This window comes from Centropristis striata, chromosome 3, assembly GCF_030273125.1.
Source record: "Centropristis striata isolate RG_2023a ecotype Rhode Island chromosome 3, C.striata_1.0, whole genome shotgun sequence".
In the NCBI taxonomy this organism is placed as follows: domain Eukaryota; kingdom Metazoa; phylum Chordata; class Actinopteri; order Perciformes; family Serranidae; genus Centropristis; species Centropristis striata.
The window spans coordinates 13,443,663-13,671,459 of NC_081519.1; the positions used below are offsets into that span (position 1 = coordinate 13,443,663).

Below are 227,797 nucleotides of genomic sequence, written 5' to 3' on the forward strand. Positions count from 1 at the left end.
AACAGAAGACGCAAAAGTGGCGTCGCGTCTTCACTTTTTATTTACTCGTTTAGACGAGCATTTTCGGGAGGAAATCTGCTGCATACGGTGACGCAAAAGTGTGTGAAATTGGATTGTATGCAGCCAGGCGGCATCACTTAAAGCCATAAGAGCATCTTTGGGCATGCAGAAGTTTTCACGCCACACATTTTCATCAGCTACTCCTTCCACAAAGTTCTCCACCATCACTAGATCTCCCAGGTCTCGTTCACAGCCGTCTGGCTCGCCTCCGACGAATTGCTGCATCCAAAATGTGATGGAGGTAATTCCAGATCCTTCTCTGTTCACTAATACTATCTGTACATATCCTGTACATTTGGTGGAAAGACTCCTGTAAGTTTATTAGAGCTGCCAGAGCAGCTTGAAGGTCCGACGCATGGAAATAATCCCACGTTTGTTTATTTTCCTGTACTGGAGCATGTATGTGACGTAAACACATACGTGACGTGAGCAGATCAGATCAGAGTTTTGCGTCTTGTCAGTGTAGACGACACGCTACGGAGGAGCGTATTTAACTTTTCCACTTTGGAAGGTGGTTTCAGAAAATATTTTGTTGTTTTTACCCGCGAGCGTCCTCGTGTAAACGGGGCCTCAGACAGGTTTCCTGAACATGACCGTGACTTCGCTGTACTCAGATGGCCTCCACAGTCCCAGGGTCACCGGTAGAACACCTTTGAGATTAGTATCATGGATCTGCAGCCACCAAATGTGCAGCAACTGCGTGATGCTTTCATCTCAATGTGGACCAAAATCTCAGGAATGTTTCCACCACCTTGTTGGATCTAAGCTGGTAGCAGCAAGGTGCTATGGCTTGTTATTCTTTGTTATCTACCAGCATATTCAACAACTAAAAATATCTGGGTTAAGCTAAAAAACCAGCCAGTATTATTATGTATATATCGTCTGGGCTCTACCTGTGAATGATTTATGACAAACTGGGGAAATCTTTTTTTTTTTTTTTTCGGTCACAGTCAAGGTCCAGACCAGTCTAGGCTGTCTTCACAGCAGAAACGTGATGTTGAAGCTGAGGGCGGTGAGGATGAAAGCGGGTCACAGCGGGCTGATCCCTCCTTCATGAAAACCAGATGGGCTGTCCATCTAAGCCAAGAGAGAGACGGTGGAGGGGGGCCACTCTGTGCTCCGTGAGTCAGTAAACGGGGAGATATGATAGGGCGCTCTCAAAAACGCAGACATAAACACACATAGGTACTCACACAGAGAACCAGACGGAGAAATGTACACAGAGATAGAGAGCGAGAGTTCCGGAGTTACAGCTACAGCCAGGAAGTTTGGACTACACACCCAAACGGGTTCATTAAGCAACCGTATAAACATGCACATGTACTGCAATTTCTTAAGTACAGACATAAACACATGCATTCACACACACTTGCACGCAAACACAGCAGGATGAGACCCTGAACGCCAGTTTTCCCTTCCTCCCCCCGTTTCTAATTCCTTTTTAGTGAGTGGGAGACCCCTAAGGCGAGTGAGCGGGACCCCCTTCAGTGATTTACTTCAAACCAGCACTTGCCCACATAACCTCCCATGCACACTTAGACACAGCAGCCCACCGACCTGAGGGTTTATAAAGCATGACTCACAGTGAGTGTACTCACTAATATCGCCATTAGACAATGGGAAAATACAAACTCTCCTCTTGGCAGTCTACCTCCTGCATCACTTCTTGGATCAATTACCTTACTCCATTTGCTCTCCAAGTTCATTAACTTCATGTGTCACGGGTTGTTTTGATTTAACACAAGGGGAGAAGAGCAATCTCAGCATTGATAATTCATACACTGCTGTTGGATCAGACCCAAACACTTTGAGCATGTCTCAGTGATATTATTATGAAGTGCACTGTCTCAGTGACGAATGTCTGAATAGCTTTTGGCTGTAATCACTCCTGCCTTGATGGGACAAGATGAAAAGAAGAAAGGGAAGACAAAGGGGTTATCTGTCTCCCTCTTGTTTCACGTTCCCAGGGAGAGCGACCTTATCAGCGTCTGGAGATCTGCTGCTGTGACGGTGACATCATTTCCTGCCCGACCCCGGCCTGTCAAGATTAGGGGCCCAGAATTGTAAATATAGACATGTTGGTTGTTTTTTCAACAAAACAGAAGGAATAAAAGTCCCGTCTTCTTTCCTCGTCAGTATCTGTCTACACCACAGATGTGTTTTTGTGTGAGGTATTTCTGTGTTTTTAAGAGAGGATTTAGGGCATGCTTTGAGTGGCGTGTCACTTCTGTGTGGTGCTAAAGAGAAAATAATGGAGTCTTGTGGAGAAAAGATATGCATTCAAGGACATTCCAGCAGGGTCAGCGGGGCTCTGTGCATGTGCGTGCGTGTGTTTGCACTCATCTTTCATTGTTCATTCAGGTACCGACGAGTGATGCGTCGTGACATTAAATGTTCCCAAATGTTCTCTTCCCCTGTAATTGTAAATCCATCGAGTTCTACATATCACGCTCCATTTTTAGGGCTAATAAAAGACAGGACAGAGCAGCCTGCAACACTTTAAATTGCTTTCCATCTGTCCCACTTTAACAGCTTTGTTCCCGCTGAGATTTTATAATGAGACATCAAATTCTAGCACAACGAGAAGGTCTCACCGGGATACAAACACATCTTTTTGTCATTGTAGTTAGTCTCATTTTTCAAAGATATCTTGCTCCTGAACAAAGAAAAGAAAAAGGCAAAAACTCTTACAAAAGACTTAAATGATCATAATTAACTTAGAATACAGTAATGACTCGTATATATTTTTAAAAATATTGCAAAAAACACAGAGATGGACAAACATGCAGAAGATCCTACCATTTTAGCATTGTTTTCTGTCTCTTTATAGTCACTTTGAGTCTTTTTGTAGTTGCTTTGTCTCTCTCTGTTTTTACCCCTTTTCATAGACATTGTGAGTTTCTGTATCTGTCTCTTTGCAGCTGTTTTGCATCTCTTTATAGTCTGTTTGTGTCTATTTGTAGTCATTTAATCTTTCTTTTTGCAGTCACTTTGAGCCTCAACCTGGTTGGACTTATCTCTTTACTTTTTGTAGCTGTAGGCCAGGCCGCCCCCCTGATATTTTGGAGCAAACTGTCCTCCTAACAGTCTTTAATATATATAATCAGTACTGTGAAATTCATTACAATCATATGTTGATGCCCCTAGTGCAAATATCCACATCCCAGATGACAATGTCCTCATGTTATTATATCAGAAAATCCTGTTTATAGCAAATCCACAATGCGAACCCCCTTTTAGAAAACAATGAATCCAACTCAGCTGCAATCTAGGATATAGCCTGAATCTATCTGTGTGTGAGCTTAGTCCATGAAATGCCGGGAATAATGGACCAGGCATGCTCTGCAGGAGAGGAATGATGCATTAAAGACTTCCCAAACTGGAAACATCTTTGCCATAGCTGGAGAGAACAAAGCATACTTGTTCCATATTCTCTCTGTAGGCTTTGAGGGGACACTCAAGAGGGTAATTGTATGTGAAGCGTTTGTGGTTTAATGATATCACGTCAATTTACAGTAAAGTAATTGAGGACTGGACAATGAATTTTTATAGAGTAAAATTGTCTCTGGAGAAACAGTTTTGTAAAATAAAATCAAAGACGTTTCTATCTCTGTGGAGTATGTGCAAGCTTTTGCTTAACTGAATAAACAAGAGGATTGAGACTGTATTGATTATTTTCATATGTGAAACTCTCATGGTAGACCCACTGAGCAGTTCCACATGTTTTTGTTGGTCCCTCTCTGTCCTGATGAGTTTTTCTGAGAGCCACAGCGTTCACAGGCTTTAACCTCAGCTGGCCACTGCTGGGTGCTGGTCCAGTGTAGGAAGCAGGTGTTAAATTCACAACAGCAGACAAGTTGGGGAAAAAAAGCAAAAATAAGCTGAGGCAAAGGAATGTGGGAAGCCTGAGACTTTGGCTCCAAAAGTTTGTTTCCCTCTCTAACAAGTTACTCTGAATAAAACAAGACCGACAGTCTGCTAGCTGTGCTAGCAGCTTCATGAGGATGTGATTTTCATTACAACACAAAAAAGCAAAAGTGCGCCAGTCGATGGATGAAAAATATGCTCAACTATTGTTTACATAGGAAGAAACTGTCAACTTCTTAGATAGGCAGACTGTGTCAATTTTACCTGAGGGTAATACCAGAGGTAAAGCCATGAAATGCCATTTGGGGACATCTCAAGCTCATCTTGTCATGCCCAGCTGTTCATTGTCATACCTTATTCATCAGTCTAGCTGCATTCACACCATGTCGCAGAATGAAAAGAACAGATAATCCTCCTTTTATTGTGAATGTTCACAAGATGGTCATACCCACTGCTAGCTTCACTGTCATACCATTTAAATTGTCTCAAATTGCCACACAAGCTGTGTTATGTATTTTGGGTGGTTTGTTAGTGAAACCAGATTTTTAAAGAATTCTGCAACCACAACAACCAGGAGGCTGAGGTCACAAAAACAGGACATGGAAACAGTATAATCTGTAGCCTACTTTGTTAACAGCAGCTGTATTAAGCTATTGTTTGACATAGAGGCTCAAATATGAAGCTATTTGCATGTTTACAACAGTACAATGCAGTTAGCATTAGCAATGCAGCTTCAGGCTACAGTGTAACTAAAGACTAAATATGCAACTATCCATCTAAACTGACAAAATACAAATAACCCAACGGACATAATCTTCTTTACAATGTTGATAGAGCCATTATTAGCATAGTGCTGTAAATACAAAGAAATAACACTGGTAAAGCATGGTAATAGGCTAACTGTCAGCATCACTTGTTGGCATGGTAACACGTTACAAGAGTTTCTTTGTTCCCCAGTTCAATATTTAACCTCCATTTGTGTTCAGGTAAATTCTGACGCATTTTGGATTAAAATATTTCATAAATATACACCAGCTAACCCTAACCCCTTACCCTAAACTATGTCGCATTAAGCAAAAACATCTTTTTCAGGTTTCCTGTTATGTGCTACAGAGACCTGGAATATTGGACCCTGAGAACATAGAACTTGGGCAACCATGTAGAACAACCTAGAACACAGGACCCTTTGTCATGTTTACATTATGCACTATAGAAATCCAGGGAATGAACATAGGACCCTTAAAACAGAGGAATGGCTTGCATGTAACTGTTTACATAGCATGCTATAATGCTAACATGCTAATTATGTTTGTGGAAGATGCTAAAGTTTGATGCTAACACATGTTAGCATGCTATGTTAGCATTAATCTAAATCTATAAGTGAGGCTGGGGTATTTTTTACAGATATTCTCATGTATTCATACAATAGATGAAGGGAAACATATTGGTGGTGCTAGATAAAGTCATTGAGATTTGTGTTTGATAAAATCAACAAAAACAGACTGACCAAGCTTGTTATTTTACAACTGTGGCTGCTGCAGCTGTTAATAATTAAAATATGTGCCGGTTTTTCTCACTGATACAAAGTAGAGCTTTTTAGGGAATTCACAGGATTGAAGTAGTCATTAGGACACCTGTGAAGCCGACACCAAGACAGTATTTAACGGTTAACTCTCAACTCTACTCGCTTGTGTAAGCAAAGCTGTCGACACAATGGTGTTTTGGGAGAGTGGTATATAAAAACAAGACCTGCTGCCGGGCCATGGGAAACTCGGAGACCCAAACACGCCGCTGAGTCAGAGATAGACACACAGGCAGTGTTGTTTCAGGTGAGACGGAGGACAACAGGTGTGTGTGTGTGTGTGTGTGTGTGTGTGTGTGTGTGTGAGAAAAGAGCAGCTTGGAGGAGATATCTTCATGCTTCTCCTCTCCTCTTCATGCTTCTCCTCTCCTCTTAACACATGACGAAGAGCGAACATATTGTACTGAGACTTTAATTTTTGTTTCTCGCTGGATTCACTAATAAACAAAGGAGTAGGAGACAGCCAAAAGCTTTATTTGAAAGGCCTCTTGAAGTGATGAAGTGGAATGCTTCAGGCTCAATATCAGCCACAGATTTATGGTGTGATTCACAGAGCTTGACATGCGAGTAAACAGGAGTGTTAATTTTGTTGGGAAAGCCTGAGACAATAAGACAGTAATATGTGAGCTTTATTAAAATACCACTGACTCACCACAAGTCTGTGTAAATCTGATCTGTCCACCATCCCCACCCCTCTTTTCTCCCCTTCTCTTTCCCAGTATCTGTCTCATCTTCTGTCTCCTCAGTGTCTCCTGGGATCATTTCTCTGTGACCGCCTCTAACTGCTTTACCTTCCCTGACACGGATCTCTCAGCACTCTTCTGTGTCAGCTACTTCCTTTTCTTCTCCATTTTCACCTTAACAAGGCTTTGCTCTTTTGCATTAATTCCTCCTTCCCCCTGTTTAACTCTTATCCCAGCTGAACTCACAGTTTTTAGCTCCGTTGTCTCCGCTCTTCCCCTCCCTATTGCTTTTTTTTTTTTTTTTTTTTACAGTAAGCAGTCCAGAAACAGCTGTTGGGAGGTGGCTGCCTCTGAGTGGAGCTAGTGTGTCTGATTTATCACTTGGTAACTGCAACTTGAACTGGACAAAGTTTATGATCCTCAACTGAGAAACTGAGCGTGAAAACTCTTATTTGTGCATAATTTCTTTAACGCTTCCCCCATTTTTTCAGTCTCTTCGTCATTCCTGCCCTCTTTGTACTCCAAATCCACCCCAAATTAATTATTTCCTTCGGTGAGACAATCACATTCTTTCCGTTTTTCCCTCCTGTTGTCTTCTTTCATGCTATTCCTATTTTGCTGAGGCGTGTCTGCTTACGTAAAACTTTGTTTACAGTAGTTTGGTTTAAGTCCCAGCTGTGCCTGCTTGCCTCGCTTTCTTTGGGTTGTGGTTGTGGGAGCAGCAGATGTTTTGGCTAACCATAAAGACAAGCCACACAGCGGTGGGTTGAGAGTCTACAGACCAACACTGTGCACAACAGGAGCAAGATTTACTGGTCCTCTGATAGAGATCCGGGAATGAAAGCCAATGTTAAGGGGCTGTACAGAAATTAGGCGGTCAGGAAAGTTACTAAGTTACATAGTTTCCATATATATATTTTCCTATAAGCCTTTATTGCAGTTTATCATATTGTGACATAAATAGTGACATTACCCAAAAAACAGCCATTTAAGCTACATTTATGTTTGTAGTAACACAATGACCTCTAGTGGTCATAATAATTAAATTGTGTAGAAAATGGGGAATTAAGTGACGGAGTAAAACAACTGTGAAGGTTTTCTTTGAGCAGGCAGTAGTGGTGTTGGTTGGGTCAAACATCACAGGACTTTGACCCCAGAGACTGGCATTCCTGTCCCCTTCATGTTTGAAACAAAACAGTCAAAGTTGTTCTAACTTAACCGTTGGTTTTGTTACGCAATTAAGTGTTTTAATTAAGTTTAACGTTATGTGACTTGGCACAGCATAATGATGTCACAGCTTGTTTTCCTGAATGTAACCAAGAAGTTCAGTTTAAAATGACCCTGTGACCGTGAAGGTCATGTGTTTAAAACTGTAAATAGTATAGTCATATATAATGTTTTAAGTGACAAACCTTCCTTGTGCATGCAGAAGTTGGTGCACTTTTGCATAAGCAGAGAACAACACTCTTTATAGTAAATAGTTTAATATATGGAATTGAGCCATATTATGATTAAAGAACTATCCAATAAATATGATTTTGACACATTTTGGGTAACATGTTGCTGTTTTTTAAGAGAATGCTTCAAAGACAACATCAATAACCTTTGGGATCCTTCATTTTTTATAAAGTGAAACTTAATGTTCAGCCCTCCTTATCATTTTTGTACAATCCCTAAAGTTAGACTGAGAAACAATATCAATAATTCCACCGATCAACATTAAAACTAGAATATGGTGAAATCATACACTTATATTGTAAACTCCAGCATATCCACTCACACTAAACCCAATGCATCCCCTTGTATGGGCTTCCTTCCCTGAACTTGCAGTGTAAATGCATGACCACCAGGTGTCATGTTTCATCAACTGTCACATTTGTGTTGTGGCTGTAATTTGAGAAGTCTCTGCCTCGACAAGGCCACAGAGAGGGAGAAGGCTGTGTGCTCTCAACGCTCTGTTTAGCATCTACATATCATCTCTTGACTTCAAAGCGTCTGAGATGAGAAAGACTTGAGCATATAGTTCAAGCGCAGAAGCTTTTCCTAAAAAGGACACAAGGACCCACTGAAACGTGCCTGGACCAAACAAGGACTAATGATAATGATGGCCTTAAGGCCAGGTGAAGGCAGTCATTTCCACTGGCAGGATAAATTGATCCAGATGGCATGTGGACTTACGAGCATTATGACCCCCTTCTCACCTGCCTCCTTGTAGGGTGTTATTACCCCAAGACCAGAAAACATCTGGCTGGCAGAGCTGTGTGATGCAGGGTTCACACACACATGCAAGCATACTTCAAGGTTTTCACATCTGTCGTTAACGGAAGATTCTGTTTGATAAGCTGGTGTTTGGCTTAAAATCTGGATTTGTTCCAACTTCTCTGGTGGCGGAGGACAAAAGTAGAACTCACTGTCTCATAATTTAATTGTCTCAGTGTAGACACAGCTGCTTTGTTGTGATATACTCAAGTAGCATAGGGTGTGTCTGAAGTATTGTGTGTAAAAAGCAACTCAAAAAAGCTCAGAGTCACTCAACAAAAAGCAATACTCAAGTGTGCAGCTGTTTAAGCAACCGACCTGACAAGGACATTAGTAGCAAAGAGCCTTGTTTAAACACATGTTTACCTAAATGCACTCACTCACACACACACACACACACACACACGCACGCACACACACACACACCACAGAAGATGCATGCTAGGATCTAACCTTCAAATACAATGACTGGAAGACTCAAAATGTCACTCAAATGTCATCAAGAACATGAAGGCATATATAAAAAGAAGAAAACAGGAAAAAAAATGCATGAATGCACTGAATTCTTTTATCACTTAATTTATCCAAGTGTTTTACTGGTCCTCACACAGTGATAATGGGTTTCGGAACGGGGCTGCAAGACTCAGGCCCAGGGGTCCAAAGTGTCAGGGGCCCCGCTAACATTTACATTCACTCGAAAAAGACAAATGCCAAACAACAAGAGATGCAAAATGACCACAAAGAAACTTAAATCTATAATAATTAGACAAAAAAGGCTACAAAGAGATGAACACAATGATTTAAAAAAAGATGCAAAATGCTGCAAAGAGAACACAAAAGACTAATGACTAATAAAAGGGCAAAACAACCACAAAGAGACACAAAACAGCTATAAAGAGACTCTAAACGACCACTATGAAACATTAAACAACCACAAACAGATGCAAAACAGCTACAAAGAGACACAGAACTACTAAAAGGCATTGAACAACCACGGACAAAAATAACTTCAAAATGATGCAAAGTGACTACAAAGAGACCCGAAACAGCACAGAGATGTGTATGCACTAGGAAGAGTCACACAACAATAACAAAAAGAGGCTAAACAAGTATGTATGTCTTGTTCCTATGTAGGAGAGGTGCTGGGGCTTTTTGCATGTCTGTCACACACACACACACACAAGCAGTTACAAACGTCTTTGTGTGTGTGTGTGTGTGTGTGTGTGTGTGTGTGTGTGTGTGTGTTCTCATTTCTGATGGGTTTACTGACACACCTGTCTGTCTGTGTCTGTGTTTGCCCAGGATTGTAAGGCTTTCCGTTCTAGGAAACATTCAAACCTTTTATGTTGGAAATGTGACGTTGCATCAGCTGGAAAGGAGAAAGAAAAAACTAATAATAGAAAAGCCAAGATTAATATAGACACTGTATCAAAAATAAGACAAAGTACACACTGCAGAGGGTTATATTCATCCAAGGGAAAGAAAGGGTCTGGATTTTATATTGCAAGGTTTGTTTTGCATTTGAATATAATTTTCTGCTCCATTAAAAACTTTGTATTATTTTGTTCAGTTCAGTTTCAAAACGGTAGCCAAACATTTCACTTTTGTGCACAGACTTAAAAATGACACTATGTGTCTCGCTTTAAGTTTAAAAATAAAGATAATTTAGGGGCATAATGGAGTGAAAGCTTATTTACAGAAGAATAATTTATAGTTTATAAGTATTAAATATGTGGGTTGTGTTGCTGAATATGTGAAAGCCAAATGACAGCTCAGCTCATTACAAAAGCACTAAAATAAAGACCCAGGCATCTCAGTGCATGACTGAGGCAGCTGAACCCGGAAAAGGCCGCAGGACATGAGGTCATGACCTTTAGTCTCCAGGACTCAACATACCCACGAGTCTATAAAGAAACAACAGAAACACACACTCACACACATCTCCGTCTGTGGCCAACAGGTGGGATTCCTGATGGAAGACAGACTCCTGGAAAGTCAGGAAAGTCAGGAAAGTCAGTGAAACTGCCGTCTTTGTGTCGTCTGACAGGCCTACAGGTAGGAAATGTGACCTCCTGGATCATATGAATGGCTTTTTCCACCTTGGAAAATACGTTGACCTACTTTGCCTTTTGTCTGCATCCAGCAGGAACAGCTCTGTGTCATATCTTACTGCTACACCTCTAAAATAATAGCTTGTATCACCTTTCTACCCCTTTATTTTTTTATATTTTTAAGCTTTAAATAACCTATTCACGTTTCTGTGAAAGAGGATGCGGAATTTGTTCTTGACTTTCAAACATCTGGACACACAAAATTGAAAAGAAAGTAAAAAGAGAAACCTGCTGGCTGTGATTTCTCCACGGGATACTGAGAAGATCTGAAACCTGCATACAGACAACTGAGCAGAAACAAGCTTCAAAGTAAAGCCTTGGAAAAAGCCTCTCTCTCTCTCTCTCAGAACACGCATTAACTGGAGCCAGAAATATTGCTGTAATTGGCCTCCCCACTGGAAAAAGATGCTGCATTGTTTTAGTGGCAATTTGGTAACAGCTTTTCAATTAGAAGCTGTGTCCCAATTAGTTTCACCAGCCAAACCTCACTGCCACCAGAAACTAATTAAAACTCCATAATAAAAAAAATAAAATCCATTAAGACAAGATTACCAAATCATGATAATATTTCATTTTCAGACCCATTGGGAAACTTTAGTTCCACATCAGGAAAACGGCAGCAACAAAATCATAATCATGCTAACTTTAGCCGAATTCACTAAAGATGTCACAGACATTCATTGGCACTAGGAGATACTGTTTACATAATCCTTAAAAAAGCAAAGGATCATGTTCAGTTTTTTCAAAGGAGCAGTTCTAATACCATAGTGTGAAAATGCTCCATTACAAGTAAACAGCATTCAAAACCTTTCCCAAGTAAATATATGTAAGTATTGTCAGCACAACAGTTGTCAATATGCAGTAATGTTGCATTTTACTGCAGTAGATGTCTACTTTTAACTTCTTTATATATTGTTTGGTAGTTTAAAATGCATCATATTCTTTGAGATCATCATATATTTGTAGCATTGTTGTCCTATGAGTACACGTATGTCTTAAAAGCCAACTTTTCATGGTGTCAGAAAAATAGCCCTGTTTTCAGCCCTGCATGTTCCCGCTCAAAAAGTTTATCTAGTTTAAGAAGAATTTTTAATGATTTAATGTGACTCTAACAACACTTCACCACTGAGATGCATATTAAATATTAACACTCCCCTCTAAACAAAAAGCACAGAAAAGTGAGCGTCATCTGCACAGACAAGCCCGGAGGCAGAGTTTCATAATCTCTGTTACACACCTGGAGGGCAAGTACTTCCCCCAGCTGATCTCAACTACTGAGGAAACCCAAATTAACACAAAATTACCAAAGTTCTCACTAATTTCAGCACTGCAACATCATAAAAGCTTAATTTGAATATATGAGCCACACAAGTTTAAAAGGCAAAGAGTAAAAAAAAAAAAAGGATAAACATACCTTGTTGTGATACAGTTATCCAACTTAATGTCCAACTACTGAAAGAGAAACATCCTCATGCTGTGTGACATTAGCTCATCTTCAGGGCCAAACATTGTAAGAGCAAGCTGTGACAACATGCCATACCCCATGCAACAGGTGTAGCCTTGGAGGAAGGGTGGAGGAAAAGAAAGGAGGAGGGCTGGAGTTTATTTGGGGCGGAGGCTGCACATGGGCCCGTTGTGGCGAGAATCTGTGGTCATGCTCCAACAAGTTCCAAGATCCATTTATTCATAGGCTTTTATTCTGTGTGTCTCCTTTTTAAAATGAGAGCTTAAAGTCTGTGCTCCCAAAACTAGTTTCATTCCCCAATTCAGAACATTACACACCCTATAAAAAACTCCCCTTGAATGAAAAAATACAGACAAATATTAACACTTTGTACAACACTTGAAAACAAAGTAACTGTGGCCTTGTTGAAAACTCCCCAGAGACCACATTGGCCTTCATAGCAGATCATCTGGTGATAGAGGTTGCTGGAGCTAACCTCTTTTGAATAAATATAGCTGTGTACTGTCTCATGCACAGCCCGACCCTGTTCTCGCTGCGCCCACTGTGCCTGCCTTCCACCCGTCACACAAAATGGAGCTCTGAATTTGGGTCAAGCAGCCCCATGAGCTTTCAGTCTGCAGCATCATTGCATGGATTATAGTATGTGTTCTGTAACATTTATCATAAGCACAGGCTTCCTCTTTACCCCTATACGCTCACGTGCAATAATAACCACATTACCAAAACGTCACAGTGGAGTGGTGGGTTAGTACAGCTGAGGAAGAAGACACAAACACCTGATGTCAAATCAGATATCCAAACAAAGACAACAGCTGCCTCCAAACACATTGTTAGTCCCTTTTTTTGTCCTCAAGCCCTTCACAAGGTTTAGGTTTTTATTCGTATTTTGTTTTCCTGAAGACTCAGGAAGAATTGGTTTAACCAAAAAAATCACTTTTTGCCAGTGGCGGAGTCATGCTGTCTTAGGTGCAGGGGAATAGAGACAGAGTGTATTTAAACTCCGCACTCACCGGAGGGGAAAACAAGCCACCTCTCTCCATTAACTTTGTATTGAATAAAGGAGCCTCCTTGTCAATTCTGTCAGAAAACGACAGAAAAATATCTAAAAGCTGCTGTGTGGTGAAATGCACTACCAACAGGGTAAAGAACCCGTAACAATTTTTTAAAAATCTGATGAATTGAAAAACTGAACTTTAAAGAGTGCGGATACAGACGTATACAGACATTCTGAAATTCAGTATATTTAACGTTAACTTACATATGCAGTGGATTTTGTTAGCCTTTCAGACGGTGGTTGTGTATTGTATTGTTGTAACAGTAGATATGGTGAGTGATTTGTTCATTTTCACGCAGTTCGTTCGTCATATGGCTGCTGCATCAGCTCAGTCAGGAATGAAACAGAAATGATTAGTTCCGGTTCAGCTATGCATCCTCAAGTTTGAGTCTCTCTTCATTTGTCATGTGACAGGCGGCCCACCCACAGGGTTGTGGGCTGAGCAGCAGAAAGGAGTCAACTCGTTGGCATCTCATAGTAGATCGTTGGGTTTGTGTCTTTTGTTCATTTGTCACGTGACGGCCAGCTGAACAAAATTACTTTAAAAAAGATTCCTTAAATTTGCAGTCAGTGATCTGAGTCAGTAAAGAGACTTGAACACTACATAGTAAGATGTGTGGTGCTGTCTCTGTGTAAATAAAAGTGATTTTCTAGCATGTAGGGCAGCTTTTATGACATGTTTTTTTTATGTTTTCTCCATTTGAGGGCACCCTAGGGGAATATTAACATGTTTTATCTACCACAGGGCCATCAAAGAGGGTACTTTTACTGTGTGTGTTTCCCACAAACTTAACCCCCCACCCCCAACGCAACAAATATTTATATTATTTCTCATAATTTTATTCAGAATTCTGCCATAGTAAGAGAATGTTTATTTTCATGATTTATGATGGAAATGAGCTTTTTTAAATGGGCATTCAGTGTGTAATCTTCATCCAGTGAAAACGCCGTTGTTTCAGAGACAGCTGGCTTGTTTTTAGAGAATGACAAATGTAGATTCGCTGCTGCTTCATGTGCTCTACCACACAGACAACTGCATACACTATGCCATCTGCAGTTCACATCATACAGTATACTGCATGCAGTGCCGTCAGACAGTCTCAGCATGATTACGCCTACTCCTATAGAGAAGATGTTATCACCAGCTCCCTGCTGTGTTGTTCTGGCAGAGATGTAAGTCTGAACTAATCCTTCACTCTTTAAGTCTTTAATTATTGACAGTGGTTCAGAGACATGCCACAGACCTGATGTGCTTTTTGTTGGATTAGTACAGAAACACAGCTGCCACGTTGAGAAAAGAAAATGTAATACTGTAAAAGGACATTTTCTAGTTATCAGAATGAGAGCTTGCTGATTTTTTTAAAGTGAGGAATTCTGGTAACAAAATGCTATAATTGTGAAACTCTGGAAACTGGGATTCAGAAGTGGCTTAAAAGCAGACAAAACATGAAAAAATGAATTTACATTACATTACATTACATTACATGTCATTTGAATGGCATCTTGTATCAGCTGTATGTGTCATGGTACGGCACAACTCTATTCAACTTGACTTTTTCTTGTTGGGTTTTCCATAAGCAAAAATTATGAATACTACCTGGTACTTGGCACTGGTACTGGTTCTACACTGGTCAAGGTTCCAAGTGACTGAGCCGAGGCTAACCCTTTATCAGGCAAAGAACCATATTCAGTAACTTCAGCGGATGTCCAAAATGGGGTCCCCCCACTCTCCGTGTGGTCGTAGAACTCCCAGCTAATCAGCGAAGATCAAGCTACGTCACAGATAGTAGTGACACCATGGCATCTGACCAATCAGTATATAATTATAGTAATGGTAATATTAATATAATAATAATAATTATAACTAAATTGAACTTGATTTGCAACATAAAAATGAAACATATTGAAAAAAGACTTAATTTAATTAGTCGAAAGGGCTACAACACTGCAGACCACTTATTTGTCAGAGAGAATCATGATTTGCTTGATATTGCATACATAGCCGAGCTACTGTCAAAAGCAACTAGAACTTTTTAAATTTCCTTTACCCAGATTTTTCAAAAAATGGCAGCACAAAAACTATGGCATACACTACACTGTACAACTGACTAAGTGCAGCCTTCCTCTGTTCGGTTGCTGGTGATGGATGAAGCGAGTGTCAAGATGATGTCAAAGCAGTTTCATGCAGCTGAGGATCCCATCTACTCTGAGAGGGTACTACCTGAAACCAACAATGAGTTGTCAATTTCAGTTGAGTGTGAACCATCCAGTTGAAATGAGTGCTTCAGTGTAAAAGAATACCATGAAGTGTCCAGATATAGATTAAAATGCCATACAAATATTTTTTCTTATATTTAGTTCAAGTTTGATATAGTCCCTAACATTTGGGTGACCTCATACAGAAAACAACAGTGGAGGAATTCTCTTTCAGCCTGCAGTGGTAGTTTAACAAAGAACTTTTCACAATACCAAGATATTTTTATGACATTTGGCATTGTTTCTCACAACAAGATATTTTTCAGCAGTGGCAGCTCCCCATACACATGCACAATGATAGTTTAATGAAGCTGGCTTCATAGTGTAAAATGTAGTGGCAAGCAGCTGGTTGTTTTCACAGTTAATCTGACAATTCTGTGTTCACAGCTAAATCTCCTCTTGTTACCTTTTGCTCTCAGATATGGAGGAGACTTGCTCCAGGCATTCAGATATTTCCGGCAAAACTACTAATGAAAGCACTTGATATGCAGCGCTGAAAGTAAGCATGCTGATTTCAAAAGTGCATGTAACACAAACAGAAAGCCTAATGAGTTGGGTTTTGATCTGCCGTAGGAGCTGCAGGTCTGAGACCAAAGGAAAATTTTAGGAATTCAGCATTTGTTTGTGCTGCCTTTCAGATCTTATTGATGAGATATGCGGTGTACGCTTCCCCACACATGACTGCACTCCTTCGCAGGAATACTACTCGTCCTTAGGCTAACTCTGACTTCAAAAATGTGTATTTTTGGCAAGTATGACTCATTTCCTGCTGTCAACATGGGGGCATACATCTGAACAGGCATGTTGTTTGAGGCAGAAATACTTTTATGTGCTGTATGAATGAAAAATCAATCCTGGGCCTACCTCACAGAGGAAAACCAATTAATAGGTATAGCTCTGTGCCATACAAACATACCAATTATATAATAAATCTTTACATTACACTTTACAGGATTAAAGCAAAATATGTTAGGTAAGAGTTTTCAAAAACAGCCTCATGATCGTTGAATCTTAACCTTTAAACAGAGTCTCATGAGGGATAATTGTGTTTGTGTGGAGTTCAACTTCATCTTCGTCTTAGATGTTATTAAAAGCGCTGCCACAGGCCCAATCAATGCAGACAGGCCTGCTGTGCATTGTGCCACTGTTGAGGGTAATATCTGGAGAGCTAGGTAATCAATCAGTCTGATCTCCTGATGCGAAACACGTACAAAGTTGTTGATGAAAACAAGCTTGATACTGTCTATAATTTACCCGTAATTAATTTAGCAGTGGAAAAGCCCACAAATACAACAGCTCAAATCAGAATTTGATTTATTTGTGTTATTAAAGAGAACATTAAATCAAAGACTAATATAGTGAAGCACTTCCCCAAACAATTTACATTTAAGCATTCATCTTACCTCTCAGTTTTAGTTCAATCAGGAGAGACTTAATTTTTGATTGAAAGAATATTTTATTGATTTGTTAATGAGACATGTGAATAGTATCTGGTTATTAGACTCCATTGTGGCATCGTATTTTTTAAAGAGGGCGATAAAGTAGCATGGAAATCCCCATATTGAGCTGAGACACTGGTGGTGGTTATGAGATGAAGAGAATGCTTCAGATGTGATGATGAGTGGACTTCTGATTACTTTAACATGGACACTGAATGATGAGGAGCGACCTCATCATTGGCACTGACATGAGGTGAATGGGGTGGAGGAGGGCAGCAACAATTTTGCCGAAAATGAAAGCAGATAGTAGCAGAGACTTTGACTGTAGGAACATGACTGGCTAATGGAGATCGTTGTAAAATCTGATTGGTTTAGCTACAAGAGTGAACACCCATAATCAGCTGATAGCAGAGACAGAATAGTGAAGGTCATCCTGGTTGAATTTGAGATTCATTTAGATGATCCTAAATCACAAATCAGATTTATAGTCTGTACAACATACGACACTCTATCCTTGGAATTTCAATTTGGAAAAGGAAAAACTGTACTGAAAAAGTGCAACAGGAACAAAAGGTGACTGAAGTTGAAACATATTTTCACTCCAACCTCGGCAAATATCAATAGGCACAAGGTCCCCTTTAACAGTTTTTGAAGTGTCACGAACAGAGCATTAGTTTCCGCTCTTCACACTTAAACTTCCATCATCACTGGAAATGTACAGTACCTGGTTAAGTTTGGGAAAGAAGAACAGGGTAAGGGTTGAAATAACTGTTTTCTAACTTCTGTAGTTGACGTAGAATGTGAAATATATGGAAGTTTATCTACAGGACTTTTGGTTTCACACAGGACACAATAACTGGACTACATGTCTATCTATCATGACAAAAAAAATGCTCACCCTCTTAAAAATGAGATATAGTAAGATATCCTTCATTCAATCATTCATTATCTTTAACTGCTTATTTGAACTCAAGCAGCGGATGACTGGAGCCGATCCCAGCTGACACTGGGCAAGGGACAGGGCTATTACTGCTACTACCAACACTATTGCAGGGCTGACCCATAAAGGCAGACAACCATTCACGCTCTCATTCACTCCTACTGGCAATTTAGAGTCACCAATTAAACCTAAGCTGCATGTTTTTGGACATTTGGAGGAAACCAGAGGACCCAAGCAAACTCCACACGGAGGAGCTGGATTCAAACCTGCGACCCTCTTGCTGTGAGGCGACAGTGCTAATACGGTGAGATATGGTAAGCAATTAATTATTTCTCATTCTCCAAGTTATAGTTAAGAGATAGTTTTACGATGAAATCATTAAATATCTAAACTTCCAAATGAGCTATTTTATATTCCATAAACACTTCATTATTGGTAATGTTACGTCAGTTGGGTAAGATATGCAAATTAAAAAGCTGAAATGCCTTCTGCTTAATGATTTGAGCAAACTTCAATACTCAGTTGCACATAAGCACTCTCACTGCAAATTGAAACAGTTGATCCTCAGCTTCTAAAATGCAAATAAATACAAACACACTTATTCACACTCTTACACAACATGCATACTCTGTCTTCCCACACACGCTCTGATGCAACCCTGGGTGACCCAGCCTGTCTGTATTTGTATCACTTCACAACCATTAGCAAAAAACAACAACAGGAAGTTTTAAATGGAGGCCTGATTTTATTTCCAGGCACTGTGGTGCTGCCTGGCTGTCAGTTAATGTGTGCCCCTGTTCTGTGAGAGCACTTTTTAGTGGAATATCAAACTAAATGAGGGGGGCGGGCCATTAGAACTGCACAGGCTAAAAGAAAAAAGCAGGTGCTGAGTAAATGATAGAGCTGCATGCAAGTGGAATGTAGGACACTGCGAAGGAGTGTAATACATGAGCAACAGCAACCTCTAGTGGATCACAAGGTCTGGGTGGGTGGGCGGCCGCCTGGTGGAAACACCTGTGATGGGGAGATTGTGGAAGACTGTGTGCGAGAGAGAGAGAGAGAGAGAGAGAGAGAGAGAGGAGGATGGAGTATGGGGGTGTACAGACATCAATTTTATTGTGAAGTCTGCAGATACTGTAAAAGTGTAGGTGTGTGCCTGCAGAGCTCAGAAAGTTGTTCAAATGTGGCTGCAAGCAAAATGTGTGTGTGTGTGTGTGTGTGTGTGTGTGTGACAGAGAGAGAGAGAGAGAGAGAGAGAGAGAGAGAGAGAGTGTGTGTGTGTGTGTGTGTGTGAGAGAGAGAGAGAGATAGAGAGAGAGAGCGAAAGAGAAAGAGAGAGAGAGAGAGAGAGAGAGAGAGAGAGTGTGTGTGTGTGTGTGTGAGAGAGAGAGAGAGACAGAGAGAGAGAGAGCGAAAGAGAGAGAGAGAGAGAGAGAGAGAGAGAGAGTGTGTGTGTGTGTGTGTGTGCTTAAGGTGGGGGTATCAGCTCTTCTTACTGTGTGTCTGAATAAAATTTGAATGCATTTGATTCCCATTTGCACTCATCAAACAGAGGATGTAGTTGCATTATGGCAGCAAAGTTCTGTTTCACAGCAGTTCTGTCGACGCCCACCAAACATCAGAACATAGCTGCCAACTTTCATACATGGGAGCTGGGACCGAACTTTTTACAAAGCTTTCTCAGCAGATACAGTGTTAACTGCTGTCCATGTCATTTATACACGTGCACGTGTCAGAAGTTTTACGAGGAAACTTCCCATATGCTAATACCCTCCGATGTGTGAATGTGCGAACATACAGTATGTCACATGTGTATTTGATCATTATTCCTCTGCAGCAGAGACGGCGGAGCGGTGAATGATCTCATCTACAAAGACTGCCAGCTGCAAGGCTCTGTGGAGGGATGAATGATGCCCTGAGATTTTTACTTCTATCACATGTCTTCTCCCTTTTTCATCTTTTATTTAATCTTTCTCCAGACAGGTGGAAGTTAGAGGGGACAAAAAGAAAGGGTGGGTGTAAAGCAAGGCAAGGAAATATGGCCCACTTTACTTTACATTGGGTACATTACAATTCATTCAGCAACAACATGCACAGAAGTCAATTAACAAAAAAAGAAAATGCAACAAAAAAAGAAACTGTATGAAATGGAACAGAGCCTACCCCACATCTACACCACAGAGATACACACACATGCAGTAGCTATTGTGCATATGAGGAACAGAAACATTTTAATTAAAAAGAAATAAAGAGAGTTAGCTAGTTTTTTTTTACATATAATTATGTTGTTGTTTTTCGCCTTTTATTATTATTTTTCGTTCATTATTTTTTATTTTTATTTTGGGAAAATAGTGTCTATGTTTATCTGAATGAGCCTGTGAAATCCCTTAAATAAAAATAATGTGAGATGTAAAAATCCCTCTTTGATTGCTCACAACTTATGTCCACACTAATACCATAAACTGTGATGGGGTCAGACAGACGCATTGCTTTATTTCAAGGGGTCAAAAGCCAAAAAGATTGTTTGAGTTACCACTTCTACATCCAGAATATGCTGAGAAAAAGTCAGAAAAAGCAAAAAAACAATAAAACTTATCTATTTGAGGGGATACACAAATCTAAAAGTCTTCGTACACATGCCTGGTTTAAACATGCATGTGTACGAAGACTTTTAGATTTGTGAACATTTTATGTGTTACATTTGTGAGCAGGGTTCAAGTAGCTTTGGATACATAATCACAACATATCATTTAAATATGAAGAACTGAGGATGGCCAAATGACAAGAAAAAACAGATAGAATGACATGAATAATTGAGATAGCAGGGGGCTAAATGCAGACACGAAGTCATCAATATCTGAGCCTCTTAATCAGACACTACCAGAGATGATTACAATCTAATTATGTGAAATGATCTGCAGTGACACCCGCCCACCTGCGTCTGAAGAAGAAGAAGAAAGTTATTTTTTCCTGCCTCCCAAATAGATTTGTCACATCACCTTTTATTATTGTGACACACTGGTCACGCACACATACACACAAATAACAATTGATGAAACACAGATTAGTGTTCCAAGACACTGTTGGGTGCAAGAAAATATCCTGTCCTCTTGGAGCTGATAGGTGACAGAGAAAAACCCTGATTATACGCAGGTAGAGTCGTGAGTTATCACTTTGTACTGAGCAGAGAGTGCATGAATTTTACTGAGGTTAACATGACAGTGACAGGACATAGAGTAGGTGGCTGTGTTAATGTCTGAGATTGGACCTGTGTGTGTTTATCAAAGGTCAGGTAAAAACTAGAAAAGACACATGCAAAGTCTCTTCTAAATTATGTAAAAAGGACAGTTTTTATAGCAGTTAAAGGACACAACTAGCGTATTAGTGTGGAACACTGAATTAATTAAAATAAAGAAATGACGTTTATTCAGCCTCACAAAGAACTTTTAAAACAGATTTTAAAATGGGGATCAGAAACAGTTGTTGACAGTTAAACATAGAGTGTGAGCTAGTGTGAAGGAAATTTGGTGTTTCCTGTCATGGTGGAGCTGAAGTAGGCGGCAACCTACTTGATATGCAAGACGCAAGGCCATGTGGGAACTCAAACTGTGAACTTAACTCTGATAAAACCATGTGAGAGGTGAATGTGTAAATACGTAAGTCAGATCTGTCCTGATGTGATGTATAGGGGGGAAGAGTTAGGGCCACATTGCCTCTTGCTTAAGAGCCAATGCTGGAAAGTGCAACAACCACAAGTCAAGTGGTGTATGGGACTTTGTTGCTTTGTTAAATAGCCAATCGGGACTGAGTGGTGTATTGGAGTACAGATGTGTTAATGAAACCTGGAGAACTGAGTATTGTGTGGTTCTTGTTTGGCCAGCTCACCCATTAACTTAGCGCAGTTGTCAAAACTGCCACGACACTAGCTATTAGCTAACAATGCTAATGACAGTTTTTTTGTCAGTTAATGATTGACACACCAGAGCAAATGAGACAACTGGGATTCAAACTGAAAACTGAATTTAAGAAATTAACATTACCAACACTAATAGGAGCATTTAACATGGTTAGTCATTATGCAGTAAAATGTGTGTATATTGCCTGAATCTAGGGCGAGGGACAATATTTCTGGGTTCTATTGTAGCCAGAAGATATCCAGGTCACAGATATCAGGACGTTTGACGGTCATTGTTTACAGTCAACTCCATTGATAGTTTGAAGGATTTTTAGGTCCAGACTAGCCTGGCTAACACCAGACTAATCACAAATGAGATTAGTCTGGAAACCAGCCGTTCATTTCTCCGTAGAGGAGGCGTGGTTTACGATCCTCCGGAGCCGTTTATTGGGCCCTTAGAATGTCTATCAAAAGCGCCTGTAGGTAGCTCTTAGCCAATCGTATCAGTTATACCAGATGACGTAGTAGAGCGACAGAAATTGATGTTTGTTGTGTGTGTGTCTGTGAGAGAGTGTTGCTTGCTGCTTTGCTTCTCCAGTTCTCGAAGATTATTTATTTTCACACTTTATTCCCCCTCATGTCATTCAGCCACACACATCCACTGATTTTATGGGCAATAAACAAGCTGCTGTGGGTCTCTCGGCGGCGCCGCTGTCCCCCGGCTCGTAGCGAGATCACCGGCATTACGGTAGTGGGGCAAATAGCTAATAGCCCCACTACCATAACGCCGTAACGGTAGCATAGCACTACCGCTATTAGCCCAGCTACCGTAACGCCGGTGATCCTTCTACGAGCCGGGGGACAGCGGATCCGCCGAGAGACCTTTCGCCTTTCAACTTTCACTCTAAACTATTTAAAACACCATCTACAGCTAAAGAGAGTTTCGCGTCTGCTGCAGCCATGTTGGATCCGTAAGAAAACTACAAGCTTCCGTCCCCCGTTCTGTGATTGGATCCCTAAAACAGGGCTAAGAAACCTCCCTGGTTGCCAGACTGCCTGGAGGTTTGAAATGAAATTCGAGCGCGTAAGGCAGTATGGGTTTACCCAGGCTAGGTCCAGACCACATTTCTGCTGGTCTCTGTAAACAGATATCTGCACATGAATGCAGATTAGTTGTAGGCCTAACAGCTAATAAAAAGCTAAATGGCTGTTAGGGGATTGCTGATGGGTTCTGAGATCGCATCTCGACCACCTCATTTGCTCTCCACATGGACTGTTTGGTAAAGCTTGCTCAAATATGATTGGTCAGTACTACAAACAAACTACAAAAAGGAAAACAGAACACCAAAATCTTGTCCCGTCACCTACAGTTTCTGCATTCATATACAGATATCTGTTTATACAAATAATCATATTTAGAAATAATATAACATATTTCAGTATATCCTATCAGTAAAATGTGCATTGTTTTCAAGGTGCGGCACAAAAGCACAATCCACAGCAGAAAACTGATAACACTGCAAGGCAGTATGCAGATTTCAGCACGACAGAAGTTTTGGACTATAAATGTAACAGCTGTTAGAGCATAAAGCAGCAGAAGTGATTTTGTGTTTAGAGTTTTGATTTTTACTGTTAATGCTGTTATCTCACTTTAACTGGATTTGGCTCATTTGCATTAGATGCACAGTTGGGAATCCCTTAGGGAAAAAACAGTTTTCAACATCTTGTAAAAACAGACGAAAGGATGCCTGAGGAGCAACAGAGAGATAAAGACAGGAAGCATGCATACACACACACACATGCAGAATATACACACGGATACTTATCACAGTCTCTCAGATTCTGCTTACCACTAACATTAAAGGACATCAAATTGGCACAAACATTAAAAGCACAAATCTCTGAAGCAAATCCAACATGTTTTATAAGCAGTATGTTTAAGACAGTCACACAATATCACTAATAACTGCCATCACATTGACTGCAGTAATTATATTAATAACATGATGGTTCTGAATTCTATATTATTTTATTTGGTATTTTCCCTTTTCCTGTTGAGTCACAAGCATATCGCAGGAACTATTTATGCAAGTTCACAGTTTTCCCATATGGTACAGTAAACTTGTGATTTTTCTCCACAAAAACAACCTTACGTAAAAGCAGCTAGTCCCATCTCTGCTAGAGCCAAATGTTTTCTAACAAGCTTTAGAGTGCTATATGACAGAGTCCAATTCCGTAAAGGTTATAAATACACTTAGGTTAAATCTTAAGGATGTACCAGTTTAGGTGAAGATAATAATTGCATTATATTGGCAGTATTTGGCTGATGCTGATGTCCAATGTAACTTGGCTTTTTTTTTTTTAACTTTTACACAGCTTTGGGACTCAGTGTTTCGCTCAAGGCTACTTCAACATGTGGACAGGAGGAGATGGAGATTGAGCCACTGAGTCTGTGATTAATGGCCACCTGAGCTCCAGCCTTCAGGGATTGACTGTAAGTCATCATAATGACCTTGGAAGTGTAGTGCAAGATTGTGTGTGTGGGTGATTAAGCATAGCTGAACATGGCATATGTCCAAGCTTATTAACACATAGACAAGGTCATGCGTGATGTCAGTGATGTGATAACCAACATGTCATGTCATACTTTAACACTGGTAAAGATTAGCGCATGCACCTCTATTATTTATGCCATTTTACAATACCAGTAAGAATGTTGACATCATTTAACATAAAGGCCATGTACAATACAGCTGTTTCAATGGGGGTGGTTCAGAGATTAATTGTAGATATGTAAGAGACGCACACAAGCTTTAACAATACATACAAAGAGAAAAAATAGATAATTCATGTCATCTTCACCTACACGTTCTTTAGCTTTCCTTTAATTTTTAACAGTGTTGCTGCTTCACTCGTGTTAAATGTAATATTTCCACAAAGGCATAGAAACACTTTGCATGAATGCACCAAGTGTTTCCAAGGCCTTGTAGGCCTGAATAATGAATTAATGCACTAGTGCAGAAGAGATGTATAGTATGTATTTATAACACATAACAGGCCGTTCAGAGAATAAACTGGCAGCTGGTGCTGGTTTTCCCTGCAGAATCAAAACTGGCAATCCAACATTCATGCGGATTTTCTCTACTTTGAACCCAGAGAGAGTCGTATTGTGAATTCTGTGTTATCTTGTGAATCCCAAATGAGGCATGAGGCCTTCTTAGTGGTTTTGTTTTGTGGCAGTTTAATAGCTTTTAAAAAAATGTGGTTGGAGGCTGCTACTGACTGAAGAATTTCCAGTGTTTTTATCAGATCTTCAGGAAAAGGTCAGTGACGGTTTGACCAGAATATGTATCACAGAAAACAGACACATCACTACAAAGTCCCACTTTGACACTTCACATATGATCTTTAGTTTGACATTTGCTAGTGCCACAATTAGTTAATGGCTGCCATGCTACATAGGATTGTCCTCAACTGGTCAAAGATCCTATTAGTAATCTTCTCTTTAGTCATACCATGTTAAACAAGGGAAATTTCTTGTATAAAAACAAAAAAAAAACATCCTGCATCCTGTGTGTTATCTTTGCACTTTAACAGTCTATGCTAATCCCACGGTCTCTACCTTCGTCGAAAAGCAGCTTCTGCTCCCATTTGGCTGATTTCATTCTTTTCCCCCCATCTCTAAATGTCCACGCTAGCATTAAGGAACCATCTGTGGCTGTGTTTCATTGGTTGCTGGCTCAAGGCTCTGGTTTTTAAATAGAAGTAATGGAAGGGTTAGCCCCAAATGGAGCATGATCAGGCTTTGGAAATGTTTGTGCGTGTGTTTAAAGCATGAATATTGTGTATTAGAGGATAAATATTTATTTAATGGATACACACTAAAAACAGGAAACAGTGGAGTGGATATTCCTTCAAGAGGATGTGAGGCAAAGTGAGAAAGCAAGGTTTCACTCTGGGCTCAAATCCTGACTTGCTACATCTCTGTCTCCTACACATACTAGCCTTGAATACATATTTCTGCACAGATTTTGTTTACTGCAATAGGTCAGGGGAAAAAAGCCCCGTCTATTTCATGCTTTATACTGCAGGGTACAGTATTTACAGTGTTTACAGTTACTTTGTGATATAGAGGGACAGTATATGAACATTCTTACAGATCTGGAGTTACGTTCAGATAACTTCACCTTGACCAAGTTTTTTCTCATCTTGTCGCATTACTGAATAGGAGGCTACTAGTAAACAGTCTTTCAATCACTGTGATAGAGTGGTAATCATGGCAAGCATGAGTTATGCTGTGGATATGGCTTAGTATCCTTAAATGTGTGCTCCTGAAAAGGAGAAATAACTTAGTTTTTCTTCTTTGACGTTCATGAAACTCCACAGCATTAAAAACATGGCTTGAAAACAAGGCTATCCTTGGTCTAGAGGATCTGCTTCGTTTAAAAAAAGTATGGGAGGTTACTGTCTTTGCTCCCGGGACTTATTCCTACTATCTGTCTCTAAAGCCACTGAGCCAGGACTGAATTGGAAAAAAGGGCTTAAAGTATGCTGCTCCTACCTCTGCTTGGAACCAGTTGGTAAAATTACCTGAGTCCTCGAGATCTGGTTGCTCTGGCTGCTTTTAAAGGGATCTTAAATAAGAGGCAGGCATTTGAAATAGTTATGCATTTTATTTTTCCTTCTGTAAAACTGTCTGTCTTAGTCAGGACACTCTTGAAAAAAGAGATTTTTAATCTAAATTAAGCTCTGTCCTGATTAAATTAAGATTAAATAAAAAAATGTGGGAGACAAAGCAAGAAGCCCATGCTGGCCAATTACACTTGTGGAGAGTTGTTTGTTATCCATGCCCACAACATACAGTAGCAACAAGGCTTCATTCATTTTAATGTTACTCCGGCAGCACATTGGGGGCACCAACATATGGGACTCAGGCAAGGAAAATCCAGGGTCATTCAGCAAAATTGGCTACAGCAAATGTTGAACCAGGTTCAGTGCTACTGGATCTGACAGGGTGCTGCATTGCCCAAAGTGTACATTCCTGGTATATTACTTATCATAAACTGAACATGGTATTTCTACAGCTTATCCTATGATTAATGCAAAGTAAGATACAATTGTTGACTATAGCCCCTTTCATAGTGCAGTCCAGCTATATTGCCCGAAAGATCTGTGCCGGCTTTTCGCTTTAGGGCGTTCACAGTGATCTTGCAAAGGCGCGATATTCGTGCCCTTTTATAGTGAAGTCTGGCGTCGCTGAACAAGCTGGGAGGAGACCAAAGTGACGTGTGAGAGAGCAGCAGCAGTGCTGCGCAGTAGCACAGTGCTAATAGGCTACACAGTTCAGCACAGCTCTGTAGCAGTACAGTATGTATGTGTTCAGTTACCTCCATTTGTTTACAACAAGCACCGGACACTCTGTGTACAGTTAGCATACCGGTTTGTTTACAATAAGTGGCGGACACTGTGCACAGTTAGCGACGGCGGCCGCAGTTGTTGTTGTGCAGCTGCTGAACATGATTCGATGACTGTCGGACCAAGTGGGAGGTGTGTGATAGAGTAGGGTTGCCAACTCCCTGAAAAATAAATAAGGGACACCTCATTGGCAGGGCTAGCCGACCTGATTGTCTTCACCTATCCTGGTGTGGTGACATTTTTTAGCCCCTTTTTTGTGAGTGAAATGATTTTTTAACAATTTGACCCAAACCTGAATTGAATTAGATGCATATTTTTGTGTGACATGAATACATGGAAAACAAATTATTATCCAGCAATTCACTTCAATACAAAATAACAATTAGGCTCTGTTCTTCAAAGATGTAGTGGAGTTTGCTGATAACAATTTGGTTTACTCCTTTTGTTGGCTTTGTTGGCAATGTAATTGCGCACTAAAATTTAAAGTGCAGATGGTGTGACCGCAGTACTGGAAGCATGTTGTTTCAGATCAGTCAGTCCACCATAGGCTGCGGAAAAAGAGCGCCGGCACACCGTGCAGTGCGCTTTATTGCGCACTTTTCCACCCAGGTGTTTTCTTTTTCCCATTCCTCAGTATTTTGCATCCTTTTCTGTTTTTTTCTAGTACTAGTGGCATTGCTGCTCGAAGGTGTATCGCCCCGTAAAGCAATGTCAGCGTCTGTGTCAGTTGTAACCTATGCATGCTGCTTTGTTGTCTTCTGTTATCTTCTCCTCGACCAATGGGATGAGCGTATTCTGTATCGTCATACTCGTGTGTGAATATGCTGTCAGCTCATTGGTCACAGAGCAGGACGGGACAAGTTTACCGTAAGTTTACATACAAAGCGCCCTGTTATTCATTTTTCATTGGAATTTACTCTCACAATAATACGGGACAAAGTGCGTCCCTTTTCACCTCAATACGGAACGGGTGCTTTTGTTTCTAAATACGGGACAATTCCGTTTTTTAAAAGGACGGTTGGCAACCCTAGTTAGACGTCACACGCGACATCAAATATCCCGATTTGCCCCGATGGCCCGTTCATAGTGGTCCCACTTCCAACAGTTCCACCAATTTTCCACCTTTGTGACTACCCCTGGAGGTGGAAAATTGGTGGGATCACTTGATCCCAGCATCTCGCTACGGACACGTTCATAGTGGAGGTGAGACGTTACAGAGCCGTAAATGTCACAGCATGAAACGGCACTATGAAAGGGACTTATGATAGCTTTACAATGTTGTAAACACATGTGTCCAAGTGTTTAAATCCTTTAAAAAAGTATTTTTGCATCTGATAAGCTTTTCAACACATCTGGTAGTGCAACTGGATCTTCTGAGTTGTATTACAGTAGTCGTGTTTCCATCCATTCATTTCTCTGCGCATTTTGAATATTCACAACTTTTTTTTTTGATGAAAACACCAAAATTCAATATAACTTTCGTAATTGTGCATAAAAGTTTTAATGCTCGCTTGAGGTGGTTTTTGTCTTTTTTGAAAAATAATTAATGCACTTTTATACGAATAAGTTCTGACCTAGCAAACATTTGACACATTCCTGATTTGATTTATGTCTCTACATTTTCTCTTGTGGGTGGCCAAAGTTGTCTGGTTGGAGACCTGTTTTTTGTTGTTGTGTTTTCTCTCGCTAGCAATCTCTGCTTCTTCAACTGTTTACTGAAGATTAGCCTACAGCCACACATTACACTGTGATCTTCTGATGAAAGTAGGTTTATGCAACTTTATTTATTTATTAAACCAGTTGATGGAAAAATCCCTTATTTCACGATTTTGTTTTGAAATTCCTTTTGACTTTAATGAAAACACAGCTACTGTCTAGCTGATAACTGAAACAACACTTCCCCTGTTGTTGTTTCTTGAGGACAAAGGGATGTCCTTACTGATGCTTATAACCACAAATGTAAAAGCTTTTATGAACTCAGAACTGAGGTAAGTGTGTGTGTGTGTGTGTGTGTGTGTGTGTGTGTGTGTGTGTGTGTGTGTGTGTGTGTATGTGTGTGAAGGAGATGAAGATGTTCGGATGAGGGATGATGTGGAGGAGGAAGAAGTCAAGGACAGAGTGGAGAAGAAAAGAAAGTCTAAACTCGATAACGACATGAAATAACATAACTCATTACTACATGACATGCCCTTCACATCACTCATCTGTTTTGCTTCATCTAAATATGAGCTTTACAAGTGCTGGTTGACCTCTAAACTAGCCCTTTCTCTCTCACACTGTGAGTGTGTGCTTACATGTGGCTCTGTGAGTTTCTGAACCTTTGTCCTCCTATACAGTGAATGTGTGTGTGGACTATACATTTGTGCCAGTGCATGTGTTTGTGTGTCAGTGTCTGTCTGAGCCTGAGTCACAGATCACGTGACCGGGCAGATGTTGACGTGGTTAGTCTGCTGATGAGAATAGAAAGAGAGACACAAGCTTGAGAAGCGTAAAGAGAAATAAAGCGGTTTGGTTTGGGCTGAGTGAGAGGCGGCACATTTTTCTGACATTTCTTTTGGTGACATTTCCAGTCTGAATGAGGGAATACAGGGAGAAAAGAAAAGTAAAAACAAAACAATGCAGCAGTTTTGCTTCTTGTTTCATGATGGAGTTGGGTAGTTTGGTCTGACTTTGCTCTTCTTTCACAGAGGAAATAATTGGTGTGACCTCTGGGAGTCTAACGTGGATCAATTATGGGGTTTTTGAGTCTGAGCCGTCTTGTTACAGTCCGACTGAAGCAAAGGTCAGAGAGGCAGCAGATGGAGCCCACTTCATGCTTGCATGGGCTGGGTGGTATGTCTGAGTAAAAAGGGTTGACAACATGTGCTCTCACTTGGATTATAACATGGTGTTTGTAATACCTGTACCACGTGTTCCATTTCTAAAAGAAGAGGAAATTTGCTGATTGTGGTGGTGTGGAAAGTAATTTACAGATAGAGGTACAAATACTGCTGCAAGATACGTAAATTGTGCAATATGTTACTGCAAAAAAAGAAAAATAGAAGTGAGGGAGTTAGAAGTGACATCACAGCACGAGCAGAACGTGATACATTAAAGATGGTGTGGAATTTTCATTAATATTTTGGCTGAAATGAAATTGCTTCAGTGTGCGGTGTAATAAGAAAACATTTATCAACACACTGTTTGTTTCCATTTGTCTTGATCCAAAAAGGAAATGTAGTTGCTCTATAGAGGCAGAGAGATTAATGCATTTAATTCTTAATCTGTATGGGATAAAGAATATAAATTACAATTCATTATGATGATATTCTGTATCATCACCATTATATTTAGAGCAAATCCTACAGATTCTTTTTAAGAGGGTAATATAAGGATTCCCAGAGCACTTTAACCTGATTGCAAAGAGATAAAATTCCTGTACTATAATACAGTTCTGATTGCTCAAAGCTGAGGCGGGCTTTTGTCCGAGCACTAACCTCCACTGGGCATCATCAGCCAACGGCTTCTCCCACTGGCCCAGAAACTGCCCTGTGTTCCTGTCACTGGCTTCAAGTCTCATTTGTCGGCATTCACCCCAGGGACCAGGGTCATGGAAGGAAGCCTGGCTAAGACTGGAATCAAGGTCTGCACAGTCCCGCTGTGACCTCCTGTTAAATCCGGAGCTCTGAAAAGCTCAGACATTGTTTCAACTGTGGGCTTCAAAATCCACAAGCCCACAGTATAATCATTTGTATAGTTAATGTTAAATGTATTATTGTAATTCATGTGCTTACTGTTGAATTTGCCCTACATGGGACTGGCAGGATTTGAACATTAGAGGTAAAGACCGTTGGTGCAGAAGGTTAAATAGCTACAAAGGCACAGCACTCATCACCTGAAGGATCGCAAAGAGATTTCCATTGAATGCTCACCCCGCTGGTTTCACTTGTCCTTGTTTTGTCATTACACTGACACACTGTCACACACACACTGTTTGTTTCGTTGCAGAAAATTGCAAGCAGTAATCTGGTTTTTAGGATGCCAAGAGCAGACTTGTGCTGATTAGAAGGATGTTTTTTAGGGTGAAAATAGACTGAAATATCTGAACAAGTATGCAGTGGATTGCCGTGAAATTTGGGACTGACATTCATGTTCTATTCAGGAAGAACTGTCATCACTTTGGCTTTCATCAGGACGATTTTCATTTCCGCTATAATTTGATTTATGACCAAATGGTGTTAGCATGCTGACTTTTAACAACATAAGACTGTATATAACATGGATATAGTCACTGTCATGTCAAACATAGGTTTCTGAAAGCTCAGTGTGGTGGCTCCGGCTGGCACCTTCTTGCCGTGCCTGACCGGCTAATCCGAAAATGAGCAGAGAGGTGGAGTGTGGGTGTAGCTGAGGTGAGCCAAATACAGCGCCATGCCACCTGTGATGGCACCCGCCTGTCACTCAAATCAGCAATGCTCTCAAGTCCAGTCATCTCAAGACTTAGAATAATTTACAGGTGAGGTATATAAAAAAAATCAGCCCTTGTACAGTTGTCATGAATGAGAAAATTAGCTATTGAGACCAAAACCATTTTAATTGTTTTTATTAGGCTGTAAACATGTTAATTTCTGCTATAAGGTTGGGCATACTGACATGGAGGTCTATGGGGATTAACCACAGACTGTATATGAATAATGGACGTAGTCACCTGTCACCTGTTGGATTGTGGACTGCCCGCCATCTTTGCTATTTAGATGAACACAGTGCCAAGCACACGCATTGTTTTGCTTCACTTCTCTCCTTGCCATGTTAGCAACTTGTCAATCACAAGGTAGCCCCAAATCATACCCTGCGTTATCATCTATTTATTTCTAAATGGGACCATTTTTTAAACATTTAACATCATATTGTCATGAAGAAGTTTTGAAACTTTACTACTCAGACCGGGAGGTTGCCGCCTGGGATTAACTTAATTTTGAAACCAGCTTCCAGTGGCCATTGGAGGAACTACATATTTGGTACTTTCACGTTCATTTCACAATAACACAAATAACAATAACACAATCAATTAGGAAGGTTTACAAGGTAAACATTACCTGCTAAACATCAGCATGTTAGCATTTAGCTCAAAGCACTTTGCAGTCTAACTGAACTGCTAGCATGGTTGGTCATAGATAAATTATGTAGACCTTGGGGGAAAAGGAAACAAGATATATACATAAATAAACTCTAATACTAACTGTTGATTTATTTGCAATAAGCTGCATTATGTAACTGTTAGTATTCATTGTGATAAAAGCCTTTCATTTTGTTTCATGGCCACACATGCTCTTCATCAGGATTTTTAAAAAGTGTGGAAAATAAATGAATAACTAAAAACAGACTGTAGTGGTTACAGCTATTTTCATTTTATTTCCAAAAGCTTTAAGTCTAAAAATCCTTTATGTGGAAGTTAGTATTTACTCAGGCTAGGTTATGTGAGGTGACTTACTTTTCTTTTTGGAATATTATAAGTTAGCACAAGACACAAAATACACACTCAAATTACACTTTTGAGACGACATTTGCAAGCCTCTTTTTCAGAAATATTGGCAAAGATTATTTTATTCTTAATCAAGTCATAGTACACACACACATATACACACAGAAGGAGTACATGCACAATCCTGGGTATTTTCTGCTTCCCAGTATCATCTCTGAAAAGTGCAGCACTTAAGGTGATAATAATTTAATTAATTTTTAGAACTCGTTTGTATCACATTCGAGAGGTGTCGACAGGGTACTATATTGCTCCGAAATCCCACTTGGCGGAAATCTCACGTACTCCATATAGTGTGATTTGTACCTTACACATTCTGTGAAATTGTATAATGTGCTCATTACAGACACTGAGTGCTTATTATATGCATTGAGAAAAACTCTACCATGATTATTTTTCTGAAACAATATTTAGTTGGAGTTCAGCAGGTGTGCTTTGTGTTGTACAGGCTGTGGAGTGAGGAGTCCTTGTGGATCAAAGATGATGCAAATTAACTGGTTGTTTCACAGATCAACAAGCTGAACCACAATGTAGCAGTGCAACACATACACTCTGCAAAGAGTGGAGATGATATTGTACTTTATTTTGTGTTGTTGTTCTTTTCCTTGTGTTGTTGTTTCTTTTCCTTGTGTTGTGTTCTTTTCCTTGTGTTGTTGTTCTTTTCCTTGTGTTGTTGTTCTTTTCCTTGTGTTGTTGTTTCTTTTCTTTGTGTTGTTGTTTCTTTTCCTTGTGTTGTGTTATTTTCCTTGTGTTGTTGTTTCTTTTCCTTGTGTTGTTGTTTCTTTTCCTTGTGTTGTGTTCTTTTCCTTGTGTTGTTGTTTCTTTTCTTTGTGTTGTTGTTTCTTTTCCTTGTGTTGTGTTATTTTCCTTGTGTTGTTGTTTCTTTTCCTTGTGTTGTGTTATTGTCCTTGTGTTGTTGTTTCTTTTCCTTGTGTTGTGTTATTTTCCTTGTGTTGTTGTTTCTTTTCCTTGTGTTGTTGTTTCTTTTCCTTGTGTTGTTGTTTCTTTTCCTTGTGTTGTGTTATTTTCCTTGTGTTGTTGTTTCTTTTCCTTGTGTTGTTGTTTCTTTTCCTTGTGTTGTTGTTTCTTTTCCTTGTGTTGTGTTATTTTCCTTGTGTTGTTGTTTTTTTCCTTGTGTTGTTGTTTCTTTTCCTTGTGTTGTTGTTTCTTCTCCTTTCATATGTATGTGTGCGTGTGTTTGGGTATGTATCCAAATGTGGGCGCGTGTATGTATGTATGTATGTATAATTTCGCTGTATAGGTAAATTATATTTATGTTTATGTAATACAAGACATGTTTAGACAAGGATGTTAACTTGTCATATTTAAGGAGAGGGGGTGGGAGTTTATAAGTTTTACTTCTTCTCACTCCTTTTCAAATATGTATTCTGTCATGTTAAATGTTTTGTCTGACTCTTTTTTTATTTTATTATTATTATTTGTTTTCATATTCGAAATAAACTTAAATCAAATCAAATCCAAAAAAAAATCATCTAAAATAAAAAAATGTTGCATTTCATATCTTCTATTATCTTATCATATCTTGTTACCTCTGTAACAAAAACAAATCAAAGGTGGTTTCATTCCCACCAGCTTAGTTGAGTGTGTTGATTACTTGACCATGTCCTCTCCACATTGCAGGAAGCTCTAAATTTGAAATCCAATTATCCACTGAGCAAAAAAAAAGCTTTGCAACCGACACCAGCTGATCGGTCGGCCGGTCTATTCAGATGGTAACATTTAGCAGAGGCGGACAGGGGCATCAGTGTGTGTTGTGTGTATGTGTGTGTGTGTGTGTGTGTGTGTTTGACTTATAAATTGGCAGCGCTCTCTTTCTGTTGACTTTTATTAAGCATTCAGCGGTGTCTGCATTAAAATGAGCGATCTGACAGGAGGACAGGTGCTTGGCAGGGATAGATGCTGGAAACCAGTTGGTCATAACATTATCAGAGTGGAGGCGGGTAGGGAAAATTTAGAAATAGAGGCATGTACCGTTGTTTATATTCTCAGCATTCCTATTGAGAGCTGCTCAATGTGCAAGCTTTTGTTTAATCAAAGTGATTGTATTCCAGAGAAAACAATGTATTATTAAATGGATGCAGTACTGAATTTAAATCAGGTGTAGCTGAAAGGTTTAATGGTTTGTGGAATGCTTTCATGTTTGTCTACAGCAGAAACTCAAACAGACAAATCTGATTAAAATGCTTCAGCATGAGTTGTGTCAGGCTGTTCTCATCCACTGTTTGTACGTATACCTGCGTAGAAAGTAATACACTTAACATACAATAAAAAAACAAGAGATGCAGCTTATTTTGACACATTCAATTCAATTCAATTCAACTTTATTTATAGAGCGCATTTCATGCACAAGGCAGACTCAATGTGCTTCACAATGTATACACATAATTACAATTAAAAAACAACAACAACAACAACAACAACAATAACAAAAAACACAGAAAAAACAAACAAAAATCGATTACAAATTAATTGAAGAGTGCAGGTAGACAAGCTATTCCATATTCACCACATATACACTTACTTACTCACACATGTGCACCCACTCCCACAACCACACATGCACACAATTCAACCAAATGCTGTAGAGAAAAGATAGGTTTTTAATCCGTGTTTATAAATGGCTACTGATGTGGCATGTTTAACTGTGTCAGGCAGGGTGTTCCACTTTCTTGGGGCATAAACACTAAAAGCTGCTTCTCCTTCTTTGGATCTGGTGTGAGGGATGAGTAAGTTGCCACTGCCTGTTGACCGAAGTGTTCTTGCTGGGGTGTAGGTGATGAGCATATCTGTGATGTACTGAGGTGCAAGGCCGTGTAGTGCTTTATAAACCAGGAGCAGTATTTTGAGCAGCACATATACTGTTTGTTGTTAGGTGGTGACCTCCAATAAGTGTGACAGGAGCAAAGAAAAAAGGTGAGGAAACATAGTATAAAGACAGATAAAGTCCATGTGTAGGGTGTGTGGGAGGGCTGAATGACGATTCAAACAAACACAGAACTTGGTCCAGGCCCCCTGTTAAACCCTAAAGTCCTCATTGTTATTTTAAATTAATCTGTAAATTAATTTCCACACTTAAATACGTCACAAAACACGTTGAACATCACCTATGTAACCATGTCCAGTAGTTACATATAGAAAGTGTTACTTTAACCAAAACCATAAACGCTCATGTCTTGAAAGCAGCTAATGCATTACCATTTCCCAATGTTAAATAGAAGGATCATATTTCATAAGATATCACACAAACCATTCATGAAAATATGTTGGTTATATGGAAGTTTTTTATTGATATGTGTTTTTTTGTAAGAATAATATTCAAGAGCTATTTTGAATAACGTATAGTAGCTAATGGCCGTGTTTGGTCTATTCATGTGAAGACAATTATTTTTTTAACACAACACACTCTGGTGATTCCCCAAACAGAATTAGTCAGTACTAAAAAGAAAATGAGTTTATAGCTGACATGCTTACAGAAGTTGATCATTGGTTAGTAGTTAGTTTGACACATAATTAATCCAGAACTATTTTGATAACAAAATTGTTGGAGTAATAGTCAAAGAAGAAATGGATGAAATTTCCTCACGTTTGAATATTTTCTGATGTGTGGTGGTATTCTGAATATGCTTGGGGGGATTCAAGATGTCACCTTGAAACTGTGATGGACAATTTTTTCCATATACTGGCATTTTATAGATGAAACAATTTATCAAATAAACAATAAAAATTAGCAGAAGGTTCATCAATAATGCAAATGAAAGTTAAGAAGAGGGTCTTTGTGCAGATGTCAGATGGTGAAGTTGAGCACTGCCATGTAAACCACCATTATTCTAGGGATATATTTTTGGAGTCCTTTTTGTTTTTCTTCAGGAGCCAAAGCTCAGGATCCAGTGACAAAAAGCTCTGAACTATAACATGTTTCTAACGACTGCCCTTCAACTTTTGTTCCTTTGGTTAATGAGCTGCCAAGCCTTCTCTTACACAGCATGCAGTTAATCAATGTTGTCAGGGTTGTTGATGAGCAGGTGCAGACATTGCGCATAAACAGGACTATTTCCTTAATTAGTTCAGACCTCAATCGTACCAGTGTTCATGGAACAGAGTGAAAGGTCCCTTCCTTTCTGTGAAATGCCACTACTAATTCTGACATGCAGCTTTAACTGGCAATATCCTGCTTTTTTATTTCCTGATTGTGTGAAACTTTATCTTCTTCTTTGAAGAGGAGGCAAGGGCATTAATCGGCTTCGATTATTAGCGCGTGTGCGCGTGTGTGTGTGTGTGTGTGGCAGAAAGAGAGAGAGAGACCATCTGTTTATCAGCTGGACCCTCACATGACTTACTGCTCTGCCACAGTCTTTCTCTGTCCTTCATTTCAATTCATTAATGAATTATTGCAAACAAATGCATATTTACTTTTCGAGCACTGCTGTGGAATATAAATGTATCCTATGCCGCTGTAGCAATTAAGCTAAATGAGCAGAAATGTAAATGAATGTTTCCTAATATATGCAGTTATGTGGTGTAATAGACGCCACTATCTTGTAAAGCAAATGCTCTGGGAAAGTTCAAATAGATGCCTATTAAGGTGTTTGATTACTTGTGATTACACTGTCTCTCTCGTGTGTACTGTGCACATAACATAACTCACAAATACACACACACACCACACACACACACACACACACACTTACCTCCCCTTCTAATTAAGCAGGTAATCCTCCCCTCATATTCCCTTCTCACACAGCACAGATGCTGCTGAAAGACATGCTTAGAGAGGGTGAGAGCGGCAGAGAGGTGCTTTGATTCAAATGCACATGAGCTGGGCTTATCTTCAGGGTTCGTGTTGCAGCAGACTTGATCAGAATACACGCCGAGGTGACCACTATGCATTGTGGCTTCAAGTATCTTGGAGGCTTTGACCATGACACTGTCTCCTTTAGTGCCATTCCACTATTCAATTCAATTCAATTGGCTTTATTGGCATGACGCAACAATGTATATATTGCCAAAGCAAGCATCAGAAAAAAAGATAACAAGAAAAGGAAAGCAATATTTACAATAAATTATTATAATTCTGTTATTCATTTTAAAAGAAAAGAAAAACTAATAACAATAAAAGAAAGCAATATTTACAATCATTGAATTACAATCAACATATAATTTATACAATCTAACTGTCCCAGCAAAAAAAGAAGAAAAAATAAAATAAAAACTAAAAACAAAACAACCAACAGATGTGTGTCACTCGCTGTCTCTCAGTGTGTGACAGGCAGAAACATAGACTGCTGCTAATCTAGAGCTCTCTCCACTAACTCTCTACGTTGTATGAGACAGCTTGGATGCCAGAAAAATGAATGTGAAAGTCACAATGCTGGTCAACCGTGTGGATCCTGAAAAGTGAAGTGAAAGGGAACAGTAGCTGAGGAGTCACTTCATTACCAGTTCAATTTAAAAATTTTGCCTCAAACTACTTGTAGGGGGGTCTGATGGAAGAGTGATCAATGAGCAAACGCTTGCACTGCTTCGGAGAAAAGTGGTTACTGTAGTCTGCAGGAATTGATTGATTGAGAGAGTGAGCAGAGAGAGAGCCGAGATTTAGAATAGATCCACTTTGCACTACTGCACTATACAGCCTTCTTATACATGAATGATTATTTTCCTGCAGAGGTAAGTTTGGGTTATCACAGTTAAAACTGTTCCCAAGAAATTTCAAAGCACTGTACTTGCTTCACAATTAATTAAAATATGAACATTATTGCAATATGGACTTGTCTAGTCAAATCACAGAAGATGCAATATTTGCAAATGTTGTGTCAAAATACCACTCTGAATTAAGTATCGTGGTGCTGCAGAGATGCCACAGCTTACCTTATTGAACACCATGACCATTAAAATATATTTTTTAAATGAAAATGAGATTGATCATGCAAAAATGTTTATTTTCTCCAGAATCATATCACAAAACAGAACATCAGTCCAAATAATCCTAATTACATATTTCTTCCAAATCATGCAGTCCCAATTCAAAGCAACTGTCAAATCACTCATTTTGGCCAAAAGATACAAAACCAGTCACAGAAAGCATTTTGCACTCCCAGTGCTTATAAGACTCATGAATGGGGTTTTCTCACTTTCAGTGTGTGTGAAAGAAATAGCTCCTGTGTGTGTGCTCGGCTTTGTTGTTGTTCATGAACGTAAATGTCGACCTTTTAAGAAATACTTGTATTTTCTCCCTGGCCTTCACCTCCCAGGGATGAGAGCGATCAAATGTGACAGGTGGAAGCAGGCCTATAATAAAGCAATAAACCTGTGGTCCTCCTGCTGCATTAGCTTCACTAAACCTGGTTTGATGTCTCACCACACTTCATATGCCTTCCTGTCTTTCTCAGTTCATAAACAATGCTGCATGTCTGTTCCGTCTCAGTACTTTGTGGAGGTAATAGATTTGATTTAGCACACTAACACTAATTTCTGCATATCTTTAGTCTGAAGCTGAATTTAGATTGACATGATAAAAGAGGTGACAGCAGGAACAAGAGCAGAGTGTTTGGCCTAGTTAGGATACTCAGTGAGCTGTCCATGGTGCTGAATCCATTTCATATATCTCCGTCTTTTCCTCTCTTTCAGTTCACCTTGGTCTGTGCTTTATTGGCATCACATGCAGCTTCATACAGTGTTAAAGCAGAGGGTGACAAAACGAATTACATTCCCTGCACAGAAAGATCAGTCTGATAAGAACAGATTAGGCAGATCTACAGTGCTGTTTTGTATTCAGTATGGTTGCCCGATTCCTTAATGTGACAACAATCAACACAGCTTGCAGAAAAAACTGAACTGAATACATATGTTTTTATCCCTCCCTCAGTTCACTCCACTCCAAATAAACTTAATAAGCTTAAGGCTACCAAAGCAATGCACCCATGATGTTGAAAATGAGGTAAAATGTAGTACTTGCTGCTGTTGTCTAATCCATTGCAGTGAAGTTCAAGGCTGGATTAATTTATTGTCACAACCACATTATCATTTCTGTATGCAGTAATACATTATATGAGCAGATTCTTAATGATGTTGTGACTTGGACCAAAATTAAAGGGGCTCCACTGATTTTATGGTTATAAGGTATACTACTGCAGCTTGTGGGAAAAGCTGTAAAATGTATTTTTGTGGTTCCAGAGGAGCGTAAATAACTCATGTCACCTGGGTCATCATGGCTTGAGATTGGAAGAAAAGTATTTCAGCCAGTCTTTGATACAAATTATAGAGTTTGTGTGTGTGGAGTCTGCCCTGAGCATTGAACCTGGCAGGGAGGCTCTAACAAGATGCTATTAAATTGCATTATGGGAAAAGTAGGATTAAGTGTTTTGGAGCTTGACTTATACTGGGACCATAAATCAGTCACTTCATTCATTTTTGATGAATCTTTAAAAAGGAATTATAATTAGAGTAGAGCTGGGCAATGTGGGTAAAATCTACTATCCTGATATAGGTGATTTCATATCGCAATTACAATAAATACCACGATTTAGCATATTTTCTGTCTGTATGAAATAACCACATCGGCTAATATTGTGTACTCAATACTCCATGTTTGCAAAACAGCACCTCGATGATTCGCTCATTTGTTCCCATGTGCGACAATGTAAAGCATTGTTCAAATGATGAGCATAGTATTGCCTTAACACAGTTCTGCTGCTAGTTTTTCATCAAGACAGAAATGATGCAGAAAAATATATGTGATAGACATCTGAATACCATTTTGACGATATATGTCAAATATCAAATACCAAACCAAAATACCAAACTGGAGTAAAAATTTCAATGCAGACTTCCTGTCATGGAATAAACAACTCAAGCAAGTGTGTCAATTGTTTTTTGTACCAAATGGGAATGAATGGACGCCGATGGCTGCCTGGATTGATTGACAAAGAACATGGTCTTCAAAATGGGGATGTGAAGTAGAAATAAGAGCATGAAAATAACATTGGTGGTGGATACAAATGACTACAAGTGAATGATTGGTAGCCTAAATGCATTGAAGGCATCTCTCTCTCTCTCTCTCTCTCTCTCTCTCTCTCTCTCTCTCTCTCTCTCTCTCTCTCTCTGGAGTTTGTCGGTTGGTTGCAGCAGTATCTCAGTATCTCTCCCGGCTCTCCTGACAGACGGAGGCAGTCCTCCTCTCTATCTGTTTGCCTCTCCGTCTGTCTGTCGTCTCTAAACGCTGAGGTGAATATAAAGCCGGGTAATGGAGACCTCTGTGGACCGGGGTTCTTGCTTTTCTCCCCGCTGGAAGCACACAAACTCACCGGACAAATAAGGCGTCAAAGGACTCACACCGGGTTTGAAAGGAAAACGCCGCCGCCGCTCCTGCTGCTGCTGCTGCTGCTGTTTGTCACAGTGACGCTTGCTAGAGTTTTCTTCTTTTTCTTTTTCTGTCAACGCGTCTTCACAAACAGATGCTCTGCTCGGGAAGTTACGGACAAAACACGGATAAATCCGACAAGTCGTCTTCTCCCGTTTCCAAGAGGCGCTCTCACACGAAGGTAAAACGGCTCCACGGAGACCAAAAACTGTTGAATTGCTGGTTAATGTTTGCGTCTAGCAGCCTACGTGTCGCCCACTGAATGTATGTGTGTTTTACATATTAAGTCAAATATGTTTCACAGGAGTGAACATTTTATCTAAAGTGGGTGGGAAGGTGACTCATACTGATTTCAGACGCTGTTTTGGACTCTGTTTACACTGCGGCTTTAAAAGACGTGCGGGCTATATAGGCTATTTCTTGAACATTTCACAGGCACTCTCACAGGACGTCGTGTTGGCCGGTGTGTATGTGGTTAAACAAAAACAACAGTGGGCGATCTGTCTGTGTGATGTGTGACTGAAATGATGCAGCTCCTCCTCCACGGTTTTCTCTGCAACATTATTATTTTTGACAGGTAAAGAAATGCCCAATGGAGGCCTGGAGACTTGGGTGGTATTGGTCAGTTGGCAATGGGACTCAGATTGAGTTAAAAGGATGTTTATCCCAGGACATTTAGGGAAAGAAACTAAGTGTGGATCAGTTGACAATAACATCAGAGGTGATATGGGGTCTTGAGTTCACCATATATAGTTTATTTTTGCTCCTATGGCCTCACTACACATATAAGGCTCTCTATAAGTGTATTTCCTGTCTTTCAAGATGTGAAAAATCAGAGCTTCCTCTCCACCACAATGTCAGGAGGAAACTCAAGACTTGTTCTGTCTTCTCTGCCCACTGTTGAACATCAAGAGGTACCATTTTATTGGTCAAAAACACTTGAGAGAGGAAGGAATCAAGCAGTCTTTTACTCTTCTTGCTGCACTGAGAATTGTGAAAGACCTTCTGAGTTGCCGTGTTAAAAGTATTTAGTGGAAGATTGGTTTTCTGCGAAATAATGATAAATTTGGGTGTCTTTCAAGGGACACAAAAAATGAGAAATGGCTGCCATGTGGCCACTGGAGCATCCTAACATTTAGCCCTCCTCCCAGAGACGATGATTTAGCTCAGACTCCCAATGAGTCCCACATTTACAAGGTCAGTAAATCCACAAACTCAAATGAATCACCCATCCAGCTCCGTCCACTCAGCAGTCACTCACTTTACCACAACGTGGATGAGCAGGGGCCAGCTCAGAAATATTGAGGATAGAGAAGATGTTACAAAAACAAGAAGAGATATTGACAGTAAACTGTGATAAACTGACTAGTATGAATAAGAAGAAGCATCTGGTTTGGCACTTTAAATGACACAACACCACTGACTGGTCCAGATCCAGCTGTGCTCAGCCAGGGATATGAATCAAGATAAATCAATAGTATTTTTTCCCAACCGTTTAATCAAATTAACTCCAGTGTGGCTCCACTGTATGGATGACATGAGACAAGTTATAATCATTTGATGTACTACAACATGCGTGGATCCTTTAGTAGGTTGCAGTGTCTTTCATTCCATCAAATTAACAATGGATTTAGGTCTAGCTACCCTTTTAGCACAGCTTTCTGAGTGACCTGAAAAGCAGCCTAACTGCTGCGTTAGTGGCCTCAATTTGCTTCAGCTGTAAAAAGAAAAAAAAAAAAAAAAAGACAGAAAAAAACTAGCAGGCCATGCTAACTCATAGCCATTTGTGTCCATCTTCCCTCTCTTGCTCTCTCATCCACTTTCACACACTCTACCTCTCTCTCCCTCCTGCTAGTATGCACTCACTCAAACTGTGTCTCATCGCATCTCATCACTCTCAGCGGCACTCTGCCCTCTCTGCTTGTCTCTGTCACACATGCACACACGCACATGTCCACACAAAAAGAAAGCACATCAGTCCACAGCTACATTGGATATTATTTGATACAATTTTTTATCTTTGCACTTCACTGTCACATCCATCATCTCGTGTCCCATTTTAACAGTTTGTGTTCATTTTTATGATTAATTTGCTGACATTCCTGCACTTCCTCTTGATTTGCTCTTGTGTGCTGTACACAGTGACCTCTTCGACCTTAGAACAAGGTTATCTGTTTGTTTAAAGATCCCCTTTACTCAGAAACAAGTTCTTCTTATGTATATGTCCCCTTAAACATCTCACTTTGACTGTAGTGACTCGTATCTGACCGAAGTTTGCTCACATTCCTCTATTGAAGCGAGAGATGACCGTGCACTAAAATATGAAACGTACGGGCAAGCTAGATTAGGTACGTCACAACTTAAAAAGCCAAGCAAAAACCGTAAAAAAAACCCCTGAAACACAGCACATAGCTGACCTTTTAGTGGTGACAGCAAAAAGTAGATTGTATTGTCTGTTCTACAACCACTAACGCTGTGTCGGCCACTTCCAGTTACAAGCTAACAAACAACATAAACAAATAAAAGATGCTAACAGCACTTACCTTTCTGAAACATCTGCTAGTCCATCTGAATTGCTCCAATCTTTTATCTTCTAGAGAAAATAGACCAGACGCCAAAACCATCTACAGATCGCACGCAGCCTGCCATTTTGATGGGCACTGCTCTTTTACTGGTCAACCTAAAGCAGGCAGCACGGCTGGGCAGGGTCGAGGCCAGAGCCAGAATTTCCCAATGAGGGAGAAACAGTAGATGCGCTCTTTTACTTTTCATGTAGGAAATCTATGTTAAACAAAGTATTAATCAATATTTTTTACAAACTTTAAAACAACTGGAGGTGGACTTTAAGTGTATTAAGACTGCCTGTGTTTCATATGACATATTTTATGGACAGAAAGAAAAAGCACCAGAACAGAAATATACCCGGCGGTATTGCAAGGACAGGTCATTTCTATTTTCTCTATTTGCGCAGTGACTTCATTTTAGAAGGACGGTATATTGCAGAGGGCCATTTATAATGTATAGAGCAGTCCTGTATTAAATATCTGCAGAGTTGGAGGTGTGTATTCCACTGCTCAGTCAGGGAGGAGGCTAGATTACACCATATTGCATCAATAGAGGGATGAAGGCAATATGGGGAAACGGGTGGGAAAAAAACATCTTTCCCCTCTTGTGTTTCTGCAGAGTGTACCATGGAGTTTCTGGAGTGTATGGGCTCAGTCATAATTAATATTTAAGTGGATGCTTTAATGTGACTGCAGTAAATATGAGTTATAACGTTGGTGTCTTATAGAAGAAGAAAAAAGTTGATGTCACTGGTGCTGAAGTTCAAGGATGAAAACATAAAAAGAATTCTATGATCATGTATCAGCATACTGTGGAGCTGCAGAAACAGATAAAGTAGCAGAAGTCTATATTTAAACGGCCTCACTAGAGAGATAAGATGTCGTCATTCCCCACAGTTGGAATCCGTGTCTGCAGAAGAAATCAAATCTTTCATATCTCGGTGTCCTTTTTCTACTTGTTCTTTAGAAAGCTTTAAGGAATAGATCACAGCTTCACATCTATTTACATTATTGTCACAGGTTGTTCTGGATGAAGAATCTGTGCCTGCTTTGATAAAGTGTTTATTTACCTTTCATAGCAGTCGGCAAGTATAACCAGCAATGTCAAAACTGAATAATTCACAGTGAAAATACCAGACAACCCCATTTTTTTTCTTTGTTTGCCAAGAATTTGACAAAAAGCTGTAATTTCCTTTTATTATAAGCTGGTTGAGATGCAAGAAAATCAACCGGGATATTATGAGTAAACTGAATTATACCGAGCAATTCAGTAATTTGATCAGGAAGCTGCAGTGATTGTCATGAAGGCCAGTCAAACTGAATGAAAGGCTTGTTTGTCATTCAAATGAAGTCGTGGCACAATTCACACCCATCTGCTGATTACTCAATGTAACGCTATCAGTCACTAAACAGAATGTCATTTTGGAAAACGATTAAGTCACTGTCACTGCTGCAGTTCTTTCTCCTTGCTTTCTTACCTGTCAGAAATCCACATTTTAGCACAAACTTGCTGATTCAATCTTAAAAAAAAAAAAAGACTTCAACTCCAACCCCAAGCCTCCCACTTTCACAGCTTGAAATCAAAGCAGTGTAGTGTGGGTAAAGCTGACATGCAAGTAAGACACTTTTGACATCAATTAAAGCCTCCTCCACGAGTCCAAAACCCAAGACCATCCACTCTAATTAAACCTTACGTCTCACTTCCCCGGAGGTGGCAGGCTTAGGAATGGGTGCCAAACCCTTTTTTCACCTGCCTCGCAGCTAATAGCCATGCTATCTGTGCTGCGCTTGGATACTAGGGTTGGCAGAGGTTCAGGCTGGCAAGGGGGAGCTTTACCACAGAGGCTGTTGTAATTCTGCACACAACATGACGTGCTACTATGGTTGCCGTGACGCTCGTTAACTTTGCAAAAAGAATCTGTTTCGTGCACCTTCAAGTTAAGGACTTATGCAGGGGATTACAACCCACTTGTCAAACAGAAGGGTTGTGCAAAATTTGTGCGTTGATTTTGATATTTTTGGACATTCACTGGCAGTTTTTTTTTTTTTAATTAAGTACTCCTGTGGTGTTTGTGCAAAGTAAATATGGTCGAGTTTTGGCAAGCAAATCGCTTACAGTTAGGGGAAGATATTTATTTTTAGAAAAGCGCATTAATGCTAATCAGTACATGAAAATCAGATGATGCAATACCAAATGAGGATCTTGGTCAGACGTGGTAGAAGATATACAAATTGTGCAAACTTATTTGTCAATGTTTTTTTGCTGCCTGTTTGAAATGCATGCTATGCATTCAAATAAGCATCCACTGAGGAGATTCTCCACACTGCGGCTCGCCACATTTTATATCTGCAGTGCTTAAACTCTGCGGAACCCCAAGGATAATTATGCACTTTTCCAAAGATCTGCTAATGACCATAATAAAGTTATGCACAACACCCACCTACGGCCAACAAATGTATACCAGGGAGACATTAAAACGATTCTCATATTTCCATGTCAATGCCAGCTACGGAACAAAGCTTGTTGTGTGTGTTGATTGATGTGTTTGTTGGACCAGTGGTCAAACATATGCTAACGTCCCTCTTCCCACTCTAAGGACTCGATGTAAGCATACATCCAGACTCAGCAAATGGAAAGGGGATTTAGATGTGTGTGTCAGGTGGTTATTTTATTTGCGTAAACAAGCAGCATCCATCAGATAGCTTAAAGCGATCAACAGACTGAATACCCAGAAGACTGTCACATTTTTTAGTTACCTCGATTAAATTCCCACGTGCAACAGCAATTACTTTGTCGTGATCGTCAGGAGATTTTTACTTTTTCAGCTGTTTTGGCTGAGAGAAGATCTGTTTCTTTCCTTTCTAATCTACCAGAGTGTGAGCGCAAACAGCCATGACTGAAGGAGGCCAACTGAGTGTGAAATGCTGTTACGATAGATCCATGTAAGGTTTATGTTTGTGCGTCCTCATGTTTATTTGTATGTGTGTGTCTGTATGAGTGCTGGATTGTGTCTGATTGTAATGCAGAAGCCCTTTGAAGTGTCTGAAATGTTTTTCTCTGTCTGACTGAAATGATTTCTTGGTCCCAACATTCAAATGTTGATAAGAGACTTTTTTTTTTCCCCGAAGTCAAATTCATCTATTCAGGCATTTGATGTCACTTTTTACTTTGTACTGCCTGAGGTTTCATCGGCTGGGAGATTGGAGAAATTCTACGTTTACAACTTTATGTTGTTTAAACTTAGTGTGACACATTTTCATTTTTTCATAACAGACACCCACAAAAAACCAACGACAGAAAACAAATTCTCTTGTTAAATGAAACATACTGACTGATTCATTTTAGATAGCAGATTTTTTTTTTCTAGAGTAAACAAATAAATGATTTAAATTTGTCAGAAAAGGCTTTTAAACTTATTTTGGCTGGAAAAAAAAAAACGGGATAAGAAAATGAACACTTGATCACGCAGATCACATGAATTCTCCATGATGTCACAACATGAAATCAAATAGTTTTTAGTATAATTAGGATGAAAATATACATCCTCATTTGACCTCGTATATGTTATATTAACAACCTGTGTTCACATTTGCAAAACTTAGCATGATTGTGTTTTTGAAAGTATAAAAACATTTTTTATCCAATTTTCTGGGTTTTTTTTGTTGATCCGGTAAGTCAATATGAAAAAAATAATTATCGAGGTGAAGTTGTGCTGATACCAATATGGTATAATAAACATTTCTTAAAGTGGTGTATACAGGAAGAATGAGAAGTATTGAAAAATGGACAAAATGGCCCAAGACTCAGTTGGGTTAAATGGCACCAGTGGTAGCAAAACAAAATATTTTTCCCTGATGCCAAAGTCTGCTCCATATGGCAATGCTTGAATTAACATTACATGTACAATAGTAACACGTGCAGTCTTTTTTTACACCGTACAGCATGTTCTTTGTGTATAATGTGCATGCATTCCTTGGTCCTTTAGTCTTCTCCTCATTTTTTCCTGCATTTGATTTTTCCTCACCCTAATCCTGGCCCCCCCACCTTCCAACGCACCCAGCCGCTGCATCTTCCTCCCTCTCCACAGAGCCATCTCATAACAAGGCTGTTCCACACTCAGACCTGCATTAAGATGCAGACCCCTCTCTCTCCTGCTCTTTCTCAGTGGCCTTAATCCTTTCCTCCTCCTCTGCTATGAATGATAGCCTCAGCAACCAGCCCCCCGTCTCTGGCAGGCACAGGCCCACCGCTAAATGTAATGGTGAGAAAATGGCCGCAGTCAAAGGATGTGTCTCGGTGAGCGGGGGTCAAGCTCTCAGCTGCTTCAACATAACGGTGGGAGCACAGACCTGGGAACCTGGAAGAGTGAAAGGATGTCTGTCAGGCCACAGTTTTAGGTTTACCTTCAGAATTTGATTGAAATTTGTGAGGTCAGAATTTCTTGATGACCGTTGGAATGAATCCAGATCTGTTTTTGGTTTCAAATCAGATTTGGGATGACCTCAGCTGCCAGACGCCCTGTACACGTGTTTCTCTTTATGTTCTACTGGCATCTAATACTAATCAGACCTCTTCCTGACAGCATAAGTAACAAGATATCAACAGAATCCTCGGCCAAGAATCAGTCCAGCACATAACCCTTTGCAGTGAGTGATTTGTTCTTTTTAACAGGGGGTACGGGACCAGTTCCTTCCTGATGAACTGCCCCATGAACAACTCTTTTGCCTCTGAATATTCAGATGAAACTGACAGAAGGGTGGGACTTAGAGAAAAAGTCGCAATAACAAATCCTGCTGCTACTTAAGCACCATGGACAGCACCATGGATTTATCAATATGCAGCACAGTGAGGCTACTGCCATTCAGAGCCGTGGTCGGGGTTATAGATTCTCACATACACAACCCGTCAGATAGAGGATCAAGAGTCAGGCAGACTAGACTAACAGACACAGACTGACTTCCTCTGTTAGAATGGAGAGGAGGAATGCCAAGTGAACAAGATATTATTATTATTATTATTATTGTTATTAATAATAATAATAATAATATTGATAACAAGAGCTATTCATATAGTCATTTTGCTAACGGATCATGGTATTTTCCCTCCAATCAGTTGCCGACCATCTAAAGTTTCAACTTCCAGTTCTTTCAGTTGTTATGCTAAGCTAGGCTAAGCTAACCATCTTCTGCCTGTAGCTTCAGTTACTTATGTACTGTACTAAAATGCAATTTTGAGGTACTTGTACTTTACTTTATACCCATACTTCACTACGTTTCAAGCATAGACTGTGTAAATAAATATTGTATTTTTCACTCCTACATTTTGCTGACAGCTTTAGTTACTTTACAGCTCGAAATGTAACATTAAAAAACATCATACATTCAAAGTGATTATACATTTTGTTTTAATTAAACCTCATAACAGAATATTAAGTAGTTGAGATAAGCCCCATCTTTGGCAAATTAAAAGGCTGCTTATGGAAATGCATTAAAAATATTAATCTAATAATATATTTAGAATATGTATTTAAAACAATCTGAGTGAGACCATTTTGCATAATAACTACTTTTACTTTTGATACTTTAAGTACATTTTGATGCTGATACATTTGTAAGTTGTGAATGCAGGACTTTTACCTGTAGTGGAGTAATTTCAGTGTGGTATTAGTACTTTTACTGAAGGGATCTGAATATTTTTTTCCCACCATGGTTATCAATCTCTGCATCTTACTTTTGACAAGAAACGAATGAATGTATTTTCCAAAATGTCAAATATTGGAGAGTTTTGCTTGAGTTAGAATGTAGGTCGTTATTCTGATTCACTATAAATTCTATAAGAACTCACTTCACCTGAAAATATTTCCCTCTGCCCCCCCTCCTCTCCTTCCACGTCTCTAACAGCGTGATAGAATTGCTCTTTATTAGCAGTGAGACCACTTCCCAGCTGGACAGAGCTCATTAAGATGCACGGCCCCCCACCAGAGAACCGAGTGGAAAAATGAAATTAAAGGACACAAGAACAAGCCGAGCGGAGGCCCACCTCTGTGTTCAATGTCGTTGTTAAATCTACTCACAATGCCTCGGTAATCATCTCTCCCTCTCTATTTCACCCGCACACACACACACACACACACATACGCAGTACACACACACATTGTGTTGAGATGAATAGATTCACTTTGATACTGTCTGTGAATGCTGCATAATAATGCCATCTGTGTTGCCTGTGCAATGCAGGTGGAGAACTTGTCTGACTGATAAATTACACATTGTCAGCCTCTGACATTTACTTTCACTTTTTCACAGTTTATTACAATACTTAGCTCAAAAATATAAATGTAGACAGTTTCATATTACTCAGATATTATATAGATCTGAGTCAACATAAACTGGATCTTTCCTCTGAATTAGAAAAGTGGACAGAGTTAATTTTTATGACATTTTGTGGCAAACTTTTTATTCTCCTTACTTACAGTAACCCATTAGTAGTCTGCTGATTTTCTTTTTTCGGTTTTTCCCAGTTTAGTGTTGTCTGTATCTTTAGAGAATCCCTCAGTAGAATTGGTATACATGTCTCCTCGGGGTGCAAATGGCAGGAAATTAACCAACGATTTCTGCTGAGTTTAAAGAGATGAGATGTAATGGCAGGGTGTAATAGAATGAGATACAAAAATGCATAGAATATTTTTTTACTTTTGCTGTGATTCTGACAGCATAATTTTGATCTGTGCTGTTAATCCAATTAGTAAAATCCATCATAGTGAGTAGTGAATAAAAGTATCATTCACTCATGTTCTTTCCCAAACACAGTTCCATAATCCCATGTTTTACATTCTGATAATGTGTCTGTCACACACACACACACACACACACACACACACAGCACCCGGCCTTCCCCATAAACTCAGAAAAAATTCTGTGCTGTGCTCAAATTAATCGGGGCTCGACCTCAACACCCCCCAGTGATCAGTAAAATGCTTTTAAACACTTTCATGGCTCTCTCACTGCTCTCCATTACCTCCAGAAATAACCACTCTTCCTCACTTCATCTCTCTCTGTCACTCTGTGAATGTGTGTGTGTGTGTGTGTGTGTGTGTGTGTGTGTGTGTGTGTGTGTGTGTGTGTGTGTGTGTGGGGCTATGTTGCCAGAAACAATGAAACTGTGTACACCATTTGAAAAAGAAAGAAAGGGTCGACTGGTTCACAAAATTCACAGTTCAGTTCATAACACAGATTAAGGTTTATTTTGTTCCATTTTTGTCTTCGCTCACTTTGGTTCTCATGTATCTTCACGTTGTCAAAGACACACCGATGTGATGTCTTCATAAATGCGCCATCATATTGGAAGTGTTGAACAGTGCTTTCACACAGTCATCGTTATACCACCACTTTTTTTCCTGTCATTGTCAGAAGTAACACTAAATTTGAAGACTGACTGACAGCTGCATTCAGCACCTCATCTGTGCTGACTGGGAAGTATCACTGGGGTTATTGGCATGAGACATTTCCTCAGCCCCGATAACTTTATTTAAAGTTATTTTTCAACTTTTTTGTTCAACTCTTTTATATTGAAATTTGTGAGACTTCAAATGAACCATACTTGCCTTGAACTGTAACTAGCAAACATAACAGAATTTTCCGCCTCCAGAGGTAGTCACAGAGGCGGAAATTGGGGGGACTGCTGGAAGCGGGACCACTATGAACGGGACATCCCGGCAAGCCGGGACATTTGATGTGACGTGTGACGTCTAATACACATCTCCCACTTGGTCCGACAGTCATCCAATCACTGTTCACTGCGGCCGCCGTCGCTAACTTGGCACAGCTCCTGGCGGTTATTGTAAACAAAGCTGCATGCTAACTGTACATGTGGTGTCTGCTGCTGATTTAGACAAACTGGAATCGCTAATTGTGCACAGAGTGTCCGGTGCTTGTTGTAAACAAACGGAGGTTGCTAACTGAACACATACTGCTGCAGCACATACACACTGTACTGCTACAGAGCTAACTATGTAGCCTATTAGCACTGTGCTACTGTGCAGCCCTGCTGCTGCTCTGTCGCATGTCACTTTGAACACCCTAAGGCGAAAAGCCGGCACAGATCTTTCCGGCAATATATTCAATTCAATTCAATTCAACTTTATTTATAGAGCGCATTTCATGCACAAGGCAGACTCAATGTGCTTCACAATACACATAATTACAGTTTAAAACAACAACAACAACAAAAAACACAGAAAAATCAAACAAATCGATTACAAATTAATTGAAGAGTGCAGGTAGACAAGCCATGCCATATTCACCACATATACACTTACTTACTCACACATGTGCACCCACTCCCACAACCACACATGCACACAATTCAACCAAATGCTGTAGAGAAAAGATAGGTTTTTAATCTGTTTTTAAAAATGGCTACTGATGTGGCAAGTTTAACTGTGTCAGGCAGGGTGTTCCACTTTCTTGGGGCATAAACACTAAAAGCTGCTTCTCCTTCTTTGGATCTGGTGTGAGGGATGAGTAAGTTGCCACTGCCTGTTGACCGAAGTGTTCTTGCTGGGGTGTAGGTGATGAGCATATCTGTGATGTACTGAGGTGCAAGGCCGTGTTGTGCTTTATAAACCAGGAGCAGTATTTTGAAATCAATTCTTGTTCTAACGGGTAACCAATGCAAGGACTTAAGAACGGGTGTAATGTGTTGATATTTCTTGGTGCCAGTGAGAATACGTGCAGCTGCATTTTGAATTAGTTGTAACCTTTGAATGCTTGATTTGGAGATTCCAGTGAATAAACCATTACAGTAATCTAGTCTACTTGTTATAAATGCGTGGATTAATTTTTCTGAGTCAGATTTTGACAGAAAGCCTCTCAATTTAGAGATATTTTTGAGATGGTAGAAAGATGATCTGGTGATGTGGTTGATATGACTTCTGAAATTTAAATTGCTGTCGATAATTACACCCAGATTTCTTGCTTCAGTTTTGCTGTCAAGGGAGAGAGAGTTGAGGTGTGCTGCAATTTTCAGTCTATGAGCCTGTGCACCAAAGATGAGTATTTCTGTTTTGTCTTTGTTTAGTTGTAAAAAATTGTGTGACATCCATTGATTAATGTCTTTGATACACTGAGTGAGGGATGTTATGGGTGATAGGTCATCGGGGTGTAGTGAAATGTAAAGTTGTGAATCATCTGCATAATTATGATAACTTATTTTATGTTTGCGTATGACATGTGAGAGTGGAAGCATGTAAAGATTAAACAGTAGTGGTCCTAGAATTGACCCTTGTGGTACCCCGCATGTAATGTTCATTTTGTTTGAATGAAATTCACCGATGGAAACGTAAAACTGTCTGTCCTGAAGGTAGGTTCTGAACCAGTTTAGAACTGGGCCTGATAAACCAACCCACCTTTCAAGTCTTTCCAGTAAGATATTGTGGTCAATGGTGTCGAATGCAGAGCTAAGGTCAAGTAGAACAAGAATGGAAATTTTTTTGGAGTCTGTGTTTATATGTAGATCATTTAGGATTTTAATAAGTGCTGTTTCTGTGCTATGGTGGGGACGGAATCCAGACTGATACGTATCTAAGAGGCTATTTGATGCTAGATAATTCTTGAGCTGAATGTAAACTGTTTTTTCAAGTATTTTACTGAGGAATGGTAGGTTGGAGATGGGCCTGTAATTTGCAATGACACTTTGATCCAGATTGTTTTTCTTCAGAAGTGGTTTGATGACAGCTGTTTTTAGTGATGTGGGAAATATACCTGACTGAAGAGACGTGTTAATGATATGTAAAACCTCTGGTGCTAAGCAGTTAAAAACATTTTTGAAAAATGCAGTTGGGAGGGGATCCAGGCAGCAGGTGGAGGACCTGAGCTGACCAACAATATCACCAAGTTCTTTCAGATTTAAACAGTTAAAATGAGGCATGACACAGGTGGAGTTTCTGGAGAAAGGGAGGGCAAGTTCAGTTGTAGGTTTTAGGGCAGTAATGTTTTGTCTAATAGTAATGATTTTGTTATTAAAGAAAAAAGCAAATTGATCACATTTTACTGAGGACAATATTTCTGAAGGAATGATGGAAGGTGGGTTAACAAGTCTGTCAACAGTGGAGAAAAGCACTTTACTATTATTAATATTTTCATTGATGATTTTAGAAAAGAATGATTGTCTGGCTTGTTTAATTGCTTTGTTGTATTCTCCAGGGAGCTTTTTGTTTTTTTACATATTTAGATTTAAGCGGTGCAATTTTGTTGAATACATTCTGTATTTTTGAGTTGAAGTTGTCCACAAGATCCCCAGTTGAAGATGTCATGGACAACGACAACTCATTTATAGTTTTGTGAAAGCTTTCAATTGTATTGTCATTAATTATGCGTCTTTTGAGTAATTGAGAATTTTGACGTTGTACAGGGCAAGCAGAAACATCAAAGTAAATGCAACAGTGATCGGAAAAAGCTATATCTACAACAAGAGGTGTTGTAATGTTGAGTCCTTTTGAGATGACAAGATCCAGAGTATGTCCTTTATTGTGGGTAGGTCCACGGACATGTTGGGAGAGGTCGAATGCCTCCAGCAGACTAACAAAGTTTATGGCATCTGGGTCAGTTTCATTGTCAATGTGAATATTAAAGTCACCAGTTATAATAAGACAGTCATAATCAATTGAAACCTTAGATAATAGCTGGGAGAATTCTTCCAGAAATCCACATTTGGATTTTGGTGGACGGTAAACAGTTATTATTAAGATTGTAGTTTTGCAATGCACTGACAAGGCAAGGTATTCAAATGATATGTAATCACCAAGGTGGACTTCCTTACAGACATAAATGTCTGAGAAGACGGCAGCAATTCCACCACCTCTCCTATCAGTTCTAGTGGTATGGAGGAAATTGAAGTTCGGAGGTGCAGTCTCAATGAGTGTAGTGGCTCCGTTTTTATCCAACCAGGTTTCAGTTAGTAGAGTGAAATCTAGACTGTGGGTACTAATGAGTTCATTTATTAAAAATGATTTATTTGTAAGTGACCTGACATTTAAAAGAGCCATTTTTATTATTTGAGGTGCGTTGCTGTGTGAGGGGCTGACAACTGGAGGGATATGGATTAGATTACTGTGATTCGCTGAGCTGGTGAGATCAGAAGTGCATTTCTTAGGCCTAAGGTTTATAATAACAGGGATAGATGAGACTGTCACTGGACCGCTATAGTGGTTTGAGTGTGGAATCACTGACCGTCAACCAGAGTAAGCCATGCAGGAGTGCAGGGTGAGATCAATGTTCAAGGATAGGAGGCGAGATCCGATGAGATTTGGGTGCAGACGGTCATTTTTGAAGAGGTCAGTTCTGTTGAGAAAGGAGGTGAAGTTGTCCACATATGGGATGTCTCGGCTGCGACAGTATCCTTTAAGCCAGATATGGAGTTGTCTGAGTCGGCTAAATTTTACATCACCAAAACAGGGGGGAGCAAAGGGGCCAGAAACTACACACTGTTTGTTGGAGTCTAGGATGGTGCTTATGAGGGAGATGTAGTCGTCCTTAAGCTTCTCTGATTGCTGTATTTTGAGGTCGCACGTACCAACGTGAGCAACCACAGTGGAGAATGACGGACGTTGAGAGAGTAGCTGCGGGATGACGTCATTGATGTCCTGGACGAGCGCACCTGGGTGGCAGGAAGTGCTGCATCTGCTAATCTCCACATGTCGGACCATGGAAGTTCCAACAACAAGAACAGAGGAGCGGTCGTCGGGAATATCCTCAGCAGCCTGTTGCTTCCCAGACCCACGGGAAAAAAGAAGCGGCGGTCTGGAGTGGCGCGCACACGCTGACTGAGGCCCCCTCTCGGAGCGGGAGCCGAGCGATTTCCTCAAGCTGGAGCGGGCGTTTGTGGAAGTGGAGGCGCTGTGTTCCACGGGGTGCCGAGCTACCCGCGCCGGACCAGAGAGGGACGAGCCCAGACGTCGCGTGGCAGAGGGCTGCTGAAACTCCACCTGGGACACGGGTCTCGTTGCCTCAGGTTTTCGAGACATACGCTGCGGCGCGGGTGTAAACACCGGCATGGAGCTGCGTAACAGGTGTGGAGCCGGAGGAGAGAGTCGGGGCTCCTCTGCAGGGGGAGTAGAGTCATCTTGAAGAGGGGAAAATCTGTTTTCCAAGTGGATGTAATGTTTATGTGCGGGAGAGGAGCGGCGCCCTCGCCTGTGATGACTGGTGATAAGCGACCAGGATTCAGGTGCAGATGGGGTGGAGAAGCTCTGAGCTTTGGGCTTGGCACCTTGGCACATCCAGCGATCGTGGAGGTTGATGCCCGGAGGAGAAGTGGCAGCTGCAGGGGCAGTGGCTTCAGGTCCCGGTGGATCGAAGGTGACCGTGTCCATTAACAGCTCAGCCTCGCGGATCTGATACAGGTTGGAAATGCGTCCTTCAAGCTCGGTGACTTTCTCGGCGAGGTGGGTGCAGCTGTCACAGGATGGTGAGGTGAGTGGAGCCATGATAGCACCCTGTTTGTACCCAGCTTGTCCCAGAGAGCTTGTTTCGGAGGGAGCGCTCCGGTTTTTGGAGGGAAGCGCTCCGGTTTTGGAGGGAAGCGCTCCGGTTTTGGAGGGAAGCGCTCCGGTTTTGGAGGAAAACTACTCCTGCTTCCTCTTTAGGTGTAAATAGTGTTGTGTTGAGTAAAGTTGAGTAAAGAGTCAGCAAATTGTAGATTAAACTGTTGGCTGTTCGGGATTCGATCGTTCAGCGGCTGCTGCTCTCTGTGCGGCTGCTGCTCTCTGTCTGCGGCTGCTGCTCTCTGTCTGCGGCTGCTGCTCTCTGTCACTGCTGCTCTCTCGTTCACTGACTTATTCCCAGCCATTTGTTTTCTGGGTAGCTAGAAGATGTGGGATGCGCGGGTACGGCGTCCCCTGTGGTGGAGCGAGTGATCCATCGAGCATAAATCAAGCATCAGAAGCTGCAACTTATATAGCGGGACATTTGCGGGACGGCACTATGAAATGGGCTATGGTCATCTGCAGTTAAGTTTAGGTCGGCCTCTCTGTGTTTGCAAAAGGATGACAGCCAACTGAGCTCCGTCACAATAGAAAGGACATTTTTCTCCCTGTGTGGCTCCCCATTCCTCCTATTCACTGACTTATTCCCAGCCATTTGTTTTCTGGGTAGCTAGAAGATGTGGGATGCGCGGGTACGGCGTCCCCTGTGGTGGAGCGAGTGATCCATCGAGCATAAATCAAGCATCAGAAGCTGCAACTTAATTAAGCAATGTACAACTACAATCTTTAGCAAAAGCATAACCACCCAGTGATTTTTATCATGTCTGAGTGCTTTGATTGTTCAGGGAAGTGGATCAGTCTTTTTCTCTTCAGTTTATTTTCCTCTTGGCACATCTATTTCTGTTTCCTTGCATTTTGTGTTGGTGAAGTTTGAGTTTCAGCAGTTTCTGTCTTTCACTGCTAAACATAAAACTTCCTGTTCAGTAGTGCAACTAAATACACATTGTGTATAACTTTCAGTATTAACAAAACATGAGTATATTTACATAAAAATGTGATAGATTATTATTTTACAGGCAGATACAGTGCATGCCGGGGTAAACCGTGATGCATAATTGCATTGTTACACTGGGCTGATTTCCATTCACCACAGGAGAAATAACACAGCGTGGCACAAATTAATGACACTGGAAAGAGTGAAGGAGCCAAATAGCAACAGAATACACAGAGTTTACTTTCCCGCACTAATTGCCTGACACGATGTTGAGTCTGATTGCACTCTGCTGTTTGCTGTTACACCACATGACGGCGTTAGTTTGGTTTCGGACCTGAGTCTTCATTTGGATTTTGATTAGTTTGTTCAGCTCTTAAAATTGATTTATTGTCTCCTCTGTGATTGAAGCTAAATTGCATGTGGAGATGGTCAGTATAATAATGATTTAAGTGTTTGTTTATGTGTGTGAAAGACTCATGCACAGTATTCACAGTGTATGTGCTGGTATGGTGTGATTTGCATGATTGTTACATATAATTTGAGCAATACGTTTGGAGCAAAAGGATGACTTCCCCAGTCTGTAAAGCTTTTGTGTTGCTTTTCCCTATGCTTTTATCCTTTATTTACGCTTTTATGCTAATTTGTCCATCGGTGTTCTTTTAGTCTATTTTGATTTTTTGAATTCTTCTTTGCATTTGTGAAGCACTTTGATATGCCCTGTGTTTGAAATATAAATAAACCTGCCATGGCTTTGGATATGAGTTGTTTGGGAGTAATTACTGCAGTGCTCGGCAGCACAGACCTGTAGGTGACTCATAAAGGATATCACAGAGTGAGCCGAAAAACAGGAAAGGAGGAAAGTGAGGATCGTGGAGATAAATAGACAGACAGAGAATCTGCCAGGTTCAGATGCCACCCCCAGAAAAACAAATGAGCAATGATGAGTGCGAAAGCTCAGGAGACACAAACGTATATCTAATGTAGTTTATTCATGAATCTATATATCATGACTTTAAATCTATAACTACAAAGAGAGCTTGTTTCCCTTCACAACTGATGTCAAGTTCCCATCCTCTTATGTATTGTTCTGTCATTGTCAATCAAGGCTTTGTTGGCTTTTCCTCCCTGTTACAGTGACTTTTTTGTGCTCACCCATCAAAGTACCATTTCTTGTGACTAAAAGCTGATGCCCTTTTGAATTTGTGTCAAAGTAAAACAAGCTTCAACTGTGTGGCAGTGTTTATGTACTGTATACAAAATTATGAAAACAAATGCATACAATGACAAAGATTTCACTTCTTTTGGTAGTCAGTATGTTGTGTTGAACATTTTTTGCATTGACATAGGACACAATTATTTTAATGATAATGTCTGCTAAACTAGTAAATTGATTTACAGATACACTTTGGTCTAAACAAAAATATCTCAACAACTATTTGATTGATAATATCCTTGGTGCCCTGTAGAAGAATACTATTGTGATCCCCAGACTTCTCATCCAGACACTCCAGTAGATCGAGACTGGTCTTCCATCAAAAACGGCGCTATAAATAATTTGTAAAGGCAGCAAAATAACCCATATTTACATTTTAGACTGTCCTCCATAGCTCTCTAGTGGTTGTAGTAATTGTGAATGACGTTGATGCTGACTATAAATGACGGAAGTTGCACTTGGGGCGGGTGGATGGGTTGAACAGACATCGGACTCTCGTGGGGCGGCTGTGGCTCAGTTGGTAGAACGGCCGTCAACCGATCGGTTCAATCTCATTTGATCTCATTTGACAAATGCACATATATTTGACCTATTGTGTCGTTTAGGATGGAGATCTTGTTTTCACTTATCCTGTGAAATGTCTATCCATCATCTCAATAGACAACATTTTGTAAATTTTAATGCCGATCATCTGTAGCGCAACAACATTAATTCACAAATGTGCTAAAGCATTGTGAGCATGCATGTCAGCAGCCTCACAGAGCTGCTGGTGTGTCTGTTTACTTTTATATCTTTTTTATTTTTTATTTTTATCCCACGATTTTGTAACCCATTTTATTTATCACCCAGTTTTTCCTATCGGATCCTGGGAGCTACCTCGTCCCTGTCGGTCTGGGTAGAGCCCTGAACTGGTCACATGCTTCCTCCGATACATGTGGAGTTAGCAGACCGCTTCTTGTCACCTGACGGGGAGATTCCCCGGTGGGACGTAGCGCGTGGGAGGATCACGTTATTCCCACCGGTTCCTCTCCCCCCTATAGCGATATGCACTCCGCTCTATCTAACCTCCTACAAACCATTCATTACATTTTTTAAAGGATACAATATGGCTTTAATATTCAGCTTTCTGATGCGGCCTTGAAGTGTCTTCACACATAAAGTTATTTTATAGGGAAATACTGTCACCTATATTTCTCGGGATGACACCAGCCATATCTTCATCATCCAAAAAAAGATCAGTGTGAACCGAAACTGAACAATTTTTTTTTTTCCTCTTGGTCTGGACCAAATGAACTAAACTCCAGGTGTGAAAGCATCCTCTGTAACCCTAACAGCCATCCCACCATCCATTAAAAGCTCAACTCTTAGTTTGTAACCTTAGCTTCGCATCACTCAGTGTTTATCCAGTCACAGAAGATTAACAAGGTTATCTATGCCAGTCAAATCATAAGCTGGTCTTGATTGAATGGCCTGAGGTGACCTTGGCTTATCTAAGGAGAGGACGGCTAATTATATCATCCTTTTTTTTTTCTTTTTTTTTTTTTCTGCAGCGTCACAGTGGCTTACCAGTGGAGAGCTAATTCATGCTAACCTTCCCCGCTCACTCTCGCCAGGCTGAGTCACTGACGACTTGTCAGTGCATTTGAGAAGTTGTGAAGGGAGGAATAAACCCTCTTGGCACTAGAGCACTTATCATATTACACCAGCTTTTTACAGCACCACTGACAGATGTTAGCAATAAGGATAATATCTCTATACAATATTTTCAGATTTCTGTCTAGAAGCAACCATTTATTTGATGGGAACCATCTTCGTCCTGATAAATTACTTATGCCTCTTTTAGCCATTTTTTTGTGTGCTAATATATAGACTGTTTATTCTATATTGGACAAATTAAACAGCTGAAATGTAATTTGCTGTGTTGGGGCTGTACAAGTTCAGGGTGCACGCTATAATTGATGTTTTATGCGACCTATTCATGAATGGGTCGCATAAAACACCAATTCCAGATTACTGATGTTAATGAATGATGCTATTTATGTAGCCTGTCAGTGGAAGTAGTAGGCAGACCATGATCAGTGTTGGGTTAAGGCTCACAACAGTGACAGTGTAAGAGGCCAGATATATAACTGGAGGATAAATGTTGTCACAGAGACCAGCCAAAGCTCACAGTGAATTCTAAAAATTGGATAACTAGTGAGCTGATGCCAGAGTTCGAGCGATGTGCCGGTTAAAATCCAGCCCGCTGCATTCTGCGCTGAGGCAGGAGAGGAAATGAGTCATATAATAGCATTCTTCACAGTAATGAGCACTTGACCTTAACTCTTACAAGTCAAACTGACAAAGATTTAAAAAGTCATGACCTTTACCTGGTAGTTTCTTCTCCTTTTCTCTGTGGCATTTCAAAAACTAACACCCTTCTGTCCGTTTGGTTTAGGGACAACTTTGTTAGAGTTTTTATCGACAGTTGAAGCTGCCGTACTAAAAGGTGTTGTAGAAAGTGAAACACAACATAAAAACATTAATTTCAGCAAGTGTTGCAATAGAAACAAGCTAACCCTGTACTGCAGCTGTACATGAGCTCTGTGACTCCATATAAAGATGTATCGGTTGAACCAGAAGATCTTGGATTTACATGTTACATGTTAAGTTACTTAACGAGGAAAAAGCTTCCACAGTACTCTGAAATAAAAACGAGAAACATAAAATCCCAGTTCTGTTCATACAAGAGTGTTCAATGTTGATTTCTAATAATCAATAACTATAACTGGGTGGTTGACGTGAAAAGTGAAAAACAGAATAATTCAAAAAATATATGTCAAATGACATATAATTATATTCCCTTATATGTGAATAATTCAAAACTGAATGTGTCCATTTCTAATTCTTCATATATTTAGCATATTATTAACTTTTTGGTGTGGTAGTCCTAAAATGTGTCCACCGGTGCAACAAAATAAAGAATGTCAGTATTTAATTCAGAGAATGTTGGACAGATAAGATAGATAAGCCCAAGGCATATTAGTCATGAATATTTTTTATCAATTTACATTATTTTCAATGATCAATCAATGTACAATGATAAAAATATTCAGATCAAAACTTAAACTGCGTTGTACCAAAGGACAACCTTAAGACGACCAGTTCCAACACTGCACGGAAATAGTAATATTATGAAAATATTTGAGACAGAACTGATCTTGTGTGCAGTCCACCTGCTCCAGAGATGTCTTCTGTCCTTCCTGATTCTGGAAGGACCCCTCTCAGTAATGGGGTGGTCACATTAATGCCTGTTTTATATCTACAGTACATAATGGCGTTGCTCCAGGAGGACACCAGTTTTGTGGACAAAATGTAATGTGTCATAATAACTCTACATAGGGACCTTAACACTTATATCCTCTAGATTCATTAAGTAAACATTCGTATGACATGCATTCAAGTATTTTAATGTATTTAGATACATTTTTCATTAAATTACAGTTGTTTTAAGATAAGTAATGCTACCTAGGACAGTTGCACCGGTGGACAAATGTCATGTTCAAAACAGAATATTTGCATAGTTGAAGAACGATACTCATTGTTTGCAGATGGATTAGATGTAGAAGAATGAACTGCATATTAAAACATTAATTTTAATGAAATATTATCAAATTTTAGTAATATTTGTCACTGGGAACACAAAAATTGAGCGTCACGTCAACCACCCAACTGCAGTAAGGAAACCTGGTCCTTCAGTAAGCCTCAACTAATGGAACTTAATTCAAAGCTTTAACAATTATTCTTACATGAACATGGATTATATCTAATTATGTTCATCTGACTTTAAAAAACATTTTCAATCAACTTTTAGTGCAGTGGTGTTCTTTACCTCTCACTGATCATGGTTCTATGAGAATAATTCACTCGTTTTTCATTTTAAAAAATGCATGTTAAAACTTTTTTATGTACATTGGAAATACCTACATATAAAACACAATGGTTTACATGACATGTATTTTTTTAAATGTATCTTACATTTTACATTTTAATTAATTTATGAAAAAATAGTTTTAAATAATTTTGGGGTGATTTTTAAACTTTGATATGGGTCAATTTCACCCACAACATAACAGGAGGATTAACTTAACATAAAAACACACTGAAATCCAAAAATAAAAATAAAATCTTATTTATTAACTTGTACTTCTATAAATATAACTTGGTTCCCACAAAAGAGGTATAATATAAGTGGATATCGTCACATGAATGCAGAATCTGTAGGAAAAAATGACCAGATTTTGTTGTCGGAAATATTCTGTTTTTTATTTGGAGTGATTTGTGGAGTATTATTGCCCAATCACATTTGAGAGGCAGTAAACAGTACATGTGGAGGGCGAAAGCAGCAGAATGCATTGGCTGAAATGCAGTCTTGGAACCAGTCAGCTATCATCTGATGATTTAAGGTTTTTATTCATTATTATATAATTATTTTTTTAATTATCTGTATTCATATGCAGAGAAACAATGTGCTTGTCCATATCCATTCTTGCTTCTCAAGTTGCTGATCAGACCGTATGCAATAACTGGCACACAGAACAGGAAGTCTTGGATATCCACCTGAACTACATACTAAATATTGAATATTAACCCTTAACCCCAGAGGTTAAATCATCGTCAGACCAATGAGTTCCAATAGTGGTCAAACTGTACCACAACACACATGTCCTCTTTCTTTGAATACATACATGTACACACAGTGCGAGAATCACATTCTTGTTTTCTGAATAATTCACCTCACAGTATGGGTAAAATATATTCTACTTCCCACACTGTTCAGAATGCATTACCTGCTGAACAGAACAGAGTAATAGATTCACAGAACATCCCAATTACTGAGCAGATGATGGGACCAGGTGTCACCGCCTGTAGTATCACTACATATGTTTTATGCCACTTCTCTTCATGTTGACCTACTTCTCCTACTTTTTTTTTTTTATCATTTATTCATGAACACTCATAAGGTACCTGCACATGGATGAGGGCAGCTATGTCACTTCTAGGTTTAACAAGACAATAGATCATTTTGATGATTGCCATTTGTGAACTTCTGATTTACACTTTCAGATACACTTGACATTCAAGACACATGCTTAGCATAAAAAGTCAAATCCAAGTGTTTTACACTCGATGCAATTATCAATAGGTTTTTATGAGGCACTGAAACACTGTCAAATCACACAGTTAAGCACAAAACACTATAAACACCGTCTTCTGTCTGTTAGAAGGAATACAAAGCATAAACGGCAATCTCTTTCTCAAAATGTGTAGTTTAAGTTTTAATATGATACGCTTAAGGCAAAGCTTGCCATACCACAGAGTCCAAATACGATCTTGTAGTTTTAAGTATCAAGAATGGAACAAACAGCAGAAAAAAACTTACCTTGAATGAGATTTATGTGAGACAAGCACTTGTTTGTATGTGTGTTTGAGCAGAACAGATTGATGACCCCCCCCCCCCACACACACACACACACACACAAACACACACTCACACCCCCCCCCCCCCCCCCCCCATATACAAATGATGAGAATATACTGTACTGTATATACCCAGTTGATGTTTATTAGCAAGAGCTAATGCAGTAATTCAACAGTCCTGCAATAAATGCTACCTTCTAAAATACAAATAATTCTGAATAATTTAGCCACTACTTGAAGGTGTAAATGGGGTTGACTAATTAATAGAAATACCAAGCTGTGAATAATGCTATCCTATCCATCAGCAAACTATAGCCTTCAAAATGGTCATACAGCTAAATTAAGGTTTAACAGGAATTAAACGTAACCTTCACGAAGGCAGGATTTATTCCAGGTCTGCTGTATTAAACTGCATAAATTTTAGACAGGTGTACCAAATGAATTAGCAACTGGGTGCCCCTGCATGTCTATATTTGCCTTTGCTTTTGAGAAAAACATGCCAATAAATGTGCTGTTGTGAAATCCACTGAACAATAAATTGCAGATTGTATGTGCAGGGGAAGTGAATAGCACTACTGAGAATATCATAAACCTTTTAAGTGCAGCATGATCCCTGCTTTATGTTCTGTGACAATAACAATTCACCCCAGTCACTGATCATTGTGATACAGAGGCCCATTTAATGAACCATTATGATAAAAACGTATTCAGTTCTTCTGCATATGACTGCAAGACTTTTATTAATGTCATGTCAGTATATTCTTTGCAGCTATCTCATATGAACTATGTATCCTCCATATTAAGTGCCCATGACCTGATTTTTTCCTCTGCTCATTGTATGTGTGGGCTTTGCAGACATACCAGCTGCATACAGTCAGCTTGAATCTGGCCCGTGTAAGTTAATGCCATTACAGGGGAGATTATAATAAAATCATGAACATGAGCATTTGTTTATACAGTGAAATAAATACAGACAAATGTTCAGTACAAATGGATTGTAATCTTTATAAATGCCTGCATGCTTACGCTGAATCATTCTGCATGTCGGCCATCATTGCTGCCACCGTGCTGAATACATGGGAACACATTTAAAATGGGACAGGAATAATGCAGTGTAAGATGTAAGCACTTGCTGCATGACTGGTGGTCTCTTTCAGTGCAGCCAGCAGTCATGCCCCGTGTTCCATCAATGGCGCCTAACATTGTTTGCTGACTGTGACAGGCCAACAAAGAAAGAGGGAGAGATTGGTTGGGGGAATGATGCTAAATCACAAGTGTGGTGAATCAATTGACTTCAGAAGGGGAGCAACACTGAATCCACTACAGCACTTAATGTGAAAAACAGCTTTGAATTTCCAGAGCTCCCTGCCTTGGTGGTCCTGTGTGCATGTGTCTTGTGTGCGTATACAATGATTTGTGTTTTTAAGTCAATTTTGTGTTTCATTGGTGTGTGTTTTGTGTCTCTTCCCTCTTAACCAGGCGATGAATCAACAGCCATGCTAGCAGCTCTTTGAGGCTGTGTTTAGACAAAGGGGAGCTTTGAGCTAAATGCTAAGCCTGCATGCTAACATGCTGACGTTGACAATAATAGCATGCTGCTGTTTAGCATGCATAATGTTAACCATGTTCGCCAATTTAGTATAAAGTTACAGAGCAGAATATGGCCACATGCTCGAAAAAATAGACTACATAATTTACTATTTGCAGCAATGAAACGGTTAAAGATTGTGTTCTAAGGAAATGTATAATGAACTTTCCAAACTATAATTAAGACCTACACCCTAACTGAGATTCTGTGTTCAAGAGACTTTTGCAATGCATCCTGATGGAGACTCACTCAGCCAACAGCCCAGCAGGGAGGAAGCATATGTGGGGGTCTGCATGGTAGCAGATGCAGCCTGCTAGCTCCACAGCTAAACTGAGTCGTGTTTTCTTGCAGCCTGGTCTCCTTTATCACCATTATAATGTGGCTATCCATTTGAAGGTTGGCATGCACATAATTTGGGTGTAGGTCTTAAGTTTTGTAACTTTTAGGTGTAAAGCTAATAACTTTTATACAGCTAAAGGTCTAGTTGTGTCCACTTCTTCGTCCTCTTTGAGGGCAGACTGGACGCTACAGTGACTCAATGTCACTGCTCAAGGCACACATGGTATTATAAGACAGGACGGGCTGGGGCTAGCTCGTTACCATACTCACTTCAGAACATATCTCTGCAACAAGGATATTTTTAAACTAAAATTCTGTCCATTTGCATATTCACACTAACACAATGCACAGCTGATGGGAATGTCCTTGGTTTTATACACGGTCGCCCATAAAGTTGGAATTAAAATATTTTTTTTTACCTCTTTCCATGAAATGATTGTGACAATGTGATTTATTCTTGACAGATAACTTGTATATCTTAAACGTATTAATTAATCTCTTCCAAACACATTATAATAAAACACAGTTAACAGAGAATTGTGTCTGAAAACAAAATGATTCCAGTTCATGGGCAAATGTGTATATATCAGGGCTTAAACCAAAGTATTAAATTAAATAAGACTAAGATCTGATATATATTATAACTGAATGTGAAAAAAACAAAAAAAATATGTTGAATATTGGCAGATAAGAATACTGGCAGATGAAGTAGCAAAGAGAAGGGCTGTTTTTCCTATGATAACACTTGATGCTATGCTTGTGCAGTGGATTACTGTTGTAAGACAGTACTGCCTGTAACAGGATGGTCACTGTTGCCCTAAGGCTGTTCTATACTGACAGACATGTGTCTCCCTCTTCCTGTGGTGACAAGCACTTATCCTGAAGTAAAGCCTTGCACTGAGTCTCATGTAATCTTGACCGGCAGTCTGTGGCTACAGGAGCCGCACTGTCTCAATTTATTGGATGCAGTGTAAAAGGTAAATAATTGTCATATACTACAGAAATAGAATATCATTTTGTGGCCTGACAAGTGGAGCATTATTGTGAGTGCCCAACAGCAGTGTAATGACCAAAAAGTTCATCACATCCAATTCGTAAAGTGAGCAGTTTCAATTAACTGAGCCAAGCGCTGACAATGTGATGCCGAGCAATTTTAAGCTAATTTTAATGATATCATTAGCCTGATGGATGGCCAATATGACAACTTAATAAAGTATACTGGAAGTTGTTTTTAATTAGTAACTCTACAAAGACTGTTGGAGTTTGTGAAGACGATGTTAAGAATGCATCCTCATGCAGAAGCTGTTTGTGGATGTACACTGAGTCTCGCAGAGCTTGAGGCGGTAATGTTTTGGACAGCCTTGAAACATTAGGTCACTCCACTGTTTGGAGATCAATGACCTGAGCGGTTATCAGCTCTCTCAGATCGCCATGGCTTAGTGCTTTAGTCAATCCACTGACTTATTTTACATCTCACAAGTCATGTCACCAAGGTCATAAGAAGAATTCACACCTCTTGACATTGCAAGTAAATAAATGCAACTTAGTCTGCTGAGCCATCTGGACACCCACTGTGTGTGTCAAAGATGCTGTAAGAGATGGTTGACCTTCACAACGGCAGTACACTCTGCACTTGTCCGGTGCTGTTAGCCGGTCACATGAGCCCATGCATATTTGATGCAAAAACCTCACTCGACCTCTTCGAACAGAAAGTACGTTCTCCGACACACCTCCTCAAATTCGGCATATTTTGACGATGTGGTGTCTAAAACATTTCGCACATGTCTCCCTTGTACCATTTATTGCCATTTCTGATGTTCTTAAGTGACAGAGCAAATCTAGGCCTTGAGTTCCTCATGCTTTAAATAGGCCAACTGCTGACCTAATTGCTAGCACTGCTGTCAGTGGAAATGGGACTGGTGCTCTGATGAGGAGAGGAGGGGGACGGAGGAAATATAAATGATGCTTAAAGATGAAGAAGACAAGTAAATGGATGAAGAGAGGTAATGAAGTCCACAGAAGAAATGGGGGAATAGAGAGAAAGGTGTGGCATGCCGTCTCGCTTATTTCGACTGTGAAAATTGCCACACATGGTCACTGCGTTCACACATGCGGATGTGCGCACACGTAGACTCAGAGGCCAAAAATAGCCAGGCTGTTTCGACGCTACATCGGTACAATTGACTTGAGGAGGAAAATGTTCTCCAGTTAATCTGCAGCCCTGTCAGAACGACAGGTTTTGTTAGGCAGAGAAAATAGAAAGAGATGTGAGAGCACGATGTTGAACTGGTACCCTCCTGGTGATGGACAGGCAGAGTCGAGTGCGTGCGTGTTTGTGAGTGAGAGGAAGAGGATGGAGGGAGAGATGTGCGCCTGCATGTTTACATCGTCCTTGCCATGATGCATGTGCATATATGTGTGACTGCTGAGCTTTTGACCTGTCTGTCCCTATTTGTCTGAGAGGAAGCTATCAAATGTGGATTATTTTGAAGTGGAAAGCTTTGATTTGCTCAAATCCATGCTGTGTTCTGAGCAAGCTAATGCCAGGGTGCTCCGAGGTCAGCTACTGTCTTTTTTTTTTAATGCTATTGCTTCATCCCTCTTTTGTTCTCCCTGCACTCTCGCTGCTCTTCTCCCTCTCCTCTCCCTTTCTCTGCCCCCTCACCCCTCTTTTCTCCCTCCCCTCCTGCAGCTGCCACTGTCCTTGTTTTTGACCTACATAATGACCTGGACCATGTCCTGACAACACAAGGAACCATCAGATTTTCGTTCCTACGCTAGCTCCACTCCGCCGACGGCAATGAGTAGAACATGTGGGAGTTGTATGGTTTAACAAGACCGGATTTCGTCATTGTTGACTCATTGCAAAACCAAAACATTGATGTGCTTTATGAATAAACTGCTGATTCTTACATGGGCTTGATTTGTGTCAGTTCTGCTTCCAAAAATGTCCCCAAAATGATAGTTTGAAAATGATTCACCTGTCAGCTTCGCGTTACTTCGGCTCTGCTGCTCTAGCATTTGAAAACGGCAATAGGAGGATTATCATGACAGTTGCTTAAGAGAATATATAAACTGTTAACACTAATGTGATTCTTGTTTGCATGAACAATCTCAACTGGCATACACTGCCATACCTGAGGACATTTATGTTAAATATGACAAAGATAAAAACAAAAGGAAGAGCATTGCAAGATTCTTCACCTAGTCTCACCACTTGTTAGTCCCTTTTTTGTCTTGCTTAGTTGATCTATTACAGCGGATCAGTTTGGCCTCATTTCAAAATGATTAAAAGCCAGCAAAAAAATCTTCAGGAGAAAAGTAACACACTCAAAGCAAACTCCACACAACAGCAGAGGAGGAAGCACTCAACTTCTCAGCGTGACATCTGCAACAGGATTAGCAAATTGCTGTGACAGTCTGACATTTGAACCCTAGGGTAGAGCTAGCTGGGGAAGTTAGGCCGCTGATAGTTAGTAGTGATGGGGTCCTGACAGTGCCTGTTGGTATTATTATAAATGTTTGTGCTGCACCAACAGTATCCCTGCAAGAGCTTGTGTCACAGTTTTTTTTTCCGATGAGGGCAGATTTAAGAAGGATTGGCGGGTAATCCTTCAGGGGTTGCCCATGCTAGGAGATAATAGCTCACTTCAGTTGCAGCACTGACACTACAGACTTGAGGTAAAAATCCTGACTGAAGATGTGTGGCAGAAGCTTTTTCAGATCAGGTAGTGATGCTGTGTAGCAGATTAATGGCTCATTTGAATTAGCATGCACAGACACAATGTAGTTTGGCGCGCATAGTGTTTTTTCACATTTTGTTCTGATTCCTCCACTAGCTGTTTTTTGTTTTGTTTTTGTCATATTTCAGTAGATAGATTCTGGTTTAATCCAAACCATGTGCAGCAATCCCAGATCCCATATTAGATCTTTTCATCTCTTGACCTTTCAGAAATGCCTGTGAGACTTGAGTGTTGACTGTTTGTCATCTCAGCAGCAGCAACCACGAATGTGCAAAGTGCTTTGCTGCAGGTCTGAGTATGGCAGATAAAAGTGTGTGATTGTTATTGTATTCTGATGGGGCTCTATCCTTTGCTGGATAAATATCAGACTATTGTGTAGCTGTTTCTATGATCTCTTGCACTGGAACATTTGAAATGTCAAACGCATCAAATTTTTTTGAAGCTGCTAAAAATAGCAAAGGTAGTTTTTATTCGAAGGCTTTTAGCATACTCCACATATTCCAGAAATCCATTTGTCTGATAAGCCTGACCTCATTCACTCTCCTTTGTCTACTCATAAGTGTGCTAATGCAGCATACCAGCTGTAGCTCTCGCTGGCCAAAACGCTTTTCAGGCTGACCAGAAACATATCTGAGCAATGAGGTCAGGGAGACGTCACAATGACGGCACATGCAGCTCATTAGAATACGCTGTTACTACTGCAGCAGGGCCTGTGGTTCATTTAGTGCATTAAGTATTGACCAAAGACTGCATGAAATATGGACACAGTCTCTGTGATGTCACCCACTCAAATTGAGTGGGTGTCTCTGCCTCAGGCCATATTTGCAGTAACTCCTTCTAACTGTTAAATATTAAAAGGTCACTAGTTTAATGATAAACATCAGTCAAATTGTTGGTACCTCTGTGTTTTTCACCCCAAAGGTTGCTGTTTAGTACTGACTAAAGTTGTTGCTGTGCCACCTAGTCTTCCTGGATAATTTTTTATCATATTCATACAGTAAACAACATCACATTTGTGTCTAATTCATCACATAAAGGCCTCTAATTGGGTTACATTAAGAAAGTGGCCATTCAAATTTTCTTAAACATTCATTCCAATGTACACTCGCCAACCACTTCATTGTGTACACCTGTTCAATTGCTAATTAACACACATATCTAATCAGCCAATCAGATGGCAGCACCTCAATGCATTTAGGCATGTAGACATGTGCTGTGTTCCAATCCCCATACTTCCATGAGTACACTTAAACACAGTACACTATCCGCACTCACTAAGTACACAGATTTCAGCAGGTGAGTGTTGTTCCAAATCTAGTACTCTGTGGTGCACTTACCGGAAATGACGCTGCCGCGGCTCGTCACCCGCGAAAAACTTCCGGTTTTAAACGGCGAAAAAATTGTCCTTTGTGTTGTTTAATCTTTACTTCTACAATCCGACAATATGGCTCCATTAACGCAGCAAATGTGGAAAATGCGACGGCGTCGTCGGCCGAAAGGCAACAGTAACTCAAATAACCACTTGTTACAACCAAGGTGTCCAACATTGAAGCAGATAGGCTACAGCAGCAGAAGACCAGACCACCACTTTATTTGGTACACCTTGCTAGCTAATAAAGTGGCTGGTTAGTGTGCATTCAAATACAACCTCGATTCCAAAACAATTTCAATTTTGTCTGAAAAGTAAGTAAATCTGAATTAGATGTATTCAGTTTAATTTATGTTTTGGACAGCGTCCAAACTTTTTTTTGAAGTGGGGATGCAGTGCTAACTCCTGCTCCCCAAAAAGCTTAAATTTTTGCATTTATTTTCATGCCTGTACTGATAACACTGTGATTAGTGGTTTATGGGTTGCTTTTTACATGTCCCAGCTTTTATGGACTTGGAGTTGTACATCACTTTTAGCTAATTCTTGTCAGAATTAATGTATGAATTAGACTCAAGGGCCATTGACAGAGAACAAGAACAAGACATTATACATGACTAACACTGGAACATTGATCAGCTGCTAAAGTAATGCATTCTTATTCGGTATTGAAGGGGGACTTGCTGTAGATTTGATGCATGTAAAAGGGGGCAGCTGCTCCAATGATTGATTTATAAATGACTAAATGTGTTTTTTAAGGCATTAGATTTTGGGCAGGGTAACATGATTTTGCCAGATGTGCATGTGTGGCAAAGTGTTGAGGCTGAGAAACGAATGTTAAAGAATAATGTAATGTCTGAATAATGAAGATGTGAGATAATGGCCACGTGCCGGACAAACACCATGTAGTATTTGAAGATGAACTATTTTTTTGCTATTACACAGTCAATATATATTTATTTTTAATGTAGTATAGATTTACATAATGCTTCGAGCTGTTTGTGTTTTGTTTCTACAGCAACTCTGAGGCATAATGAAGTATTATTTTCTTGTCAGCTGTAATCACGCCACAGGACTTTACAAAGCAGAAACATGAAGTGACAGGAGGCTGAGGTGGATTGCTGAGAAGGGACTTTGCATGCTGTAGCGTTCGCAGGTACACACAGAGTTGTGAGTATCCCGAGGTTAACTTTTTCTAACAGTAACAGTCTGTGGAGCTAATTCCATGTAATTATGATTTTGTGCGCCCCGGGGCCAGTTTTGTGCTTCTCATGCTAATTTAGTTTGCTCTGTGTTTGCATAGTTTACACCTCCACTACAAACCTAGCAAAATATTCATGTGCCTGAAGTCAAAACAAGTCAAAATGATGTTTTGTGTGTGTGCAAGAATGTGGGAGTACAACACAAATGTATGTTTTTTGTTAGTTTTCACATTATCATTATTTCTATTGTGAACAGTCTGTGTTATGTATGTCTTATAATACAATGTCTTACACGCAGTAATAGGCTGTGAATTTACAGTATGCTTGAGTTGTGCATAAAAAATGACCAGTTTGTGGGTCATATTTTTTGAGGGGGTATGGGTCCTTGCCCCCGTAAACTTTACCTTTTCAATTAAAATAAATGCAATGGACCATTATTATTGCTGTAGATGTGTCCAAAAGCTTGGAAAAGCCAGATCAGATAATAAACAAATAACACCCAAAAAGCATAAAGACAAAATTTGCTGAAGTCCAATGGGGTCCAACCATAAACATGATCTGGGTAAAATCATTAGGTTAGTTTTTATGCTGTCCAAATTGATTTAACATTTATTTAGGTCAGGCGCGGATCAAAACAGTTTGGGTGCTGCTCCTAAGCCATATAACGCTCAGGACAGCCCTGCATTTTAAACACAGTAGTTTTCTAGATATATTATGCAAATGTCTGCATTTATATGCCTTTTATTATGTCTGGAATTAAAATTGTTGAATGACGCTTCCTTATCTCGACTGGTGATTCATTCCTAATTAGAGGTATTTGTTTTTCGCCTTATTTGTGCCATTCAAACCAACATTCATGGTAAACAAATCCTTACAGCACACACAGAGTTCAGGATTCAACAACAAAGCTCAATAATCACTCTTTGCTGTTCTGAATTTTAATTAGGCTCATTAGTAATTGAATTGCAACTTGTAAGGATTTTACTCTATTAACTGGATTATGAGGAAATGTTATTGCTTTTAATGGCCTCAGGGGCTTAATAATGTATGTGCTAGTGTGAATGCAGCTGTATATATTGATTATCTGTGCTACATTGTTAGCATACTGAGCTTACCCTTCTGGTACTGTGATTGCCCGCTGCGACTTAAATGAAAAGGACACTTCTTGTGGCAAAGAGGAAACAACTGCGACAAACTGCAACGTCCTTGTGTCCAAACTTTAGTACTCTCTCTACTCTCAAACTATCTCCAATTATATTGCTCCGTGTCTTTTCTTCCCTCTTCTTTACTGACTCTCTTCTCTCTGTGTAACTCTCTGTGACTCCCCCTCTGTCAAGTGCCCTCTAATGCTCTTTATCAATGATGGGGCAGAGATACAGAGTCACTCCAGCTCGTCCTCCACAGTAAGCAGCTAGAAAACACTATTTGTTTCTGCCACACGGCTGTCATTCAGCACTGGCACGGGTCAGACATCTTTGAGAACATACATGTGCTCACACAGACTTAAGTAAGCCCTCATACACTTTCCCTGGGCGCATAAACTTATGCAGTAAGTTGTTCTTTGCATACAAAGCCACCCGCTGTCTACCAAGCTGCTTAAGATTAGATGACAATTTTTATTTTGCACTGAACAATAAAGCCAGTAATCAACTATGCAGCTATGACAGCGATATACTCACACTTTTATGATTTAAAGCTGCAATAATCAATATTTTCATATTGACTTTGGATCACTTTACTGTGTGTGTGAAAGGGGTCACTTGTAGTGACAAACCCACAGAGAATCATCATTCAGCTGTTCATCTCCCTTCAGCATTTTTGGAGCGATTGGAGCTATTTTTGGTTGTACAGGCCTTAACTTTTGGTTCAGTCTCACTGCTCTTATCAGCGTTGTCTCCTGTCACAGCAGGTGGCTGTTTTCAGTAGGAAACCTGTTAAACCCACAATACTTCACCTTCCCAAGTAGTGGACATAGCCCCCAGGTCTAAAAACGTGATGCCAATGTTGAAGTGCTTTAAACCTGCATTCTTTCTAATGACCAGCAGGGGGCTACTCCACTGATTGGTCTATGAGAAAAGGAGCTTACTTCTCGCATGCAGTACAGGAGTTTATGGTCTCAGGCCCCGTTCACACGAGGACGCTCGCGAGTGAAAACGCCAAAATATTTTATCGGAAGTGCCTTTCGTTTAGACGGTGGCGGCGTTTTGGGGGCTTAAAGACGCAAAAATCTGAAACCACCTTCCAAAGTGGAAAAGTTAAATACGCTCCGCCGTAGCGTGTCCGTCTACACTGACAAGACACAAAACTCTGATCTGATCTGCTCACGTCACGTATGTGTTTACGTCACATACATGCTCCAGTACAGGAAAATAAACAAATGTGGGATTATTTCCATGCGTGGGACCTTCAAGCTGCTCTGGCAGCTCTAATAAACTTACAGGAGTCTTTCCACCAAATGTATAGGATATGTACAGATAGTATTAGTGAACAGAGAAGGATCTGGAATTACCTCCATCACATTTTGGATGCAGCAATTTGTCGGAGGCGAGCCAGACGGCTGTGAACGAGACCTGGGAGATCTAGTGATGGTGGAGAACTTTGTGGAAGGAGTAGCTGATGAAAATGTGTGGCGTGAAAACTTCTGCATGCCCAAAGATGCTCTTATCGCTTTAAGTGATGCCGTCTGGCTGCATACAATCGAATTTCACACACTTTTGCGTCACCGTATGCAGCAGATTTCCTCACGAAAATGCTCGTCTAAACGAGGAATAAAAAGTGAAGACGCAACGCCACTTTTGCGTCTTCTGTTCAGACCGTCCTCGTGTGAACGGGGCCTCAATCTCTTGTTTTGAGTCTTTTTCAATACAGCAGGATGTTAGTTTTGTAAACTGTGGTCACACTTGGAGTAACATAGATGATATGCTTAATATGCTATAGGGCGTGGCTACCTTGTGATTGACAGGTCGCTTAAATGGTGAGCTGTCACAGAATAGACATGTAGAGATGCATATCCATTGCGCTGTGTACATTTAAATAGCTTTGAAATTGTTTTTACTTTACTTTGAATGAGGAAAGCTATTTTTGTTTGCAGCAACTTTGCATAGTGCAGTCTGCAACCAGGTACAGTAAGGTTAACTGGTAGAGGTGGGCGTGCGTAGTTTCTTGGGGTTCTCAGATTCTCCCTCTTGTCCAAATATGTCGACTTCTGGCTCTAAATAAACAGCCAAAAAATGTCTTGACTCTTCAAAGTCGTGGTCCACAGACAATTGGGTTGTCCCCCTCCAGTGGCTGAATACATCAAAGATGTACATAGAACAATACTAATAATTAATACTGTAGTTCACTTATTTCTATCAGCCAGCTGGTTCAGTAGAAGGGGAAAAACTTTGTGGGGTGGGTTTGTTTAAGAATCTATTAAACTGATCCACTATTAATCTAAAGCAAACTCTCTTTTCCCTGCCGCAAATTCTGTCCTGAAACGCAGCAGCTTGCATTCACATTTTTCTGTACCTGAGGGAATCCATTAAAGTGGCAGCCACATGAGGTATTTAATAGTTTATTTAAATTAATTTATAATGTTTTTTTTTTTCTCTTTTGCATCTGATCTTAGTCAGTTTTTTTCTTCATGTATTTTTTACTACTACCAGCGTGTATGCTTTGACTTGATGTGTGCAGTTTCGTGTTACCGCAGAGAGTTAAAGCTGTTTTTGCTTCCCAACCACCTCTATGAATAAAACACAAAACATTGATGCTTTGGTTTCACATCCAATCTGGTGTTGGACAGTTACTGTTGTCCATGGTAAATTATACACTGCAGTGGTTTCACACAAGATCCAGATGTATGCACTTCAACAAAAACTCTAAACTCATTTCACAGAGAGCCGCGGCGCAGATCGAACTGCCCTCTAGAATTCAGTATAAAAATGTTTCAAATAACAACTGAAGTTTTTATGCTGAAACGTCACACATCTACACTTACATTTGGAGTCAATGCCCTAATTTTGACAGGCAGCTGTGAATGTCTCTGCCTACGGCTGTGTGAGTGACGCATTGCAGGCCTGATTGCATCTCCTCTACACAACAACTGAGAGGCTAGTGAAGAAACCGTGTTTTCTTTTTCTGCTGGCTTCCTGTTACTGACTGTTTGAACCCTGTTTATCTCCTGACTTCCAGTTACTCGGAAGCACAAGACAATATTGTCACATTGGGAATGTAACACAACAACAGCCATGTATGTTTCCTTCCTTCCTTTTTCACACAGCTGAATGATGAACCCATAATATCCAGTGCCTGATCAAAATTGTTTGACATGTTTTGTTTAAGATTGATGCCGATAAAGACAATAATGTAATGAATCACCAGCCCAGTGTCCTGCAGGACTAATGCCAATATGACATCCAGTGCCAATGCAGGAAGTTAGATAATATTCATGTAGAAACGCCAACAAATGGGTGTTTAAGTTCTTAGTCTGGAGGAATGATTATGCGTCCTGTTTCATATCAATGGTTCCCATTGGATTTTTAAAAATGTTATACCATGATGAAGCGCTCTCTCTATCTTTTATCAAGGTTTGCTTAAATGGAACCATGATTTCACCAGGTGTATGCCACACAGTATATGTGGATTTTGTAGGATTTCACACAGAAAAAAGGTCAAAGATCAACTGAGTCCAATTACTTCCACCAAGGAGGTCTCTTTTCATTACAGTTTGTCTGTCTGTCTCTTTGTCAGCAGGATTACAGAAAAACTACTGCCCCAAATTTAATGAAACTTGGTGAAAGGGTCTAACATGGACAGAGGAAGAACCCACCGTTTGTGCTGCATTCATGTGGTGTTCAAATAACAGAGAAATGAGTTTCCTGGAGAGCATTTCATGGCTAACTTGATTCTGACTGGATTCACAATGCATCTTCTTTGCAGCATCTGTGTTGTTTCCCCATTACGACTTAAAGTCGATGAAAACACCGAAGTCAGAAGAACAACTTCCCATCTCTGGAAATGGGAACACCTGAGGAGCATGTAAATGCACCATTGCCTTGGTGAAGGTTTTTCAAGTAGATTATGTTCTTCCTCATATGGAAAAACCAATAACTACTGCAAACTACTGGCACCTTTAATCAAAAGAATATTCAACTAATACCTAGATGTGTGAGCAGCCAAAGTTATCTCTCCAAAAAGCACATATGTAAGCTGCAGCTGGATCTGCACTTTTAGCTTTTCTCAGTTCATAAATTTTTGATCAAGTGTCTTCAACAGCATCTCCCTTTGCTTAAGGAAATTGAAATCCTAACTATAAACCAAAGCTTAAAAGGGAAATCTGGCTGTGTTTACCACATTAAGATAAAAGAGGATTTACTAACTTGTTGCCAGTTTTATCTTGATAAAGATGCACATGGAGAATTGACATATTTTACCCTGTGACTGTGTTTTTAGCCCATTCAGCTAAACTGACTACTGGATGCACTTTACAGCTCTGCTGAATTGTTTTGACATTATTTATATGCTGCCAGTGTTCAAGAAAGCTTAACATCACATTGTAGGGAGAACAGATTTCTACTTTGACCAAGTAAGCACTCTCCATAGATTAAGAGGAGGCGTATTTCACTGTGTAAATTAGACTCACAGATCCTCTGAAACAAAAAAGGGGTTTTAGAAAAATAAAGGGTTGATACGTTGCACACACACACACACACACACACACACACACACACACACACACATCTGATTTAATTTATTTTTTAACAGAGCAGCCTTTTATGTTTGCCCTAGGTTCAAGGAAGAATCAGACAAAGAGAGAGAACTATAGAGAAGTAATATTATAGTAATCTAAACCCGAGTGATGGGACCATGAATCAGGAGCCACAGAAAATAAGCTCTGTTTTCACTTTCCTGCTCTCTTTCTTTGCACCCCTCCTCCACCCTTTCCCCATCTCTCCACATAGGCATCACCTAGCTGGATGCTGTCTCCATGGCGATTCTTATAGGTCTGTTTGGCAAGGTCACCTTCACCAGATACAGAAAGTCACCCAGAGAAGAATGAGAAAGGAAAATAGGGAAGGGAACAGAATGTAAAATTGTTAAGGGGAAAGACATGGAGCGTGGATGAAGAGCAGAAAATAAGAGGGGAAGTAAATGAAGGGTTTGGTTGTGGGGGGAGATGGATGTCAAGAGAGGTGGCAGGGGATGGTGAGAAACAACAGAAAAGAAGAGCAGGAAAGGGGGGAGGGGTGCATAAACAAACAGCTCCGAGCAAGCCTCCTGCTCATTTTGAGGCTAATCTTTGAGGAACGTGTTTAGTGAACACTGTGTGGAAAAAGTCCAACTCACTCCACCCATATAGAGGGTGCGTTCCATGTCCCTTAATTTTCACCTCCTCTATCCTCGCTTGAACCGGAAATTCTTTAGCGGGCGGGAGGATAGAGGATAGAGGAGGAGGCACAAGCGAGGATACATGAGAGCATCCTATGCGGAAGTATTTTAGCAGTGTCCCCGCCCCCTGACTGACATTGGTTATTGATTAGACGCTGCTGCTGATCAGACTGATCTTATACATCGCAACATCACTGTAGTTTCAAACCGGGGTGAAGACAGATCACAGATTAAACTAAAGTGTGTCACCACAAGTTTTATATTTTATTTATTTGATTCATGATTGTGAGTCTGTCTGTCAGGAAGAAACACTTTTACATCGTTTGTCATTTTCATCAGTCCCACGTGAGGCTGATCATTGCTGAGTGTAGGTTTAATCTGAGTGACATTTACATTTTACCTTTATCATCTAACCTAATAAAACATTTGCCGGTGTTCAGCGGACACAATCATGTTCTGGGATATCAAATAATTCATTTATCACCAGGATCGTCGACTACGATGTCGTATTAGGGCCATGTATGAAAAAATAAATAAATAGGGACCCAGGGGAGAGGGGCCCATGGCACGCGTAAAAACACATAACATGAGGTGATGGTACTACATCACCACATTTCATTTGTTTCTACCCATGGGATGTCTCCCGCTTCTCCATGACTCACTCTCTTTTGGTGTATTATCAGAGTGATTGTTTATGAGTGATCAGACTGACGCTCCCCTTCAGCCAGTCGGCACACGGAGCGCTCTCTTTCAGACCTTCGCTTCTCCATGTTGACAGTTACAGTGTGTAAGGTTACGCCAGGATTCCACTGGATGCGTAATGACTCCGAAAGGGGTCCGTCCGCAAACACCCACCGGATCCGTCTGTGTCGGAGCTGTTGCGGACAGCGTAGTCCCGAGGACGCACGAGATCTCGCGAATTCACGCCTAATCAATTGATATAACTGGAAGATAATCAACATCTCCTCGTTAATGACTGGAGACAAATCCAGCGACTCCGTCTTAACGAGCGCTAACGAGGTCGGCCGGCTTGTTAAGAAGAGCCTCTTGTTGACAAGCCTTAGTGATCTCTGTTTGTTTACAACAAGCACCGGAGTGAGCGGTGTCAGTGGGGTGAAAAGACGAGTGAAAACCTCTAACCTGTTGATTTCAGGTCTTCAAGTTATGAAATACGATCCGCCGTGAACCCGAGGTACTTTATTTTGAAAATATACCGGATGTTTTATTTTGTGTCTGTGCACGACTTCCTGTCCCGAACGATCTGTTCTGTGCTGAATTTATGCGCCGTGCTCTGTAAATAGAAGCTCTGTGCAAGTGTTGCGAGGGCTGTCGGATGGCCATGCGTCGTAGGACTCATTACGCAGCAGATCTGCAGTCGGTGGAATCTCACACATTGATTATAATGGGTGCATAACGGGTCCGACGACGGATCTGCAGCCGTTACGCATCCAGTGGAATCCAGGAGTCAGTCTAAGCTTTTTTCACAGCAGCAGGTTTATTTTTCCCTGCCGTCTTTACGCGTGCCATGGTGGCTGGTTTAGGGAATTTATTCATCTCTGAAGTGTGTGTGTGCTTGCATTTGTGGTACCGGACAGATTTTTTTTTTTCATACTTGGCCCTAATACGCTGTCCTAATATATACAGAAGCAAATAATAATAAATACATAATATTAAGGCATTCCTGTGGCCCTGAGCTGGACACAGTTCACAGTATAAATACACAATGCAGGTTGTTATTCATGTGCAGGTGTTTATTAAACAAAGAAAACACGTATTATTATTATTATTATTATTATTAGTGTAATGTCTACAGCTGTTAAAGCGACTGACAGCTGATCCAGCTGTGATCGCTGCCGCCGTCATTAGAAACGGACGTCGCTTCACATGACGCTTCGAAGGGAAGGACGTCTCATGTCTCTTAAATCATTTCCTCTCTCCTCGCTTCGTTTCCTTGCGTCTCTCCATGCATCCCCGATGGGCGGGACTAAGATGCAAGGAAACGATGCAAGTGAGGGAAGCAGGGATGCGAAATAAGGAACATGGGATGTACCCACAGACTTCCTTGGATGAAGATCCAGATCACCTGGAAGCCAATCACCAGATACATGTGAAGAAGCCAGCTGGCAGCTGGGCTAACATGGTTTGCACACACATACTCCATCTTTACTGCTAATTTCCTTACTGCATCTCGCCCCCATCTGCCGGAACATGCTCGTATCCTTACTAAATTTCACCCACTCTACCTGACTGACTGGTCCTGGCCCGTAACCCCCCTGCAGAGTGTGCTGGAGGTGGCCTTCGCCTGGGGTCATCAATATTTCAGTCTCTCTCATCGCTCTCGTTCATGGGGGTACACGGGCCGTTCAGAGCCCAGGGGGAGGTGTTGATGGAGAGACAGAACAGGAGGGAGAAGGTTAGAGATGGAGGCTGATAGGTGAGGCAGAGTGTGTATGATATGGGAGAGTAAATGATAATGTGAAGGATGGAGAGGTAGAAACATTGAGAGAGGTTAATGGATATGAGGAGAAAATGATAGTGTGCATTGTAAAAGAATGAATAGAGGAAAGAAAGGTGGAGAATGGAAGGTGCACCGGTATGGGGTGAGTGAAAGATGGGTTGTTAGAAGGTGGGAGCTGGTGGAAACATATTTGTTCTGCTTTGTTTTTGGATGGATGGCTGCTGGATTTGTCAGGATTGTTAATGTAGCCATATCAGTGTTGCATGATGAACTGGAGAGTAAATCTTGGAACAGACGGAGCAAAAGAAAGAGGGAAATAATTGTCATGATGGTAACGATCTGTGCATTTATGACTCTCAAATCCATTTGCTTGAGGAGAACATTAAGCAGTTAATTATCTATTGAGAACGAGGCAATAACATACAGGGACAGATGAGAATACAGACGGGAAAGTGGGCAACAGGCAGATGGACTGACGAATGGGCAAAAAAAAATGGATGGGTAAATTCATGGAGGGATTGAGAGGAGGTTCACCAGACATGTCCTGTCTGACTGCTGATGACAGAGAGGCTCTTGCCCTCTTTTCTCCCTCAGCCTCTCGTCCTTTTGTCTCAGTGTGGAAGAGCTGCACTAGCCAACTGTTGCTACGACTACAGCTGTTGTCACAATGGTGGTCATTAGGGGTCGTTACCATAGCAAGGAGGTTCCCGGGGGCAATCAAAGGGAAGACGCAGTACCCACAGTGATGGTCGATACGTTGAGGTTGTTTATGGGCCCAATGGTAAAGCACTCATTGTAGTGAGTAATAGTTCACTAGCTAATAAGATGATTACATTGATTAGAAATGAAATCTTTTACAAGCTAATGAGCCAATAAAACATGAGGCCATAACAACAAATAATGTAATTTCATAAAGGTTTGCACATAAATCCCGGATTCCGGCCCCAGTGTAATGGAGTGCATCAGAGGCGGTTGACTCTGAGCTCAACTCTGCAGCTCATGTGCAAATGTAACTATTATTCAACTGCATGAGTATAGTAGGTCAAAATGTATGATGCCATGGCAGTGTAAGAGTCTACAACAAAGTCAAAGTCAAATTTATTTATATAGCACATTTACAGATGGCTGAGCCACACCAAAGTGCTTCACATAAAAATGCAAAAAGTGCAATAAAATACAGAATTGACAAGGGTAAAAAAGAAACAAACAAAACAAAATTTAATTTAAAATAAATTATAAGGTGGGGTAATTTTAAAAGCACTGTGGGATTACTAGGGGACACTATTCCCTAGCATTTGCCGGAGGAAAAAGAACAAACTTTAATTGAAGGCAAGAGGAAAGAGGTGGGTTTTTAAGTGAGATTTAAAAACATTTAGGGATTGCGCTGCACGGATGTGGAGGGGGAGGCAGTTCCAGAGTCTGGGGGCTGCTACTGAGAAGGCCCTGTCAGAGACATCACTTATTCATTCATGAATTTGTCGATAACCATTTTGAAGCCTGCAAAAGAAGGCTCACTCTGTGAGCAAGGTGCATATGTGGTTCAAGCTAACTGTGATGTTTGATTATTACTGTGATGCTAATTTTGGTTGGCAAAAATCAGGCTTAAAACAAAATATACTCACCAGAAAAAAAAAACAGCTGAGAGTGTCTTTTAGTACTGTATGCACCCTGTATAAACGTCTAAATTCTGTGACAAAAAAGCAGACAACACCAACAAAACTAAACAGTTCATGACCTTTATCAATGTACACAGTGTGATGGATTCACAAAGAGATGGAGAAAGGAAAACAACTAATCACTCTCCATTCACTTTGTATTGATTGAATGAAAGCAAAGCAAAGCTAAGCTTGGATGACCAAAATGTTGTTACTTTTCCCTATATTTGGGCTTAAACCAAATTATTGGAGAAATTAATGATTGCAACTCATCTTGATAGGGACATGAGTTGAGATATTACGTTCAAAATGAGAAATGTGATCCTTATATTGGCCCTAGCAGAAAGTTATGGGCCACCAAAGTTATAAGGAACCATTAATGTTTGCACCAAATGTCATCAAGTAGTTGTGATATTTCAGTCAATACCAAAGCCGACCAGCTAACACATTGACAATGCTATCACTGGCGGTACCCTGCTAGCGTGGCTGAAGATACAAATACAAGGTATGATGTTCTATCCTCTACCATATCCATATTTATATATCTAATGGCTTAATTATTTCCTTCTGTTATTAGTAGCACATGAAATCTGCTTGACCATTTTTTAAGATGACTCTAGTTAACTTTTAGTATATTACTCTGGTTGCAGCATAAACATTTGTCTGTAATGATGGACTAGTTAAAGAAGTTAAGTATGCCAGAGATAACTTATAGGGGACAAGAAGTGGAGCATGAAGTAGAGCAAGAAAGTAGCACTCACAGAGCCAAGCTAAACTAAAGTGAGTCTCTTGCAGTATTCCCCCTGGAGTCAGCTTCAGTTACACTGTAACAATGACCAGTGAGATATCTGAGCACAATCAGGATGACTGCGGGCTCCTAGAATAAAGAGAATGAGGAAACACTGAGTGACCTCTGACCTGTAGTTCATGTCCCAAAATGAGTTTTGCTAATGTGTCATTATAAGGTAGTTAATCAGTGGGAGTGCAGAGGATCCTGTATTACTGTGTGTGTGTGTGTGTGTGTGTGTGTGTGTGTGCGTGTGCGTGCGTGCGTGCGTGCGTGATGATTTTGAAGCTGCAGAGTAACTGTCACTTCTTCTGTAAATAGAGAAGCTGATAAAATATCCAAGGGGCGATATGAAATATCGACCAAGTCCTTGGCACTGCCCTCTCAACCATCCTCTAATTTAATCACACTCTGACACAAAGAGTTCACCTCCGAGCTTCCGCCACAGTGCTTTCCAAAACACTTTGGAAGGTGACTGTCCTCATGTATCACATCTGATGCCTGCGCGATTTTATCGGCGGCTTCACCTAGCCATGACCCACCATCCTGGCTCTCGGCAGTGGGTTACCTTTGAGCACCCCTGCTGAGGCGGTACTGACAGAGGAGGAGAGGGACAGTGGGTAAATCCTCTGAGTCCAAAGTGGATTATGGGGGCGCTACTCCCTTGATGCACTGCCTGAGTCTGACTAAGTGTCCTGCGGGGAAATCGAAAAGGATGACAACATGTGGATATTTGATACACATTGGTGCACATTTGTGTAAGCGGGTAGAAGAGAGGCAGGAATATGATGTCATGTTTGCTTATCTGAAAATAGACTTCTTCTCATCGATCTCTCAGTGGAGTAGTCACAGTTTGCTTTTGTAATACGAGTGCGAAAATATCAGGATTAAAGAGGAGAGGCTGTATTTGTTGATTTACAAAGCGGCTTGGTCAGTTGGATCAAAGTGGGATTGCGGGTGATCAAGTGTGAGTGTAGCGAAAAGATAGAAGGAGAAAGAAAATCAGACAGATAAAAAGCAATGGGTGCACAGGGTTTATGAGAAAGCAATTAGACAGAGTGGCAAAACAAAGACGTCGGCGGGTTAACAGAAAGAGAAAGGAGAGATGAATGCGAGATTACAGCGACGAGCGGCTGATGAGCAGTAGTGAGGCTGTGGGGCCTGTAGTGAAACGGTTGGATCTGGCTCAGAGTGGCTGCCTCACACAGCAGAAAGTGTGTCACAGGAGAGCTAGGCTAATGCACCAGGCTAATGTTGCCTCAGTGAACCCCCTGCTGCATTCAGGCCTCCCGGTTAGCACTTACTGTTACTGTTTACGCAAAGTTATGCCCTGAGAAACCGTAACAGCGTGAGCCACAATGAAAGGTTTAGCTTGTGCATGGGCAAAACTGGCTCGCGGTCAGACTCTGCTGTGAGGATCTAAGCTAGTCACTAATTGCTGCTCAGTCAGTAGGAATGTTTTTTTCTCCTCAGATGACCCTAAAAACACTATAAGCGGATGGCAAGAAACCAAATTTCAGAAAATAAATACCAAGGCTATGTGCACTTTAAAGGATCGATGCAGTATTGGCAGAGTTATGCAGTGGTTCTTTTAAAGAATTAAAGTGGAACATAAAGCTGAGAAGTAAAATCTGCCATGAGGAGTAAACTGACTGAGTTTTGTTTAAATTCAGTATTACATGTAAACATACTGTACATCATCAAGACCCTAAAAAACATGATGAATGCTTGTCCTACCTTTTAAAAATTGATTTGTGCATCACTAAATTAATAGTAGGGGCGTCTTGTTTCTGAACTGAGACTGAAAAAACGTGACACAGATCTCATCTTGTAGTTCCATCTTACACTGTAAAAAAAAATCTGTTTAATTTGCGGTAAAATACCGGCAGCTGTGGTTGCCAGAACATCACCGTAAAAAATACAGTGAACGTATGTAAATGTAAATATCAGCAAAAACTGTAATTTATACTGAATATTCCCATTACTTTTAGGATAATTGTTTCATCATGGTATTTCTCCATTAACTTTACATGAAAATTTTATATTTTTACAGCAAAACTGTGTGTTTTCTACAGTTTATGGCGGTAGAATTTAAAGTTTTATACTATTGTTTGATTTACAGTAATTAAAAGTATCTACTACGGTGATGTACAATGATGATGCAATTTGACAGTTTTTTACTGTAATTTAAACAAACATTTTTTACAGTGTACGTGTAGCGGTCTTGTGAATTTACAGACATATTCTGGACCCAATAGCAACCATTGCTGGCTTTCAGATGGTGCATCTCGACCAACAAGTTCTCCAGCCTAAACAAAAAATTAGACTGTTTGTCAAACCACCCATAACAACACGATATGAATGTTTGTCAAAATGATGACGTCATTATACATACACATACGATTCGTTGTTGTAAAAAAGGCTGCCATTTCAGTGAATTTAGGCCACCGACCTGGGTTTAGGGCGAAAAAACCTCCTGGTTAGGTGTTATAAAAGACAGTTTAAAAAGTAAATAAATGTATGGAAATGCCGGAAATTGAGTGGTTGCAAGGGTGACGTCAGCCATGAAAGTTTCGTAAAAAAGTAACACAGGAAGTTTACACACAGGACATGAACCCCGTTCTCCTGTGTGAAAGCATTTATTATATTAAAATAATCAATTACTTCCCTCCCAATCAAAACAGTTTAAACTACTAAAAGACTATTATTCATACACGGTCGCCCATAAAGGAAAATGTGATTTATTCCTGACAGATAAAGTGTATATATTCTCAAAACTTTATTATTCAATCTCTTCCAAACATATCACAATGAAAGTGAAACCACAATTAACAGAGGATTGTGTCTGAAAACAAGATTATTCCAACTTTATAAGCGACCGTGTACATTAACAAATGATTATGTTAAGTTAAATGTATCATTTGGCCTCCTGCAGACCATTATTTTAAATTTCATGGGGTATTTTTAATGAAAGCATATGCTGTAGTGTGTTAGAAGTGGTGCTGAGGAAATCTTTAGCCCCGGAGATCTTCATCTTGGTCTTGTTTACGCTGTTTGTAATATCACTCTGGGAAAATAGGCCTCATTACTGCTCCAAGCTCATGAATACCGTGAGCACATTCGATTACAGCTGCAGGCTGCCAATAATGCTGCAGGCATTACTTTGTGTCCAGGTTGTTTCATTTGATTTCTAGGAGCCCTTCTAATATAAAAAAGGGAGTTGTAATTGCATAGAGATCTGAATAACACATTCCTTACAAGACATACATTTACAATGTTGGTACATGAACCCATTCACCTGTATCGGAAGGATCAGACAACCGATCTCTGGCTAATGAAAGATGAACCCAGTGGCAAAGCCTAAAAAGATGCTCGGAGTGTATGAGGTCAGACATTTAGCCTGCTTCAGGGCCTTCAGCACCCTGGGGACCCCCAGGCTTTCTAATCAAGCAGGGGTCGAGCTGAGGTCAGTTAGGGTCACTGATCAGTCTCAGCTCTGTGGCACACATCCAATAACCGTCCAGATATCATCACTGATGCTCACCATGTGGAAGAAGATAAGAAAAATAACACATGATTCGGCCACAACCTCTTATTATTAATACCTTTTTCGACCCAAATGAAAAAGCCTTTCACAATATTGCGATGTTAGTTATTCATTATGTTCTTATTTGAAACATCAGAGAAAACAAGAGAAATAAGGGACTTGATATAATAAGACTAGGTCAAAACCTAGTATATGGCTGGCCGTGTTTGGCTTTGTGAGCAGTGTATATAAACAGCATTGTATTATACACAAACAGCTAGATGTCCGTTCAAGGCCTTAAAATATCTTTGAAATGAAAGTAAAGAGTGTCATCCCACTTTGATAAGGTGGGATGGTTGAAGGTGGAGGATCGTGTATCTCAGATGCAGTTATGTATGGTACACAGGTGTGCTTATGGGGATATACCCAATTATTTTTAAAAATTATTTAAATAGAGTAAAAGAAGTTCACCGCTTTTCCACTAGGGGAAGCTTAACAGATTTTGTACCACCTAGAGTTAAGACAAACATGGGTAAAAAGTCCTTTCTTTATGCTGGAACAATTCTTTGGAACAGGTTACCTGGCCCACTTAAATCAATCAGAAGCATATGCAGTTTTAAACAAAACTTGAAAAAATGGTTTAAACACCAATCTTAGAATGTTGGCAATCTGTATCTGTCGCGTGTATTTGAAACTGTAATTCATGTTTTTATGTGACTTATGAATGATTGATGCATGTATGTATGTATGTATGTAAGAATGGTACTTTTTCTTTTGATTTATGTAAGATATGCTGCTACTGTCCCCTGTCTCCTGCCTTATAGGGACCACAATGGAAATAAGCCTTAGGGCTTTATTGTGTCATCCCTGACTATTTTTTTATCTATTTATATTACGTATGACACAGGTTGCTGTTTCATATTTTTTATATCAAGAATGGTCAAATAAAATCAATCAATCAATCAATCAATCAAGTAAGTGCACTGTCCTTATGAGGCCAATGTGTTTGTGCTGCAAATGTAGAAGAGCGGATGAGCAGTCTCGAGCCCCGCCCCCCGAAAAAAGTGTGATCACTCAGTCAGTCGGTCGGTCGGTCAGTCAGTCAGTCAGTCAGTCAGTCACATACACACCTTTGTGTAGGAATGACCTTGATGGATTCACTGATATTTGTTAAAATATCTTAAAGTTAAGTTATAATTCACTTAAATACAGTTCCAGCACACTCACTATTATTAATATAATTTTAGGGGGCATTCACACCTGAGCTTGAAACAAACCCTTGTGTGGTTTGTCAGATAGTCCGCTTGGTTTTTGCTGGTGTGAATGCTCAAGCAGACCAAAGAACCACACTCTGGTCCGTTAAAAAATGGGGGTCTCGGTTTGCACGAGAATCTGATTTGCTGCAGGTGAGAACGCAGTCCAAACCAAAGAAAGGAAGTAAACCAAAACAAAACACTGTGCATTCTGGTTGAATTTGGAATTCGGAAATTTCAACACCTAGCAGGGTAGAAGCAGACTTGAAAAATGTCTCGTGAACAGGTGTGGTCTAATGAAGTAAAGGCCCTTATTGGAATATGGTCAGACGATCACAGAATGCAGTTGCTTGTGGCTACAAACAAAAACATCTTCAAAGTATTTAGCGACAGTCCCTGACTTTCCAAAAAGTGTCAGCTCTTTCCCTCACACCCAGATGGGCTTATTTAAAGCCTCCACCTAAAATTTCATTAGAAAGTAATAAACTGATAATAGAAAAAACAAATGTATAACATCAACAAGTTATAATGACAATAACAAAAACAATTAAAAACAAAAATGAACATGTTAAAAAAGTATATTTGTGTGTGAATTAGAATTTCAAAACAGCAGTTAAATGAGCTTTCAGACATCTTTTGAAGCATTTTGCAGAGATGGAGTCCCTTGCCAGATGGGAAAAGGTATTCCACAATTTGGTCCCCCTAAATTGAACAACAAATTGACCTCTGCATGTCAGAAATCTTGGAGGATGAAGATCTAAAGATTGACGTGTTGAATAAGAGTGAATTTGAGTATTAAATTTAAAATAAGTCTTAAAGTGCTTTGGATATTCTGACGGACAACGTCAACAGCGTGACATTTTCTTACAATGCTTGGTGTGCTTGATAAGTGTGAAACAAAACCAAATGAAAAATGCAACAATGTTGCAACTTCACCACTGCATCCAAGTCCACCAGACTTTATATTGAACATTTGAACCTAGTTATACATGATATAAGCGTCATTGTTTTATCTATCCCTCCTCTCCGTTGTTTTTCATCACTGCATAGTGTCAGGCATCTAACACGGTCAAGTGTCACGAACACTGCATAGTGATTGCACAGCCAGTCAGCTTCAGCATCTGCTTTTGAAAATCCTGGCAGGTTTCAGCAACTCTGATCCAGGTGTGATGAGATCACGAAAGAGACTAGAGAATAGCTCGGAATAGCTAATAAATAACACAGGATGTCCTTTTACGACTGAACAGCAGCAGGAAATAATCACTTTGATATTTCTGCTCCTGTTGCACAGACAGTCGTCACTACAAATAGTCTTCTGTTTTGCGTCACAGCAGGCTGCAGTGAATGTAGCATATAATATTTAATGACAGGCTGAACCGGCGTCCTAAAATTAGGTTCTGATACGTGCTGTCTTTGGTGTGTTTGCCCTGAAAATGCTCTTCTAAATCACTGTAATATGGTTGTCTCGGCAAAAAAAACCCACTTCATTGAATTTGTTTAGAATGTCTTTTTTGAGGGATTAACTTCTGTTAGTGAAGGTCTGTTTGTGCTGCACTCTAATCTCTGAATATCACCTCTGGGTGTGAAACATTTAAACACACAAAACAAAAGCTCAGAGGGCTTCCTGTTTTTGCTGTATGTTTTAAAGTTAAGCCTTTTATATTGTGCATGAACAATATCCAAAAATCACATTATGTAAGTGGAATAATGTTCTTGCTGATTCATGATATGTGTTCCTGGAGTTTTAGTGCCGCAGGAAGCATTTTCCTAATCTAATCTGTGGTTTTTAATTGAAATGCTTTATCTCTCAAGATGTGCCAGTTTTCCTATCTCGAAAAAAGCTAATTGATTCTCAAAATAACTGAAAAAGTTGTCAGGACAAAATAAGCAGTTTTGAAGACAATCAAATGTATTGACAAAGCACTAGAATAATGTTCAGTTTCACAAATCAAAACTATTAATCAAAGCAATTTAGCATGAACACATTTCTGTTTTAGACACTGTCTGATAAAGTAGAGAGACATTACTGGTGAATAGGGTGAACCATCTATTCATTTATCCATTTTCATCCATTGCGGAGGTCGTAGGCTACATACATCCATTTCCCAAGCGACAACTTCCAGCTCCTCCTGAAGGACCCAGAGGTGTTCCCAGGCCAGATGAGGCACATAATCCCTCCAACATGTTCTGGGTCGACCCCGAGGCCTCTTTCCAGTTGAACATGCTCTGCCCAGGAGGCATACTTACCAGATGCTCCAACCACTTCAGATGGCTCCTTTCAATGAGAAGGAGCAGTGGCTCTAGTACGAGCTCCTTCCGGCTCCTCATCCCTGAGCCCGGCCACACTATGAAGGAACCTTATTTCAACCCCCTTTATGCGCAATCTCATTCTTTCGGTCACTCAAAGCTCGTGGCCACAGGTGAGGGTTGGAACCATAGACTGTATATAAATAATGGACGTAGTCACCGTGACGTCACCCATTGGTTTGTGGACTGCCCGTTGGAAGCCTCGAGTTCAGCGTTACACTCGTCGCCATCTTGCGTCGCCATCATGTTTCCGATATGCGGAGCAGACCATAATTGGACTGTGGCGGAGCGCGAGGGATCTGACCACACTGACTACAGCCTCTCTACACCTCAACCTGACTGAGAGAAGCTGCTGCTAATTCATGTTAGCATTAATTGGAGCATTAACTGGGATGTTAGTTTTGGCTAGCAAAAAAACAAAAACAAAATGTATCTTTCTTACCTCAGAAAACTGAGCAACGACTCCTTGGAGTGTCTGTTAGTCCAACCAAACACTGAACAAGACATTTAATGAACAAAACGTTCAATTAAGTGAAAATATAGTGTGAAAGGGTCAAAGTTATGAGACCAAACCGCTAAACGTCCTCTTTTCTATCTATATAACGTTATATATAACTTTATTGACACGTTGCCGTGGATACGCTCTGCTTCTCTCCTGGTGACGGCTCGCCTTGTCAGTGACCTGTCAATCAAAGCTAGAAACGGCCCAAATCATATGATTCTTTATCTTCTATTTTCTTCTAAATGGGGCCATTATTAGAACTATTGACATCAAATTGTCTTGAAGAAGATTTTTTACTAGCGATTGAGACCATAATGTTGTCCCTGAAAATTTTTTCTGAGGTAATAAATCAAGTGAGAAGTTTTCAAATTTAGCACTGAAATGAATGGGCAGATTTCTTTATGCACTTCCTGGTGGCTTCCATGCTCAGAGACGGAGATTGCCGCCTGGTTGGAACATAGATGGACTGGTAAATCAGCGCTTCCATCACTGCTAACGGCGCAGCAAACCACCTGTCCATCTCACTTTCCATTCTACTCTCATTCATAACAAAACCCCGAGATACAATCCACCGTTTGTTTGCATGGCCTCACACTTGGAGATGCTCTAATGCACACTGCAGGTCCTGGTCTGATGAAGCCAACAGGACCATATCATCTGCAAAGAGCACAACTATTAGAAAAAAACAGTCATTAAATTAACTCAGGGATATCAGCATGAAACTTCCATTACATCACTTATTTACATTTAGAAAAATATTGTTCGTCTTACATGTTTTCTGAAATGTTATTTTTACATATGCAAATGAGGCATTATCTATTGCTATATTTTGGTGTAGAAAAAGCGTAGTACAATTGACACCTAAATCTGTATTTTTCTTTCCACTAGAAGACATGTTAAGCTTACAAAATAGCTAAAAATTTCAAGGTTGACCAGTACAAGAAAAACAATGTTTTGCCCGTGGTGTCTCGCATTAAATCTGTATGTTTCTCATGAATATTGAAGCTTATGAAATGTCTTTGTGTTGCAGGATTTCTTCTTCTCTGCTCTCCTCTGACCTCCACAAGTGACTCTCAACCCCCCTTCAACAAGGTACAGTACATTTAGACCTTTATTTATTCTCCAGCCCTCAGGGCAGTGATAGATAGTATTTCTCCATTTAATGTCTTCGTTAGCATCTTGTGCCCAGTTTTGACTGGGACTAGAGACGCAGTTCTAATGAGACAGTGGCCTGCTTGATGTTGTTGCTGGATATATTGAGACGGCTGAACCGCCAGGAGAATCAACTAATAGGCTACAGAAAAACAGCACGCCTTGACCTTGTCTAGATTGAACGCATTGAATCCACAAGGCATTTTGACTGAAGGCGGCTGTCAGACATAAAAATAAAATAAAAACTATGAAGCTGTGGGCGGCACAACTTGTCCTTTGAGCAGACTAATAAAACTTTGAGGGCTGTTGTTTGCTCGGGCCAAAAACTGATCCGAATAGAAATGTCAGTGTGTCAGTTTTTAAATAGTTTGAATGTAACATGAGTACAGTAAATGTGTAACACTGTTTTGTTGCTGCATGGACGAAAGGGCATGTTTCGTCATGCAGACGCATGCACAACGTTGCCTGCAGAGCGATGAGCAATGATGGAACGTAGCCGCGATGCTCGGCATCATGAGTGTCCTCTGTGGGCTACCCTGAGGAACCACACTGGATTCTTGATTTCACACTGGATTAATCTCATTCTGAGCACAATTCTCTTCTGCGATACTATAGGAGCACACTGAAGCTCATGAACTGTGGCTCCTTTATATACAGTGCAGCCAGAGAATGCTTTATTTATATCTTTCTTTTCACAGAGACTGTGCTGCACTTCAAAGGAAAATTAAGTTGTGTGAGGCAACAGTCAAATTAAATATTAGTGTGGTTTTTGTGAAAAGAGAAGATGAAAGAGTGCTGGGAGGAGCTACCACCGTGTGGCTTGTTAAACTGCCAGTGACACTGATAGCACCTCCTTGATTTTTCTACTCAAAGAAAGAAATCAATAGGTTTTCTGCAGCTGATGCATTAGTGATTTTTTGCTTCAGTGAGTGGCTCGACATTCGTAAAAAAACAGCGCTCCATTCATCAGGGCATACTGAAAACATCAAAGGGTGAAAAGAAGAAAAACTTTTTCTTTTTTGTACAAATGAGCTCTGCAAATATTGATTTGATTAATTGAACTCAGATAAAACTTCACTGTAGGGCTGAATCACTCATGGACAAGTATGGGAGTGCACATATCCATTTACTTCCCGGATGGATGCCTCATGTTGTGATAAGAATAAGAATTCCAACAAATAAAACCATCACACACTTTTTTTTCTAACTTTTTGATGGGCTGGGAGATGATTCAATATGATGATTTATTGTTTTTCAATTAAACCATGTATTGAGATATCGTAAACACAATTGGGTCATCTAAATGGATAATAACAAGCTTATACTAAATTATATTTCTCAGAAAATCTGATGTTAAATATTTTTCAATAATATAATTTGAAAAGTGGTTGTTATGCTCTTGCATCACACTCAGTTCAATGTGATTAACAAACCTTCCAGTCACAAGCTTCTCCAACCTCTAAACTCCATTACCCAGAATGCACATCCATACAGCTCAGGACACGATTCTCTCTGCATAACAATGGTGGGCAATGATGAGAAATGGTCAATTTAGAACCAAAATGTTTCTGTTAAAATACATTTTTCGTAGTGTTTTCAAACAGCAGTGTGCATGATTGTATTTATTTATTCATTCATTCATTCATTCCACTTTATTGTTCAACTCCTGCGTGCCCATATCCAGGGATTCTTCTTATTGGAAAACCAGTGGAGTTAAATCAAAATAAATCAAAATAGTCTTAACCTAATTACTCTGCATTTATGTAAACATAATTAATGTATAGCTTGGTCTGTGTACAATTTTTATTCGTCTTTTACAATCATAGTCACATAAAGAAAATATGCTTATTTGTTTTCTCATTGTCTGAGTGAAAACACTAAAAACACGTCACTGACAGTGTCAGACCATAGCTTGAAGTATTTCTTTTTTTTTTCTCTACATTTTCATTTGAAACAGCCAGTTCATGTTCGTATTTTATACAAAAAGCTTTACCATTCGTTTAAACATGTTATATTGTGATATATGTCATATCAAGAAATGAAATGACCTACAACCCCCATTCCAAAAAGTACTGTGTGAAACAAATAGAAAAAAACTAAAAGATTAACACTTAAAAAAATGTATTCAGAATATATGTATATACAGGGTTGCCCATAAAGTTGTTTATATATTTACCTCTTTCTATGAAATGGTTGTGACAATGTGATTTATTCTTGACAGATAACGTGTATATCTTCTCAAAACTGTATTAATCAAACTCCTTCAAACGTATGAAAATGAAAATGAAACTACAATTTAACAGAGGATTGTGTCTGAAAACTAAGTTATTCCAACATATTTTTATTATTACGATATCTTGTCCTTGTACTGTATTCAATAAAATGTAGGTCTCAAAGGATTTGTAAATCATTGCATCCTGTTTTCATAAGATATTTCACAGCATCAACTTTTTCAGAATCGGGGCTGTAAATATCGGAATAGAAGATTTTGACTGTATCTCCCAGCACTAATCCTTTCACACATTTGAAGCTTCATCAAAAGTATTATCAGTCGTCGTTTCATCTCTGAAAAACAACACAAACAGCATTCATCATCAAATGTGCCTCTACTTAGTTTACAAATGCATTTTGTCGCAGTGATTTACATAATAAAACCATCTTTCATTTACATATTAGGACACTTAAAGTGGCCCCAGGCGCACCCTTTAGGACTCTCATAGGGTTTGAACAAGCATTTCACTCAGTTGATGTTCCAGACAGTGCTATTAACTGTTGCTAATATTGTTTGCATGTAAATCAAGCAAATGACCATAGAAAGAAGCATCATACATCATACTCAATTTAGTGTTAATTAGATATTAAAAAGCGTGTGTGCTGTCTGTGTTTAGAAGGAGATGGAGAACAATGGGCTTGAGCTGCAATGACGACATTTGGATTCAATGTGATGTGAAGCAGTGTATGTGCAAAAGAAACACAGCATTTGAAATTCAAATGATTATTGTGATAAATGCATGCATGCTAATGATGTTTCTGTGTGTCTTAGATAAAGTGCATGAATTTATCTTGTGTCAGTTTATGTAAAGTATTTCACTTTATGGAAGACAGGGCAGAGGCGAAGGAGTGTGTGTAATTATGCAGCAGAAACTACTGTACATAAGCACATCAAATATTTGTTCTTTTAAACCAAGGCGAGTTTACTGTCGGCATGCATATTTATCTTTTTTCCTTTTATTTCTCCAGAGAAATACCTTCACACAGCACTGGCTTTCAGGAGAATCTGACATTATAGGTATATGTTTGGTTGATTTCTCCACAGCTTTAAATCACTGATTGTTAGAGAGACATTCTGTCCCCGAAACTCTGATCGCATTCATTCATCCCACAATCAATTTATTCTCTCCTCACCTAGGAGGCAAAGTGTTGCATTTTATCCATGATGAATTGTCGAATCGATGTTATTAAGTTTTGCTTTCATATATCAAGGGAGACTGTTGTAATTCATCTTCAGCTCACAACAGAACAGAAACTATTCATTTGGATTGTTGATCACCCCAGTGAATTTATTTTTCTGTTTTTCTGATAAAGTAATGCTACGAGTGTGATTGTGATCAGTAATATTGGTAATAAAATCATAACAAAAAACACAGTGGCCCTCATTTATCAAACGAGCGTACGTCAGAAAGTGATCGTAAAGTGGGCGTAAGATCGTTTCTACGCAAGCCTCGGCATTTATCAATATGGACGTGAGCGGAGGGTACGATCAGATCTCACGTCTGCTCTCAGCTCGTGTACGCAAATATGAGTCAGCGTGAAGTCCACACGTCTGAGTCGGAGAATTGATCTTAGACTATAGTATCGATTCCTGGATCTGATAAAACTGCGGTGTTTTGATTTTTAATGGTGACAAAGCAAAACATGTTTAGGCTACATCAATTATCATTAAAACATGATTAAAAATAAATACACCCTACGACCGTGAAATTCTTTAATCAGAATACTAGCCAAGGCTATTAAATGTTGTCTTCTGCTATTTATAGTTCTCCGAATGGACACCAGAGCGTCAGCGTCTCCTTCACCAGCGGTTCTGACAGAATAGAAACATTTCCAATAAATGCAGCTACACACTCCTCTGAATGGGACATAACTCTTAGTAATTGTAAAGAGGTGAATAATATGATATGATCTCCATCATAATAATAATAATATTTGGATATTATATAGATTATTAGGCTTTATATATCACGGTGTATAAATGAAATAGGCTTTTCCAACCTCCATGGGAGTTTAATGATCCACTACTCTGCTGACAGCACCACTGATTTCCTTCCTTTTCACTTTTTTTGCTGCCAAACAAAACCAGTTTGTTATGTTGCAGCTGTTGGACGTCAGCGTTTCACTTTCTGACTCAGAAATTCCTTCTTTTGGAATTAAAACTTACTTTAAAACTTTGTTTACCTCCTTCAACCAAAAAGCTGTGAACACTTTTAAGTCTGTGCTCCAAATGTAAAATATTGAGTTTATAACTATAATTACTTTTATTTCATGAACCTCCGTCGCTGTGTATTTCTGTAATATGTCTATATCGCTACTGTTGTTATTTGTAACGGTGCATGTTGCTAATAAAGCTGACTTGAGGGGGGAAAAATCCCCTTTATGGCCATATTGCGCCCTTCAGTGGCGTGACATTAAATGACGCTTGTTTCGAGCCGCCACATTTATCAACAGCCGATCATTTTTACGCTGTGATCAGAGAGATACGATCGTTTGATAAATCACACGAGAACCCTGTCGTAAGACGAAATATACACTCAGATCTGCACTCGTTTCTACGCTCGCTTGATAAATGAAGGCCAATATATTCATATTTCCCTCAAGATTTTGTCTTCAAATTGCTTGTTTTATCTCGACAACAGTCCAAAAGTCCAGGGTCTCTGCAGTCAAATTTAAGACTTTTTACGACTTTTTTAAGACCATAATGTATTCAATTTAAGACCCATTTCACACCCATATTGGCAAAAAATGTGGAACAATACTTGCTGATTGAAAGCGTTTGCTGCTGTCATTTTATGTTTTGTCTTTGTTTTTCTGATTTGCCATGAGATTCCAATGCCTTGATGCCCAGTGTTCCAAGTTTCAAAGTTTGCTTGCAGAAAGTGCAGTGTGCTTCTTTGTTTCCATCCACCAGCTTCAATCATGCATTAAATTGTTCTGGAGCCACAAATCGTTGATCTTGCACTTACCCATCTTTTGTAGTTATGTTATAGTGTCCCCAAAAATCTAAACATTGACTGAAGTTTATGCATTTGTTTTATATAAAAGTAACGTTAATACATTTTTAAGACCTTTCAAAATTGTATTAAAGACATTTTATGAGATTTTAAGAGAATTTTAAGGCCTTAAATTCAAATGATTGTATTTTAGGCGTTTTAAGACTTTTTAAAGCCCCACAGATACCCTGAGTGGTATAAAGAGGAAAGAAGCATTTTTGCTTGATGGATGACGGATCATTGATTAATAAATATTATTTAAATTATTGTCGACAAATGTTATACCAATTAATTCAAATAAATGAATTGATCATTCCAGCACTATGCATCATTTACATAAGCCTGTAGGAACTGCTAATAGTACTAGGAGAAACTTTTATCATGCAGCATTATGTACAAGAAATCCTGCACATACTGAAAACATTGATTGTTAATTGTATGCTAAATAGCCCTGATCCTCTAATGCAGTGGTTCTCAACCTTTTTGTGTCGCAACCCCCTATTTAACATGCATGTTGTCTCACTGAACAGAATCTCACAGTTCAGATCATACAAATTCAGTTGATACGACGAATTTTGGACAAATAATGAAGCAGACAACAACTAAAACATCTCTGTCTGTGCATTTATATATTTTTTTTGTAAAGTAATAACTTGCTACTTTGGGATTTGTCAGAAAAGACACACAATTACCCATAAAGAATCAAATTGACCACAAAAAGACACAAAATGATCAAAAAAAGACACAAAATGACCAAAAATTACACAAATTGAACAAAAAAGAAACAAAATGACCAAAAAAATTAACAAAATGGCCCCAAAAAAGAAACAAAATGACCAAAAAGACACAAACTGACTAAAAAAAAGAGCCAAAATGACCAAAAAAAGGAAATAAAATGACCAAAAAGACACAAAATGACAAAAAAAATAGACACAAAATGACCAAAAAAAAAGGTACAAAACGACAAAAAAAACCCACAAAATGACAAAAAAAAAAACACAAAATGACCAAAAAAGAGACATCATATGACCAAAAAGACTAAAAAACATGAACACTTTAACACAGTGGAGACAGAGCTGACTTCCAAAATGACTTGCCGGCCCACAGAAATCAACCCCAAGGTTTTGAATAGCTGCTCTAATGTATGGCCATGAATACTTGTACTATGTTTCTCCTCTCATTCTAAACTCGATTACAGTGTAGTTTGTGTCTCACAGCTGTGCAGTTCACCGGAGGCCAGGGCCGAGGCTGCAGTTCTCTCATGAGAACACTTTGTTCCTTTAATTTGCATCGAGGCATTGGATTGACTTTAATGAAGTTCCAGTCCAACTCCTCATGCAAGGACCCTTTTTTTCTTTTTTATAAAACTTGTTTCTTGAATGCTAAATCTACTGTGGCCAGAAGAACAAAAGTGCTGACACCAGTGCAAGAAATGTATATTCGATGTGAAATGCTTCATTTGTTCTAATGATTATTGGGCCGTATCCTGGGAGACGGAGTCATTAGATACTGAAAAGTGTTCTTGCTTCATTTGTGGGGCTTCCACTGGGGAAAGTAGATTTAGAGAGAGAGAGAGAAATGATCATACAAGTAACATGTTAATGCTTTTACTTTTGTTGTTCATTATGTTTAACATAACATTTTTGTTTGAACTGTTTCTTGCTTCTGTTTTTTAGTATGGAAAGTGTCTTTGAGTACCTTTTTTAAAAGCGATTTACAAATAAAATGTATTATTATTTTATTTACAGAAAATGAAAAGGAGCGGGAAGAAGTACAAACTTATTTATTCCCACCCTTCTCCATATGTTGTTTATTGATTATTAACTATAAACCAGCTTCCTTACTGATCTGAAACTATACACTCATTTCTTTTCCTAAATTTGTAAAAATATAATTATCTTTTATCTCTTTGATACAAAAATGTTGAATAATTACTGATAAATATATCCTTGCCAAAAATTGAAATTCATTATCAATCAAAAATACAATTCATTACTTATTAATGTATGTTAATCAAGATAAAGTTATGTGTGTATCTTCATCATGAGAAGTAGTTATTTTTTTGTGTTGCTATATGTTGGGATTTCTTAAAATCTTACAGAAAACTATCATAGTATGATGAAGTATATGTGTGTGTATATATGTATACACACACACACACACACACACACACACACACACACACACAGGGTATATACACTACTGGTCAAAAGTTTTAGAACACACCAACTTTTCCAGAATTTAATTGAAAATGATGCAGTTTAATGTCTCAGTGTACTCTGAAATTAATGCACATTTGCAACATTTAAAATTCTTTATTGAGCATGATAGTGTTTTGAAAGTAAAAAAAAGATTCAAAATCACATTTTATGTTGGACTAAAGGACTAAAAAAAGACACAAAATGACTAAAAAAAGACACCAAAAGACACAAAATGACTAAAAAAAGACACTAAAAGTCACTAAATGACCAAAAAAGACACAAAATGACTTACAAAGACAAAAATAGCCCAAGACTCCATAGAGTTAAGTTGTTAACCCATTTCTTGTTCCCTGAAAAAGGCCTACTAGTATAATTCTGAAATGTACATTATTTTTCAGTTTTGGTTAACCGTACCTTTTTTTTATTTACCTCTGGCAGTTCACCACTTACCTTTGTACCCTTTCAAGCTGTTCATTTGACGTGAACTGCTTGAATTTCAATTAAAAAAAATTGGGGTGTTCTAAAACTTTTGACCGGTAATGTAGAAATATATATATATATATATATATATATATATATATGAAGTATGTCAAACAATACACCACAGTATATATAAAACAACAAAACAAAATAATTCCAACCGTGTATAATAGTCTCGGTAACATCCTAATCATCATAGCATTGTGCAGTCTGTCTGCTACAAATCTTTGCATGTAAACTGTTTTTTAACTGTTTTTTTTGTAAGGATTAAAATCCTTACAATTTCATAAAGCATAATGTTGTGATGCTCAAGTATCCCTTGCTGTAGCACTTCAGTGAGTCAGTATTAATAATTAATTGCTGACCCTCACCTTTAAAGGACAGATTCTTTCTCTGAGTAGTCGAAGTACATAAAACATGACGTGGTGATGGTGCATACTGCCTCAGAACTTCAGTGTTTTGTTATCACGTTAATATACAGTATATAGGCTTATTTCTGTCATTCTGTTCACATGCTACCATGTTTCCCTCTCCTGTGTGTGTGTGTGTGTGTGTGTGTGTGTGTGTGTGTGTGTGTGTGTGTGTGTGTGTGTGTGTGTGTGTGTGTGTGTGTGTGTCCATTTTGTGTAGGCATTGCATTAACATGGCTTAATCCTCTGCATGGCTTATTGGATCCAAATCCCTCCCAAAGCTTTTAAAGCTCCTGCCTTTTCATTTCTGTCTCTCCCTGTCTACCTATCCCTCCATCAGACAGTGAAGAAAAACTGTGTGCTACCTTCTACTGTATTTTACAAATCAGCTCTTGGTGTCAAAACGTCTTCCCCTTCATGCCTAACCACCAGTCTATGCTAACCACATCTGATGTTTGTTTTATCGGGTCATTTTAAATGTTGGCCAGTCCTAAAATGGCATTTTCCATTTCATCCATTTTGGTATTTTGATTCAAGTCATGGGGTGCAAATTGATTTCATGTGCTATGCCAAAAATATTCCACAGACATTTCACTCAACTATAATTACCTCAACAGCAGCTGGACTCCCTTACTGCATTTTATTTGCAAGACTGAAAAACAACAAAAAAAATTGTTTTTAAAAAGCAGATAAATTACATTGAGTTGTATTGAATTTTTGCACATGTAAATATAAACGTATATAAATAAATTTCCTACATTTTTCCCCACTCAGTATCAATAACTAATAACTCAATGCCCTCTCACATATCTCCTTATAAGGCCATTACAACCAACACACATTATCTTACTAACAGATTTGACATTTTGATCCCAGGATTAAGTATAAGTAAGTCAACAAACAACTGAAACATAATACACATTTGCTCTTTATCTCCTCTGTACTCGTCATCCAATTTAAGGGTGGTTTGACCTGAATTTACTGCTTCAATATCAATGAGAATTTAGTACAGATGGCTAAAAAAAACACTGTTTAAAGCAGCGTGTTGAGCCTTTGCTGGGTTTTGAATTCCATTGATCCTGCCATGTAGAGAGACATGAGTCATGTCAGTTTAAGAAAGACATTTGGACTTTATTTGGATGCAGCTCCAGTTATATTTAACATAACATGTACAGTCCCGGAAAAAAATATTAGACCACCCTTGTTTTCTCCTTGTTTTCTTGTTCATTATAATGCCTGGTACAACTAAAGGTACATTTGTTTGGACAAATATAATGGTAACAACAAAAATAGCTCATATGAGTTTATTTTAAGAGCTAATATCTAGCCATTGTCCATGCTTTTCTTGATAATGATTTTGGTATTTTCAGGAAAACCATGGAAAATGGCTAGATATCAGCTCTTAAATTAAACTCTTATGAGCTTTTTTTGTTGGTATCATTATATTTGTCCAAACAAATATAACTTTAGTTGTACCAGGCATTAAATGAACAAGAAATTGAAGACAACAGTGGTCTAATAATTTTTTACATGACTATATAATCCATTTGAACATGATGGTGTTTCTTGTGAACACTGTATTAAACATGTTAATGTTGTGAAACAAAACTACTTGGTCAGATTTAGGCCCCAAAACTACTTGGTTTAAGGTTAGGAAAAGAAGAACAAAGAACCACTTCCATACATAACTTTCAATGGGACATGGCTATCTACTGGAGTAGGATCTGGGGCTTATTTGAGCCATCCACCACCCCTCCTGTCCGCCCTATAGGGCAGTAGTTCTCAACCTTTTTGAGACGCGACCCCCAATTTAACATGCATGTTGTCCGCGACCCCCGCTCAGTGAACCACCTAAAAAATAAATAAAATGACCAAAAAAAGACACAAATTGACCACAACATGATCATAAAAACACACAAAATGACCAAAAAAGACACAAAATGACCAAAAAAGAAACAAAATGAAAAAAAAAAGAAACAAAATGACCCAAAAAAGACACAAAATCACCAAAAAGACACATGAACACTTTTTTTTTTTTTTTGAAACAGACAGAGCTGACTTCCAAAATGATTTGGCGACCCCCAGAAATCATCTCGTGACCCCAATTGGGGTCGGGACCCCAAGGTTGAGAATAGCTGATATAGGGGACCTACGTGTCTTTTGTATTGAAAGTGCATTACTTTTAGTAGAAATACCTACAATCTGTTCTGAGAGAAGCTTGAATCTCAACGTCCCTAGTAGGGTCCAGCCCAAATAGTTGACTTTTCAATGATAAATATTTTAGAAATCTTTCAAAAGCTTGTTCAAAACTAAAATATTATTGGTATTTATTTTCCAAACTGAATTCACCTTTTTATACCCAGATTTTAGCCAGAAGTCAGAAATTAATCAAGCATAACATTCAACCACCAAAACTCATTTTTCTGTTCAGGAATGCAATAACTATAATTTGACATCTTAATCAAGAAATATTTATGTGCTTTATTGGTTTTTCCATTTTTTTGTGAAACATTTCATTTGAAAATTCTTGGATAACAATAATAGTTATATTTTAGCATTAAAAATATCAGTTTGGTTAAAGAGCTTCTACACACTGCTGTATTAACTATTTCAGGAAAAAAATGTATCTCTGGCCAATAAATGTTGTTTTTGACATTTTTTTACAGATACATAAACCTTAAACAGAAGGGATCAATGAACAGGAAAAAAAAAAACCTTGAGGATCAGTCGATGATAGGCAACACTTGACAGATCACATTTAACTAAAGCCCAACTTTAAAAGCATCTCTCTCTATCTCACTTGATTGAGGCCAGCTGCGGAAAATACTGTTTTAAATACTGTTTAGTACATGGTTTCATGTCTGTAAGGAACCCATAAAACAGCTCCTACATCTTACACAGCCATCCATGGCTTTGTCTATGGAGGGATTGGAGCAAAAAATAGAACTACATTTAACAGTGCAAAGGACTATTTTCTGCTCATCTACTGTACGTTGGCCGATGAACAGAGAAAATTTAATTCTGTTCTGCTTCTTTCTCTTTCTCGTGATGAGACACGTCTGACTTGGTTGAAAGTGTTTCTCCGACAAAATGAATATCAGGGTTAATGTGCCTATTATTAACATGTGGTTTCTATTTTAATAACCTCTCGACCAATTGCTGCTCTTCAATATCCAGTACCACATGATGTGACCTAATTAATGTGACAGAGACAGATGCTTTAATTTCTCACTTGTGATCTCATTCCAGATAATGTTTAAAGAGAGAAAGTATATTTTACCATTCACTGTAGCAGAAAGGTAATTGAGAAAAGGCATTATGAAATTTCTAATAAGGAGTCGAGCCCTATTATACGGCAACTGTATTGTATATCAGGGGGTTTTATTATTGAAAAGATAATTGAATCTTTCAGAAATTACTGATGAAACTTTTAACTGCATGTTGTCAAGTGTATCAGTGTTTTCATGCTCGTGTTACAGGAGCATGCTGGTGTTAATTTTGTGTGGAAATAATTTCAAGAACCCTGATGAAGTTCTTGTGTGGAGGTCATTTTTTTCACTCAAGTAATTTATTTATAAGCTCGGCCTTATCTGCCACAGTCGGTGACTTTTATGGATATTCCCCACAATATGGCCGCTCTACGTGTTATTTTTAGCACTATTGAGCAGCGCAGTCATGGAAGACAGAAGTTCTATTCCAGATTGAAATTCAAGCTTGGAGCGTATCTTATCTCATGTCACATCAAGCCTTAAACCTTTCTTCTCGTACTGCATGCATTTACCAGGAAGATGACTTCAGCACTGTACTGCAATCTGCATTAGATCAAGCTGTGGATAACCGCAATGCTTTTTTTTTTTTTTTCTCCCTCATACATGTGTTGCAGCTGTTGTCTTGGTACCTGACTTACCACATGCATAATTCAACACGCAGCTGAGTTTTTGCTGCATATAATGAATGCAAGTTGTAGAGGAAAGCACTACGACTTAACATCTGAGAGCCAGTGACAGCAGAAGCCATATCCTGTCATTTTCACTGACTGCCTCCCCTCTGTGAATCTCTCCTCATGACGTCTCACTCCTGCAACATACTCCTCCCTTTCTTATTCGCCCATCTTTTACTCAGTGCGATAAATTCTTGCCCTCTCTTTCTTCTCTTTATATCTACTGACTGCTCTGTATTTTTCCCTCCAATCTGTGAGGCCATCTGGTCCTCTGTCCTCAGCCTCGTGTCCGTCTGCAGTATCTTTTGCTCTCTGAATCCATTTGACAAGATTAATAGAGTGAACCTCAGACAGATATAAGCTGCTCATTTTCATAGGGATCGTAGGGAGGAGATAAATTCAGTGCTGGTCATGAGCAGATGAGCTGGCTCATTCCTTCTTTCCCTTACAACAATGCTAACCTGGCCAATTGAATGGATTCAGGGTTAAAAAACAACAACTGTTTAACCTGTCTAATATCTGAGAGAAAGGTCTAATCACTGTGATGTGACGTGAGGTTGTCACCTCCATGTAATGCCTAAGTGTGACCCCTTTTATTTTCCAGTGTCAGACTAGGCCACAGACAGTGAAACCACCCAGCTGGCAGAATGAACGTCTGAACTGAAGTCAGATTAACATGCTGCCAGGTGGAATCCCGCTGAAAAAGCTGATTGGTTGGACATCAGCTGTGGCTTGTGACGCCAACAGTGTAGAACATGTGGACAGAACAACTCATTATTTTCTTTGAAATTATGTTTTTTGAGTGTACAACATTTTAGATCTCTCTATGATGCCAATTTTTTCCCACAGTGAGGGTGAAAATAGAAAAGGAAAATATCCTGCTGTGATAAATTTAGGAGAAAATGGCACAAGAGCACCCAAAAACTACAGGCCTCAGGCCTTTTAAAATAGCTCATGTCAAATAGAACCAAAGAAATGCTACCAAGGCACTTTCAGACAGAAGAAGGGGGAAAAGAAAAATGGCAAATGCAGGTGATTTACCAAAGCAGTGGAAAATTTAATTGTAGCAAGTATGTTAAAATATTTTTAAGAGTATAACAATTTACACTTTAATGTCAACACAGGGCCACACAGTGTTGTAGTGGTTAGCACTCCTGCCTCACAGCAAGTCTTCCTCCCACAGTCCAAAAACATGCACTTAGGTTTAATTGGTGACTCTACCTTTCCAGGGTGTCCCCCTCCTTTCGCCCAATGTCAGCTGGGATCAGCTCCAGCCCCCGCAACCCGAATGCTGTGGATAAGTGGTTAAGCTAATGGATAAGTGGTTAAGGATAATGAATGAATGAATGAATGAATGTATGTCAACATAACAGTTGCTAATGTTTTTATCATAGACTGTATATAAATAATGGACGTAGTCACCGTGACGTCACCCATTGGTTTGTGGCCCGTTGGAAGCCTCGAGTTCAGCGTTACACTCGTCGCCATCATGTTTCCGATACGCGGAGCAGACCATAATTGGACTGTGGCGGAGCGCGAGGGATCTGATCACTGACTACAGCCTCTCTACACCGGCAACCTGACTGAGAGAAGCCGCTGCTAATTCATGTTAGCATTAATTGGAGCATTAACGGGGATGTTAGTTTTGGCTAGCAAAAAAACAAAAACAAAATGTATCTTTCTTACCTCAGAAAACTGAGCAGCGACTCCTTGGAGTGTCTGTTAGTCCAACCAAACACTGGACAAGACATTTTACTGAACAAAACGTTCAAATAAACTGTCATTAAGTGAAAATATAGTGTGAAAGGGTCAAAGTTATGAGACCAAACCGCTAAACGTCCTCTTTTCTATCTATATAACGTTATATATAACTTTATTGACACGTTGCCGTGGATACGCATTGTTCTGCTTCTCTCCTGATGACAGCTTGCCTTGTCAGTGACCTGTCAATCAAAGCTAGAAACGCCCCAAATCATACGATTCTTTATCTTTTATTTTCTTCTAAATGGGGCCATTATTAGAACTATTGACATCAAATTGTCTTGAAGATGATTTTTTACTAGCAATTGAGACCATATTGTTGTCCTGAAAAAATTTCTCTTGTAATAAATCAAGTCAGAAGTTTTCAAATTTTGCACTGAAATAAATGGGCAGATTTTTTTTGCAGCCAAACTTAGCACCCCCTACTGGAATTTTCGGTGGATTGCACTTCTTAAGGCACTTCCTGCTCAGACACAGAGATTGCAGCCTGGTTTTTATCAGTAACATTGATGTGTCGCTGCCTCTAGTGGCAAATGTGAGAACTGCTGTAATTGTTAATGTCCACTTGACTTGTGTGTGACTGTGCCCAAATCCCAAGGTCCACACTCAGGGACTCACAGACGATGATGATGCCTTTTTAACAAAAACAAATGAATTGATTATATCACCATTACCTCTGTTTCGCTCTGTAAGGTAAGAGACTGGAAAACGTTCAAATCAGTCACTCACCCTTAATTGCCTTGGTCGTGAAGAAAGTAAAACATTTTCACCAAAAAGTCCCAAACCAACAATTCTACAGAACATCTTTAGGCGTGACATCATGTGATAAAATGTATGCAGCCACAAAGTGCCATCCCATTCCTATTTATTCCATTTCAAGCCATTGCAACCTCCCATTGGTCATTGGGTTTGGGTTTGTCATGCTCTGGTTTGGCTGCCATATACTGATCATTACCCCCAACAATCAAAAGCATTAAAATGTGATTAGAAATTAATGGAACAAGCATCGCTCAATACATTAGGGTGCACTGTTTAAAAAAAAAAAAACGAATCCAAGTCAGTGATTCAATTTAGCTCCAACTGAAATACTAACAGCAACATTTCCCATCACACACTGCCAGTTGCTAAGCTTTATATAACACAATATTGAGTAAGCATCACTCAGTATGGCTGAATGATTGCCTGTCTGACCTAATTTAGCTCTTATTTTTGTCACTGAAAATATGTGGTGATAACAGACACAGTGATCGGACCACTGAGAGTCATTCATGATGATGACCTGAATCTGCATCATTTTAACATAGAAATTGTTTTGTTTAAATAAACAAACGGATTCTTGGTTTGAATACACTGCTGCAAAACATGTCTGGTGTGACTGTGGGATTTGCTCGTCCACAGTTTTACTAGTTCAAGCTTACTTTATGTTGCAGGTCACCAAGTTGTGGTACCAGTGGTTTAGTTCAGAGCTTTTCCTGCACTTAATTCATGCTCGGCCCTCCTGTTTCCTGCAAAAAAGCATGACATTCTTACCAAAAGCTTCATTAGATCACTCTCACAACACATCCTCTCCTCTGGGAACATGAAGATTTGACATTCAAACCCAACCACTTCTCATTAATGACGTAACACACCCCCTTTGGCCGAGCCCGGCACCCAGGTAAACTCCACACAACAGCAATGTGATGATTCATGCATGATGTTAACATTTAACAGTTTTTCATGTGTTTATTTGCCCAATTATAGTTTCTGCCCCTGCAGACACATTGTGTTCTTTAATTTTCTCCCACACATCTCTTAACCTCTTCTCACCCTCCACTTGCATTTTCTTTTTCCAGCATACCAATTTATCTTGCGTGCTAATTAACGAGGCTGGCCTCAATTAAAGCAGTAATTGGACCGTATGGAAAAACCAAAAGGAAACACATAATAGACACAGTTTCTTTGTTATCCTCTCACTATTACTCAGGGAAGCTTTGTTTTTTGCTGTTTACACAGGATTTGTTTAATACGGTAACATTTGTTTGGTGAAGTATCCGTGCACGTGCAGAGGAACCCTTTATACTTTCACTACGAGTCCACATCGACTGATGACGTTCAGACAGAAATTTACACCATTACTTGCAATTTTTGAAATGCCAAAAATAGAGCACTATAAAGGCCATCTTTCCACAGCCACATACTCACACACTCTTCTTTCAGGCTTTTGAAAACGGGCAGTTCTGGGATCAGAGGGAGAGGAGAGGGAGTCTTTTAAGGCTCGCCTTCTTCTAACATGACAGTCTCTGATACTGAATTCTTTTGCCACTTGACAGATGACTGTGTCTGGATCATTTCTCGAGTCAAATTGTGGCATGACACTTACTTTTCAACTTCTTTTTCAACTTGTTCCCATAGCAGCAAAATGTGTGTCATGAGCCAACAGAAAAACCCTGTATGTTACAGTAATTTCGGCCTACACATGGTTTTCCTGTTTAACTCACAAAGATGTAGCCAGGGAGCAGAACCTTAACCCAATGCCACTATACTATTTACTGTACTATAGCCATAGTGTTTTTCTTGATGATAACCACAATCATTATCAAGAAAACCATGGAAAATGTCAAGGTATCAGCTCTTAAACTGAACTTTTATGATATATATATGTATATATATCCTTTTGTTTATCCTTTTAATTGCATGTGTGTGTTTTGTTTCTGTAAAACACTTTGAATGACCTTGTGCATGAATCGTGCTATACAAATACATTTGCCTTGCCTGACCTTGCCAAGCAGCATACTTTGAATGCATTATGGTGCTGGGCATGTAGCTAAAGTCAGTTTATCATATGTATGATGTAAAACTAAAATGATCTTTAAAAAAGGTTCATGCCTACTGAACTCAGACCATCATTTTCTTGTTCTTAAGGGTTAGAAATGTTCATACTTGGCCTCCGAAGGCTATGGATGATCAAGAATGTATCTATTGCCACAACCTGAGCTCAACATAACAATGACCACATCATTATCAGATCAGTTGAATGGAGCATGACAGAGTAATGTGGCCTTTAAAAGACTTACAGTCCATTATATGGAGCAAGCACCATAATATCTGTCAACTGTAATGGAACACTGATGGTACCATAACAATTATTGGAAGTGCCACATTTTTTTTAAATTATAGAAAAATTGGTTCATAAATTATTTTTATGTCCTTTTAATATAAAGTTGATTCAGAATGTATTTTTTTATAGCTGAGGGACACTGAACTAACTATTGAGTTGTTAAAAGTCCTTCAATTTATATAACGTTGTTCTCATCATTGTTTTTCCTGTAACCCAGTATTCAGTCAGTGTGAGATATTCCATTAATGGATATGAGAGAAACTTCTCTCAGTAAACATGTACTGTGTATGCAATAAATCCACACACACAGGCATTGTTAAGCTGGTAGAATACAAGAATGATGAAAAAGACTGTGGCCTCAAGGCCATGGAGACTTTTTCTTGGTATTTCCAGTTCATTAATATGCTAATTTCCTGGAGTTCCAGTTACCTTGCATGCATGACATACAGTGATGCATGGGTCTGTGCAGCCATTTTACTGAAAATTGCAACATTACTGTAGACAAGGACGTTGATGTCAAGAAAGAAATGAATCGATTTGATATTCAACAACAGATGTGAATCTATGAATATCATTTTGCATTCTTTTGTGCTGTGGTATTGTAATAATGGAACTTCATCTTGGTCTTAACAGCTCTGCTCGAGTTCCCTGGAAAACTATAACAGCAGGCTGCTCACCTCCAGCACCCTTCAGGGAGGCAGGCTTTTACAGGCTTTTCTTCTTTTTAACGAGGAGACAGGGACTGTGCAGGTAATGGACTTTGTTCTATGGCGGTAACTGAGAGGTGGAGAATATATTACGGCATATTAATGCTCTGGTCCTAAAGAATGGAATATAGGGACTTAACAGTGATTAGCACTGTGAAGTGGCAGGCTACAGATGTTAGCAGGTGTAGCGCTCATTAACACTCCCGGGAGAAAGGGAGATTAAAACACGGCAGTTAAAGTCAGATGGCGAGGCAGTTTCCTGAAGGTTGGTGAATGTTAGGGAATAGGCTCATACTGTAAACTGGAAGGTTCTGTCTTTGTATTCACACACACACCCGCACACACACATCCTTGTACTTGAGGGGACCGTTATTACCATTATACATTCCCTAAATGTCTACTAGATGCCTAACCCTAACCTAAACTTAATTGTAACCCACATCTCAAAATCAAGTCTTCACCCTCAAACAGGCCTTTGAAGAAATGAGGACCACCAAAAATGTCCTCACATTGCAAAAATGTCCTCACTCTTTGGGCTGGAAACATATTCTGGCCCAGTGGAGCAGAAGTGGTCATTAGTAAGCATTATATCTTTTTTTACTTTTTTATTATTATTCTTGTCAATCATTGTCTCTTCAGACATGTTTAAAGTGACAACTTTGTGATATTTTAGTCTGACAGCTGTGGGAGGAAACTGGAGTGTATTTTCTCCACACAGAACACACTTGATCCCAGAAACATCTTTCTGTGAGAAGACAGTTCTACTCAAACTAAACCCAAATAACTGATGTCTTTGTTGAAAGCCTACCTTTTGCTCCAAAATGAATTTCTAAATTAAAAAGACAGTTTGCAGAATCAAACCATTAAATTATAGCCATTTTGATTAAATGTTTAGGAATAATTGGTCAACACTGAGCAGTTGACGCTCAAAAGTCTCACAGAGTGGTGAGTGTACATGTTACAGTAAATAAGCCGTCATTCTGAATCTAACATGGACTGCATAAAAGAAGTGTGACATCATCCGTTGGCTTGTGGACTACTACTTCAAAGAGTCTGGTATTTTGGCCATTGTCATCTTGTTTTTTTGGAGCCAAAAGTGTGCATGTATTGATGAGAGGGTGTACTGGGTACTGTTCTCTATCCTGATTGTCAGGTTGACATGGTAGGTATACCAATGCATACCTTGCTTTAATGTTTATTTTTCTCCAAATGGGACCATCTTTTTTAATTGATCATCAAGCTGTATGGAAGAAGACCTGAAACTAAAAATTGAGAACACAAACCTATTTGAGAAATGTTTACTGGGGTAATGAATAACATGAGAAGTGGGGTGATTTTCTCATCGACTTCTATGTATGCCCCCTGCTGGCATTAGAAAGAATGCAGGTCACATTAACTTTTCCGACCCAGAGGTTGCACCTTGCTTTCTATGTTAATAAATCCTCACCATATATTTTGCAATCCTTGTGTCAGACAATAGCACGGCAATGACAAAGTGTTCCACTCACTATCCCTCTGAGGATGAAGACGGTCCTGGTCCGAGAATATGACTAACTTCACACCAAGCAATCTCTTGCTTGGAGAAGCCATGCACAATTAATCCTCCAGAAGGAGTATGGATTTAGATTAAGCCCCCCACAGCTGCCTCGCGATGCTAATTTTAGCATTATCAACATGGCACTTCTGCAATACCTTTTTTTTTTTTAAAGGAGGAGGACTGATTTGCACCATAAATTTAAACAGCGTGCAATGGATTACCTTGCACCAGATTGAACCACATTAACACTGAATACACAGAGGTGGAACTCATCTGCAAATATAATCAACAAGCACATTTTGCCGAGAGGTTAACAGTGTATTTCCATATGTGCTCTGAGGCTGTGGGTTGCAACAAGGCTAACACGCTGAAATGGTAAATAGACCCTGTGGGAGCTGGGAGGAGATGAGATTAAGGCCACAAACGTCAACTGGCCACAACTCCACTGTCTGTCTGGTATCGTCAACACATCACCATACAGGATGTCCACATGTCAAGCCATGCGCAAAGCTTTATTAAAACACTCCTGTCCGGATCATTCTACTAAGAGCTCCTCTCTCTATCTCTCTATCACACCGACACACACACATCTGATCATGTCACCAGCAGTACCAAACTAAGGTCATTGGGTCACTCCATTGTTACAGTCTCAGTCCCTCACCTGTTTCTCTTTCATCTCTCCACTTTTGAGCCTACTGACATCTCCTCATCTCCCCGCTCTCTCTCTCTCTCTGTCTATCCTCTTCTGTTGTCCTACCCAGTGTAACTCTTTCCTCCATCTGTGAAAATCCTCAGTTGTAGCATCACGTTCACGTCCCACACTTTCAGTAAGCTACAGTTGTCATTGTGGACCCATTAACATGGCGTGCTTGAGCCTTTCCGGAACTGTGACGCGTGACCGTGTCTGGCTTAGGATTTTAAACCACCTGCTGTCTGCTCCAAATCTGGGCTAGATGGTTGGATGGATGGATGGAAATTATAATGACGTGATGAATCATGAGGGAGTGGTGGTGGTTATGTTGTTAGTGTGTGTGTGTGTGTGTGTGTGTGTGTATGTGTGTGTGTGTGTGTGTGTGTGTGTGTGTGTGTTTGTTTTCTTACTTGTTTTTTTTTCTCTCTGAGCCACAGTTGACCATGACCTCCAGTGGTCTGTTGCAAGGGAGTGGACGAGCACATCTGGTGTGCGTTTGTGTTTGTGTTTGTGTGTGTGTGTGTGTGTGTGTGTTGAGCATCTGGCCAGGCAAAAAAACAAACAGATCTGGAGCGTGCAGTGGGAGGGGGCTGCTGTACACTTCTGTGAAGATGCTCACATCTGTTTCTCTTCCTCACACACACAGTAAAGTAAATAACAACAAAAGTGCAAATTTGGGTACTTTATTACTTATCATGAAGCTCCCTTTTAATGCAGACCTATCTGTGGGTTGGCATGCACCCACATAGCAGTTATACCTTCTGACATACATACCTCATGCTGTTGAATGCACCAATAGGCCCCAGGCAGGTGTCCAACCCCGAGGAAAAGAACAGCAAAAATAGCTTTCACACTCATGCATTCTCGCACTCAGACAGACTATCTCTGGCTTTGCCTCTCACAAAAGAATGCTCTTACTCTTCTTTTTGTGGTAATTTGTAGGGTTGCAAAGCATGGAAAATTTTCGGTAAATTTCCAGAAACTTTCCATGGTAAGTAAAGATGGGGAATTTTGGAAATATTCCAAATTGGAAACTTTCAATGGGAAATTTATGGGAATCAACTGGAAATTGGGAGTAATTTCAATGAACTGTATCATATCCAAACATAAGTATATAAAAAAATTTTTTGTCATAAGCAGACATCCATGCAACATCCATTCCAACAGATTAATTTGTAAGTAGAAGTTCATCAAGTTTTAATTATTTTATTGAACAACCAATTATTTAATTGAATAACAAAAACATGAATGTTGAGTTAAATATTAGTCAATCAATTTACTAAATTCATAGTTTATTCACATTTCTACCCATAAATTCCTGTTAATTCCAATGGAAAGTTTCCAAATTCCAGGAATTTTGCAACCCTATGTTGGCCTCATAGTCAACTATGGTTCAAAGTGTGCTTAGAGTAGATTAAAAATAAAAATATTTTATTAAAAAATGTTACGTTTGCTATATGGAAAAGGTTAAAATCATAGATGAGATAAAGATGTTGTCCTTTGATTTATTTGACTCAATACACTACTCTCATACAATACTCTCCACTGTACAATAGTGATTGTCCAATTATAGCATAGAACTATAGACTATACAGCGGGTCTGTCAAGCTTTGGATTTCTCCACATGACAAAGCAGAGTGCTGTTTGTTTTTTTACACTCTACTAAACTAAAACAACAAGAAGAGGAAAGGATGATTGTTTTAATTAATTCATCAATGCCTGTCTCCTCTTACCCGTTGCCAGGGTAATGCTTGGATGCTGGATGCTTCTTTATTATAGTGGAGGCTAACATTAGGGACTCTGTCTTGCTCTATTGGATTTGCAGAAGTTTACATTTATTTTCGATGCAGCCAAACCCATATTTTGAGATGGTGTTAGGTATACCAAAAAACAATAACTTATAAAGTTAAAAGTAGTGACGTTACTGGAATCTCTAACTTTGATACAATACCTTGATACCATGGGGAAAAAATAACACTGAGGGCATAAAATTTAAGATCTTAGGTAAATAAAACAAGAATAGAACATGACAATGACAACTTTTTTTGGTTGAAAAACAGCAGAATAACTGTCTTTGACTGACTTTTTCAGATTGATGAAAACATTTTTCTTGAGGTCGTGCCCATGTTCAAAAGCCTCTCAGATTGTCACACATCATAACATCTGTTGTGCGTGAGCCACATCTGTCATGGCTGTAGTTGCTGCAGCAAGTACAGCCGTTTTGCACCGCCTGCCGCATGTAAGGTTGTTTTGAAAAAGTCATGATGTGTTAAAATTGTTATGTACAAATATACAAATTAATATAAACAACATGAGCCAATGAGACAAGTGACAAGAAGAGGTAGGGTGAGTGAGGCACTGCAGCGGTGTGTGTTTTAACCATAGACTGTATATAAATAATGGACGTAGTCACCGTGACGTCACCCATTGGTTTGTGGACTGCCCGTTGGAAGCCTCGAGTTCAGCGTTACACTCGTCGCCATCTTGCGTCGCCATCATGTTTCCGATACGGGGAGCAGACCATAATTGGACTGTGGCGGAGCGCGAGGGATCTGACCACACTGACTACACGCATCTCTACACCGGCAACCCGACTGAGAGAAGCCGCTGCTAATTCATGTTAGCATTAACTGGAGCATTAACTGGGATGTTAGTTTTGGCTAGCAAAAAAACAAGAACAAAATGTATCTTTCTTACCTCAGAAAACTGAGCAGCGACTCCTTGGAGTGTTTGTTAGTCCAACCAAACACTGAACAAGACATTTTACTGAACAAAACGTTCAAATAAACTGTCATTAAGTGAAAATATAGTGTGAAAGGGTCAAAGTTATGAGACAAAACCGCTAAACGTCCTCTTTTCTATCTATATAACGTTATATATAACTTTATTGACACGTTGCCGTGGATACGCTCTTCTTCTCTCCTGGTGACGGCTCGCCTTGTCAGTGACCTGTCAATCAAAGCTCAGACACGGAGATTGCCGCCTGATTTCAACTTACTGTCGGAGAGAAAAGAGAGCAGAGTTTACAGCCATAACCATTGAAACCACTTCTCGAAATATTCATAAGCGATATGCATCAAAAACATTTACATTTTTTGAACACTAGTTGAAAGTAAAACATACTATTTGGAACTAAATATTATATAATAATATATAAAATTGAGGCAACAGATTGCATGCCATATTATTAATTAAATCTAACTACGTTACAAGTTGAGTTAATAACAACTTAACAGGAAGTGCCTGTCAATTACAAAGGACTAATTCTATTGTGTTGGATTCATTCAAAATTCTCTTGATTTAGAATTACATACACATAAAGATTATATGTAATGTGATCAAAATAAGTAGATTCTATCTCAAATGTTTTTATATTAAAGTTACTTAAACAACTGCCTCAAAATCAAGGACGCATTTATATTTAATACATTTTATCAAATATATTAAGTAAAATAAAATGACTACAGAATAATTTATTACAGTGTACTCGTTGATGCTGTACTCATAGATTAGAGCAGTAGTTCTCAACCTTTTTGAGTCGCGACCCCCAATTTAACATGCATGTTGTCCGCGACCCCGCTCACTGAACACAATCTCACACGCACAGTTCAGATCACCCAAAAAAATAAACAGAATGACCAAAAAAGACACAAATGACCAAAAAAAGGAAACAAATTGACCGAAAAAGACAAAAATTGACCAAAAATGATAAATAAAAAAAACACAAAATGTCTAAAAAAAACCCACAAAATGACCAAAAAAAGACATTAAGTGACCAAAAAGACTAAAACACATTAACACATGAACATTTTAACACAGTGGAGACAGAGCTGACTTCCAAAATAATTTGGCGACCCCCAGAAATCATCTCGCGACCCCAATTGGGGTCCAGACCCCAAGGTTGAGAATAGCTGGATTAGAGTACAATGAGGGTTGATGACAAAGCAATGCTTATTATTAGTATTGACTCCTCTCAAACATCAACTGAAAGAAAGAGAACAGAATATATTCTATTTATTACTGAAGAGTGTTTCAGTTCAGAAAGAGTGTGGCTACCTGCTTGAAATATGTGAGTCATGAGTGTGTTTAGATTGAGCACCACATGGTCTTTTTCATTTCGTTATTGTAGCTGTCCACTGGGCACAATACTGAGGAGAAACAACAGATGTGGCTAAATGCTTTAAAAAGATTTGCTGTGAATACATCAAGCAGACCTAATCTTTGACGGCTTTGTGTATCTGATCCTCAACTACAGTGAAGTCCAAATATAACCATGTTAACAAAGAGAAGAGCTGACATGTTCAAACAGACACGGTGCTATTTTCAGTCCACTGTCAAAGTTATTTAGGGACGAGAGCTCACTCAGACAATGTTTTGAATTGCTGTTAATCTTTGGATTTCATTCAGCGACACCCATTAGCGACAAACACGGACCTTATCAGCGTGGGTGTCAGGATGAGACAGTTTCCTGCATCCTACAGTCATTCCCCCTCCTCCCCCAGAGACACACTGTGTACTTGGCACAGCAAGTGGTGCTATCATATTCTGTGTCACAGACACGCAGTCATATTATATGTGAGAGGAGGACCAGCAGTCTGGGAAATATGAGTCAGGCTTATTGGGTTTTAAAAACTCCGCAAAAGTCATCACATCAAGGTTGAGCTGGACCTTTAGAGACTGCTTTTCTCATTCTCTCTCGAAGATAAATATAGAAAGTAAGAAATGGAAGAAATGTTACAACATACTGCTGAGATTACCTAATTGTTCTTAGGGGGGGTCACTGTTAGCCCCCATAAACCTCCCACCACTTTAGATGTCTCTTTCTTGATATGTTATCATCTTCATGTATCCAATACTGTTCGTGAAGCTTTGTTTCTTCTTTCTTCTTTCTTCCTTTTTTTCTCTTATCCTCCTCCGTTGCTGCCATTTATTTCCTGCTGTGTCCCTGCCTTTGCCTCCAAAAAGCATTTTGCTTCAGTGCATGAGGACACTCGGCAAAAGGCAAAGTCCAATCGAGCTGACAGGTCAACTGAACCCAGCGTACTTTTGAAAAATATGGATACTTCCAAGAAAGTGAAAGTTTTTGTTGTTGTTGTTTTAATGTCCTGAAACTTTTTTAGTAAGTTTGGGCTGCTGGGCATTTTTTGATTGATAGTTGAGTTGATTCACTTAATATCAACATCCATAAAAAGGATAGAAGCACTGGAGTAATGAACAGGGTAAACATTTGGGACTGGTGCAATGGGGCAGAGATAAGTTGACATGGAATACAAAATGATGATTTTGTAACTGTAGCTGTATTTTTGACGTAAAATTAAAGGTCAGTCAGTGACCCTTTGTGTCCTGTATGGAAGCATTGGCACTCTATATATTTCTCCATGTTTTTCGCTGAATTCGTCAAGCATCCATGTGTCACCATCAGTTGAGAATATGTTAAAAGTAAAACATGACCTGAAAATTATGCATGCAGACTTAGCTTCAGATTCTGTGATTCAGTATTATGGTTATGATGATTGACTGTGTCCTGATTGTCTGCAGGCAGGGGGTGTGCATGATTGAAGTGACTGAACTTGAAAAATCCTTTCAAGACTTAAAAGTATTAAAAAGGCTTTTAAAATAACTTTTGCAAAAACTAGCAATGTGTCACCACTGATCAAACAATATCAATTTATGTATTCAAATGAAAGCGGTCCTGAATTGGATTTTGAATTGAAAAGTATTCGAAATGAGCTTTCAATTTCAAAAATCAAAATCAAAAGCCGATTCTCTTCTCTTTCCTGCCTACATGCACCTATCTGAAGAAAAAAACTACAATTAGTAGACGACAAAGCATAGCTTAACGGGACTTTGCAGCTGCACTTTTTGAGACCGAATAACAACTGCTGAAAAACAACAGAACGGGAAAATTCACCTTCTTCTCTCAAGACACCCATGTGGCAACATTTTGCCACGGCTGACATAACTTATGTAAACAGAGAACACATAAAAACGATTGCAGGCTGCAAAAGATTTAGATACTGCAGCATCCAGTTGACTTGTGCTTCCAACTTCTATTGGATTAGTAATAAACAATATGACAACATGATTAACACAGTATTATATTTGTTTATGACGGAGCCACTAACGTCTGACAGGCTGTGCGTAATTTACTGTTGAGCTTAGGCCAGCAACATGAAGGGGATTACATGTCAGTAAAGGTGGGAGGGAGGAAGGTGCACACGGCACAGACATGTTTTTTGGGTGGACAAGACGAGACATGGCGAAGTCTCAATAAAAACTAAAACTGCGGCAAAATGGCTACCTTGAAGCCAATAAAAGAGGTGACATGCATGTTTAGAGGTTATTGGTGATTGGCAAACCTGCTTAGAGGTGCATTAGCACCACCAAGTAGACTGGAGTTGCTACACTCTCTCTTCATGTGCTGTCTCGGTCTCATTATGGTCCACTCAGGAAGGCTGCTGTTTGTGACACCTACTGGTAGAATTCGGTATACCAGATCAGTTCGGTGTTTGGCTTAATATCAAAACAGTTTACAAAAATGTTTACACCGACCGGGCTACACGGTGGTGTAGTGGTTAGCGCTCTCGCCTCACAGCTAGAGGGTCGCCGGTTTGCCTCCCGCCTGCGGCTCTTCTGTGTGGAGTTTGCATGTTCTCCCCGTGTCAGCGTGGGTTCCCACCGGGTACTCCGGCTTCCTCCCACAGTCCAAAAAACATGCACTTAGGTTTAATTGGGGACTCTAAATTGCCCGTAGGTGTGAATGAGAGTGTGATTGTCTGTCTCTATGTGTCAGCCCTGCGATAGTCTGGCGTCCTGTCCAGGGTGTACCCCGCCTCTCGCCCAATGACAGCTGGGATCGGCTCCAGCCCCCGCGACCCGATTGCGGATAAGCGGTTAATTTACACCGACCCAACCTCAGCTGTCATAAAACCAATCATTGTTGACCTTAAGAATCAAGAGTCTATAGTCTAACAATAGTATAACAGTCAGTATCTAAATCGACTTGAATTTTGGATTTGTAGAATTGTGACAGACCAACTCAAAACATGCATTTGCGAGAAGCAACACACATACAGTAGCTATATGCAAATGAATACACACACATACTCCTCCACTAGTAGAGCCCCACCTACACACTTGAAATATATGAACTGCAGACGTTTTTTAATTTTGAATATGTCTCATGCTGTTTGACTACAAAACCTTTCACTTTGCATAAGATGATTTGGATTCTCATTACACCACAGTGACTAGCAACAGCATGGAAATGTGCAGTACATATAGAACATTTAATTCTGGGATTATATAAGATTGCCCTCAGCTATATCTGCTCTTCAGCAGAAATGTACTGTGTGGACAGGGACACATGCATATTACATCTCTCTCGTTTTTTTATGTCTGTCCATACAGTTAAAAATACAGCAAAAAATCCATGAGTCAGCCAGGTGCGTTGATGTCTACAGCTGGTGTTTGTTCATGTCAGTGGACTTAGGAGCTTCCCTCGTCCCAGTAAAGCTGCTGTGGCAAAGACGTAAGCTTCTCAATTGGCTTGGGATTGGTTTGAGTGAGACAGGCTCTTGTAATAATGTCAAAGTGGTTAAGCCCTTGGGCATCTTTAAAGAGCTTTCAGCAGCCACACTGGGAGGAAGACAGGAGATAGGGAGGAGGAGGGAAAGATAGAAAGAACCACAGGATGCAGAGAGTGCAGAGACCTTTTTTCAGCACACGCAGGAGAGTGGAGCACATGAAGAAAAGGTGGAGGAACGACATCTCATTAGGCTAACGTGACGTACGGCGGCAATCAGTAGAAGAGAGACAGATAACGGGAATGGTAAGAAGAGAGAGTCAGTGATCTCATACACCAGCAGCTTGGAGTCAGAGATGACTAAGCTGTATTTCCGTGCATTCGCCAATGCCTGAGCACCTCTAAAGCCTCTGGCAGTGTCACAGTAATGTTCCCACTCTTCAAAGGAATCTCCCAACGCCTCTGTGATTTACATTAAAGAGGACTAATAGAGCCTCTGTAGTTATGGTTGACATATTCAATTCTGCTTAGCATTTTAAATGTGATGTGTTAAGTCTCAGTGGGCGGTAGGAAAGAAAGCAATCCAGTCTGAAGTGCAGGCTGTTTAGTGGAGGAGTTCACTTCAAGATTCTCTCACAAAGCCTGGACGGCAGCAAAGGCTAGTGGGCTGGCACAGCTCTCTTTAGGCTAAAAATGGCCCACATCCAAGTTTTGTTTTCCTGCAAAAAGTCATGTACGTGAAAAGTAGAGCAGTGCTCATGCTGCGTGCACGCCTGCTGCGCCGAATGCCTCTTCCATCCATGCTAATTGCATTTTTCTCACATGTGAGTCGTGAGCCTCAGCCAAACTCCCAGGAGGTGCACATAGCAGGTTATTAATCAGCCTCCGAGGTCAGAGAAATACGCCAACTCATCCCCGTCTTGTTTTCTCCTTGAATCAGCTAAATCATCCATAACTTCAGCAGGAGAACGCATCCTGTGACACATCTGACTGTCAGTGAATCACCTATTCACAATCTGCAGATGAGTTACTGACACCCTAAATCGCTTCAGGAAAAGGATTCAGGCCGGCGCTGTCGTCATTAAATGAGTGTCTCTTCCTGTGAATGACAGCACGCAGGTGAAAACACCAGTTGTCCTGATCCTTCCTTCTCTGCAGGTGATGCCGGATTTATGCCGTGACAGGTCGGCATGGTTCGTCATATTTACACGGCTTGACTCAGGATATGAAGTGGAAAATTAAAGGAGAGCCTCAAGCAGGCGCAGTCCTGTTTATTTAAATCACAGGAAGAGAAATCTGCTTTTTTGCCCAGAGAGGGAAATATGTATGAATAAGAAAACTGACTGGAGTTGCCTCAAGGTTTCTTTTAAGTATGGACTTGAGAATATTAATCCAGTGGTTTGATCCTGTAATATGATCAATTATTATGTGTGTGTAAATTAATAATATGCTCAATAATGTATTGTTTTATTATTTCTATAAATTGCTGTATGTTGCAGTTTTTAATAGAATAATATAGTAATCATGGATTACTAAAATATATCATCAACACAAAGGCAATCCATTCCTTCACCTCATCTATCAGCCAGCAGCTGCTTTACATTCTTGTCACATCCTTCCATCTTAGTGTATGTGAAAAATATTACACTACCTTATTATTTCATTGAATGCACAGTCTAATGGCTGAAGAAATAAGAGACCGTTGCGGTGTCCGATAGTTGACTCATGCTTTCTGGTTTTCTAATTTGTCCCCGTTTACTATTCAGTACAAAATGTACAGAATTGTCTTATTGGTACAAAGATAGAGCCGCAGCAGAACAGAATGAGGACTCAGCTCGCGTTGTTCTACTTTTCTGTGTGGAGTCTCAGTCTCAGTGTGCCTCAGTGTGCATGCAGTTTCAGCTGTTGGTGTACTGTGGATGTTACATCAGCACTAGAAAAAAACAAATAACCTCATGCTTCTTCAGAATGTTCAACAAGAACAGAAAATAAATTAAAAAAAACATTCAAGCCTCCTTTGTTGGCTGCTTCATGTCAATTATAAAAGACTTTGCATGAATGTATTTAAGTGCTGTGATTCCTCAGGTATTGAAAGAACCAAATAAGACAAATATTAAAGGTATTCATGTCCCTGAAGTGTAAATGACAATTTAAAAAAATTGCAACCCTGAATTATATTATGATAGATAATAGGTTTAATCCTTGTATTTCAGTAGTTATTGTGATCTAACCTTGAGAGCTGCTCTTAAGAATGACCCCAAAACTTTGCTATATGTAAACTCTCTGAACAGAGAACTCAGTTTTTTAATCCCTTTGTCTTGAAGTGTTATAGTCTTGAGTGCATTCTTGCGTGTAACTCCTCCAAGTCAAATAAAAACAGGCTGTGAAACTGTTTAGTCTTTAAAATTCAAGGCCTAGTTATTGTAATTAGTTATATATTACTTTTTTTTTTTTTAAAAAGCAGAAGAACAGCACAAAGCAACTTTTTATGCACTGCAAATAAAGCAGTGAGCTCAATCTCAGTGTGCACACACCAAGGTGTTATAGTCAACGTGTTGTTTATTTCACTATTCTACAAAATTCAAGTGTGGGTGCAAACTAAATATTCTGCACAGAATCAAGAATTCAAAAGCCGCGTTTCCTTTTTCATCTAAGTCGAAATTTCAAAAATGTCACATTAATGGGAGTTAGGAACGTTTAGGAATTAGATTAAATTGGGCAATTGATAATAGTTATTTAATGTCAGCTCGTCATGACCGGCAGAGCGGAAATAACTGATCAGTTATGTGACCTAAATGTATGCTATGTCAGAACTTATTTTAAAAACAACATTTCCATCACCCATTTAGCGCATTAACAATTTTTTAGAAAAAAGTCAAAAACCACCTCAAGCGAGCTTCTACGTGCATTTTTGAAAGTTTTATGGAATTCTGGTGTTTCCATCAAGCTTTTCTCATGTGAATCTTCAAAATGTGCATAGTAATTTGTTAATGGGAACAGGAGAAATCATAAATACACGAATATCTCACATCAAACTTACATGGTTAAATATCCCTAAGCTATTTGATTTGACTGGAAAATATAAATTCAAAGGTAGATCTTAAAGATAATTTAAAAACGTGTTTGCCGTCTTTTCAAAATCCTTACTTATAAAGTAATTCATCATTTTACTTCTCGAAATGAAGTATTTGCTCACATCAGTATCTGTGGCAGTTATGTCCAAATAGCCCTGCAGGGGCCTATAATTACAACATTTTGGAGGAGAACAACCACATCACATTGCAGAGATTTCGTACTTTATGCATTTTTGTCTCGCTCACCCTCCCGTCTGGGACACTACGGGATCATAAACCTAGCTTAAGGCGGCCAGCATTACTACAGGGCATCATCTGTGTTTGGATGGTTGCCCTGGGACGGAGTTACACATGTGGAAATAGAGATCTACTGATTCACTTTCTCAACGGGAGAAATAGTGATGAAACTGTCTTCAGAATATGACAGCATTTGCTCTGCTGATTATGAATATTGTGCCACAGGCCTTTTCCTTCAACTCAACTATCAATCACAACTATGCAGCAGATATCAGCCCTCCACACAAGCCTATAGGACAAACAGTCGTTCAGTTATGCAAGCAGTGAGACACAACAGACTTTTATACAAAGAAGATAAGTTGAAAGGCCCAGAAATCTTCAAATGTTACACCCCTCTAAGGATGTGACAGACTGAATTTATGGCTGCAAAGAGGGCAGGAAGAAAACATCCAGGAGGATCTTGCCCATTAGCAAAGTTTCATTTTCTTCATGAAAACAGGAGTTCATTATCTGATATTGAAAATAATTTCAGATGAATATGTTTGGAATATATGTGTGTGTAGTTGTGGTTTATCCTCATGAGGACTCACACAATAATAGAAACAACTGAGGTTTAGGTGAATGGGGATGAGCTGCCACAAAAAGAACACTTGAAAGCAGAGTATTGCCTTTTGCCTTGCTGCTAAACCATTAACATATCAGGGAATGAAGCAGGGAATATTGTTTTAAGTGTGATCAAAAGGCACTGAGCTCTTGATTCCTATGAAGCCAAAAGAGGTAGGAGGCAGCATTTCAATGGTAAAAAAAATCCATATTTCTTCACTGCTTTACAATAACCTCATTGTGTATTCTGTGGCCAGTGAATCTGGTGATAATAGGTAGGTGAAGCCTTGAGAGGCTTAGGGACTTTCTTATATTGGGCCTTGAAAAAAGATCAGAAGCTTTACAGTGATGTCTGATGGTTTGCAGAAATTATAGCAACAACAGTATTCAACCTCAATAAAGCAGCTGCACACCACGCCATTGATTTCAGATTTTATAAATCTGATACATGCTCAAAAACAAAAAGATTTTTGTACATCATATGCTCATTTGATCCTCTAATGTCCATTTTCTCTTGTAGGGAGTATCAGTTTGGTTATATCACATGTATTTCTGTCAAACTGGTGTAATAAATGTTTTAATAGGCATTGTTCATAATAATAAATGAATGTCTGTGCAAAATGAATGGAATCCATTCAATGGTTGTCAACATTGCCATATTATAGCAAAATTGCAATTCTTGAGGGCACAGCAATAAGAAACTCATTAAAATATGTTGCTCATCACCCGAATAACTAGCATTTAACTATAAATGTAATTAGGAAGATCAGCTTTTTCCCAGCATTCTTCGGCCAGTATCTATGGCATCAAAGAAAAGAAATGCATTGCTCGTTTTGTTGTAAACAAAACTGTGAATCAAAGCCTTTTCTGAGGTCCAGTGACATTTTGTTAGTGTGTGAGTGTGTTCATCATTCTTTGACACGCACTCTGACATGTGTGTAGATTGCAGCCGGATTTCCACCACAAGATGCCAAACATGAACATTGCACATCTTACTTTAGTTTATTTAAAAGCAGAATTCACAAGTATTTCTTACGGAGTAGTAGAATGTCATACCTTCTGCTTGAGATGTATCATCTTTGTAACAGGGAACCCAGATGTGTTAAATTGAGCAATATGTTAACAAAGTCTGGCAAGTAGTAAGGCTTGCTGTCACGAGACAACAACAACTCCAGTGTGGATTTTTGAAGCGACTGGCCTTTGGATCAGTAGACTTTTATTTCTGGCATAACAAACTAATAAACTTAATTTTTCAGTGGAAGTTATTCACCTGAAGACAACTTAGCTTAGTTGTGTTATGGATCGCTTTATGGTGCTAACTTTATTCCAATATGGCAATTTTAAACTACAAAAGTCCCACAAGTCTGTTTTTCTGCAGTGTGGGGTGGGTGTCGTTTACACTGAGCTGGCGTGTTATGGGCGGGTTTTAGGGGAATTATGCAGGGCCATCGAATCGACAATAGAAACGGAAATGGTTTTTGTTCTCCCAACTTGAAGCCAGAGGCTATTGACGCCAGCTGGCTTGAAGACATTTAGAAGTGGCTAGTGTCTCAGTATCAAGGGGCCATCACCAAGTCAATTCACTGAAACTCCTTTTTGAGTGAATTACCATCATATAACATCTTACATGGAGTAATAGTGATGAAATAGTAAGACGGGGCAGCACAGCAAGGTGTAACATGTCGTACCTCACTGTGCCCGAGGCAAAGACAAGAGAGTCGAAGTGTTACATCAGTCATTACCCACAAAGTATGGGGACATCTGCATATCTGTTATTTCATACAATATGGCTCCTTCTGCAGTCACCATTGAGCAACAAAGGGCAATCAATGCTGTACAGTTATTGCATTAGACAAATCCATCCAGCAAATCCACAAATACAATGTAGATTTTACTGATTACTTTCCAGAGTTACTACGAACAGAGGATTTCTAATCACTCTCACCAAACCTGCTTGCTTCCCCATTATTCAAATGCTTTTTTTTCAGATTCACTCAACATTGTGCTCTGGTGCAGGTGGTAACAGATGAATCCAGTTGCCCTCAGTAATGGTAGCTACTGATCATTCGCTTGTCTCTCCCCCCACCCCCCACCCCCCAAGCAAAACAACTGACACAAATGAAGTGATTATGTCAATTTCCAGCATGAGGAAATCTGCGTGTGTATTCTTGGAGGAGCACCTGCACCACTGTACACACATGATCCTGTTGCTGCTGAGCTGTAGCAGATGTTTGAGCCAGTGCTCGAAGACTGTCCAGATGTCTGCTTCACGCTCGTCTTTATTGGGAGGGAAAACACAAAGCAGACTGCACGGCAGGCACAGGCCATTTAGAAACTATTATTCTGAGGAAATGCACATTGAGACCTTCCATACTTAGCCTAGATTCCTCTCCATGCCCTTCTGTCCCTGTTTCTTCGCTTAAAGTGGTTTACTGAAGCTGCTTATTCTTTGGCATTATCTCTGTGGAAACGGGAGGATAAATATAATTGGATTGCATTTTTTTTATTAAATTATGTTGGGTGAAAAATAGTGACTTTTTAACCCAGAAAAATGAGCACTTAGCAAACTATGCTGCCCTTTTCAGGTCAAACAAGTATGAAAACCCAATTCTGACACCTCTTGTCTTTGGGGATTTTGAATATAATAATAACCTTGAGGCTATTGGATTAATTGCATGTCAGTTTGTTACATGTCAGGTTTCTGTAATGGTTGTGAATATATGCAGCTTTGGGTTCTAGATATTTTAAGACCATGACCTCCCCGCGTTGCTCTCTGAGGCCTCAGTAGTCATTACAACACGTGACTCACAGGCCACTTCAAATCACTGTTATTGTGAAGAGGAAAGAGGTAAATAATACTTTAGTTTTGGCCCAAACCTGTAATATAGCCGGTGACTAATCCATTGCTGCTGGCTAATATAAATAGCACATAAACAAACAACTTTATTAAAAGCTTAAAATCACACACGCTGCTGTCTTGCTGTCTTATCAGGCTATTGTTGCGGCTCAGTAAATGCAGCACTCTGCTGTCAGTGTGAGTGGTCTTTCTTTATCTGTGAACATCCCATGGGTTTTTACAGTAGGCCAGCCTGTTCTCGTCCTACTTTCCAGCATGCCTGTCCTCCCTTCTTGTTGTCTGTTAAATGTGACGTGCCGGCCCTCCTTTCACTGACCTCTCCGAGGTATCAGACAGCACAACTGGCCATGGAGACAGGGTGGCTTGGTCTGCATCCATCCGTCTTGTTTGCCTCTGTAAAATCCAATTCCCTCCTCTCGTGCGAGCATCCCCAGCGACACTCATCCATCTTTTGCTTCCCATAAATCTGGGCCGTCTGGTCAGGTCCTGCAAGTGCATCATTTGTTTCAGTTAGGTTTTTATCCCTCCAGCCTACTTTCTCCTGTACTTTATTCTCTCTTTTCAAATGGGCAGGCTGCTGGCCTGTAACTCACAAAGGGGTCTGGTGACGCTATGTTCAGGGCTAACAATATCACAATGGCAGAGAGGGAATGAGGTTCGACTTTTTGCCATCAGCAGCTGCTCTAAACCAATAAACAGGATGTTAAATTGAGAATCACTGCCATGGCCAGGTTGTTGGCAGTACCGGCAGCCATATTCCAGACAGCGGTAATAGCATCATTGGTAATGCTATGGGTCTCAACGGGCTGTAATTGAATGTAACTTATTCAGTTACACATATATATCTATGTCTCCCACCGGGGCTTGGAAAGTGTCTCCTGAGCTTTATCCTACAATAAAGACGGCAGAGAGTTTAATAACAGCAATGGCAGCTTAATGGCTGCTACCTGCCGGCATAATTGAAAATTTGAGGTGTCATATTGCGTCTCTGTTTCCACGGCTCAGTGATAGGATTCTAATCACACCTTGTTATAAAGCCGAAAATAAAACTAAATCAAAACACGTCTCTATGGTGATGCTTTTATTGCAGTGCATAGTGTCATCACGACATGGGAAATAATCATGTTACCAGTAAGACTGAGGCTCACTTATCATTTCCCAGAATGCCATTCAGCAACCTTGCTGAGAGGCAGAATGGCCACATTGTTCCCTGGTAGCTTCACTGACACGAGTACGCCTTGGCTGGTCACAGCAGCTGTAACCTGTTGTTTCCCTGATGTTTCACTGTAGTTACTGACAGGATCAGCCCACAGCTAATGCATCCACCACATGGACATGCATTTATTACAGTGGATGTCTGCGTGTGGATGTAACTTGCGGTCAGCCTTTTTATTAGCCATGCTAATGGATGATTGGATGGCAATGTCAGTCTGTGGGTCGATTAGTCTCCCACTTTGGTTTAAGCTGAAATAAAAATCTATATCTATATATAAGTATGGGATGGATTCCCTTGCAATTGAAGACAGGCCATGACCCTCTCAAGCACCACAATGAGGTAAATGTTTGATTGATTTATACTTGTTTTTTAGCAAAATATTTTTACAACCATTGGGTCGATTGTCATGAAATTTGGCATATCCATGGACAATAAAACCTAATAACTTTGATGATTTCCCTCTGTGCCTTAAGTGAAACTAGATCATGTACATCACACTGAGTGTTGTGTGCCTTATGTCCTTTCTAGTTGGCTCACATTGGGTCTTCACTTTTTAGATAAGCTTGCAATACCATAGCATAAAACGTTGTTTAACCTAATCTTTACCTAAACCCCAAGATAGAACCTACAGGGGACCTCATGCCTAGTGTAGCTTCAAACTGGAATCACTTTTTCCAAGCCTTAGAAATAAAACTAGCCCATACTTTACCACTCAGTCCAGCTTCTCATTTTCATTAAACCAAATTAATTGAAGACTTTTGCATTCTTACAAAACTCCTCACCATGCACTCTGAGCATCATCTGAGATGATCACGGGCCTTGCTGAATCTGGGTGGAATACTAATAACCCATTTTTAGGGAGTCCTTTGCCATCAAAGATTCATGTCACCCACAGGATTATGGCAACATTTTTTTGCTGGTTTCTCTCCATTCTTTATTCCCATTAATATCTTCAATGATGCTCAACATAGAAACACAGGCCTTTTCCAGTCATAATTTGATCATAATTTCACTCATGACATCCCCACCAGCCTTAGCTCCACTTTGTATTTATGGCTAATGTTAGCTTGCTTACATACTAACATTTGAAATTATACCCTGTAAACATTAGCATGTTAGCATGCTGACGTTAATATTTAGTTTAAAGTAGTACTGGTTACAGTTTTACAGATCATGACTCTAAACTATTGCCTTGTTATAACCAATCATTCATTGTAGTATTTGCACTGAATTATGTGCCTGTAGGTGAAAACACTGTAATGCTGCAGTGTCTTTGTAGTTGAATAGAGGAATGGAAGTCCTTGGCTTATACACACAATTATGGTATACAGTCTCTTGCAACATTTCTGGCAGTAAAACAAGGACCAGTTGTATATTCTTGGCATGACTCTCCTACATGAGACTTCACCTGGAACCTGCTATTTTCACATATGTGAGAGATGGGCTGTGGTCCGTTTAGCCAGAACACCCAGGCTGGAGAATGTGCTGTTTGTGGGCTAAATTAATAAATCAATAATAGACTGGATGTTATCCTCATTAAACATTGGCAGCGGTTTAAGTAAATCCCTGACCAAACACAAATAAGCACACAAAACTAACAGAAACACATCCTCTCACAAAAAGACACACTGAGTCAAAAAAGAAGAAAATACATGCTGCCCACATATTTAGATGGATATTATTTCACAGTTACAAAATAGAAAGAAAGGTGGGCTTTTATTACCATTAATTTCATCTCACCACCTTCAGTCACATAATTTCAAGTAGGTACTAAATAATCCCTCAAGTCATGTCTTCCTTGCACACAAAAGTAGCAGAGATAAATTGTTATTGATACTTAAAAGCAGTCTGAAGAAATGTGATAATTTAGTCCAAGTCACTATTTTCATCTTTGCCCTCCCTCCTTAACTGCTTCATCTATCCATCTGTCAATACAGTCCCACTCTGGTGTGTGTGTGTGTGTGTGTGTGTGTGTGCGCGCACATGTCTCTTGAGCCAGGTTCTGCAGAGTTGGCATGCCGTGTTCACAGTGGGCCTGCATTTTACCAGCAGTCTCCATTTAAACCGTCTGCCACTCGACGGTCCACGGCTGAAACATATATGTGTTCTCTGGCTAATAACAGGTAGAGCTGAGGGTGACACGCTGCAACATTTATGTATGTCTTATACTTTCAACCACTGGTATGAATATGAGACAATTGGCTCCCGGGCACAGACAGGCTCCACCACCTCTCCTACATGATCTCAAGACACACTTTTCCTCTCTTTCGTGTCTCTTATTGGTCATTTTGTGTTGCTTTATAACTGTTGATCTGGATGTTTTACCCCTTTTTGTCATTGTTTGTGTTTCTTTGTGGTGATTTTGAGACACTGTATAATAGTTTAGTGTCTTTTGTGGTAATGCGGTGTCTTTTTGTAGTTGTTTTAACGTCTCTTTGGGTAATTCTGTGTTTCTTTGTAGTTATTTTATGACTCTGTGTGGTCATTTTATGCCCCTTTGTAGTTGTTTTTTGTCTCTTTGTGGTCATTCTGTGTCTCTTTGTAAGTTATTTTATGACTCTATACGGTCATTTGTGTCTCTTTGTAGTTATTAGTGTCTAGGTAGTAATTTTGTATCTCTTTGTAGTTGTTTTGTGTCTCTTTGTAGTTGTTTCATGACTCTTTGTAGTCATTTGTGTCTCTTTGTGGTCATTGTGTTTCTTTGTAGTCATTTAATGTATATGTGGTCATTTTGTGTCTCTTTGTTGTTGTTTTGTATGTCTTTGTGGTCATGCTGTGTCTCTATACAGTTGTTTTAACGTATTTTTGTAGATGTTTTATGACTATGTGGTCATTTGTGTCTCTTTGTAATCAATTTGCGTGTCTTTGAGGTTATGATTCCCTTGTTGTCTCTTTATGTTTTGTATCTCTTGTACGTCTTTTTTTTTGCCACGTGCCTCATTGACTGAATTTTGAAAGTCCAGGGGCCCCTGGTCCTGTGCCCAGTCTGCCTGTTCAGTAATCCATCTATGCCTCAGGCCAATAGGAATTACAACACAGAGAGGAAGGCTGAATGTGCAACACAAACAGAGACAGGTACACGCAGTGATCAATCCTATCTCACAGGGCTGAATAGGACATCGACCAGTTGGTCTATGTGTGTTTGCAGAAAATGATAAATAAATAACTGAGCCATAGGTAGTTTAACTTTAACAATAAGATTTACGTCTCTGTCTTTTAAAAGCAAGCAATCCAAAACAATGAAATCTGCTGAAGTGCATATTGATTGCACTAAGAGTGAGTTTTGGAAAGCTTGAGTACACAAGACCAGGGACTGTTGTTTGATAACTAATTTATTCTAATGAAGTGCTCTCTCTAATTGATTTGGACAACTAATTGACTGGTACCTTTTAATCCTAGGAAATTAAAGGAACCAACTTCTCTGTCAACAACCAGTTTCCTCCAGAGGTTTCTCTAGATCTAAGCTTCCACATCCAATACTGACAGAGGCAAAGAAAATTAAAAAGTTTTACTAGAAGGAGACAAACTGTGTTGTCACTGTGAGACTGTAAGTTTTAGATAATGTGTCCTGAGTGTGACAGATACTGTACCCTCTCTTAACAATAATAAAATAATAATTTTATTGATGAATTGAGTTCATTGTCCAAAGAATGAAGTAATCTGGTCAAACAGACCAAATCATTCACTTAATATCAGTTTCATTCAAAATATTTACTAAAGTGTCAACCTGTCCATAGCATAGTGGAACAGGTTACATTCAAGATAAACATACTTGCAAGTTAAAGAATGCTACCACTTAGGGGCGGGAGATATGGTGAAATCTATCACAGTATTTATGACTTTATATCATGGTAACAGGATATAGGCGTGTTTCCATTGAGTACTTTCGGAGTACTTTTTGGAAAGCGGCTGAATGTTTTGCCCACTAGTTAATGCCCCTTGGCCTCTGTTCGCACGCAGGTACTATTGTAGCAGCTAACCAACGGAGTCCGAATGTGACAACAGACCGACGTGGCAAGCAGTGTTGTTAACTTAGAACTTGTATTTAGCAACTATTCAGACCCCTCTAGCGACTCTTTTTCAAAAAAGCGATTAGCGACAAATCTAGCGACTTTTTCTGGTGTCATTGGAGACACGTTCCTTCTCTTCTTAACAAGTAGCACCATCCCAAAACACTCACAAGCGGCCCAGTCCTCCTGCAGCGGTCTCTCCCAGCTGCAGTCAGCAGAGCAGGAGCTGTTAACCGCTCAGCGTCCAGTTTGCACCAGTCTACAAATGAATCATGCATGCACGAAATCGCCGCTCAGTAGCGGCTCAGTAGTGGCTCAGTAGCGTGTAACTGGTGAAATTGGGCAGATCTTCGGCGGATCGTCTCTCCCAAGCCACACCCATAGTTGCTCACTAGAAGTACCTAATGAAACCTGGAAACACGCCTTATATCACAATAGAGTTAGAACATAATGACCATACTGTAACTACTAATGCAACCTAAAAACAAAAAACAGTAAAACTAAGATACTTCCAAACTGGATGTTGAGAACAATCATTTCAGGTGCCACGGGTTTTATAGTTACCGGGATGCCTCCCCTAGCTCTTTATTTACAACTTCACTCTGTCCAAATCAAGATACTTGCACTTGCAGGCAGCTGGATTCACAAGATCACGAATTCCAAGGTGTGATATGAGATCACAAGCTTGCACGAGAATCAGACTATCATGTGCCAGTAGCTACCGCGGTGGAAACGATATTGCCAGATCTCTACTGAAGGACACATTTAATTTCTACCGTAAATTAGGTCTTCAGTCACCACTTTTCTACCAATATTTTCTGGCCTTTGGTTGTCAGATGGCTCAAACATGGTTTGAAATACAACAGCTGAATGTGAACACGGTCCACAGAGAGTTTTATCAAGGGCAAACTTGACATTAGGTCAAAGCAATTATATTCTATATTCTATAATCCTGTGATACCACTGACACATCTGCAGGGAATGGAACAAAAAGAAACCGATGTTCCCCAAAATAACAGTTTGAAAATGTTCTCTGAATTTGTTTTAGATGAGAAAAACTGCCTGAAGCAATACTTTCAAAACGATGTCACCTTTAAATTAGCCATTTGTAAAATGATTAACATAGAAAAATAAGATTAAATAGTTATCAGGAGATGTAAAAGCAAAAAGATAGACCCTTTCAATTGCCTTTGTGCAATGTAAATTATAAGAATTGTATTAATAATGTATTTCTTTGTTAATTTTATTAGTGTTTATTTTTCTGAAGCACCATCAGTGAGTAATGGATTAATGTGGGTGTTGATGCCAATGAGAACTTAAAAGGTATTTTGGAGAGTCAGATTAATGAGTAGTGGTGCTTTGTATGAGTCCTGTTTGTGTTGATTCAAGGTCTAATAAAAAGATAAAGGGAAAGACCAATTGATCTTTGTCTTGCACCGACACTGCCTCCCTGTAGACGCTGTGGTTTATGTGGAACTTTTCAAACCAAAGTGCAAACTCATTAAAGTTGTAAAGATGGGCAAGAGCAAAAACTTGGCATCCGCTGAAAGAGTTTTATTTTCAACTTATTCTTGTGTGTGTGACTTTTTCAGCCCTGAGGACAGCCTGAGCTGGCTGTTTTTCCAGCACTTTCTCTCCCTCCCTCTCTGCACTCCATCCCCTCGCTCAGAGCAGGGAGGAAGTTCAAAGAGCGAATATGAAAACAGACGGTAGTCTGATCTGCTGCAGAACAGAGGAGTTCTGTGCTTCCACTGACGCATCGTGCTACGTAGGCTGTTAAATCATGCACATTTATTTGTTAAAGAACTCTCCAAAGATCAAAGATAAAAAGAGTAAATGATCGTTTTTATCTTTTTCTAACTAACCATCAAATATCTGAACAGAAATTGTGTTTAAATCAGCATAAAAAATGATGTGATTGTTACAGTAGATGTAAACTGTATTAAAACTTTCTACTTTAGTTCATTAAATCCCTGTAGCCTTCTGGCAGCAGCAGGACATATATTTTAACACATCTGCAGCTCTGAATTTGAGTTTTCTTTATTAAACTACATGCAGACGACACCACTACGATATAAAAACCCACAGTCCTCTACACACATCAGACCGGTGTGGCAGAACTTATAGTATTCTCTTGTATATGCAGGATTACAGCGGCTCATTAATCCTGTGTGCTATTGGCTCTGTTTACATATTTTAGTGGTTTTTCATATTTTATTCATGAAATGCATAGTGACGCAAATGTGATGTGACCATTAATGATGCTAGATAGAATAAAAAGAATTAAAGATGAAATATTTGGATTGAGGGGGTCACAAAAAGGACTTCATCAAAAAAATGTATTATTGTTTTTATTATCATTGAACAAATTAAGTTAATGTGTGTATTTTCCCTTAAAATGTTCCCTTTAGCTGGAGATAAAAAACGCAAATCTTGTCTGTACAGAGAGCAAAAACACACTGTAACATCATAGCAGATTTTATTGTATGTTTCACAACAACACACCCTGTTTCAGCCACTGCCAGTCACAAGCTAACAAGCTATCAAACAACATAAATATAAAAGATAGTCTGCTAGCCATCAATATGGTGCAGACAGCAATATGTATGGCTGAATCTCTCAGATGCGTTCTTTTTCCATTGTTTTTTTTGTACTTTTTATGTGGGACAACCATTTTAAACAAAATATTAATCAAAGCAGAGTATTTTTAAATACTTAAAAACATATCTGGAGGGGGACCATCTGCCTCTGGCTGCAGATTTCTGTGTGTTCCTGAAGCAGCATCCTTTCATTTGTTGAGCTGCTGTTGTCATATGTCACTGTGACTGGCACAGCTGTTTCACAGTGATGGGACTGACAGAGGGTGTATTTATTAATTACCGCACCCTCCGATCTATACTCCACCGCACACACATCGCACTGCTGCACCTACATGCACTATAATAGCATGGCTGCCTGTACTTGCTGCACGATCAGTGAACCCAAGACCTGCTGCATGACCAGGCCCAAAGAGGGCCCAATTAAGGCCAGGAGTGTGTCACATTTTAAATGTGCCTCGTCCATGAGATATTCCAGACATAGCATTCCTTAGAATATATTACACAGTCGCCCATAAAGTTGTAATCATTTTGTTTTCAGACACAATCTTACACTTTATCTGTGAAGAATAAATGACATTGTCACAATCATTTCATGGAAAGAGTTAAAAAATGTTATAGCATATGTCCTTCATGGGAGACCGTGTATAATGGAAGAGCCGGAAATGGGGGGGAGGGATTTTACCACTCAAAAATCAGTGTGAACAGTGTAGCACATATTCACTCAGAGATGAGGAATGCTTTTTAAGAGTGGGACAAAATGTTGTGGTGCATAGCTTTAAAACTTAATTAATTAGTGTTCATTTTGAAATTAATGTTAAATGAATATAATGTCGGCATATTTTTTGTTGCCATATACCCTCACACCTCTCTCTCTCTCTCTCTCTCTCTCTGTGTCTGTCCTCTCTCCTCCACACACACACACACACACACACACACACCACACACCACACACCACACACACCATTATTGCAGTGACCACATTTAATCCAGTTGCCACATCCGCTGCCAGCTCCTGAGTCATTAGCATAATTATAACATGCAGAGATTTTTGGAATGAGCGTGTGATCCTTTCCAGAAAGCGTTGTCACACTGCCTCACTTGTGGGATTCATCTTCAGTCACACTCAAGTTGCCTCCCATCTGCTCAGTGAATACTACAAATTGTATAAGTAGAAGAAGTTCTCATCGTCAACTTCATGAAATGGCCCAACAGATTTGTAAGGGACTCTCATGTCTGTTGGCCTTTTCACCAGCCTTTACATCCTTAGCTTGTTACGGTTTCTTCAACATTTCTGTCACTGTGTGCTCAATTTACACTCTGCAGTCAGAGCCTTTGAATAATCAGTGTTTGCTTGATAATGCACCTGTACATAGTGACCTTCAGGTCCTGCAGTAATTGGATTTCATGGTTGAGAAGTGATGACAGGGATTTGTTTGATTTGGAGTTGATTGCTGTAGCAACTTTGGCTCTCATCTCTGCACTTTTGAGTTTATCCAGAATAGATAGGTGCTATTACAGTGATACTTACTTACTAAACAAGTACAAATAACAGGAAAATTAGTTTACTGGTTTATACTTAACATGTGCATAAGTTAAGCTTGGATTTAAACACCTTTGTATAAGCAACTATGAATTCTGCATGGACACAGAACGGCTAAAAACTTTGGCACACCCTTAGGGTTGCAAAGGGGTGGAACATTTCTGGTATATTTCCAGAAACTTTCCATGGGAAGATAACTCAAGATTTTTTGGAAATATCCCAAATTTAAAAAAACGTGACATTTCAGTGTCCAAAATCCCCCAAAGAGCCCCTCTCCCTTAAAAAATGTTAAATTGAAAATGTGATGGAGGAATGCACAGTCCATGTAGGGGGCGTGTCCTTACTAGGGGGCGTGGCCTCCGTAGCCCTACAGTAATCAGTGTGCTATGTGCATGTGATTGAGGAATAGCAGAGATGTTCAAGTGTACTTGCATGAAATATGGTTGTTTTAGTCAAGATGATGCTAAAATATATTTTCCCCAACTACATTTATGTTCCCTGTTTTTTTTTTCAATTTTGTAAATTCCCAGTTTATTCCCGTTAATTCCCATGGAAAGTTTAGAACTTTGATAATTCCCAGAATTTTTCAACCCCACACACCATTGACATTTAAACCAAATTAAAAAAGGAGTTCAGTGACCCTTTAGTGTGTTTTGTTGTCAAGTTAAAGAATATTGAGGTGATTTCTATTAAAATTTTATAGAAGTCACCTCAAACAGTTGTTCAGATCTTTAAGACTTAACCCAGTACAGAACCAACAAAAAGCTACTTGAGTATGCTGTATTAAAATCACTCTTACAGATACAGTTCACTGCAGAAAGTTACATGGACTGCGCATATTAAATGTATCTTGCCACAGCATACATCTGGCCACATTTGTAATATGATAAAACAAATCTGCACTATGAGATGCTCTTTGACCACTGCAAAGCTGAACAAAACTCCTTCTTCAACCAGTAGAACAATGTCCCTGGACAGACCAGAATGACCTCAAAGAGCTCTCAATAAGTAATATATAATAAATCAGACACCAGGGGCCTCATGTATCAACACTGCGTACACACAAAAACATTGCGTACGCTGTTTTTCCGCACACACCACATGAGGCCCCAGGGCACCAAAGAGACTGTTCGTATTCTCTCACATCACATCTTGGAGTAAATAGGATCTTTTTTCGTTACCAGAATAATATGAGTAGGTTTCTCTGTACAGAAAGTTAGCTAAGACCGACTATTATCATAACCAGCAGCTGAGCAATGTGAAAATGAGTATACCGATAATTCCCATTCTTTGTCAAAGTTCTTTCATTGAAATATATCTTGCAGCATGTTTGCTAAACATTCTTTTATTCTAAACTCCGCTTGTCCTGCTGCGAGACATCTGCTGTGGTAAAAAGTAATCCTCAATCAATGCACTCAATTTAGCCGCAGAATCCGTAACATCTAATGTAACGTAATTGTTTCTCAATTGAGGCCAATTTCCATCAGTGAGAGAGATTTTCCAGCGCCAGTGAACAGACATTTATTATGCATTCCCTAAATGAAGAGCCCAATCGGCAGATCCCTCTGGCCTGATGCCTCAATCTGTTTCCCAATCTCATTTCTAATTTATTTTACTCTGCCCCAACAAACCCAGTGCCGCGAAGTGCAGTTTGACATTAGTCCTTCGAATCTGCGGGGGGAGATGAAGTGAGACAAGAGGGGTTTGGCATGATTCCCATTCCCAATTCCAAACTCCATAAAGTGCCCTTCATTTGTCATCAATTTGTGCTTCGTGAATGAGCTTAAAAATGCGTGAGCTTCTGTTCTCCCAGGAAGTGTTAGGAATCCTAATGGCTTCCTTCGGCTGGGAGAAGTGAGGAAGAATCAGCTTAACCATTAACTTTCACTATTTCTATCTTATACACTTCTTTTAAAAACCTTTATTCTCAGTGTTCAATTAATGTGGTCCATATTCATAAGAACTAAAAGGTAATGTTGGATTGTGTTCTTGTTCTTGTCATTCTCCTTCTTGAAGCCAATATGAGATGACCTTTAACACTGTTAAGAGGTGTGTGTACGTGTGACTGTGTGCAGTTTTTCTTGACATTTTATTGCAAAAGGTCACAGCACTTTGGAGTTTTGTGTTTGTTGATTCTGTCCCGGAAAAATCAAAGCTTTACCACGGTGGTGAAACTGTTTTTTACAAATTTTATAATGGTTGTGGACGTCCGGGGCAGGGAGGTGCGCCGAGGCCATTCTGAATGGTCAGGCTAAGGAACATGACATTTTGCACTGCCAGCACCTCTTAAGCTGGCTGAAGGGCAGCCGGTTCATTCTGCAGTATCATGTTATTAAAGCCAACCAGGGGGACCGCTTAACATTTTAAAGCTATCACTGTCTCCTGGTTTCATTTTAGCTTCATGGATATTTGACAATTTCTAAGTCAGTCTGGTCAGTCAGTTTTGACTTTTTTCTTTCCTTCTTCCTTTTGCCTTAATGGTCGCTCTTTTTATTAATTCATAACCTGTTACCTGGGATGAACAGTCCAGAGGCACTGTTAATATGTTATTAGCCATAGAAGAGCCAACACATTTGGGTAACAGCAACATGGCTAGCTGGTTTCATCATGGAGAAATGTGTATCACAGACTATGTGTGCACACCTGCAATAAAAATACAAAAGGATGCTCTTTTAAATTGTGTCCAACTTCTTGGAGGCCCTTCAACACTGCAGTTCTACGGAAGAGGATTAGAGCCAGGGAGAAAAAAAATAACAAGAGGAGGTAAAAAAAAACAACAACTCAATATGCACTTCGAGAAAAATGACGAAATGACAAGAATAAAGTTGAAATACAATGTTGAGAAAAAAGTCGAAATGTCGAGAATAAAGTCAACTTTTTGAGTTTGGTAAATAAAGCTGCGAGCTACAAGCTGATTTTCCTCAATATGTCTAATATATATCTAAAATATTCACATAGATTACATAAAAGCAGAATAAAGAATAAAAGCTACTACACCCTTAAATACTGTGGTTATTGCTCATTTTAAGACACTGTGAATATCTTCCCAACTTTACTAAACTCAAAAAGTTGACTTTGTATATACGTACTTAAATCTACTTAATCTTAAATCACCCGTTGGTTTCTGAAGAGCCAAAATGAAGCTCAAAGTGGGTGGCTCCCACGGCTCTGGTCATCACCATCTTGCATTGCCTGACTCCTCCTAACTCCAGCTCTGCTGTTAATTATCTATGTGGATCAAAAGCGTTTTTTAGACCAGGCTGTAAACATGTTTAATTCTGCTGTAAAGTTTGGCATTTTAACACTGGAGTCTATGCAGATTGACTCAATTTTGGAGCCAGCCTCAAGTGGTCAGTCGAAGAATTGCAGTTTCTGGCACTTTCTGGGCTTCACTTTTTAGCCCTGGAGGTTTCGCTTGGCCTGATTTTCATGAATCTTGGTGAAATTGTGTAGCATGGGCCATGGAAGAACTGATTAAATTTTGGAATAGATTCTAATCACACAGCAGATACACAAATTATTTTTATTTAAGTTAACATCGCAAATACACTCATATGGGTGATTTCAGGAAGACATGAAGAAACAACCTATTTAGTGGTTTAGGTTGAAGCAATTGATGCACAAACAAGTTCTATTGACTTAACAACCAAATATCCAGCATATTTAAACAACGTGAGTCTCTTCATCTTGATCCAGAAAAAGGTTTGATTGGACAGCTGTGGAGGCGGCTGTTAGAGGTCGTCCATTAATCACAGCTATTTGTGGTTTGATATCCGGCTCCTCCCGTCCACATGTTGAAGCAATACACTGAAACTTGTTAAGCACTTTGTTCTACTAACATTGAAAGGTGCAATTTAATTGGCACACTATGGGTAATGATGGATCAGTGGAGAATTGATAAAACTGATAAAAATCTGTGTGTAAAATTAGAAACACCCCATACCTTCTGGATGTTTATCTTTGAGGCATTTAAAATCAGGAACATATTCATATGTGGATCGAATATGTGTGTTGTTTACATGTCATCTACTCTCTTGAGTATCTTTGCACCATCAAAGGCTACCAACAAATAAATGTCCAAAATATCAAAGAGAATACCCAACAGTATTCATGCTGTGAGTTGGATTTGTGTAAAGGAATAAAACAGTGGCATAAAATACTGAACATAGCAGCGTTTGAATATTAACATCAAGGTTACACCTTTCTACACACCGTATATGTGAGTGCTCGTGAGTCTGATGAACAAAGGTGACTTCTTACTGAATTTTTAAGGAAGAATCCATAATGCAAAATGAGAGCATTGGGATGCAGTTTGATGTATGACCTCAGAGAGTCTTCCGGTCATAGATTTAAGCTCGCACTTGTCAGAGTATGGGTCTTTTGTAGTTGGTGTTGAGAAGCTTGAAAGCCTTTTTGATAAAAAAGAAAACAGTGTAAGAGGGCTATGATGTTCACTTAAAACAGGCATCGAAAAATAATTGTAACTCAAGCACACACACCTTGTGTCCGAGCACCGGTCTAACTCTTCAGTGGCGTTATCAGACAGGACACATGGTGAGTGTACGACTGTTTGCAGAGAAGAGCCCTGATCCAACATTGTAATAGCTTCTGTAACACTGCAGGTGTTATAAAAGTGACTGGAATATGGATGAGTTGGAGACTGTCATGATTGAAATGTGCTAAAGCGAGTCGGTGCCTTTGTACTACCCTCCAAGGTGTGTGAGAGGAGGAAGAGAGAGAGAAAGTAGGGCAGAGAGGAGTAAAGTAGACAACAAGGTGGAGCTGCTTGCTGATACTTTGCTGGCCTGAGCCTGAACACGAATTGCCCTCGAGCACTAGTTCTCAATCAGATCATTTTAACCTGATTCGCAATGCTGCATGGCAAAGCCCCATCCTTAGCTCTGTGTGTGTGTGTGTGTGTGTGTGTGTGTGTGTGTGTGTGTCTGTGTGTGTGTGTTGCAAAAGGTGCTCAGGTTTTCTTGTAGGTTAACAAGTAAAGCCTGACTCGTTTGTATGGGTACGTAACACCCAAACGCTGACACAGTTTTCCTCATCTCTCTTTCAGGAAAACCTCCTCCTACTCAGATCGAGGCTTCTGAGAAATGAGCTGCCAATGTAAGTCCTTTGCCTGACCTCAGCACTCCACTGGTAATGTTGCTTTTAAATTAATTAAACCCACTGAAAGTTAATATTGAGTACACAAACACTCCAGCACGCACACAGCCGCAGCCTTGGACCCCTAACCTTTAACTCCCTGCTCCTCGCTAACCATCAGGGACAGGATTCACCACTTACTCCATTTATTAGAAGCTAATTGCTATTCCCCTCAAACACACTGATGGGACATCAAAGGATGACTCATTGCAGGACAAGCTAGTGAAATTCAAATTTCAAACACAACCCTTTCCTTCAGAATTATGCAACAGAGTTGCCACTTCAGGTTTTAGTTTGTCATCCCCAGCACAAGGAAGGCTTAAGGCGTTATCAATAATGGATGAGGGTGTGAGACTTTCCAGAAGCTTGCATTTAAAACCCAGTAGGACCAGCTCTCTGTACACCTGGAATCTGGTGCTGTAGCTTTCAAGCAGCTCTCGGAGCAGTGTAGTCAGCCAGTGCTGCTTACAGCAAAGATAAGACGCTGCAGCTTTCAGAGAATCACTGCGGATTAGATTGTGAGATCTTAGGAGCAAGTTCACAGGGGTTTTATAATGCATTCGCATCCTTTACAAAATATCGCCTTATATATTTGATATGGTAAGTGTCTTACCAAACACTTTACTATTTACACAACTAGCAGACACACACCAACTATGCCGTCAAATTTTCTGTCCATCTGGTAAATGTGTCAACTTTATTTTCCCCCAGGGCAATCGGCAAGGCACATTACAATACATTAGAAAAATATTGACATGCACAACAGTAACAGCAAGGTCGAGGGGGGCGGGCGTAGAAGTCCAATATATGTATTGAGTATGAGACAAGGACTCTTACATACAATTATCCAGATACAATTATTTCTTAAGCAAATTAAATCAGACAGGGACTTGGAGAGCGCAGACCTCTGAAAAGATCATGCCCATGCAAAATTTATGAAAGTGGAAAAAAATAATTGTATCCATCCGTGATTCGGACCCATTCCCAATTTGATGGAAATGGGTCCTCCCTGGTCCATACACCCTTCCATGTAAGTGTCATGAAAAGTGGGCCAGTTGTGGCTCAGTTGGGAGAGTTGGTTGCCCCCCAACCGAAGGGTTGGTGGTTCGATCCCTGACCATCGCAGCCTACATGTCGAAGTATCCTTTAGCAAGATACTGAACCCCAAATTGCTCCCGATGTGCTGTGTTCATCGGTGTGTGAATGAATTCCCAATGGTGGCAGGTGGCACCGTTTAGGGTAGCCTCTGCCACCAGTATGAATGTGTGTGTGAAAGGGTGAATGAGCGCAGTCTGTAGTGTAAAGTGCTTTGAGTGGTTGCAAAGCGACTAGAAAATCGCTATATAAGTGCAGGTCCATTTACCATTACCATTTAGTTCTTCCATAATCCCGCTGACAAACCAACAAACAAAAAAACTGAACGCATAACCTCCTTGGTAGAGGTACATATAAATTCTCTCCCTCATACCATGCTGTGCCATGTCATGTGTTAGCTTGTCCAGATCAGGCAGCAACCTCCCGGCCTGAGCAGTGAAGGAAATGCAGCAGTGTCTTAAGCCAGCATCTTTTAAAAAGTCCAGCAGGGGTCGACACCGTCAGTTGCAAAAGAAGTCCTATCTAAATAAAACATTAGACTACTTCTCACTTAATTTATTACCTCAGAAAAATTCTTGTGGCAAGATTATGGTCTCAATTGCTAGTTTCAAAATTTCTTCAATACAATATGATGGTAATTGTGTAAATAATGGCCCCATTTAGAGGAACATAGATGATAAAGCAGTGTATGTTTGGGGCGTGGCTATATTATTACTGACAGGTTGCTAACATGCTGCAATGTCCTCAGTTCTCAGGCAAATCCACCCAGAGATCCAACCCTCACTCCTCCCCAGTCCAAATATGGTCTCTTACGCTTTCGTAAAACAAAGATGTCAAAGAAAAATCCTGCAGTATAGGACACATCTTCCAATACTTATTTCAAGAAATTAAGATTTATAGCACTCCAATACACACAGAAATTACTTGAGAAGATGCAGATCTTTACTTCTGGTCTGGTATAACTATACATAACAACACTGTAATTACAATGAGGAAGTAGGGAAAACATGCTTGTAATATTTTACAGATCATTGAACATTGTGTCTGCAGGATTGTGTTGTCTATTATGCACGAGCTGCACAAATCCTAGCCATAAACATGTGGATCTGCCTCTTAAAAAGTGGCTTGGAAGTTATATATATAATTATATATGGCTTCTTCCCCATTCTGTCATTTTAATGGAAATGTGAAATGGTATTCATGTCACTGCACCAGATTCAATTTAAGGATTATTCACAAAAAACATGACCACTTCTCACATGCGAGCCACATATTCAATGTCATGCCACTGTCCTTCATTCCTTCACACACACACACACACACACACACACACACACACACACACACACACACACACAAACACACACACACACACTGTTCTGTCTTTGTAGTTTCTCTCAAATATTTGCATGCACACCTCCTATATCACATGTATACACACACTATGAGACATGCATTTGCATACAAATATAGCTCTTGACATTCACACACACAGGCACCTCAGTGGACTCACACATGTGCACACATATTGCCAGTTTTCTGCAGAGGCAGGGGTCCTGCCAGCCGTGTTGCTGCTGTTAGGAGATAACAGGAAGCTCCAATCACTGGGCTCCTCACAATCCTTCCCATGAGGCCCCTGATGGTACTCTCCCTTGGGTGGAGGATGAGAGGGTGTAGCTGACATCACACCCACAATAGGCCATGCCAGAGGTGTGAGAATTGGATCTGGGGGATGCATTTGACACCAGCTTTTGTACAGTAACCGTGCACAAAAGGTGCACCGTGGCTTGATAACAAATTAATCGTGTAACTTTCTCCATGGCGGATTAATTGTGCTCTTCCTTTTTCTCAAAGTGAAATGTGTAGCACTTGCCAGTGAAAATGAGATCAATGATAGCTTTGGTGTGGAAACACAGAAAGAATAAGACCACAACATTGAAACACTATGATCAAAGCTGAGCGCACTCTGTGAATGAGAATGTAGGTAGCAGAGCAGTGCTGCAAAGGACAGCTGTGATTGATGCATCGCTCTCTCCTAGCTGTCTACACAAAGAGAGGGAGAATGTGGCAATTTCCCTGAATCACAGTGAACAACTTATTTTGTCTCTTCTCTCCTTCCCTCCTCTCTTGTCTTTTTACACACTTACATTATAAAGTGCTCACCCTGTGCTATTAAAAAGCCTCTTATGTGTGCAGACACTAAGAGGCAGGCGTGCAAACACTTTTTAGTCTGACGAGGACAGCACACAAGTGCTCTTACTGTCCTACACATGGAACACTAACTGGGTATCCTTTCTGAAAAATACTAAATTACTTCATCCCATTTACTGCTGCCTTTAATTTGGTGTACACAAACATTTTCATGTATCTACCTTTTGTAATTTATGATGCCTAAAAAGCAAAGATGAATCGCTGGTTTTCCACAGAGAGGATTTGTGCTGTTACCACTGAAATCTGTGTATTTTCAGATGAGTCACAGCAGAGAAAACATTTTTTAAATGGATATGTTCTAATATACCAGGATGACACGCGCAGCCCACTCACACTGTGAATAGAACATGCAAAAAAAGAGACAATTAATGTTACTCTGTGTTACTATGTCAAGGTCAACATTCCCTCTGACTCAGAAGTCTTATCAGCAAAGAAAATCCACATTACCTGCTTCCAAGGCAGTTTAACAAGGTAATGAGTTTCAATGGTGATACTAAAATCTCAGTGGGAATAAAACCTCATGGGAGCTGGCTGATTAAGCAGACTTATAATCTAGTGAGCACTGAGCAGCCTCTAATTTATAAATCACACATTGGAACAACACAGCAGAACAATAAGGCCTTTATTTCATTATTTATAGCTGTCCCATATTGTAAAAATATGATATTTCCATGTGTTTTTGGGTGATAATGCAGGTCTAGAAATGCACACAGCAATATTAAGAAACTGTGCATTTAAAGATACTTTCAGGACATTCCTAAGGTTGTGATGTCACAACTCTACTGTATACAAGGAGGTTAAAAAAAAGAAAGTCAAGGGGTCAAATGGTGTTATATCACTTGGGTACAACGCTGGAGCAGTTAAATCTGGTTTGCACTTGCCAAAAGGCTCATGAGGGGCCCACAATCATAGAACACCTTGGTTCTGTCAGGCCAAGCACACCCAAAGAGCACCTGAGTGAAAATAGTGATCCCTTTATTTCCCTTTATAACACTTCCTGCTGTAACCCTCAAGTTACACTGCATATGTGTTGTACCCCAACTATATGACGCCAGTTGACTGCTTTTCTTACCCTCCTCGACTATAGGTACAAAGTGCTGCTGCAGAGTCATTTAGAGCCATTCCCCGGCTGCAATGACGGCGCATAGACTCTGAGAGCATAGATGCAGAAGACCAGGAAACACTGGCCAATCAGAGCAGACTAGGCTTTTTCAGGAAATGGGCTTTTAAAGAGACAGGTGGTAAAATGGAGCATGTATATTCAGACGTACACCAAATCAGTATGTCAAAAACCAAACCAAACCAAAATATAAGCATGAATCTGAAAATTAGCATAATGTGTCCCCTTTAGTTACAATGTTGTTGGAAATCTAAATATTGTTGAGCTAGGTAAATGTCAGCCGTGAGTCAAATTCACAATTCACGACATCATGCAAAGAATGTGAATGGAGAGATAAAGAGGGGGAAAAACTTGTGAAGATGATCAACAATATTTGTATCTTTACAACCAACGGTTCTACAAGTCAGATTTAACAGTCAAGTGTTTTATTTGACACGAACATTAAAATATGATAAAGCATTCACAGGAAGCGATCTACAAGTAACTCCATAGCTCATTTCATGTCAAATGATAGTGTGAGCATAGATTTTACAGGTTTGACATCACATCATAAAAGACACTGAACCAAATGACACAAATCAAAATATTTCATGGTGTCTGGGAAGTTTTGTGAATACTCATGAAATAATGCTGCTGGACCACAGACTGTGATCAATCCATGTGAACTAGCAGTATGCTGCGCGGTGGGCAGTGACATTGTCTGATACATCCATGTGACTTTGGTCCACAGCTGAGAGCTGTAGCTCACATCTCCTAAATGTCAGTGCTCTGTTTGATATAAAGCCGTATATACGTACCACCTCTGCCTGTCCTGCTGGCTTTATGACCGTTGTCATGGCAGCGGCTCATCCTTGTGCTGTTGACTGGTTGACAGACGGCCATTAGGGTATTATTGTGACGTCATGTGGGGGATTGTGAGGCATGAATGCAGGGTTGACCCACTTGGCATCACTTTGTCCCCCCATTCCTCTCTCCCCCATCACAAGATCCCCCCTTCCATATTGACAGGAAGTGACTTTTCACCTTTTCCTTTCACCGCAGGAAGTCTCATTGCGATGCCGCTGCTTTCTCTGTGGGGGGGAGGTCGAGGCTGTGTGGATGTGTTTGACTGAACCAGCCATTGTGTGTCAGGCCAAGGGCATTTCGAAGTGGGTGAGGTTTAAGGCTTATCCTGCTGGGATTTATAGCTGTGCTGTGGTTGTTCATAACAGGCTGTGGGTGACTGCTCATACACATGCAATGCAGCAAGTCACAGACAACACAGGACATCTCTGAGCTGAAGCTGAGGAATATTTGAGAGCTCTTATTAAAGCTTTCAGGTCCGACTAAAGTTTACTCAACATAAAAAAACACATCAAACCTCTGCATACCACTTCATTTAACTTCATTTTGTACTCTGGGGGTCAACGTCAGTTTTTGCAAGACATGAAAGACTGAATTCTGCTCTGAACTTCAAATACCAATGCACATTGATATTATCTATGTTGTTTAACCATAGCATATAACTAAAGAGAGACAGCTCTAATTTGACGTGATAGTTTGATATCAAAGAACAGCTGAGGTTTATGGGTAAAGTTTTACATCTTGTGGTGCCTTCAGTATAATAGATAATGTCAGGATCTTTTAGCCTTGAAGTGGATCCTTACTATGGTGTGTGTCTCTATATGAGTGTATTGCATTCTTGAATGGTGTCAGTGCATTCATAAAAATACATAAGTGCGTGTGTGTTCGCATGCATATGTGCACATCTCTACGTCTGTTTGCATTAGTCCTTGTGATTTGCCCTGAATCTAGAGATGGAGGCCACAGCTGCAGCCCACAACCTTCTGCTCCCACTGTGCTTCACTCTGTGCTCTACCCAGCGAGAGACACCCATCTCTGTGTCATTCCCAAATGTAAAAATGTATTCTCAAATAAAGAAGTGTGAGGCCGTGTCTTTTCACCATGTTAAAATTGGGTTCATTGGTGAACCAGCCCCACAGACTCTTGCTTCTTGCAGATTTAATTCTTGAGAAAGATTCTCATTTTGTCAATTCAATTACGTTTCACTCAGTCTCAATATTATACAAACAGACCCATGTGTGCATGAACAGTTATTAGTTGCCATAAATCAATCAAACCTCTCTAAACATCTCCAAGGTAAAAGAGAAAATCAGCATTTCTCATTCTGCACAGAAATGCATTCCAAAGTCAGCTGTAGTTGATATGATATTTCAAGAGTCTAAATATGTCAATTCACTTGGTTATCTTCCAAAGTTACAGTCTTTTAATGCAAAAATCCCCCCTTTGTGTCTCTATCTCTCCTCCAGTTCAGTAAGAAAATACTGTGGAGGAACACAGAGAGGGAATTTTGTGCTCAGAAGACAGTAACTTTGGAAGATACCCACTTGATTTGACTATCTCAGACTGCTGAAGAATCATATTACCTTCAACTGAACTTTAAAATGTATGTGTCTTGGATTTTGTCCCCTATCTCTTAAATGGGAGTCGCACTATAAAGGGATACTTTTGAAAGAATGAAAAGGAGAAATTATTCAAATGAAAAATAACTCCTTCAGCAAGACTCCCCCCCCCCTAGCAATAGGAGATTGCTAGTTGTGTCCTGTGTGAAACCAAAAGTCCATTTGACTTATTGTAGCCTAACTTAGTACAGACGTTCTACATCAAGCACGTAACTGCATCATTTACATACATAAAAAAACTGAAGTTAAACATAAAAACCTTACTTATTTTGACCCAAACCACAATCTTTTTCTAAATCTAACCAAGTAGTAGTGGTGTACAACAGCTTATCATGACCCAGATTTACATTTATTGTAAGGCGGCACCCTCCAGTTTATGTAATAATTAGGATGGAAGCCAAGACGGGAGAGGTTATGGAATGTAAAAAACTACAAGATCTACTTAGGGCCTGTGGGACACCAGTGTTCCTGTCGAGTAAGTAGTAGAGAGTATTGTAGTGCAGTAGTGTGAAGTGTCTATGTGCAGTTACAGCATGTTCTATGTCACCTCCGTAAATAACTGCCATATCTATCTCACATCCAGCAGAAGTTATTTTACACCAAAGTATGTTTTCCAAAATAAAACCAAGTGGCTTTGTTGCCCAACATTAACACAACATTAACCAGGTGTTTAAAACTGCAACCATTAAATTAAAATATGCGGGAGCTTTTTTTAATGTGATTAATTAAGAAAAAAGCTCCTGTGGGTCATTTTAGAGAGTAGGAACAAACACATGTGGCCTCATGGGTTGGAGGACTTGTTACTTTCAGTGTACATATGGGCATGTGAGTTTTGTATAAAGACAGACATGAAAATATGTAAATCTATCCTTTGAAGTTGTACTGCTTTTGAAATGGTTATGAATGTTAAAAAGCTCCTTTAAAGGAAGGAAGGAGGCTGTTGAATAGCATTATATTCACCAGTCCATCGAAATGAATTTGAACTCATTCCCTCTGTGGTGTTTAGACACAGTTGCCTTCACACCTCCAGGTCGACCGTGCCGGCGGATCCAGAAAGAGACATCGACAAGGTCAAAGGGGTGGGAGCGGATAATATATGTTGGAACATGGCCCGTGATAATGGCTGCCACACAGATTAGAGGTCAAGGTCAAAAGAATAAGCTACATTTTGCATCATAATATGGCTTTGGGATTAAATGTTTTCACTTTCCCTCGTTTTGTTTTCAAATCCACAATAGCTCCAGTTTGTACAGATGAATTGTTCTCGGCTTATTTGTAGTCAGACTTGGTTTTGGACCCAAACCATGGTGCAAACATTTACGTTGCAGAAAGCACATCTGTGTTTGTTGACTGTGGATTATAAAAAAGACTGAGATACAAGATAGATAGATAGATAGATAGATAGATAGATTACTTTATTCATCCCCGAAGGGAAATTCGGTTGTCACAGCAGTCCGGTGTTCAAGTATGATAAAATACAATAAAATACAATAGAATAAAATACTACACAAATCATGCACCATGACAATTACTTTGTTGGTTATTACTGACATCACATCAAAGACCTGCAAACCCCCCACCCCCCATGTGTGAAACTGAAAGTCAGCATTTCCTAAACCTAACCAAGTTGTTTTGTTGCCTAATCCTAACCAAACTGTGACCGTTTCAAAACATGGTTAACATGTTCAAAACTGCAATTGTTACCTCTAGCTAGGAGGACGTGTTAATCTCCTGCTAACTAGTAGGGGCACTAATTTAGGAATCACTCCTGTGGGTAATATAAGAGGGTAGGAACAAACAACCTATGTAATTGTATAGGTTTGAGGACTTGTTGGTAAGTTGGATTTCAGTGTTTTCATTTCTTTTCTTCAACACTCAAAGTTGAAACATGGAAAAACCTCCAAACCACCTGTTAAATGATTCCTGAAATTCTGGCTATTATTATAGTACGGGCATGTTATTTATGTGTAAATATTGTGGAGATTACTGGCAAAATATCATAGATGGTAAGTGAAAATCAGCTGGGTTTTTTTGGCATTTGTGTATTTCCAGACCTGAGCCATATTAAATTATGACATTTTATTGACCTCTTGTCTCGTCACTTGCTCCCCTGAAGGCAGATTAGAGGTCAGGAACAGCAACAGAATAGCAACTATAAAACTGTGCTAACAATTCAATGCTGCAGTCATCTTCAGAGATGAAAGATGCTTGTAAATACACAGCCTTGAAGTTTAAACACTGTTAGTATTTTATAATAATGAGGACTACAAATTCATAAATACACTGCAGAGCTGCTTACTTAAATGCAAAACACTCCCGAGATCTCTATGTGGCACCTTCAACTCCTAACGGTATTCACTGTTTTTTTTCATAACAGGCTTTCCTCATCCGGAAAAAAACAAAAACGATAACAACATCACTCTATACCCGTTTAACTTCCCTCACAGAAATAGTTTTGAGGTCATGGAAAGTTCCATCGCCTATCATGAGCGGTGAAGTGGTGCCACTGTCTTTTACTGACTTCCTTTCTGGCTCACAGTCTTCAGAGATGGGCTAAAATGAGTGGGTCATCTATCACAACAGAGGGGAGAGTGGTAAATTTATAGCTGTGAAAATAGGCCAGAGCACAGCACTGATGGAATAGATAGAGTGTAATTAGGACAAGGTTAGCCTGCTTCACACACGCGCATGCATGTGCACACATATACGCTATTTATTATTCATTACGTGACACACATACATACAAGTGAGTGCTTGTGTGTCTCCGCTCGCAAACACTCAGAGGCATTCAGTGACTGACAAATTATTCAATTACCTCTCGCTCGAACGGGGCTTCATAACTTAAAAGAAAGCTAAGCAAAAAATCCAAATCTTTTAGGCAGTCATGGGCAATTATTATCCTGCATATGCCTCACATATTCACACTCATTTACACCCTCACACCTTTTCTGGGATAAACACATGCATCGAACACTCTGCTTACTGACACACATCTCCTCCTCCAGAATCATCTGATTGCATCTTTTCAACTAAAACTTGTTTTCTTCATATATGCAACAAAGAATTTACTCTCCTGCTTTTCCTCCTCCATGAAATATTTCTCCCCACTTGCTGTCTCTGTCTTTATATTTCTCTGCCTTTGCCCTGATGCACAGTTTACAACACATTTAGTCTTTTTCACACCTCCTCAGTCCCTTTAGATTGCTTTCATTTCCACTGCCGTCAAACCCCACACCTTTCTCCCCACAGCCCCACCCCCAACCTTCCTTCTGTCCCTTCCTCCTCACCAGCAGCCTGTATGCATTCACCTCCCCTTGTTACATGTAACACACACTCCACACTAATAACACACACACACAGAGCTGCCCCCTGTCTTCCAGGGCAGTGCTGTAAGCCTATGGAGCAGATGGGCTCAGGGCTGACTGACTGAGCTGTGCTCTGACAAACTGCCTCTCTGTACAGCGTTGCTCAGATGAGGGGATGATGTCCTTTGCACGGTCTCTAATCTAAATCTGTCCGCCCACAGACTTGCCAATCTAATAACTGGCAACTGGTCGAAAAAATCTGGCAACTCAAGGGCTACGCAGACAACTCAGAGACATTTTGACACTGTATCTAGCAATCAGTTTTTACTGTTTCCAGGATGGCAGAGCTGAGGTCTGTGCATGAAAATACTGGATGTAAAAATCCTCACCTTGTCTTAGAGTGAGGAGTTCATTTGTTTTTTGGAACTATTTCATCGCAGGAAATGTGTTAATTGAGTAAATATTGAAATTAAAATGGATGAAATCTTCATTTAGTGCTTTTTCATGGTTAAATATTGGCAGACTGGACTTTTACAGAAAGCAAATAGAGGGAAGCCTGAGTGGGTAAAGACAGAGAGATAGTCTCTGAAATGATGACATGAAGGACTCCATTATAGTTTCAACCTTTTTTTTTTTTTTTAAAGGACTGCAGTACTTTTTATTTTTATTTTGCACTGCTATGAAACATCTTTTTTCCCCATTCAAACATTTTCATCCAAAATCATTCTCTGTGCTCTCTGCACCAACACTGTAGTATTTATTAGCAGAGGTATGGTATACTTAACTACATTATGTACTTTACATAAAGGTTGCACTTTACTTGAGTATTTCTATTTTATCCTACTACTGTACTTCTATTTCAGGGATGGGGAATATTGCACTTTTAACTGCACTATGCAAAGAAATATAAGTGTAAACTATACCCTACAATACATTGTTAAAGATAAAACTAGTGCTTTTAAACCTTTTTGGCTTCTGACTTCCCAGATTATTTCAACAAAAGAGGTCCAAACATGACAAAATGTGCATTACAAATCTTTGGTTTGTCAAAAAAAATGAATGATTTTTATTTTTTCTATCTCATTTATCATCTCAGGATCCCTCAAAAATAATAATCAATTAAAAACTCACAGAGAAGGGATGGGTATTACCAAGGCATTTCTTTTGCTGTATGCTTTTCATTTTTTTGCAAATATTTCTTGTTTGTATGATCATTTCTCTTTTTTTCTCTTTTTATATGTTTAGAATACATTTACAAACAAACAAAAACCCCTAGACTCAAATACTTTACTGTAGATAAAATAATACTACCTCTGCATCAACCAGCTACAACTTATAAATGATTGCTTGTATTAGCAATGCAATGATGTAATTTGTAATAATATATCAGTTGCCATTTCTCTGCAGAAGAGATGTTTTTACATTTATTTTTTTTAGTATGTTTCGCTTTGGAAATGTTACTTAAGGATGATTTTAAATACTTGTAACTGTAATGGACTTGTAAAGGAGTATCTTTACATTCATCTAAAAAAGTTTCATATTTAGCAAACATTCAGTCTGTATATACTCCCTGATTCATGAGCATCATCAAAACAGATACTGAGTGCTTCAGAGACAATAGAGTTTAAGTATGGCTCTGGGACTTCAGCATCACATCCACAAATACCTTTCCACCACATCTCCGGAGCTCTCCGTCCGACTCTGTGACTGACAAGTCATTCTCTAGATTCTGACTTGAACAAGTAAATCCCACAACATCCCTACATGCTGTATAAAAACATCAGAGAGTGATGGAACTTTGCAGAAACACAACGCAGCTTGTGTTGAGTGTGATCGCCCTCTTCTGGTCAGGAGCCTGAACTGCCTGCGACTCTGAGGTTGCGGTGGCTGAGAGAATGAGTAAGGTCATAAAGTGGACATGATGCCAAACGCCCCTTTTCCCACTGGAGGAGCAGATGGCAGCTCCCCGGTGCACAAGGCAGGGAGATGCTTCCACCAGACGCTCTAAGCAGGGTGTAAAAACACACACAAACACATTAACACACATTAACATTCTTGTGATCACTATTCTCTGTGAGCACTGTACACACGGACTGAGATGCACTTTTCTGTCTGAGCTAATGAATGCAGAGGCTTGACCTGAATTATTTTACTTGCCTCCACTGAGGGTCAGCATGTCTCTTGACCTCTATTATTATTATACTTTGCAGTGATATTGTAGCAGGTTTGTGTCAGAACTACTGACATGAGTGGTTATACATAATGCATAAGTATTAGCTGCCAGGCTCAGTTTTCGCTCTCTTTTTGCCCTGCTTAATGAAAACCATATTACCTGCAACGACTTCCAGGCATATTCAGTCATCCTGCTGAGCTTAAGCCACCATATTATCCAACACTTATAATGAGATGACAATGTGTAAATGTAAAGTTTCTGACATTTTTACATTATTTGACACAGTGACCAATAGAGCGCTACAAGGATGACTACCGTTTTTGCAGGGAGCCTGTCGCTGCAATTGGTTTAAAGAAATAAAAACAAGCCAGGGCGTTTTTCCCTTATCCCAGCATGATTACAGGTGCAACCAGACCTCTCTCCAGCACTGACACAGCACTGTGAAGCTCGGTCTTGTTATGCAAGACGAGCATCGCCCTGGTTCCCTCAACAAAAAGCCAATAGCATTTTTCCATTGGATGATGTTTTATTGGATGATTATTGTAGAACATACAGGTGCATCTCAATAAATTATAATAATATGGAAAAGTCAATTTCCAGTAGTTGAAGTCAAATAGCCCCAACCAAGTATTGAGTGCATATAGATGGACATACTTTTCAGATGCCAACATTTCCATATTAAGCATACTTTTTTAAAATTGGTCTTTTGTAATGTTTAACATTTTTTTAAACACTGAATTTTAGGTCTTCATTAAATGTAAGCCATAATCATTATAATTAGAAGAAATTAAATAAATGAAGACATGAATTGTTTCATTCTGTGTGTAATGGATCTACATAATGTGTTATTTCCACTTTTGAATTGAATTACTGACAAACTTTTCTATGATATTCTTATTTATTGAGATGCACCTGTGAGCTCTGTGGTAAACATATTTTTATGATGCATATGTGTTTGTTCAGGTATATAATCTTCACAAATGATTACCACTTTTATGAGGGAAAAAACTAACAAACAAACTACACCATGGTTGCATGACTTCAGTTAAGCTGTCAATAACTTTTAATGTCCCTGCAACCTCTGTAGTCTCATTTAGCAACACTTAGCAAGCTCTTCTTTTAAGACACGTACAGGCTTCATAATCCACGAGTGGGGTATTAACAAAATGTGAAAATCTTTTAAGCTTGTGTTAAAGGCAGACTTTATTTTAGGCATCTAACTGAAAACCCATTCAAAAAACCCACTGACTCGAGACGATGGACCCGGAAGCACAGTGACAACAGCACTCTGCTTGTGCTTGTAATAAAGCACAGTCTAAGCTTGCTTCTGTTACAGGCACTGTCTGTGAAAATGTGAACATTTTAATGTTTTTTGGTTAAACCTCAAACGATGTCCTTGAATTTAATCATAGATAAAATTGGAAAAAAGTAATTTATTTTGCATGAATAATTTCAATAAAGTTTTAACCGCATTTGACGGCACATTTGGGCATCACGACGAGTGAGTATGCCTTTAAGGACCTCTGACTCAGCATCTTAATTAGCTCATATCTGCGCTTTATTAAAACCAGTGCACTGGAAAGGTCAACCACTTAATAATATAGAAAATTATAAGTCTGCAGTATATTTTCTGCTACAAATCTGCAATTAGAATGATTGAGATCTAGGCCATTTCTAGGTCGTGTTCAACAGAATAACAAAGTCGCATGTATTTCCCAATTACCTCATACCTCTTTCTTACTTGGGTTTTCTCATTTCAGGGTCTAATATCTACAATTATAGAGCATTAACCAAAAGCAAGCTTACATTTAGTAAATGTGAGAAAGCTTTCAAAACTTTTGACTGGCAGTGTACAGTTTACAATCCTGCCCGCATTAATAATGCAACTATCACTGTCATTCCAAGGCGTACTGGTTGACATATTGAGGAGGGTACGCTAAGCTTCGCTGAGTGGCGTGTCACGACAGGATATGAGGCAGTTAGCTAATGTGGTGTAAAAGGATTTAGAGGATTTGACCCTATCAGCAGAGATGGCACTCAGAGAGGCTCTGTTAATGACGCTAAATGAGTCTGTGCCTACAGCATGCTAATAATGGTGGCATGAAAGCCAGGATTATAATTTATATGGAGATTTTTTTTATTTATTTTTTTATAAATGGCTTATTGCTAGAAGTGAGTAAAAGTAATGTGTGTGTGGACATGTTATGTAAAAGCAAGGTAGGACACATTTAATTTCAGTGTCGTCTCTGAAACAGTGAGTTACAATCAACTCCTATTGTGCTGTAAATGAAGTCTAATCTTGTATGTGAGCTGCTTCTCAACGTCCCATCACTTATTGTCTATCTGGCAGCAACGTGCAATTATCTCATTTTCTGCAGGTTTCTATGTCTCTGAAGAGACACAGGGATTTGAAGCAAAAATCAGTCTGTTTTGTAGATTCAAATGACATTTTCGCAGAAAGCAGGCTTGTCTTGTTGTTTGGCTGAGGTATGACAGTTTGGGGACTGTAGACTGGTTTCAATGTAGATTTTCAACTTTTAGAAAGCCAAGGTTTAAAGTAGAATGACACTCGGTGAGTTCAGACCTCTACCAGGGCCAATGGTGCATGCATGTCCTCCGAGGATGATCCCATTACCCAAGTTGTAAAGTTCTTCCAACTTTGCAGTGTAATAAGCTTTGAGTCATGATGCGGAAACAACATGGACACAACAACAATGTTTGTATTGTTCAAAGCGTCACTTTGAAAGCCAGGAATCAGGTGAGCCATGAAATATGATTGGGAAGTCATTTTTCAAATGATTCCGACACCACGTGAATCCAGCACAAATGACCTATCTTGTAGTGGAAATGAAAGTGAAAGATAATTTGTTCATCCACCCTGTGATTCGGATACACTCCAAAATATAATGAGTTCTTCTATGGACCATGCTGCACTCTTCCATCAAGTTTAATTAAATCAGACCAGTAGTTTTTTTTTACAATCCTGCTGACAGACGGACATACAAATAAACTGCACCAAAAACATAACACCGTCTTGGTGGAGGTCATCACTTAAATTACGAAAATAAATGGGTAATACTGTCCCCATCCTGAATAATTAGCTTCTGTTGTTTTGCAGGTCATCTGTATGGTATTTTTCACAAAGAGTACAGGACTACAGGACATTCCCCTTCCAAACACTATGATTTTGCAGTTGTGCAGAGCAGCTGTAAATTTATGGCAGGCTAACTTCCTCTGGATAAATTAGGAATAAATGTACCGTGGTAAGGATGAGATTGAGTTTTTAACCACTTATTAGCTTTCTCCACATCTGCTGGAAGTCTGCAGGGACTCCAATAACAACATACTATATCATTCATCTTTTTTTCCCTGTCTAGTCTCAATCTAATACACTGCATGCTATCATACACTTCTAATACTATTTAGCAGTCTTGTAGAAGAATCTGAAAGAAAAGTGTATAATAACTATATTAAATATCCACCAAATTGTGTAAGGAATGATTTGAATATTGAAAACTTGAGTTATGAGGGCTGAAACAGCTGCCAAGACTAATAACAAATGACAAATGGATTCAGGAAACTTTGGCGATAAGACAAGCAGTAAAGGGCCCAAAGAAAACTCTGAGGTGAGGTCCACATGCTGCAGTTAAGGAAACATTCATTTGTGGGATTTCACATAACCTGTAGACCCAAAGCAGAATGGTAATCTTTTACACTGCATTCACTAAACTACACCAGCAGAGATAAGGAAGCAGCATGCATGCTGTTGAGTTTTGAATAGGCTTTCAATAATAGTATCTGCCTTGACAGACAGGGCTTCTTTAATCATATATTCATACGTCCCACACAAACCAGAGCAGGAAAAAATGAATAGTTTTCTTTTTTCTTAAAATGTAATGTTGAGAGAGAGGGGACCAACTCACGCTGATTGAATGGCAAGTCCCTGTTAGAGCTACTTATGAATATACCTGTCAATGCATGAATACAGTAAAAGTCTCACTTTTATCATCATTCATTTTCCATGCATGAAGTACAATTCTTGCCATGGCATTGGCACAGCTTGACTAGTAGGACAAGGAGGTGCCGCAGCCAACTCCTGCAACCCACCCACCCCCCCACCCCCGCTGGTCAAATCCTCTTTACTGGTTTCACTATGACAGTCTGCCCGCCATCCTTGGCTCACCGTGCAAAGACAGGACAGGAGCTACATGACCGGTGCCAGGGATACCCACTGGAGGTGGGAAGAGGAGAGAGAAGGAAGAGTGGAGGAAGAGAGAAAAAGAGAAACAGATGGAATAATGGGCAGAGAAAGAGTGCTACAAGCTGAATGAAAGGGTTCTCCCAGAGATGTGGTTGTTCTGTATCACAACTAACTATTAGGATATGCTGAGAGGCAGCAGGCAGAAGCTATTATTTAGACTTTTTTAAACAGTGTGTGTTCTTATGAAAGCACACATAATTCAGTGTCCTACACATGAATGGAAATCATTGTTCTGTGTGAATTCATGTTCTTTTAATCTAATTTTTAGAATGTGATTAGACTGAAAACAGGAGATATTTGTGTGACTGCTGGCATATACTGTCGCCCAACATGTGGAGGTGTCTGCAGTTACAGATGACTGCCAGCAATTGTCCTTCTTTCCCATAATGTATGCCCTGGCCCACTGGCTCCAGCTCGTCATTGTTCCACGCGTTGTTTTTCCATCCACTTCCAGCATTTTAACACAGATGTTCGCTGTGGGAGGCAGTGGAAAGCTGGTTTATTCACTTCACAGTGTTTCCCTCACAGCTAGCCTGTTTGTAGTCTGGTTTGGCACAGAAGTGGGCGTATTTGTGTGGCTGAGCTGATAGGCTCTGCTCTATTTAAATGTGCATGTTTGTGTGTTTTGTACACTATAGTGCTATTTACCAGTTTGTATGTCCTTCTGTTCTGTCTCTGTTTTCTAGGAATCACCTTCAAAGTCATCAGTCGTCTGTACTTGGCCCGGGGGTCTTCTAGAAGGTCGGACCTCCTCGCCACCATGAAAGGGTTGGGGACCAACCGTAACAGACACCTGTCTGACTCCTGTGAACCTTCCTCGGGCCATCCGGAGGCCCTCTACTCTCAGAAGACCAGCACCCTCCCACGCAGCCCTTACTTGCTGAGCCCCACAATGGACCACTATGGAACCATGGATCCCCACCTCTATCCTTCAGCTCACCAGAGCTCCCTTCCACCAGAATGCATGCTGCCCCTCAATAACCAGCTATCCAACAGCAGCACCTTCCCCAGGATTCACTACAACTCCTACGACCAGTCTGACTTCTCCCCACCTGGAGACAGCATCGGGGGGATAAGTACAGGCACCATGGGCACGTCCATGTCTATGGGCATGGGAACGGGTATGAGCATGGGCATGAGCATGGGCATGGCAGGCCTGAGTGGACGAACACCTATGATTACAAGCGGCTCAGCAACTATATCGCATCATATGACCAAGAACCAGGCACCATCCAGTCTGCTGGAGTTTGATAAGCAGCTACCTGGGGGCCGTGACGGATTCAGCACGTTGCAGTTTCATCGAACGTCTGCTGTCGCTGCCGACAAGCAGCGTACAGACAGTCCCGGGCGTATCCGTTACATGCTGCACTCAGTGCAGAAGCTCTTTGCAAAGTCCCAGTCACTGGAGAGCCACAACATGAAAGGAAATGTCAATGGACGCTCCACTGGCAGTGGCGGCGGCTCGTCTGGCACCGAAGACGGAGGGAAGCAGAATCGCAGATCCAAAAGTAAAGATCGGGGTACAAAATCAGAGGCCACTGCCAAGAGACGACCACGCTCCAACATGTCAGGCTATTGGAGCTCAGATGATTTGGACAGCAGCGATTTGAGCAGCTACCATAACACCATGGCCATGATGACTTTGGGGCGCCCAACTGGCCATGAAACCCAAGGGGGGCAGAGCAGATACATCCACAGTGGCTACAACACTATCAGCTCCTCTAAAAGCAGCCATGACATGAAGTATCAGACACTTGCTGTTCATGGGGGTGGAGGAGGTGGAGGTGGTGGACTAGGTGGAGGAGGCAGAATGGTAATAAATGATAATGACTATATGAAGGGAGGGTCCTGGTCCACGCTGACCATGGGCCAGCCGACACAGGTGATCCAGAAGGGCTCAGCTACTCTGGACAGGTCCATGCTCAAGTCCAAATCCTGCCAACCTGAACTAACCTGCAACTACCTGCAGGTTGGACGAAGGGTGAGTAGGCCTGAAATGAATGTAGTCAGAGCTATGTTACAGTATTAAAGAGGTGACACTGATTGTTTAAGTAAAACCCTAAAGACTAATTTTATCCACTTAATGCTGCCTGTAGGGGGATTGGAGTAGCACATTAGGCCGCAGTGGGGGTGCCAATGAAATCCCATGTCGGCGGATGCGCAGTGGCAGCTATGTAAAGGCCATGGGAGACATGGAAGACAGCGATGACTCGGAGGGAAGCCCCAAACCCTCGCCAAAAACCGCCGCTCGTCGCCAGAGCTACCTCAGGGCTACGCAGCAGTCTCTGAGCGACCAGCTACCCCCACGCAAGTAAGAAAACAGACCAAGGCACAGATCTGTGCTTTATTATGTAGTGCATGTTAGCATTCAACAGCAAGGGAGACAACAACCTCTTGTTAGAGGTGTACTAAAGCCTGCTATCAGTCAGGTCCAGGTCCTGAGCCCAGAATCAGACAAATACTCATTTTTTCTGATACTGTTTTAAGTTTGGTTCTCACAGTTATTATAAAATGACCAGATCAGACGATCAGATGTCAACTAAACAAATGTTGTGTATTTTTATGTAAAACTTCTTTATTTTATTTTATTTGTTAGAGTTGGTATAATTTAACATACATTAAATACAGAACCATGAAACTAATGTGCTACACAGAGTTTATAGCTTTTGTTAATTCTCAACTTTTGTCCCTAGTTCGGCTTTTTATGTACAGTTTAATAAGCCCAACAGTTTTTAGTATCATTAAAATACATATCACACAATACGCATCCCACAGTACACAATACACCTTGGTACTTTAGCTAAAAATGGGAACAGATCTGGTTTGTTTTTAGACAGCACAGCCTTTGTTGTTAAAGATTTTATATGTGTAATAAATTTGAATTCAGCTGTTGATGTGTTGCACAGTTGACAGCCTGAAATGGAGAAAGTTGATGATGTAAATTAAGATTTACGGTGTGGTGTTTTACAGTTTGCCATCTCCATGCTTATGGAGTTACAGGGCTTATATATCCGTATGTGAATATGCTTCCATTAAAATAAACTGTTTGGGCCTTTAAAACTTAGTGGATATGTAAAGTGTTAATTTCCAGAGCACACCAGAACACTTATAAAAACACACAGTTATAAACACTGATTGGACGGACCTCTCAACAATCAAAAGAAAATAAATGTACCACTCCTCAAATTTCTGGGCGGAGAGGAAGGAAACTATGACACCCAGCCAAACCACGACGGTATGCAGGAACATACAACATGCACACACAAGAACACACACTTCTCACTGTGTTTACTCACGCATAGAATTAAGTGGTGTCAGACTCCCTGTTGTCCCCCACATGCCAGCCTTACCGTCATCCCTCAGCTGTGATTTACCTTCCGTCTGTTGGACCCAGAATGCTTCAGTCTAGCTAAGAGGAAACAGACAACATTACTGTAGTTTACATAATATGACATTTGCTTCCACTCAACCAGAAAATCACCACAAATCAGCCTCATCTCTTAGACTGCCTCACTTGTCTTTAAATTACATGCTTTCTGAAGCAGACATATTGCGCAATCTGTAATGCAGGCACAGCAGGACGGAGCTGACTTTACTGTGTCTTTCATAAATTGACAGAAAATGCATTTATATTCTTTCATTTGTGTCCAAGGCAATGTGAAGCGTCATGTCTTGCAATGTCTACTTCGATTTCAGACCTCAGAGTGTTTCACAGAGTTGCAGAGAAACAATCATAAGTTGCAAAAGTTTTTTCAGCAGTTCTGTTTGCTGTCTAACAAAAATAGTTTCTGTACGTCAAAGTTTTCTGAAATGACCGTCTGCAAGGATTTGATCAAGACATTAATGACATTTTTATCACATTTTTGCATTTAGCCTTAGATTCCCATGCTTTGACATACTCTTTCTGTATTTTGCATTATGTTTTGAAACAGTCTGCTGAATAAATTGAAGTATTTTAATTTCCTTCAGCACAGATGAACAGTATATTATAAGGGATTTTCAATCTTCACCAAGGTAGAAAATTTCAAGACATACCTTCTATAAAGCAGCTGTTATTTTTTGTTACAATGTTATAATTTAATTTAGCAGATGCTTTCATCCAAAGCGTCATATATTTGAGAGTTCATACAACACAAGCACAGATCAAGTCTGAAGACAACACATGAGTAAGTGCCATGGGTTAAGTTTGAGCCAATTAGTACATTAGTGCTATTAGGTAGTGCATTCTTTTTTTCCTTTTTCCTTTCCTTTTTTTTTGTCAAGTATGGAGGTTGCCGTATCAACACTTGTCGACTGAAAACACACAGTGTCGACTGAGACAAGAGGGCATCATCCTGAGAAACACAGCCACAGAACTACCTGACATACACACCTCCACATAAATAAAATCCCCTTAAAGTGTATTATTATAAATGTAAGGATTTATTTTTCCCTTAAGCATGCTTGAATGACTAACCCTACTCCCCCTGCCAATCCCTGACCATCCAACCCCACTCCCTTCCTGTCTGCTCCACCCTGATTGGCGTGAGCAGCAGAACCCTGGATTACTCCATGTTGCAGGGGGAGCTGGACGCCCTGTGGTCTCCACTCCACAGTGTGTCCTCTCTGCACCAGCTGGGCAGGTCAATGAGCAGGTCAGTGATAGGTCTGTAAGCCTCGACGTCTCAGGAGCGTGGTGCAAAACGATTCTGTCCGATTGGATCATTTACAATCTATGGCCTTGCACCGCCCCCCTCAGATGCCTGTTAAGTCAGTGGCAACTCCAAATGCCAGATTCATGCCCCACTGCTAACAACTGCCAACCTCCCTTAAGCTTGTAAATACCATCTGCCCAGTGCTTTTAGGTGAAAAGTAGCTGAGTTTGACACTATTCAAACGGGGGAATGAGGGGACATCTGTGTCCATAAACCATGACATGGCAGCTTACTGTCATGTTACTATCACTGTGTGCCAACAAAGAATATGTAAAAACATGAGTTTAGAGCTGCTGTTTGATCCAACCTGTTCTTTGTCTTTGGCACCATGATGGCGCAGAGTGCTGTGTACATGCCTCCGTCGCCTGACATCACTGGCTTTGCATGCTCAGACGCTACAATGACTGATGCCAAAATTAGAACGGAGTCAAGATTTCGATTCACGATGACTCATAAATGAAAGTGGAAATGAAAGGGGTAACTTGAATAACAACCTTATCCTCCTTTTATCTCTCTTTCAATTCCTGATTTTGCTGATTGTTCATTTTCCCCCCTGATCCATGTTCCTCTCCCGCCTCCCTGTCATCATATATTACCATGAACAATTTTTCATCTTTTCCCTGATATTATATTATCATTATATTATTATTATATATTATTATATTCTCATGCACTCCTGACATTGCCTTTGATTTTTTCTCCTTATATGTCATATACCTAACTACTTGCTCTTTTTTTCCTCTCATCTTACTCCTTTTCCCAGCTGTCTTCCATCTCTAAGAGAGCTCTCCAATAATCGCAGCCTGGACAACCTAGACTGCATTGGGGGAACTGTCTCTTCTTTGCCACGCTGGGATGATGATGACTTCAGCCAGGCCTGCAGCACCTTGAGCAGACGTAACTGTTTGGCACAGGTCAGTGATTGCCTGGATAGCACAGATAGGGATTGCATTACATTTTTTGTAAGAAGTATTTATCCACAGTCAGTTTATTACCTGCAATAGAGTTTGCAGAAGCTGGTAGAAGTATTGCCACGGTACTTGGCAATGTACCACTGAGGACAGGGACACCAGCTATATATTTAGCCACCTTAAAAAATGATTAATATCTGTTTGAATCAATGTTATTTTCAGAAAATTTTTACCTTTACCTTATTGCCAGACAGACCTTTTCAACAGGGAATGGAAGCAGTTTCATTCTCTTCAAAGCCCCCAGACTCCTTTTAAAAAAACAGTAATTCTATCTCGCAGAACATAGGAGTTTCTTGTCTACCGTTGCCTTGATCTGTTAGTTTGTTTGTGTTATGAAGTGACCTTGGTGCCCAAGAGCATTAGTTCAGATTAACTAAACTTGAATTTAATTGAATTTATTTTCCGAGCATATTCAGCCTCCCATGAAAAAATAAATGGTTATAAATACTGATTCTAAGCAATCAAAAGAAAAGTAATGTGGCTATATTAAGTGTTGATTCTCAGAGTGCATCCAGACACATTCAGTTATAATTACTGATTGGACGGACCTCTCAACAATCAAAAGAAAATAAATGTACCACTCCTCAAATTTCTGGGCAAAGAGGAAGGAAACTATCACACCCAGCCTCACCATGACGGTATGCAGGAACATACAACATTTACACACAAGCACACACACTCCACACTGTGTTTACTCACGCATGGAATTAAGTGGTGTCAGACTCCCTGTTGTTCCCCACATGACAGCCTTACTGTCATACCTCAGCTTTGATTTACTTTCCGTCTATTGGACCGACAAACCATCAGTCTAGCTAAGAGGAAACAGACAACATGAGTGTTCTTTACACACTAACTAACTGCACAGTAACACGGACAGACTAAATGATCGAAGCAACGATAAACCAGTAGCTCCCATGTTCTGCAAGGCTAAATTACTGTTTATGTCAATGGAGTCTGTGACAAGCCATTGTACCCCTAAAGGTACAATTCTGTACCTTATTTTCTGAGAGTGTGGTGGCTTTGAAGAGAGCAGAGTTCCCCAATGAAAAGTGCTGTCTGATGGTAATTTAAGCAGTAAAGAATATTTTCACTGCTTTACCTTTTATATAGCATACATTGATACCGTTATATCAATTTATGCTCTCTTCAAAGCTGATTGAGGCAGAGATAGACCAGTAACTCCCTTGTTTTGCAAGGTAAAATTACTGTTTATGTCAATGGACTGTGGTGGCTTTGAAGAGAGCATTTAAGGTGAGCTTTTTTTAGATGACTAAAATGTGTTTTGCAGCTGCCGCTGTCCACGGCAGTATATTGTTTAGCTTCATTGTTGGTTCTCTTGTCTGCTTTTTCAAACAAAGGGTCTGCCAACAGCCATCTACAGTAGTTAATACACTGACAAAGTACCTCATACAACACCACGAACAAAATGTGAACTATCCATTTAAATGTTAGCTATCAAGGGTAAAAATAGAAAAAGAGACACAACAAGATAGAGAGAAACATATTCTTTATATGTTTCGCTCTATCTTGTTGTGTTTCTCATATTAATGTTAAGAACCTAAGAGCCAAATGAATGACATTGGTAGTTTTAAGTCTAATTTATCTACTCACATAAGAGCTATTAGCTTCCCACTGACAAGGTCACCAAGATGATGAACAGCCATGCAGAGTGGCTCTGATCTTTTTCAATGAACGAGTCAAATGAGGCAGTGCAGGCTATTAGTACAGGATTTACACCCTATCTCTTGACAGGTCACTATATTACAACAAATGTGTCCAATTTATGAATATATTGCTTTAATTTGCATACAAAGCAGCATGCTGAACACATTTAATATGCATTATAAATTTAGATTTGTAGAGGTCAAGTTTTATAATTTGGAACGTTTTCCAAAGCAAAATAAAATCTGAAAAAGTGGAAGTCACCATCCCAACATTTAACATGACTCCACAGTATGTGTAGGTGTAAATTCTCTGCTTCATTTTGTTTTTATGATGCCTCTCCTGCACTCACTCCCTTAGATGCTTCTGTTACCAGTCAGTGAACCATCAAAATAACTTTGCTACAAACACATTTTTTTACTCCTACTCATGCTGTTTTCTGTCAATCAGTAGAATATGAAACCCATCATCTGCAAGGCTGGTTCTTACCCTTCAAAAGAAGTCTCAGAAAGAGCTTGCAGTTGCAAAACTTTTCAAAGTGGTGTCTCATGCCTTGGTATTTTTCTTGTTTTCTGTAAATTGACAGTTCTTATATAGCTGGCCATGTTAGACATGTCAAATCAAAAATGTAATTGCATTTTACAGAAAAATGACAGCCAATCTATGGGCCCAACATGAAGGGAAGCAGGAGGAATAACACTGGTTTCACTGGAGTTAAAGAGCACCATGCTCTGCACTGCTTCGGACTAATTGTACCTATTGTACCTAATTGCCACACACTTAATTATTTGACCCTTTTGTTGTCATTTTGTTGCATCCCATCAGATGTGTTGCACAAATAGAGAATGCCCTTTGCAATCAGCTGAGCAGTTAGTGGTCACCTCCAGCGCTGTGGGCAGCAACAACTTAACCCACTCATGCAGAGCTGTTCTCCTTGCTACACTGCTGCTGCTGTCTCTGCTAATCATGCCCTGTCCGTCCTCTAGCTACGGGACCTGGAAATGAGTCATCATTATGAAGACCGCAGCTCCGAGTCCACATTCAGAGATTCCCGTTCCCAATCTCAGGACAACCCCGAGCCTCTAGACTTGCCCATGCCAACATGCTTCCGATCCCGCAGCCACAGCTACCTGAGAGCCATCCAGGCTGGCTGTTCCCAAGATGACGACACAGCATCCATAGACTCGGGCTGCTCACCGCCTCCAATTGACACCACTGTTCGCACCTACAGCACCAGCACTGGTGAGTCACTGGCTGAAAAACAGATGATACATTTGTTGCAAATGAATCTTTTTGCAGCAAATGTAGTTGGTATTCGTGGGAAAATGGTTTCTTAGAGTTCTTACCATTATGCAATGTAATGTGTTCCCCAACATATCACATAACATAGATATGCTTATATATTTTGGTTATTTAACTTATTTAACATGATTTTTGTGAGTTGTGACCCCTGGGACTCAGACACATCAGCCAAATTATTGGTGTGATTTGTATTTCCCATAACACTACTTTGAATGCTCTCTATAACATTGGCCCTGGATGGGACACTAGTCCACTAACATGCACACACCAGCATTTTTAGCTCAAATGCAGCCTCTTTTGCCCATGCCAGACAGCCTTTCTACACAGTGGAAGACATGGAAAGAACAGTTTGGCTCTTACCTGATAGCCACTGGCTTGGACAAAGCCCCAAAGGAGAAACAGCTTGCAATTTTTCTTCAGCGTTTGGGGAAAGACAGACAGCGCATCCTACCCACACGCACAGGTAACAAATTAAAACCTGCTCCTCTACCCTGAAAGAAGATGTTATTCATTTCCCCTTCAAGGACTGCAAAAGAAACAAAAACACTAGCAAGGCACACTTATTTAAAAGACATTCTATTGGCCAGTGGAGCTTTGGTTGGAATAAGTACATGACACAACAGCACATATGGCTATCTAGTTGTTCCCTTGGTGTTATATTTGCTGCAGCAAAGGAATTGTGAATGTGCGTGATGACACACATTAGGCTAACTCATTATAAGTATTGGTATTGTATTGGTTGTTGACTTCTCTCTGACTTCATAATAAGAGCATGGATTTCTAGTATGTGCATCTGCTTGGGTTATTAACATGCAGTATCCACCATGTGGCGCTCTTCCCCATATTCTTCTCAATGGACACGAGAGCACATGATGCCTTCAGGCTCGTAACATTTTTCAGCTTCCACTCTGATATTGCAGGAAATATACAGGATAGTGTGAATTTATTTCAATATGTTCCAAAAACATCAGCATATCTTGACTGATACTGAACTGATAATGGCTGATCCTGTGAACACTAGCTTCTTGCACATGAAGCTGATAGAAGGGAAGCAAGACCTTGTAGTCCTATTTTATTATTATTATTTACTTTTTGTCAGAATTGGACATTTTATTTCTCTTTATTCTTTCTAGAATAGACCTTTTTCACAGCAGGCATTTTGACTTGTCGTAGTAGGGAAAGGTGAAGTCATAAAGTAAATTTATGTTTTTAATTGCACCGGTGCTTTTCCAACTATGCCATGTCAAAATGTCTGCTGTGCAAAAGGTACATTGTTGATTATGTTTTGTGCTGTGCTATAACAATAGTGCATTTTGCTATTTCATTGTGGTTTCATATCACAGATCATAGATAGTTTTTTTGCAACACGTCATTAAAATGTGTCCCCCAAAATATAAATACTGCAGTATCCACATTGTTTTGCTTTTCCTATCAAAAGCACCTTAATGCGCACAATAATCACAACTACGACAATAATTAAACTGTGAAGTTGCAGTGTCCGAGGCGTCCATGAAGGCATCAGTAGACACGCCACCACGCCTCCCTCAGACTGAGAGACACAAACAAAGGCAACCAAACCACCGGCTTTTCTTCTCCACAGCTTTGACAGACACAGTGAATGTCGTCTCTGGTTACAGCTGCCCTGATAATAATTTAAGTCTTAACTGGAGACACCGCTGTGCTGTGTATTTGTCTGCGTTTGACAGCTGGGTAAGTAGTTTAAGCGCTGTTGTCATGGTGTTTGATGTTAATGGTGCTCAGTGTGTTTTCCGTTACAAACGTTAGTAGCCTTACTTGTTTGGGACACTAACCGTTGACCACAGAAACTTACGTTAACGTAACGCTCTCTTACTCTCGGTTTTGTCCGTGAGAAACAGACAATTTGCCACGTTTTATACCACTGTGTGGGTGTGTATTATTATTCAGAAATATAAACTGCCAACATAACATTATATAACGTACTTAAACAGGTGCTGTTGAGCATTCAGGAGCGTGAAGTCACACAAAATTTCCTCCCGTCTCCAAACGTTCAAGGCATCAATTCTGTCTGTCTGATATTGATTTTCAGCACTGAGTCAACATGCTCATTTGCTGCCTTGCTGTAGCTGTATTTAGAGGGAACTGATCATTTGTCTAACATGTTCAATTTAAGTAAGCATTTAAGAAGTATTTGGTAATTGAAAAATCAGACACAGCCAGATGTAGAGCATTAAGCTCAAACAGTGTGGAGGAAATTAGCAGAACTAATCTCCATCATCAGTTTATCTCCAAGATTAATATCTGATGCTCTGCCTGTCTCCCCAACTGCCTCTATCCTTCAAATTTATAATGTATCATACTTTGAGTGTTGTTTGATGGCCTCTTTACTTTATTAATTTTTGAGTATTCCCTGTCCTGTGTTCAGTATAAAGTGCTCTATTGCTGACATCAGGAAATCATGTCCCCACTATGCGGGCCATCATGGCTGAGATGCTCCAGATGGGAGTGAGGATAAGTGGGTGTTGTTAAAACTGTATGAGGACAAGTTATATATAGTTGTTTGGATGGCCCTATAGCTGCCTGCAGCTCATGAAAGCTGCTTCCTTTCCATTGCTATAATGGAAAATTGGCCTTTACGGGGGTATTTGAGGTCTGCCCCATTTTGATCCCACGTGGTGTCCTGTGTATTGCAACATGGATTAATCCGGTTTTGAGGTCACATATAATACAAAGACTGTACAATTTTATAACTGTACATTTGTTGAAAGCATTTAATGTGATAAGTCATTGGAATAATGGATTTGGTCACAAGAGATTGGCGATAGTTTCCTGTAAGGTTGTAGATGTCTTGTGGCTGTTAATTGATTAAACAATGCAGATGGGTCAACTGGCAGGCAGCAGACAACTTGGCAAGCAATACCAAACTGTTAAATAGAGCATCACAATCCACCCTTTGTCTCTCATTGTTCCTGGTTCTTGTCCAGCTCCAACTGACCACAGAACAGCACCACCTCAACCAATCAACTTAAAATGTATGTTGCTGGTGTATTGTTACACAGGCTTTATAATAATATAGAAAACGAGACCAAAACTTTCATTCTGGTGTCTCACCTGCCCCAGCATTGTTGAGATTGTTTGCCCATCTTTGAAGGGGATTTTATAAGCGAAATGGGAGTTATATTTAATCAGGATTTGTCAGTGAAATTATGCATTCTGTAATGTGTCCAATGAGGAGTTGAATCCATTAAAATGAGCATTTTTGACACAATTCTGTTATCTGCTAAAGGACTATATTTTACTTTCATGCAATCTGTAATAATACAGTATTCTGACTATTTGTCAAAATGGCATCTCTGTGTTTCATTTTTCCGCTTAGTAACATACCTCAGTATAAAATCAGGGTTCTTTAATAATAACCTGTAGGGAAAATATTTTCTGATCTTGGATTTCAGGGTCAGAATGATGCTGTGCTACCAACAGTGATGCCATTGTGGGAACTGTGGTTGGTTAATTATCTCTCCACAGCCTCCTGTAAACTGCTATTAACAGGGAGGAGACCACAGTGTGGGTTCAAGCACATAAAGGTTGACCAAAGTTTCCTATTTTCATGGTTTTTCTTTCAGTTTGTGAGTATTTTGCCATGATATAATCTGTTAGTATGTAGTGAATTGCTTACGCTGGTGAAAGGGTAAGTGGAAAGCAGTCATGCGCTTCTTGGAAAATGTTTTCAACAGCTATAGTTTCATGCAGCTAATTGTTTTCCAGCCTTGAAAATCATATCTTGAGCCAGGGCTTGCAGTGGACAACAGAACCACTGTCCAGATGGCATGAAAACAGCAGTGCTCGGTGCCCACTCCAGATTCCACTCAAACATTTTGGCACAAAGCGTCTACTTGTCTGTGTTTTTAAATTCCCTTCTGTAGAGCAACCAATACATTCTACTGAGAGCTCTAAATTCAGCTTGTTTAAGAGCTTCAGTATCTGACTTCATGTCTGTTTTAATAGCTCTTTTCTTTGGTAGTAATGAGTGTTTAGGTCAAGGAAAGGTTTTGTCAGCACTAGTTCTGTTGCCAGAAACTGGTACACATTCAGTGTATTTTATGCTTGCACAGCTGTGTATGTTTGTGTGGCTGAGTTCTGTTGAATACGCATATAGGAAATGGGATGAGTTAGAGCATGTGCCAATTTTTGTTTGTGGAGAATGTCTGCCAGGGGTGCATGTTCTGGTTTTTAATATTTATCAGTAATCTGCTAAATTCTCCTTTCTACGCTATAATCTATTTGCTACACTATAAAATTCTGTTTTTACAACCTTCATTGTTTTCGTCTGGCCATTATTCTATCAGTGATTACTCACCAGTCTCACCACTGGTAAAACCAGTAGTGGACAGCCATAGTACAGAATGAACATTAGATGGTTAAACTTCTAGCTAATGTAAAACCTGTCTGTTCACTTTTGTGGTTGTCCTGTGCACGCTATTGTTAAGCTGGGTCTAATAGAAACACTGCCTGGGAAAAACTGGCACATTGACAATGCCGATATTTAGCAGGTATAATGTTTACCATGTTCCCCATTGTAGGTTATTGTGTAAGCATGCTAACATTTAGTATTTGACAGTAAATACAAAACAATTAAGGATGACCGGATTGTCATTTGCTTTAGTTTAGTTGTGTTTCTGTAAATTTTGACCCAATGATCAAGATATATGGAAGGTCCAGGGATAATCAAAGTTAACCAAATTATCCTGAGGGGGGCATGCATTTCTGTACCAAATTTCATTGCAATCAATCAAATAATTGCAGAGCTATGTCAGTCTTGACCACAGTGGTGGACCTACCGACCAACATTGCCATCCCGAGACATCCCCTTCACATGGCTAAAATTTTGTGGCCCTCTGGTGGGTAAACTACATAAGAACCATGCAGTTATCAAATTAAAATTCACTAGAGTAGTTTGTGTCTATTGTTTTCCCAACCGGATTTCGATGAAACCACGCTTATATCCGTATGACATAAGCTTATCTGCTTCTGTCCATAGAAAGTGCGCTAACACAGGTCCCGATATGGTAGCAACAGTACCTTGGAAAATGGTGGAAAAATAGGTTGTGGCAACTCAAATCCATCCAGTGCAAACCACAGTGCTAGGGACCTGATCCAAGGTGGTCCCTACAGCCCACCACATCAACATCGACGAGGCCCAGCATTGTCGATGGCCATCAGCTGCTGTGACCCCTGATGCTGGGATTTGTTGCTAGCTCCTAGCTGAAGGACTGTCTCCAGAGCTGTCTCCACTCTAATATATCATGAATATCTAATATCATCAAATTCAGTGCCCCAGATATATATATATTATCCATAGTTAGTTGTTTGTTACCTATTGGCCATACAGCATTGATATATTTGTCACAAGCTAAATCGGCTGATAATATTGGCCTGGCCCGTTTATTGTGTCCAGCTTTTCTACTTTATATCGTATCTAATCTCAGAGTCAGCTGTCAGTTATGATTTTAGGGCTTGTTTGTGTTGAGCAAAGCAGATTCTGTGGTATTAAGACTTAAAGGGGAATTCTGTTCAGAATGAGGAAAGCATGATGTGGCACTTGAGAAGTGCAGGGCAGGTGTCCAAACACAGGTACACACACGCACACACATCTATGCCCTCTCGCATCCAGTTTGTGACAGCTATCCTGCTGACTGGGATGCAGGAGTGGAGCCGGTGCAGCACATAGCTGTCACAACAGTAACAACCCTGTTCTGTCCAGCATCTAGACCTGTCATGAAAGGGAACATGGACAGTGAAAAGCTGTCTCAACAGATTTCCTCAGGTAAGAATGGTGGTCAGAGGCTGGTGGATAATCCATGGCTAGTGGCATGTTCGGTTTAGCTATTGTGAATGTTGAACTACAGGTTTCTAAAAGTAGATTTGTTAGACTGGATTTCTGTCTTGCAACATGCCGAGAGTGGACACGATCTGTTGATATCAGTGATAGCGTTTTGACTAGGTTTGATGGTAACCATCTTTGAAATGTGGAATCAAGGGTGTGTTCCAACAATTGAAGCATTAAAGTGATGTTGGTATTGTCAGTGTATTCTTTACACTGAGGGTTGGACATCTAAAAGGGTGTGTGTGTCCACTGGTCTCTTTATGTGATGTTAATGTGTGTGAGAAAGAAAGCACAGCCAATGTCCGGCTGTTGGTATAATTTGGGTGTGGTTTCGGTGTAATCTCTGTTGTTTGCAGATGGTGTTAGTGTATTGGCTTCACTTGAAATGTAGCCTCAAGTGCATCAGAGCAATTTGCTGTTCAGCTAGAATTGAGGCCAGCAGTACAAATCCAAGCTCTATCCTGGAATATTTCTGGTGTAGAAGTTCAGGTATGAAGAAGATGAGATAAACATAACAAGATCAGAACATTGGACACTGATCAATAGCAAAGCCAGTCAGCCATTGGCTCCACACTACTGTTGCACAGTGTCAACATAATAGATTGGTTTCACTGAATCCAGTGTCATTCTGTGTTATATAGGTCTTTCTGTTAGTTTTAAACAAGCAGAATCATCAGAGGAAAATCCTGAACTTTGCCAAGCTAATTGAAGCATTTGTCTTCTAAAAATCAGCCAGACTGCAAATACAATAGCATGTATTTCTAAAAAAAAATAGGGGTGCAAACCCATAAAAGCTTGTTACTCAGGCAGATGATCTGTGAGCAAGACCAGGAGGACCCTGGAGCCAGTTGTGCAACAGTATTTTAGGCTGATGACAGCAACAACTCAACTCACAGTTCAAGACTTTAAACTGTCACAAAGATATGTGTGAGGTCATGTGGGATTTGTGATAGCAGTTGAGGTTGCATAAACATTACAGATAAAGCTGAAAAGGGGATTACAATGAACAAAAACCATATTGTTTGAGTGTTTTCTCAGCAGCTCACATGTTTGCTGCAAGGCTTTTCAAAAAATGCTTGATGACTACAGCATTCAGTGCAGCAACACAAGTTCTAAACAACATTTGCTACATGCAATGCCTCACAGGGCCATCACTGTCATCTAGCTTCCTTTCAGATGTCGCCGCAGGAAATTGTAACTATTTATTACAATCTCGGAATTCATGAGAGTTTGACCCATATGCAAGTACCTCGTATCTGGTGATTATGTATTGTGTCTGAGCGTTCATTTACACTTTTCGTACAAAAGCTTTTAGTACACAATAACTGAGCTTTAGAGAAAGGCATGGCCAACTTACTAGACTCAATAATATGGCCAATAGACATATTGAAATAGAGTTTGAAATTTGTCAATCCACATATAGTATGTCAATCACTTGTGTACAGGTTATGGTTAGTGACATCCTAACACACACACTATGTAATTTCATTAGAAAATTATTTGATTTTAATATTATCCCTGATTCTCTGGAAATGCTCCTGCCACAGCTTCATCTGGTGAAAACATATTTTATGTTAATATTAGGATATGAAGGCATTAACTGCACCACTGATTCCCTGATTATGGTGTGGTCTGCACCATAAATTAATGTTTGTTAGCAAAAATATCAAAGGTAAGAAATACAGACTCTTTTGTATCCACAACTTAAAGTATTATTATTAAATGTATTTATTAATAAGCTCTCTGTGCTGTCATAACTACTTTTATTTTAAATAAACTTTGTTTCTCCCTGCTCCAGTCTCAGAATACCGCCTGTCCCTCTCTTCCATGGTCTTGTACAGATTCCTTCAGCTTTCCACTGTTTTTTCCAGTGTGGTGTCAAATAAAGCATCTGTTTAAGGGATCATATTGTAGCCACAAGGTTCATAATGTTGCAAGAAAATTTCCTGTTTAGATTATAGGTTTTTGTGGTCCACCATCGCACTCTGCCTTTACTATGTCTGTAGCTTGAGGGGATTGATTGAAGACATTAGAGACTTTTGAATTTTCATATAGGCAACAGAAGAGCCATTGAATCTTTATATAATCTATTTGCATGAGAATCCTGGCCGTTACTTTTTATTTGCCTTTTGAAGTCATTTTCATGAATGAGATCTGTAGATACAATGTCTCAACTACACACAGTTGTTATTTGGCCTACATTCATTTTTTCTATTTGCGGCCCACAAACTTGATTTGTTCAGATACACTGTTCATGTCCTTGGGTGAAATCCTGCTCACAGATGGGCCATTTATATCTGTTCTCACTGATACACTTCAGACTAGAAGGAAATGATCTACTGACCTCATCACAGCCAATTGATTTTGTTGATGGCTAGATAAGTGAATGAATGCTTCTACGGGTAGTGAAATAATGTAGTCAGACAAAGAGCAATGAAGGGACGTGTTTGAATCTTGATCTTCTTTTTTGCACACAAAAAAAACTTTGAGTGCTGGACTTGCGTTGTGTGGATTTCCTGTAAGTTTTTTTCCCATAAGCTCAGCTTTATATTTTTAACCCTGGATGTATGTTACCACCATGTGAACATGCAACTAAGCACTATAAAAAAAAAAAAGTACTTTTGTTAGTTGCTGGCTCTTTTAATTGGTGTCAGACTCTCACCTGTATATCAAACCAGGCACTTTGGCACAATCATTATATCACTGAGAGAATGGGAGTCAACAGCTGAAATAGATGGAATTGTTTGAATGGTCTCTTTTCCTCCTATGTCTCTATGGTTAATGTACCTTTCTATTATCTCCGTTGTAGCTGGAGGACATATTTAGTCTTCAGTCAGTCAGATGGTCAACAAATTGCTTTACTGATTTCATCACCTGTCTCATGATTGAGGCTTTATAGTGTGGTGTGTGTGTGTGTGTGACTTTATTTAATCACTTGTGTTGAACGGTATGTTCAGGGTCCGGCCTGATTTGATTTTCCACTTTCCTGACTCCGCTTGCGTTTCAGCTTTTATCCAACAACGACCCTGTGTATTTATGCATAGTATGACATGGTCATGCTACGCAAACTTGTTAGGTTACTCTTAGAATGATGCTGATAAACATGATTAGTCCTGTTTTCAGTGCCACTTCACAGTTCACTTTGCCTAAAGGGGATTACGTCTCAAAGATTCGCTTAAGAATATATACCTCTCTAATTTGTAATCCTTCTTTATTTCTCTTTTTCTTATGTCTTTTTCCTTTTGTTTCCCCTCTCTTATTTTCTCTTTCAGTCTCTACATGCATAACCACCTGTAAGAAGGCTGCTCCCCCGCCAGTGCCGCCCCGTACAACCTCTAAGCCCTACATCTCCGTGACAGTACAGAGCAGCACAGAGTCGGCCCAAGACAACTACCTGGACCAGCAGGACCGGAGGTCGGAGGTCAACAGCCAGTCAAGCCACGCTCACAGCAACTCCTCTGACAGCCTTGACAGCACTCGTGCCAACAGCCTGGCCCGGGGTATCCCCCGTCCTCCACACATCATCCCAACTCCCATTGCTACTCCAAGAGAGCCAATCGCTCCCACCACCTCTAATGCTTCCACTGAGACAAGTGACTCAGTAGTCCAGCATGAATCACTGAAATCAGGATTAAGCAAAGGGAATCTTGGAGCAGAAGAGCCCCTAGTGGCACCAGTACCCAGGCGGAAGCTGTCCTCCATCGGCATACAGGTAAGCAATGGGACTGTTGCAATATCCACCACATGTTAACACCGTTAAGATAGAGCCCTAGTCACACATTTTCATAAGTCTAGCTCATTCAGTCTTTAGAGCCTGAATCCAGGAAAAGGAACTTCTTTTTTTACTGTAACCCTCTGTGGTGTATGGCTATGTCTGAGTGTGTCACCTCAAGCCCACATATGTGCATGCAAACTAAAGGTCTCATTAGAGTGAACATCCCTCTACCATTAGAGCTGGCTCTATATTGTAGCATAAAAGGGAGAAAATTTCTATTTGCATTTCTCCTCGGCCATAACTTTCTGCTCTGTATGTGCTGAAAAATTCAGGCTTTCTTCTCCATTTTGAACATTATCAGAACCCAGTCATGATAACCATTTGTCTATAAAATCATTAGTGCCAAGATTTTTGTTTCTAAGTAAATGTTCCTGATTTTAACTTTGTCTGTGATTATGCTGTTCTTCTTCATTTATTTGTTCTAAGGTTGACTGTATTCAGGAAGTTCCAAGAGAGGAGACCCCACCATTGGCCAAATTTCAATCAATCGGAGTACAGGTGGAGGACGGGTGGCAGTAAGTCCTCTTCCTGTCCTTGTAACAACGTGAGGAATTTATATTATAGCCACACATACTGCTCTGACTATTCTTTCCCTTTTCAGAAGCTATGCAGATGTGAAAGCAATGTGAATGTGTTTTTGTCTGAAAACTATCCTTGTGTGTTGTATTTGTGGTGTTTAAATAGTTTCCCGGCATGAGCTGTTAGTATTCAAACTTGTCTCTGCTTACTGTATATTTGAGACCCAATTCTAGGTTGTTGCAGCATAGTTTGCATTCTGTGCTTGTGATATTTTGAATGCCAGGAAATTCCTCATGGCTTCTTCCTGTATTTTCTTACTTTTGCATGCTGCATTGAGTGCTTTGTAGGTAGCAGCTGCTCTGACTCCTGACTGATATTTTAACAACATAACCAGCTCAACAAGGGTTCCTCTGTTGATTTTTACATCGTCCTTCCTTGTGTTTTTATCCATGTTGTACAAACATTTGTTCTATGTGACAATCCCTCAACTGCTTACCCTGTGAGTTTCCAGTCTTCTGCTGTTCTTCTTGTTCTTGTCTGATATCAGTTAAGATTATTCATTGTCTGACTGAATCGCCAAACAAAGCATTTCCTGAGTTATAACAAGAAATGGAAATAATGTTGAGTCAGACAGCATTCATTTTCAACTTGTTCTTCCATTTGCTATTTGAAAACAAGAACCTAAACTCCCACTGATAAGAGATCAGCTGATACAAGTCTGAGTGCATTGCTGTCAAAGCCCCATTCCCGGAATCAATCCTGTTTATTTATATCTTTATTGACCAGCAGAAGTGACTCATAGTTGAGACCAAGCATTGCGTGTTTGTTCCAGTAATGGACGTTTTGTTCTTGAATAATTTATTGGGTTTTTTTTGTCCACTGTTGCAAACATAACAGTGAACAAAGAAAACTAAATTGTCAAAATTGTTCAAATTGAAAAGGCTTATCTGTAACAGTGAGTCTCACTCTTTATTTCAGGCTCAGTCGCTCCAGTAGCATGGCCTCAAAACAAGAAACAGACTCAGACACACAGGACATCCCTGTCATCTCCCATATCAATAACGCCAAACAATCTGAGAAGAAAGTCATGGTCAATAGTGCCAGCCAATCCATGAGCTCTCCCCCTGGCCAGGACTTTTTAGACAATGGAGACACTACTGGTGACACCTCTTCACCTCCACCGCCCAGGCAGATTCTCAACCGCTCCACTACACGAAGTAGCTCTTCCTCCTTCTCAGAAAGTCTGGACCCAGCACTGGACCCCTCATCTCTACCACCTCCAGACCCTTGGCTGGAGAGTGGGAATGGGAGTAATAGCAGTGTGCCCCACAGCGGAGGTGGCGGAACACTGTGTCGGAGAGATGGCCACTGGTTTTTGAAGCTGCTGCAGGCAGAGACGGGACGCATGGAAGGTTGGTGCCAGCAGATGGAGCAGGAGACCAAAGACAACCAGCTCTCAGAGGAGGGTAAGGCTGCCAGGGTGCTCGCTATAGCCCAAGGTCTTTTAGTTAAATTCCAACTCCAGGTGAGGCTGCATTGTGAGGCAGTCAACAAGACATAATCTTGCAAGGAAGATTTTGTTTTGACATTATGAAAAGGGGTATTGAATTATAAAGATCTGCTTAATTAGCTGCTAGAGACGGTAAAATGGTAATCATATCATCAGTTTCTAGTTTAGTGATAATATGCTAAGACTTTACTCTTGTAGCAAAATGAATGTTCATCTTGTAAATGAACTTATTTGGCCCAGAAATAGTGAAAACAAAGTCAAATGTACAGTCAAAGCATTGCTGAAGTGAAACATGTGCATGCCCTCTGAATGAACCCTGCGTCTTGAGCCTCCTCGCGTCTACTGCTGTCTGACCTCAGCATGTGGTTCAGAGCTCAGTAATAAGGTTCTGCTGTTTTATAGGGTTCTGCCTTAGTCAGGCCCCACAATCACTCTATCAGACGTACTCAGCATGGAGGGGATGAGGCGGTAATACCTGGGGTTACCACACACAAGCAGGCCTGTAATCCCCAGAATTACACAAATCTACTCTGGAACTGATTAAACCTCCAGATTAGATTAGTGCTCCAACATCAGCAAGTGAGCACAGGCACAAAAATACACACTGTACACAAACAAACAAACAGTAGGGCAGTTTTGATGCTCAGTTTATATCAGAAGCATATGTTTCTTTTTTTTCTTTTGAAATTGTGTATGTGCGGGACATTTTTATACTAAAGTAGTAAGTATTAAAATCTGATGCAAATCTGTACACCAGAGCTGGGTCTCACTGCACTATAATCACATTGCCATAACTTTGAAATCCAGCCATCAAATAGGAGTCCCAGTTTTGTTTGGGCGGATGTTTGTCCTAGTTTTGATGCAGCAACCGAAAAGAATACTGACCACTGACAGACAGCAAGCTAGAGTATATTTTTATAAGCTTAGATGCCTTTAAAGAGGATAACTTTATCCAATACACTGTAATCCTACTCATGCCACCCTGTGGATTTCGCTGGGCAATATATTGCAAGGTACACGGCAATGTTTAAACATCTGCAGTAAGCTTTTGGTTTCCGTTAAAACAAAAGGATGTGTAAACCAGCGTATACTTGATGTCATTGATGCTGTTGCTGCAGCATTGATTTAGGCAGGCTTTAGTGCATACATCACTATAGCAGGGAGGATTGGGTTTGTGTGTCATCCAAAGCTGGATTTACAGGCTGTCTCTGAGATAAACAACTGTCAGAAATTGATGTTTTTTTATGAAGATGTATCTGTGTTACTTCTTGTTCCGTTCAGTGCTGGGGAAGGTTCGCAGTGCAGTAGGAAGTGCCCAGCTCCTTATATCCCAGAAGTTCCAGCAGTTCCGGGGACTTTGTGAACAAAACTTGGTGTGTATATGATCTTTCTGTGATGCCTTGAAACCCTATAGGTCTACACCGGCATGAAACTGAGATGCATGTTTTTTAACCAAAGTCAATGTTATATTTTTGTTATTTAGTGTTTATCATGATATGCGTGCCTCAATACACATAAATACTTTCACACAGCTAATAAACTGACTAATCCGGGAACAGCCATGAATCAGAGCATATTCGGCCTACACAGAATAAGGCATGGTGGCCCACCAACACAAAATACAAGGAGCTTATAATAAGCCAATAAGCCATTCCTTTCTGGTGACGTGTTTTTCTGGAAATGGTTTTATACAAATTGTAGCCAACCACCAGCATGTGACACTTAAACACTATAGCATCTCAAATTAATCCACCATATGTTTCACTTCTTGGCTGATATGAATACCAACTTCCAAAATATATGCCACTTTCTCATGGCTGGTAAATTGACAAACTCCTCTTAAGCTTCACTGAAGTTGACTTCAGAACAAAAATTCAGAACAGTTAAGCAAAACATTTAACAATACATGCCTGTGCTTGCAACACCTAAAGGTACAATTAAGCATTACATAATGTCATAATGGTAATCAGTAACCACTATCAAGGAAAGAGAGACGTGTCTGATCAGATGACATTGAAAGATAACCAAATCTAACCCACAGCTGTATGTGAAAAATTACCTAATCCAGACATGTAGCCTGATGCTTTGTCAGGGCCCGTCAGGCTCCAGCTCCAGTCGGGTAGCAAGACACTCAACACAGGACATATCAGAAAACAACTTCGCATCGCCATATCGGCTCTCTTCTTCCAGCCTAAATGATGTTATTAACGCTGTTATTATGTTAACGTGCTTTTTACACAATATACCTTTCACAGTGAAGAAATTATTTAGTCTTCGTTAAGCAAATCAACAATAAATGCTTCATTTCATTAATATCACTGTAGCTGTTTAAGCCTTTTATCTGTATCAGTGCGTAATTTCCTTCACTGATTTTGTTATGATTACATGCTTTGTATTAATATTTTGCACAATGAATGCATATTGGGTAGCTTTCCAGAGAAGCTGCTTCACCTGCCAAGCAGCTGTGTACATTCACCCAGTTAGAAATGTAATCATAAGCAACAGTTGCTCTGCCGATTTCGGAGCTCACAGCTCTGTTAGCATGTAGCATCACACAGCACATGTTTTTTTTTTAACCCAAAACGTCATCATAACTAGGGTTCAGTCCCCAACTCTGTACTTTTAAGGGTCCGGACTAAATTGCGTTGGTACTGCAGAGTACCAATTTACGTTTTAATTAATCAGTACCTAATTCCGGTACCTGAAATTATATTTTTGTTATTACAGAGAGAGTAAAGTACAGAAAAAAAGATACTGTGGGGTATGGTACTGGTATCGTATCGGTTCAAATATAAATTATACCCAACCCTAATCATAACAGTGAATGCAGCATCTTAACTCTGAAGCATAGTATGGAGCCTGTACAGATAAAAAACAGTATGCCTGGAGCCTTAAAATCTGTGGTGGTGACAGAGGAAAAGAAGTCAGAGAAGGATTTGCTTTGTGCAGACGATTAACATCTAGACAGCTGTTTTCTTATTATTGTAATTTATAGCATTTTATGTGTTCTTATGTTACTCTGTTGCAATCCTTTATTCTGGTCTGGAGTTCAGCTCAACAAAAGATTTGAGCTGTAAAATGGCTCCCTCTAGTGATGAATATGGAAAGAGCAGCACCTGACAGTCTATGATAAGTACACTATGTAAGTAATGGGGTGCAGAACTAAAGTACAGCTTTAAGTTGCCAGTACACACCTCTCTACTCCTTTCCTGTCATCTCCTTACTGTCTGTTACCAAATAAAGACTGTAATATTGTACGAGAAGCACCATCTCTCTAATTGCACCTAAAGCAAAGCAAAGAAACAAAACATGCAAGATAATGTAAACAAGCAATGTATTGTTGGACCACAAGCAAACCAGTTTAAACCGAAACAAATTTCTGCAGTGACATTTCTACAACAAGGTAGGTAGTCACCTCTGGCCTGATTTTGGTTGCTCTTTCTGGAGTGCCACCAACCTCTTCATATAGCCTCATCTGCTTAATTTGCGTTAACGGAATGGATGTGAGGATGAGAACCAACACTATTTTCAAACCATAAATAGAATTAAGGTGGTTTGTTTTGGTGATGGCGACCCACAAACACCCCAACCAGTGCCCTGATTCTCACATTATGGACACATCTGGACAAAGTATTTTCAGACACATAGCCTAGTTTTCACATGCCAAAGCCTCTCAAATTAAGTTGAGTAGATTTTAATATATTGGGGGATTTAAAAAAATGTTTTTTATGATGAACAAAATACAGAAATGACTGATGAACTCAGTCATTTCTGCGTTTTGTTTTTATTTCAAAATCAACAAACTTTTTATAAGCTGGTAAAGGTAAAGGGTTATTTGTCCCCTGGATGGTATGTTCGTGGCAATATCAATCAGCAATTTAGAAAGTATAAAAAATGACACTCGACTGCAAAACAAGGTTTTGAGCCAGTGTTTCCCACAGGATTTTCTGAGGCTATGATGGGGGGACCTGAACAAAGTAGGGAGGTCTGGTTGCATGCTCCCCAAAATATTTTTTTTTCCCTCAAGGCAGAATTTTGTGGCCTCTCGCACATTCTAATGCCCCTTTTTTTTCATCTCATTCATTGCATATTTTAGGGTTCATATTTTTATTTAAGGCATCATATTTTGACAGTCTTCTTGTAAATGATGTTGTGGATGTGTGCTCTTACTTTGAAAGCTACATGTGTTTGCTTTTATGTTGAAGGCATTCTTACAGCAACGCTTAGTATATACATGCACTGGGAAAACAAGTGTATTACGTATGTGTATTAGGGTTGTTATGCTGGACAAAAAGAACAACCAACACCAAAGCCAACAAATCTAAAGAGCTGAATGACAGTCCATGGGTATTTTTACATTGTAGTTTCAAAGATACAGTATAACTTCCTATCCTGTAATGTTGTTAACTCTCCAATATACTGAATTCCATTAATTCTCCACTACAACATTTACTGCCTCTTCTCATCATTCATTGATCGTTCATTCATTTCCACTCCCCTCTCTTGTGCTCAGAATGTGAATGCCAACCCGCGGCCCACAGCCCAGGACCTGGCAGGTTTCTGGGACCTGCTGCAGCTCTCCATCGAGGACATCAGCCTCAAGTTCGATGAGCTCTACCATCTCAAATCCAATGACTGGCAGCCCATGCCATCTGCGGCTGCCCAGTCGCCCCCTGAGCGGAAGGTACTTCCCACCCCTGCTGCCCAGTGCCCTGGCTGGGGTAGGAAAGCCGCCGAAACCGGCCTCTCTCCTCCCACCACCACCACCATTTCTCCCACTCCTTTTTTTTAGTTACTTCCCACTGTGTGGGATGAACTCTAACAGGGCTTCCCTGTCCAAACCAAAGGGGCCAGAGAGAACCCTTTAGGCATGCATGAAAGAAAATGATCTCAAAGAGGGCTGTCGTATGTGTGTTATTTAAATGTAAAGCCCTGCTTTGAGCATGCATGCGTTACTTACTGATGTGCTGTTTGCAGTGGAGCATGGCTAAGATGCACTGGCTCATGTGACAGAATGCAGTCTTGCTTTTGCTCCTGTTTAAATGTCTTTGCTTGTGTTTGCGTGTCTGTCATTGTTTCTGTCTCTGTCTGTCTCTATCTCTTCTTCCATTCACTTCTTTTTATCTGTATTTAGAAGAAACGCTGAATGGAATTTACAAATTTCAATATTACTTAATATAATTGGCAAAAGTGTTTTTTACACTCGCTTTTTCCTTCATCAAAAATACATTCTGAGGTAGGGGACATTATCCTGACTGATAAACTGTTTCTGCTGTTGGCGCCTTTCTGTATAATATATTAATTAATCTTATTCTCAGGACAGCAGTAAACATGGCCAATATTTGCTGCTATGACAATTTGCACAATTTAATGGAATTCCTGAAGATTCCATATTCCTGATCTCAATTTTTTAATTTAGATGGATTACATGGCGATTTTTTTCCTTTCCGGTTTGCAACCTCTACTTCCTCTATGCTGTTTGACAGACTACAATCATCCATGGCGTATAGCATCATTTACTGACTAAACGCTGCTGTTGTCTAGTGTATTCACTCTAAACGCATTTCTTCCTTGTGATATTTCAAAATTTCAAATTTGCTTCACAACCAAATGTTAACACAGCTATTCTCTCTCTCTCTCTCTCTCTCTCTCTCTCTCTCTCTCTCTCTCTCTCTCTCTCTCTCTCTCTCTCTCTCTCTCTCTCTCTCTCTCTCTCTCTCTCTGAACAGTGGTTTGTCTTTTTATGTTTGTGTGTGCGTGTTTCAAGTTTATGAATCTGTACTTGAGGTGCTCTTGCTTTTTGTTGCTTTGCAATGCAGATGCATTGACTGTGTGTTGTGTGATCCCTTCATTGTGCTTTAAGTTTGATCCAATGTGGCCATTAATTCATGTTACCATTTCATGTCTTCAAAAATTGTCATATAAATGACTGTTTTTTTCTCAATGTTTGTTCCTGTTTTTTAACCAGTTGTCTGTCAGTGTTTTTTTGTTTAAAACCACTGAATGTTATTTCAAGCTTTAACGAAAACAATCAGTGCTTTCATGATGTCTTTGTCAAAGTCCTGTCTGCCAAACCTGCTGAGTCTAATAGGACCACTTGAAGACAGTTTCCATATAAGATTCTCTCACTGACTTGTATCTATCTTTTCTCCTCCTTTCGCACTTTGCTCTCTCCTCTGCTGTCTGTCATGTCTCATCACTACAGGACGAGGAGAAGGAGGCCACTCCAGCTTCAAAGAAGCCCGCTAATAAGGGACGACCATCGCTGGGCCGCGAGAAGAGTACCGACTCCTCGTCCACCTCTTCTTCGGCCTCAGCAGAGAAGCAGAGACATGAGGCTCGCAAGCGTCTGCTGGCTGCTAAAAAGGCAGCCTCGTTTCGCCAGAACTCCGCCACAGAGAGCGCGGACAGCATCGAAATCTATGTCCCTGAGGCCCAGACTCGCCTCTGAGAGAGACAGTGAGCGGGAAGGAAATAGGGTCGGATCAAAGGACAGATAAGTGTCGCTGAAATATCTGGAAAAAGGAGAGGAAAAACTTTTGCAATGCAAATGAGCTACTCTGAGTAAAGATGGATGGAGGTAGGGGGAGGAGAGGTCAAATTCCCAGAGATTGGGACGGGGGTGGATTTGGGCATTTTTGACACACTCATACATTTAAAGGCTGGTCCTGGTGGCATCCATCTCTTATTTAACAAAACACAAAACGAATAATTGAACTGTTGTGGACTCGACAGACTACGAAGCAGGAGACTCCTCATTCGAGGCTGCCATTGAAAACCTCAGCTGATGAACATTGTCATTTCTTGTTACTTCTCTTTATCATAAAATTGTTAATGAAGGTATTGTTATTATGACAATTATATCCTAAAGAATCTATATGAAGACTGTTTTAAGCGTTCCTCTATCTTGGCTATAAGATCTATTAAGTGGACAGAAGGCAAACCTTAATGTTCTTCTGTCTCCCATCGGCTCCTCTCTTCCCAGATCACTGGCCATCTTGTAGCTTTGCACAACACCGCCTTGTGGCCATCACATACACACGCACACATTTCACTCACACACTGCACTCACACACTGCAAACTCACACCTAAATGTATGTCTTCCTTGTATTTATTTGTTTACTTTACACATCCTTTGTTTTGTATAAAAATCCATTTAGATCTGCTTATCATGAATATTTTTGGTATGATGAAATTGAAGGTCAGATTTGAAGGGGTATTTATATTGGTCCTAACTCTTGTGTGTGTCCTTCAAAATGGTCTTGTGTCAAAGATTTTAAACACTGGTGAGAATCTGTCAAGTTTAGTTTCTTAATGGTTTTTAACAAAAGCACATCCCGAGCATGAGGTTCTCTGTCAGACAGAATGTCAGTGGCCACAACATTACTGAATATTACTTTCATTGTAGGGAAAACATCTTCAACTTTTTTTTTAATCTCTCTGTTCCATTAACATTCATGTTTGTGCTGTAACTGCTGACGCGTGTATATTCCAGTCAGGATTTTTCTTCCATTCCTTTGTTTAATGCTTCTTTAAGTGCTTTTATTAACCTCACTTTCAACTCATACATCTCAAATGAATCTAGGGCTTTTATTGAAGTAATGCAGCAGGCTGAGTATGCAGGATAATATTGTGTCATTGTTCATTGGGACACACATGAGGATGTGTGTGTTGCTGATATTTTTATACTATGTTTATGATTTATTTTGCCTCCCATTGCTCAACAAAATGAATCTTAATTCTTTGTTACCATTATTGTTTCCCCTCATTGAACATCATCCAAAGTACCTGCACTTTTTTATTCAAAGAAAAGATATTTAATTAAAGCATTACATACATTAGTCATTGTGTTTTCATCATTTATTAAATGTGGCTTGCTTTTCTTTTGTTTTGTTTTTTGTTGTTTTTTTATTATTGTTTATGGAAGACTGCATAAGCCAAAGATGAATTCACTGTTTCAAATTCATCTGACGTATTTAAATGTCAGCAGGAGGGAGCTCAACGCTAACAGTGCTTACTGTGAAAATAGATTGAAGTGTTATCACAGCACTGCATGTTTTACAGGTTTTATATTTTGGTATGCACATGCCAGTAGTTTAAAGGGACAGTGTACCCCAAAATCAAAAATGCATATCTTCCCTTTTTTTTTTTTTTAACTTATCAATCTCGGTTGCTTTGGTGTGAGCTGCAGATTGTTGGAGATTTTGAGAAGCTGAATACTGATTTCTGGAAAGAGACACTGCTCTATAGTTCTTCAAATGTTTGGATTATTTTGTGTAAGGAAAGAGTAGCTTCATTATATTTGAGAGAAGGCAAACACATCTAAAGGAACACCAAACAACCAAGATTGATAATCAGAGCTACAGGTAAGACCTTTTTATTTTTGGATGAGCTGTCCCTTTAACCAGAACTACCCATCACTAGAACAATACAGTGTACTTGCTTTGAAGCATTTAGCACTAAGACCCCTCCCCTTCTCAGCCTGGAAACTAGCACCTTGAAATGTTTCATTTACAACCACCAGAGGGCAACCGTGATTAATTTTCAATCCAAGATCCAGTACATTGTTGTGTACTGTATGTATGCATACAATGAAAATGCTTTCATCAGCCCTGCCCTGTTTTGCATTAAGGGGGACACATTGTGTGTATTACACATATTTACCTCTGTCTCATGGAAGCCACTTCCCAAAACAAAGGGGCCTCTTGGTCTATGAGTCATTCATGTAGACACACATTTGGTTTTCACTCTAGACATTCGACCATAAAGTCAACCCTGGCATGTCTTACATCAACCACGGCTGTGCCTGTCTTCCACTCATATTTGGTTTCTACCAAATGCTAAGCAAACTGAAGTTGCCCTTCCTAATTAGTTATGTTAAGTATTACAATGTCACCGCTTTAGCTGCTGCAATGCCTCTTTTTCACCCACAGTGACACAAAAATGCAGCCTGAGGCTTTGATTTGGAAAAGCCTGATGACCACCATTCTCTCTCTATCTTGGCAGGAGCTTTCTCTTGATGGCGGGCTTTTGTTTGCCTGTTGTGTTTGCCAGCTGGGGATGACTCTCAGCAAGGAAAATGGCTCGGGGTGTCAATAGAGTCTGTTCCCTGGTTGCTGTCAATGCCCCCCCTTTTATTTTAGTGGGGAGGATAGCATCGTTAGCACCTGAAGGCCTTTTGTGTGACTTGAACTCAGTCGTTTGCTTGATTTGATTTCTGACTGCCAGGAAAAGACGTGTCTGACAAGTTGTTTTTCTGAAGTAAGCTACAGTATGTAGTGTCAATACAGGTGTCTGTTACTGACACTTTTTAATTATCACTATGTCATGGATATTTAATATTCAATCTTAAGAATGAATAAAATCTTAAAATGGAGGGTTCTTGCATAAACAACTTGAAGGCAAGATATTGAAACAACTACATTTAAATCTCTTTCCCATGCAACCACTACCAGAACATTTTTAACATTCATAACATATCATTTCCCTTTTTTTTCATTTCCCACATTTTCAGGCCCCAACCCTACTGTCACCCTTCCTCACACAAAAACCTTAGGTCTGCCTGATTTGAACGCACATCAAACACATTGTGGCATCTCAAGTACGCTGAGGGAAGGAGGGCAGGAACACAGACGATCTAAACATCACAAACTTAAAAAGCATTGCTTTTTTCCAGCCTGCTAAATCTTGGATGTGCAAAATGCTAAGGGATGTCAGTGACATACTTAAAGACAGAAAGGAGAGCTCATCTCACACATTCAAACAAGGCTTCCCTCCAATACACATGTATCACTGGGACACACCTAGGTCTATTTCCTGGGTAGGGTTATCATGATCCAAACAGCTGCACTGTGGGGGGGGGTTGTTGTTGTTGTAAAGCCAGATTTGAGGGTGCTAATCGTACCCTATATAGATTTGATGGATTTGGCCTTTTAAAGTAAAAACTGTCATACTATCATTTGCTTAAGCATATCATTTTCCTGTTTTGGAAAAGCTTCATTTTAAAAAAGTCCACTGGCTTTTCAATGCTTGTATTGAGCTGCACTCTTTAATGTGCCTCCTTCAATACTAAAGTTGGTAGAATATGTTATGATCAATAATGTGGAGACAAAGCTTAAATGTTAAACATTTACAATCTGATTATGTTCCAACTTGTACCATACCTTCTGTGATACCAGTGGATCATTACATATTTCATTATATATTCCTCTTAAAATGGGCTGGACACCCCACAGTATGTAAAGTTTAGCTCCCCTTTAAGATTGTTTTATGTATCTTTCTGCATTTCAGGACTGAGGGAAAACAAAGTTTGGTCAGTAGAGGCTGCAAGAGAAGAGAGTATACCTCAGCTGGGATACCAGTGAATCCACTCCCATACAGTAGTCCAAAGGCCTGCTTGCAAAAAACCAAGCTCATTAGCATCTGTGCTTTGTCCCACTGAGTCGGGCATAAAACTGGGAAAGGGGTGAGGGGCAGAGCTCGTACCACAAGAGATATGATATAGCAAAAAGTGTCTGTAAAAATACTAGAACAAATATTTTATGACTCAAGCACATATTTTAAAGACTAGGGTGTGTTCAGTATAATACTATATAGGTTGTGTGTATGTCAGGGTTTGTGGGGGTTTAGTATAAAAGGGTTGTATTGTTTGAGACAAAGTTGTGAGTGAAAGGGTGTGTTGTTCCTAAAATGAGATTTACCTACATTCTTGTCACTATATTCTGGTAACGTTTAAAGTATATGTGCAATACTGAGTAAAAGGGTTCTTTGATATTAAAATTAAACTAATAATCTTGCATCCCACCCCCCCTCCCTGTGCTTCTTAAAATTGTCTTCTGTAAATAGACCAGACTGAAAATCTCCATCTTTTACAATGCTGTAGATCTATTTATACTATTTCAAGGTTGTTCAAATGTATAATGGAGAGACGTAACATTCAATAAAATGCACACAACACTTTCTCAAAAAGTTGATCATGACTGTATTTGTTAAATGTTTTGAAACTGATGCTGACAGTTCTCGCCAATATCTGCTATTTATCAATCCAGACTGTGTTGGTGTGAGTTGGCGAAGTAACTGGTAACTGGAGGCCTGTTCCATAAATCAAGTTTACCAAATAAGACAGGCTTATTGTGTTATTCTTATTCAATTTCAGTTGTTTCAGTTCCACATAGCAAATTCAACATAATTAGTTTGTAACGTTTCGTTACGATAACAACTTTATGCTGGAATCTAGTTGAATTTGCTTTATGGAATCACATCAACTGAAAAATAGTCTTACTGGCTGCTCTAAGCCTGGCTTATTCAATAAACTCGCTTTATGAATCATCCCCCTGGGTCATAATTTATGGAAAAACACTGCTGTTTTAAGTTGGGGGTTGTTGTTTTTTGTTTAGTTTTTTTGGCGCTTTGAGTACCACAAGCAAAGTGCCATATATTCAGTGGTGGAAAAGGTATTCATATCCCTTACTTTACTAAAAGTACTAACATCACACTGCAGAAATACTTCACGACAAGTAAAAGTCCTGCATTCAAAACTTACTTGAGTAAAAGTACAAAAGTATCAGATTTTTTTTTTATGCTAAAGCTTGACCTCAAAAGTAACTAAAGCAGTCAGCTAAATGTAGTGGAGTAAAAAGTATAATATTTGACCCTAAAATGTAACGAAGTAGAAGTATAAAGTTACATTTGTGGAAATACTCAAGTAAGTAGGCTACCTTAACATTAGAGGCCTACTTAACCCTATAAAGCCTGAACCATGAAATAATTGCCAGAAAATTCAATTTTTTTTAAAACTGAGTGCTTATTAACTTGCTGACATATTTTAAAAAATAAATAAATTGCATAAATGAATTCTAATTTGTATCATATTTGATACATCAGGTCTTTTTGTGCAATTTGTTGCTCACAGTTTGTTTTTCTTGAACTAACAAAAACATCAAACAACAACATTTTTAACTTTTCCTTTTTCCTCAAACATGCAAAATACATATTTTTTCCATATAACACAACATCATACATCTGCTGATATGAAGTTTTTTAATGCAGCAATGACTGATCCATTCGTGGAACCTGCATATCATTTTTGCTACATCTGGTATTTTTGTGCAATTTGTTGCTCAGTTTGTTTATCTTCAACACATGTATACATCAGGTTTTTGATGATGTAGAGGTCTCAAAAATTACTGTATCTAATATGATACACTTGGCTTTATAGGGTTAAGTACAGTACTTGATTAAATGTATTTAGTTACATTCCACCACTGCATATATCACCATTATATTCCGAATATAGCAGAAGTAAGAGAAAAAAAAATATTGATTTTTTATTTGAGGGGTTAACTGTTCATTTCAGGACTATTTGATGGATGTCTTTTACAAGATACAAGATACAAGACTGCATATGGCTAGTTATTGTTTTCAAAACCTGCTGAATTTTAATTATCACTTCAAATCTGTGTCATGCACATGCACATCTTTTGTATTTGCTCTGCAGCCTCAGAGCAGAGGCAGTGACAGAAGATGGGCTATATTTGGAGACATAACGCACTTAAGGTAACAGGTAGATTGTAGTAACTTTATTTTTTTTAAATCTGAACTCTCCCGCTCATCTGGACGGGGTAATCTCCCTGAGACTTCCAGGAAATCAGCATCCCCACACCTCTGTAACACACATACAAGCCTGGAGTCAAACCAACTGTAGAATTATGTCCAAATGGGAAATCAGTAATGACCCCAGACAGTTTAAGTCGAAATAAGTGTGTTTATTGTGTAGTGAAGTGGGCAAATGCGGTCGACGTCTATGATTTATGTAACAAGAACATTTTGCTCAACGTTACGTAAAGCCTCTCCACGCTATGTCGCTGCTCACGCACGCAGGGGAGAAAAACGACCACAGTCGTTAGAAAATATCACTACAGTGCTATTTCTGTACAGCGTCGGGTCGATGTAAATGTGGGTTTGCAACCGCGTCGAGAAAATAACATTGTTTCAATGACTGCGCTATACTTTGAATGAAATGGTTCTCCCGTCAGTCACAATTACACGGAGCCCGTCTGCTGTCTGGCGGAGAGCCGTGATTGGCTCGCGCGTACCCATAGAGGCCTCTGATTGGCTGACAGCTGTTAATGAGGCGGGCTCATTTCAGCTGCGACTGTCAAGATTGGCAAAGAGCTGGCGCTGCTGCGTGCAGGTAAAAAGGAACAAGCGACACAAAACAGAAAACATTTATCTTGGCAGAGAGAAGGAGTGCGATGGAAACTGACTCCCTCGTGAAACATTTTCATGCGGCAGAACACCAATAGCGAGGTATTTAAGTCGGTGGGGGGAAAAAGCGCAACACCTTTTAGCTTCTTGGAAGAAAGTGCCGTTGTGTCAACCATCGCTTGGCTCCCGGGCACGCTTTGTACAGCAAGCAACTTGGACAGCTGCGTGTTTTCAAGCAAGCCATCAACAAAGAATGAAAGCATTCAAACGAGGTGAGCGCCACTCGCGTCGTGTTTTTTGTCACTGTCGTGCACGTTTCTAACCCATAAAGTGTCTGTCTGCGACCCTGCTGTGTCTTTGCTGTTGGTTTTGCCTGGTATGCGGGCTTTTTGTTGCGAGCAAATGCAGCGTGTGTTTGTGCTCAGATTTGGAGGGACAGCTAGCCAGCTAGTTATCTCTGGAGGCAGGAATGGTGTCCATCTGGCGGCGTGACATGCGGGAGGCTGTGCTTTCCTGCCTGCCTCCTTTGTGCGCTCCAGATGGCTAATTTAGCGACTAGCTCCTCGGTTTGTCTTGTTTGAATGTTACATTTAGCGTCATTTCAGAGGCTTTTTAATGCACTCCATTTCACTCTGGTTATGACGTTATCACGTTGACAAAGCGAGCTGGTCTCCAAAGTTGATGTTTGGTGAGTGGTGGGCTGGTGTTACTAACGGTCACATTCAAATTGTTGCCTCTCAGTGAGTGTGTTGTGAAGTTTTCTGCACCAAACTTTTCTCTGAGGACCTTTTTAGCCTCAATTTTTAAAGAAAATACAAAATACTAGCATCACTTTTCGACTATACAGAGCTGCGTGAAGGTAGGGGAAACATTTGGTAAACAAAAAGTTGGTCGGTTTGACTGCCCGTGCTGATGTGACATAATGTACTAAGCGAACATCTGTCTAAAATCTGACTTGGCTGATTGTTTAATTAAATTGATCTCGCATGGGATGGGTGTAAGTATCTTATGATGAAGCTTTAAATTGCATATGTAACGATCCAGTGGAGTTGAGGGGATTCAACTTTGTTGTGGGCAAAGTAGTAGCCTGCGATGTCTGTCAAGCATGGATGTAGCTAATGAATGAGAGCCTGGTTTTACAGACAGTTTGACCAAATTAGATGAAGACTACTTAATTTGATGCATTGTTGAAATTGTATTGCATTCTGTGATTAGTTTTAACACAGACCTAGTGGTTTGACTGGAATTACGGCTGCAACATTAATTTTCATTGATTATTTTCTCCACTAATTGTTTGGTCAATAACGCGTCATGAGTGAAAAATCCATCCAGATTTCTCCACATCCAAAGTGATGTGTCTTTGATGTCTTGTTTTGTCAGTCCAAAACCTAAAAAGAATCAGTTTAACATTTTATAAAACAAAACAGCATTTTTCTTCCATTTTTGCATGAAACATTATTGTAATGAGTAGTCGATTATCAAAATAGTTGGCAGTTATCTGATGACTGACTAATTGGTAAATTGACAAATCTTTGCATATTTAATTATAATCAATATTAAGATGAGAATTGTTGGCAAATGTATGCAAAGTGTGGTTCAGTGCAGTGAACCTGGGTCTGTGTTTGCCTTATAGCAGAGAGACACTTGACAAACTAATAGTTTGGCAAGTATTTCTTACTGTTTGCAAATCATTCATATGGGCCACAAAATTTTGTCCAAAGTGATAAATCGGGCCATAAATCATAAGGTTCAACTAAAAAGAATGTTAATCTGTGCTGCCCTGCTACAACAGTCATTGTATATGCTAGGGGAAGCTCATTTACAGAAATTGGAGAAATACACTGAATTTGCATTTGTATGTTTTTGTTTTTCCCCCCACATTTCTAACTTGGTTCAGGACTTGCCTCGTTGTTGAGGAATGCAGAATTGAAAAGATTTGTCAACTGCTCCCAGCAGTCCAGAGCCGAAGAGGCATGAGGTGAAAACGGCCTCTTTTGCATGGTCAATAGGTTCCTGGGCCAGTGGCTACTGTGATGTTGATATGCACACAATCTTCTTTGTGAAGACAGGCGCTGCCCCGGGGGTCAGGTTTCACCCAGCCCCAGAGAAAGACATTTACTGCATTCTGTGGCCCACCCCTGGGATCAGGCATGCTCCATTTTGAGGGGAGATTCTCTCCAGTGGCCAACCAAAGACTGGCAGAATAAAACCCACAACAAAGTTCAAACCTCAGAGCCATTGTTTAAATATGTTTAGACCACGAAGCTTTCCTCAACCTCATTTTAGGATTTTAAAAGTAACTGAGGTTTGTGCACTTGTTCTTTTGCTTTGTACCAAATCAGTGAGTTTTCCACTCAGTGCTCACATGGCTCCTAGTATTGTGAAGAAGTGGTTTAGTTTTGTGCATAAAAGTGGATCAAGTCAAACTCTGCAGAAGCCGTCCGTCATTCATTCATCCGTGATCTTATCTTCCTCCTCACTCGCATGAAGAAACAGAGCAGAGGATTGAGTCTTTATACCGACTTAATGTTTACATGTTGGCTTAATGTGGACGTGACTGACACCTCTCCCCTCTCCTCAGCTCTGGAAGAAGAGCACCGCCCGGAGCAGGAGCACTCCTCGGCTGTGTCGGATAGTGATGACGGCTCCCCACTCGACCTGTCAGGAAGGGGGCTCTTTGGGAAGCGCCGTCGCCGCGGCAACCTGCCCAAGGAGGCGGTGCAGATTCTGCGGAGCTGGCTGTACGAGCACCGCTTCAACGCCTACCCCTCAGAGCAGGAGAAACTCAGTCTGTCAGGCCAGACCAACCTCTCTGTGCTGCAGGTGAGGAGCAAGTTCTTGTTTATTTATTTTTGTTGTTTTCCCAGAAGCACTCAGCTCTTGCCAGAGGAAATGAGACTTGTGGTCCACACAGTTTCTGCATTCTGGTGGACTTCCGTTTGGACGAGGTTGTGACAAACATTTTTATTTTGTCTATGTCAGGGGTATCAAACTCAAATACACAATGGGCCAAAATTTAAAACTTGAATAAAATCGCGGGCCAACATTGAACAAATAAACCTTTTAATATATACCAAACATATTTTGCTTTAACATTAAATATGGAACCAGCAACGCTTATAAACATACAATATATAACTAAATAGTGCAGAGATGCAAAATCAAATTTCAAATAAAAAACACATCAATGTCATTAATTCACAATAATATAACAATTTGGTATTTGGCCCGCAGGCCAGAGTTTGACACCCCTGGTCTATGTTTATGATGGGTTATACATGTAATTTCAAAATGTATAATGCCCATAAGCAGGTGGGAACAAATCATTCACCTGCGACTGTGACCTGCATTAGTCATCTTTTAATCACTGTAAAGTCTGATGCTGATGATAAAACTGCAGCCATAATACAGGTGCTGGAAATCTTCAAGCTTGAATTTTAATGTGGTGTTTTCAAGGTTTGAAAATCTCTTCAATTCTGGATAAAGTGCTTGAAATGTAGTTTTTATGGGATACCAAGTCTACTTCAGAACAGGCGACACATTTTTAAACATGAAACTCTGTTTTAATTTATCACCCTTCTGTGGACCAACCTCATGATTAAGTGTTTAGTCATAGCAAAAAGCATTTAATTTAATAGGAAACAGTAAAATAATCATTGTGTTGAATGAACTGGTATATAATGTTTTTTTGTTTTTTTTTACCACAGCTGTACATTGCTGAAAAAGCGTAAAGGTTTTGATTTTGACTAGAAAAGATGTAGGAACCCTAAAAATACTTCTACTTGATTCTTACTTACTAATTTTTACCAGCGTTTCAACCAACACAGCAAACACATGGAATCAAAACAACAATCGGATGGTATCAGCATACTGCTGCTGAGCACTGAGACTTTCCCAGCCTTCCCTTTTCACTTCATTGCATCAGAAGTCGGCGTTTCCTCTTTCCCTCTCAACACTCATGCACGCACAAACACACAGGCAGCATTAGAGAAGGCATTAAAGACCAGCATGAGGCAGCAGCAGCAGAGTTTCTTGTTATGTAGTCAGTTCACTGGAATGCCTTTGGCTGGCTTCTCTGTGGCTCAGCATATTTGAGCTCAGACCTTCATTATTGCCAGCTGTCTGAGGGCTCTCATCTCTGTTTGTCTCACCCTTTCTTCTTTGTGTGGGAGGCTGCACCACTAGAGGGGGTAAGTCGGGCCTCGTGTGCAGATGTAGATGAAGAAAAAATGTGTAGGAGGTTATTGAAATCACAGGCTTCAGATATTTTTTGCATCTTGAATGTGACGCAAGAGTTGAGTAATGGCTAGCTGAGTTTGGAGCTTGCTGAGTAAAGTGAATAATTTATCAACATTTTGCAGTAATATTAATGCAGGTCCTTTTTTAAAATACTGTATAAGAGCATCCTTTTCTGACTTTCCTCTGTTCTATCTAAAGCCCATTTTCCCACTGGACAAAAAGCCACCAACACCCAATAACATCTGGCTTTTATCCTATTTGGGGAAAGGTTAAAATCATTAAATTATCAGCTCCAGCTCCAATCAGCAGTGATGGAAACATGACAATCTTTTTTGGCGCAATGCTATGATGCATGTGGAAGTCCTGTCAGCTCTGCAATAATTTCTGTCTCTGTTCCAGCAACACTCGAATATGGTTCCAAATGAGTCTGCACCAAATTTAAAAGTGACTGAAAGTAACAGATAAACTATCTTTTCATTCTTTAACTCTGGATATTAGCAAGCATTAAATAATCCTTATCACAACATCACTCAGGGTTAATATGAACAGCTGCTACAATATTGTAATGAATGAAGTGACTGTATGCATTGATTGCCATTCACAATTGCATTTATAGTCATAATTAAGATGTGATTATAAAGCCTTAGGGAACCTGGTGATTTTTGGTTTAGGCACCTTAAAGTGCTGGAATTTTATGCTGGATTTTTTTTTTCTCCCCCTTTTCCCAGATATGTAACTGGTTCATCAACGCACGTCGCCGCCTCCTACCTGACCTGCTTCGCAAGGACGGCAAAGATCCCACCAAGTTCACCATCTCCCGCAAAGTTGGGGGTAAAAGTGACGGCCACTCATCTAATGGAGGCGGAGCCAGCTCTCCAGAAAGCAACTCTTCCAACGGCTCTTCCAACGGCTCTTCTCAACAGCGGCCATCTGTCATCCGCTCGGCCCCGACACTGGACCTCAGTCTCCTTGGGAACACAGCGACCGCTATTCTGACAGGAGCGGGCTACCCCGGTAAGGAAGGGTCAGTCCAGGCGCTGATGAGGCTGGACACGCAAAGTCTGCTGAGGGAAGCAGAGGAACAGGGGGCTAACATGGTTTGTCTCACCAGCACAACAACGGCAGCTAGCCCCACCAGCGGCCTCTTCAACACGCCTCCCCCGACTCCTCCCGAGCTGTTCCCCACCCAGGACTTCAGCGACTTGAGGCTCCTGGTGGATGCAGCTCTGCAGAGGGCAGCCGAGCAGGAGAACCTGAAGAGGCTCCAAGAGAGCCAGAACCAACCTACAGACGCCGTCAAGACTGAACGAGTGGAGGCACAGTGCAGTGCTTACAGCAGCAACACGGGACCCACGCCGCCTCCAGAGGACAGCCAACAAGTCATGGATCCTTCCAGGGTGCAGAGTCTGATGGAGAAGGCTATGGCTGTTCCAGTGTCAGCAGTCGCTTCAGTAAAGGCTGCAGTGCCTCTGTCTTTAGCAGCCTCTGTACCAGCTCCAGCCCCGAGGCTGTCTCCTCTCCCCATGAATAAAGTCATCTGGAGCCCCCTGGAGAAGGACACTGCCAGAGCCTCGAGCCCAAACCAGCCTCAGCTCCTCCCAGCCCGTCTGCCAACCGTAGTGCCAGTCTCTGCCTCAGTTTTAGGACAGCCGAATTCTCAGAAACCAGCTGCTGCTTGCACCATCACCCCATCATCAGCCTCGAGCTCAGTCCCAGCTCCACTGCCCACCGCATGTCCTACAAGTGCACCTGTAGCAGCTCCAAGGCCCGTCTCCGTGCCGTCACCAGTGCTTCTCCCAGCCACAAGTCCCACCTGTGTCACCGCTCCAAGCCAGGCTTCACCTCGCACTGTAGCGCTTGTTCCAGCTGCTCCTTCTCAAGCCATCACCTCTTTCACAGACCCCAGAGGAGTCCCACTTTACCTGCCGTTCCACAAAGCCCCCATAATCCCAGTCACAGTTCCATGTCCATCACCAGTCTCAGCTGCCTTGTCTCCAATCCCTGCTTCTTCCCAAACTCCCCTCCCTGCTTCAGCCCCAACATCCTCCTCTACAACGATTACGCCTCTTCTCGGCCTGGCTTCACACCGCGCTGCGCCTCTGCAGCCTTCCACCTCCTCCACCAGCAGCAGCAGTATTAGCAGTAGTGCACAAAGGAATTCAGCAGTGGTGCCCAGTGTTTGGAGCATGGTCCATGCTGATACCAGGCAACCCAGTTCTCTCCAAGTGGTAAAGACCCCCATCACCACAGTGTGGGGCCCGCAGCACAGCCTGCATACAGTAAGTGAAACTGTTAACTAGGAGCTGGAAGGTTTTTTTTTTTTTTTTATATGTATATCTGGAGAGAAAAGAGGCCAAACATTCCTGTTGGCTGGACAACACTGTATATAGGAGAATGTATCTTCATCAACAGTCGATGCCTGTGCCTGCAGAGATCAGCAGTATGAACTGGGACAAAGTGAAGCAACGAGCATGCGCTGTGTCATAGACTTGCTGTTTCAAGCAACTTTTTATCAGTTAGAAATAGGCTGCTCTCGATGGAGGCACCTGCTGGTAAGAACACTTTGATGTCATTCCTCGCAGAGTAAATGTATTGTACAAAGTTTTTGATGCCATTTTCAACTCTTTTTTTCCACGTGACAGTTTCTGAATGAGGAGGTTCTATCCCTTAATTGTACAAAATGTCAGTTGGTGTCATTTTCAGGACCAGCAGTTAGCCTCTTCAGTAGCAGTACTGGACTTTGTTGAATGTACAAAAGACATTGAGGACTTTTTTTTTTTCCACACACCACAACAACATTTTGTCCTCTATAGTAGTTCATATGTAAGAATTTGGTCTGTTCTTTACTCCACCACTTCCCTCTCTTTCCTTGGAGATGAGCAGAAAGGAAATTGATTGTACTGCAGCGAGTCTGACCGAATGACTCGCCTCCATCACCCCCTCTCCCCACCCCCTTCTTCCTGTCTTCCTGTCTTTTTATAGCTGAGGGGATTCATTGGCCCTCATGAATTGTCATCTCAACCACTCAACACATGGCTCTCAAGTAACACGTGTTTCTTTGTTTGCCATTTCCAATCTATAAAAGTATTTTCAGTTTTTTGCCAAAAGCAGCTGTGTACGTTACTTTATTATGATCAGTTGTGTACGATTTTCAGGGATTGTTGTCGTGGGGGGGGGGGGGGGGGCTTTGGATATAGGATGAAGGAGATAAGGGTCACATTGGATCTGTTACAGAAATCAATTTCAGTGGAGAGGTGAGCAGCTTGGTGATCTGATGACATCAAGCTCTCGCAGCTCCTGGACTGAAACATTACACTTGCTGTGAGACTTGGCGCCTTTTATCTTTTTGTGGTGCAGAACACTTTAAACATCGGATCCTCTCATTAGGGGGGTAGGTAAATTATCCAGATTTTCCTGTCGATTTGGGGCCTTATGACTTGGAAAATGTATTACCAACCAGAATGTCTTACTAGTGGAAAGATTAGTTGATGTACATAGTGTCAAAGCAAATGTAGCACATGAACCGAAATAGCCGGGATTTTATTTTTCTTCCCCCAGGATAAAACGGCATAAAAAATCTATTTTTTTCCCCCCTCATCTTTCCACCTGTGTTTAGAAATGGTTTGCATAGAGTTTCTAATCATTCACAAAGCTGTAGTTTCCATGAAACTGTCGTAGCATTAACCACAATATATGGCTGACTGCCATCCGGGCATCTATTAACAGTAGCGTTGTGTGGGAAAGTTCCTATGTGAATAATACTATAGCAGGATTGTGCATCAAATCTTCAGTACTGTCATGTTTACCAGTGTCATTGAGCTGTGTTTAGTTCAAACGGTTACATTTTGCAGGTGCAAGGAGAGTCTGATCACTAGAAAAACATTCTTGCGCGTGCCGGATATTCGCTATCCTCTTGTATTTCGACTTTTGTTTAGTTTGTCTCTCCTCACTGCCAGTAGAGCTCTGTGGATGTCGGTGGAGGACTTTTAGGATTGTTTTGTTACAGGTACTCACTAGACTGATGTGCATTTATACCTCAATTTCCACAGGTCATGTCAGGCTTGGGTCATATGTAGAATACTAAGTATTAAAGTAATATTTTTATTGTTCATACTACATCATGCCACTGTGACAACACCTTTTTATCGGTTGAGATACTGGAAATGGCTGGCTAAAGATTAGGCAGGCAGGTTTTTAGTTTCTATGTGATGATTTTTTTTTTTTTTTTTTTTTTTTTTTTTTAGATGCTTAAATGACACTCCAATCAGATCAGACAATGTGATGATACATGTAAATATTTTCAAGGTCATATTTGTTTTGTTTGTTTGTATTGGCATGAACTTTATCTCAAACTATGTTTCTTTACAGCCAAATGCATTCAAAAAATGTTTTTCAAGTTCATGTTGTGAATCATGACTGACCGTTGGCAGTATGACTGGCTGCTGTGCCTTAAACCTACGACTGAGGGACTAATGTCCCTTTTTTATATATAAAAAAACTTCTCAATAGTCTGTGCAATATATGCCTTAAACTTTAAATGTGTGTTTTGTATAAGCATTTCAAAGAAATAAAAGTTCAGTTTTTCATAAATGCCATTTCTTCAGTCTTCTGTTGCCTAAAGTTCTGTTTGTTGCATCATTATGACTTTTAATCACAGTAGGTTAAGTTAGTAGATTTGCATGTTTGACTCACTGGGATGCTTTGTTAGAAGAGCAGCGTATTATGTTCTTTGTAACAACGTGACCAAATTGTTTTGATTAATTCACAGGGAAGATTTGGTTGTGGTTATGTGAAACTTTTCTGCGGGGAACAGTCAGAAAATAATTTCACATGATGTTCACCAATCAAACTATTTTTTCCAAAACGTTAGTGATAAAAGTTGGTGTCATTTTTACAATGTTTCTACAGGTGCTGGAAATCCTTTAAAACTTGAATTTCAATGTGCTTTTTTAGTACCACATTTGAAAAGAGCTTGGATATTTAATAAAGTGTTTTTGAAATGTAGGCTATATAGGATGCCAAGCACTCTTAGAAACCGGTGACACATTTTTAAACCTACATTTTTTTTTTTATTATTTTGTCACCCTTATGTATAATTATTTTGTGAAACATAGTTTTGGTTGTTTATAGCACAATAACATCTAATTTAATGGTCCCGGAAAAGCTTAAAAAGTTCTGAAGTTTGACTTCAGGACCCCTTGGTTTGTTTAAATAAAATAGTAGAAAATAATATATTATACTTTCAATTAGATTCATTGCAATGCAACTGTTCAGACTTTATACCATATAAAAGCAATGTAAGTCACACTGGACTAGTAACTTTAGGGAATACACTGTTATTGCATATTTAGGCCAATTTTAGTGCAAGTTGTGCACATTACTTCCAAACGTCTTTTTTAGTACTTTTGTCTTAAGGATAATACTACCTGCCTTCATGCTAGTGTAGTACAGTATACCGTTTTAACCCATTGATGCCTAAAATGCCTGTAAAACCTCTGGGCGATTTTATAATAAGCCCCTAAAACCTGAAGTTTTTCTGGAAATTCAACAGAAGTGTCAACGCTTCTACTAAATAATAGATTTTTCAGCCTCTGTAGCAGATAGAAATGAAATTCAAAAAGTATTTGAGAGCTTATAGAAATATTACAAAACAACGTATCTGCTTTCCGGGCTTCGATGGGTTAAAGGAAGAGCTAAAACACTTTTTTTTTATCATGAATGATCATGAGTGTGTGAAGTAGGAGACACTTGTTACAAAAACACAGAGATTTGTACTACTTTTGCGGTCAACGGCTTGAATAAACTTACTTTATTTGCCTGAGCAACCATTCAAGACGGAATTCCTTCAACAACACAAACATACCTGATCCTTCAACAATTACACACAACCAGCTGATGGGAGAAAGTTTAGACTACAAGCTTTACAATCCATTTAATCAAATACAACCACTCACCGCTTTAAAAAAAAACAATCGGAACAATCTTTTTTTTTTTTCCTGTTTAACATACAGGGATACAAATATTACAGGTATGGATACTTGTCGCAGTGCTTGTGCAGGTGTGGTAGCTAATTGGCAGGAAGAGGTAAACATTGCCGGTACTGTATGTGGCCCTGAATATTACAGTCCAAAAACACCCCGCACACACATAGGACATGATGTTTGATGCATCTCAATCGTCCAACCAGCAGTCAAAGTGGCTGAAGTCGCAGTAGACTTGTAGCTATGAGACGCAAACACAGGGTGTTTTGCAAAATCTATCTATGGATCCCAAATTTATCCCAAGTTCCTACATTTCATAAACATGCTTACAAGTAAAAAAGCTGTAACACAATGGCCACTTTTATAAAAGACTTCAATATATACTATTCTTATAGATTTCTCTACATGGTCCATAAAGGTAGGAACTCTGGATTGATTTGCGATGCACGGTGTGTGCAGGGGCCCAGAGGCAGTCGGAGCCTCCCTCTACTCATCGTCCTTGTCTTTGGCGCCGTGTTTGAGGATGCGGGTGAACTCTGCGTAGTTGAAGTTGCCCTTCTTGTCGATGGGTGCCTCGCGGAACAGCTCGTCCACCTCTTCATCTGTGAAGCGATCGCCCATGGTGGTCAGCAGCTCCCTCAGATGGTCCTCGTGGATCACACCTTGGACGCAGAGAACACCCAGCAAGTTCCAGACACTGACAATGAAATGTGTATACACTACTTTGTTTATACTGACTCACCAGATCCCTCCTCGTCAAAACAGGCGAAGGCGTTGCGGATGACGTCCTCGGGGTCCGTTCCATTCAACCTCTCTCCAAACATGGTGAGGAACATGGTGAAGTTGATGGGCCCTGGTGCTTCGCTCATCATCCCCTCCAGGTATTCATCAGAGGGGTTCTTACCTAAGGAGGAACAACACTGTTACATCTATCTAATTTTTTCAACATGATCTCACAGAAATCCGTGAAATAGCCACGGATTTCGCTTAACTCAAAATCCGTGGAATAGCCACGGAATCGCTCAAATTTCCATGAAACTGACACGGATTTCGCTACAATGCAAGTTAAAGACAGTCATATTTTTCTGGCGAGATCTTCACCACAAAGTGATTATGTACATTCACTGAGTGAATATTTAGAAAATAAAACATATTTCTTGCTAGAAATGTGATCAAAATCAATTTTTATGCAGAAACAAAGTCAAAATATTAAAATATGTTTTTTGTTCTGACCGCTGGGACCTTGAAAGTCACGTGACTTGGAACAAACCAATAGCCACGGGATATGACTGTCATCAACTTGCATTATAGCGAAATCCGTGTCAGTTTCACGGAAATTTGAGCGATTCCGTGGCTATTCCACGGATTTTGAGTTAAGCGAAATCTGTGGCTATTTCACGGATTTCTGTGAGACCAGGTTGAATTTTTATTGGGGCTATAAAAAGCTGGAAGTGTTTTTTACCGTTGCTATAAACAGTCTTTAACAGAACTAATTAAAAATGTAGTCCAGCAGGTTTGAAGGAACCTTTCAGAGCCACAACAAGGCTGTGCCTTAAACCTGCGTTCTTTCTCATTATCAGCAGGGGGGACTCCACCGCAAAAAGAAAGTCGGATTGTATTGAAGTCTATGAGAAAATGACCTTACTTCTCACTTGATTTATTACCTCAGTAAACATTTTCCGAACGAGTTGATGGTTTGTATATTATGGTCTCATTCAGAGTAAAATAGACAAAAAGCAGCTTTTGGGTGTGGCTAGCCTTCTACGACGAGTCAGAACCATAGCAACCGGTCAATCAGAATAGAGGCATAGCAATGCATATCCATGACACTGTGTACATTTAACCCATTGAAGCCTGGAAAGCGGATACGTCGTTTTGTGGTATTTGTATAAGCTCTCAAATACTTTTTGAATTTCATTTCTATCTGCTACAGAGGCTGAAAAATGTATTATTTAGTAGAAGCGTTGACACTTCTGTTGAATTTCCAGAAAAACTTCAGGTTTATGGGGTTATTTTAAAATCGCCCAGAGGTTTTACAGGCAGTTTTAGGCGTCAGTGGGTTAAATAGCTGACCCATTTAAATAGATGACCCTTTCACAGTGTGTTTTCAGTTCATTAAGGCTAACTATAAAATTGGTCGCCTGAAAAAGTCTTGTTCAGCATTCATTATTTCATCAAGTTATGTCAGTTTGGAGTAGTCCGAACATGCCAGCCTACCCAAAGAGGCCAGCATGTCATGCAGATCCTCCTTGTCGATGAAGCCGTCTCTGTTCTGGTCTATCATGTTGAACGCCTCTTTGAACTCCTGGATCTGAGACTGATCGAACATGGCAAAGACGTTGGAGGTGGCCCTCTGAGGACGCTTCTTGGTGGTCTTTCCCTTGGCACGTTTGCTTGACATGGTGGCAGCTGGGTCTGGGCCTGTGCACATTTTGAAAAAAAATCATGATTCACGGATTAGATTGTATCAATGCTGCACCATCAGGGATAGCATTGCTTGGGTATATTGCTCATTAACCACTTATTACATTGCCTATTTTGCATTTTATAAGCTAAAAACTAGAGCACTGCATCCATGTAGCTCTTTCATATTTTCTCTTTTGTTTGCTTCTATTAGTAGACTCTTTATTTCTGTGGTTTCCTCTAGAGAGAGAATCACACTCTCCCTAAATGTCAAGTACAGTGATGGGTGTGAAAATGACATGTCTCCACAGTGCACACAGCAGCTAACTTCAGATCCTTCCAGAATTAGACCTGTCACTCATGTTCAGGTCTGCAAGGATTTGTCATGAGTGTGTGTGTGTGTGTGCACTGTGATTGTGTTATATCCGGTGGGAAATGGCAGACAGAGGACAGAGGGACAGACTGGACAGGCTAGAGGCAGCAGCAGGTGAATGTGGCTGATTAGTCACATATGAGGTATGACATCATGTCCTGAGAGGCACTGAGGTGATGTGAATACGGTGGAAATCATGTCTTTGTTGGTAACTCACACAATAAGATAATTAACTGTATATATTTTTTTGTATTTTGTCAATGATATTAGACTTCAATAGAAAAATAACTGCTCAAATGCATCTTCACATGTACTGAAATGCTGAAATAAGAAATTATCCCAAAGCGTTAGTCATATCCAGACAAGTCACTTCCTTTTTAATATTTGCATTTAAAGACTGTGGCCATGGAAAATCCCTCAAATAAACACAGGCTTTCGTGAAGATGAGACAGATAATGGATTCATTTTTGTCAAATATTAATGAAGTGTTGATCTCCAACGGACTCAGGTAATTGAGGTGTGGTGTTCCACATGCAGATGTAGTGTTCTCAGCAGAGTTGGAAACAGGTACATGTAAAGAATTTTAATTTGAAATCTGTTTGCTTAATTCTCAATTATTCAAATAAATAAAGGTCCTAAATAAAAAAATTAAAAATTAAAAAACAGCACATCGTTTCTCTTATAACCAGAACAAATGCAGTAAAAAAAACATATTTATAGATTGATTATTCTGGTTACCAACACATTTTGAATATATTTCTGTATTTTGGCAGCAAAATACACCTCTACACCCACCAATTTCATAGCACATTACAGTAATGGCTGCACAGCAGTGTATTCCAACACCTATAAATAGCTTTTTTGCTGTCCTATATTCACCAAATCCGTCTCTCCAAGGACACTGTCTGTGTGACACTGTCATCATATTTAATGGCCTTGCTTAGTCGTTTTTTTTTTGTCCGTCTCTGTTGCTTGTATGATTTCACTAGTGAAGGCAGAGTTGAGCAGCTTTGCCTACCTCTTTATCTCACATATTCCTCTGTTGAGTATATAGAACGTTCCTCTGTTGAGCTCTATGCAAATAAATAATTCTGTATCAGTAGGCCAGTATATTAACTTTTATTGACAATGCAAATTATTATGACCAGCCAGTTCTGTCCAGATAATTTGGTTTTCCACAGTAGCGTTTACATACAAACACTAAATTCCAAAAATGGTTCTGTGTGTTCTCGGTATAAAAGGTCACAGGAAGGAAATTCATGCAGACTACTAGATTAACTGGCTCTAAACACAGACACTGTTTTTGTCTCTTTCCTTTCTCACAATGCAGACACATGTTGGATCATTCTCTCCTTTTCTTTCACTACTGTTTGGCTGCTTCTGTCCCTTCATTTGCCAGAAAAAAAATGAAGAAATCTGGAAGGTGTGTGTTGTTGGCCCAAAGCCCTTCCGTCTTCCATCTAACAGTCACAGAGGAAGCTGGAAACAAAACAGCGTCTAGCTCCAATCTAAGGTTTCAGGGAACAGGAATTCCACAATCTCATTCTCGTTTGGCTCCAATGATACTATACAGTAGGGTACTGTCTCCTGAGAGGGCTTGATTAGTGTTTAACTCTAAAAGCGATCAATACCACAGTTTTAGGGTGCAAGAAAAGCAATCTGCAACAACATAACTCCTCTGCATTCTGCACAGTGACTCAACAATGATTCACAAAAAAAGCACCTTGTTTTGAAACTTAAGCGACGTAAGCATTCGGCTGACGTGCCTCATCTTGGCTTGTACTGACAATCATATTTGTTCTCTGTCCACCACAGCTCCTCTGTGAATCCTTTCATCCAGCGGGACGACAAAGCTCCTCTGTCCCTTCGCCCACCAACAGCACACACAAACGCACACAAACGAACACACACACACACACACACACACACACACACACACACACACACACACACACACACACACTTTGATATCACCAAACAGTCAGGCTGTCATCCCTCACCCTAATAACTCCAGGTCCTGTAGGTCACCACTACTCAAGTGAAGACTGAAACGCCAAAGGTCAGGAATTCCAAAAACAAACAGAGAGTGCAGTGGAAGTTAAGCTCTCATCACCTATAAAAAGACATCCTCTGAGCTGTATTTAAGAGAGAGTGTGTAAGAGATCTAAATGGGTCATCTGCATTCATAAATTCCTCTGTCTAATGTGGCATAGTGATGAGATGGAAGTAAACACACGCATACAGTCTTTTATACTGCATACAAGGTGAGTAATATCAACAGGTCTCTTTGATCAACAGATGAAAAAGCTGTTTTGCTTCTTGTCTGGTAACTTTAATCAAAGATCCACTGAAGCTCTCTGTAACTCTATCCTCCCCTTCATTCTCAGCACTGACAGTTGAACATTGTACTCACATAATTTCCACATCCAGTCCTTTCTAAAACACATAAAATATGAACTTTCTAACACTTTATGCAGCCCGCTGGTGAAATCAACTTTTTTTCTCACCTTTGCTTCAGGTAGAAATATCTGGAAGTCCCTCAAACTCCTTTTGTCTGGGTCCAACACAGCAGTGCGAAGGGAAGCAGGCAGTCCCACTGGAAAGTTTGTTTAAAGAATCAGACTCCCGGTGGGTCCCTCCCCTTTCTTCCCTGGCCAATAGAGAGGGCAGCCTGTCCCATACAAAGACATCTCAGGCCAGGCCATTTCTCCATACAAGGCAAAAGAATGCATGGGCTGCAGCCTGCTACTGCCACAGACGCTGCTCGGGATGTTTGGGAAAAAAGGCAGAAATGACAGGAACTACGATAAGGCTGCCTTATTTAGAGAAAAGGGCCCAAACATTTAGAGGAGGCTCCGTATGGTGGAGTGTGGAAACATGGGAGAGAGAGTTGTGAGCAGATGCAGAGCAGGTTTTGAAGCCTGTGTTTCTGTTATTAGGCTGTGGCTTTCCTTAAATAGGCAGTTTTGCTGGCCATCATTCGGGCTGGGAACACCTTAAATTATGTCATGGAGGTAACATCTGTTTTATGGTTGCTCACACTCTGTTTCATTGTGTTTTATTAAAGAAGCATAAACCTACTTGACAATTACACATTGGAAGATAATGCGCTCTGGCATTTTTTGGCAGTTGTTTACTATGAAAACTCTTTTTTTAATCAAAACATTTGCAAAGTATTAAATGCCTACTGTCTTGACTGAAATAAATCTTGTGCAACATATTCATCTCCTTTATTGAGCTGTGCATAACATATGTTGCTGCAGTGTGTGTCTTTTTGGTTGGGTATTTGTTTTTGAAAATATTTTTTAGCAACCCCTTAGACCCTTTAATGCTGTTACATTATATGGGTATAATAAATAATTTATGTGTCTTTATTTAACTGTAAAATGACAATTGAGTTTCTTTCCCAACCTTTTTGTGCCCAACCTTCTGCATATTGAACATTTGATTTCCAATTTAAAATTCACCACATATCTCTATGCTTGTGTCTTCCATTTATTTTTATTATATCGAGTGTTTTCTACAAATATCTTTAAAAGTATATACATATAGTAATTTTATCATTAAAACAGCATCTTTTTTAACTTGTTTAAGAACTGCAGCAAATCTAAATAATCAAAATTGCATATACATAGGAGAATAGTGTTCTTTTATTGAGATTCATTATGAAAAAATGGATACAGAGCATGAATAAAAGAGATGTCTCTGTTTTTTGAGGCTCTGTGCGGTGATGCCCTCTGCTGGGCCACACTATCATTATCATTTCTGAAATACTGAAATCCCGTCAATGAATGATAATGAGAACTGAAAGAATGTGGGAGGGCTGTGAAATAGTTCACTCTGGCTGTGAGCACATGAAGTTGTGAGGCACACATATGGTAGGTATGCAAATACTTTTTACACTTCATCATATGCTCAAACAGAAAAATATCTCACTCTGTTAGTGTTTCCAAAAGATGTCATCATAGTTATCATTTGCTTGCAGTTTAGTTATGCTATCCCACAGTAAATGCAATGTAATTTGAGTACAGTAGTAGCCTTATGAACCCTCTGCATGTGACAGATATTTATATAATCAGCTTTATATTCTGTCTGCATGTATCTGCTTTTATTTCAATTGCCTCCAGAGCTCCTGTACACAATCCCAGCACCTGCCACTAAGGTTAAAGTTGTTTTTGTAGGTTGACACCTGTGGATTGACTGAATAGAAAAGCTTCTACTCAGAGACTGAATTTAGCTCCACGACACCATCTGTCATTGCTGTGGTCGAGCACTGTTGACTGTGTCTGCAGTTTGTTGGCACTGTTCAAGATGAGACAGACTGCTGGTAGCCCATAATCTACAATAAATACATTTATTTTACTGTCCTCTAATATGTAACATATACTTTGTAATGTAATAGCAAGACATGTTGAATGTAAGAGCAAATACATATTCATTTACTTGTGTTTCTAATGTTTCTAATAATGTAACAGTAATATTGCATCACTGGATATGGTTAAAAATCTTTCATTTAAAAGTTGAATTTGCCCTTTACATGCAGACGTTTTCTTGTTTATGTAGGAGTTCAATATTTCAAAACACTTTCCAAGGATATGTGTGTGATTTGTTTTAGTTTACCTAAAATGATTTGTTCTCAGAAATCGTACTAGCATCCAAAATTTAAGTTTTATTAAGTTTAAAATATTATTCCGTATCTCATATTACCATGACAAAATAAAAAAAAACCTCGATAAAAATACATTTCTGCATCACTGAACGCTTTGTTTACAATTCAACGTTACAGGCGGGTCTCTTTTCTTTTCCAGTTCTCTCATTGGCAGTGGGAGTGATTGACATGTGTTGCGCGCATGCGCAGTATACTAGGAAGCCTTTTGGATGGCTGCTGCTCTGGTTTCTCAAACTGAAGAGCGACCCGAAAGGTAAGCTGCTGTCTACACTCAGTCAGCATCAACGCGGAAAGAAAAAAACTGTCTGTAACATGTGTAGCAATCGTGGAAGGTGTCAGAGTTATCATAATTATATCCATTTCAAAGATTAGTTTTACTTGCTGTAACTTAACGCATGGGTTTAACACAAGTTGTAGCGTAATGTGGTTTCGACGCTGAATTCCTGTCAAACAAAGCAAATTCTTAATGAATTTCTGAATACGTGGCGCTAGCTGCGTCAGAAATGAGACGTACCTCCTGATTTAAACTGTTTGGGTTATAGGTCAACTTAGTTCAAATGTGTTTCTTTGCTAATATTCTAAGTCTCAGAGTTGCAGTGGTCAACAGTGGATTGCGCCATACGGTGACACATAACCCGTTGCGGAAGTTGTTTTAGTGTGTGGTTTATCTCCTTCTCTATGCATTAGATGTACAGCAACACGTGACTAACTTATAATTGAATACGGTTGTTAAAATTATTTATTCAAAAAACAAACAAACAAACAAAAATATAGGAAATTGCTTTTTTTCATCATCATTTCATCAACAGTCATTTACATATGAGTTATGCTGCACCCCGCGGACAGGCTTTCTCTGCGCTGTCAGATGTGCACAGATATTGTGTAATCCTCAAATCTGACGCAACACACATTTTAGGGTTTTTACACAGCGGTCAAAAGACTGTGACACATATGGTGAATCACATTGCATTAAAGTGAGGTAACCTCTGTGTGTCTGTCTCCACGGAGGCAAAGGTCAGTAAAAGTCAAGACTGCTCTGTCTGCACACTGGGCTGGATTTTAACATTGGTAAACTATTAAACTGCAGACACATTTGGAATAGTGTGTGGATGACTTATTAAATTTAGTGTTTTAACAATTTTGATACCGGATTAAGCTTTAAGGCATTTAAAATAGCAAATACACCTCTTTTCCCCACCCTCCAGAAGTTCATTAAGTATGATGTGGTATTTTAAACTGTATATCTTTAAGTTTTGGATTGGCCCTAAGACATAACAGGATATTAGAAAATAGAACAGGACGACGTGGCAAATTTCATATCTCAAAAACGATGTATAATATGTAAAATGTATAATACTATGTAACAACTAGATGGTAAGCCCTATTTTTGTATACTCTATGTTGGTGCCTCTCTGGTTCACTCCAACTTCAAGGATCAAAACATCAAGTGTCCTCCAAAAGATGTAAATATTGACGTATATTGCCATGCCCCACTTGGAAGAGTAACACTGAGCTTGCAGAACTTACAGGGAAAAAATATGAATCAATCAATTCCAAAAGGTTATATAGGACACCTTAATATATAATAGATTGTTGGGCTGAGTCAAGAAATAAAAAAATCTGTTTTTCTTTAAAGACAGGGCAAGTAGTATCAAACTGACTGACTAACTTAATTTCGATGGAAGTCTGTGGTATTGGTTTGCAGTCTAATCCTTAATTAATCAGTGGATTATGACTCAAAAAACTCTTAATCAAGGTGTTAAGTTAATGAGAACTTACATTTTCAAGTCAGGCAGAGCCAAAACATTGTAAATTAAAGCTGAAAATGTTTAGTAGTTGCAGCCCTGGTGTCTATGTCAGCAGTTTGAATTCCTCAATGAGAAGAAGTGACCTTAAAGGCACTGAAGCTTGGTAATATGCCAGTTTCCACACAAGAGATGAGTATAGGAATGTGTTTGATACATTTAAAACGGCATGCCGCCACAGATGGAAACATTTGATCCTTGCATATCAGTTATTAACCCCTCATGTTTCCCTTCTGTCAGCTGCCTGCTGCCCTACATTTCATCGTCTCCCACTGCTATTGTCCACTGCAGGCTTTGTTCTTCCCTCTTCCTAAATACAGCTGACCAGGCAGTTTCAGGCAAGAATTACTCTAAATCTAATAGAGATACAGAAGCCTGAATGAGAAGGCCATGAGCTACACATTCACTTTACATTTGCCTGTTGGTGTCAGTCACATGATCGGCCTTGCTTTGCACTTAAAAAACAACATACAAAAACCCACTCTGGCCTATTATCCACATAAACTCTAATGGCTTCTCTTTTTGTCAGACATTATTTTTCATCTTAGGCCTACCTTCCTTTCGTGTCCTCCTCCATGGTCGGTGCAGGCAGTGAGATCCATCACAATTTGCAAATTACTTGCTTGAGTTCCTCCCAAATTGGCTAGGCCTATGAAGGATTTTCCAGTACTGGTAGAGCATGACTGCTGGAGAGTCCCCCTCATCTTTGATGGCCCAGAGAGCTGTGGTCAAGCCCAGAAACTATGGCCGATCAGTTGTGTGTGTGTGTGCGCTTTTATGCCAAGCGTGTATGAATAGCCTGTCCGAGCCTTTCAGAAACTGCTGGTCTGGCTGTCATGTGCAGTGCAAGTGGGGAAGTATGAATTCAGTGTGACAGGAGGGGTGTATGTGCTTGTGAAATGTGTGTGAGATAGAGGAAGCATCGCTGTGTGACTGAATATACTAGGACTCTCTCACGGGGTGCTATATTTTGCGTCGTAGCTCAGAACAGAAAGGACTAGAGCGCTGTCATCTCTGATGACCGCTGATCAAGTGGAGAGTCCTATTTAGCTTAGCAGCTCGACTGCACCAACTTGTATAGCTACATGTCAGTTCTCAAAGCTAACAAAATGTAGCCGTACTTCTACAGACAGTTATGGGGGGGTTAAGTGGCCTTAGCCTTAAGAGGCAGCCGAGCATTCTGGGTAATGGAGTTCACAGGTTCTCGTGGTGGAAATGGAAGTAAAATTTCTTGAGTTTGTTGCTAAAGTTCCATTGGTGGGAAAAGCCTTTATAGTGGAGTCGTATGGCAGAAAGGAGGTCAAGGGAACATCTGCATCCTTCACTGTGGGTAAGACATGAGTTGGTAATGTGGACTTTGGATGGATGATGCTGCTAGACGGGTGTGAATCACGTGTAGGTGTGTGTAATCTATCTCTCTAATATGTTTGTTTGTTTGTTTTTGTCGGTTGGGTTATTAAGACCAAAAAACAATTCAGTTGAGTATGAAAAATCCTAATAAATTTTGTCTCTTGTGATCAGTTTGGATTGTGTCAGCCAATGCTAAACACTGAGCCGTTATTGATTTCTCTAACTTTATGTGTTTGTATCAGCTTTTTTAACGTGGCCTACAGTTTGTTGCTTTGGTTTGTTACAGGATGAAAACCTTCATGTATGGTTCATTTAAAAAAAAATATATATTAGTATTATTACAAGGTAACAGGCTACAGTGGTCTTTCTTTTGAGAATGACTGTCTACACATGCCGAGGGATCCTCAGGCCAGTTGAGGTAACATAGTTTACAAATGTTTCTAAATCCCTCAGAAGCTGCTTTGACCGTGCAGCAGTGTTGTTGTAGGTTCAAACTAAGCCAAATGTTTTCAGTAGCCTTTGGCCTAGTTCCACTTCTTGACTTAGTAAAACTACTTGTCGTTGTGGCAACATTGTGTGTTCTGGCCTGCTGAGGAGGAAAAGGTACATTGGTACAACTGTATTAACTTGTTTTTCAACCTGATAATGAACTAACTTTTAAAAAGCGTTTTTTATATCTCATTATAACACAAGATTGTGTGTCTTATTACAACACATTCGTCTTCTAGTCTGGGTATGTGTGGCCAAATAAGTCATACTTTGCACTGTCTATGTTGAAACTCCTCCTAGTGAACTATTTCACATATAATCATCATGCAAGGCCAAGATGATGACTTCAGTAGTTCCAGTTGTCTTATAGTGACAAACCTATAGATATGCAGCTTTAATAGATTTTATCTCTCAGTCCCACCTGTTTACCTTTAGACCTTTAGTCACGATCAAGCTCAGATTCCAAAGGTCATTATGGTTTAGTCAAAACATTACAAATGCCTTCGTTGCAGTCATTCAAAGGACACCCCACTGTTTGGAGCTAACCTTGGTGGACAGTTTTGAAATTACTTGGCCGAAAAAACCTCTAAATTGTGCCATATTAGGCATTTTAACACATCATGTATTACATTAAAGTTTCTGTTGACATTGTGTAATAAAGGATAAAACCGCAGACAACAGAAAATACTGACTGCAGACAGTTTTTTTTCCTGTCATGACACTTGACCTTGTTCTCACTTCTTGTTTTTTTGTGTGTGTGTTTTCAGTCCCAAACCATGAATATAGTGGGCCAGTTTGCAGAGACAGTGTTTGTGACGGTGAAGGAGCTGTACCGTGGCCTTAACCCAGCCACTCTCACCGGAGGGATTGATGTCATTGTGGTGCGACAGCCTGATGGATCGTTCCAGTGTTCCCCCTTCCACGTCCGCTTCGGCAAGCTGGGTGTACTGCGCTCCAAGGAGAAAATCGTCAGTGTTTTCACTGCCTAATTTAATTATTTTAACTACAATTCTATTACAGTTCAATTTCTCTGCCTTTTCTTTGACACATGCATGCATCACTGTGATTTTAGGTGGACATTGAGATCAATGGAGAAGTAGTTGACCTGCACATGAAGCTGGGTGATAATGGAGAAGCTTTTTTTGTGGAGGAAAATGAAAACCATGAGGTAAGATTACCAGCATTTAATGGCCATTGGCTATTTCTGAGTTCTTTGATTAAAATGGCATCCTTTTGGCTAGTCTGTTACCTTTGACGCATTGTTACAAACTTTTTATTTTTTATTTGCTTCAATCCCAGGTCCCAGCCCATCTGTGCACCTCCCCAATTCTTCTCGAGCTCCCTGACGAGATCGAGGAGACCCCTGAGGGATCCTCCAGTGCCGGGTCTGGAGCTCGCAGGAAGAAACGCCGTCGCAAACGCATTCGTTCTGATTCTCACCTGAGAGAAGACGCATGGTCCTCATCAGATGAGAGAGAAAGAGAGAAGGAGTGGGAGAGAGAAAGTGATCAGGCCGGACATGAGAGTCCGGTTAAAGAGGATTCAGCTACATCAATGCAAGTCAGGTTAGTGATTAAGATAGTTCACAATACAAAAGTTTATCAGAACAAAACAATAAGCAGAAAGCAGCTGAATGCTACATAACTGTGATGTTGATTCTCAGTTGGATTGTAAATATTGGCAACCTTCTATGGGGAGTCATGTTCACATCTCCAAAGTTAAAGCAAAAAAAATCTTGCTTTTGTTACAGTAAGTCTGTGTACTATTCGCTGTCTGAGGAGCCAGTTGAAGAGGTAGGGGCCACACAGACCAGAGACACTCATCCACACTCTGATGGAGAGCAGTCACCGTCTGAAAAGTGAGGAACATTCAACTATATAGTCAATTAATTGATTTGTTTGAATTGATCTTTTTCACTTCATCCGTCTATTTTTTTCTTCACAGTTGTGTGTTCTTCAGCCGGCCATCCTCTCCTAAGAGCGACTCTGAGCTTCTGGTTCGATCCCAGTCGTCTGGGCCTCAGATGGAGTGGAACTGGGGAGGTTTTCCCATGGTATGGCTACGCTTACACACACATACTGTAGATTTGAAATAATCATGCTGACACACTCTCATATTGCTCTCTCTGTCTTCCTCCTCCTCACAGCTGTGTCAATCTGAGAGGACACCCGTGGACGGACAGCATATCTGCTCTCATTTCCGCACCATTGAGAGACAGGACTCCTTTGACTTAGGCTACGAGCCTGTGATCAGCTGTGGTAGAGTGGGCAGTGTAACAGTGGTCCGTCCACAGCCCAGGACTCAGTCCTTAGACCTAAGTAGCCACACTATGCAAACCAGCCCTTTATGTATTGAGAAAAACGCTCACATCGCCCATTCCACCCCCAGTGACCTCTTCGAGCTTTGTGCATCATCAGCAAAGACTAATGTGGACTCGACACAGGCACTTGAATCCACATTAGGGGAAGAGGAGAACAGAGACTCATCTGCAAATCTCTTTAACGGCATACATTCTCTTGCTAGTAAAGAAGGCATCAGTGAGGAGCATATTAACACTGTGACCAAACCAAATGACGCACAAATACAGCTCATAAAAGAGAGTGAAGACCGCATAGTCACTGCAACAAGTGAGCTATCAAACCAACAGCAGCAGGGTGCCTTATCGGAGCAAAGTGAACATAGTCCCACCACCAGTGCCCCAGTCAGCGAGGTGGACAGCGGGATAGATCCCTGTGCTGAGGGAGGGGAGGAGGAAGCTGGACCAGGAGGGCCTGAAGGGTCCGAAGGAGGCTCACTGACCAACAAAACAGAAGGTTTAGCAAACCCTTCTGAGACATCCTCCAAAGTGGACCAACAGGGAAAGAAGAAAGGTAAAGGATTTTTAATTAAGGTTACTTTTTAGTTTGTGTCCTTAAACTATAGGTGTGTTACTCTGGACTTTTTGTCAAAATAATTCGGTTTATGTCAGTTGGGCTCTTGTGTCATTTTTGTCGCAGGTAAACGTAATCACCATCTAGGACCAACAGATATTTACTTGGATGATCTGACCAAGTTGGATCCTGAGGTGGCTGCACTCTACTTCCCCAAGAGGTAAAAAGACACATGATGAGTTGGTTGTTTTTAATCATATATGAAATTACAACCAAAAATGTGTGTAAACTTTAAACACTTCCAAATAAATAGATTGAAAGGCAATATTTCTCACAGTGATTGATTACCATGGAAACAACTCTGTGCTTTATGTGAAGTGTCAGAAAAATTGAGTGTCCATTGTCCCTGCAGTGAGACAGAGGGAGCGTATCAGCAGGGGGCAGAGCAGGGCTCCGGCTCAGGGAGCCAGTCGCCTCAGTCAGTGGGCAGCGGGGCGATGGACAGCGGCACAGAGTACCTGTCAGACTCCACCGCCTACAACATGGACGTCAGCATGTCCCTCTGTGGACAAGAGGGCGACACCAGCCAAATCACTAAAGGTAGGTGGTGGTCTGTGTTAGCAGTAGGTGTTTGACCATGAAGGATGGTCAGCTTCTCCCGGGGGATTAAAATCAGTTGTCGTGCTGTTTTTTTCCTGTTAATCTAGAAAAGTTTATGGAACACATTGTGACGTACCAGGATTTTGCCAACAATCCAGGAATCATTGAGGACCCAAGCCTTGTGATCTGCATCAACTCCAAGTAAGATCTGGATTTGTTTACTGATATAATTGCAATGCATTGCAATAATGATGTTGTAACACTGTTTACCTCTCTGAACCCCACAACCAGCCGGCAAGTTTAAAAGGCATGTTTTCTTTGAAAACCCTAACCCTGTTAACCAAAGTACACTATTTGTCATAGCCAGACACTATTATAACAGGCTTTATCATCGGATTTCCAGAGTTTGGAAGGTCCTCGAACGCACCAGGTGTGACAGGCGCCTCTGTCAGCAAACGCAACCAAATCCAACCTTAAAATAGTGATGTTTCACCCAAATCACTCTCATTTTAAATTTGTCTAACAATAAACTGTTTGCATCAACCAGATCCTGGAAGACGAAGCAAACACTAAATTCTGGGCTCCTGAGCACAACTTGGAAGCCATTAACAACTCCAACATTCACTTAACGAGAATTTCAGTGAAACTTGCCAGAGTTGTTGATATAGAATCGAGAGTAGAAGACAATAAAGGTTGTACAAATGTAGATATTTCAATGTATAGCATGTGGAGCCCCATTTTTAAAACATGACTGTTCATCAGCTGTCTTTCATCTCTCACAGCTACTATAACTGGGCCGTGGCTGCTCCAATGGTCTTGTCAATGACAACGTTCCAGAGGAGCCTACCCAAGGTACTTATTGTTTCTGCAGTAGACCTCAATATTATTAATTAATTGGGCTTCTTTAATGACCAGTTACAGACATTTATCAATGTTATCGCAGTTTCTTTTAATCAATTCCTGAGTGACCACAGAAGACACATAGCATTATAGTTAGCTGGTGAATATGATGAAATGATATAATCATTGCCCTCTTTGTGTTTGTGTCGTATAGAGTACGATTGAGCGGCTGGTGAAGGACAAGATGCCTAAAAAGTCTGGAAGCTGGTGGTTCTCCTGGAGGAGAAGAGACATGGACAATAACCAGGTACATTCTGAAGATTTCCTGCTAATTATTCATTGAGTTATGATGTGTGTATGCAAGAAAGGAAATGCTTAATTTTTTAAATGATTAGATGCAATAATATCCGTTGCATAGCTAAGGATGGTTTTATGCTCCATCCATGTAAGACATGAGAGGAATAAGGGTAGTAAAGATGTAAAAGATTAAAGGGTTGGCTCTTTTTGTAGAAAACACCATTGCCACTTGATCTTGTTATTAAATAAAATGTACGTGATAATGCAATCTCCTTGTTTTTCAGCAAAAGAATTCAAAGAAGGAGCCAGAGGAGCCACTCGCTGAGGTTTCTTCCACAGTAAAGTAAGTTACATCACTATTTCATGCTTCAGTGAGAATCTGATCCAGCTGATCCACAGCTGTTCTTTCTTAAGTTTGAAACATTCAAATCTATTGCTCCAAAGACTATTACAACTGCCAGTACATCTTTATGCATCTTTATTTTGTTTATTTGGTTCTCATAATGCACATCAGTGAACAATTCTGTAAATACGATTTTTTTGGGGCCAGATATACTGGCTTTTGGTTGTAGCTCCGCAAGCAGATGTAGAAAATAATTAAAAGCTTTGTGTAAATATAGCTACAAGCTGCAGCGAGAGATGATTGTACATCTGGAAAGTGTGTCATAGGCCTCAACTGCTTTTATTATTTTCATCCAAATGTCAAATTTTTTAGGGACTTGTATCACATCTACGGAATGTCTTATAATTGTAAGTATTGTGTGTGGACAAACACAGGAAGAAAACGCAAAGCAGCAGTAGAAAAGTCACATCTGTTGCACTCTCTGCAAGCTTCTCACGGCTTCTGCTTGTAGTTTTGTAGTTTCATGTTCATTTTAGAAAGATCATAATTTACGTAGCTACATCCCCTCACATAGGCACCACAGCATAGGAACTGAGAAATTGTGGAAAAATTAGCATTAGATTTTCCTTAAAATGCATTTCATGTGTCATTTCAGAGTCTCCTCATGTAGTTCATCTTTGTGCCACCAGAGTGTGCCAAAGCTTTGTACATATAGCACATTAATCAATAAATATATCACAAAAACAATTGTCATGAAACTTTACTATGTAACATTCTCACAATAATGTCTTTGTATTGCAAAATAACAAGAAACCTCAAAAGACACTTCCATTATTTTGAGAAAATTTCACATCATCACTTTGCTTCTCCAGAGCCACGTTGGACGACATAGAGAGTGATGAGGCGGCGGGCCTCGGCCGTAAAGCCATGATTACTTCCAGCCTCTCGACAGAAACCCTGATCGCCACTCAGTGTATCACCCAGATTTACCGCAAATCACTACGTCTGACCTCTCAACAGATAGTAAGAGATACACACCACCATAAATAAATCTTACTCTGCTATGTAATACATGTAAAGGATCACCACTTGGTTCACTGTGCTGACTTTTCCCGTTCTCATAACCAGGAGCACTTAAACCTGCGTGAGGGAGCCAACAAGGTGGTGTTCAGTGTGACCACACAGTACCAAGGCACCTGTCGCTGTGAGGCTGCCATCTACCTGTGGAACTGGGATGACCGCGTCATCATATCAGACATAGACGGCACCATCACTAAGTAAAAAACAACTGCCTTTCATATGCGCAATAGTGTAGTAATTGCTCAATACTGCCCTACAAAGCAAAAAGGCAGTAACTGCATTTTTGGTCAAAAATTAGTTATTATCATTTTCATGACATTCAAGGCATCCTTTGTTATGTGACAAAACATCTTATCTCAAATGTGTGTCAATTTGGAGAAAAATGGTAGTCGTTTGTGCAGTAACTGCAAAAAGCCCTAGTGAAGTACAGCTTAGCAATGTGAGACTTTAAGCAGCCGTTTCAGCACCAGAACAGCTTCCGGGTGGAAAATATCGACCTAAAATGGTCAAATTAGTTTGGGTTTGGTATATCCATGTTCAGGAAAACAAATGGTTCCAATTATTTCAAATACAGTGTATCTAACACACCCAGAGCCCAAGTTATGGCAAAATAGTTTTTGGAGAATCTACTGCCTTTTTCCTTGGTATGGTGCCACGTTTTTGGTAAGTAATATAAAGCAAGAAAACAGTAACTGGAAGATAGGGGTAAAATGTAAAATGAAATATGAGCATTGATATGTACAAAAAATAAGCTAATATAAAGTAACAAAATAGCCACATGTCCAATAATCTTCAACCTCTACAACTACTTAGGCTGGATTACAGGATAACTTTAAAGTCATTTTTCTCAGTTCTGCACTCTGCGTAGTTACTGCCTTTTCGCTTTGTAGGGCAGAATAGCCAATTGAATACAAAGAAATTCACAGTTCCTGATCGCTATGAAAGAAGCACTGTAACAACTGTTTGAAACATTGTTGCAGTATTATAAGCAGTCCTCACTGTCTCCTGCAGGTCTGATGCTCTGGGTCATATTCTACCTCAGTTTGGGAAAGACTGGACACACAAAGGCATCGCCAAACTCTACCACAAAATACATGAGTATGTGAAATTACTTTTTGTGAATTCTTATCAGCAGTCAAAGAGAAAAAAATGTAATTTTCTGTTTTTCCTTTTCACCATTTTTTTTTACTGAACTTTCACACACATTACTCACTCTATAACAGGTAAACAATGGATGAAATGTGTCCACTTGCTGATGATTTCACTCTGATGTTATTCTAGTCCCAGCTGAAATGCTAATCTACATTGCCAGATGTTTTTTCATTGTTGTTTTGCTTTTAAAATGAGCTCAGCTGTTTTAGCTTTTTAGATTCTGTTTGAAGTGCTAATCTTTTGTTGCACAAATCCAGGGAAACAGGCTACAGTATATATGTGTTGTGGAAAGTGTTGATGTTCCGTTTTATGAAACTTAAATGCTGATATGGTCGCTCCTTTCCTTGCAGGAATGGCTATAAGTTCCTGTATTGTTCAGCGCGGGCCATAGGTATGGCTGCCATCACTAAGGACTACCTGCAGTGGGTCAATGACAAGGGCATTGTCCTCCCTCAAGGCCCTGTACTGTTGGCCCCCAGCAGCCTCTTCTCAGCACTGCACAGGTACTGCCAGTGACACGTTTAACTGTCAGGAAAACATATTGGTCGATCTCAGGCATTCAAATTATGATAAATAATGGTTACAGGTTGAACTTTTTATATTGATTTATGGACAGGGCGGAAGATTTTGACTGATCCAAATCTAACTAACTTCCTTTCTACAGATAAACATAAACTAAATATTCTTTTTACATTTTTTTATCATACATTATTTCATCAGACATGGAAAAAAAGACATTAGTAGAAGTGCTCAGTAATAATGAAAAATTAATAATAAAATAACTATAATTCTTCCAGACAGACAGACAAAGTTAACAGTGTCTGTAATATTATTCTTTATCTTCTATTTTCTTCTAAATGGGGCCATTATTAGAACTACTAACATCAAATTGTCTTGAAGAAGATTTTTTTATGAGCAATTGAGACCATAGTGTTGTCCTAAAAAAATGTCTGAGGTAATAAATGAAGTGAGACGTTTTCTCATTTTGCACTGAAATGAATGGACAGAATTTTTTTTGCAGCCAAACTTGCTGGAATTTTCGGAAGAATGCAGCTTAAGGCACTTCCTGGTTTGCCTCCATGTTCAGACCCGGAGATTGCCGCCTGGTTTTATCTAGTAAATCAATTGAAAGCCTTGCTGACCTCTAGTGGGCACTAAACTCAAACACTCTGTGAAATACATAAATGTATGCAAGAAGACAAACAATTGAAGAGATCTCAATTTGACTGTGAACTGTCTGTCCTGACTGTGCAGAGAGGTCATTGAGAAGAAACCGGAGGTGTTTAAAATTGCCTGTCTGAGTGACATCAGAGACCTGTTCAACCCACAGAGACAGCCGTTCTACGCGGCCTTCGGCAACAGGACTAATGTAAGCAACACTTCAGACTCTAAATACAACAATGAACTTCAGCTTTTTTCAGTTGCAAGGTTAATTATCCTTAGTAATATTTGGCAGGGATTTTAGCCTCTGGCACAAACCAAGTATCACAAGAAATAATTAAGCCTGATAGGAAAATGGCAAAGAGCATACCCATGTGTTGTGAATGTTTTGCAGAGTATTCTTTTTAATATACACTTCCTGTGATAGACTCCAGCTGGTTGAACTGTGAGAAAGTGGAATTAAAGTCTGGAGTTTGCATGTTGGATATCGAGTAAACACTGGCTGGCTGATTTATGATTATAGATTAGTGTCATAACAGCGTAACAATCCTCTTAGTCCACACAGATACAGCAAAGGTCAAAGCCACATCTGTGTAACTTTATTGTTTTGCTGCCTTTCATGTTGCAGGATGCTTATGCCTATAAGCAGGTCGGGGTTCCTGATACCAGGTTATTTACCGTCAATCCAAAAGGAGAGCTCATTCAGGAGAGGACTAAAGTCAACAAGTCCTCGTAAGTGTGCAACATGCATATAAAACACTTTTACACTTTTTGGGCCTTTGCCACAGTGTCTTTTTGTCAGAATTTCATCAGTGCAGGTCAATAAACTATTTGTTCTCCTGCTTGCCACACAAAGGGAGGCACGCACCTGTATTGACGTAACAGTCTTGCAGCAACACCACCATAAACTGACATGATGTATTAATTAAAATTCTATTTAATAAAAAAAGAGTAACTAATTTAATCCGATTAATCATTTTATTTAAATGGTGGATTTTGTTTTAGGATTTTCTATTTATTTTATTAGGATGTCCTAGAATATGACAACAGACATTCAAAGCTCCATTTGGAAATCTCAATAGAAGAAAACAAATGACATTTAGTACAGCTCTAGACTGTGCTAATTTTTACATGTTTGTTTTACTGCAAACATTAAATAAATTGCATTAAAATAATTAAAGATACAATGTATTAAAATCATGCTTGTGTAGCTTTTATAATGTACATAATTTGTTTTATTTTTTGACACTTTCCTTTCACTTGTGTGCATGTTTAGTATTGGTATTCTGAGTCTGTTTTGTCTGTGTATGTGTGTGTGTTTTATAGGTACAGCCACCTCAGTGAGCTGGTGGAACATTTCTTCCCCATGCTCTCTGTCAGAGGCAGCACGTCTGCTTTGGACTGTCCCGATTACAGCAGCTCCTCCTATTGGAAGCAGCCTCTGCCAGAAGTGGACTTTGATACACTACTGTAGAAACATACACACCCACATCTACCAAAAGCCTCACACTGATTTTAAAGCAAGCACGTAAGCACATAATGTTGTCTTCCTTTCCTGAAAGGTATTTGAAAAGACTTTTCCCAGTGTGCCTGAATATTACCTTTGATAGACCTGCCAACTGTAGTGCCTGTTTATGAAACGCAGAATAAACTGGAACAGAAGGACGGACTGTCCCGTCATTTCAAGATGGCGCCAAATTTAGCCATAATATGGATGGATTTAACATCTGAAAAATGAGTTTGTGAAACAGTAAGTGCTCTCACACTGACTGTGACTGTTTACACAATATTTAAATGTGAAAATCCTACAAAACATTACAAAACTTTATTTTATGTACCAGTAGCATAGTCATTCCAAAAAGATAATTTAAACTGTATTGGTATAACTCCTAAAACTGTTGTGCATTTAAACTCCATACACGTACCAAAAATACATTTGTAGAGAATTTAAGTTGCATAAAGTGAAGCCTAAATCCTGCAGATGCCAAAAATGCTGCCTGTTTTCTGTGAGTGATCTGAAGATCTTCAGTTCGCAGCTTGGAGCTCATACTCAAAGTTGAGACAGACCCAGGCACACAAAGCGACAACACAAACCAGTTCTCCTACATTCAGTTAAGACTGTGTGTCTTTGGACTTACGTGTCGTGGGGAGAGTTTTTATAGCTGCATGCACCAAGCAACCTTACGTTTGACCCTAATAACTGGAGTTTTCACTGAGCAATGTTGAGCATTATTCTGTTTTTGTGCTTTCTGATTACATGTGACTCACCTGAGTCAAAAGTAAGGATAGCTTTGGATGTGAAGCTAGATTTTAGGTGTGGTAACTGCTGAATCAAAGCCTGCAGATGAATGTGGAGAAGGAGTTGATTGTAAGGGACAAGAGCATTGTATGTTTTTAATATCAGAGGACTGTAAGTAGATCTGAGCATTAGCATCAGTGTCCACATGCACATTCCACAAGTCCTCCTTTCAGACACAGCACTACCAAGTTTAGAAATGTTTGGACACTACATAAATGCAGAGGTGGGTCAGACTGACTTTTATTCCAGAGAAATGTAAACAGACCTTGAAGGGGGACAGTAGTCGGTTAGCCTGACACTGTGCCTTTGTGCTATAATGACTGTTTTATTTATTTATTATTTTTTGCATATATTTCACCAGCTGACGATTTTGCTGTTACTTCTTAAACCAATTGTATAAATATCTAATTAAATGTAAAAGACAACACTGCCTGTGGTTTTTTTGTCCTTTTTTTGGAATGTATTGCAAGAGCGCACAAGTTTATTTTCTGATTGCTATCACTACATCGTTTTTTTTGTATTCCTATTAAATTGTTTATATATTGCAATAAAAGAAAACAGGAAAATATAATTAAAACTAAAAGCACCTAAAATGCTGATACACTTATTCTGAGGGCACGTCACTTCCCATATTAGAGTGGGGACAAACTGGGTAAAGGTTTGGCAAATAAACAATTATGAAGTCAGGCTGAAACATGCTGCTCATGATGGCTTACCCATTGAGTTCCAGTAGGACGACTGAAGCGTTTCTGAAAGGCTGTCTGACCGCTGATCTCTGCGTCAGTGCGTTTTATTGACTCACCTGAACAAGAAGACTCGAAACAAGACAGCTGTTGTAATAGGTAAGGGTTTTTTTTGTCATTAACTTGTTTTATTTTATTTTAACAAGGGTAATTTGTAAAAAAGAAAAAGTTGTTTATAAAGAAAAAAAATACACAAGCTGCGCGTTATGTGACGCATATGAATAATAATTTTGGCCTAATATTTTTTTCAAGGAAGTGAAGCCACATTAACTGAAATCAAAGCTATACCCCGCAGCATAATACGGTTAACAATGTAGAGCAAGAGTTATTAATCAAACAAAAGGAATCGGAACTTGTGATGTTGCCACATGGAGTTCCTGGTCGCTGGAAATCGAAACTTAACCAAGTTAAAAGACGCGCAGCCAGCAGGAACAGTTCAGGGTGACGACGCAAAAACATTTGTGACCGATATTGTAAGACCTTTATCTTGAGATTCAATGGCGTAAGACACCAATTCCTTTGAGTGAAGTTTGTCTTTTACAAAATGCATCTTTTGATGAAACCTTAGTCTGCCTTTGTACAGTATGATTTATGATTTTTGCCAATTTTAACTTGCACCAGACTCGTTGCCTAATGCTGTGCTGAGTCATGCGTGTATTTCCTTCACTTGCAAGAAAGAATCATTAAGTTATTTTTTCAGTTGGACTGCATAGTATTTATTTTAATTTTCGATAACCTGCCATGATTCGTCAATCGATCTCTTGACCTTTAATGTCAGAAAAATGGTGTCAAAAAAGCTTTTTCAAGGTCCATGGGGATGTCTTTGAATTTCTTTTGTCAATACAAAACCCAAAAGATATTCAGTTGAAGAGAAAATCAGGAAATCTCCATATTTGAGAGGCTGAAAACATCAATTTCTGCCATTTTCGCATTCGAAATTACTTTAGCATGTGAGTTCTATAATATATATCCAGCATGGGCCTGCTACCGTTGGGACAGTGCAACCCTCAGTGGACAGAGTGGGAATTGCAGTTCATTTTATGGATACATTGGAAGTAATGATCGTTTTATCCAAATTGAGGATTTTGTTTGAAGATTTTACTTTTTAATTTTATTAGGATGATAACGTCATAGAATATAACGCCAAAATACAATACCTTAGACTTTGCTTATAAATAAAACATGTATAAGGCCATAAAATAATGAAAGAGTATACAATTTCATTAAAATGATCAACATGCAGATTTTTACAATCCACATGATTATTTATTTATTTTTTACCATTGGGAAGAAACTTGTGTGAACACAAACTGTCACGGAGTACATTTTCAGAAATGTTTGATCTTCGAGGTGTGTGTGTGTGTATGTTTATTATTGGTATTCTGAGTGTGTATTGTGTGTGTGTGTTTTTTTCATTCCATTTTTTATTTTATGGGTAAATCGGAAGTAATGATTGACATTCCTGATCCAAACAGAGTCTAATAAGTCAGCCAAGTTTATATTACACATGTTTTCAAAGTTGTTTTCTGTTTTTTTCTAGGGCCAGCCATCATATCTCTGAGTGAAACGGAAGCAAACTTGTCTGTAATGGATCATCCAGAAGCTTTAGCTCTGGAGCTCACTTGCCCCATCTGCTTGGTGCTCTTCTCTGAGCCAGTTTCTCTTCCCTGTGGTCACATTTACTGCTTTGCCTGCCTTCAGACCATGGGAGAAGGCCTTGACCAACACAGCTGCCCTGAGTGCCAGACAGAGTACCAGGGCACCAAATCCCTTGTGAAAAGCTTTAAAATGTGCAGCATAGTAGAGAGCTACAAAGCCACTGCTGGAAAAGCAAACCCTGATGTCAGCCATGTGATAATCGAGAGTGATGATAGCTCTGTAACAGAAGAATTAAACAAAAAACTACAACAGGACATAGCTTCAGCTGGAGTGAGCCAGGAGGAGAGCTCAGGGTGTAAGGGCTTTGAAATTGGGTCTGGATCCATGGAGCAGGATCAAGAACAAGGCAGTGGTGGCAGCAGGATAAAAATGGACAAACCTAAATTCAAAATTGCATCTCAAGTGACAGAGTTGAACCTCAAGTTGGAGATGGCAGAAAGTGTGCTGAGGCAGGAGAAGGAACAGGAGTTAGAGGTGAGCACTGCTAATAATCAGCTGAGAGAGAAAGCGTCCAGACTTTTAGAGCAGATAAGAGATTTGTCACAGAGCTACAGCGCACAGGTGATGCAGCTGATTGAAGAAGAGCTAGGTCCAGGTGAGGCCAGTATCAGCAGTCGAGTCAGCCAAGTGTCCGAGCTGACGAAGCAGCTGAGACAAGCTATGCTCAGAGCAGAGTCCCTTCTGACTGAAGATGATGAGGCTGCATTTAGTGACGAGCTTCAGACTCTGCAGCCGCACATTGCAGAGTTAATGGCCAAGCCGGTGGGAGAAGAGGACGACCACGTTGAGTCAAAAGTTTACCCTGCAAGAGCCTGTCCCAAGCTGGAGGACATGAACACTGAGCTGAGGGAGAGATTGGGAGAAATTCAGCGCAGCCTTCGAAACACCCTCAACCCTTCAGAGGTGACCTTTGACCCAGAAACAGCCCACCCCAACCTCGTCCTCTCGGAGGATTTGAAGACAGTGACTTTTAGCGCTACCAAGCAGCCCTACCCATCCTCTGCTCAGAGGTTCACCAACTTCTTCCAGGTCCTCAGCACCCAGAGCTTTTCCGAGGGAGATCACTGCTGGGAGGTGGAGCTGGAAGGTTCTCCGTGGATCATCGGAGTGTGCTACAGTGGCAAGCTGGCACGCAGCGGGTTGCCCTCCGCTCTGGAAAGCAGCCGGAGCTCCTGGTGTCTGATGTGGTTCGACAACCGGCTGACAGCCTTCGAGCAGGGTCACAATGTGCCGCTGCAGAAGACCACAGTGTCACGCAGGCTTGAGATCAGACTGAGTTTCAAGACCCACAGGTTGAGCTTCTACAACATCAGCCCCGTCAGCGGGAAGACTCATGTGTACACATTTAAGGCTAACCTGACTGAACCAGTGCATCTGGCTTACAGGATGATGTCAGGGCACCCCAAAGCACGTGTCATTGTTTATTCATAATCATAACTAGATTTCTATCAAATATTTATGCTAAGCAAATATGCTGCATAGTAGAAAAAGGATAATAATATTTTTAAGGCTTGAATTGTATTATTAAAGAATTTAAAGTCTTTAATTGGGACTTTAAAAAATTGAGAGACTCTTAATTCCTCATTTCTGTGTGTGATAATAAGTCTACATAGGAATAAAATGAATAAATGTGAATGAATAGTAATTGTGTGCCTGAAACCTAATGCTAAAAAGATTTATCAATAAATGTTATTATTTTTGTTGTTCTTTTTTCTTTTTTTTCTTAACATTTTTATTATTATACAACATAAGATAGACACAATACAACCACAGTAAAAATAGATCAGACATAACAAACCACAACAAACACCACAAGACACGTATACATACACACATACCAAATCAAATTACAAACACAAATGGGGGGGTGGCAGTACTGTACCATTGCAATTAATTGTTCTTTTCAAAATCATATTCATTTCATAATGTTTTTCAAGTTAATTTACATGGAAACAAGGTGACAATGTGACAGTGGGCTCTTACAGGGCTGCAGAGCAAGGGTCCTTCCTCATCTCACATTTGGAACTCTGCGATAATTCCCATATAACTTGTTCCCAATTTATTCCAAAATGATCATCATTCAACAAATCGGTCATTCGCTCCATTCCAAGGAGAACAAAAAATTCAAGTAACCATGTTTCTTTTAAAAAACAATTTGTCTTACGGGTCTTCCAATTCATCAAAATCATTCTTTTAGCAACCAAAAAGCCTAGGCCTGCTACATTGAATGGACCACATCCTTCCAGAAGGATTTAACTGCCGGACAATGCCACAACATGCGGATCAGAGTTCCTACCTAACCACACCCATGCCAACAGAGGTCAGAGGAGCTGGGGTCTATTTTTTTAATTCTTGCTGGTGTGATATATGCTCTATGATGAATTCTCATTTGTATGACTCAATCTGACCGATTTGGAAATGGCTGCTGGGTCCCTCCATATTTTTTTCCCATTCTTTTGAATTTAATGAGACCCCTAAATCCTGTTCCCACTGTTGTTCTTTTCTCTTATTTTATTTTTTTTA

At 39.9% G+C, this 227,797-nt stretch overlaps 5 protein-coding genes across 7 annotated transcripts; 4 read left to right on the plus strand and 1 right to left on the minus strand.

Moving 5' to 3' along the window:
• The first annotated feature begins 40,942 nt into the window (after nt 1–40,942).
• dlgap4b (discs, large (Drosophila) homolog-associated protein 4b) lies at nt 40,943–188,683 on the plus strand. The gene is made up of 14 exons (XM_059328437.1): nt 40,943–41,102; nt 91,760–91,821; nt 140,703–140,752; nt 158,105–159,399; nt 159,515–159,729; nt 161,951–162,052; nt 162,876–163,026; nt 165,732–165,987; nt 175,183–175,622; nt 176,112–176,200; nt 177,183–177,670; nt 178,996–179,087; nt 182,228–182,398; nt 183,920–188,683. The coding sequence occupies exons 4-14, from the start codon at nt 158,179–158,181 to the stop codon at nt 184,163–184,165; spliced, it is 3,471 nt and encodes a 1,156-aa protein (XP_059184420.1). The 5' UTR covers nt 40,943–41,102; nt 91,760–91,821; nt 140,703–140,752; nt 158,105–158,178; the 3' UTR covers nt 184,166–188,683.
• Nucleotides 188,684–190,942: 2,259 nt separating this feature from the next.
• Nucleotides 190,943–199,318, plus strand: LOC131968978 (mucin-5AC-like). Its single transcript, XM_059330074.1, has 3 exons — nt 190,943–191,193; nt 193,503–193,744; nt 195,889–199,318. The coding sequence occupies exons 1-3, from the start codon at nt 191,175–191,177 to the stop codon at nt 197,458–197,460; spliced, it is 1,833 nt and encodes a 610-aa protein (XP_059186057.1). The 5' UTR covers nt 190,943–191,174; the 3' UTR covers nt 197,461–199,318.
• Nucleotides 199,319–200,938: 1,620 nt separating this feature from the next.
• On the minus strand, nt 200,939–211,059 carry myl9b (myosin, light chain 9b, regulatory). 2 transcript variants are annotated; one of them, XM_059328923.1, is made up of 4 exons: nt 210,946–211,059; nt 203,359–203,562; nt 201,884–202,045; nt 200,939–201,803 (listed from the first exon to the last, which is right to left on the minus strand). In XM_059328923.1, the coding sequence occupies exons 2-4, from the start codon at nt 203,540–203,542 to the stop codon at nt 201,628–201,630; spliced, it is 522 nt and encodes a 173-aa protein (XP_059184906.1). In that variant the 5' UTR covers nt 203,543–203,562; nt 210,946–211,059; the 3' UTR covers nt 200,939–201,627. The 2 variants fall into 2 exon arrangements, with proteins under 2 accessions (XP_059184906.1, XP_059184905.1); XM_059328922.1 differs by lacking the exon at nt 210,946–211,059 and adding an exon at nt 206,425–206,538.
• On the plus strand, nt 208,785–223,301 carry LOC131968166 (phosphatidate phosphatase LPIN2-like). Of its 2 annotated transcripts, none has more exons than XM_059328920.1 (20): nt 208,785–208,839; nt 212,998–213,198; nt 213,303–213,398; nt 213,530–213,795; nt 213,981–214,088; nt 214,175–214,283; nt 214,377–215,100; nt 215,227–215,320; nt 215,513–215,700; nt 215,808–215,901; nt 216,483–216,552; nt 216,755–216,847; nt 217,122–217,180; nt 218,053–218,203; nt 218,309–218,457; nt 219,272–219,358; nt 219,763–219,915; nt 220,667–220,781; nt 221,202–221,305; nt 221,900–223,301. In XM_059328920.1, the coding sequence occupies exons 2-20, from the start codon at nt 213,007–213,009 to the stop codon at nt 222,045–222,047; spliced, it is 3,000 nt and encodes a 999-aa protein (XP_059184903.1). In that variant the 5' UTR covers nt 208,785–208,839; nt 212,998–213,006; the 3' UTR covers nt 222,048–223,301. The 2 variants fall into 2 exon arrangements, with proteins under 2 accessions (XP_059184903.1, XP_059184902.1); XM_059328919.1 differs by lacking the exon at nt 208,785–208,839 and adding an exon at nt 211,145–211,721.
• Nucleotides 223,302–223,644: 343 nt separating this feature from the next.
• Nucleotides 223,645–226,978, plus strand: trim107 (tripartite motif containing 107; the record flags this gene model as incomplete). Its single annotated transcript, XM_059330381.1, has 2 exons — nt 223,645–223,714; nt 225,156–226,978. Coding segments are annotated over 2 exons (1,620 nt in total), but the record flags the coding sequence as incomplete, so codon positions are not given.
• Nucleotides 226,979–227,797: the final 819 nt, after the last annotated feature.

Bases quoted from the DNA above. Each gene is read 5' to 3' on its own strand.
- dlgap4b (XM_059328437.1), top strand. From the start codon at position 158,179: ATGAAAGGGTTGGGGACCAACCGTAACAGACACCTGTCTGACTCCTGT. The intron at 165,988-175,182 runs GTGAGTCACTGG...TTTCTCTTTCAG, and splicing joins CACCTACAGCACCAGCACTG to TCTCTACATGCATAACCACC. The intron at 182,399-183,919 runs GTACTTCCCACC...TCATCACTACAG, and splicing joins AGTCGCCCCCTGAGCGGAAG to GACGAGGAGAAGGAGGCCAC.
- LOC131968978 (XM_059330074.1), top strand. The intron at 193,745-195,888 runs GTGAGGAGCAAG...CCCTTTTCCCAG, and splicing joins CCAACCTCTCTGTGCTGCAG to ATATGTAACTGGTTCATCAA.
- myl9b (XM_059328923.1), bottom strand. From the start codon at position 203,542: ATGTCAAGCAAACGTGCCAAGGGAAAGACCACCAAGAAGCGTCCTCAG. The intron at 202,046-203,358 runs GTAGGCTGGCAT...GTTCCTCCTTAG, and splicing joins TGACATGCTGGCCTCTTTGG to GTAAGAACCCCTCTGATGAA. The intron at 201,804-201,883 runs GTGAGTCAGTAT...TCTGCGTCCAAG, and splicing joins TTTTGACGAGGAGGGATCTG to GTGTGATCCACGAGGACCAT.
- LOC131968166 (XM_059328919.1), top strand. From the start codon at position 211,677: ATGGCAGAAAGGAGGTCAAGGGAACATCTGCATCCTTCACTGTGG. The intron at 215,321-215,512 runs GTAAAAAGACAC...TTGTCCCTGCAG, and splicing joins GCACTCTACTTCCCCAAGAG to TGAGACAGAGGGAGCGTATC. The intron at 219,359-219,762 runs GTATGTGAAATT...CTTTCCTTGCAG, and splicing joins CTCTACCACAAAATACATGA to GAATGGCTATAAGTTCCTGT.